We start from the raw sequence: 236,578 nt of genomic DNA, 5'->3' as shown, positions 1-236,578 counted from the left end.
ATGCAACTCCCTTAGTAATTCCATGATATTGACAATAAAAATGACCTTCACACCAAAAGTAATTCCTATTGAAATCAAGCCCCTCCAGATCTATCAACAAATCCACTGGAATTCTTCTAGGAAGGGACCTAAAGTACAGAACTGTGTTAATTACTCCCAATGCTTCCATCCTAGTATGGGCCCATCTTTCTAAATCAAAGCTTGACTTCTCATGAGAAGCCTTCATCATGGCACACTGACATATTCTCAGCAAAAAGGTTCAAAATAATTCATGTGAAAAAATGGACATTTGAAGGGCACTTATATGCCAATATTCCACCAAAGTGCTACTTTGTAAATATGCGCCAACCTTGTATAGTGGGTATTTTCAGACAGGGTGTACACATGGGCGAGCATGGATAGAACATAGGCAGAGCTCTCACTTAGGGGTCCTTTTACTAAGCTGCAGGAAAAAGGGCCCTGTAGTAGTGGCAGGGGCTGTTTTCCCCACGCACCAAGGCCCTTTATACTGCAATGGGTAAAAAGCCCACCCAAAAAATGGCTATATGGCAAGATAGTAACGTGAGTAACATAGTAGATGACGGCAGAGAAAGACCTGCATGGTCCATCCAGTCTATGGTTAGTACCATGCTAGAAAACATTTTTTTTCCGGTGTGCTAGAAAGGGCGCACACTCAAACAAAAACTAAAACCGGCAGGCATGTTGGAATGGCAGTAGTTTCATTTTAGCATGCGGCAAGCCCGTATTGGGCTTACCAACGCTTTGTAAAAGACCCCCTTAGTAAGTTATGTGTGTCACTGCCTAATTTAGGTGCTTGCATTTATACCAGCTCTATAGTCAGGGCTGGCTTAACCATTAGACCAGGTGAGGCAGTGGTTCAGGGATCCAAAATCCCCAGCCTCTGACTTCACTGCCAGTGCCTCACCTGGGCTAATGGTTAAGCCAGCCCTGACTATAGAGCTGGTATAAATGCAAGCACCTAAATTAGGCAGTGACACACATAACTTACTAAGGGGGTCTTTTACAAAGCCTTCTCTCCCTACTTTTCCCACTGTGGTCCTGTATACTTTACCTGATTTGATTTATTTGCTTTATATACTGCCTTGCAGCAAAAGGCACCAATGTGGTTACATTTAAAAAAAAACATGCTGCAAAGAAATTACAACTTTACAAAACGAGATAAAAAAATAAAGAAAATGTATAAAAATACAATACATATTGCAATTGATCATTTTTGCATTATATAATGATAATATTTAAAAGTTCAGACAAAATGAAGAGTATAGAGCCAAGTCTTAAATTTTTTTGAAACTAGATAATTAGTCAAACTTACATAAGAACATAAGAGTAGCCATACTGGGTCAGACCAATGGTCCATCTAGCCCAGCATCCGTTTTCCAAACAGTGGAAAAGCCAGGTCACAAGTATCTGGCAGAAACCCAAATCGTGGCAACACTCTATATTACAAATCCCAGAGCAAGTAGTTGCTTCCCATGTCTGTTTCAATAGCAGAATATAGACTTTTCCTCCAGGAATGTATCCAAACCTTTTTAAACCAAGATACGCTAACCGCTGTTACCACCTCCTCTGGCAGAGTTCCAGAGCTTAACTATTCGTTGAGTGAAAAAGTATTTCCTCCTGTTTGCTTTAAAAGTATTTCCATGTAACTTCCTCTAGTGTCCCCCAGTCTTTGTACTTTTGGAACGAGTAAAAAATCGATTTACTTCTACTCGTTCTACATTACTCAGGATTTTGAAGACCTCAGTCATATTGCCACTGATCCATCTCTTTTCCAAGTTGAAGAGCCCTAACCTCTTTAGCCTTTCCTCATACGAGAGGAGTTCCATCCCCTTTACCATTTTAGTCGCTGTTCTTTGAACCTTTTCTAATGCTGCTATATATTTTTTGAGATACGGCGACCAGAACTGAACACAATACTCAAGGTACAGATGCACCATGGAGCGATATAAAGGCATTACAGTATTTTCGGTCTTATTCACCATCCCTTTCCTAATAATTCCTAGCATTCTGTTTGATTTTTTGGCTACCGCCGCACACTAAGCAGAAAATTCCAGCGTTTTATTTACAATGACACCCAGAGCTTTTTCTTGATTGCTGACCCCCAAGGTGGACCATAGCATCAAGTAACTGTGGTTCGGATTATTCTTTCTAATGTGCATCACCTTGCATTTGTGCACAGTAAATTTCATCTGTCATTTGGACACACAGCAGATAAGCAATTTCATGCTTGAGTTTTTTTGAGTACCCTTGGATGTATGCCATCCAGTCCAGGTGATTTACTACTCTTTAATTTGTCAGTTTGGCTCAGTACATCATCCAGGTTCACTGAGATTTCTTTCAATTCCTCTGCTTCATCACCCTTGAAAACCATTTCCGATACAGGCATAGTAACATAGTAACATAGTAGATGACGGCAGAAAAAGACCTGCAGGGTCCATCCAGTCTGCCCAACAAGATAAACTCATATGTGCTACTTTTTGTGTTTACCTTACCTTGATTTGTACCAGTCCTTTTCAGGACACAGACCGTATAAGTCTGCCCAGCACTATCCCCGCCTCCCAACCACCAGTCCCACCTCCCACCACCGGCTCTGGCACAGACCGTATAAGTCTGCCCAGCACCATCCCCGCCTCCCGCCACCGGCTCTGCCGCCCAATCTCAGCTAAGCTCCTTAGGATCCTTTCCTTCTGAACAGGAATGGATCTCTTACATCTTCTTCTGTAAAGATAGAAGCAAAGAATTCATTCAGTTTCTCTGCTATGGCCTTGTCCTGAGCGCCCCTTTTGCTCCTTCATGATTTAATGGTCCCACAGATTCCCTTGCAGGCTTTCTGCTTCTGATGTACCTGAAAAAGTTGTTACTGTGAGTTTTAGCCTCTGCGGCAAGTTTCTTTTCATATTCTCTTTTAGCCTTCTTTATTAATGCTTTGCATCTGATGTGCCAGTGCTTATGTTGCTTCTTATTTTCTTCATGTGGATCCTTTTTCCATTCTTTGAAGGATATTTTGGCTGTAATGGCCTCTTTTAGTTCATCTTTTAACCACGCTGGCTGATGTTTTCTCTTCTTTCCACCTTTGCAAATACATGGAATGCATCTGGACTGGGCTTCCAAGATAGTATTTTTTAATGTCCATGCCTGATTTAGTGTCCTAACATTTGCAGTTGATCCTTTTAGTTTTTTTTAACCATTTTCTTCATTTTATTATAGTCGCCCTTTCGAAAATTAAATGCAGCTACAGTAGATTTCTTTTGCGGATTCATCCCAGATAGTAGCTCATACTTGGTCATGTTATGATCACTGTTTCCCAGGGGACCCAACACCACCACCTTTCATACTATGCCCTGCACTCCACCAAGGACCAGCTCAAACATGGCTCCCCCTCTCGTCAGTTCCTGGACCAGCTGCTTCAAGAAGCAGTCATTTATTACATCTAGAAATCCGCATATCTTCTAGTAAAGGATTCTAGAGCAAATGATCAAAGTAAGAAAACACATGATTCCTGGTAGACATCAGCTTAACAGAAAATAAAGAAGGAAGCGTCAACAAGGTCAGCAGGGAAGAACGAAGACTTTTGGATGGTACATACTGATTAATTTACAGTGATAAATACCTAGGAGTACGTAACCGAAAAGCCTTAAAAACTAGGCACAAAATCTTAAATTCAATTCACGCCAATACCGGCAACCAATGCAGCTCATTTAAAACAGCCGCTCCCCCAAATGGAGTTCTGCTGGCGCCGGCGCCTATTTTTTTTCATTGTGTAGCACTGAAAATGTGCGCCTGCGGAAGTCTGCTCTCGCTTGTGGCCTGGCTTGGCCACTGTTTGGAAAACAGGATACTGGGCTAGATGGACTATTGGTCCAACCCAGTGTGGCTACTCTTATCTTCTTATGTTCACACTTAAGGCACAAGGAGTATAACCTGCTGTCAGCTTTGTGAGTCCATGTGCCGAGCAGTGATCCCAGGTACGAGGACTTCTGCCCTGGATTCTGCTTGGCAGCTGAGCAACCCTGAAGTTCACCTGTGGTGACCGCCGTTCCCTGGGAGTTGAGCCCCCAGGTGTGGGCGGCCGACAGGACTTACACAAAGAGGCTCGGAAAGGGGAGCCCAGAGAGACCAGCCAGAGGACAGCAGAAGGAAGAAGTTCAGGAACAGGTCACAACAGAGTGACAGGCGGTAGGCTAAGGAGTGTCTTGGGTCCAGGCAGGTATACAGGCAGGTAACTGACCCGGGAGTCACCAGATCCAGGCAAGATATTTAGTCAAGCAGCAGACAAGAGAGTAACCAGGTCCAGGCAGGATATCCAGGCAGGCAGCAGACAAGAGAGTAGCCAGATCCAGGTAGGATATCCAGGCAGGCAGTAGACAAGAGAGTAGCCAGGTCCAGGCAGGATATCCAGGCAGGCAGCAGACAAGAGAATAAACAGGTCCAAGCAGGGTCTTCAAGGCAGGCAGTAAACAGAAGAGTAATCCAGGTCCAAGCAGGGTCTTTACAGGCAGGCAGCAAACAGAAGCGTAATCCAGGTGCAAGCAGGGTCTTTAGAGGCAGGCAACAAACAGAAGAGTAATCCAGGTACAAGTAGGGTCTTTACAGGCAGGCAGCAAACAGAAGAGTAATCCAGGTACAAGCAGGGTCTTTACAGGCAGGCAGCAAACAGAAGAGTATGATGAAGAGAAACACTTACCCAAGTAGAAGCCGAAGCAGAGGGAAAGCGTCCTAGAAATAGTGCAGGTTTTCTGACATAGACAGGAACCAGCTGAAGAAGAGAGCTTCCATAGGTCAGGTAGGCAGAGAGAAAGTCAACACAGGTGCGTGGTAGCAAGGCAATTAAAGAGCCTGGAAGCTAGGCAGTGAGAGCAGATCCAAGTGCATGAGAGCAAGGCAATCAAGGAGCTTGCAGCCAGAGAAGAAGTACACAGACATGGCTGAAGGCTGAGCCAGTCAAGTATGTGTGTTGCCAGGACCCTGCGCAGCCCGAGGACGCCACTTGCATTGAGGTAGGGGACATGACACCTGCAAGGAGAGGCAGATACAATTCTAACCACCTTATTAGGCAGACTAGATGGACCCTAGAGATTTTTATCTGTTGTTGTTTTATTTATTTAATTTTATTTATTTAAACATTTTTAATCTGCATTTTTATCTAGGTAGGGTACAAAAACACATACATGGTGAGGCAAAAAAAAAGTAACCCCCTAGAGTTTTTTTGCCGTTTTCTCAGCAAAAGCTTTGAATTTCAATGAGAAATTTTACTTACTTATTTAATCATCATACTTACATACTGCTATTAAACAACATTTCATTAATTTAAGCTATGTTGATGTTACTGACATTTTAGCGTTACTACCTAGCGAGTTTTGCACTTTAAACATGTTGCGATTAAAGCACAGTAAAATAACAACATTCAAATGATACAATTAGCAATGTGTCAGAATTTCTCAGTTACTGTGAAAGCTCAAAGTGTTCACCCCCAGCATTAACACAGACTTCAGTCGCTTTGGGAAGTCAATTGGTCCCTGCGGCAGGCTTTCCCAGATCATCTGCAGTGCTTCCTTGAGTTCAGTGATTGTTTGTGGCTTTGGGTGGACTGTGTGATAGGTCTCTAACATTGCTTCCCACACAAAAGTTTATGTCACTGTGACATCATCAATAGTAAACTGGTACCCCATTTTTTTCAAATAATAACTGTTTTACAGTGTAAACATGTTTGAATGTGCAATAATTGTTGTATGGTCTCTAAAAAGTCTGTAACTTTATCATGTTTAAATATATTTTCATTCTACTTGGCACATAAATGTAGATAGTAACAACAAATAAAACTGTGAAATTTCATACTGAAATTCCAAGTGGTTGATGAGAAAACAGCAAAGAAACTCTAGGGGGTTACTTTTTCTTGCCTCACCCTGTACATAATATGAAATACATAAAACATAACATAAAAATAAAAAACAATGAGAAAATCCTTCTGCACCTTTTAATCAATCCACCACCTCATCCAAAGTATCACAGAACCAAAACCCATTATGCATAAAAAGCATTTATTCCGGCATCTGGTTCCATAAAAAAGGCCCAGTAGCAGAAAACACAGCTTCCCTTGTGATAGCATAAGTCACATTAAAATAATGTGCAGTCGATAGCAATCCATGTTGCTCAGAGCGTAATGCTCTGACGGGATGGTAGCACACCATAGCTTGTGTCAAATAAAATGGAGGAAGTCCAAAAACTGCCTGAAAAACAATTATCAACAACTTGAAACAAACATAGAAAAAGGTCATATACGGTAAAGCAGAATGGTGTTTTATCAGAAAGTTGGACAAATCCTTGTGGGGTGCCATAAGGATCGCCCATCTCCCCCACTCTTTTTAATGTTTATCTTCATACATGAGGAAGAGAATTAGTTGAAAAAGGATTTTTCACTCAGTTATGGTAATGATATTACTATTCTTATTCCAATTTTAGACTTACTGCAATCTATATCCCCATCTATTCAGAGCTGTATGTCTATAAGTTCCTGGATGTTGAACTATAAGCTTAAATTAAACTCTGAGAAGACTAAATTTTTTGCTTATGGATAATAATTCTGATCCACTAATTGATAACATCATTGTTGAACAAGTTAAATTATTCTCTTTCCCCTTGCATTAAGATATTATAGGAATTCTTTTGGATCAATCTGTCATTAGAACCACAGGCTAACTCTTTGGTTAGGCGTTCTTTTTTTCATATGAGGAATCTAAGAAAACTTAGGAATTTTTTTGAACTAGAACAGTTTAAGTTACTTATTCAAGCCTTACTTCTGTCAAAATTGGAATATTGTGATCTGATTTTCCTGAGAACATCGAAGTATAATCTTTTACGTCTATAAACAATTCAGAATACTTCAGTTAGATTAATATACTCTTTAAGTAAATATGGTAGGATTTCTCAATTTTATGTGGATCTTCATTGGCTTCCCATAGCGGCAAGGATTCTGTTCAAATTTTCTTGCTTACTGTTCTATGTTCGTCATAGGGACTGTCCTGAATATCTGTTGACCCATTTTGAGGGGCCCTTTTAGAAAGTGGCAGTAAGCCCAACGCAGGCTTACCGCTTCAGGCTACTGCAGCAGTCCAGCCGTAGTTCCCACTCCTGGTGCACGTCATATCCGGCGCTACAAAAATATTTTAATTTTTGTAGTGAAGGTGTGTACCTGGTGGTAATCCGCTTACAGTTGGGTTAGTGTGGGAGCCCTTATAGCCATTTCAATGGGTGGTGGTAAGTGCTTCCCTACAAAATGGCCGCACAGCCATTTCCTCAAAAAAACAAACACCTGCTTTTTACCCATTGCAGTAAAAGGGGGTCTCGGCAAGCATCAAAAACACACGTCAACAGCAGCGCAGGCCCCCTTTTGCCACAGCTTCATAAAAGTGGCTCTGAATTTCCAAGCTTCTCTGGAAGCAGAAGAATATTAAATTGCTCCCCTTTTGTATCTCCTTCTGCCAAAGGTGTGAATAGCTTGAGGATTTGTGATATGCTTTCTGCTTATCAGTCCCCTAAAATTTGCTGTTTATATTCTAGTTGTTGTCAGATGAATTCAGAGTACATATATTTTAGAAAGGTGCTTAAAACAGCTCTTTTTAAGAACTTCCTAATCACTTCTGGTTACATTTCTTTAGAGTTCATTTTAATTTCTTATTATGATGTAGAGATCCTAATCTTACTGAGCACCACTTCAATTTGGTGTTAGCTGTATATAAAGCATAAACTGTAAACTTTCATCTGCATAGGCAGACGAGATATTCAAAGTAACAAAATAAAAACACATTTACAATGTTACTGTGTTTTGTGAAAATCAACCACAGTGGCCTTAAAGTGTCTCTCAAAGCCACTGGGAAATATTTAGACAATTAGTTTGCTCATGTGCTGCATCTTCCAGCACTTTGATTACTAACTTATATGACTTCTTTCAGTTACAACAGAGATAAAATGTGTCTGAAGCTCATAAAATAATCATTTAGCTATCATAACAACAGGAACACAATGGAAGTCTATTATGTTAGAATGACATATAAAAAAAACTCCCACAGATTTTCTAATTTCACTTAAACCAGCATACAGAATTGTTACCAGCCCATCTATAGGTATCTTCAGGATTTAGTATCAATATTAATTAATGTAAAAACACTTAGGACCACTAGCATATGTTCCTCTCCCAGGCCCTGCCCTCTCCTGGCATCTGTACAGGAGATGGAGTTTGGGAGAGGACTGTGTACTGATGCTGCTGGAGACTTTCCAATACATTGCTACTACTGCCTGTCCTGGACTGGCCCCTATTTCAGTACACACATCTCCAATCTCCACAATGCAAAGGTTTCTTGAGGCCACTGGAGTAAGGGGAAAGGTGTCTATGAGACATTCAGCTATTTATTTTTAGCTCCTAAACTTCAGAATGACCTTCCACTGTACATCCAAAGTGAACAATCATTTCCCAAATTGAAGGCTCTAAAAACATATTTTTTCACTCAAGCTTTTGGCATTCAGGGCCAGGGTTGATTTTTGTGGTCAGATGCAGATGCAGATGACCTCTTTGTGTCTTTGGTATGAATGTTTTTGCTTTCCTGTATTATTAGGTGTTATTTTTTTCTCTTTTTAACTTGTTAATTTTGTACTCTGCCTCAATCTGATCTCCAGAACAAGTGATATAACAAGTATTTAATAAACCATAAACCACTGTGTCACACAGAGTTCTTTTTTTTTGTTACATTTGTACCCCACGCTTTCCCACTCATGGCAGACTCAATGCGGCTTACAGGTACTTATTTGTACCTGCGGCAATGGAGGGTTAAGTGACTTGCCCAGAGTCACAAGGAGCTGCCTGTGCCTGAAGTGGGAAGTGAACTCAGTTCCTCAGAACCAAAGTCCACCACCCTAACCACTAGGCCACAACTGCCACACTAGGTCAGACAAGTCCATCCAGCCCAGTATCCTGTTTTCAACAGTGACCAATCCAGATCACAAGTACCTGGCAGGATCCTGAAAAGTAGTTAGATTTCATATTGCTTACCCCCAGGAATGAGCACTGGTTCCCCCCCCCCCCAATTCTACCTTGTTAATAAGAGTTCATGGAGTTTTCCTACAAGAACTTGTCCAAATCTTTTTAAACCCACCTACTCGAACTGCTTTTTACTACATTTACCCAAGTGCATGACCTTGCATTTTTAGCTGCCAAATTCTAAACCATTCTTTATGCCTTGCTAGCTCCCTCCTCATGTTTTCCCCACCATTTCGGATGTTTACCTTGTTGCAGATTTTGGCATCATTTGCAGAGATGATATCTTTCCCAACAGCTTTCCCACATTTGGTAAAAGCAGTCAGCATAGCTTAGTTTTCTACTTTGCTGTTGTTTCTTTTGAATGGCGGGTTTAATTATTCTGCTTTGGCAATGATTGTAAGCATTGCCATGTCCCAAGTAGAGCATAACATGGTAATGGGGAAAGTGGTATGTGAGGGGGTTTACAGAATATTGCCCCTCACCGTTAAGAATAGTCCCTCAGATAGCCTGAGACACCTTAAAATCACTAGTCCCGCCCAGGGAAGAAGTGAGACAGGAGGGGAGGAGTCTGAACCAAGAAGTATAAAAGACAGGGCCAGAGTGGGGTTAAGGAGGCCCAGGGGAAGGAAGAACTGAAGCCCCAGAATATGCCATTGTAACCTAAGGCTAGCAAACGTGACCTGGCTGAGGTAAGCCAACTTTTGGATTTGAAACTTGTAAGCCCTGTTCTGAGAGAGAGAGAGAGAGAGAGAGAGAGAGAGAGAGAGAGAAAGAGAGAGAGAGAAACTTACAGGCTGTGTTTAGGGCATGGCAGTCAACAGCCAGAGACTGTGCTTTGGGCCCTGTCAGCCCCAGGCCCTGGTTAAGACTATGTTATCTGAACCCCATTCCTGTGAAAGTCTCTACTGTAGATTTGCTGGATTTCAGTGGGCATGGCATCTGGCCCCGCCAACTCATGGGCCTCTGCCCACAAGGAGTCTCCCCCTAGGAGTTGAACTCCAAACACGCAGGTCATTGAGCTCATCCTCGCTGAAGTCATCTGGTCGCTCTTGTGTTAGGTCAGGCATCTCCAGTGTCTTTTGACTATTGCCTGTCGCCACTAGCACACTGCTAATCTCCTAACACTACAAAAAAAAAAAAAAACTGAACTGGAAAGGGACCCTGTTATTGCTGCACTTGTTCACTGTGCTCTGTGTCTGAAGGTTACAGATAAAAAAGACTCTGAACCACTCAGTGGATAGTGACCCTCATGCCACACTCTGAAACTGACAATCCCACTGCTGTCATAAAACACCTAGCCACCCACCTGGGGTTACCCTGCGACCGCTTAGAGGGTCTGTCGCCAGCACAGCTCAGGTCCACCTGCCGCTTATGCTCTACACTAGCACTTTCTTCCCACCGCCTCTGGGTGAGTCTCCCACTCTCAAAATATCTCTACTGATTTCTAGGTTACTGGGGGCTGCACTCCCAGTAGTCCCACAGTCCCAGAAAGCACTCACAGACCCAACACACAAACCACCAGGATTTTTTATCAGTCCAGACAGAGTCAATAAACAATTGTTTATTGTCTTGAAAATATACTGAACAATGAACAAACAATGTGCAATCAGCAAACAATAACAGGTAACTGAAATATGGATCAATTATAGCTCTAAATAAACATTTGATTACTTCCTAAAAATTACCTGAGGAGATCAGGATATATAACTGTTTGTTTACTAAGCCTCAGCAAAGAGATCCTGCTCTCTTTTCTTCCTTGCTAAGAGTGGAAGCAAAACCAGTACGCTCTAATGGAAATGAGCACCTGTGCCAATTAGAGTCCAGTCAACAAGATTTCAAGAATATACTGCCTCTTTAACACAAACAGGAAGCAAGAGGCTAACACAAACTAAAAAAAATAACATTCAGTTCTACGTAACAGCTTTACAGCAAAGAAACACCACTTGCTGGCCAAATAGGAAAAATACACTTCAGGACATAATTAAGGCAGGAAAATATCCAGTACATTTTACAAGCTTAAAACACACTGTTTCTTTCCAAATACTATTTCCTTTGAGCATTGGTAAGCTAGTTTTCTGCACTGTTCCAGCGGTATGGGTTTTGCGCTATTGGTTTTACCATGGGAGTTGTGAGCATTGGCCCCTTAATGCGCAAAGTTGTGCATGAAATTTATAGAATAAGACCAATTGCAAGCACAACTTAATTTAATTGCAGTTAACAGTCAATTATTGTGTTAATTTGTGCTAATTGACATCAATTAGCAATTGCACGCACAACTGACCTTAGCTGATATTCTAAAAGTTAGTACATAAGTATTGCCATACTGGGACAGACCAAAGATCCATCAATGCCAGCATCCTGTTTCCAACAGTGGCCAATCCAGGTCACAAATACCCGGCAAGATCCCAAAAAAGTACAAAATATTTTATACTGCTTATCCCAGAAATAGTGGATTTTCCCCAAGTTCAATTTAATAATGGTCTATGGACTTTTCCTTTAGGAAGCCGTCCAAACCTTTTTTAAACTCTGCTAAGCTAACCGTCTTTACCACATTCTCTGGCAATGAATTCCAGACTTTAATTACACGTTGAGTGAAGAAACATTTCTCCGATTTGTTTTACATTTACTACTTTGTAGCTTCATCGCATGCCCCCTAGTCCTAGTATTTTTGGAAAGCATAAACAGATGCTTCACATCTACCGTTCAACTCCACTCATTATTGTATAGACCTCTATCATATCTCCCCTCAGTCGCCTTTTCTCCAAGCTGAAGAGCCTTAGCCGCTTTAGCCTTTCCTCATAGGGAAGTCGTCCCATCCCCTTTATCATTTTCGTTACCCTTCTATCACACTCAACTTCTAGGGGGTGTGGATGTGGGAGGGGTATGGGCAGATCTGGGGCGTGCCTAGGTGTTCTGCGTGCAGGTTATAGAATACTTTGAGTTATGTACCTAACTGTCAATAGGTAGGTGTGAGCACTTACACCAGCCTTTGACATGGTGAAAGTACTAGGCGCAGAACTGCAGACTAACATTAGTATTCTATAATGCAATTCCGCAAGGAACTGCCATTACAGAATTCTCGGTGCCTACATTTTGGCACTCTTTATTGAATCTATCCTCTTGTCTGCATTATTGGAATTTAGGCATATACATGCCAGCTCTGTGGTTAGTGTAAGTTTTTGCACCTAATTTATATGTATGTATTTTTGATGTTACGCTAGTATTGCCTAAGAAAAGTACGTATGTATGTTCCTTTATAGAACAGGCTTCTACCAGGTGCCCTCTGGGCATTTATTTATAGGTTCCCAGTTATAGAATTATCCCCAAAGGGACTATCTTTGATCGTAACTTAATAGGTAACATTAAGCTTTATACTTAACTTGTCAGCTCAGGGGTAATTCATCTGACATGACTCATGAATTATAAAGAACAACAATGGATATTTTTATTACAAACAGTAGCTCCTAAGGGATTAAATGCTGAAATAGAGTGTGTATCGTTACTGTGATGGGGTTCTGCGATAGGTGGAGAGTAAAATCAACTGATGGTTTAAATATGGGAAGTTAGATGCCAGCACCATCTTGACTTGGTAAATGTAGGTCATCAAGATGGGACTGGCTTGACAACAGGTAATGGAATCTCTTAAGGTTTGAGATCAATGATTTATTTAGTTATTGTTAGAGTTTGAGGATAACATTATTGACATCGTAAATGTTTTTTTCAAGGGGTAGATCCTTGATAAAGCTTAAATGCAAAACATGAGTCACGTCGGATGAATTACCCCTGAGCTGACAAAGCTAAGTATAAAACTTAATGTTACCTATTAAGTTATAAACAACGTATAAAGGAATATATAGGGTGAAAAAACATATACTTAAAAGACCGATGAAGAGGATAGTGCTTAATTCTTGAAGGGTAAAAATTTTCCATTGAGTTGTATGGCTGAGGTCTTTGTAATAGATATTAATAGTACTGCTGGATCTCAGACACATTGCCGGACTGTTATAGTATAGCTCTGAGATCAATTACCCAGCTATTATGTAAGGAGAGTAAATAAAAGCAAGAGAAAAAGGAAACCAATATGGTTCTCCAAGCAAGTGGCTGAGAAAATAAAGGCTAAAGAGTTGGCGTTCCTGAAATACAAAAAAGCTCAACAAGAGGAACACAGGGAGGAATACCGGATGAAACTGAAAGAAGCCAAGAGAGAGATACGTCTGGCGAAAGCGCAAGCGGAAGAACAAATGGCTAGAAATGTAAGGAGGGGTGACAAAAATTTCTTCAGGTATATTAGTGAAAGGAGAATGACTAAAAACGGAATTGTGAGACTAAAAGATACTGCGAACCGCTATGTGGATGATGATGAAGAAAAAGCAAATTTGCTAAATAGATACTTTTGTTCTGTTTTCACAGAAGAAAATCCTGGAAAAGGACCACGATGGACTGGCAAAAGTACATTTGAGAATGGAGTGGATATAGCACCGTACATGGAAGAGAGTGTGTATGAACAACTTGAAAAGCTAAAGGTGGACAAAGCCATGGGACCGGACGGGATCCACCCCAGGATATTGAGGGAGCTCAGAGAGGTTCTGGCGGGTCCTCTTAAAGATTTGTTTAATAAATCCTTGGAGACAGGAGAGGTTCCGAGGGATTGGAGAATGGTAGATGTGGTCCCTCTTCACAAAAGTGGTGATAGGGAAGAAGATGGAAACTATAGGCCGGTAAGCATCACTTTGGTTACTGGAAAAGTAATGGAAGTGATGCTGAAGGAAAAGATAGTGAATTTCCTGGAAGCCAATAAGTTGCAAGATCAGAGACAACATGGTTTTACCAAAGGTAAATCGTGCCAAATAAATCTCATTGAATTCTTTGACGGGGTGACCGGAGAATTGAATCATGGACGTGCTATGGATGTAATCTACTTAGATTTCAGCAAAGCTTTTGACACGGTTCCCCACAGGAGGCTCTTGAATAAACTTGAAAGACTGAAGATAGGACCCGACATGGTGAACTGGATTAGGAACTGGTTGACGGACAGACGCCAGAGGGTGGTGGTTAATAGAATTTGGTCGGATGAGGGAAAGGTGAGTAGTGAAATGCCTCAGGGATCGGTGCTGGGGCCGATTCTATTCAATATATTTGTGAGTGATAGTGCTGAAGGGTGAAAGTTTGCCTTTTTGTGGATAATACGAAGATTTGTAACAGAGTGGACACCCGGGAGGGAGTGGAAAACATGAAAAAGGATCTGCAGAAGCTAGAAGAATGGTCTAAGGTTTGGCAATTAAAATTCAATGCGAAGAAATGCAAAGTGATGCACTTAGGGAGTAGAAATCCACGGGAGACGTATGTGCTAGGCGGTGAGAGTTTGATATGTACGGACGAGGAGAGGGATCTTGGGGTGATAGTATCTGAGGATCTGAAGGCGACGAAACAGCGTGACAAGGCAGTGGCCATAGCTAGAAGGTTGCTAGGCTGTATAGAGAGAGGTGTGACCAGCAGAAGAAAAGAGGTTTTAATGCCCCTGTATAGGTCGTTAGTGAGGCCCCACCTGGAGTATTGTGTTCAGTTTTGGAGGCCGTATCTTGCGAAGGATGTAAAAAGAATTGAAGTGGTGCAAAGAAAAGCTAGAAGAATGGTATGGGATTTGCGTTACAAGACGTATGAGGAGAGACTTGCTGACCTGAACATGTATACCCTGGAGGAAAGGAGAAACAGAGGTGATATGATACAAACGTTCAAATATTTGAAAGGTATTAATCCGCAAACGAACCTTGTCCGTAGATGGGAAGGTGGTAGAACTAGAGGACATGAAATGAGATTGAAGGGGGGCAGATTCAAGAAAAATGTCAGGAAGTATTTTTTCACGGCGAGAGTGATGGATACTTGGAATGCCCTCCCGCGGGAGGTGATGGAGATGAAAACGGTAACGGAATTCAAAAATGCGTGGAATAAACATAAAGGGATCCTGTTCAGAAGGAATGGATCCTCAGAAGCTTAGCAGAGATTGGGTGGGAGAGCCAGTGGTGGGAGGCGGGGCTAGTTGTTGGGAGACGGGGCTAGTGCTGGGCAGACTTCTACGGTCTGTGCCCTGAAAATGGCAGATGCAAATTACTACTACTACTACTATTTAGCATTTCTATAGCGCTACAAGGCGTACGCAGCGCTGCACAAACATAGAAGAAAGACAGTCCCTGCTCAAAGAGCTTACAATCTAATAGAGGTAAGTTATACACAAAAAGTAGCACATATGAGTTTATCTTGTTGGGCAGACTGGATGGAGCGTGCAGGTCTTTCTCTGCCGTCATCTACTATGTTACTATGGGGCACATTTTCAAAGCACTTAAACTTACAAAGTTCCATAGGTTACTAAGTGCTTTGAAAATACACCTCTACGTTACTATCAGCGCTTTGCATTTGACTTGCCATTCCTTATGCTGTTCCTTATTATTTTCAGTCAGTTCCTTCTTCCATTGTCTGAAGGATTTTCTTTTAGCTCTTCCTTCACCTCACTTTTTAACCATGCCGGCTGTCGTTTGGTCTTCCTTTTTTAATACATGGAATATATTTGGCCTGGGCTTCCAGGATGGTATTTTTGAACAGCATCCACGCCTGATGTAAATTTTTGACTCTCGCAGCTGCTCCTCTAAGTTTTTTTTTCACTGTTCTTCTCATTTTATCATAGTCTCCTTTTTTAAAGTTAAACGCTAATTTATTGGATTTCTTGCGTATACTTACTCCAAAGCTAATATCAAATCTGATCATATTATTATCACTGTTATCAAGCAGCCCCAGCACCATTACCTCTCGCACCAGATCATGTTCTCCACTAAGAACTAGGTCTAGAATTTTTCCTTCTCTTGTTGGCTCCTGTACAAGCTGCTCCATAAAGCTGTCCTTGATTTCGTCAAGGAATTTTACCTCCCTAGCATGCCCTGATGTTACATTTACCCAGTTAATATCGGGGTAATTGAAATCACCCATTATTACTGTGTTGCCCAGTTTGTTAGCCTCCCTAGTTTCCTTTAACATTTCTACATCTGTCTGTTCATGCTGGCCAGGTGGACGATAGTACACTCCTATCACTATCCTTTTCCCCTTTACACATGGAATTTCAATCCATAGGGATTCCAAGATGTGTTTTGTTTCCTGCAGAATTTTGAATTTATTTGATTCAAAGCCCTCCTTAACATACAATGCTACCCCTCCACCAATTTGATCCACCATATCACTACAATATAATTTGTACCCCGGTATGACAGTGTCCCACTGGTTATCCTCCTTCCACCAGGTCTCAGCGATGCCTATTATATCTAATTTTTCATTTAGTGCAATATATTCTAACTCTCCCATCTTAATAACTCTCCCATCTTAAAATCTTAAAATCCTGTTTGCTAAGGTGCACTATCATTTTTAGTGCGTACACAAAATTAGCACTCTATGAATATTGTGGGCACCTACACAGTTAGCACACGGTAAAAACACTAACACTTAGTAAACAAGACCCTTATTTTTTTTTAATCAGGCATTTGCTAATTTTCTATCCAATTGATATTGGTTTGTAACTGTTTCTGTGGGTTCTCAGCATAAAAGATGAAAAAGAAAGAAAAAAATTGGGGGGAGAAAATTTTTGATAATTAAAAAAAATGTATTTAGTTAGTCCAATGAAAATGGTATCAGCTTAGTTTCTTTTTCTATGTTTTATTTTATTCTATTTCTATTGCTTACCTTTAAAAGTGGACTAATACGGCTCCCACATTTCTCTACTCAAAAAAAATGTATAGAATTTTATTTTGCTGATTTTGTTTGAGTGCTTTTCTTGTGTGTTTGGAGTTCTTGTTGATTTATCTAATTTTGCTATATTGTACTCTGCCTTGATTAGTTCAGTGATAAAGGTAGATTTAACATTTTTTAATAAACAATACTACTACTACTTAACATTTCTAAAGCGCTACTAGGGTTATGCAGCGCTGTACAGTTTAACATAGAAGGACAGTCCCTGCTCAAGGAGCTTACAATCTAAAGGACAAATGTACAGTCAGTCAAATAGGGGCAATCAAATTGGGGCAGTCTAGATTTCCTGAATAGGTATAAAGGTTAGGTGCCGAAGGTGACATTGAAGAGGTGGGCTTTGAGCAAGGATTTGAAGATGGGCAGGGAGGGGGCTTGGCGTAAGGGCTCAGGAAGTTTATTCCAGGCATAGGGTGAGGCGAGGCAGAAAGGGCGGAGCCTGGTGTTGGCAGTGGTGGAAAAGGGTACTGAGAGGAGGGATTTGTCCTGTGAGCGGAGGTTTCGGGTGGGAACGTAAGGGGAGATGAGGGTAGAGAGGTAATGAGGGGCTGCAGACTGAGAGCATTTGTAGGTTAGAAGGAGAAGCTTGAACAGTATGCGGTACCTGATTGGGAGCCAGTGAAGTGACTTGAGGAGAGGGGTGATATGAGCATATCGGTCCAGGCAGAATATAAGACGTGCAGCAGAGTTCTGAACGGATTGAAGGGGGGTAGATGGTTAAGTGGGAGGCCAGTGAGGAGTAGGTTGCAGTAGTCAAGGCGAGAGGTAATGAGAGAGTTGATGAGAGTTCGGGTGGTGTGCTCAGAGAGGAAAGGGCGAATTTTGCTGATGTTAAAGAGAAAGAAGCGACAGGTCTTGGCTATCTGCTGGATATGCGCAGAGAAGGAGAGGGAGGAGTCAAAGATGACTCCGAGGTTGCGGGCAGATGAGACGGGGAGGATGAGGGTGTTATCGACTGAGATAGAGAGTGAAGGAAGAGGAGAAGTGGGTTTTGGTGGGAAGACAATAAGATCGGTCTTGGCCATATTCAGTTTTAGGTGGCGGTTGGACATCCAGGCAGCAAAGTCGGATAAGCAGGCCAATACTTTGGCCTGGGTTTCCGCAGTGATGTCTGGTGTGGAGAGATAAAGCTGGGTGTTGTCAGCAAAAAAGATGATATTGGAAACCATGAGATGAGATCAGGGAGCCCAGGGAAGAGGTGTAGATTGAAAAAAGAAGGGGTCCAAGGACAGATCCCTGGGGAACTCCAACAGAGAGCGGGATGGGGGTGGAGGAAGATTCATGAGAATGTACTCTGAAGGTACGGTGGGAGAGATAAGATGAGAACCAGAAGAGGACAGAGCCCTGTAACCCAAATGAGGACAGTGTGGCAAGAAGTAAATCATGATTGACAATGTCAAAAGCGGCGGATAGGTCGAGGAAGATGAGGATGGAGTAGTGACCTTTGGATTTGGCAAGGAACAGGTCATTACAGACTTTAGCGAGTGCCGTTTCTGTCGAGTGAAGAGGGCGAAAACCGGATTGAAGCGGATCGAGGATGGCATGAGAGGAGAGAAAATCAAGGCAGCGGCTGTGAACGGCACGTTCAAGTATCTTGGAGAGGAAGGGTAGGAGGAAGATGGAGCGGTAGTTGGAGGGACAGGTAGGGTCTAATGATGGTTTTTTGAGGAGTGGTGTGACTACGGCGTGCTTGAAGGTGTCAGGGACAGTTGCAGTGGAGAGAGAGAGATTGAGGATATGACAGATGGGGGAGGGGTGACAGTAGGAGAGATGGTGTTAAGTAAGTTGGTGGGGATGGGATCAGAGGAACAAGTGGTGCATTTCGAGGAGGAAAGAAGGTGGGCGGTTTCCTCTTTGGTGATATCAGGAAGAGAGGAGAAGGAGGCCTGGGTTGTTTGGTTGAGGGAGTGGGTTGAAGGGTGAAGAGGAGAAGGTGGCTTGGTAGTGAACTCAAGGTTGATCTTCTGCACCTTGTCGCGGAAGTAGTCAGCCAGTGATTGAGGAGCGAGTGAAGGGGTGAGGTGGGTGGGAGCGGAGGGCACTTTGAGGAGGGAGTTAAGGGTGGCAAAGAGACGACGAGGGTTGGAGCTGAGAGAATTAGTCAATTGGGTATAACAGTCCTGTTTGGCAATAAATGATAAAGTCCCAGTGCAGGCCACAGGCAGCCTATGAGTGCCGCTGCTGCTATCCAGGTGAAGACTGGAGCAGAGATAATTTTAAGGCAATTGGGGGGGGGGGGGGGGGGCGGAGACATACCCCCTGTCAAAAAATTCTTGCTATACAACTGAAGTGTGAGGCTCCACACAAGCATCTTGAGAGCACTTTTTATCAGCAGGCTCGGCATTCCCCAAGTATTTCCCAGTGTGGAATGCGTGTGAGGTGATTACATGAGCAATGAATACCTCTGAAGGTTCTTCAGGAAAATTAAAACATTCTTTAGTCATGATGCCTCCTGTAATTGCATTTCAGCACTTGCCTATGTGTGAGATTTTTGAGTGATATGATGTTGAATGTATGAATATGGGTGGTTGTGTGTGTGAATGCAAGAGCTGGTTAAATTGTCTGTTGTGGGATTTGAGTTTGCAGGGTTACTAGGATATCCATTAGGCAGATTTATCAAATCTTTACTTCAGTGCATATATTACTATACATTGATTGGTGCAAATATATCAGTAATTTTGATGGGGAAAATTCTGAGTCAAGACTAGAGTAATTGTTACACAAATATTTAATTCTTCTGTGTATGTGTGTTTATGTGTGTATGAGAGAGACAAACATAACAAGTAACATAATAATTACCTCATAAACCACAGGATCTATCAGTCTTTTCTTAAGAGTGGTTTGCAATGCCCAACAATAACATTTCACATAAATAGAAATGTTTGTTTCAAATCAGTGTACTATGGACACAGTATTACAGACCTGAGACATTCAACTTTTCCACAGCTGGGGAAAACAAAATATTAGTTTTACAACTACATGGTGTATTATACAAACAAGAATATCTGGAGCTTTGTGTACCACCAGATCCTCTGCACACAAGTGATGGATCTGGGAGGTCAGGAGAAGGAAGGGGGTCCAGGCTCCCATCACTGTAGCCTTAAGCCTTGCTTCCTCAACACCCTATGACTTGAACCTGCTGGATTTCATGATTCCTTCCTGCTCCAGAGAGATAAATCTGAATTTGCAATATCAGTAAATGAACAATTACAATTCAAGTGTAGCATTATGTAGCACTCTCCCCTTTGCCAGGTCCTCTATTCCTCGATCCCAGGTTCTCTGACTGCTCTGCCTGACTTTTTCCCTTCTACTCACAATCCCAGCTCCTCTCTCTCTTCCTATGTCCCCTCCCAATACCCCTTCCTGGGTACCCACCATCCTACCCAGGCCATCCTCCTCCTCCTCCCACTATTCATATCTGACCTAAGGTCAAAAGGCAAGAGGAAGACAAATGTGGGACAGACCCAAATTTAAATTTTGTACACCTAAAGCAAACCAACAAATTTCTGCCCCTTCAGGTAAACTTTTACTTTTAACTTTCCCATTCACACAACAGATCCTCCCTTCCTCCAAGCAGTCTTCAGATTGTTACTATTCCTCTACATGCTCCTTCAGTTTTTACTTGCCTTACTCCTGGTAATATTCCAGTTCTTACTCACCATGACTTCCCTAATATTCCTCACATTTTATTTTGGCCTTATAGTTCCTCCTTCTTCTCAGAGCCATGTTCCTTTATTTACAACTACCTGGGGCTTTTCCTGGCCTGGTCGTTGCAGCAACAGTTCTAAGACCAGGAAACCTGCACCAGGGCTCCTTGCAGAACCTAATATCATAGGCTCTAAATCTAGCTACAAGGTACCACCGATGACCATGACTCGTACCCCATGGCTCTGAATGCTCCTTAGCAGCATCCCCAGCACCAGCTGACTTGGGATATGAAAGATCTGATCTGGCAATAAAACTAATAATGTTCTACACAATAGTGCACAGCACTGCCCCTAAGCCATTGGGCAGGCCATTATTCCAATATTTACTGGCCACTATTCCCCGATGATCCTCTATTCTCTCCCCATGGGTCTGGCATGTGTCTTCAGGTGGTGGCAGGTGGGTACAATAAGAGAAAGAATCAACGTGGGACCTGAAAGCCAACATGAACTCAATGGCCCTAAGGCAGACAGTTTTCCTTAATAACTGGAAGAATGTGCGCAAGAGGAAGGGTAGGGCATGTGTCCCTATCCCCATCATTGCCTCCATGTGTACCAGCTGAAGACATGCTCTTTGGGCAGATGTCCCCCTTAATCTGGCTTTGAGAGGACCATGCTTCTTTCAGCTCTGGCTATCACTGATGGGCCCGTGGGGTGCTTTGTGGCATTAGTGCCTAATCAGTTCCCCTGGTTATTTATTTTTATTTGTTGATACTGCCAAATAATGCCAAAAATGGCACAGCACAGTGGTTTACAATAATAAAACCAAAGAGAAGGGAAAAAGAAGAGAGATAAGAAAAAGCAAGGAGATAAATAAGGGGAAGGAAGCAGAATAACAGAAAAGAGTGGAAAGAAAGAAAGGAACAGAAAGGAAGGAGGAGGGAAGGAGAGAAAATGAGCTCATGGAGTCTGAAAAAGGCAGAGGAGAGATGAATAATCAGCCATAGGCAAGATTAAAGAATCAGGTTTTAATTGCTGTTTTGAATATGGAGTGAGAGGATTCAGTTTGGATGTGAAGTGGAAAGGAATTCCAAAACTGTGGTTGACCCTCTCTAAAGTCAGCTTTTCAGGATAAAGTAAAGAGGGGAAGGAATCAGTACAGAGCAGAAAGACACATAGATGAGAAACATTTTCAGTAGGTTAGTTTATTAAACATTTTCTAGACTGCCTTATGCAACTAAGTGGTCTACGATTAAAATAATAATAATTTAAATGAATAAACCACAAAATTAAAATCAGAACAAACGCCCCCCAAACCAAAAACAACATGATAAACAATAGATAACAAACTTCTAAGCAAGAGAAACCTCACTGCCTCATTCAACCTGCTGAAGGCTCTGAGCCCAAAAGCACTTGAGCCACCAAAAGTCACAGTAAAAAAGTATGTTTTGAATTTCTTAGAAAAAGTTTCAAAATGAAGTGGCTAAAATAAGTCACTCCATAAGGAAGGGGCTGAGTGTACAAAGCTGAACATCTAGTGATATCCAGGCGTGAATGAGAAACTGGATGAATAAAAGATTTGTATGCTCTGACTGTAAAGACAGAAGTGGTAAGTAGGGAAAAAGAGAATCAGATAAATATGAAAGAATTCCAGTGTAAAATGCTTTATGAGCCAATAAAAAGTACCTTAAACCATAAACAGTAAGCAACAGGAAGCCAATGTTTAACAACTATAAAGCCGTAACATGAGCATATTTGTGTATGTGACATATAAACATTTAATTGCCTTATTTTAAAATTTTGCAACCATTCGGTAATCAAGGCCTTAAGACCAATGTACTCTGAGTTACAATAGCCAATACATGAAATAATCAATGAATGAGCCAGCGCTGCTGTACCAAGGTAATTCCTGATTGATCGAATGTGTCTCAGAGCAGCAAAAGAAGTCCGTATTACTGCAGAGATCTGATCTTCAAATCATAATTTGTAATCAACAATACAATCCAGAATCTTTACAGAATTGACAAAAGTAAGTAAAGAATCTAGCAGGAAAGGAGCACAAGTTGGACAACAAGCCCTACCAGTCATTTAAAGGGCCTATGACTTGATTGGGTTAATCTTCAATGGGGTAATTCTATAACTTGGTACCTCGACATATGTTCCACAGTGGAGTATGCTGAATCCCAATTCTATAACGGCATCTAGGCGTGCCCAAGTTATTATAGAAAGCTAGCAGAAAGCCACATTGGCACACCAAACTTTAGGCGCAACCACTTATGCTGGCATAAGTTTACATGTGGAGTGTGTTGGTTGGCAACATATCCACACTTGCCCATGCTCCATCCTCATGTATGCCTCCATACAGCACGTGCTATGGCATTTACACACTACCTTGTAGTTTAGCATGCAGGGCAGGTGCCACTTAACATGTGCAAGATGCGCATAACTGCACACACCCAGTTATAGAATTGTCCTGCCCAAGAATTGAAGCCATTCTTTGAGAAATCATGTCCAAAGAAGAATTCAAGGGACAAAGATCTTGGGCAAGTGGATCCAAATATGCAGCTGTATATTATCAGTGTACTAGTATTCGCTTATTCCATAGATCTGGACCAACAATGTTAAGAGTGAGAAAAATCATAAGGAGCCAGACATGATCCTTGAGGTATTCCATGGTATGTGGTATAGCCTGGAGTAGAAGATGGACCAAATACCACATGATAGGATCCATCGGGAAGACAAAAAGTGAATCATTTAAGAACCTCACCTCCCAGGATCTGCCAGGAGAGACTGTCAACAAGATCGAAGGCAGATGAGAGATCAAATGAGACTATCAATATAACTTCCCCTAAATCCCGATAACCTTGATTTGGTGGTGCTGTGGGACATCCAATTGCCAGGTCTACAAGACTTTTTAGTCTTGTCATTAATGTAGAACAGTTGAAAAAATAACTTCTCAGCCAACTTTGAAAGGTAGGAAAAATTTAGCACAGGGTGATAGCTGGATAAGTTTGACTGATCCAAATTGCTTTTCTTCAAAACAGGATGGATGACAGCTTATTTTTCAAAGTAAGAAACCTTACCTAAGGTTAAACTAGCATTTAATCATAGACATGATCAAAGGGAACAATCCTGGAACAGGTTCCCTAAGAAATCAAGAAGGTTTTGAGAATAAGCAGTGAGTCTAACAAAAGACATGATTTTGTCAAGTTGTTATCAGATTAAAAGAAGACTAGGTAAAAGCAATAACATATCAAGTGAAAAGTCTGAGGATCAAGATGAACAGTTGGGAGGCATAAAGTCAGACCTAATGTTTTCAGTTTTAGTATTTAATAATACAAGTTTTTTTTATAGTCTGCACCTTCAACCATAAGACTGTACATCAATAAATAAAAGCAAATAAACAATCAACACATCACATTGCACAAAGTATGAAAATAGTGAGTCAAAATACTAGCTGTAGAACAGGAGTTTTCAAATTACTCACTATAGAACAGAGCTTTTTCTAGGCAAGTATTGCCCAAATTTCTAAGAACCTTTAGCAGATTTTAGATTGTAGAAGCAGTAACACTCCTTGTAGATTTCTGAAGATGGTCAGAGAAGGCAGCGGGGCTACAAATTGGGAGATGGTTTCAGAAAAAGGAAGCAAGGAGTTACTATTTGTAGGACAGTATGAGTATGGAAAGAAGGGACAATAAGTTGATTAGAGACAAGACTGAAGAAGAAGAGGTGCAAAAAAGTATTAGGAATATCACAGAAGATAAAGGCTAGGATCTTGAATGCACAGAGACAAAAGAAAGAGGGAAAAGGTGAGAGATAGAGGGAAACCTCATGAAAACAAATTGTGGCTGAGCATTTCAAAGTGACTGTAAAAGCCATTTCTGGGCATAAATTTAAAACGTCCAAAGAATGATGGTCTCATTACAGATTCATGGTTGCAATTGCTCCAGCACCCTACAAACTGCCCCAATCCCCAAAATATCCATCTGCAAACTGTCCCACCCCCAAAATCTAGCCCCTTGCAGCTGTCCCACTACTCCGTAAACAGCTCCACCTTAAAAACTACCATCCTACAATCTGCCCCACCACCTCATAAACTGCCCCAACACCAAAATCTTACATTCTGCAACTGCTCCACCACCCCACTAACTGCCATCACCCCCCCCAAAACTACCGTGACCACTCTCCACTCTGAAAACCTGCCCTCTGCACCAGTCCCACCACTTTGCAAACTATCAAGACCCCATAATACCGGCTACAAACATCCCACTACCTTAAAAATGGCTCAACTCTGAAAATCTACACTCTGCAACTGTCCCACCAACCTGCAACTGTCTCCCAAAGTAGCCCTTGTAACTGCCACCCCACCCACAAAGTACCCCAGTATAAAAATCTACCCTATGTAAATGCCCTGCCACTTCACTTTTCAGACTGTGCCAACCTCAAAAAATACTCCTGCAACTGCCCACCACCCCACAAACTGCCTTAATCCCAAATAATATCCCTCCACAACTCCTCTACAAACTGCCCCAACCCCAAAACTACCCAATAACTGCCCCACTACTCCACAAACTGCCCTTACCTCCAAAACCTATCCTTGCAACTGCTCCACCATCTGCAAACTACCCCAACCCCCAAACTACCCTACAACTACCCCAACAATCCACAGGTGCAAAACTTACATTGTGAATGTACTAAGGACAGAGAACGTATATATAAACTACTTTGGTTATACCACAGAAAGGCGGTATATCAAGAATCTTATAAACAAAATAATCAAACTACCCCAACCCCCAGTACTACACATACAACTGCCATACACACCCCAAACTGTTCCAACCCTGAAAACTACCCCCTGCAACTACTCCACCACCCTACAAACTGCTCCACCCCAAAAACTACCCACCCTGCAACTGTCTCATGATTTCATAAACTGTTCTACCTCTAAGAATTACCTTCAACTGCCCCACCACATTCATGAACCATGCTCTGCATGCTTTCTCCACTTGTTGGGCAGTGTATTAGCTGTTAGTACTCTAATAACATACAGAGTGTTTGATACCTACAAGTGTTTAGAAAATTCTGGACAGATTTCACAGGAGAACAAGACTGCCCCATTCAAGCATCTGGGATCAGCTCTTTCTGAATATGATGACTGTTTTTTTTACCATATATGGCCAGTTTCACTGAATCCAGAGAATCCCTGCTCACATAAATATGTACATTTTGCATCCCTGCCTCATCTCACAGTTTCTAAACAGTGTAGCTGTGATTAGGGTGGAGGATGTTCTTGCACAGGGCTCTCATCTGCTTCTCTGTTATCTGACAGTACAGAGTTTTGCTGAATGCTGAATCATTCCCCTTCCCAGATGTGGCATGGCATGATGTTATAGTGGGTGCCTGAATGCTGTGGGCAGAGGCTAGAGGTAAGAGGGTTCACTCATTGATCTTAAATTTAGCACTGATTTCTAGCTGCCCTAATATGCAGCCACCTGGTTGGTACTTTATTTGATTACTTGCCTACAGTCTCTATATACCCTGTCACTATATAATTTTAACATGCATTATGCTATAAGATAAAAAGGGGAATTTGGTTATTGATTTTATATTGGGCAAGCTGACTGCTCATGTTTAGGGAGGAGAGACATATAATGAAAGAAACTGAGAAACTGCAGAGCATGAGATGAAAAGAAAGAAAGATGGACAAAGAAGAGGACAAAATGAGAAAACTAAAGGGATGGAGAAAAAAAAGGAAGTAAGAGAGGAGATCAGGGAGAGTGAGAGAATGAATAGAGGTAATGACTAGGGAATACAGAGGAAAAATGGAAAAGTAATGAAGAGTTTGATGTGATAAAAATAACGAGATGATAAAAGGGTCAAAATAAAAGTAGTAAAGATGCATAATGAAGGTTGAAAGAAAGCATTAAAAGAGGTGCTAGACTGATAAAGGAACAACAATCCCTGAAAGAGACAGTGTAAATGAAGGAGGGATGTGAAAATAATGATGAGACTAATAGACAATAAAAGCTGAAGCACAGAATGAAGAGAGGGAAGTCAAGTGTTAAGACTGAGAGAACGAGATTGATCTACATCTTTGTCACTTCTTCCTCTATGAGTACATTTAAATAGATGGAAAAAGGATTAGAGATTTAGGGGTTGTTTTACTAAGCTGTGGTAAAACATGGCTTTAGCATGCCCTTACTTGGGTCTTTCTCACGTGCTAAGGCCATCTTAACCACAGCCAGAAAATGACCGATTTTCCCATTTAGGGCCAGATTCTTTATATGGCGCCTGAAAAATCCGCACAGAACAAATTTCCGCCTAAGCGTATTCTATAAGTGGTGCCTAGATTTAGGCACGGTATATAGAATATGCTTAGTTGTTATCTCAGTGCCTAGAACTACATGCATCCATTTACACCAAGGAAAATATGCCATAAATACTGGCACATAGATTTAGGTGCAGAGGGCCATATCTATAACAGTGTGTGTAAATTTTGGAATGCCCATGAAACGCCCGTTTCTCTGCCCATAACCATACCCCTTTTTAGCTGCGCACACATTAGAATTTAGGCACTCTGTGTTACAGAATACACTTAGCGAGTTGTGTGCTTAAATTCTAATTATTGCCAATTAGTGTTCATTATTGCTCATTAAGAACTGTTATCAATGCTGATTAGCTTATTAAGGCAATTAAGTTATGTACATTGTTATAGAATATGCTTAGATTTTGGCGTGGAATAGTTGGCATGATATATAGAATCCAGGAGTTAATGGCTATGTGTTAATGTTTGAAACCGCACGTACTTGGCACTACTAACTCTCTCTTTAAGAGCCCTTCAACTGTAACTACTCCCCTACCAAGGCTCATATATGGTTTTAACCTCCACCTTAACCATATATCATATAGAAATCATTCATATGTTTTTTATGTTTTTTATCGCCTCAGCAGTGCACATGACCAACTTCACTCTTTTATTGGACATTCAATAGCACCCAAATCCTCACTGGCGATAATATTTTATTAAACTGTTTCTTCATTTACTTATTTAACTGTTCATTTTACTTTTTAATCTCTAAGTTACTTATAAGCAATACTTAACTTGCACTGAACGGTCAGACCAGGGGTTCAACAATGCCCGACATGCATGTTTCGCCCTAAAAAGCTGTGTCAAGGGCTCCCCCTTAGCCGTTCTTAGTACCAGCCTCGCAATGTTTTCTTTCTGGATTTCCTCCTGCTAAGATTTGGGTGCTATTGAATGTCCAGTAAAAGAGTGAAGTTGGTCATGTGCACTGCTGAGGCGATAAAAACATATGAATGATTTCTATATGATATATGGTTAAGGTGGAGGTTAAAACCATATATGAGCCTTGGTAGGGGAGTAGTATGTGTTAATGTTGTCATTAGTGTGTGGTCATTAACAAATAGTAGTGGGTGAGCCATTACTGCCAGAGGAGTGGTTAGAGCACCAGTCTTGCAATCCAGAGGTGGCCGATTCAAATCCCGCTGCTGCTCCTTCTGATCTTGGGCAAGTCACTTAACCCTCCATTGCCTCAGGTACAAACTTAGATTGTGAGCCCTCCTGAGACAGAGAAATATCCAGAGTACCTGAATGTAACTCAACTTGAACTACTACTGAAAAAGATGTGAGCAAAATCTAAATAAATAAATAAAAAAAAATTTTGTAGGCAGTAAGGAATCACATGCTAATCCCAAACTAATCAGCGTGTGGTAATGTGGCTGCACCAACTGATTCATGTTGTCATGCCCCTCTGAGAAAAATTCAGAAATTTTTTTAGCACTTGGTTTGCATGTACACATTTGGATTTTACTGCAGGACACCTTAGTGCATCCCAAAGAAGCCCTTTTAAGGTAAATGAGTATTAGCACTTACCATACTTTAGTAAAAGGACCTCTTAATATGTTAGAGAGTGGGAAATGGAGGAAAGATTAGGCAGAATAACCAAGACAAAGGAAGATATGTATAAATTGATAGAAGCAGAGATGATAATACAGTATGTTAGGGAAAGAGATGAGTAGAACAGAAGAGAATGAGAGAGATGGATAATCTGATAAAAGTTAAAATAATTTAGTTGTTGGGTTAGTCTACCTTGATGAGTAGAAACAAAGGTCCAAAATAAGTTAAAACTGATACATAATTATTGAACTATCTTTAATATATTTGTGACTAGCTTTCAAGAGTTATACTCCTTTCATCAAGCTACTGCAAAATGAACTAAGTATAATGTCTGATTATAGTAGCAAACTTGAAATTACTTGTGCTTTCAAGCAATGTCATCTTGAGCTATAACCTATGCCTTGTTGATTTACCTTTGTGTACTGGGAGTTTAATAAAGACAGCGATAAGTAGACTTATGAAGACCAGGTGATGAAGATGAAGAGAATATACATCATTGGAGAGTGAAAGCACAGATGAGAAACAGTGACAAAGAAATAGAAAGAGTAAAACCAATAGATAAAAGATAACATTAATTATAGAAATGAATATGATTATTCTTTGTAAATGTGCATGGGTTATAAGATCTATATAAATGTCAAAAACATTGAGCTAATCTGCAGCAGGTCAGTCAGACAGGTAGAGCAGCATAAATTTCTTAGATCATGGCTTAGATACTCACAGGCACTGGATGGTGGGAAATGGCCTCCTCACCCCTTGCACACCTCTCAGTTGCAGTCTCTCTCCACAGTTAGCTCAGCCCTCCTTCCTGCCCCAGTGCTTCTTTTGCCTCCTCAGACTCTGATCTTCAGTGAAACCCTTTCCTAAGGAACCTACAAACTGCTGAGGCAGAGCCGGTCACTTGATGCCATAATCCTGCCCCATTACAATGTAGCTCTGTTGCCTCTGTTCTTCTCTGTTATAATCTTCCCAGTGAGCTCCTTGTCTGTTTACTGAAATGGAATGGAAAAGAGTGAGTGGTGTGTGTGTGTGGGGGGGGGGGGGGGGGGGGGGGGGCTTAAAACTCCTGGCACAAACTATGGAGTGTTTCTTTTAAATCTTTCCTGTTTTACTTTTTGGTGTTACTAAAATCCTCTTAGAGTAACAAGCTTGGAATAAATCTACAGTTCTCTGGAAACTATAATGTCTACAAGCCTGAATTTCATGTAACACAATGCAACCCAACAAAAGCAGAACAATACAAATTATATTGTCTGGTACCACTCGGAACCAGTCACAAAGAGATTGTCAGCAACTTCACCTCTTCCGATACGTAAGGGGACTCTAGGTAGCAAGAAATGTCTTCAACTGGGGCTTCCTTAGGAAAGAAAACATTATTAATAACTGGGTGATAGCTAGTAGAAAGAGCCCAAACTTAGGGCTCGTTCAGCAATAAACTGGAGTTAGAAAGTCAGGAGTACACATAGCAGTGAGGTGGATGTGGAATAGAAGATTTGTACAGAACTATCAAAGCCAAAAATAAACAAGACTATGGTTCTGGTTGAGATACATCTGAGGAAACTGCAGGAACTCAGAAATTCTGGCTGATCCACTGATGCAGGGACGTAGCCAAACACCCAATTTTGGGTGGGCCTGGGCCGAAGATTGGTGGGCAGAAGAAGTGCGGCTTGTCCCACAAGGGATTTGGTCTCTCCCTCTCTTGCCTGCATGCTATATGGTCTCTCAAATATCCGCCCCCCCCCCCCACCAAACACACATACCTTTTAAAGAGCAGATTTTCACCGTCAGCGAGCAGCATAATACATGCTGCTCATGTTGGCCCTACAGCATTCCCTCTGATGCAACTTCCTGTTTCCACATAGGCAGGAATACATCAGAGGGAAGGCTGTGGGGCTGGTGCAAGCAGTATGTATCAGTCGCTGCTCACTGCAGATGAAGATCTGCTATTTACAAGGTATGCAGGAGGGACGGTTGTTAGGAGTTTTCGGCTGGTGGGGCTTGGGGATCCCTGCCAGCCACATCATAGGTATGCTGTTACTGGGTGGGCCTGAGCCCAAAGTGGGTGGGCCTGGGCCCACCCAGGCCCGCTCTTGGCTACACCACTGCACTGATGGATCACTTCATTCAGTCTTTGGAGCCATGATTGACTCCATAGAGCTAGTGAAAGGTGAATGTCATCCATCTTCATAAATATAATCACAGGGAGGGGGCTGGAAATTATAGGCCAGTTAGTCTGACCTAGAGGTGGGAAAGCAAATGAGGACCTACTGAAGCAAAGGATAGTAATTAGTGTCATGAATCCAGCATGTTGCAGCACTAGAAGCAACATGATTTTAACTAAAGAAAGACCATATCAGATAAATCTCAGAGGCAGTGGAACACTTTTTGGTTGCAGGGGCCAAACTAACCTTTACCTTTCTCCCCAGCTCCCTAGTAGCTCACGCCATGCAAGGCAAAAGGTTGGCTAGACTAAGGCCTCAACTGCTCACATCATTCCAATGCAATGCCCATGATCTGAATAAATTCTCGGTTGGGTAGGCAGGCACTGGGTGTGGTATACCTGGGTTTTAGCAAAGTTTTTGATACTGATATAGAAGGTTCATAGATAAACTGAGCAGAGCCCCAAGGCGGTTGACTGGAAACTGGCAGAGTAATGGTAAACAAAATGAATGGAGCTCATTCTGAGGAAAGGAGGGTGATTAGTGGACTCCCTCAGGGTTTTGAGTGGAGGAGCAGCCTAGTGGTTAGTGCAGTGGACTCTGATCCTGGGGAACTGGGTTCAATTCCCACTGCAGCTCCTTGTGACTCTGGGCAAGTCACTTAACCCTCCATTGCCCCTGGTACAAAATAAGTACCTGAATATATGTAAACCGCTTTGAATGTAGTTGCAAAAACCTCAGAAAGGCAGTATATCAAGTCCTATTTCCCTTTTGTCCTGGGGTTGCACAGCAGTTAGTGGGAAAGGTTCAGTTTTTGCAGATCACATCCAAAAGAGTAGATAGTGCTGAAAGAGTGTTACACACATCTATGTTTAGAAGGCTAGCACTGACATGTATGTGTGCACATACCTGCATTAGCACTAGCAGGGTGTCTAGGTGCTAGTCTGCAAATACCCACTTAACTGTCAGAGCAGGTATTTGCAAAGGGGTCTACTGTGGTGGGATATAGGCGGCACTTACACTTATGTGTGTAACTTACAGATCCTGAGTGTCTAGAAAATGAATATTGTATGCTGAAAAATGAAGAGAGGGAAGAATGGTCTTGTAAGAGTAGTTAATATATAAGAGGGGAAGTTGGGTATGTAGGGAGGGTGTGAATGCACAGGAGATAATTACTGGTACAGAGAGAGAGTGTCTGCGCAGTGTGAAATCGGAACTTTGAAGAGTGATTGAAAGGACAGAGGGGGGATGTTTGGAGAAAAGGCAAAAAAAAGTTGTAGGAGGCAAGTATGTGGGAAAAGGAAGGAAGGAGTGAGATGGGAGGAGCAGGAAGAGGCAAGTACTGGAAAATCATGGAGGGGTTATGTGGAGAGGCAGAGAGTGACCTTGCAGTATCTGAGCAGCTGATATGCAAGGAAGAGAAAAGATTGGCTGGGGTAAGGTAAAAAAGGAAGGGAGATAAGACGATACAGATTGCTGCAAGAGAAAATAAACACAGTGAAACTGGAAACATAAAGTACAGGAGCCCAGAAACAAAAGATACTGGAAAGGGAAACCTAAGGGGTGGAGCAGAATGCAGGGTGCTAGACACAAGAGGAGCACAGCAGAGGGAAGAGAGCAGATCAACCAATTTCAGCTTCTGCATGGGGGGAGGAGAGGGGAGCACTGTGAAAAATTGAAACTGGCACCTCTTCCCGCGATAAAAAAAATACCATAGTGGCATCCTTTTCAAGGATCTCTCCTACCCTCTAAGTTTTCCCCCTATTTTCATCGTCCTCTCCACTGCCCTCAATCTATTTCTAACAGTAACGGAATTCAAACATGCGTGGGATAAACATAAAGGAATCCTGTTCAGAAGGAATGGATCCTCAGAAGCTTAGCCGAGATTGGGTGGCAGAGCCGGTGGGGGGAGGCGGGGCTGGTAGTTGGGAGGCGGGGCTAGTCCTGAGCAGACTTCTACGGTCTGTGCCCTGAAAATGGCAGATACAAATCAAGGTAAGGTATACACAAAAAGTAGCACATATGAGTTTATCTTGTTGGGCAGACTGGATGGACCATGCAGGTCTTTTTCTGTCATCTAGTATGTTACAACGTTACTAATAATAAGTCAACACTAACTTGATTATTTAAGAAATTTTTGCTTTTTGAAGCTATAGAGTAAATCATCATTTATCATTTATTCCTTTTATATACCGTTTGTTATTGCAATTAGAAAACAGAACGGTTTACATTAAAAAATACATCTCATAACCAAACAAATAGGAACTCCAGTCAATAATAGGAAAGCACAGCAAACCAAAAAATAATAAGAACATAACTAATAAAACACAGATATCTAAATTAAATACAAATTAAATACAGTTTAACCTAGATTTTAACACCTACCCTACTCTTATGAGGTATAACATAGTGGAGTTTTTTTTCTGACCTGTGATTGACAGACGCTGGTCCAATATATGGTTGATTTGGTTTAAAGGCATTTTGTACCAAAGTCTTTTTCTCCACTATCTTTTTGTATCTTTTTTTTTGTAGTCTGAGTCAGTAATAGTAGAAAGACCAAGCTATTATAAATGGAGAAGAAGTTTATTTTTTTATTTCAATAATTCCAATATTGTCTGAATAAATATTACATCAGGACATGATAGGGAGGCAAAGTTTATAGATAACATAAATTGCATTCCTCTGACTCTGGTTGATGCATCTGGGCCTCACTGCAGGAGAAAGGCTGGACAGATGGTGAATCTTACTAGCTGTGCTTCTGGGTGGGCCTCAGGCAAAACTGGGTGGGACCCATAGCTATACCCCTGCTCTCACTTCCCTCACCAGGGGAACCAGGCCCAGCTGCTTCCCTGTCACTCAACTCCTTTCCTTCTTTCTTTAATCCTCTACTCAGTGTCCTCTCTTTCACTTCTTCTCCAACCCATTCCCACATTCTTTCATCCTCTTTGCATATCTGTCTCTTTTCTCTGTCTCCCAGACTCCCACCCCTTCCACAGTCCTCTACACTGCCACTCAAACCCTTCCCAACTCCTTTTTTTCCCTTCTCAGTTTCCCCAAGATAATTCCCATCTAGGACAATCCCCCCCCCCCCCCCGGGACAATTCTGTTGCGTTCTCGAGGGCCTTGGCATTCTGTCAGGTCCTCGAGCCAGGACTGGAGTTTGTGAGCCCTTGGGCCACTGCCGCGGAGCGGCAGCGGCAGGCAAGACCACCTCGGGACTGGAAACACAGAAGAGCAGTACTGGAACTCTGGACTGGAGTAGTACAAGGCAGGCAACTAGAACAGATGAAACAGGAACAGCTTCACCTGCACTTAGCCACTGTTCCTCCGGAGTTGAGCTCCGAAGTGCAGGTGGCTGGCAGGACTTGCAGGATAAGGCAGGAACGAAAGATCCAGAGGACCCACCCCAGGTCTGGGATACACGAGGGAGACTAGACTAGGAACTAAACTCAGACAGGGAGCTGCTGCACCGCCACTAGCAAGAACCAGAAGACAGACCAAGGAGACAAGACATACGAAGGCTAGCAGGAGCAAAGACTAGGGCAACATGCCAGCAAGGCAGACTGGGGATCAGGGAATACCCAGCTGGTAAACCCACTAGCTAGGTAGCAGCAGGAAACATGGACCACGCCCTGGCAATAAACACTAGCTAGACAGAGACAGGATTCAGGATATACACTCAGGATATACAAGCAGGGTAGGCACACAGACTAGGCAAGGCAGGATTCGGGGTAAAGAGAGCAAACCAGGAATAACAGGCCAAGGGTCTTGGGCAGGCAGCAGAGCAACCAGAGTAACCAGGAATAACAGGCCAAGGGTCTTTGGGGCAGACAGGAGAACAGACAGAGTAAACCAGGACAAAGGCTTCACCCCAACCCAGGGTAAGCCAGGGACAGAGGCCTCACCCCAACACAGGGTAAGCCAGGAACAGAGGCTTCACCCCAACACAGGGTAAGCCTAGAGCAGAGGCTTCACCCCAAACACAGGGTAAGCCAGGAACAGAGGCTTCACCCCAAACACAGGGTAAGCCAGGAAGGACCCGCAGTCCACAGACAGAGGCTTCACCCCAACTCAAGGTAAGCCAGGAAGGACCGCAGTCCACAGACAGACAGTGGCAGGGAAGACCCCTCACGGAAGGACAACAGAGACACAGACACAGAAAGAAGCTGGGCTGGAACCCAGAGAGAGGCTAAGCAGTAGTGCAGCAGACACTTACTAACCTGACCTGGCCTAAGAGCATAACACTTCATGCAAAGGCCCAGAATGCCAGCACAGCACTTCCTTATGAAGGCTCTCACTGATGAGGTCACCAGCAGCAGGACAGAAGCAGGAAGTACCTTGACCCCAAAGAGAGGCTTGACACACATAGGAAGTGACCCCACAGGAAAGACAAGCAGGAGCCATCTTGGAAGCTGGCATAGAGCTGGTGGCAGCCATCTTAGATGCTGGCTCCCTAGAGAGGCATAGCCCACACAGGTGAGGTCTAGTGAAGCAATCAGGTTCATGCTGGAAGCAGCCAGCACACCAGGACAGAGACAAGACTAACACAAACACAGAGAGAAGTCAGCAGAGCTGCTGACCCCCAGAAAGAAGGTAAGGCTGAGGGTGGTCACGGCCACAGACGTGACAAATTCCCACTTAAGGGGGATAATTCCCACCAAGGACCTTTCCCCCTCCCCCGGTCATTTCTCACCCTCCCTAGCCTTTTTTTTTTTTTTTTACTGACTGTAGCTTCTTTCTTGTGTCGGGGTCCCATATGTCCTGGTGGTGCTTTTTTTTAATTTTATGGCATCTGGAACAAGGAGGTTAGAGCTGCATATGGATGTACACAGAGGACGTATAATAAAGGAATAACTTTTCATAGATAATTTGTTATAAATCGTAATCAGTGTGTCATTTTGAAGGGCTGAATTAGGTTGAAACCTGATTTGGGGGGTGTGGGGGTCATTGCCCCCCACATGAACTGCAGTTTGTATTTATTTATTTATTAATGACACTTCGATCCCGAATTAAACATGAATTAGGTTGAAATCTAGTTTGGGGGGCCTTGCCCCCCCCCCCCCCCACGAACTGTATGTCTGGAAGGGGAAAGCCTGGGAAAGGTATGTGTAAAAGATAATGTTAAGGGGGGTATGTGAGGGGGTACTGGCCCTCCAAATGATCTGGAAGAGAAAAGGGAGGAAGGTTACTTGTCCTAGTGTGTTTTGTGTTTTTGTGGGTTATGGATGGGAATTGTCCTAGGTGGGAATTGGTGGGTAGGAACTGTCCAGGTGGGACCTGTCTAGGTGGGAACTAACCAGAGATGACATGCAATTAAAAACCTCTCCTACTGCCAGCCAAGGGGTAGGAGTGGGTCATGATGATGAGGACAGTAGGAGGGCAGAACAGGACATGACATGACTGCACTACACTGCATACCATTGGATCAGGCAACTACTACTACTACTAATGCTTATCATTTCTATAGCACAACTAGACATACGTAGCGCTGTACAAAAAACATGTAAGAGGCAGTCCCTGTTCAACAGAGCTTACAATCTAATCAAGACAGACAAACAGGGCAAATAAAAGATTATGGAGTTATTTAGTGTGAGAATAATTAAAACAAATATGGATACTGAACAGGTGAATAGGGGGTTAAGAGTTAAATAGTCTATATTTGAATGCAAACAAATATAGAAGTTCAAAGCAAGGACTTTAATTCAAACAATCATACATGCCTGATGTAGCCATCTTTAGCCAGAAAGCTGTCGGAGGCACAACTAGAGAGGTAAACATAGATCTGACGCAGCCTTCTGGTGAAACATGACCACGTCAGGCATGCGTGTTTGTTTGAATTAAAATTCTTGCTTTGAACTTCTATATTTGTTGGTCTGCTGCTTGTTCTATTGTATTTACATTGCATATCTTCTGCCTCTTTCGTGTCCCCTTCATTTGAGTATGGCCAGAGATGGAGCATAACATATTGACTCAGGAAGTCTATTTCAAGTGAGAGCTTGGATCACACTGTCCCTTATCTGATGTCTCAAACTGGAATGGCAAAATAGAGAGTTGCACTGGGATAGAAATTCACCAATCACCGCCCATCTCCAATGGAATCTAACCCATATCCACCCATACCTGCTAAGATCCATTCCATCCACACCCATCCCCACAATTAATCTCCTCCATCCCCACCTGTACTCGCAGGAGTCGAAGTTATTACTTGCTTGCTTGTAGCCCTCTGTTTCCTAACAATCCCAACAAATTCCCATGGTTTTTTGGATGGTATTCACTATAAACCAATGAGTGTTACAAGCCTCAGTTGGTGTTCCTTTTTTTCCCCCCACCTTTTTCAATAAGAGGAATACATATGGTCTGGGCTTCCAAGATGGTATTTTGACACAATGTTCAAACCTGATGTAGACTCTTAACCTCCACAGTTGCTCCTTTTAGATGTGAGGTTTTTTATTTTTTTTCAAATTTTCCTTATTTTATCATAGTCTCCCTTTTGAAAATTAAAAGGTAATGCAGCAATTTCCTTTATGTTCTCACTTCAGTTATAAAGTCAGATTTGATTGCCTTATAATCATGATTGTCAAGCAGCCCCAACACTGTTACCTCTTGTACCAAATCCTGCATTCCTCTAAGGACTGGATCTAAAATAACTCCCTTTCTTGTCAGTTCCTGAACCAGCTGCTCTATGAAGCAGTCATTTATTTTATCTAGAAACTTTGCCTCCCTTGCATTTTGTTCAGACAATAATGGGACAATAGGGTGAAAACAGGGGGAAAAGTTAGAGAGTAGGAGACATCCTTGAAAAGGATGCCACTTAGATAGTGCTGGGGAGGAGCCGGATGTCTTTGTACATGAGGGTACCAATGACATAGGAAAATTTGGGAGGGAGGTTCTGGAAGCCAAATTTAGGCTTTTAGGTAGCAAGCTGAAGTCCAGCTTCTCCAGGGTCACATTTTCAGAGATGCTCCCCGTTCTACACACAGGACCCAAAAGGCAGGCAGAGCTCTGAAGTCTCAATGCATGGTTGAGACGATGATGCAGGGATGAGGGATTTAGATTTGTTAGGACCTGGTTGACATTGTGGGAAAGGGGGAGACTATTCCAAAAGGATGGGCTCCATCTTAACCAGGATGGAACTAGGCTATTGACACTAACTTTTAAAAAGGAGATAGAGCCGCTTTTAAACTAGAATGGTGGTCAGTGGTGTGCTGGTAAATTTTTAACAACAGGCTCTCTCCCCGGTCCACCTCAGCACCCCCCCCATCCACCACTGCGCCCCCCCATCCACCTGTGCACCCCCCCAAAATTGCAGAGCTGGCTATAGCCGGGGGGGGGGGGGGGCAATGCATTACTCTCTCCAGGAAAAAAAATTAAATGATCCCAGGTTCCAATCTAATTCATGTTTAATATGGGATAAAATGCCATAAATAAGTAAATAAATATAAACTTTTAACGTTCAGCACCTGATTCTCAAAGTGGACATATTTCAAACACTATAATGAAAATAAAATTATTTTTTTCTACCTTTGTTGTCTGGTGACTTTGTTTCTCTGATCATGCTGGCCCAGTATCTGATTCTGCTGCTCTCTATCTGTTCCCTTGACTCCGTTTCCAGGGCTTCCTTTCCATTTATTTCTTTTCTTTCCTCCTTTCTTCTTCATTTCTTCCTCCACAGACTTGACTGTATGGTGGATCCAGCTTCTGCCTATTTTCTCCATCCATGTGCAGTTTCTCTCCTCACTTCCTTTTCCCTCATCTAATCTCCTTCCTCTATCTTCCCTCCATGTCTAGTATTTCTTCTCTCTCCCTTCCCTCCCCTCCATCCATGTCCAGAATTTCTCTTGCCCTCCCCTCCATCCATGTCCAGAATTTCTCTTGCCCTCCCCTCCATCCATGTCCTGAAACTCTCTTCTCTCCCCTGCCCTCCTCTACCCATCCATGCCCAGCAATTCTCTTCTCTCCCCTGCCCCCCTCTACCCATCCATGCCCAGCAATTCTCTCCCCTGCCCCCCTCTGCCCATCCAAGCCCAGCAATTCTCTCCCCTGCCTCCCTCTGCCCATCCATGCCCAGCAATTCTCTCCCCTGCCTCCCTCTGCCCATCCATGCCCAGCAATTCTCCTCCCTCCCCTGCCCTCCCGCTCCCATCCATGTCTAGCAATGTCCTTCGCCCCCATCCTCCCCTCCTGCTCCCATCCATCAGTTTCAATTACCTCCCTCGAAGCGCCGCATTATTTAAGGCCCTGCAGCCCGTCTCCAGCTGCCTTCCCTGCTTGCTTCTGAGGAGTTCACGCCCTTAGTCCTGCCATCGCGGAAAAAGGAAATGACGTCAGAATGATGTCAGAAGGTGGGACTAAGGGTGCAAACTCCTCAGAAGCAAGCAGGGAAGGCAGCTGGAGACGGGCAGCAGGGCTTTAAATAAGGCGGCGCTTCGAGGGAGGTAATTGAAACTGATGGATGGGTGCGGCAGGGGAGGGTGGGGTGAAGGACATCGCTAGACATGGATGGGAGCGGGAGGGGAGGTAAGCATGGCGCCCTCCTGCCATGCTTACCTCGTGCAATGGAGCCGGCTCGCCCCAAACAACAACCGGCTCGCAAGAGCTGTCAAAATTTAACAAGCGGCTCTTGCGAGCCGGTGTGAGCCAGCTCCAGCACACCACTGATAGTGGTGGGGGGTGGGGGGGGGGGAGCCGACAGTCACTCAGGAGTGCATGGTTCAGTGTGGAGTATCCTTGAAGGATACTATTGAAACAGGACATTTAGGGAATCCCAGAAGAGAGGCTTCAACAATGGTGAAAGTAAGCCAGGTGTGCCTAATGAGAGGGCAGGATAAAGGATGCACATTATCCCCTTCAACCTCCAAGCAGCTTGTAGATCAAAGGAAAAAACACAAAATAGTGGAAACTATTATAAAGAATAAAATTATAGAACATGTAGACAAACATTTAGTGGGACGGCATGGGTTCAGAAGTCCTGCCTCACCAATTTGCTTCATTTCTTTGAAGGCACAAATAAACATGAGAGACTTCTGAGAAAATTAAAGAGCCATGGGATAGGAGACAAGGTTCTGGTGTGGATTAGGAATTGGTTATTGGACAGAAAACAGAGGGTAGGGTTAAATGGTCGTTTCTGTCAATGGAGAAGGATGAACAGTGGAGGGTCGCAGGTATCTGTACTGGGACCGGTGCTATTTAACATGTTTATAAATGATATGGAAATCAGAATGAGTGAGATTATTAAATTTGCAGACGATACAAAACTATTCAAGATTGTTAAAACACGTGTGGACTGTGAAATATTGCAGGAAGACCATTTACTGGGTGGCTTAAAACTGGATGTGGATTATTTTTATGCACAGTATGAGGCATATTTTCAAAGCACTTAGCCTTCCAAAGTTCCATAGGTTTCTATGGAACTTTGGAAGGCTAAGTGCTTTGAAAATATGCCTCTATGTCTGTCATGGTTGTGGCTGTGCCTTTATGTTCAGACCTACTGTTTCTTTGTATCTAGCTCTGTGACCTCTCCAGTCTGCCTTTTTCCTGTTGTTGTTCTTACTGTTAGCCAAGCCTCACTTTGGTCTCCCTGCTTCTGCTTCATTTCCTACTTGTGACATCATCAGCCTACTCCTTTATTAGGACCCAAGGAGCTTTCCTGCGTTGCCTTTGAAACAGGTCTATTTTCCTTTTTCTTGTTTTACTGTTGTTTGGGCACAGCCCTGAGCCCTGTGTGAGTGGTTTTGGTTTGAATCTATATGGATTACTTTCCTGTTAGGTTTGCTCTCAAGCAAAGCCCTCTTCTGTTTCTGTGTGTGTATTGTTCTGGTTTACATAAGTACATAAGTAATGCCATACTGGAAAAAGACCAAGGGTCCATCGAGCCCAGCATCCTGTCCACGACAGCGGCCAATCCAGGCCAAGGGCACCTGGCAAGCTTCCCAAACGTACATTCTATACATGTTATTCCTGGAATTGTGGATTTTTCCCAAGTCCATTTAGTAGCGGTTTATGGACTTGTCCTTTAGGAAACCGTCCAACCCAATTTTAAACTCTACTAAGCTAACCGCCTTCACCACTTTCTCCGGCAACGAATTCTAGAGTTTAATTATACGTTAGGTGAAGAAACATTTTCTCTGATTTGTTTTAAATTTACTACAATGTAGTTTCATCGCATGCCCCCTAGTCCTAGTATTTTTGGAAAGCGTGAACAGACGCTTCACATCCACCTGTTCCACGCCACTCATTATTTTATATACCTCTATCATGTCTCCCCTCAGCCGTCTCTTCTCCAAGCTGAATAGCCCTAGCCTCCTTAATCTTTCTTCATAGGGAAGTCGTCCCATCCCCGCCATCATTTTAGTCACCCTTCGCTGCACCTTTTCCAATTCTACTATATCTTTCTTGAGATGCGGCGACCAGAATTGAACACAATACTCAAGGTGCGGTCGCACCATGGAGCGATACAACGGCATTATAACATCCTCACACCTGTTTTCCATACCTTTCCTAATAATACCCAACATTCTATTCGCTTTCCTAGCCGCAGCAGCACACTGAGCAGAAGGTTTCAGTGTATTATCGACGACGACACCCAGATCCCTTTCTTGGTCCGTAACTCCTAACGTGGAACCTTGCATGACGTAGCTATAATTCGGGTTCTTTTTTCCCACATGCATCACCTTGCACTTGCTCACATTAAACGTCATCTGCCATTTAGCCGCCCAGTCTCCCAGTCTCGTAAGGTCCTCTTGTAATTTTTCACAATCCTGTTGCGATTTAACAACTTTGAATAACTTTGTGTCATCAGCAAATTGAATTACCTCGCTAGTCACTCCCATCTCTAAATCATTTATAAATATATTAAAAAGCAGCGGTCCTAGCACAGGCACCTGAGGAACCCCACTAACTACCTTTCTCCATTGTGAATACTGCCCATTTAACCCTACTCTCTGTTTCCTATCCTTCAACCAGTTTTTAATCCACAATAGGACATTTCCTCCTATCCCATGACCCTCCAATTTCCTCTGTAGCCTTTCATGAGGTACCTTGTCAAACGTCTTTTGGAAATCCAGATACACAATATGGATTACTTGCCTGTTAACTTTGCATCCAAGCAAAGCCCTGTTCTGTTTTTCTATGTGTGTGTGTGTGTGGTTCTGATTTGAACCTGAATAGATTCTTTCCTTGTTGTCTAGGCTCTCCAGCTTAAGCCTGTTCTGTTTTCCTGTGTGGTTTCCCTTGTTATCTTTCACTGTTCAGAGAGCCAGTTGTTGCCAGCCCAGCTGCTTTCCTTGATTATCTTGCTTCTGTGCAGCTGGGTGTGCTCTGTCTCTGCCTGCCTTTCCTTTCCCTACCTGGCTGTGGGTGCTGGCTGAGTTCTGGTAAGAACATGGTTTGTTTTTCCCTTTGCTTGCTTTAAACCTTTGACTGCAGTGTAAGCCCTGCTTCTTTGTAATGTGATTTAGAAGCAGCCGTGCAGCTTTTCCTGTTTGCTTGCTTTTCCCTTTGTCTCTAGTGTCTGTTATTTGACTCTGTGGCATAGCCTTGTGTATTCCTATAAGCGGCTTCCCTTTATCCTTGAATGCTGTGTGGCATAGCCTTGTGTATTCTTATGAGTGGCTTTTCTTTACCCTTGAGTGCTGTGTGGCACAGCCTTGTGTATTCCTAAAGGTGGCTTCCCTTTTCCCTTGAGTGCTGTGTGGCACAGCCTTGTGTATTCTTATGAGTGGCTTCCCTTTTCCCTTAAGTGCTGTGTGGCACAGCCTAGTGTATTCCTATGAGTGGCTTCCCTTTTCCCTTGAGTGCCTGGTGGCACACCCTTGAGTATTCCTTTGAGTGGCTTCCCTCTTTCCTGAGTGCTGTATGGTACAGCTTACAGTGTTCCTTTATGAGTGGCTTCCCTTATCCTTGTGTTCTGTATGGCATAGCCGTGAGTGTTCCTTTGTGTGGCCTTGTCTTGAGTTCCCTGTGTGCTTTCTGTTTGAGTTCGCTCTGTGAGGTTTCTGGTTGTGTTTGAGTGAATTGCTTTTTCGTTTAGCTGTGACTACTAGCGCAGCCTTGAGCGGTCTCTCTGTGTGGCACGAGTGGGCTGTTCTTCCGTTTAGCTGTGTCTACTAGCACAGTCCTGTGCATCCTCTCTGCTTGATTCTGTTTGAGTGGGTGGTTCTTCTGTTTGCTGTGACTTGAGCTGCCTCTCTGTGTGGCATGAGTGGACAGCTCTTCCATTTAGCTGGGACTACTAGCTCAGCCTTGAGCTACATCTCTGTGTGATTTCTGTTGACTTGGTTAGGATTATTCGTTTATAGCTGTGGTTCTAGCACAGCCCCGAGCGTCATCTCTGTTTGATTCTATTTGAGTGGGTGGTTCTTCTGTTTGCTGTGACTACTAGTTCAGCCTTGAGCTGACTATCTGTGTGGCACAAGTGGACAGCTCTTCCATTTAACTGGGACTACTAGCTCAGCATTGAGCTACCTCTCTTTGTGATGTCCATAGGCGCCGACTCCGTGGGTGCTGTGGGTGCTCGAGCACCCCCAATATTTCACCCACTGGAAATTTCCTTCACCAGCCTGACTTACCCGGTGCCCGCCCTCTTCTCCCTCAACAGTCCTCCGCTAGTCCGCCCTCGCCTTCCTGTGTGTTGCCCAGAATTTTTAAAGTCATCTTACCTCGGGGTCCCAGCGGCAGCAGTGAAAGGCGAGCAGGCTTGGCGCTTCAGCCTTCCCTTCTCTCTCTCTCAGCTCTGGTCCTGCCCGCATTTTGTTTCTGCAAGGGAGGGACCAGAGCTGAGAGAGAGAGAAAGGAAGGCTGAAGTGCCGAGCCTGCTCGCCTTTCACTGCTGCCGCCGGGACCCCGAGGTAAGATGACTTTTAAAATTCGGAACTCGGAGGGAGGGGGCCTGGAACTCAGAGGGAGGGGGCCTGGAACACGGAGAGAGGGAGGGGGGCCTTGGAACTCGGAGGGAGGGGGCCCGGAACTCGGAGGAGAGGGAGGGAGGGGCCTGGAACTCGGAGGAGGGAAAGGGAGGGGGCCTGGAGCTCAGAGGTGAGGGAGGGAGGGGGGGGGTCTGTAACTCAGGGGAGAGGGGGAGGGGGAGAGGAGGAGAGAATGGGGAAAGGAAGGGGGATGGGGGAGGGAGGTGGAGGGGGGCGAGGGGAGGGGGAATGCACCACCTGTTAAAAAAAAAATTTTCAGCACCCCCAATCATTTTGAAAAGTTGTCTCCTATGTGTCTGTTTGACTTAGTTAGGACTATTCATTTATAGCTGGGGTTCTAAGCCCAGTCCTGTGCTGCCTTGTCTGATTTTCTTATCTTTTACTTGTGGTTTCTACCATGTGAATCTAAGTGGCATTGTCTTTTCCCCTTCAGTTTCTTTCTGTCTGTGTGTAGGGTCTTTTGACCCCTTGTTTGTGGCTCTGTTTAGTGCAGTATGTGTGCACTGCTTGAGTAGTACTTGCTCAAGAGATTCCGTTCTGTTTCTTTTCCCTTCCCTCTGGTATGATTCGGTTCTAGTTTGGCCGTGAGGCCCGTACGCTTGGACTCTGTACGAGTGGTTCCGGATCAGCCTTGTGGCCCACCTGAGTGAACTATCTCCCTTTTCTGGTGGTGCTTGTTGCTTTTCTTGAGTGTGCTTTGTCTATTTGCCATGTCTGGTATCTTGTTTGTATTCAGTGTCTGGTTCACCTCTGCTCTGCGCCTCCCCAGAGGACTTGTCTGCTGCAGCCTGGCTGCAGCCCAAGGGCTCACCATCCCGGGTTCTGTGACAATGTCCTTTGCATTTTATATGTGGAAATGTCAGGTTTCCTTGCCCCTTCCATACCTAGCCTGCACCGCATTATCCTCCCCCCTCAAATATTTTTGTCTACAGATACCACAATCTAGAAGGGAGATGGGACCCACATAGCCATCAGTTGTGATTCTATAGAGAGAAGTATAAGTATACTGACTTTTCCAGTCACTGTATTGAGAAGCGAGATTTAGAAGAAGAGGAGTCTGTGCTAATACGGAACTTTTCAAAAGAGGGCAAGAATCTGTTCTGCAGGGGAGCAGTGCAGCTATACAGGATTTCTGGTAGTGGTACCAGCAATTCTATAAAGATATGAAAACTGCATAAATCTAGACAGTTGGGGAACTTTGTACAGGGAGGGAACAGGATTTGGGAAGATTTCCATATTTGAATGTGTGAATGGAGACTACAGATTCTTCACCACATAGATGCACTCTCTGACAAATCATTTCTGCTAATGTATTGTTACTGTAAAGATTTTTGTGGGAACATCATTCTGGGTGTGACAACTGTTTTTTGGAACCCAAAGGCCTAAAAGTCAATCTTCTTCCCTGTTTGGACCTAACCCCCACTCACTGCCCCTTCATAATGATGACATAGGAGGGGAATTGCATTGTACTTAAATAGTAATGGTGCCGGCTTGCTGAGGTTCTGTCTAGATATTGTACAACGAGGTCATCCTCAGCATGCCTCTCAGATCTCTCTGTGGTATTTGTATTTCTATTGAACCAGGCTGCCCTCTTCTGAATGGAATGAGAATATTGAATACAGTACAGTCTTGATTATCCGACCTTCATTAATCTGACCATCTGGCATATCCAGCAGACCCTCTGGTGATGACATCGCATTGCTGTTAAGAAGTGTGCAGGTTATTTTCCTGTTTTCCAGCTTTACATGCTGCTGGTTATTCTTAATAAACAATACAATATTTTAAATACAGATACCCTATGCCTGTTCTGTATGCATTAAGTATGTTTCCCATGCATTTTTTAAGGGGTTCGCATTGTTTTCCATATAATCTGACTTATCGCTTATCTGACAATAGCTTGGTCATGTTCACATTGGATAATCAAGACAGTATTGCACATTGTAACTAGATGCATAAAATAAAAGTCTTATTACTGGGTAGTACATACTGTATCCTCAAAAAAGGATCAGAACCTGTTTGAGCAGTCTGATGGAAATTAAAAGAATGCCTATCCTGCTTATTTTCGAATGAGGCTGGCCATCTTCTGACACAAATCAGGAGATGGCCGGCCATCTCCTGAAGCCGGCCAAATCGATATAATTGAAAGCCGATTTTGGCCGGCTTCAACTGCTTTCCGTCGCAGGGCCGGCCAAAGTTAAAAGGGGCGTTTCGGCAGGGTATGGAAGGTGGGACAGGGGCGTGTTTAAGAGATGGCCGGCTTCGGCCGATAATGGAAAAAAGAAGGCCGGCTCTGACCAGCACTTGGCTGGCTTCACTTGGTCCATTTATTTTTAGGACCAAGACTCCAAAATGTGCCCCAAATGACCAGATGACCACCGGAGGGAATCGGGGATGACCTCCCCTTACTCCCCCAGTGGTCACCAACCCCCTCCCACCCAAAAAAAATTAAAATTAATTTTTTTGCCAGCCTTTATGCCAGCCTGAAATGTCATACCCAGCTCCATGACAGCAGTATGCAGGTCCCTGGAGCAGTTTTTAGTGGGTGCAGTGCACTTCAGGCAGGTGGACCCAGGCCCATCCCCCCCCCCATCTGTTACACTTGTGGTGGTAAATGGGAGCCCTCCTAACCCCCCCAAAACCCACTGTACCCACATGTAGGTGCCCCCCATTCACCCCTAAGGGCTATGGTAGTGGTGTACAGTTGTGGGGAGTGGGTTTTGGGGGGATTTAGGGGGCTCAGCACACAAGGTAAGGGAGGTATTGACCTGGGAGTTATTTTTGAAGTCCACTGCAGTGCCCCATAGGGTGCCCGGTTGGTGTCCTGGCATGTGAGGGGGACCAGTGCACTACAAATGCTGGCTCCTCCCACAACCAAATGCCTTGGATTTGGCCAGGTTTGAGATGGTCGCCATTAGTTTCCATTATCGCTGAAAACTAATGCCAGCCATCTCTAAAGCCGGCCTAAATGTTGAGAATTGGCAGGCTCCGACCTTATTATCGAAACAAAAGATGACCGGCCATCTTGTTTCGATAATACGGTCGGGACGCTGCTTTACGGAGCCGGCCTTGAAGATGGCCGGCCCCGTTCGATTATGCCCCTCTATGTTGACTGTAGGCACTAGGAGGACACATAAAGGGTCAAGGGTCATGGATTTGATATACTGCCTTTCTGTGGTACAAGCAAAGTGTTTTCCATTTGTTAAATGAAGATACTTTCTCTGTCCCTAGTGGGCTCATATTCTAAGTTTTTGTATCTAGAGCAATGGAGAGTGAAGTTACCTGCCCAGATTCACAAAGAGCTTCAGGGGAAATTGAACCCAGTTCCCCTGGTTCTCAGCCCATTGTACTAACCATTAGGCTACTCCTCCATTCCTTATAAGCAGTATAGTGGCTCACCTATCCTTTGTTCCCAGAAAGCAATATGTCCATCTGCAGCAGAGTGTGAGGGAGGTGTAAGGCCACCACACTCAGCTACTTTTGGCCCTTATGTCATTGCAGCATGACAAGGCCTGATGGGAAGTTTGGCCCTTTGGTTAGTTGCAGGGTGAGCCAGTAGGGTCTAGGTCACATGGGGTCAGCATGTTCAGCCAGAGTTTTTTGTCCATGCGAGTGGTCAGCATGTAAGCAGTCTGTTTGTGGGCTTGGCAGAGGAGAGATCACTGAAGATTTGGTTCAGCCACACCTTCCTTAGAGAAGGTAGAGGGAGAGAAAGGAGTCTCCAGGCAGGGCCGGCATTAGGGGCAATCCAGGATCCACGTGGACTGGGTCCTTGATGTCTTTCCTGGGTAAGAAAATCCACTGGGGGATAGCTCTTCTTGATGTTCTAAGCCAGTGTAAAAAGAATGGAAAAAGAGAGAGGAAAATTAAATTTAAGAGGATAAAGAAAATTTTAAAATTCAATTCAAACAAAACAAGAGGAGGCGAAAGACCTCACAAAACCGTGAGAAACAAAACAAACCAGTGAGGTAATGTCACGACTATGGCCGTGACTACCCTCATACTTACCCTGTTTCAGGGAGTCAGTGGCTGTGCTGGCTTCTGCTTGTCTCTGTCTCTGTCTTAGTTTCTCTCTGGCTCTGTGTGCTGATTGCCCTACTGAACCTCACCTGTGTGGGCTATGCCTCTTCCAAGATGGCTGCCGCCTCTTCGTCTCTGCCAGTATCCAAGATGGCTCCCGCTGTTACTTTCTATGGGATGCCTGCTCTGAGTGTCAAGCCTCTGTTTGGTTGCAAGGTGATTGCTGCACCTGTGGCTCTGGTGTTGATGGGCTTTATTAGTCACCTGAAGACTACAGTCCTGGCCTTTGCATTGCCATTTCCTCTGCAGTGCCTTAGGTCCCGAGGTTAGTGTGCTGTTAGCACCGTTTGCTTTCCTTGTCTATTGTTCTGTGGGCTTCCAGCCCTTCTGTGTTATTTGCTCTGTGGGTCTCCTACCCTTCTGTGGGTTTTCAGCCCTTCTGTGTTTATCGCTTGTGGGTTTCCAGCCCTTCTGTGTTTATAGCTCTGCAGGGGTTCTGCCCTTCTGTGTTTATTGCTCTTTGGGTTTCCTACCCTTCTGTGTCTAGCTCTGCTAGTTCTCTGTGTTTGTTTCCTGTGTATGACTTGTTAGCTTGGGCACAGCTTTGTTGTTAGCTGGTGTATAGCTTTACTAAGTCTTCTGAGTTTGCTCTGTGTATGTCTCCAGTGTATGACTTGTTAGCTTGGGCACAGCTTTGTTGTTAGCTGGTGTATAGCTTTACTAAGTCTCCTGAGTTTGTTCTGTGTATGTTTCCAGGGCATGACTTGTTAGCTTGGGCACAGCTTTGTTGTTAGCTGGTGTGTAGCTTTACGAAGTCTTCTGAGTTTGCTCTGTGTCTGTTTCCAGTGTTTGACTTGTTAGCTTGGGCACAGCTTTATTGTTAGCTGGTGTATAGCTTTTCTAAGTCTCCTGAGTTTTTGCTCTGTGTATGTTCCTGTGTATGTCTGGTTGCCTGGGTATAGCTTTCCTACTAGCTTGTACAGTTGACTATGTCTTCTTGTGTTTAGCCTGCTGGGTTTCCGTGTGTGTTTCTTTTGCTTCTGGAGCTTCTGCCCTTGTTCTACCTGTTGCCAGTTCTCCTTGATACTGAGGCTCCAGCCGTAGTCTTGTTTCTTGTCCTGACCATTGCTTGTTCTGCCTGCTGCCGGAACACGGACTTTCTCTGCCTTGCCTTCGCCTAGGTGCCAGGGGGCACCCCTGGACCTTCCTTCCTGTTGTTCCTGTAAGTCCTACCGGCTGCCAGAACCTGAGGGCTCAACCCGAGGGGGAGGCAGTCAAGTGTAGGTGAAGTCTAGGTCCAGGATGTTCCAGTTCCGTTCCAGTGTGTTCCAGTCCAGCGGGTTTCACTCCTGTATGTTCCTGTCCAGTGGGGCCACTTCAGTGTGTCCAGTCCAGCGGGCCCCACTCCAGTGCGCACCTGTCCGGTGCGTTCCAGTTCCGAGTGTTCCGGTGTAGAACTCCAGTCCGGAGTTCCGGTCCAGTTTTGTCTCCTCTCTACCTGGAGGGTGATTTTGCCTTAAAGGACTCACAAACCCCGCGCTCCCGGGGAAGAAGCCTGAAGGTATGCAAAGGACCTCGAGAGCGCGTCCCGCATGGGCGGGCACGCGGCAGAATGCAAAGGCCATGAGTCCGGCAAGATCAGCCGTCCAGGTTGGCTACCTGTCCACAGCTTCGTTCCCTGTGGACAATCCAGGGTCCAGCACCAGTGCAGTTCCTGATTATGGTGTGGATTTCTACAACCCAATTTTTTCTCTGAACCCTGTTTTGACGCTCCATGATTACCGGGAAATACTTTTGTCTGATCCTGCCCTGAAGGATACTCCTGAAGCAGCAGCTGAAAGAAAGCGTCTCTGGTGGCGTCTGGTCCGCCATAGCCCAGTTTCTGACATGAATCCTGCTATCTCGCTCTGGGATTACCGCCTCAGACTTCTGGAGGAGCCAGCTCTGCGGGATACTCCGGAGGCTGAGGCCGAAAGAAGACGCCGGGGAATTCCTCCGCTCAGGCCCCCTCAGCAGAGCAGCCTGCGGTACCATAGCGGGTTAGTTCCTATTCAGGATTACAGTCCACCAGCGCTGAGTCCAGTCCGAGGAGGGTTTCAAGCAGAGCCTTCGAATCCTGTTCGAGTGAAGCCGCCAGCTAAGCTTCTGAGTTCAGCCCGAGGGACGGTTCTATGCAGGTCCATGAGGTCCGGCCAAGTGAGACGGCGTACCAAGCCTCTGATTCCAGTCCAAGAAGGGCCGACACCTAGGTCCCTGAATCCAGTCCAGGGGGTGCTTCATACTGAGCCTCCGATTCCAGTTCAGGTAGCGCTCCCAGTCAAGCCTCTGAGTCCAGTCCGAGGGACGCTGCAAATTGAACCTCCGATTCCTGTTCGAGTGGCACAGCTGACCGAGCCTCCTGTCCTCCTTCAAGTGGCAAGCCCTTTGAAACCCCTGAGTCCAGTCCGAGGGATGCTTCTGACGGAGCCTCAGATTCCTATGCAAGTGGCGCTCCAGGTCGAGCCTCCAGTCCTCGTTCAAGTGGCACGCCCTTTGAAGTCTCCGAGTCCAGTCCGAGGGAAGCCTTCGATGGAGTCTCCAAGGCCTATGCAAGTGGCACTCCGGGTCAAGTCTCCAGTTCTTGTCCAAGTGACCCGTCCAGTCCAGCCACTGAGTCCAGTGCGAGGGGGGCTTCTAATCAAGCCTCCGGTGCCAGTCCACAGGGTGGTTCAGGTGGCACCTCCGCTTCCAGTCTGGAGGGTACCTCCAATCAAGCTCCGAAGGCCAGTTCGAGTGGCGCTTCCGCTCGAGCCTCCGATCCCTGTCCAAAGGGTGTGTTCTGTCAAGCCTCAGTTAAAGTCCAGTTCGCGGGGCGCTCCCAGCCAAGCTCCGGAGTCCAGTTTGAGGGGCCCTGCCAGTCAAGCTTCTGATACCAGTCCGGGTCCCGGTCCCGGTTCAGCTCCTGTCCAGAGTTCCCGCTCCAGTCAAGACTCTGATTGTAGTCCGGGTCCCAGTCCCGGTTCAGCTCCTGTTCAGTCCGAAGCAATAGCTGAGAGAAGATGTGTTCAACGGCTTGGGGCCCGGAGAAACCCATTTTCTGCATTTCAGCCTGCTAGCATGCTCTGGGGATCCCAGGGCCGTCTCCTCTTGAACCCTGCTCGGCAGACGCTGCCTGAAGCTAATGTTAGAGAGACGTCCCAGTCCGGCCAGAGGGGGGCGCCCAGCCTTGCAGCTGAATCTCCTCCGAGTTCCAGTTCCAGCCAAGATGCTGAGCCTGCTCCGAGTTCCAGTTCCAGCCAAGATGCTGCACCTGCTCCAAGTTCCAGTTCCAGCCAAGATGCTGAGCCTGCTCCGAGTTCCAGTTCCAGCCAAGATGCTGAGCCTGCTCCGAGTTCCAGTTCCAGCCAAGATGCTGCACCTGCTCCAAGTTCCAGTTCCAGCCAAGATGCTGAGCCTGCTCCGAGTTCCAGTTCCAGCCAAGATGCTGAGCCTGCTCCGAGTTCCAGTTCCAGCCAAGATGCTGCACCTGCTCCAAGTTCCAGTTCCAGCCAAGATGCTGAACCTGCTCCAAGTTCCAGTTCCAGCCAAGATGCTGAGCCTGCTCCGAGTTCCAGTTCCAGCCAAGATGCTGAGCCTGCTCCGAGTTCCAGTTCCAGCCAAGATGCTGCACCTGCTCCAAGTTCCAGTTCCAGCCAAGATGCTGAGCCTGCTCCGAGTTCCAGTTCCAGCCAAGATGCTGAGCCTGCTCCGAGTTCCAGTTCCAGCCAAGATGCTGCACCTGCTCCAAGTTCCAGTTCCAGCCAAGATGCTGCATCTCAGACTCTAAGCCGGCATAGTGGTTGCCCAAAAAGACTTCCTGGTTTCAAGGGCCACTCCTCTTTTCAAGTTCCAGTTGTGCTTGCTACTGCCAGTCCAGTGATTCATGTTGGTGTGTTGAAGCCCATCAGGAGGTTTCACCACACTTACCCTTGGACACCTGAATCCCCTGTGGGGACCGGGAGGGGGGTCTTGAGGGGGAGGTACTGTCACGACTATGGCCGTGACTACCCTCATACTTACCCTGTTTCAGGGAGTCAGTGGCTGTGCTGGCTTCTGCTTGTCTCTGTCTCTGTCTTAGTTTCTCTCTGGCTCTGTGTGCTGATTGCCCTACTGAACCTCACCTGTGTGGGCTATGCCTCTTCCAAGATGGCTGCCGCCTCTTCGTCTCTGCCAGTATCCAAGATGGCTCCCGCTGTTACTTTCTATGGGATGCCTGCTCTGAGTGTCAAGCCTCTGTTTGGTTGCAAGGTGATTGCTGCACCTGTGGCTCTGGTGTTGATGGGCTTTATTAGTCACCTGAAGACTACAGTCCTGGCCTTTGCATTGCCATTTCCTCTGCAGTGCCTTAGGTCCCGAGGTTAGTGTGCTGTTAGCACCGTTTGCTTTCCTTGTCTATTGTTCTGTGGGCTTCCAGCCCTTCTGTGTTATTTGCTCTGTGGGTCTCCTACCCTTCTGTGGGTTTTCAGCCCTTCTGTGTTTATCGCTTGTGGGTTTCCAGCCCTTCTGTGTTTATAGCTCTGCAGGGGTTCTGCCCTTCTGTGTTTATTGCTCTTTGGGTTTCCTACCCTTCTGTGTCTAGCTCTGCTAGTTCTCTGTGTTTGTTTCCTGTGTATGACTTGTTAGCTTGGGCACAGCTTTGTTGTTAGCTGGTGTATAGCTTTACTAAGTCTTCTGAGTTTGCTCTGTGTATGTCTCCAGTGTATGACTTGTTAGCTTGGGCACAGCTTTGTTGTTAGCTGGTGTATAGCTTTACTAAGTCTCCTGAGTTTGTTCTGTGTATGTTTCCAGGGCATGACTTGTTAGCTTGGGCACAGCTTTGTTGTTAGCTGGTGTGTAGCTTTACGAAGTCTTCTGAGTTTGCTCTGTGTCTGTTTCCAGTGTTTGACTTGTTAGCTTGGGCACAGCTTTATTGTTAGCTGGTGTATAGCTTTTCTAAGTCTCCTGAGTTTTTGCTCTGTGTATGTTCCTGTGTATGTCTGGTTGCCTGGGTATAGCTTTCCTACTAGCTTGTACAGTTGACTATGTCTTCTTGTGTTTAGCCTGCTGGGTTTCCGTGTGTGTTTCTTTTGCTTCTGGAGCTTCTGCCCTTGTTCTACCTGTTGCCAGTTCTCCTTGATACTGAGGCTCCAGCCGTAGTCTTGTTCCTTGTCCTGACCATTGCTTGTTCTGCCTGCTGCCGGAACACGGACTTTCTCTGCCTTGCCTTCGCCTAGGTGCCAGGGGGCACCCCTGGACCTTCCTTCCTGTTGTTCCTGTAAGTCCTACCGGCTGCCAGAACCTGAGGGCTCAACCCGAGGGGGAGGCAGTCAAGTGTAGGTGAAGTCTAGGTCCAGGATGTTCCAGTTCCGTTCCAGTGTGTTCCAGTCCAGCGGGTTTCACTCCTGTATGTTCCTGTCCAGTGGGGCCACTTCAGTGTGTCCAGTCCAGCGGGCCCCACTCCAGTGCGCACCTGTCCGGTGCGTTCCAGTTCCGAGTGTTCCGGTGTAGAACTCCAGTCCGGAGTTCCGGTCCAGTTTTGTCTCCTCTCTACCTGGAGGGTGATTTTGCCTTAAAGGACTCACAAACCCCGCGCTCCCGGGGAAGAAGCCTGAAGGTATGCAAAGGACCTCGAGAGCGCGTCCCGCATGGGCGGGCACGCGACAGGTAAGTCCCAGGAGGATAAATAAGATACTTTATTGTAAAAGGTAAAAACGACCCGACATGGCCATGTTTCGGCCCGAAGGCCTGCCTCAGGGGTCTTGATCAATCCACATAAAAACCGGATATGAGCAAATATAAACACATATGGAAAATGTATCAAATGAATTATATTAAATAAAATTAATTAAATAGTAAACAACATATAGAATAAACGCATAATGTGACACATAGATAATCAAAATCATTATAACTATTTTGTTAAAGTGATGTGAAGATGGTTGAATAGTGGATCTTGTTGATGAAAAAACATATATAAATGAATAAATAAATATGTATATAAATACATAGTGTAACATTGTGGTTTGAAACTGCTGGTATACAAATACATGAAACAATAAATATAAAACAAAAAATATAACATTAGATATAATAAAATTAATGAAATTTCATATATTATTTTGATTTTTAATACTAACAATATGAATTCGTAAACTAGCATCAAATATTGTATTGTGTACAATTACGTATTAATGAATGAAATTTGAAATTAAATTTTTAATTTGTTTTCTAAAAAGTTAAAAAAAAACATTTAATAATGAAAGTGAAATTAATGTAATATGATAACCAAATTTGGATGTCCCTAGATTTGGACGTCCCTAGACATGGACGTTTCTGACTTTTGGCGATTTTCGAAACCAAAGACGTTTCATGTCAAAAATGTCCAAATGCAGGCCATTTGGGTGTGGGAGGAGCCAGCATTTGTAGTACACTGGTCCCCCCGACATGACAGGACATCAAGCGGGCACCCTTGGGGGCACTGCAGTAGACTTCATAAAATGCTCCCAGGAACATAGCTCCCTTACCTTGTGTGCTGAGCCCCCCAAAACCCACTACCCACAGCTGTACTCCACTACCATAGCCCTTACAGGTGAAGGGGGGCACCTATATATGGGTACAGTGGGTTTGTGGTGGGTTTTGGAGAGCTCGCTGTTTCCTCCACAAATGTAACAGGTGGGGGGGGGGGGGGGGTATGGGCCTGGGTCCGCCTGTCTGAAGTGCACTGCAGTACCCACTAAAACTGCTCCAGGGACCTGCATGCGCTGTCATGGACTTCAGTATGTCATCTGAGGCTGGCAGAGAGACTGGCACAATATATTTTTAAAAATGTTTTTTGAGGGTGAGAGGGGGTTAGTGACCACTGGGGTAGTTACAGGAGGTCATCCTCGATTCCCTCCGGTGGTTATCTGGTCATCTCGGGCACCTTTTTGTGCCTTATTCGTAAAATAAACATGTCAGGGATGTCCTTGCTTTTTTCGATTTTGGGTCAAAGATGTCTAAGTGTTAGGCACGCCCAAGTCCCGCCTTTGCTAGGCCTCTGACACACCCCCTTGAAATTTGGACATCCTTGCGACGGACTGCAGTTGGAGACGTCCAAAATTGGGTTTCGATTATATCGATTTGGACGTCTCTGGGAGAAGGACGTCTATCTTCCGTTTTATGTTGAAAGATGGACGTCTTTCTCTTTCGAAAATGAGCCCGATATCCTTACAAAGGGTGCAGAACCTGTGAGCAGTCTGGCGGAAATTAAAAAGATTGGCTATGTTGGCAGGTGTCATTAGGAGGACTCATGTTAGCACATGCTTTTCCAGTCTTTTCTGAGCTTGCTGGGGACAGGTTTGACCTGGCGCTCTCAGGTGATGATGTCATCTATGTGTAAGTGCCTTATCCTGCTTGTCCACAGAGAAAAATCTTTCTGCTTTATAATTCAGGTATCCACAGTAAGAATGTAAGATGTTTTTTCATCTAGATCACTAATCTTCAGTATTTTTCTAGCGAGGGTCATGTTGGCAAAATATCTTCAGTGAGAGAACCAAGGTCATCGCTAGACAAAGCAGACAGCACACTGGGCATGGAATCCTCCTCCAATAACACAGCCGTCCTGAGGTGTTTCCCTTCTGATATGGTTGGCCTGGCTGCTCAGGTGCATTTGGAGTAATTTGTGTAATTACAATAAAGTCTAGCCACCATATATTTTCTTTCCCTAAGCCCACCTCCCCAATACAGTCTCTATTCCTGTTCTGCAGCTCCTGTCCACAACTCGGTCTCCTCCAACTCCATCCCAAATGGTCCCAATCCCCATCATCACCAGCCAGCCTTCATCATCTTGTCTCCCAGCCCTTCAAGCTGGCTCTCCCCCCTCCTCTTTTTAAATTTTTTTCTATATTTACTCCACAGAGTTGTTGACAGTGCCACCACTGGAATAGCTATTCTGTTTTCTTCTGGCATCACATGGCTCTCAGCAAGTCTGAGCTGCTCTGTGCTCATCTCCCACACTGTTCTCGTATGAGAACACTTAAGGAGTTTGAGTAACACACAGCTCAAACTTACAGAGCACTGAATGCAGAGGCGTAGCTAGGTTGGTCGCCAGGGGAGTGACTTCTCCCCCAAACGGATGTCTGATGGCGCTGGCGTCTATTCTCCACGTGATCTCACACATGAAAAATAGGCGCCGGCGCCATTGGCAGTCTATTCTCTGCTTCCCCCTGACACCTCAATCTGGCTACGCTTCTGGCTGAATAATGAAGGTAGAAAACAAAAAAGTGGTTATGGATGTAGGGCCAGTAGCAAGACAGTGGAGTGGGGGTGGGGGTGGGGGTAGGAAGAGTCAGGGTGCTACACTTAGGTTTGCTTGGGCCTTGCAAAGAATGCTGATCTAAATTGACACTAAAACATGTGCTTTCTATGCTGCAGGCATTGACTATTATTTCAAGCTTTTTCACAGCATTTTAAACCAGTCAGAAACTATATGCAAAAGAATTAACATGTCAATATCCAGCCCATGGCAGTCAGCGTTTTTTAAAACACTGAGTGCTGTGGGTAGAATTAGCACCAGATATTCAATGCCAGCCCATGTCTGGGCCCCAGCATTGAATATCCAGGGCTAATTCCTTATTTATTTATTTATTATTTATTTAAAACACTTCTAACCCTCTCTTACACCCTATGCAGTTTCCATAAAAACATACATATTAAAAATAATATAAACTCAAAAAACATATTCATCTTCCATCAACATACATAACTGTCAGACTTGCGAGTTCTTGTACCAAGTAGAGCACTGCTGAGTACGATGATACGTACCCGGACTCTGCTTGGCGGCCGAGCAACCCTGAGGTTCACCTGCGGTGACCGCCATTCCCTGGGGGTTGAGCCCCAGGTGCAGGCGGTCGGCAGGACTTACGCAGAGAGATGAGGAGAGGGGCGCTGAGGAAACCAGCCGGAGGAGAGCAGAAGGGAGGTCCAGGTACAGGCAATGTCCAACAGGCAGGCAGCAGGCAAGAGAGTAATCCAGGTACAGGCAACATCTAACAGGCAGGCAGTAGGCAAGAGAGTAGTCCAGGTACAGGCAACTTCTAACAGGCAGGCAGCGGGCAAGAGAGTAGTCCAGGTGCAGGCAACGTCTAACAGGCAGGCAGCAGGCAAGAGAGTAGTCAAGGTACAGGCAACGCCCAACAGGCATGCAGCACGTAAGAGAGTAGACCAGGTACAGGCAAGGTCAAAAACCAGGAAAACAGGACAGGCAAGAACACAGTGAAGAGAAATGCTTACCAAGTAGAAGCCAAAGCAATAAGGCAGAGGGAAAGCTCTCCAGAAATAGTGCAGGTGTCTGACATCAGCAGGAACCAGCTGGAGAAGAGAGCTTGTCATAGATCAGGAAGGCAGTGAGGGGAGGAGAGCAGGAGTCCGCCCGCGGGGGAGGCCAATCCCCACAGAGCAGGGAGGCGGGTCGACGGTCCCGAGCAGCCTCGGGAGTTCCCCGCAAACACGCAGAGCCGGCAGGGATGTAGGGCGATGTTGGCAACCTCAGGCATGCACATAGTGCAGAGAAGATTGCGGGGGAGCGCAGTACCATCCCGGAGTGCCAGATCTGCTATGGCAGTGGGTGCCGCCGGAGAGCCCTGCCGATGAGGAGGTGAGGGGCTTGACAATAACGTAAAGGTGCTGCCATTATAAACTCTCCCTCAGTATATTAAATGCTAGCCGCTGGGTCTTATGCGGGTCCTGGCCAATATTCAGATGAGACCCATATAAATTTATCAGCCCATGTCCCAACCCCCCTTTTCTGATCCTCCCTCCCACCCTCCAGAGCAGTAAACTGCCCCTTAAGATCCCCCTCCTAACCTCCGGACCTTCACAATCCCCCCCTATTCTGTTCTTCCCTCCTCCTCCCCGAAGAACATTTAAGCTGTCCCAAATCCCCCACCCCATCCCCATAAGGCCCCCTGGGCTTACCTTGCTGGTCCATGGTGGTCTAAGGGGGAAACAGGCAGTAGCAATGACCACTCGCTTTTGCCCAGCATAGCTGGTTATTCAAAATGGCTGCTGTGACCTCTAGCTCCTGCCTAGTTAAATCGCCTGTGTGGGGCTATCCAAGGATATTCAGTGGATAGTGCCACTGAATATCCCCTCTAAACGCTGAAACCGGCTATGTTGTGGGTGGTCCGGGGGCAGAGTCAGGGCAGAGTTGGCATATATCCATGTAAGTGTGGATATTTAATACAAATTGGACCACATAGAACACAGTCCTATCTTTATCCAGTTTCACTTATGTGGTTAAATGCCAGCCATCCACACACACCTGGATATTGAATGCCAGTGCCTGATCATGGCCTAGCATTAAATATCCAGGCCTAGAGCCGGTGGTGGCTAAAAAATTGCTGATCACCCCTGTCTGAGTATTTACCCCTTATTGTATAATTGTCCCAGTGAATCTAAAGGCATAATACCATTGCCCAGCTCTTCATAAAGACACACAATGAGAGACACAGTGAAGGCTTTCTTACCTCCTCAGGGAAATGCATAAATACTATTGTGAGACAGGCAGCTAGAGTTTTCCATTTGGGTGAAGAAACAAAGGAGCCCTGGCAACCCCATAGGTGGAGATCAGCACACCCAAAACCTATCATCAAAGAATAATAGCCAGGTGCAGAGATGGAAAAGGCTAGGGGAGGTCAGGTCAAACATCTCTCACTGAACCAGCTGAGGGAAACTTTTCTGACTACTGCTGAGTCAAGCCTTGTGGCCTCATAGCTGTGCCTCTCTGATAGCATCTGCCCCACTTGCCCCCCTTGGATTCGCTGTCTTGCAGATGTTTTCACTTAATGCTTTGTGCTTCCACAGTGATGGATTTTCTGTTTCTAGTGGAAGCTGAGACTCCCTGAGAGATTTCTCTTCCCTTTGAGCTGTACAGTCTTTCTGTACAGCTGGCTGAGTGGGTGGAAGCCAGCCTCCCATGGAAAATCAGCAGTCTGGCTTTATCTGCCCTTAGATCCCCTTTGAGCATGTGCACAATACCAGCCAGGAGGGGCAAGGAGAGTCCTGGGTGGGATGGTTCATTCCTCTTCTACCAGCCCTTGATCCTACAACATGCAGGGCTGCAGAGCGACAGGGGACCATCTTGTACAGCTAGAGACACTCCAGTAGTATTTGTCAGTCAGGGTTTCACATTCTCTCATTCCACAGGTATTTCCTCCCACCAACAAAAAAAAAATCCCCATCTGGCTATCCTTTCCTGTTTGTCTGTGTAAGCAAAAGGTCTGAGCATTAGAGAGACAGAAGTAATACCACTGCTTTTCAAAGGATTCTGTATATTTCTGTCCTTCCACAATATTTCAAGAGTACAAACACTGCCAGGATTATATTAAGCAGAGGTGGCTGGAGGGATGAACTTGGCAGTCAGGCAGTTGTCAAACTGTAGAGATTCATCCTTGCAGTGCTAAACTTTATTTCTTCTGTTTGGATTTCCATGCTGTTCTTCGCACTGGCCTCCCTAGAGCCAGGATGATTTGTGACAGAAATCAGATTGCATCAGCAAAACGTAACACTTAATAATAAGCTAACAATACAAAATGCCTTTACATGAGCAAAAAATACAAAAGATTAATGACGCTAGCAGTGCTATTCAGATATAGCACAGAAATCTGCTGCATCATCAATGTAACACATTCAGTCCCAACACAGAAGAACTGCCTTTTCAACCAGCTCAGATTATGGCTGTACACCTGGCTTCCACTTCACCCTGGCCTCACTACAGGTGAAAGCTTGCCTCTTTTTCCCAAGCCTTTAATGGAAGAAGCAATTAACTTTCTGGTCACACACCAACAAGTATTAACACTAACTGCACTTACAGCAGCAGGACTTGCTTATCCAATCCTACCCTACTGAGATTATATTCATGCACCTTTCTGACTTCATGTGCAACTTTCTTTAAATTAGTCCCCTTATTTTCTATCTCCTATTACTCTATCTTGTGTCCATATGTTCCACCTTTGCTTCCACCTTATGATGTCTATTCAAATGGTTTGTTGCGTATTGTGTTGACAATTTAAGTATCATTCTATGGCCTACTCTGTATTGGTTTTTTTAAATTTATAAATAAAGATCACAAATATCCACTTGTGAACAGTAACACAGAGATTTTAAATTATATAATAACAAGAAAAATGTACAAAGAAAACACAATTTAACCTTTAAAGTTCTCTCATTAGACCACAATATATATTGAAGGGACGCTAAGGCACTCATTTTCAAAGCAGATGGATGTCTCAAAATGCCCCAGAAAAGGTCCATATGCCTAAAACATCAAATTTTGATTTTGGAATGGCAGAATTTGGATGTCTTACACGGCAGTGCATCCAAATAGCAAAGGGGCATGTTGTGGGTGTGTTTTGGGCAGGACTAGGGAAGGCACAAAATTAGGACATCCAACAGTGATAATCAAATGAGAAGAAACATTCAAGTACGAAAAGAAGGACATTTTTATTTAGATCTGTTTCAATCACATCCAGGGTACAAAAAGATGCTCTGATTGAGCAGCTGAGCACTGGAGGGATTAAGGCATGACTCCTTATAAATCCCTCAGTGGTTACTGTCCCTGAAAGTGACACTGGAAAAGGAAACTAGACTCCCTGACAACATCAGGTATTATGGGCATTCTGAACACAACAGCAAGTAGGTCTGAAGAGTAGCTTAGTAGTTAGTACAGTAGACTATAAACTGGGGGGGGGGGGGGGGGGGGTGTCCAAATCCCACTTCAACTCTATGTTTTTATCTTTAAATTGTGAGCCCTCCAGAACCAGACATATCTACTGTATCTAAATATTAAAGAAGCCAGAAAGCCTGAGGGTCTGAAATAGAACAGAAATTATTATTGTAAGATCTAAGCGATAATGCGTTTATTGATGACTGGAATTCCCTCTCTGAGGAAATCTTAAACAATACTGCTTCTAAAAAGGAGAAATGGGTTTTAGTTCATAGGAATAATCCTTGGTTTGATGATGAATTAAATTTACAGAAACAGTTATGTTGGAAATTGGAATGCCTTTGGCAGAAATCAAAGCTGATTGGGGATAAATTACAATGGAGAAATGCAATTAATTTATACCAAGGTTTAATTAGATCTAAGAGAAAAACCTACTATTCACTTCTAATAGGAAAAAAATATTGAATCAGAGAAAGCTTTTTCAAATAATCTCTATATATAAAAGGCACCTCCAACGTTCTAATGAAGCCTCAGCCGGAAGTTTGAAGCGGTCTAGATATCTGTTTTCCCCATGAGTGTCTGCCCCACCCTCATGTCACAACGTGATGACATCGAGGGCGGAACAATAACACTCGACGAATCGCGATCTCCTCCTGCCCCTCGGTGGCCATTTTCAACAGGCAACCGGCATCACGGAGCGTCAGTGACAGCCGCGGCCACTCAGGAACGTGGATCTTTCCTGCTTGCCACGAACATTTCCTAAAAAACAACCGCAGTGGATGGAGGGGCAGGTGAGACAGCAGGGTCGCTAGACATGGGTGTCTGCTAGGGGGGCAGGGCGAGAGCAGGGTCGCTGGCATGGGTGGCTGCAGGGGGGGCAGGGGGAGATGAGGGTCGCCGCTACACATAGGTGGCTGCAAGTGGGGAGGGGGATAGGAGGGTTGCAGGACATGGGTGGCTGCAAGGGGGCAGAAGGAGAGGACAGTCGCACGACATGGGTGGCCGCAGGGGGGCAGGGAGAGAGCAGGGTGGCTGGAGGGGGGTAGTGGGAGAGCAGGGTCGCTGGCCATGGGTCGCTGCAGGGGGGGGGCCGGGGGAGAGGAGGGTCGCTGGACAGCAAAACCTTGCTAGCGCCCTTTTCATTTCTCACAGAAAGGGGCATTTTTTACTAGTTATTATATAAAGCCATCTGAAGTATCTCAGATAGATAAACAATGTTCTCCTTCTGCTCAGATGTTGGCAGATTTAAAAAAAAGAAAAAGAAAATTAAGTAAATTACAAGCTAAAATAGCTCAGTTTAAGTCACTGGAACTGCCTTTGCCTGTTCATCAGTCTTTCAATATTCATATTCCTGTGGATAGACATTGGTTAGAATTCAAAAATGTCTATCTGGATGATTTAGTCCCTCTGTTTAATCAATATAGTTCCTCATATTGCTCATCAATGGCCCTCCCTAGGATGTCTGCTCTGCCCAGATGCTTTTTTGCCTCTAAGCCATCGGCCACCTGTGACTTCCTGCTGATTGGCCCCATGTGCTGAACCTTCTGAGTATAGGTAGCTTCTTGTGAAGATACTGATCCACGTGTTTTAGAGAAACACGAACTACAACAGCCAACTTACGTCGCACTGAGCTACATTAATAGACTCCTGATTCAGGCCTAGCAGCCGAAACACAACATTTGTGTCGAGTCCTTTTTGTTTTTAAGTCCATTTTTTCCAGTCTCTGGTGTCCATGGTCAACTTCTCACCCTTTTATGTTTACACTTAATTGCAATCATAGGCATAATAAACCTCTCATGTCCTGGTAAAGCAGTGGTATATGTAGTGCTGATTTCAAAATGTGCCCCAACTTGAAACAAGACCGCCAATTCCCTGATGCAGTTGTCAAAACGCTGGTCATCGTCGGAGGCGGATAGTCGGCTTAAGAAGCTCTGCTGTGAAGATTGGCATTTTGTTATAAGTTAAGTGTGAAGTGTTTTCAAATTAGATATAAAAATTGTAAAAATATTATTCACATAATGGACACAGGAGGTTTTTTATGCTTATGATTTCAATTGAGCCTTGAAATGACCAAGTTCTGAATGGTTAAGGTTTGCTGAGGCTTTTTCCTCCATGCAATTTCTGTACACTATTTTTTCAGTGAGGGTTTTCTTGAATGTTTGATTACTGTATTATTCCCTGTCGCTCAAACTTCAGAGGACACTGCAATTAGAGTAAGAGATTGTATTAATTTACTTGAGATATGGATTAAAGCTCATGGCCTGAAGCTTAGTAAGGATATGACTAAATTAATTTTGTTAGAACAGCCTACAAATATATGGAATGATAATGTATTGCAGTTAACCAGTTCACATTTTACTTTTGAAGAAAACATTAAACCCCCCTGTTTCCTAAGCCGTGCTAGCGGCTGCTGTGCACTAATGCCGACACAGCCCATTCACTTTGAATGGGCTGTGTCGGCTAGCGCGGCTTAGTAAACCCGGGGGGGGGGGGGGGGGGGGAAGTAAGTAACTTTGACACATTATTTTATTCTCACATGAATAATTTTATGGAGATTTTCAGACCTATGATGGTGATTTTTTTGCTGATTGTTTGATTACTTTCTAGCAGTGATTGTATTTCACTGAGGTCTTTTTCCACTTTTTTTTGCCATATGTAATTTTTAAGTAAACATTTATATGTTCCAGTTTTTCTATTGCACATAAATTGGGTTTTCTTATTATATTTATGTAGGTTCCCTTCTGTTCTATTATTGATATATTTCATAGTATAAGCCAGGGGTTCTCAGTCCAGTCCTCAGGACATGCACAGCAAGTCAGGTTTACAGAATACCCTCAATGAATATGCATGAGATAGATTTGCATACACTTCCTCCAATGTATGCAAATCTATCTCATGTCTTTTCATTGTAGATATCCTGAAAACTTGACTGGCTGGGCATGTCCTGAGGACTGGATTAGGAACCCCTGGTATAAGCAGATAAAAGACAATGTTCATAAAGATGGAGCAAAATAAATATATGGTGGAAAATAGTGTGAGGAAAAGAAAGATGAATCATCAAGCCGAACTGAAGGGTCCATGCTCAAAGCAAGGATAAACTGGGTGGTCCAGGGGAGCTGAACAGAAATCATTGCAACATAAATACTCTTAAAGTGAGTTGATGGCCTCAATCCAGTCCCCAATGACAGGTGCCTTCATTAAAAAAAAATGTGACAAACACTGTTAACTCCTAGTTCAAGAGAAAGAAGATGAAGAGAAAGTAAAAGGAGGCACTACTCACAAGCAGGGAGAATTCAAGTTGAACTCTTTATTAGGCACCAAATAAAGAAGAGCCACCATGGGCCGGTGTTTCAGCAAGGAACCGCCTACCTCAGGGGTCACAGGACAACTGTTTTTTTTGCTGGTTTTCCACATTGTTTTTGCTGTGTAGCAATTTTGAGAAGAATACACCCACCTATAGGTACCGTACACATACAGTTGACATCCTTAAAGTCCTGTGACCCCCTGAGGCAGGTGGTTCCCCACTGAAACACCAGCCTGCGTTGGGTCTTCTTTTTTGGTACCTAATAAAGAGCTTCAACCTGAATTATCCCCGCTTGTGAGTCATCTCTCTCTCTACTTTCTCTTGATTTCATCGCTACCCATAGAGGGCATCTTCCTGTTTCCCTGTGTACTAGACCAGTTCATCATGGAGGCCGATCGTCCTTTTCCCGCTCGGGAGAGCCTACAGAGGGTGTTGAGGCAGGTTGCTGTCTCAGGGTAGGAAGTATGAAACTACATGGTATCACCCATGCTCTATTTCATCTGCTTTTTCAACACCTCAAAAATGTAACTTTATAATGAAATTGTATATTCCTATAATCTGGACCATTTGGATGAGTAAGTCATGTGAAATAAACTAAAAAGGCAACTCGATAAGTGGCACCTAAAATAAGGCACCAACCCTGTGACAAAAAATATAGAATAGTGGCACTTATATATGCGATTAGCACCATTAGTTGGTTGTGTTACATGCTTAATTGCTTGGCACTATTCTATAAACATGGCGCACACTTTGCGTAGCGCGTAACTGCAAGTAGGCCATACCTATGGGTGGAGCGAGGGCATGTCATGGGCATGTTGCCATATGATATGCGCAGCTTATAGTATACTATCAGTTTGTGTAGTGCATAGTGCATAGAGGAGTGGCAACTTACGCCAGCCATTGACCCAGCCTAAGTGATTGTGCCTGCTTTGTATTAGTATTCTAAAATGGGTTAGATCAGGGGTTCTCAATCCAGTCCTCAGGACACACCAAGTCAGTCAGGATTTCAGGATATCCACAATGAATATACATAAGAGAGATCTGCATACAATGGAGCCACTGCATACAGATTTCTCTCATGCATATTCATTATGGATATCCTGAAAACCTGACTGACTTGGTGTGTCCTGAGAACTGGGTTGAGAACCCCTGGGTTAGATACACCTTAATGCCATTATAGAATGGTGCTAAATATGCTCCAATGTGGTCCTTAATTTAGTTACCACTTTATAGGATTACACCCTAAATAAATAAGTCTCAGCATTTTTTTAAGGGAATGGGACTTGATATACTGCCTTTCTGTGGGTTTTGCAACTACATTCAAAGTGATTTACATAGTATATACAGATTCTTATTTGTACCTGGGGCAACGGAGGGTTAAGTAACTTGCTCAGAGTCACAAGGAGCTGCAGTGGGAATTGAAGCCAGTTCTTCAGGATCAAGGTCCACTGCACTAACCACTAAGCTACTCCTCCACTCTGCTTTATTCTGTTTTGGCCGGATTTTGTGGAGAGCTTCCTGACACAATGTTCCAGTATACTGCACACTTAAAGTATTAAGTTCTGCAAGTTAATTATTACGAGACTTAGAAGCTAAAGCTCTGTGTGTCTGTGCTGAAAATAATGCAAGTCCCTGTATAGAGAACAAGATAGCAGAGATTATTTTGAGGTCCACAGGGAAGAAAAACCCTGCCCAGATGTAAAAGAGAGTCAAGAAATAGAGAAGTTGAGATGGCTGACAGAAAAATGGGATGAAAGAAGATGCAAAGCTTAGCAGAAAAAAAAAGGCAAAGACTAAGTGAGAAGAAAGAGAGAAGGAACCAATGCTAAGGAAGAGGCAGCAAGAGGGGAAGAAGATCAGAATAGAAAGAAAGATCTCTCTACAAGAAGATAGAATAAGGAGTTAATGTCTCACCACTGGACTTTGGAGGCAGACAGTAAACACTGGACTTGAATGAACCTAGAACTTTAAGCAGATTTAAGACAACATAGTAATACAGTAACATAGTAAATGACAGCAAATAAAGACCAAATGGCCCAGTCTGGTGGTTGATTGACCAGAATCCTGGCCTTTTGCCCTAGCATTTGAAATGAATCACTTTGATGAAGTCCATGCTGTGATCTAGTGCTCTAGGTATAATTTGGTTGGATTTCAGCAAAGCTTTTCTTACTGTCCCTCCAAGAGGCTCATTAATAAACTGAAAAGCCAGAAGGCAGATCCTAAAGTAGTAGACTGAATTAGAAACTGATTGAGTAATAGTTTATTAGTTTAATGTACTTGATATACCACTCTATTCAACAAAGGTCAGAGTGGTTTACAATTAAAACTTTAAAACAGAAATCCATACAGACAAAAAATGGCAGTAGTAAATGGTATTCACTCTAGGATGAAAAGTGGAGTGTCTCAAGGATCAGTCCTGGAGTTGGTTCTGTTCAGTGCAGACCAGTTAACTCACATCTCGGCAGATAACTGGTTATTTTCAGTGGCATTTAACTAGTTATCACTAAACCCAAAACACATACAAGGAAATGTAGTTGGAAAGCAATGACCACAAATGCTCACAGTCTAAGCAATAAAATTCATGACCTTCAAGCCCTGATGTTGGAGACTGACTTGGACATAGTTGCAGTCACAGAGACATGGCTCCATTGTTCCCATGAATGGGATGTAAACATACCAGGCTATAATCTTTTTAGGAAGGATAGAGAGGGACGTAAAGGTGGAGGAGTAGCTCTGTATGTGAGAGATGATATCGCAGCAACTGAAATGACAGGGAAGTGGGGAAAGGAAGAAGCAATATGGATCACCTTAAAAAGAGAGGATAGAACCTTGGTCCACGTGGGTGTTGTCTATAGACCCCCGACACAATTGGAAGAACTAGATAAAGATCTGATCGCTGATATTCAAAAGTTGGGGAAGAAAAGAGAGGTGCTGCTGTTGGGAGATTTTAATCTGCCAGATGTAGATTGGAAGGTTCCGTCTGCAAAATCGGAAAGAAGTAGAGAGATTGTGGATGCTTTCCAAAGTGCTCTGCTCAGACAAATGGTGAACAAACCCACGAGGGAGGGAGCCACGTTGGATCTGGTGCTCACGAATGGGGATAGTGTGTCAAATGTCCGAGTGGCTGCACACCTGGGAAACAGTGACCATCAAACGGTTTGTTTTGATGTAACAGCTCATGTGGATGGCGGCCACTCCAAACTCAAAGTCCTGGATTTCAAGCGAGCTGACTTTAACAAAATGGAAGAATACCTGAGGAAGGAGCTGATGGGCTGGGAGGACATAAGAGAAGTGGAAGGACAGTGGTCCAGGCTAAAAGAAGTAATAAACAGGGCCACAGACCTTTATGTAAGGAAGGTAAATAAAAGCAAGAGAAAAAGGAAACCGATATGGTTTTCAAAGCAAGTGGCTGAGAAAATAAAGGCTAAAGAGTTAGCGTTCCAGAAATACAAAAAATCTCAAGTAGAGGAACACGGGGAGGAATACCGGATGAAACTGAAAGAAGCCAAGAGAGAGGTACGTCTGGCGAAGGCGCAAGCGGAAGAACAAATGGCTAGAAATGTACGGAGGGGAGACAAGAACTTCTTCAGGTATATTAGTGAAAGGAGAAAGACTAAAAAGGGGATTGTGAGACTAAAAGATACAGCAAAACGCTATGTAGAAAATGATGAAGAAAAAGCCAATTTGCTAAATAGATACTTTTGTTCTGTTTTTACTGAAGAAAATCCTGGGGAAGGACCGAGAGGGACTGGCAAAAGTACACCTGAAAACGAAGTGGATAGAGCACCGTTCACGGAAGAGAGTGTATATGAACAACTTGGAAAGTTAAAGGTGGACAAAGCCATGGGGCCGGACGGGATCCACCCCAGAATACTGAGGGAGCTCAGAGAGGTTCTGGCGGGTCCTCTTAAAGATTTGTTTAATAAATCCTTGGAGACGGGAGAGGTTCCGAGGGATTGGAGAATGGCGGAGGTGGTCCCTCTTCACAAAAGTGGGGATAGGGAAGAAGCTGGAAACTACAGACCGGTAAGCCTCACTTCGGTTATTGGAAAAGTAATGGAAGCCATGCTGAAGGAAAGGATAGTGAATTTCCTGGAAGCCAATAAGTTGCAAGATCCGAGACAACATGGTTTCACCAAAGGGAAGTCGTGCCAAACGAATCTCATTGAATTCTTTGACTGGGTGACGGGAGAACTAAATCAAGGACGTGCTATGGACGTCATCTACTTAGATTTCAGCAAGGCTTTTGACACGGTTCCCCACAGGAGGCTCTTGAATAAACTAGAAGGGCTGAAGATAGGACCCGAAGTGGTGAACTGGATTAGGAACTGGTTGACGGGCAGACGCCAGAGGGTGGTAGTGAATGGAGTTCGCTCGGAGGAGGGAAAGGTGAGTAGTGGAGTGCCTCAGGGATCGGTGCTGGGGCCCATTCTGTTCAATATATTTGTGAGTGACATTGCCGAAGGGTTACAAGGTAAAGTTTGCCTTTTTGCGGATGACACCAAGATTTGCAACAGAGTGGACACCCCGGAGGGAGTGGAAAACATGAAAAAAGATCTGAAGAAGCTGGAACAATGGTCTAACGTTTGGCAATTAAAATTCAATGCGAAGAAATGCAAAGTGATGCACTTAGGGAGTAGAAATCCAAGGGAGGCGTATGTGTTAGGTGGGGAGAGCCTGATAGTCACGGACGGGGAGAGGGATCTTGGGGTGATAGTATCTGAGGACCTAAAGCCTATGAAACAGTGCAACAAGGCGGTGGCCGTAGCGAGAAGGTTGCTAGGCTGTATAGAGAGAGGTGTGACCAGCAGAAAAAAGGAGGTTTTAATGCCCCTGTATAAGACGTTGGTGAGGCCCCACCTGGAGTATTGTGTTCAGTTTTGGAGGCCATACCTTGCGAAGGATGTTAAAAAAATGGAAGCGGTACAAAGAAAAGCTACAAGGATGGTATGGGAGTTGCGTTCCAAGACGTATGAAGAGAGACTTGCTGACCTGAACATGTATACTCTGGAGGAAAGGAGGAACAGGGGTGATATGATACAGACGTTCAAATATTTGAAAGGTATTAATCCGCAAACAAATCTTTTCCGGAGAGGGGAAGGCGGTAGTACGAGAGGACATGAAATGAGATTGAAGGGGGGCAGACTCAGGAAAGATGTCAGGAAGTATTTCTTCACGGAGAGGGTGGTGAACGCTTGGAATGCCCTCCCGCGGGAGGTGGTGGAGATGAAAACGGTAACGGAATTCAAGCATGCGTGGGACAGGCATAAAGGAATCCTGTGCAGAAGGAATGGATCCACAGAAGCTTAGCTGAAATTGGGTGGTGGGGGGAAGAGGGGTTGGTGGTTGAGAGGCTAGGATGGGGGAGGGCAGACTTATACGGGGTCTGTGCCGGAGCCGGTGATGGGAGGCGGGACTGGTGGTTGGGAGGCGGGAAATACTGCTGCACAGACTTATATGGTCTGTGCCCTGAAAAAAGACAGGTACATATCAAGGTAAGGTATACACATGAGTTTATCGTGGGCAGACTAGATGGACCGTGCAGGTCTTTTTCTGCCGTCATCTACTATGTTACTATGTTACTATGTTAGTTATCACCACTGAAATTGCCTGGTTAGCGCCAAAAATAAAGCCAGAAAAGTTGGGGGCATTCTGGGGGCATGAATGGTTAACTCCCAATATTCAGAATTTAACCGGCCAGCGTTAACAAGCAAATAAGACCGCATTGTTAGCAGTACAATCTTTGTTAAGCCATGGCCGGTTAAGTCTGAATATTGACTTAATCAGTCTTGCACAAGCCAGCGTTGCAAAAATTGGATATTCAATGCTGGTTATTGGAAATGGCCTGGCATTTTTATTTATTTATAACACAATTTATAGACAGCACTATCCTAGGTCCTAGGTGGTTTACAAAGAAACATTCACAGTGAAAATTTTAAAAACACAAAAATATACAAACAACAAAAATGAAGTTAGCCATAAAAATTAACATCATAATCTAACAAAAAGCCTGAGAAAAAAAATATGCCTTAAGCATTTTGTTGAACTGAAGACAGCTCTTAATCTTTCAAAGTTTGTCAGGAAGTCCATTCCACAATCGTGCAATCGTTGAACATGGCAGCAGGTAGTAAAAGCGCTGCCTGACACCGGCTGAATATCTGGGGGATGGATTATAAGGAAAAATCTGCCCTTTTATGGATGAAACAAAGATGTTTTACAGCACCATGGACATGCCCCATTTATTGCCTAGCTGCCACATCTATTGGCTAGCTCGTAAACACATGTGTGCCGGAATCCAGAGGGAAGTGCGGTATATCAAATCAAGCTGAAAGGAGAATTGTGAAATGCAATCCTTGCCTGCCAGCCAGAGATCGAGATTTTTGATTGGAATGAGTGGGTCAGAATGGAAAGAAAAATGAAGAAAATGGACAGAAATCTAGTGTAGCTATGAAGCAGGCCTGGATCTAGATATAGGCAACTGCCTCTGGAGCCAAATTTGTATTGGTGCTGGGGTGTCGCTACTCCTGTTATTCCAGCATGCTGCCACTGTGCCACTTTCCTGTATAATGGCCCTGGTAGGGTGGACAGCAGTAAGTGTGGGATCTCCCTTGCAACATTATACTCTCACAGGCCCTGAGAATAAACTTTGAATTGTTTTTCTTCCCCAACTTATACTATGAATAACTTTATTCAGGGTTTAGATACTTATTTTAATTTTTGTAGTATGCAGGGGCAGTGGATGCTGTGTGGGCAAAAAGCTGACTGGGCCATAGCGAAATTGTTGTACTATTCATGTTTGCAGGGCTGCACTTAGTCCCACATAATTTTAAAGAGAGGCAGATTACATGAGAATGACTTGGAGCCATCCCTTTTTGAACTATTCATACACTACATATATCCAGTAGTAATATAAAAATAACTAGTATGAATATTATTACATATAACCCCTGGCCAACTTCTGTTTTGGACTTGGGACATAGAGGTATGCTTAAGACTGGAAATGTGTTCATTTCTCTGATGTTCAGAGCTGTTGCCCTTGGGACATAGGTGCCAATGATCAAAAGTAAACGTGGGCGCTAGAGGCCATTAGCGCCATACTAGCACCCATATTTACCAGTGCAGAATGGTCAGAGGAGTCTAGCACAACAAACAATAAGCATGTCAGGCCTTGGTGCAGATAGCATGCAAATGTAGTCAAGCTCATTTAAATGAGGACATCTTGTATTTCTCCCCAATGATCAGAAAAGAGTGCCCGAAACCAAGGTGCCTTACCACTGTAAAAAAATAACGTCAGGTCCAAGCAGGCGTTAGGGTGTTGGAAGAGAGAATTTCCCATGATTCTCATGCTTCTCTCATGCTTCTTTCTGCAAAATCTACCAGTTTTCATTGCTTTAGGAAGCAGAAGGAAGCCTGTGCAAGCCCTTGAGTGCTGGTTGTAAGAAACAGCAGACTCGAACATGAAGTACACACTGGCGTTCTTGTCCTGCATCTAAATTTTAAACCGCCATGCTTAACAAAAAACACAAAGCACCCATTGGTGTCTGTTACTTGCATCTAAATATAAACATCCAGAAAAAAAAATAAAAATACTTATATTTAGGCTGCAGAAAACAGAGGCCAATGTGTGCTTCATGTTCGGGTTTTACCAGGCACATGCGCACAGGAGCTGAGCTTACCACTGAACTATTCTGCGCTTGCGCCAAGCACAATCCTCCTGCCAAACTCTCTAATGCTCAAAGCTATGAGTGTGCCTATATTTGCATCTCATTAGTTTTGAGCATTAGGTCATTGTTCTTCTGCATTGTTCTGGCGCTGTTCAGAATAGTGCTGGAGTTTTGATCATCTGCCCATTAGTTTGGCTTTTGGAGAACGACTCCCTAATTAGCTGCTCACAGTGGCGTACCTAGGGTAGTTGACACCCGAGGCTGGTCATTTTTTAACACCCCCTCCCCAAAATCTAGTACTAGGCATACCGAGAATACAAAACACTCAGGACCTATAGAGCAATTCTACCATACCATAAGCAGTAATTTCTATGAGTCACACAAGGAAAAGGAAAGCATCTGAAACACTACAGTGAGCACTAGAACATCAATTCACCTATTGTAAAATGAAACCAGACAGAATAGTACAGATCGTTGATCCTGCACAGTCAATGCCAACTGAAAGCCATGTCTTTTTCACAAACACAGATACACTCTATTCCACTATAGAATAAGTAATCATAAACTTTCTATTTAGACAAAAATTAAACTGAACCCCCAATGCCAGACTCTGCATAAAATGCAACACCACAGAAACAGAAAATGTCCCCTAGTTCTGTGCAAAATATAAAGACAGCAGATGTAAATTTGAAAAAACTAACAAATACCAATCACCACTTTACAAATTAACAAATAGAAATAAAACAAATATAGAAAATAAAATAATACCATTTTATTGGACTAATACATTTAGCTTTCAGAGGCCAAAACCCCTTCCTCAGGTCAATACAGTATAGTATTGTTACAGTATCCAATCCTGACCTGAGGAAGGGGGTTTTGTTCTCCGAAAGTTAGTCAAAGAGGGGCATAATTGAAAGGGACGCCCAAGCTTTTCTGAGGACATCCTCACAGGACGTCCCCATGAAGGGACGGAGAAATCTGTATTATCGAAACAAGATGGACGTCCATCTTTTGTTTCGATAATATGGTTGGGGACAGCCAAATCTGGAAATTTAGGTCGACCTTAGAGATGGTCGTCCCAGTGGCGTTCCTAGGTTGGCTGCCACCTGGGGCGGATCGCTGCTGCACCCCCCGGGTGCAGCAGCATCCGTCCCCCCAGGGTGCAGCATGACACCCCCCCGGCGCAATGACACCCCCCTACCCAGCGCATCAAGCCCTCCCTGGGGTGCATTCTTGGCTTCTGGAGGGTGCAGAGAGCAGCCGCGCGCCTGTCGGATCCACTGGCTCCTTGCTCCCTCTGCCCCGGAACAGGAAGTAACCTGACATGCCAGGACACCAAACGGGCACCCTAGGGGGCACTGCAGTGGACTTCAGAAATTGCCATATTATCCCACCTGCCCCTAGTTCCAGCCCCAGCCCACATCTCCCACCTGCCCCCCCTTTTCAGCTCCCAGTTTCAGCCCCACTATCCTACCAGTCCCGAGCTTCATCCACTTCTCCCTGTCCCCTTTTCAGCCCCCAGTCCCCAGTTTCAACCCCAGCCCTTTTCTCCCACCAGTCCCGAGTTTCAGCCCCAGCCACTTCTCCCTGTCCCCTTTTCAGCCCCCAGTCCCCACAGTTTCAGCCCCTGCCCCTTTTCAGCCCCCAGTTCCAGTACTAGCCCCCTTATCCCAACTACACTCCTTTTCAGCCCCCAGTTCCAGTCCCCTTCATACACATGCCTTGCTTTAGGGCCCCCCCTTTCAGCCCCAGACCCATTCTCCCAACTGACCCAGGCATGGCCTCATTCTCCCTCCTGCCCCCTTCTCAGACCCCAGTTCCAGCTCAAGGCCCCTTCTCCCATCTGAGCCCCCCCTCCCCGACCCCTTCTACCATCTGAGCCCCCCTCCCCAACTCAGTCCCCACCTGCCTACCAGCTCCGTCGACAGACGACTCTCTTCTCCTGCCACCCGGCACTCAGACTTAAAAATAAAATCTGTGACGCAGCGGTGCAGTGCCTCATGTCTGCTCTGCCCTCGCGGAAATAGGAAGTTACATCAGAGGGCGGGACACAGTGAGGGAATTTAGCCTCAAAGGTTGAAGGGTTTGCAATTGGAAGACACTCTGATGATCCCCGTTAAAAATTGCTAAACAAATGTTACTAGTACTGTAGCTTTGGAGATGTTGAATGCTGATTGTGGACAAAGCATTGTTGGACAACACGTACTTTATTTATGAGTGTTTGGGACATAGCAAATTGATATTTATTGCATTAAGTCCCCACACTAGAACTGTACAATCTCATAAATTAGATTGTACACCTAACTCTAGGGATGTCCCATTATGCCAAGTACAACTTGGTGTAAAAGCAGGTGTATTCTATAACTGTGCACATAGATTTTCAGAATGCCCATTTCATACCCATGACATTAGAATTTACACACAACACTTTATAGAATAACACTTAGCAAGTTGTGTGTGGATGTTCTAATTAATACCAATTAGTATCAATAATTGCTTAAGTGGCAATTATTGGCACTGATTGTCTTGTTAAGTAACACAAGTTCAGTCACATAGAATGGGGGGGGGGGGGGGGGGGATTAGTTTCATGTTCATCTCAGTTTTTGTCTCCAACTGGTTTTATTCCATTCTTCTGAGTGGGGCTAGGTTTGCATACATTCTAACTGTACATGCTATTTGCACATTTTAAGGGCTAACTAACACCCATGTGTGTATCTATGGTGCTAGTTGTGGTAGTTTCCTCTTTTTTGTATATGTGATATGTGAATCTTGGGACATGCCCTATGGTATGCACTTGCATCTTTACAAATCTGTATACGTGTATGTCTGCGTAGCATTTCACTAGCAGAAACGTTAAGGGATATGGATGTATTTCTCATAGAGAAAAACGGTGGCAAAGATGTCAAATGCTTGAATGAGCCGTCGTGCAGCTGACAGCTGGATAGAAGTTTGCGGATGTGTATGGCCTGTTACAATGGTGCATGTGTGTGCTGTGAGTCTCTATGCAGCCTGCAGAGCATTGGTGTTTGTGTACATATGCATGTTTAGAAAATCTATGCCTGTATGTGATCACATGATTGTGAATGAGAACGCATGCCGCATAGTCCCGTATCTGACTGCGCGCATAAGGAAAGCTAACAGGAATGCGGGCGTTGCAGAAAAGCGCGTGGGCGTCACGTGACTGCTGGAGTGAGTGAGTGAGGGGCCGAGCTGCAGCCGCTGCGAGTCACGTGAGCCAAGTCCCCCGGGTTCGGGCGGAGGGAGGCTGAGGCTGCGACGCGGTCCCGGCTGATGGAGGCGGCTGTCCCACTGTGAGCCGGGAAGCATGTGGAGAGGGTAAGCAGGTTCGGGGGGGGGGGGGGGGGGGGGTGAGTGAGTTCTGTTCGCTCTTCTCAGCGCGTGCAGCCGCTTTCTTCCACCGACTCAGTAAAAGAGCCCCAGAATTGCCGCAAGCCCGAGCGTAACTGGCAGACGTTCATCGTGCACCTTGTTTCTATGTTCCCTGGTGTTAGAAATTCTGCTGTCGTTTATCGGGGGAGGGGCGGACCCAGACCCGCCGGCAGCCTGACACGTGAGCTCTTTGCGGCCGCTTCAGCACATATGTTTGGTGCCTGGTTTTCTGCCATGTGTTTCTTGGCGTCATTCTTGGACTGGCAACGTGCGCCAGGTGTTGAATTGCCAGTTATGCGGGATACTGGCGAACCGGTCCGAGGTGGTACATACCAGAGGGCTGGCACAACATGCCATGTATCACTGGGGACACAAGAGGTCTTGAAGTTAACTTTGTCACTGAATAGATGGAAACTGCAGAGGTCTGGCAAAGCATGCCATGTATCATTGGGAGCACAAGTCTTGGAGTTAACTTTGTCACGGTGTTTGAATAGCGCTAAACTGCCAAGGCTTGCTTGCTATGCAGTATGCTGGGTATCCCTTGCCGCTCTTTGTCAATTACTCCAAAAGAAACCCAGCGCCTGAAATCTTCCAACTGAACTTTCAATGAAGCAATTCGCTATATTTGTCAAATGGCACACAATAGGCCTTGGCTGTGCTTGCTGGGTGTCATTTTTTTCTTAATATGTGCTGCTGTTTGCCTTTTAGTACTAGATCTGGTGTTGCACATGCAAGGGGACAAGGCAGACATTTGAGAGGGACTCCAATACCTGCCAGCAGGGTGTGCCCTCTTCAGTTACAAGCAGGCTGAGGACCGCTAATGCCAGCCTTGTTCAGTATACGAACTTTTCAAAACCCGGCATTAATGCTGAGAGTTACAGCAGTGGTGTGGAACTGACATGCCAAGCTGATTATACGAGGAATATTACCTTTCTGGCTTTAGTGTAAAGGTCTGGTATTGCTGGAAGCTTAGTTCTTCTGTGTGATGGACTCTTAAGTACTGAACATGATGTGAAACTAGAGACATGAAAAAAAAAGTGTATTTTTAAAGCACTGTAAATGGACAAATCTGAAGGGTTTACTACTGTGCTTATGCTGAGATTTTGGGGTGGTTCTGAGTTGTTATTAGATTATTGTATTTATTTGGATTTAACTCACTTTTTTCACTAGTACCCAAGGTACATTCAAGTCCATTAGGTATTTCTCTGTCCCTGGGGGGGCTCACAATCTAACTTTTGTACCAGGGCTAAGTGAGTGCCTAAGATCACAAGGAGCTGCAGCCGGATTTGAACTCTCTCTTAATTTTTTTATTTTGCAATTTGTTCGAGTTTCAAATAAACATAACAGTGAATACATTGTCCCTAGACATCTTAATCCTATCAAGGAACCCATCTACCGCTACCTAAATCACAGAGCTAACTAACTATAAAAGGAAGCTATGTCTTAAACTACTATTGTCCATTCTTCCATGCCTTGCAAAGAATTACTCTCACCATGACCGCTTATTATCCTTCTTACTAGCCTATAAAGTGAACTCTCTTTAAAAAAAAATATTTGTGAATTTTACAATATACAACCAAGCAATAGACACTTGTACAGAAAAGTGATCAAATAGGAAAATTTAAATCCAAATCATAATATTATTACCACAAAGCATACAAATGTAACAGAAGAAAACAAATCACTCAAGTCCACAAAGTATGGATCCAAAAATACATTTAGGAGAACTTAAGAAAAATCTTAATAGGGCAAATTATATCAGCAGGTGAAAACAGGATTAAAAATAAACTAATCAGAACCCACAGCTACTTGCTGTGGCTCACCTGCTGGGCACTTGGTTGCTAAAAAAATGGTTGTAAGATGGGAAGGGTCAAAAAAGACAAACGTAAGAGATTGGTGTCTGATGACATACTTGCAAGGGTACCTTTAAAAAGAAGGTAACACCTATCTGAAGGACACGTGGCCTCAAAAGTAAAAAAATTGCCTTCAATGCTTCTCCCTTTCTCTAGAAAAGTCAAGCAATATTCTGATCTTAAGGTCCAAAAAAGTCTTTTCTCTATTTCTAAAATACAAAGGCTGATTGATGAAGTTGTAAGAGCTACTGTAGCAATCAATGTAGCAGGAACTGCTGTGTCATTGTCTGAAGACTCCAAAACAACTGAAATATCTAAATTAGATGTAGTTGGAACCAAATTTTGTTGAGTAGTGTCTTAGAAGGTAAATAATAAACTTGAGAAAAAGAGGGTAACTTTTTTTTTCCTTCAGAGATATTGAGTTTCCTTCAAATAGCATTTCCATATATTTCTAGGAGAAACTGTAAATACTTGAGGAAGATTCAAGATTTCAAGATTACATCTAGAGAAATTTTCAAGCATTTCATATTTGTTTCTCATAGACACATCCTTCTCAAGATTTTCAACTCAGTTTGACAAAGTTATATTAGAAACATCCTTATCAACATTTTGTTCCAACTGCTGCACATTTTGCTCTAGAACTTGTACTCTAGGATACAAAATCTTATCTAGATCAGAAATTAATTGCCAGATATTATCCAGGGTCACCTCAGCTGGCTTATTCAAAATAAATGCTGGCAAGGTAGTCCCAGGCACCATTGGAGCAGTATATAATGCACAAAACTCTGGCAAATATACCTCCTTGAACTTTGGATAAAGCCATTGCATCCTCTTCAAGAGGGCCTCTTGACACAGGGTTCCCACTTTCACTGTCTAGTTCCAGACCCTCTTGCAGAGGATTGTCCTGTGCACTTCCTGGCATGGGTACTGCAAGTGCTGTTACTGGTAAACCACTGCTTTGCGGCTGTGGAGGAGGAGTGGGGGGACCTCTCCGGTCAGGGCTCAGAGTAACATAAAGTTCTAGAGAGGCAGAAGACTCTCCCGACGTTTCAACCAGGCAATTCTCTGACCAAACTTGCTGAATCTTGGTTCTTCTCATGAAAGAATTTTTGGAGCTCAGTGTGGGTAGCTGCCTACTGAGAGGTCTGAACACAGAACTTGCCTCTTCACTGCGGCATAGAGTGGAAAATAATGCAGGATTAGAGAAGAACAAACACACGTTAGGTACATGCACCCACTTTGGATCCACCAACAGCCAATTATTAAATTCCTCTCTCCTTTTTTTTTTGGAATGAGTTTTAAGAAATTGTGGAGTCGGGGTATATAATTGAACCTATTCAATGTGTCCTTGACCTATCCAGGTACCAGGTTATGTCTTTTAGTATTGTCAGCTCTACGAGGGAAAGAAACAAATTGGGGGGGGGGGGGAGGTTAGGGGAGCCTTGGTCTTCATTTAAAGCCCTTGAGGGCCAGCAACTGGTCTGGTTTTCAGGATATCTCCATTGAATATGCATAGAAGAGTCCCATTGTTTGCAAATCTCATTTTAGTTACCTTGGAGGACTGGGAATGAAGACCACTGGGAGGTAGAGGGAGGATTGGTGAGAGGAATTAACTAGTGCAGGGGTTCTCATCTCAGTCCTTGGAGCACACTCAGCCAGTCTGGTTAGTGCAGTGGGCTTTGACCCTGGCAACCTGGGTTCAATTCCCACTGCATCTCCATGTGACCTTGGGCAAGTCACTTAACCCTCCATTGCCCCAGGTACAAAAAACTTAAGATTGTGAGCACTACAGGGACAGAGAAAGTACCTGTATATAATGTGTTCAGTGCTACGTATGTCTAGTAGCACTATATAAATGATTAGTAGTAGTAGGATATCACAGTGAATATACATGAGGTAGGAGGCAGTGCATGCAAATTTTTGTATGCAAATTCATGCATACGCATTGTGGATATCCTGAAAATCTGACTGGCTGGGTTTGCCTCCAGGACTGAGTTGAAAAGCAGTGCATTAGTGGATACTGAAAGGAGCAGAAAGAAGAGAGAAGGCAAGTTGTTGGAGCAGACAGAGACTGAAGATTAGTGTGAACATTTATGAGATGCCTGTTTTCTCTCAACTCATTATAGGGCTGGTGTTTGCAGGAAGGGTGTTTGGCAGGGTCACTTACCCCAGTGAGTAAGGGAGAGTAATTTAGTGGATCAGTAACCTGTTCTCTTCCTGTGCAAACTTTTTTTTTTTTTGCTGTCAGTGATTCTTTTTGTGGGTCCAATTTACACATTTGCTTTTGAGACCATATAAGCCCATTCTTCACATGTGGCCCTCCTACTGTGAAAAGTTCTAGTAGCCATTGCGGTCCTGGACAAAGTAACATTTTTTGCAGGTTCTCATATCTTGCCCAGCAGGGCCACTAAACACCACATGGTACTATGTGATCATTTGAGACTGCAGAGGTCCCTTCTTCAGTCACCTTTCCTTGCTGTTATTACTGCCCTGTTTATCAGTTAGGGGTTCTTTGAGGGTACAAAAAGAATTCGTTGTTTATCAGTGTTTTTGTACTATAGGTACTATTACTAGATACCTTTTCCAGTGGAATCAAATATATATGTTTGGGTTACTTAGCAGGATTCAGTGTAGAAAAAGCACAAGCGCTGAGTGACAGATACAAGGCAAACCAGGTGAAGACTGAGAGAACACTAGGGGAAGTGGTGTGTTTTGGTATTTCAAATTGTTTGCATCGAGGGTGTTTAGCTTTTAACCAGTTAACAGTGAGGTCAGTATTGCAAAGCTGTGCCACCACGCCCTTCTGCTGAACCTTTCCACTTCTCCCCAGGAGCTTGATGCTGTTTTTGTGGTCTTGCTGTACAATTCAAATTAGCCATTCTTGGATAGATGAGTGCATGTTTGTTCTATTCCTAAACCAAGAAGCATTGCTTTCTTTATCTTGTCTGTTCTCTCTGCTGCGCATGTAGTACTGTTCTAAGCATGCTTGGATTCTGTCTTTGTTTTACTGGCCTGTTCACTAATACATGTTATATGTGGCATGTTTATATAGTTCAGTGTAATATATTGTTTGAGTCTAGGACAGTGTTTTCCAAGTCCAGTCCTAGAGTACCCTTTGTCAGTCAGGTTTTCAGGATATTCACAATGCATATGCATGAACTTGATTTGTATACACTGCCTCCATTAAATGCAAATCTCTTTCATTCATATTCATTGTGGAGATCCTGAAAACCTGACTGGCAAGGGGTACTCCAGGACTGGACTTGGGAAACACTAGTTTAGGATACTCACCCTGACGATCTGTATGCAGACTTCCCCATAGGACACTTTGCTTCCTTGTCCATTAGCTACATATTCTGCTCCCCCAAGATTTCTCTCTCACCTCCCAAGGCCTGTAATGTGCAAAGAGATATCCAGCAGACACTGCCAGGACCCATTATAAACCATCACTCATCTTGACTTTCTCTGACTCTTTCCCTTTATCAATTTATTAAATCCAAAGTGAACAGCAGAGGTAGTGCAGGGATGGTAAAAGCACAGCTTCTGCCTTTCCTGTGGTGGCCCCACTGCTGCTTCCTTAGGACTGATGCAAAAAGCTACTGTGGGCAGAAGCACTCGCTTAATGAGGCATGTGTGCGCTTGTTACTGAATGCATGATGTGGGAAAAGGTTCAGTGCAGAAATTTGTTTGCATGGTAGGTAAGGGGACTGTAGGTTTAACTGCCATAGTGCAGATAAGTTTTTGACAGAGCACAACATGAAGTACAGTGCAAGAAATGTACCTCAGACAGAGTGAAAACAAGCCCTTTATTCATTGAAAAAAATAGTGGCTTGAATGGAGGCATTGGACTCCTGACTGTGCTGGTGAAGTATCATCTTAACACTGTTCATAACAATTCTGATACCTCCATCCTTCACTTGATCTGATAATTGGTCATAATACACCCTCTCTGAGGGAGTTCCCATGTCTCCAGAACCTGGTATCATACTTTGTTCTCTGAAGGAAACTTTTGTGCTACCTTGTTCTTATTGGTCACATAAAAGTGGAGTGGAGGAGTGGCCTAGTGGTTAGAGCACTGGTCTTGACATCCAGAGGTGGTTGGCTCAAATCCTACTGCTGCTCCTTGTGATCTTGGGCAAGTCACTTAACCCTCCATTGCCTTAGGAACAAACTGAGATTGTAAGCCCTCCAGGAACAGAGAAATATTCAGTGTACCTGAATGTAACTCACCCTGAGCTACTATGAAAAGGTGTGAGCAAAATCCAAATAAATAAAAAGATATCACCGTAGCAGAAGGGCAAATGAATATGATATAGCACAAGTGTCAAACTCAGGGTTGGGCATACTAGAAACAAGAATACCTCAAGTGGCCAAGGGAGCAAATGACAAAGCTGTAGAAAGGTAAAAGAGAGCAAACTTTCATACAGTAGAAGCCCAAAAATCCAGATTGCTTGGGGATTGGGTCAGTCCAGGTTCTCAGACAGTTCTTTAAAATTCATATGTAAGGAAAAATAAAGAGTTGAACAGGCAAATTTTGTTGAGTTATTAACAAATACAGAATGCTTCATTTATTGACATGGGTATATTTACAGGAAAAACGTACAAAGAAACTTAAATATTACGTCTCATTGACTCCTCTAGGGTCTATTTGTTCAGCTTCCACTCAAGATTCCAAGCGTTCCCAGCCTTAATAGCACAGATTCACAGTACTGTTCTGCATCCCAATTTTAATGTCTTCTCTACAGTATTTCCCCTCCCTTCCACTTACCCTCTTGCTGCTGTCCTCAGTCACAACTGTAAAGGTGCAGGCTTGTGATCATTTCCCTGGGCGTGTTGCTAGATTTGCTGGTTGTGTCCCCTATAACATAAACTTCCTGCGTCAGAGGGAATGGGACCGGCAGATCTAGGAACGATGCACCCAGGAAAATGGTCTTGTACCAGTGTTTTTACAACTGCATTTACCAGAAAAGGTTTGAGGTTCAAAGAGTCTGGCTTCTCGGGGGCCCCGGATTTCTCAATTTTGTGTGTCCAGATTCTCAGATGATCCGAGTTTCTGGCATCTAGGTTTTTGGATTTGTATTGCATTTACATTTACTGTTGGTATAAGAACAGATTACAGTTTTTTTTTTCATACTGGTGCATGGTGATTGGGCCAGCTGGTGATGAGGTTGGCTGCTGTTTCCCCCTCTCTTCTTTCCAAATCTCTGAGGCTGTGCAACCCTGTTTTGGGGCCTAGCAGGTTCTTGTACTCAACACCAGCTGGCTAGAAAATGGCGAGTCTGTTCTTTTCAGCTTAGGTATAGACGTAAAAGATGTAGCAATAATGGGGAATCTCATTTTACCCACTGCAGCAACAGTATTCAGTCTGGACAAAGCACATTTGCTTAATCTGATCTATAAGGCTAGTAGGATCCTACTTAATGAGTGGAACAGTGACCTACTGATTATATAGGTTTAGAGGCTAGAGTGTCAGGCAGAGAACCAGGCCAGTCTGGTCCAAATCCTGCTGTGACTCCATGTGATCTTGGGCAAGTCACAACCTTCCATTGCCTCAGGTGCATAATTAGATTGTAAGCACTCCGGGGACAGAAGGATACCCACTGCACCTTAATAGAACTCACCATGAGCTACAACTGAAAAGGCATAAGCAAAACCCAAGCACGTAAAACAAAAATGTGATGGGGAAGGAACTTGATGAGCATCAAGTCTTATATAAAATATGTATGGTACTGCTGAAGATAAATTTAGAAATATAGCCATGCAAAACAGCCATTGACCAGGCTGAGACAGTATAGTTTCCCTACCTACTTTGATGGGGACAGGGTAAGTAAGGAAGCCATAGTGGCAATGGGGAAGGGTGAATGAATTGACATTAGTACCCACAACATTTATTTAATTTATTTATTGGGATTTATTAACCACCTTTATGAAGAGATTCACCTTAGGTGTGGTGTACAGCAGGTACAGTTGAAACTTACAATTTTGTTAACAGCATAACAAGACTAAAATAACCAAGTATAAACATAAATACAATAAATTATGCAAACTTGACAATGGTAAATTGCAACCTAATAATAGAACTACCGTGAAACTGTGTAAAAAAAATATACACTTTTAACGGCACTGGAATTCAAATACCAGAGAGATAATACAATTAGCATATAACTAATGATACACCTAATAAACATGAATTAGAACATTCAACTAACATAGATAAAAGTACATAAGTACTGCCTTACTGGGATAGACCAAAGGTCCATCAAGCCCAGCATCCTGTTTCCAACGGTGGCCAATCCAGGTCACAAATACCTGGCAAGATCCCAAAAAAGTACAAAACATTTTATACTGCTTATCCCAGAAATAGTGGATTTTCCCCAAGTCCAATTTATTATTGGTCTATGGACTTTTTCCTTTAGGAAGCTGTCCAAACCTTTTTTTTAAACTCTGCTAAGCTAACTGCACATTCTCTGGCAACGAATTCCAGAGTTTAATTACAAGTTGAGTGTAGAAAAAAGTTTCTCTGATTCGTTTTAAATTTACTACTTTGTAGCTTCATTGCATGCCCCCAGTCCTAGTATTTTTGAAAAGCGTAAACAGACGCATCTCATCTACCTGTTCAACTCCACTCATTATTTTATAGACCTCTATCATATCTCCCCTCAGCCGCCTTTTCTCCAAGCTGAAGAGCCCTAGCCGCTTTAGCCGTTCCTCATAGGGAAGTTGTTCCATCCCCTTTATCATTTTTGTCACCCTTCTCTGCACCTTTTCTAATTCCATTATATCTTTTTTTTTTGAGATGCGGTGACCAGAATTGAACACAATATTTGAGGTGCGGTTGCTCCCTGGAGTGATACAAAGGCATTATAACGTCATTTTTGTTTTCCATTCCTTTCCTAATAATACCTAACATTCTATTTGCTTTCTTAACTGCCGCAGCACACTGAGCAAAAGGTTTCAACGTATCATCAACGACGATACCTAAATCCCTTTCTTGGTCCGTGAACCTTGCATGACGTAGCTATAATTCGGGTTCCTCTTTCCCACATGCATCACTTTGCACTTGCTCACATTAAACGTCATCTGCCATTTAGATGCCCAGTCTCCCAGTCTTGTAAGGTCCGCTTGTAATTTTTCAGAATCTTCCCGCAATTTAATGACCTTGAATAACTTTGTGTTGTCAGCAAATTTAATTACCTCACTAGTTACTCCCATCTCTAGGTCATTTATAAATAAGTTAAAAAGCAGTGGTCCCAGCACAGACCCCTGGGGAACCCTAATAACTACCCTTCTCCATTGAGAATATTGACTGTTTAACCCTACTCTGTTTTTTTTAATCTACAATAGGACACTACCTCCTATCCCATGACTCTCCAATTTCTTCTGGAGTCTTTCATGAGGTACTTTGTCAAACGCCTTCTGAAAATCCAGATACACAATATCAACCAGCTCACCTTTATTTATTTTATTTGTTACATTTGTATCCCACATTTCCCCACCTATTTGTAGGCTCAATGTGGCTTACATAGTACCGGAGAGGCCTTTGCAGGCGCCGGTGTGAACAAATACAGGGTGATGTTGTGGTAAGATCAAGTTCATGTGGCACAGCCACATTACGGAATCGAAGAATGGGAGAGTTGTGTTATGTCCATTACGTGCTTTAGTTTGGTTGTGTTTCAGAGATTAGGCATTTAAGTTGGATCGGTAGGGTATGCCTTTTTAAACAGGTTGGTTTTTAGTGATTTCCGGAAGTTTAGGTGGTCGTATGTCGTTTTCAAGGCTTTTGGTAATGCGTTCCACAGTTGTGTGCTTATGTAGGCAAAACTAGATACGTAAGTTGTTTTGTATTTAAGTCCTTTGCAGCTTGGCAAGTGCAGATTTGATAAGATCGTGGTGATTCGGATGCATTTCTAATTGGTAAGTTGATCAAGTCTGTCATGTAACTCGGGGCGTCTCCGTAGATGATTTTGTGAACCAGGGTGCAGATTTTGAAGGCGATGTGTTCTTTGATTGGGAGCCAGTGTAGTTTTTCGCGGAGGGGTTTTGCGCTTTCAAATCGCGTTTTACAAAATATAAACCTAGCTGCCGTGTTTTGAGCGGTCTGAAGTTTCTTTAAGGTTTGTTCTTTATATCCCGCATAAATTCCATTGCAGTAACCTAAGTGGCTTAGTACCATTGATTGTATCAGGTTGCGAAATGTGTCCCTCGAGAAGAATTGCTTCACGAGTTTGAGTTTCCACATTGAGTGGACACATTTTCTTTGTTGTGGATGCCACTTGGCTCTCTAGGGTTAAGTTACGGTCCATTGTAATGCCGAGGATTTTCAAGCTGTCTGAGATAGGAAGGGTGTGATCTGGGGTGTTGATACTTGTGGGGATGTCCACGCTGTGTTGGGATGAGAGGATGAGACAGTGAGTTTTAGTTGAAATGCATTTGCCCATGAATCCATGATGTTCAGGCCGAGCTTGATTTCATTGGTGATTTCTGTCAGTTTGGTTTTGTAAGGAATGTATATTGTGACATCCACATGTTTGTTGTATGATACTAATGATTTTCTACAATACAGTTTACCATAAAACTGAGGGACCAAGTGCAGATATATGATGGGAACAAGATGCGTGGTACAGAGTCAGGATAAGTTACAGTATGTGTAGGAAGCTAGTCCAGATGCAGAATGAGTGTATAGTCAGTCACCCTGTGTATTAAAGGCTTGGAAGAAGAGCCAGGCTTTCACCTCCTTCCTGAAGTAGATAGTCCTGAGTTATACGTAGCCCCTCTAGGAGTAAATTCCAGAGCACAGGGGCTACTCCTGAGAAGGCTTGCTGGCGGGTATCACATTTATGTGAAGGTGGCCCCCTCCTACGTCCTGCAAGCTATGGAGGTAATTCTCAAAAGGACACCTAAAGTTAAGAACATAGGATAAGAACATAAGAGTAACTATACTAGGTCAGACCAGTGGTCCATCTAACCCAGTATTCTGTCTCCAACTGTGGCCAAGACAGGTCACAAGTACCTGGCAGAAACCCAAATCATGGCAACATTCCATGCTAAAATTTAATATATTTTATCCTTCAGATCTGAATCCCCAGTGTGACACTATATTGGAGTGATGTGTTTGATAGTTTCTTTGTTATAACTACACACTCGTTGCAGATTGTTTATTTGTGAACATTCCATGCTACAAATCCCAGGGCAAGCAGTGGCTTCCCGATGTCTGTCTCAATAGCAGATTATGGACTTTTCCTCCAGGAACTTGTCCAAACCTTTTTTTTAACCCAGATACGCTAATTGCTGTTACCATATCCTCTGGCAAAGAGTTCTGGAACGTGGCTATTCATTGAGTGAAAAAATATTCCTTCCTATTTGTTTTAAAAGTATTTCCATGTAACTTCCTTGAGTGTCCCCTAGTTTTTGTACTTTTGCAACGAGTTAAAAAAAATCAATTTACATTTACTTGTTATGCACCACTCAGGGTTTTGTAGACATCAGTTGTATCTCCCCCCATCTGTCTCTTTTCCAAGTTGAAGAGCCCTAACCTCTTTAGCCTTTCCTCATATGAGAGGAGTTCCATCCCCTTTATCATTTTGGTCGCGCTTCTTTGAACCTTTTCTAATTCCACCAGGATAGTGCGCCCTAAGGGGTAAATTCTATATATGACGCTGAAGAAAGCGCTATTCTATAAGCCACGCTTAAAGATAGGTGCAGTTTATAGAATAACGCTTATGACAGGGAATCATGCTTAACTTTAGGCGCGACCATTTGTACTAACTGAAACGTGTATCTTGTTCCGCCCACGACCTTCCAATTTCTGTGCCTCCTTTTTCAGATCACACATAAATTCTAATTAAATGTAATTAGTACCAATACTTGTTAAAAAGCCAATTGGCACTAATTACCTTGTTCATTTAAATTGCACAAACAGTTTTTGTTTCCTCATAGAATTAGGGGGTAAGCGCCTGTTCTACAATGACAATTATGCATGTAATTGCTATTATAAGATACTGGTGTAAGTCCCTATTTGTGCACATAACTTTAGGTGTGCTCACTTATGCCAGCTCAATAGCTTGTCATTGCATATACCGAACTGATGTCAGTTACGCGCATAAGTGATAGTATTGTATGACCTGTGTGTGCCAATCCTGGGCATGCCTTTGTCTCACCTATGCCCCTTGCAAGTCACCTCCCCCTTGCAAGTGCACACTCTGGATTTTGTGCGTGCTGTTTATAGAATACTAAAGGGCAGTTATACATGCAAGCTAATTGGAGCCAGTTAGCACGAATTAACACCTATAACCTAGTGGTTAAGGCCTATTAGCATCCAATTAAACAATTAGTTTGTTTAATTGTCTTTATTAAATTTTTTATCATTTTACATTCATATAAACAATAAATGTAGAAAACTTAGATATTATTTTACAAATCTTCAATAAAAGAAAAGGAAATTGTAGTCTAACGTTTTATCTACAATATTTGAGATCCAAGAACAAGGTAAAATTAATAAGAAACAAAAAAGATATAATGAAAGAAAACATATAACAAGTTTTCCCCATACCAAGAGCAGAAGGTCCACCAATATTGCAATCAGGCTACAACATTATCCCCTGAGACAGCTCCAGGGAGTTCTTTCATTCGTTCTCTACTTTCAACAAAATCTTTAAGTTTCTTGGGGTCAAAAAAGAGATATGTACTTGATTCAAATAATATAATACATTTGCAGGGAAATTTGATAAAGAAGGTGGCTTCTAGAGCCAGAACTTTTGACTTAAACATCATTAGTTCTTTCCTTCTAGCCAAAGTCTCCCTTGCCATAAACAATTAGGTTATGTGCATGACTTATTTTATAATCTGAGTGTGCAAATTTGTGCGTTAGTTGGAAATTTGGAGGCATATTTTCAGAGCACTTGGACTTGCAAAGTTACATAGTAATCTGTGGAACTTTGGAAGTGCTTCGAAAATGAGCTGTTTGGGCACAAGCTTTCTATAATTAGGGATTTGTGTAATGCTATTGAAAACTATCATGTCTGTGACACAGCTGTATACCATGCTTGCAAGGTGACCTGGGATGAGGAGTCAGGAGCAGCAGCGAGGGCTGCATGCCAGTACTTGCTGGTCCAGGCACTGCTCATGGGCTTTGGGTTTGACACTTTGTGATATAGAATACGGGGGAACACAAGGAGAGAGTAGAAAAAAGGTGGAATGAGTGCAGAGCAGGGAGACAAAGAGCAGATGAAAATAAAGGAGAGGAAGAAAAAGAGATGGAAAGAAAAAAATAAAGAGAATGAGTTCACAGGAGAGTTAGAGAGAAGTGAAAAAAAATGAAAAAGAGTGAAAGGGCGAAGTATGAAAAAAATCAGAGGATCTGGGCAGCATGTGCAGAGCAGAATGACAAGCATTTCTAAAAAAAACAGCAAAGGAAAAGAGGTCTTAGCTCGCACAGAACACACGTTAATATACACATTCCTGCAAATTTTATTTAATGTGACTAGAGTTGTGCATGCAAATTTGAGCATATTCTGATTTGCATGCACAATTCAGTTAACCAACAAGCCAATCAGTGCCGATAATTGGATGTTAAGCAATTTTTGGCACTAATTGGCACTAATTAGAATTTACGTGCACTACTTAGTGTGTTCTATAAAGTAGTCCATGTAAATTTTACCATGTGGATCTCAAAAGTGGGTGTGATCATGGGAGGAGCATGGACTTTCCTAAAATTTACGCGCAGTGTTATAGAATAATCTGTTCTGTGCCTAAAGTTAATTGTGGGCATTTACACCAGCTTTTCATTGGTGTAAATGACTGCACCTAAATTTTAGGCATATGGATGGAGCAATGCGTATTCTATTAGGTGCGGTTTATAGAATACGCGTAGGCATGTTTTCCATTCGTGCTGATGTCATCAGCATGTTCCAGGTTCAGCCGGCCCCTAGAAAAGGTGCGGGGGAGGGGGGAGTGTGGGCAAGCCTAGGGGACTGGCTGCCAAGATAGTACATTACAACGTGGAGGATTCGGCGGGCCTGACACGCTAGCGCTGCCATGAGGCTGTGTGGTCTGCCTGCAGCCCCCCGCTGGGTGCGTAGAGGGACTGGGACATAGTGGTGGCCGTGACAGTGTGTGACTTCACTGTACTGTACACAGCACATTACTGCACATTCCATGGCTGACATGGTTCAACTAATAAGAACTTAAGTGTTGCCATACTGGGACAGATCGAAGGTCCATCCAGCATCCTGTTTCCAACAGTGGCCAATCCAGGTTAGAAGATCCCAAAACAGTACAATACATTTTATGCTACTTATACTAGAAATAAGCAGTGGGGTTTCCCCAAGTCCATCTTAATAATGACTTATGTACTTTACTTTTAGGAAGCTATCCAAACCTTTTTTAAACCCTGCTAAGCTAACTGCTTTTACCGCATTCTCTGGCAACGAATTCCAGAGTTTAATTGCACATTGAGTGAAAAAATATTTTCTCAGATTTGTTTTAAATTTACTACTTTGTAGCTTCATTGCGTGCCCCCTAGTCCTAGTATTTTTGGAAAGAGGAAATAAGTGATTCATGTCTACCCGTTTCACTCCATTCATTATTTTATAGACCTCTATCATATTTCCCCTCAGCTCAACCTGTTCAGAGAGCAGCCCCTAAGACCAGAAAGAGACATGGGACATGGGATGGGAGAATGTTACAGGAGATTTAGTGAAGCAGAAATAGTAACAAAACACTGAAGTCCAGTGAAATCTGCCACACTGTTTGTGGTGGAATGATTTTTCCTGGAAAACCCTTGGACCTGTTATCTGTGACAGGAACTAGGCCCCAGGAATGCTCCCCCTGCCTCTCTGCTCTGAATGAGAGGAAATGGATTGTTTAGAATTTGGTTTTCCTGCTGCCATAGAACTGTAAGATTTGCTGAGTGAGATGACATGTGCACTGCCTCCGCACATACTCGGCATGAAAGATTCATTCCTGACCCTGGTAACTGTTTCCCTGGGAGAATTCTGCACATTGCTGAATTTGAACAGAATTTCCCACCTGTGCAGAATTAGTCAAAACTCGGCCAGAAAAGCTGAGAGATGCTTGTCCCATGCTTTCTTGAATTCAGATACAGTCCTTGTATTCATCCCCACTGGGAGTCCGTTCCACACATCCATCGCTCTTTCCATAAAGAAGTATTTCCTTAGATTACTCCTGAGTCTGTCCCCTTCCTCCTTCATCCTGTGCCCCTTCATTCTAGAGCTTCCTTTCACTTAAGAGATCTGCCTCATGTGCACTTGTGCCATGGAGGTATTTAAATGTCTATCCAAACTATACAAAATTTTATTTATTTATTTCTGCATTTGTATCCCACATTTTCCCACCTATAGGTAGGTTCAATGTGGCTTTCTAAAGTCTGAGGTAGATAGGTTCTTTGTAAAACAAGGATCTTGGTTACCAGTTTGTGTAGAATTAGGTTGCAAGGGTCTGAAGTAAATGGTTTGCAGTTTTTGTAAAACAAAGAACTTGGTTAACAGTTTGTGGAGAACCAATATAGTAACATACATAGTAAATGATGGCAGATAAAGACCTGAATGGTCCATCCAGTCTGCCCAACAAGATAAACTCATTTTACATGGAATGTGATACTTTATATATATATATATATATATATATATATATATATACACACACACACACACACACACACACACACACCCACCCACCCACCCGAGTGTTTGATTTGTCCTTGCCTTTCTCAGGTTGACAGTTTATAAAGTAGAATGAGAGTAGTAGTATAACAAGCTTTATGTTTCATAATTGCCTCAGTTGGGTGTTTGGGATGAATTTGGTGATGGGGCTCTAGATTTTTAATTAAGATCTTTAAGTCTGTCCCCGTATGCTTTATGACAAAAGATTGCTGACCATTTTAGTAGCTGTTCCCTAGAATGACTCCATCCTGTTTATATCTTTTCAGGGGGCAGTCTCCAGAATTGTAAATCAGGGTCGGTGAGAGACAAAGTTGGGCCTGGAGTAAACAATCTTAAGGGCTCCCCCATACTCTTCTCCCCCCCCCCCCCACACACCAACCAAAGTAATTTTATCTATCAAACATAACTCTACCTCAGCATCTGCAGTCTTTCTCTCCTGTTGCGCTTGCTCTGTGTGCCGGTCGGGACCGGGTTATCGAGTTAACTCTTGAGCCTTCTGCTGCTGAAGACCCTTTTTGCCACGGTGCCGTAGAAAGAGGAAGTAGTCACATTCAGGAGGAGAAGGGACGAGCGAGGTAGGAAGAAGGACCTGCAGTGCCAGAGAAGACAATGAACAACCCGCGAGCAGGAGACCAATGAATGCAACCTCCTTCTGCCTGCTCGGCTGCCTGTGCCACTATCAGGAAGCCTTGCTGATGGGAAAGCAGCGCCGGGCCCCCCTTGGAGGCCGGGCTTGGGAATTCCTGCCCCCCCACCCTTGGCGACCCTGTTGTAAATGATGGTCTCACCAGAGACTTATACAGAGGCAGTAGCACCTTCTTTTTTTTCCTGCTGGTTATTTTTCTCTCTGTGCACCAAGCATCCTTCTGGCTTTTGCCATTGCTTTTTCTACCTGTTTTGCCACCTTAAGATTACTAGATATGATCATCCCTGGTTTCTGCTCTTCTTTCATGCACAGAAATATTTCACCCCCATACAGTACTACTTCCTTATGATTTTGCAGCGCAAATACATGAGGGTTAAGTGACTTGCCCGAAGTCACAAGGAGCTGCCTGTGCCTGAAGTGGGAATCGAACTCAGTTCCTCAGTTCCCCAGGACCAAAGTCCACCACCCTAACCACTAGGCCACTCCTCCACAGAATTTAGCAGAATTTTGAAATAGTGTGTGCAGAATTCTCCATTGTTTTGAACAGAGTTCTTTCAGAAGTGGCATTTAGATGGTTTGAACAAGAAGCCCTCACTTCCATATATTCATAGGAACTGAACCAGATGACAACCCCAGACCAAGTAAAATATTCATAGGGTTTGTGCAAGGCTAGAATTTTTCTTCCTGTCTTAACTACTTTAAAATTAAGGACACACCCATGGTCTCTGGGTCCCCTGAAACCTTTATATCTAAACAAGCCAGTAGACAACGCCCAGACAAGGATACAATCAACCCAACTAGCACATCCTCCCTATGTAATAATGCCACCACTCAGCAAAGTTTACAGCTTTCAAAATCTCACTATTTCTTTCTGTTTCTGCCATTTAAACGTTTCCAGAGACCACTGTATTTCGGTGGACCATCAGGATATTTCAGCCTTCAGATCTCTTGTAAGAGATTTCCTGTGTTGTGATGCATGTGTGAGCCTTCTCTGTACAATACCAAAAAGAGTGAGAAATAGAACTGGGCTGCATTTTTAAACTGGATTTCAGGCGTGCATAGTTTAGTGACCTCATTCCCAGTTATGGTGCAGTCTTTAATTATAGTTCTATACTGTGATATTTTGCACTCCAGAAAAATGTTGGATTACAAACGACCGTTGTGCCAGGTTGTCTGTGATCAGGGCAGTCACTGGAGAAAATGGTGCCCATGGTTAGGGTTGCTTTGGCATCACCCTTTCTGTTTAAGCTTACACATTTACAGACTCACAAACTGATTGTAAAGAGCTGCCCTGGTGCCCAAGGCAGTCATGATTTCCTAGTTACAACCCTTCCACTCTAGATGGTATCTGATTGGATTGGGATGGTTCAGGTACAGTTGAGTGGTCCAGTCTTTGTGATATTTATTTAAAACACAAGCAGAGGTGGAATACTATTTAGCAAACTTATGCACAGCCAAAACATATTAGGAGTCAGGAAATTTTATTTTTATCTTCTCTGTTTTTGACTTGTTAGGTTTTTTTTTTTTTGCTTTTTATCATTTTGCTACATGTGGTTTAGTTTTTGCCTTTCTTTTCTCTTCTTACAGGCACACGCCTTGCACTCCCCCCTGCCCCCCCCCCCCCATTCTTGCCCTCCTTCCTGCTCAAACCTTTTCCTTCCCTCTAGACCCACACTCTGCATATTCCCCCACCCCCTTCCAGTCTGTTCTCCTAAATAGTGTATGAAAGAGGCAGTATATCAAATTAATAAAAGATAAACTATCTCCCCTTAGCTTAGTTCTTCCCGCTTTCTCTCAACAGGTTTTTACTCTTCTTCCATCTTCCACCTCTCTCTTTTTTGCTTTCTCCTTACTGCAGACATTTTCCTTCATCCAGCTGCTTCTCTCCTCAGGCTCTTTCACCCCTTCTAGAATTTTTTTTTCTCCTGTAGTTTTTTTTTGTCCCTCTAGAACAAGGATGGGCAACCACAGTCCTTGAGGGCCACAACCCAGTCAGATTTTCAAGATTTCCACAATGAATATGCATGAGATTGATTTGCATATACTGCTTCCATTATGGAAACTTGAAAACCCAACTGAGTTTCCCACCCCTGTTCCAGAGTCTCTCTCTTTAGACAATCTACGTACTATCTTCCCAAGCTAGCAACTTCATCAGTGCAGCAGTGGCATCTTTATTTGGGGCCATGTCCAAGTGGCAGCAGTGTAATTTCTCAAACTCAGGGTTGGTGACATCTCTGCCTGGGCTAGTTGGTGATAGTATCTTATCATGCATAGGTAGCCTGGGCTTGTGCTAGCTACCAGTTTTAGTCCCCAAACCTTGATCTCTGGAATGCACTCCCTGAAAGGCTTTGCTCAACCCAAGACTCTCTACTTCAGGAAGCTGGTGAAAGCTTGGATCTTCTCTCAAGCCTTCAATGGAAGAAGCAATTAACTTGCAGGTTGCACACACAGAAAGACTAACAGCGGCTGCACATACTGTAGCAGTACTTGCTTACCCACTCCCAACCTAGCTGGGATTATATTCATGCACCTTTCTGACTTCACATGCAACGTTCTTCAAATTAGTCCCATTATTTTCTGTTACTGTTATCTCTCTGTCATATTTGCTTACACCCTGTGCTGGCTAATAAGATGTTTTATTGCATATTGTGTTGACAGTATGGCATAGTATGCTACATTTCACTATTTTCTGAATATTTTTACTGCTGTAATTGTCTGTTTTCTAGGTTCAACTTATTCTTGCTTTACATTGCCATGGGTAAAGTTTTTCAAAAAGGTGATAAATCCAAATAAATAAATGGATAGAATTGAATAAAATGTGCATCACAAGTCAGATGAAAAGGCCCACCTAGCCCAGAATCCTGAGAATGCATGCAGCAAACACTTAGAGCAGTGGTTCCAAAACCTGGTCCTGGAGGCACCCCAGTCAGTCAGGTTTTCAGGATATCCACAATGAATATTTCCTGAGAGAGATTTGCATGCAGTGGAGGCAGTGCATTCAAATCTCTCCTGAATATTCATTGTGGATATCCTGAAAACCTGACTGGCTGGAGTGCCACCAGGACTGGAATTCACTGACTTAGAGGTTACTGTCTAAGAAATGGGGCATGTGTAGATTTGTTCATCCCTATCGGACCCTTTGAGTATTGAGCAGTCATGAATATGGCATACATTGAATCTAGGTAAATTTTTAACAACAGGCTCTCTCCCCGGTCCCCCTCTGCGCCCCCCAAAATTGCAGAGCTGGCTTTAGCTGGGGGGGGGGGGGGTCCCAGGTTCCAATCTAATTAATGTTTAATGTGGGATAAAATGCCATAAATAAGTAAATAAATATAAACTTTTAATGTTGAGCACCTGATTTTCAAAGTGAACATATTCCAAACACTCTAATGAAAATAAAATGATTTTTTTTCTACCTTTGTTGTCTGGTGACTGTGTTTTTCTGATCATGCTGGCCCAGTATCCGATTCTGCTGCTATCTGTCCTCTTAACTCCATTTCCAGGGCTTCCTTTCCATTTATTTCTTTCCTCCTTTCTTCTTCATTTCTGGTCCTCAGCTTCTGCCTATTTTCTTCATCCATGTGCAGTTTTACTCCTCTCTTCCTTTCCCCTCATCTCATCTTATCTCATCTCCTCCCTCATCTCATCTCTCCCTTCCATCCATGTCCAGCATTTCTTCTCTCTCCCCTCCTCTCCCCTGCCCTGCATGCACCCATGTCCAGCAGTGACCCTCCTCTGCCCTGCCCTGCCCTGCATGCACCCAGATGTCCAGCAGTGACCCTCCTCTCCCCTGCATGCACCCATGTCCAGCAGTGACCCTCCTTTCCCCTGCCCTGCATGCACCCATGTCCAGCAGTGTACCCTCCTCTCCCCTGCCCTGCATGCACCCATACCCAGCGACCCCCTCCCAAGTTGGTTCGCGAATTCTTCTCCTCCCTCCCGATCTGGTCCCTCACCGCCTGCTTGTTTTTTGAATTCTTCGGGGCAGGCAGTCTTGCCTGCCCACTTCCAGCGCCGACTGTCCTCTCTTGCCGATTCGCGTTTCAAAATGGCCGCCGAGACTTCAGCTGAAGTCTCGGCGGCCATTTTTAAAGCGCGAATCGGCAAGGGAGGACAGTCAGCGCTGGAAGCGGGCAGGCAAGATTGCCTGCCCTGAAGAATTAAAAAAACAAGCGGGCGGTGAGGTGGATCTGGAGGGAGGGAGGAGAGCCAGAGCCAGCTCGCTATTTTCAACAACCGGCTCGCAAGCCGGAAGAAAATTTAACAACCGGCTCGTGCGAGCCGGCTCCAGCACACCACTGTTTCCATCCCTACTGAAATTGATCTTCTAGTTGATGTATATCAACAATCAAAGTGGTCTCTTCATTAACGTTGAAGAAGACAACCACCACAGAATCTTCGCAGCCTGCTCTCTTCTAAAGTCTCCATTGCAAGTAATATAGTGGAGAATGGGTACAAGATTTTGTACAAGTGGTATTATACATTTGGACTGTGAGCACATATATGGCACTGGCTTGAGAGATTTTTGGCATAACTGCAGCGAACAGGGCACCTTTTTGCATAGCTGGTGGATCTGCATGTGTAAGTCTTATCTCTTAACAGCAGGCATGATAGGGGTAACACTTGTCAAGAAGCTTGCATACTCTTTATTGAATGTTGGAACACCTGGGTTGTGCGCTTTCACTCGGTGACTGCTGGGTTATATTGTTATGGCTAGCAGCAGACCATTCCTACTTTGGCTTATGTGATTAGTCATTAAATAGTCATATTGTAATTTATCTAAGCTAATGGCTCTGAACTGGAATTGACAGAGATTTTGCTAAAATATGGGATCCCGTCCGGGCTTGAAGTGGATGACTGATTGCTAGCTGCTGTTTTGTGGGATAAAGTTCTTTTACTCTATATATGTCGGTCTGGGGATTGGGGGGGGGGGGGGGGGGGGGGGGGGGAGGGAAACATTCTGCTGGTTTTGTTTGGGGATAAGGGGAATAGCGGTTTAAGGCAGCCTATAAGTGAGAATTAACACTGCATTTCATTTTAAAAAATCACTCAAAAATAGTTACAAAATAAACATTATAAAGTCACACACACAACAACCCTGGAGGAATCCAAACTGCCTCTCCCCCTACCTGTACCTCAACTTCTGGAGACCCATAAATCCCAAGTGAATATTACTCTGCAAATCTACATGTCAGAACCTTTAATTTGGTACTTCATTTGCTTTGAAAGGTTTTATTCCTGTAAGATTGAGGGTGAAGACTGCCACTTTTTTAGTTTTTATAAACAAAAACATCAGAATTAGTGGAACAGTCAAGCAAATGACATACTGTGGTTCTTCAATACATTGCCATAACTTAGAAACATGATGGTAGATAAAGGCCAAATGGCTCATCCAGTCTGCCCATCCTCCATAACCAATAACTCTTCCTTTTCCTAAGGGATCCCACGTGCCTGTCCCACACTTTCTTAAATTTTGTCACAGTCCTCGTCTCCACTAAAGGAAGAGTTAGTGGTTATGGAGGATGGGCAGACTGGATGGGCCATTTGGCCTTTATCTACCATCATGTTTCTAAGTTATGGCAATGTATTGAAGAACCACAATATGTCGTTTGCTTGATCTGCTAATTCTGATGCTTTTGTTTAAAAACTATAAAGGTTTTTAAAAATGCAGTCATCTTCACCCTCAATCTTACAGGATTAAAACCTTTCAAAGCAAGTGAGGTACCAAATTAAAGGTTCTGACATGTAGATTTGCAGAGTAATAAGTGATTTATGGGTCTCCAGGAGTTGAGGAGTAGGTGGGGGAAGGGGTAGTTTGGATTCCTCCAGGGTTGTTGTGGGTGTGACTTTATTTTATTATTTTATTTTGTATTTATTTTTGAGTGATTTTTAAAAAAAAATGAAATGCAGTTAAAAAAAAATGAAATGCAGTGTTAATTCTCACTTATAGACTGCTTTTTTTTTTTTTTTAAGCAAAAGAACAATTCCCAAGAAGCAGTGTGATTTTTGTCAGACTGTTTTCCTCAAAGTTTGGGTGGGGCAAACACAATCCAGGCTTTAAGTTCTTGGAACACAGAAATGAGAATTGATTGAACTGAGCCTGTCTGCATGTTTTAAGCAATGTGCATGGTTATTGATATTTACATAACCTTGAACTCTGGTGGTTGACTGAGACTTAATGTCAGTGAAAACAACATCATTAGCTGTAAACCTCATGAGTTTTTGCCTTGTCTTCCATAAAAAAATGTCCATTTTTTAAAACCTTGGTTATGCTTTTTACTTCCATACATTCTGTGATTTTTAAATTCCAGAGATGAACTTTCAAAGCCTTTGAAAGCCTCCTCACTTAGCTGTTTTTTTTTTTTTTGTATTATGGGCACTGACTGTGGGAACAGACAGGGGTTGTGAGATCTCAGAAGGTATGTCTCATGGAGGATTTTTCTTCTTGCAGCCAGTCTGCCCTGAAGGGAGGAAGCCCACAGTTCCACAAGCCATTGGCGGTGACTGGATGGAAGACCTCAGCTGCCCCTGAAGACCGGGGCAGCTCTCGCTTATTGGAAGCCGAGTCCAGAGGAGCCCCAAGCACAGAAGAGAGCCAGCAGTATGAGCCACCGTGCTATGATGTCTCTCGCCTGCGAAGTTCTTCTGTGGAGATCAGGGAGAAGGGCTCAGAAATTCTCAAGGAAGAACTGCTCAAAGCTCAAAAGGTAGAGTCATAGAGGTTGGGGTGAAAGAGAGGCAAAAACTAAACAAAAATTGTATATTTTCTGCTATGCAGGAAAAAACAAGGTACATACACACACATACACCTCAAGAAAAACAGTCACACTCTGTTCTTTGTTGTGTGCTGTTATTACCCTCCTAAACCAGTCTGGTAAATATCAGTCATTTCCTTGTCATCAAGCAGATGAAGCCATTACGTATGGGTTATGTCCATCAACCAGCAGGGGAGATAGAGAGCACTCAAACTTTCACAGTGCCCTCTTGGCCAGCTAGCTCCACTGCCTCTTCAGTATTCTCTATCTCCCCTAGCAGGGTGACTGCAGCTTGTTCGAGCTCCAGAAAAATCTGCCGGGAGGTGGTTCCTGGCTTGCCAGTTGTTAACCGGGGTGTTGGAGGCTATAGCAGCTTCACTTTAAAGACACATAGGTTAGCCCTTTCCCTGCCTTACCCATACCTCTGTGGATGTGGACATATTGCCTTGCTTTCCCTGTCCTTTCCCACCAACAGTGGATGCAGGCATATAGGTTTGCCCTTTCCCTGCCTTTCCCACTCATCTGAGCCTCCGGAGTCTTCAATACCTCTGCTTTCCTCACAGCTTTAAAAAGAAAAAAAAAAGAACAGAGGTTTTTGACCTGATTTTCAGCAGGATCGTAGTTGTACACTAGATCCTTTGAGGTAAGAGTGTTTTCCAACTCCTCCGGGGTGGGCCCGCGATCGGGGCGATTTTGGCGCGAAACCGCCATTTTGGATTTTACCGCCATTTTTCGGCGATGGCTGCGGACAATGTAAAGCGCTGTTCCACTTGTGGCAAGCGCAAATCAGCAGCAGGGCTCTGTAAATCGTGCTGTACTGGCGTAGGAGCCGGCCCGAGCATGGCGAGCGATGTTTCTTCCCGCTCTGAGCTGGCAGCGGGCGCCATTTTGCTTACACCGCATGGCGCGGCCTCCGTTGACACGGAGAGACCTGAGCCGGGTGGGGCACCTCGAGATGAGGTTATTTCAGGAGTGGCTGGCACCGGACAGGATTTGGGTACCCAGGGTGAGATTTTCTCCCTGGATTTTGTGCTTTTGCTGCATAAAGCATACATGATGAAAAGAGCCCTTCCTCAGGGGTCGCCTGAGGCTCCTCTGATTGCCCCCCCCCCCCGATGGATTCTGGCCTGGGACTGCCCAGTGAGGCTTTTTTCCCGGATGCTTGGCCTAAAGATAAGCGCAGAAGGGTTAATTCCCCTTCAGATTGTGGTGCACCTTTTTCCCCCCCGTGGTCGGGGTGTGAGGATTCGGAGAACTCTGACAGACGTTCTTGGTCTGAGGAACCAGAGTCAGGTGCGGATTTACCACAGGATCTGGATGATCCCTCCGCGGTGAGGATTTTCCACCGTGATGAGCTGCCAGCGCTTATTTCAGATACCCTGCAGGCCCTCTCGATTGAAGATCCTGACAGTGGCATGGCCTCCTCGGGTAATCCCAGGATGGCTAGTACCAAGAAAGCTGCTCGGGCCTTCCCTTTGCATGACTCCATCCTAGAGCTTGTTTCGGCTCAGTGGGCTGACCCCGAGGGACCTTTGAGAGTTTCCAGGGCTATGGGGCAGTTATACCTTCTGCGTGAGGGGCATTTGGCTCGTTTTCAAATGCCTTCAGTGGATGCCCTAGTCACTGCGGTGACAAAAGAGAACTACCCTCCCTGTTGAAGGAGGTGTTGCCCTGAAGGATGTTCAAGACCGTAGGCTGGAAACAGCATTGAAACGGTCCTTTGAAATTGCAGGTCTCACTGTTCGGGCGTCTGCATGCAGCTGTTATGCTGTTAGAGCCTGCCTAGCTTGGCTGCAACAGGCAGTGGCTCAGCCCGGAGATGGAGCGGAGCCCTTCTTGGATGTGGCTCCGCGGATGGAGGTGGCCTTGTCCTTTCTGGCTGATGCCCTTTATGACCTTGTCAGAGCTTCGGCTAAACAAATGGCAGTAGCAGTGGCGGCTCGCCGTCGTCTGTGGCTACGACACTGGGCAGCGGACATGGCCTCTAAGCAAAGGTTGGTGAAGTTGCCTTTTCAAGGACTTCTCCTATTTGGTGAGGAGTTGGAGAAAATTGTGAAAGGCCTGGGTGATCCAAAACCCCAGCGCTTGCCCGAAGATAGGCAGAGGCCTTCCTCTAAGGGCCAGGCGGTCCACTCCTCGTACAGACCTCGCTTCCGTGAAGCTAGAAGGTACTGCCCGGGGCGTTCTGCTGGGTTCACTTCACGTGCCCGTGGTCAGCAGAGGAACTCCTTTCGCTCGGACAAGCGTTCCGCAGCTGGTGGCGCAAGACCAGGAGTTCAGGGGCAACCCTCTCAATGATGGTGCGCCGGCCCTCTCCTCGATGCCTGTCATCGGAGGACGGCTTTCCCTCTTTGTCGAGGAGTGGGCCAAGATTTCCTCAGATCAGTGGGTTCTGGACCTGATCAGAGATGGATACAGAATAGAATTCAACGCCCCAGTAAGAGATGTGTTTGTGGAGTCCCGATGCGGTTCTGCCGTCAAACGGGCGGCGGTGGAGGAGACTTTGCAAGGTCTGATTCTGTTAGGGGCTGTGACCCCGGTGCCTCCCGCCGAGCAAGGCTGCGGCCGATACTCCCATCTACTTTGTGGTGCCGCGAAAAGGTGGGTCCTTTCGCCCTATTCTGGACTTAAAAGAAGTGAACAAGTCCCTGAGAGTGCGGCATTTCCACATGGAATCCCTGCGCTCCGTCATTGCGGCGGTACAGCCAGGAGAGTTTCTCACGTCTCTAGACCTGAAAGAAGCTTACTTGCACATACCGATTTGGCCCCCGCACCAGAAGTTTCTGAGGTTTGCGGTGTTGGGAAAGCATTTCCAGTTCAGGGCCTTGCCTTTTGCCCTCGCCACAGCTCCCTGAACCTTTTCGAAGGTAATGGTGGTAGTAGCTGCTTTTCTCAGGCGAGAAGGTATCAGGGTTCACCCGTACCTAGACGACTGGCTCATCAGAGCAGACTCTGCAACAGAGAGCTTACAAGCTACAGCCAGAGTGGTCTCAGTACTGCAATCTCTAGGCTGGGTCGTCAATATGGCCAAAAGTCACCTGACCCCTTCTCAATCTCTAGAATTTTTTGGGGCCAGGTTCGACACAGTCTCGGGCTATGTGTTCCTACCCGAGCTAAGGCGATGCAAGCTTCAGAATCGGGTCCGTCTGCTCCTGAGGATGCCCCGCCCGCGAGCTTGGGACATTGTCCAGCTGCTGGGATCGATGACAGCCACGATGGAAGTGGTACCCTGGGCGAGAGCGCACCTGAGACCTCTACAGTATTCCCTACTCCGGAGATGGTCTCCTATTTCTCAGGATTACCAATGCAGACTTACTTGGCTCCCTGCGGCCCGACTCAGCATGGAGTGGTGGCTCTCGGACAGCATGCTGCGGCGAGGAATGCCGCTGACGCTCCCCGTTTGGTGCCTAGTGGTAACAGATGCCAGCCTGAAGGGCTGGGGCGCACATTGCAAGGGGAAGCATGCCCAGGGTCTATGGACACCTGAGGAGTTGGAGTGGTCCATCAACCGCCTAGAGTTGAAAGCGGTGTTTCAGGCGCTTCTGGCATTTCAAGTGACCCTGGAAGGATTGGCTGTCAGAGTGATGTTGGGCAACACGACAGCGGTGGCCTATATAAATCGACAAGGCGGAACACAGTGCAGAGCACTAGCCGCGCAGGCCGAACTGATTTGCCACTGGGCCGAGCTGCATCTTCAGTGTCTGTCGGCAGCTCATATTGCAGGTCAGAGCAATGTGCAGGCCGATTATCTGAGCAGGCATCAGATCGATCCAGCAGAATGGAATCTGGCAGACGAAGTATTCCTGCAGATCTGTGCCAAATGGGGCAAGCCCGTGATGGATCTAATGGCGACAAGTGCCAATACCAAAGTCTCATGCTTCTTCAGCAGACGGAGAGATCCTCGCTCGGCGGGGTTGGATGCCTTGGCTCAACCCTGGCCTCCGGGTCTACTTTATGTGTTTCCCCCATGGCCCTTGATAGGGCGCCTGCTCTTGCGGATTCAGCTGCACCCAGGAGAAGTGGTCCTCATCGCCCCGGATTGGCCAAGGAGACCTTGGTATGCGGACCTCCGACAGATGCTCCTGGAGGCTCCTCTGCCGTTACCTCTGGTACCGAACCTGTTGACTCAGGGACCGGTAGCCATGGAGGACGCCGGCCGCTTTGGTCTTACGGCATGGCTATTGAGAGGGCGCAATTGAGGGATAAAGGTTATTCCAATAAAGTTATTTCCACTCTCCTGTAAGCCCGCAAGCGGTCCACTTCCGTGGCTTATGCTAGGATTTGGTGCCTGTTTGAGTCTTGGTGTGCTTCCAGAGCCATTGCTCCAGTGCGGGCTCCTGTCTCGCCGATTCTGGACTTTTTGCAGGAAGGTGTACAAAAAGGCTTGGCCTATAATTCCCTGCGGGTGCAGGTGGCAGCGTTGGCCTCCCTTCGTGGTAAGGTGGAAGGCGTGTCTTTGGCTGCTCACCCAGATGTGGCACGGTTTCTTAGAGGGGTGCTTCGGCTCCGACCTCCAGTGCGAGCACCCTGTCCAGCTTGGAACCTGGGGCTAGTTTTGAAAACCATGCAGGCATCTCCTTTTGAGCCGCTTCGGCGAGCATCGGAGAAAGATTTGACACTGAAGGCCGTTTTTCTGGTGGCCATTACCTCGGCGAGACGGGTGTCCGAGCTCCAGGCGCTGTCCTGTAGAGACCCATTTCTGCAATTTTCAGAGTCCGGAGTCACGGTTCGGACCGTGCCTTCCTTTATGCCTAAGGTGGTTTCAGCCTTTCAGCTAAACCAGCCCATTTTCTTGCCCTCTTTTTCAGAGGAAGAGTTTCCAGAATCTTTTGGGCAGCTGCACCTTTTGGATGTGCGCAGGACTCTGCTGCAGTATCTGCGAGTTACTAACTCTTTCAGGACTTCTGATCATCTGTTTGTTTTGCTATCCGGTTCTCGCAGAGGGTCTCCAGCGTCTAAAGCCACTATTGCCCGCTGGCTCAAAGAAACTATCTTTTCAGCTTATCTGCTGGCCGGCAGGGTTCTGCCTGTAGCCTTTAAGGCGCATTCTACTAGAGCGATTTCTTCCTCTTGGGCTGAAACTGGAGCACTCTCTCTTCAAGAGATATGCAGTGCAGCAACATGGGCTTCTAAGCTCTCCTTTGCCCGACATTACAGGCTGGATGTGGCTGCCAGGAGGGATGCGCGTTTTGGTGCACAAGTGCTAGCGCGTGGTGTGGCTTGTTCCCACCCTATCTAGGGATTGCTTTGTTACATCCCATACGTAATGGCTTCATCTGCTTGATGACAAGGAAGGGAAAATTAGGTTCTTACCTTGGTAATTTTCTTTCCTTTAGTCATAGCAGATGAAGCCATGAGCCCTCCCTGTATGATTGTCTGTATGCTGTGAATCTGTTTTTCAGGTTCTGTTCTAATTTCCTGAAGTTCCTTCCTTGGGAGAAAGTTGGAAAACAATCTTCAGGATTCATGTTCAGTTTAAATTTAGGAGGATGTGTTCATTCCCTCCAGTGTGTTGGGAGGATGTGTGATTCCCTCCAGGAGGCGCGTGTGTTCCCCTCCAGTTCTATAAATAGGAGGATGAGTTCATTCCCTCCAGTGTGTTGGGAGGATGTGTGATTCCCTCCAGGAGGCGCGTGTGTTCCCCTCCACTTATACAATAAGGAGGATGAGTTTATTCCCTCCAGGAGGATGTGCATTCCCTCCTTTATGAGTTCATGCCCTTGTGATGGGCCATCGTTCGCTGTGAGGAAAGCTCTTGTGATTCCCATTGCGGTTTGCCATACTGCTTTGGAAGCTTCAAATACTGAAGAGGCAGTGGAGCTAGCTGGCCAAGAGGGCACTGTGAAAGTTTGAGTGCTCTCTATCTCCCCTGCTGGTTGATGGACATAACCCATACGTAATGGCTTCATCTGCTATGACTAAAGGAAAGAAAATTACCAAGGTAAGAACCTAATTTTCCCTTTCCTCCAAAACAAGTCAGATGGTTGGCTGCTCAGTGGTATCTGATAGTAGACCTGGATTTCTGCACAGGTATAACAGGACAGCAGATTCTGAGGGTATCATAGTTGTGGGGAATCTTGGTCTGCCTGCCACTTGCCCTGTTAGACACTACTGTTGATTATCCATTGAACAAAAGAGAGTTACATAGCCCTTGAGGTGCCAGGGGGATTCTTGGTGATATTAGGCTGCTGTCATATAGGTTAGACCACCCAGACATTGCCAGGGATCCTGCCCTGGACCACGTCTTCCCAGCAACAAAAGGGGCACAGCGGGTAGCAAAAAGTGAAATCTCACACTGTCTGTGTTCCTTCAGATAATCACCTCAAACTAGAAAGCTGCAACATTTCCTGAAAGGCATCTTTTAAAAGATGTTTTCTGTGTGGTTTGTAGCTCTTTTTTCCTGGTGCTCTGTACCCAGCTGCCCCTCATGCTCCTTTCTGCAGATGCATACAGATCACCAAGGAATTACACTTTGCTGGGAAGGTGCTTACAAATCACAGATTAATAAACAGAAATAAACCAAAAAAAGGAAGGTAAAATTATAACCTTTTTTAAAATTTGATTTATATTACCTTTAAAAGTGGACTAACACAATTACCACACCAGTTTATCTGAGATTACAGATAAAATGACAGTCGCACAAAAAGTTAAATATAGAAAGCTTTTCAACCAGTCAACCTTTTTACTTTGCTAGACTTGCAATGTTCTATTTTGTTAGAAATAAAATGTTTGCATCGGTACTGCTGAAGCCTGAGTTATGTACCTGAGTACCTGCCTTGGTATACCCCTCTATATAGGCCTTATCCTGGCATTATATTCATGAGATCTTTATCTGTCTTTAATATTTATTTATTTATTTGTTTGGATTTTGCTCACACCTTTTTCAGTAGTAGCTCAAGGTGAGTCACACTCAGGTACACTAGGCAGTTCCCTGTCCCAGGAGGGCTCACAATAAGTTACTGCCAGTACCAACAAAAATGCTTGCTCACAGTGGTTTATAGCAAACATACTCATAAAATCCACATAAACGAACATCATAACACACCATAAAAGTGCAATAGTAAATCCAATCACAAAGACAAAAGTCTTGATCAAGTTACTAGGACTGGTAACTGCATTATCATACCTACATGGATTAAGAACATAAGAATAGCCAGACTGGGTCAGAACAATGGTCGATCTAGCCCAGCATCCTGCTTCCAGTAGTGGCCAATCCAGATCACAAGTACCTGACAGAAACCCAATTAGTAGCAACATTCCATGCTACTAATCCCAGGGCAAGCAGTGGCTTCCCCCATGTCCATCTCAGTAACAAACTATGGACTTTTCCTCCAGGAACTTGTCCAAACCTTTTTTATACCCAGATATGCTGACCACCGCTACCGTACCTTCTGGCAACAAATTCCAGAGCTTAACTAAAGACTGAAGCAAGGAATTCATTCAATATATGCGCTACGTCCTTGTTCTCCCTGAGTGCTCCTTTTGCTCCTTCATGATCTAATGGTCCCATAGATTCCCTCACAGGCTTTCTGCTTCTGATGTACCTGAAAAAGGTGTTACTATGAGTTTTTGTCTCCGCAGCAAGTTTTTTGTTCTTATTCTCTTTTAGCTGCCTTTTTCAGTGCTTTGCATCTAGCTTGACACTGCTTATGTTGCTTCTTATTTTCTTCATTCGGATCCTGTTTCCATTCTTTAAAGGATGTTCTTTTGGCTCTAATAGTCTCTTTCACTTCACTTTTTAACCACGCTAGCTGTTGTTTGCTCTTCTTTCCACTTTTGTTAATACGTGGAATACATCTGGTCTGGATTTTCACACTGATGTTTTTAAACATCAGTCTGGTTTAAAGTCCTAACCTTTGCAGTCGATCCTTTTAGCTTCTTTTTAACCAGTTTCCTCATTTTGTCGTCGTCGTCCTTTCGAAAAATAAATGCTGCTACAGTAGATTTTCTTAGTGACTTCACCCCAAATATCGGCTCAAGTTTGGCCATGTTATGATCACTGTTTCCTAGCGAATCCGACACTGTTACCTCTCGTACCATGCCCCCTGTATTCTACTAAGGAGTAAATCTAAAATAGCAACTCCTCTTGTTGTTTCTTCGACCAGTTGCTCCAAGAAGCAGTCATTTATTACATCTAGGAATTTTACCTCACTAGCGCTCCCTGGCGTAACATTTATCCATTATTATAATGTTTCCCAATTTGCTTGCTTTCCTAATTTCTGAAAACGTTTCTTCATCCACAATGAAAGGATTATACTTTTTAAACCAGCCCTGTCACCCACCTAGTGAAGCTCACTGTAACTTTCTGATTTTAGATTGTGTGAGGTGCCAGTGAACTCTGTAGATGTGAATGATGTGGGATACTGATGCTTGAGAGTGATCTGTTCTTATGAGGCTCATGTATGATATGTACATTGGAGGCTTGGTTTTGGGACTGGCCATTTTTCTTGGTTTGGGGGTCTTGGCATTGAGATTCTGGTAGAGATAGAACTTAAGACCAGAAAACCACAGACTCCATCTCTAGTCTAGTATAGTGTACTCTGGATTTGGACAAGATAGAGGCATGAAGGCTTGAGGAAAAAGTTTTTCCCATTATTTTCACTGAATCAGAAGTGGAAAAATTGAAGAATTTGTATAACTCAGTTCGGGGTGTGAAGGGGTTGGGGGATGAAAAAGTTTTTCCAGGCTTTCGCATCTCTAGGAGAGAAGATACTTACAGATTAATTGAGAATTGAGAAACTAAATCAAACGTCTCATGAAGACCTGCAGTAAAGCTTGGCTTTTGCTTCTGGAACTTGGATAAATTCCACAATGGAGAAAAATTAGAGTGTAGAGCAATCTGCATTTTCAGACAGAGCTCCTTGTGCTTTGACTGGTGTGCCTTCACTCGACCCTACTTGTCCCTCTAATTACCGACCCATCTCCCTCCTCCCTTTTCTCTCCAAATTACTTGAGCGTGCTGTTCACCACCGCTGCCTTGATTTTCTCTCCTCACATGCTATTCTTGACCCACTACAATCTGGTTTTCGCCCTCTCCACTCAACCGAAACTGCGCTTACTAAAGTCTCCAATGACCTATTACTGGCTAAATCCAGAGGTCTCTATTCCATCCTCATTCTTCTTGATCTTTCCGCTGCTTTTGACACTGTCGATCACAGCATACTCCTCGATACCCTGTCCTCACTTGGATTTCAGGGCTCTGTCCTTTCCTGGTTCTCTTCCTACCTCTCCCTCCGCACCTTCAGTGTTCTCTCTGGTGGATCCTCTTCTACTTCTATCCCTCTGCCTGTCGGCGTACCTCAGGGTTCTGTTCTTGGTCCCCTCCTCTTTTCTATTTACACTTCTTCCCTTGGTTCATTAATCTCATCCCATGGCTTTTCCTACCATCTCTATGCTGATGACTCCCAAATCTACCTTTCTACCCCTGATATCTCACCTTGCATCCAAACCAAAGTTTCAGCGTGCTTGTCTGACATTGCTGTCTGGATGTCTCAACGCCACCTGAAATTAAACATGACCAAAACCGAGCTTCTCATTTTTCCCCCCAAACCCACCTCCCCACTCCCTCCATTTTCTATTTCTGTTGATGGCTCTCTCATTCTCCCTGTCTCCTCAGCTCGAAACCTTGGGGTCATCTTTGACTCTTCGCTCTCCTTCTCTGCTCATATCCAGCAGACCGCCAAGACCTGTCGTTTCTTTCTTTACAACATCCGTAAAATCCGCCCCTTTCCGAGCACTCTACCAAAACCCTCATCCACACCCTTGTCACCTCTTGTTTAGACTACTGCAATCTGCTTCTTGCTGGCCTCCCACTTAGTCACCTCTCTCCTCTCCAATCGGTTCAAAACTCTGCTGCTCGTCTCGTCTTCTGCCAGGGTCGCTTTACTCATACTACCCCTCTCCTCAAGTCGCTTCACTGGCTCCCTATCCGTTTTCACATCCTGTTCAAACTTATTCTACTAACCTATAAATGTACTCACTCTGCTGCTCCCCAGTATCTCTCCACACTCGTCCTTCCCTACACCCCTTCCCGTGCACTCCGCTCCATGGATAAATCCTTCTTATCTGTTCCCTTCTCCACTACTGCCAACTCCAGACTTCGCGCTTTCTGTCTCGCTGCACCCTACGCCTGGAATAAACTTCCTGAGCCCCTACATCTTGCCCCATCCTTGGCCATCTTTAAATCTAGACTGAAAGCCCACCTATTTAACATTGCTTTTGACTCGTAACCACTCACCTCCACCTACCCTCCTCTCCTCCTTCCTGTACACATTAATTGATTTGATTACCTTTTTTTTTTGTCTATTAGATTGTAAGCTCTTTGAGCAGGGACTGTCTTTCTTCTATGTTTGTGCAGTGCTGCGTACGCCTTGTAGCGCTATAGAAATGCTAAATAGTAGTAGTAGTAGTGTGCTTCCTGCAGTGTGGCATGCATTGATTAATGTTGTGTGGGAGATGTTCTTAAAGGGAATATACATTTTATGCCAGTGTGACGCTGTCATGTAGGTTCTGTTTGCATAGGTATGGTGGAGGCAGATGCTTCTTGTTTGCTTTTAGTCTTCTGTGAACTGCTTAGTGATTTATTATTTCCCTCCCCAGGAGCTGAAGCTAAAGGATGAAGAGTGTGAACGACTGTCAAAGGTCAGAGACCAGCTGGAGCAGGAACTAGAGGAACTGACAGCCAGTCTGTTTGAGGTACGGCTCCTTCATCCGGTGAGGTTGCTCTCCATATGCGTACAACTTCCGTTTCTGAGCCCCCCTCCCAAATTATGATTTAATTTGCCTATTAAGTGCTCATCAATTTGAGGCAACTGTTCTGATTTCATGAATTTCTCACATGGGTGGAATGAGAGGGTCATCAAACTGAGCCTGGAAAACAAACCTCTGTGGTAGTAATTTAATGCAGTACATCTCAACCCTCTTCTTGGGCCATACCCTGCTAAATAGCTCTTCAGGATTTCTGCAATTGCGGGGCCTATTCACACTGGTTCAGTGGGGCCTCCTAGCCCCGCCCCTCTGACAAGTATTTAAAAATATTTTTTTTTATTTATGAAATTTCAAATAAAGACAAATCAAGCAAAACTTATATAGAAAAACTGATTCAAATAAGCACAATGCTATTATAGGAAACATTTATTTATTTATTTATTGCATTTGTACCCCACGTTTTCCCACCTCTTTGCAGGCTCAATGTGGCTTACAATACATCATGGATAATGGAAATAAGAAGAGAATATACATTTGGTGTTACAGAAGGATTTTGGGTTGTATGGTAATAGAATACATGATAGTAATATAACAGAAGACATTATTAAACATTTCTGGATATATGTATGGAGTTTTACATATGTTGATCTTTGTGGTATATCTTGTCAAAGAGATGGGTCTTCAGTAGTTTGCGGAAGTTGGTCAGTTCATAGATCGCTTTTAGGTTGCATGGCAACGCATTCCAGAATTGCGTACTCGTATAGGAAAAGGTTGATGCATGCATAATTTGTATTTTAGACCTTTGCAGTTGGGGAAATGAAGATTAAGGAGTGTGCGAGATGATTTTTTAGCATTCCTGGGTGGTAGGTCTATCAGGTCTGACATGTAGGCTGGGGCATTGCCGTGGATGATTTTGTGAACTAGGGTACATACTTTGGAGTCAGTGAAGCCGCTGAAGAAGTGGAGAGAAATGATCGTAGCGAGATGCTCAACAAAGGAGACGGGCCGCATTATTTTGTAAAGTGTTTAGCCCCTTAATATTCTATTTAGTAATCCCTGTGTATACAACGTTACAATAGTCGTATCTTGAATGCAGGAAAGCATAGGACAAGAAGCAGAGTGCATCAGAATTCAGAAAATTGCAGATAGCTCTCAGTCTACAGAGAAAGAAAAAACCTAATTTGACAACCTGTGATATCTGGGGGCCAAAAGACAATGAGGAATCCAGAAGAACACCAAGATACGTAAAGGGATGTCAGGTGGAGATAATGAACTGGTAATCCAGCTTGCTACCGTTTTCTCTGGATTTAGGACTAGATGATGGTCCTTTAGCCAGATTTCCACATGCTCTAGAGAAGTTTGAATAGGTTTCACACATATAAAAGACCAAAACAAAGTTGTCTGTGTAAGAGTATGAGCTAATTCCCAAGGATTGTGTAAGCAGTGCCAGAGGGCTCACAAACATGTTAAAGAGGATAGGTGAAAGCACAGACCCCTGCGGAACCCCACAGGTGATAGGGTAGCAGTTCGAAACAGAGGAAGATTGAACTACTTTGAAAGAACGTTGCCCAAGAAATGATGTGAACCAGTCAAAGACTGTATCAGTAATACCCAAGCATGAAAGTCGGTATAGAAGAAGATAGTGATTTATCAGATCAAACGCCGGATAAATCTAACGATGCTAACAGCACTATCTTTCCCTTTTCTAGGTTTCAATAAAGCTCACTAAGTAATGTGGTAAGCACCATCTCCATACTGAAGCCAGCATGGAAACCGGATTGGCGAAGATGCAAAGCATTGATGGATTCAATGTTTGCTGAAAGCTGGTCGAGGGGGCATGCAATGAAACTACAAAGTAGTGAATGTAAAACAAATTGGAGAAACGTTTTCTTCACTCAGCGTGTAATTAAACTCTGGAATTCGTTGCCAGAGAATGTAGTAAAAGCAGTTAGCTTAACGGGATTTAAAAAAGGTTTGGATGGCTTCCTAAAGGAAAAGTCCATAGACCATTATTGAAATGGACTTGGGGAAAATCCACTGCTTATTTCTGGGATAAGCAGCATAATATGTATTGACATTTTTCGGGATCTTGCCAGGTATTTGTGACCTGGATTGGCCACTGTTGGAAACAGGATTCTGAACTTGATGGACCTTTGGTCTGTCCCAGTGTGGCAATACTTATGACCATGGATTCTATAATCTTTGAAAGGGAAGGTAGATTTGAAACCGGACTGTAATTTTTCGATTGCAAAGGCTCAAGATCATTTTTTTTCAAAATAGGCTTAATCAGAGCAGACTGCAGAGAATACTGGTAAAGTACCGGATGACAGTAGGAATAGTATACAAAAATGAAGTTCCAAAGAAGAGGGTTTTTAAAAAAATGTTGACATCCATAACCACACTTCCCTAACTCTTGTTAGCTTTTGAATACAACAGCTTAACATTAATGTGAAAACATAGTCCTTGCACCCCCTTCCCCTCCCCCCTCACCTCCCACCCCCCTAGCACTATGGTGATAGCATTAACACATCCCTTACATGTTCCTATGGTTGCCATATTTTCTGAAACAGCTTGACATGTCCTTTTCTCATGGCTGTTAGTTTTGACATCTGATAAATAAAGTCCATTTTACGAGCTACTATCTGTATTGTTGGAGTTTCTAACTGCTTTCAGGCCCTTGCTAGTGAAACTTTAGCTGCCACAAAACATTGAACAGCCAGTTTATGTCCGTGAGCCTGTATTTTCGGGGGCCGGAGATGTAGCAGACAATACTCTGCCCAACAAGGTTACTCCACCTTTACTATTGTATGGACCATCGATAGCGCCTGAGCCCAATACAGCTGTACCTTTGGACATTCCCACCAGATGTGCATAAATGTTCCTTTTGCCCCACACTCTCGCCAACACTCTGCTGGTAGTTGCGGATACATCTTTTGAATAATACCACCAATACAGTATTTTGTATCCATTTTCAATTAATGGCTGTGTAATTGATGGTTTCAACAGATATCTACAGACATTCAACCAACAATCTGCTGAGTAATTTTTTTGAAGCACCTGTTCCCACCTCCCCACATAGTAGTCCTGTGGAGATGAAAATAGGAGCCGAGTCACACTTCCCCTACCCCCGCCCCCTCTAATCGCTCTCTCTAGAACCGTTTCAGCCAGATCCAACTCCTCCCCCGCACGCCTACGTATAAAGTTTCTTAGGCAATGATAGTATACCAGATCCCTTTCCTCCAGGCCAAACTATGTCCTTTACTTCCCCCTTATCCCAGATCTGGCCCAACCTATATAGTCCATTGTGTGCCCATCTCTGATTCTCCCAAGGGGAACCCCGGTGCTCCACGAATGGCCATTTGCAAGAAGTACTTTCTATCCGGAAAAACCCGTCTTCGCAACTGGAGCCAAGTGTACAATAGATGACTTAGCCCCACCGGGACCCTCCGGGCAGTAGCCAGAATTTCACACCCCTGGGACCATAGGATATCTCCCAAATACCGGGTACCCATCCATGCTCTCTCCCAGTGTAACCACTTCTTTTTGTTCTCCGGGTACCATTCTGTCAGTGTGTTGCCTGATAGTATAGATAAAAGTTGGGGACACCCATACCTCCACTGGTTGGAGTTTGGAACATCATCGACCTACGCACCCTCTGCGGCCTCTTCCGCCAGATATATGCAAACATTTTTCGGTTCAGTAGCTGAAAAAAGGAGCGAGGGATTGGTATTGGCAAGGCCAAGAATAAATACAATAATTTTGGCAGTAGCATCATTTTTATGGCATGAATTCTCCCCAGCCATGACAGTCAGGCCCTCCCACCTATCCAGTTCCTCAAAAAGCTCTTTTAACTTCTTAGGGAAGTTCGCCTGAAACATGGTCTATATCTTATCTGTGACCTGTATACCTAAATATTGGATAGACTTCTCAGCCCAAACGAATGGGTGTGCCTCCTGTATCGCCCTTGTCTCCTGCAGCGGCGTTGTGAGGTTAAGTATCTCTGATTTGTTTGCATTAATTTTAAAGCCTGACATGCGTCCAAAGCGGGCCATAATCTCCAACACCCGATTTAATGATTGCTGTGGTTGTGCGAGGGTCAGCAGTATATCATCAGCAAAAAGCATGGTCTTGTGCTCTCGTTTGCCTCTGACCACCTCCCTTACCTCCTCATGCTCCCTAATCATCTTGGCTAGTGGTTCAATCGACAATGCAAACAGCAATGGAGAGACCACACATCCCTGCCTTGTGCCCCTGCCCAACCCCAATGGTTTAGTAAGTGTACCATTTATCTTAATCGCTGCCATTCGGTTGGCATATAGCAGCTGGAGCCAGGCCAGAAATTTGCCTCCTATTCCTATCTGTTTTAATACCGCGAACAGGAATGGCCACTCTACTTGATTGAATGCTTTCTCTGCGTCCACTGAGAATAGTATCACTGGTGTTAAGTCATCTCTGGCCTGCTGAATAATATGTAATAGGCACCTAATGTTATCAAACGTTTGCCGCCCGGCTATGAAGCCCGCTTGGTCCTCATGTACTAGATAGGCCATTACCCCCTGTAGCCTCTTAGCCAATATTTTGGTAAATATCTTAATCTGTATTTAACAGTGATATCGGGCGGTAAGACCCACACTCTAGTGGATCCTTACCCGGCTTCAACAGCAAAACTATTTCCACCATTCTCCAGGAATACGGAAGTTCCTGGGCTTCATCGAAGGAGGTACATAAGTAATGCCACACTGGGAGAGACCAAGAGGCATATTTTCAAAGCACTTAGCCTTCCAAAGTTCCATAGGTTTCTATGGAACTTTGGAAGGCTAAGTGCTTTGAAAATATGCCTCCAAGGGTCCATCGAGCCCAGCATCCTGTCCACGACAGCAGCCAATCCAGGCCAAGGGCACCTGGCAAGCTTCCCAAATGTACAAACATTCTATACATGTTATTCTTGGAATTGTGGATTTTTCCCAAGTCCATTTAGTAGCGGTTTATGGACTTGTCCTTTAGGAAACCGTCTAACCCCTTTTTAAACTCTGCCAAGCTAACCGCCTTCACCACATTCTCCGGCAACAAATTCCAGAGTTTAATTACGCATTGGGTGAAGAAAAGCTTTCTCCGATTTGTTTTAAATTTACTACACTATAGTTTCATCGCATGCCCCCTAGTCCTAGTATTTTTGGAAAGCGTGAACAGACGCTTCACATCCACCTGTTCCACTCCACTCATTATTTTATATACCTCTATCATGTCTCCCCTCAGCCGTCTCTTCTCCAAGCTGAAAAGCCCTAGCCTCCTTAGTCTTTCTTCATAGGGAAGTCGTCCCATCCCCGCTATCATTTTAGTCACCCTTCGCTGCACCTTTTCCAGTTCCACTATATCTTTCTTGAGATGCGGCGATCAGAATTGAACACAATACTCAAGGTGCGGTCGCACCATGGAGTGATATAATGGCATTATAACATCCTCACACCTGTTTTCCATACCTTTCCTAATAATACCCAACATTCTATTCGCTTTCCGAGCCGTAGCAACACACTGAGCAGAAGGTTTCAGTGTATTATCGACGACGACACCCAGATCCCTTTCTTGGTCCGTAACTCCTAACGTGGAACCTTGCATGACGTACCTATAATTCGGGTTCTTTTTTCCCCACATGCATCACCTTGCACTTGCTCACATTAAACGTCATCTGCCATTTAGCCGCCCAGTCTCCCAGTCTCGTAAGGTCCTTCTGTTATTTTTCACAATCCTGTCGCGAGTTAACGACTTTTTTTTTTTAATTTTTTTTTTTAAACCTTTATTTTTGAAATTTAGCAATATACAATAAAACAATCAGCTGGAAAACATCTCCAGTGCTAATCATTCACAACAAAATAACATTACAATCAATGCTCTCCGTCCCACCTCCCTCTTCCCTCCCTCCCCACCCCCCCCCTCCCATACGCCTGCTATTGTCTTCAGGAACCGAGATTAATGTGTGAACAAGGAAGGACCAGGTCCTGCAGACCACTGGATATAAGGTTCCCAGATGCGATGGTAGGATCCCACTTGCCCTGTGCGCAAGGCTGTCAATTTGGACATTAAATTTATATAGTCCACTTTTTGCAAAACTACTCGAAGACTCGGAAGGGTTGACTGCCTCCAAGCCGCTGCTAGCAACAATTTACTAGCTACGAACACATATGCAATTAGCTGGTGAGTATAGGCTTTCACCCCGTAAGGTCTAACATGCAAGAGGCAATGTTCCATTTTTAACGGATAATGTTGTCCTGTAATGGCAAATACTAAATCCAGTATAGTAGTCCAGAATTCCTGCGCCCGCGGGCGCGAGTTAACGAGTTTGAATAACTTTGTGTCATCAGCAAATTTAATTACTTCGCTAGTTACTCCCATCTCTAAATCATTTATAAATATATTAAAAAGCAGCGGTCCTAGCACAGGCACCTGAGGAACCCCACTAACTACCCTTCTCCATTGTGAATACTGCCCATTTAACCCCACTCTCTGTTTCCTATCCTTCAATCAGTTTTTAATCCACAATAGGACATTTCCTCCTATCCCATGGCCCTCCAATTTCCTCTGTAGCCTTTCATGAGGTACCTTGTCAAATGCCTTTTGAAAATCCAGATACACAATATCAACCGGCTCCCCTTTGTCCACGTTTGTTTACTCCTTCAAAGAATTGAAGTAAATTGGTCAGGCAAGATTTCCCCACACAAAAGCCGTGCTGACTTGGTCTCAGTAATCCATGTCCTCGGATGTGCTCTGTAATTTTGTTTTTAATAATAGCCTCTACCATTTTCCACGGCACCGACGTCAGACTTACCAGTCTATAATTTCCTGGATCTCCCCTGGGACCTTTTTTAAAAATGGGCGTTACATTGGCCACCCTCCAATTTTCCGGTACCATGCTCGATTTTAAGGATAAAATGCATATCCCTAGCAGTAGCTCTGCAAGCTCATTTTTCAGTTCTATCAGTACTGTAGGATGAATACCATCCGGTCCAGGAGATTTGCTACTCTTCAGTTTGCTGAACTGCCCCATTACGTCCTCCAGGTTTACCATGAAGTCAGTAAGTTTCTCCGACTCATCTGCTTGAAATATCATTTCCGACACCGGTATCCCACCCAAATCTTCCTCGGTGAAGACCGAAGCAAAGAATTCATTCAATCTCTCCACTTCGTCTTTGTCTTCCTTGATCGCCCCTTTTACCCCTTGGTCATCCAGTGGCCCAACCGATTCTTTTGCCGGCTTCCTGCTTTTAATATACCGAAAAATTTTTACTATTTTTTTTTGCCTCTAATGCTATCTTTTTTTCGTAATCTCTCTTGGCCTTCTTTATCTGCACCTTGAATTTGCTTTGACACTCTTTATGCTGCTTCTTGTTATTTTCAGATGGTTCCTTCTTCCATTTTCTGAAGGCATTTCTTTTAGTCCTAATAACTTTCTTCACCTCACTTTTAAACCAGGCCGGCTGTCTTTTGGACTTCCGTCTTTCTTTTCTAATTAGTGGAATATGTTTGGCCTGGGCCTCCAGGATGGTATTTTTGAACAGCTTAGAGGTAACTACTCTAAGCAACAGGGGTGTTATCCATTTAGCAAATAATTTATAAAATCGTACGGGGAAGCCATCTGGGCCAGGAGTCTTGTTATTGGGAAGGTCTGCAATTGCTCTTTCTATGTCCTCCAGGATAATGGGACAGTGTTTCCAACTCCCCCCTTGAATAGCCTAGGGCAGTGATGGTGAACCTTTCAGAGACCGAGTGCCCAAACAGCAACCCAAAATCTAATTATTTATCGCAAAGTGCCAACAGGGCAATTTAACCTGAATAACAGGTGCTGGTACTTATTATGGGCGGGGTCACCACATATGACTCCATCCCTATGATAGCCACACCCCTTACACCAGCCATGGCGCATATAAACAGACATCATTGAAAATATTATACTAGTATAGGAGAAAAAAATAACATGATTTTTTTTCATTATAAATCATTTCTGTAAGCTGTTACAGCTCCAGTATACCCAGTGCAAAATAAGACAGCAGATGTAAATTCTCAAATTGGACATATTCCAAACACTAAAATGAAAATAAATTGATTTTTTCTACCTCTGTTGTCTGGTGATTTTGTTTTTCTATCCATATTGGTCCTAGTCTCTGATTCTGCTGCTCTCTATCTGTTCTCTTAACTCCGTTTCCAGGGCTTCCTTTCCATTTATTTCTTTACTTTCCTCCTTTCTTCTTCATTTCTTGCCCTCCATCCATGTCCAGCCACCCTCCTCTCCCCCTGCCCTCCCAGCACCAAGCACTAGGCCACCCAGCACCAAGCATCAGTCCACCCTCTCAGCCAGCACCAGGCCTCCCTCCCTCCCACCCAGCACTAGGCCTGCCTCCCTCCCACCCAGCACCAAGCACTAGGCCACCCAGCACCAAGCATCAGCCCACCCTCTCAGCCAGCATCAGGCCTCCCTCCCTAGCACCCATCAGGCATCCCTCCCTCGCACCCAGCACCAGGCCTCCCTGCCTACCATCCAGCATCAGGCCTAGCACCCAGGATCAGACCTGCCACCCAGCACCAGGCCTCCCTCCATCCGAGCACCAGGGCCCCCCCTCCTCCGAAATGTAAAAGGCATACCTGGTCGCAGTTAAGGCGGCAGCGAAAAGTGCGCAGCGCGCCTTCGGCTTTCGCTTCTGTCTCTCAAGCTCTGGTCCCACCCTTGCGGAAACAGGAAATGAGGGTGGGACCAGAGCTTGAGAGACAGATGGGAAGGCCGAAGGTACGCCAAGCAAACAACACACTTTTCGCTGCCGCTTCCGACGCCGCCTTAACCCCAACCAGGTATGCCTTTTAAATTTCGGAGGGGGGGGGCCCTGGTGCTCGGTGGGAGGGAGGGCGGACGGACCAGCGACGGCGCGCGTGCCAACAGAGAGGGCTCTGCGTGCCCTCTCTGGCACGCGTGCCATAGGTTCGCCTTCACTGGCCTAGGGAATTCCATCCCCTGCAAATACTGCTTCATCTCATCTGGAGATGCCACCTGTTCCGATTGGTAAAGTCTATTATAGAATTCCCAGAACACTTCCTGAATTTTTTCTGTTTGACTATATTGTTCACCTGAGTTGCTTTTTATGCTAGAGATAGCATTACATTGGGCTCGCTTTTTGAGCTTATATGCAAGTAGCCTACTAGCTCTGTTCTCAAACTCAGTGTTCTTGCTGGGTTTGTTGCATCTGAGCAGCAATCTCTGCCATCTGTATTTCATTAAGCTGTGCCCTAAGTTGATGCAACTTAGGTGGCATCTCCAGATGAGATGAAGCAGTATTTGCAGGGGATGGAATTCCCTAGGCCAGTGAAGGTGAACCTATGGCAAGCTTGCCAGAGAGGGCATGCAGAGCCCTCTCTGTTGGCACGCATGCCGTCGCTGGTTCGCGCGCCGTCGCTGGTCCGTCCGCCCTCCCTCCCACCGAGCACCAGGGCCTCCCCCCTCCGAAATTTAAAAGGCATACCTGGTCGGGGTTGCAGCGGCAGCGAAAAGTGTGTTGTTTGCGCAGCGCGCCTTCGGCCTTCGCTTCTGTCTCTCAAGCTCTGGTCCCGCCCTTGCGGAAACAGGAAATGAGGGTGGGACCAGAGCCCCTCAGCTGTCTTTTCTCCAAGCTGAAGAACCCAAGCCATTTCAGCCTTTCCTCATAGGGAAGTTGTTCCATCCCCTTTATCATTTTCATTGCCCATCATGCCAAAATTATACTTTGAATGCACTATGACAAAAATCTCTTATTAGCCTTCAATCTAACTCACTGGGATAGTACATCTCACTCTTTGTGGTGGGCCACCCTCGGCATCTCTATTTTAGCAGCTTCCTTATCCCCCTCCCAGCCTCCCCTGCCAGCCTAGCTGCTTCCCGGAAAAAATTTGAAAAACAGCACAAGGATGCAGAGCTGCTTTCTTGGCTATGCAGCTAATGGCTCTACCAGTCCATCCCCTTCTCACATGGAAGAAAGATGGAGAAAATTCTGGTTGGAAAGTGTGGAAAGAGGGAACATACTGGATGTAAATACTGGCTGGAAGGGGGCATAAACAGATGGAAACACTGGCTGGAGAGGGGGAGAAGGATACATGCTGGCTGGAAAAGGAGAGATACTGGCAGGAGAGGGAGAAGACATTAGCTGGAAAGGGTGGAGACAGAAGGGGAGATGCTGGATGGAAAGGGTGGAGAGAGAGAGAGGAGGAAGCAACTGAATGGAATGGAGAGTAGGGAGGGGACATGCTGTATGGAAATGGGGTGGAGAAGGCAGATGCTGGAAAGAGGAGAAACGCTGAATTAAAGGGGATGAAAGGCAGATGTTGGATAGATGAGGCAAAGATAAAGAGGAGATATGCTGGATGAAAGAGGGAGAGAGGGATGCTGGATGGAGAAATTCTGAATGGAAGGAGGTAGAGTGAGCAGATGCAGGATGGAAGGGGACAAGATGCTGAGTGTGGATTTGGAGGGGAGAGAAGAGATGCTGGATGGAAGTGGGGTAGAGAGAAAAGGGGAGATGCAGATGGAAGGGGGGAGAGGGTAGTGAAAGACTGGAAAATAAGAGGAGCAGGAGTGGGGGAAGGAGATGGAAAGCTGTAAGATAGATGATTTCAAAAAAAGGGAAATTGAAGACTGGATAGTAAGAATAAGTGAAATCTGTACCAAGAGGCAGAAAAATAAATGGATGAAAATTGAAAGGAAATGATCAGTGTTGCAGATGGATGTAGTGGAGAAGATGAAGGAGACTGGAAGATACTGAAAAATGACAAAAGGACAGGAATCCCTGTTAAGAGAGTTAAGAGAAGACAGGACAGCAGAAATCAAGGACTGGGGCCAACACAATTAGAAAAATTAAATGGCCAGACAACAAAGATAGAAAAAAAGAATTTAATTTTTAATTTAGGATAAAGTAGTGTGGTAGCTGTCTTAATCTACTCTACTCTAGAGGTTAATAAATAAATAGAAAAAATTAAAAATGGAAAATAGTGGAACCTTCTTATTGGACTAATTTTAAAACATTTTTGACTATCTTTCTGAGGCCAAAAACCTCCTTCCTCAAGCAAGGACAGTATACTATACTATTAAGTTAATCCAATAAAAAGGTAGCATCTTATTTTCATTTCTTTGGTTTGTGTTTATTAATTTGAAATTTGATTAGAATATGTCAGTTTTTGAAATTTACATCTGCTCATGCATCACTGCTTCTCTTTAGTTGCTGCATTGTGTGCAGTATTTGGCTTCTTGGGAGTTCAATTTAAATTTTGTCTATATATGTCTATCTTTAGTTTGTGATTACTTAGACTTGGTGAGGTTCTGCCAACAAAGGTATTTTTAACACGTGTGTGTGTGCGTATATGTTGCCCCCTCAGTCCACCTTGGGCCCCCACAATATTGGAAGGCTGCCTATGCCCCTGCTCTCCCCTTGTCTATTCCATGTACCTGCTGTTCCATTCAGTCCCTGGTTGCCTCTTCTCCTGTAACCAAGCTTCTTTCTCCCACCAGTCCATGTTGTCCCCTCTCGACCTGGGCCCACTCATTTGCATAAGCTCTTTCCCCAAATCACATAGTTCCCATACCTCCCCCATCCAGTTTGAGCCCCATTCTCTTCCTCTGCCTGCCCTTTATTTATTTAACGCCTTTTTAAAGGAATTCACTTAAGGCTGTGTACAGCAAGAATAACTCAAACATAAGGAATAGACCATTATAGCAGTAATAATACTGAAATTACAATACAAAGTATGGCATATTATGCTACATTCAGGGCTTTTTTTGAGGGGGTACTGAGTACCGGCACCTTTTCCATTGTCTGCCAAAATTGACCCATGAAAGAACTCAGGCTTTACACACCAATTCTGCCTGGTCATAGATTCTGTGCCTGGTTGCAGGGGGCCTGGTTATTGTGGGGTGGGTCTCTCAGTGATCATTCCACCCCTGAAGGGTGGCCTGGAATTTGAGTACCGACACCTTTTTTGTTAGAAAAAACACACTGGCTACATTACAATGTCAACACAATACACAATAAAACATTTTAATAGCATAGGGTGCAAGCAAAGATGGAACATATAGATAGATAAGATAGGGTGACAGGAGGAAGAAAATTTGCACATGAGGTCAGAAAGATGCTTGCATATTCTTAGTGTGGGTAGGAGTGGATATATATGTCCTGCTAGAGTACATGCAGCCGTTGTCACCCCTTGTGTGTGTGTGACTAGCAAATTGCTTTCTTCTAAATCACTGAGTGCCTGCTGTCTCCTCTCTAAGCATCTATTTCTCCTTTTCCTGTTTTCTAGGCCCTATTAACACACCCCATGAACACTCAACTTCTCAAATCCAAATTATTTCTTTGCCACTGCCAATTTCCACTTAACTCTCCACTCAATCCCAAAATTTCTGCTTTTCTATTAAACAACCCAGTTCATGCTCAGCCACCCTCAAAATATGAATCTTTTCCTTCTCTTCCCTCTAGCATTTGCTGCCTGCATCTCTTATTCACTCTCTGACCTCTGTAGGACATTTTCAGTGATTTGCCCTCATTGTACGGGGAGCCAAGACTGTTGCATGCGTTCACAGCTTTAGCAGGCCCTGCAGGATAGCCGCAGTTTCCTGGTGTATGAGTTTGCAGCTGTGTCACTGCGATCTTGTTTCATCTTTTTTTTTCTCCATTTCTCTCTTCTTTGTTTCTCTACTCCTAGTTAAGTGTAAGCTCCCCTTCGCTCACCCTCCAGTTCTTACTCTCCCTCTTTTCACTTTTCACCTACTTACCATCTTTCCTTTTACACCCTCCCCAGTTCTCCCATTGTTTTCTCTCTCTTTCTTTTTTTTTGTTTTTGTTACATTTGTACCCCGCGCTTTCCCACTCATGGCAGGCTCAATGCGGCTTACATGGGGCAATGGAGGGTTAAGTGACTTGCCCATAGTCACAAAGAGCTGCCTGTGCCTGAAGTGGGAATTGAACTCAATTCCTCAGTTCCCCAGGACCAAAGTCCACCACCCTAACCACTAGGCCACTCCTCCACTCCTCCACTCCTTTCCACTTCCTAGCTTATTCTTATTTTCTTTCCCTCACTCCTTCTCCCAAGCCCTCATCTACTTTTTCTGACTCTCATTCCCTCACCAGCCTTGGCTTTTTCCCTGTAACTCAATTCCTCCCAACATCTAGGCCATTTACTCTTTCTGTCACCCCCACTCAGTTTCCTATTCCTCCTCAACTATCTCCATTTCCATGTTTTCCCTGCCTTTCTATAGTCCCATCTCTTTACACTGCTTCCTAAGCCTCCTGCCCCTCTGATCCTTTATACCACCTCTCCACCCCTTCCCCTTTTGTTCTCTCTTGCTCATTACAGCCTCACCCCTACCCAACCCCAGCATCAGCACTCTTCTTCCACCCCTAACATCTGCCAGTCAGTCCCTTTCTCCCCTCTCTAGCATCAGACCCTCTCCCACCCTATCATCTATCTTGTGTCTCTGTTTCCTTCTGACTCCCCAAATCCAGCATCCCCCTCTATCTCTCTATATTCACTCGTTCATCCTCCTCCTCCTCAAAAAATGGTCTGCCATCTTTCCCTTCTCTCCCGAGGAGTGGCCTAGTGGTTAGGGTGGTGGACTTGGTCCTGGGGAACTGAGGAACTGAGTTTGATTCCCACTTCAGGCACAGGCAGCTCCTTGTGACTCAGGGCAAGTCACTTAACCCTCCATTGCCCCAGGTACAAATAAGTACCTGTATATAATATGTAAGCCGCACTGAGCCTGCCATGAGTGGGAAAGCTCAGGGTACAAATGTAACAAAAATAAAAAAATAAAACAGGGTCCACCATTTCTCTTTTTCTGTCTCACTTCCTTCTTCCCTCCAAATAGTCCATTGAGTATCTTTTCTCTCCCCCCTTGAGGTCCAGCATCTCCCCTTCTTGACACTCCTCTGTGTCCCGCACCCTCCCTTCAACACTTCCTTTTGCAGTTATTTCTTAGTTTTTGCAGCAACAACGTCGGTACATTGAAGAAGAGCAAGGCACCATGGAGCCTTGCGTTTGAGTACGGGGAAGTTGTTGCTGGTCCTGTCCCTTGACACACACTTCCTGTTGCATGTGGGTGGGACCTGGCAGTGACTTCCCGGTGCTCAAATGCGAGGCTTCATAGAGCCTTGTCCTTCAATGTAGCAATGTTGTTGCTGTAAAAACTAAGAACTGCAAAAGGAAGGAGGGTTACAGTGGGGTATCAAACAACAGAGATGTAGGGCCACATGAAGGGGGGAGGAGGATAAGAGAATAGATGTGCAGAACTTTGCTGTTCCCCTCAGTGGGACTTTCAGCATCCCCAGCAGGAGTGCAGGAGATGACCCATCAAGACTTGGCAGGTCTGCAGTGGGACATGCCGGGGCTGTGGATCCCCTGGAAGCGCAATGCCCTGTCAGCCACCCCTGTCCCCCCTGCCTAAGACCAGCCCTGTCTGCAATGAAATATGCATGAGAGAGATTTGCATACACTGCCTTCTTAGACAGGGCTGGTGTTAGACATTCAGGGACCCAGGGCAGAAACCGGGGATGGGACCCAAAAGCAATTGCCCTGTTTGCCACCCCCTAATGTCAGCCCTGTCCTTAATGTGCAAATCTATTTCATGCATCTTCATTGTGGATATCCTGAAAACCTGAGTGGTTGGGTGTGCCCCAGGGATTGGGTTGAGAAGCACTGCTTTCACAGCAGTGGGACATTTGTTTCGGTAGTAACTATTGATGTTGATTGCTAGGGGGGGGGGGGTGCCTGCTTTGCAATAGTAGCTGAGATGTCCATGTACTGGGGTATATTACGTTTTACAGGGCTGAAATTGTTTTGTTTTTATAGCAGTGGTTCCCAAACCTGTCCTGGGGGGACCCACAGCCACTCTGGTATTGAAGATGTCCACAGTGAAAATTGATGAGAGAGAGATGCAGTACTGCCTTTGTTCTATCCAGGTTCCTCTCATGCATATTCATTGCTGATATTATAAAAATCCGGCTGGCCGGATTCGCTCAGGACAAGTTTGGGAAATATTGTTTTATATGATTGTAAACCCCTGCCATTGTTCTATGGTCAGAGAAGTAGTATAGAAGTGTGCTAATAAATAATCATCTTGTCTGTGTGCTTCCTACTACTACTACTACTACTATTTAGCATTTCTATAGCGCTGCAAGGCGTACGCAGCGCTGCACAAACATAGAAGAAAGACAGTCCCTGCTCAAAGAGCTTACAATCTAATAGACAAAAAAAAAAAAGCAAATCAAATCAATTAATGTGTACAGGAAGGAGGAGAGGAGGGTAGGTGGAGGCGAGTGGTTACGAGTCAAAAGCAATGTTAAAGAGGTGGGCTTTCAGTCTAGATTTAAAGGTGGCCAAGGATGGGGCAAGACGTAGGGGCTCAGGAAGTTTATTCCAGGCGTAGGGTGCAGCAAGACAGAAGGCGCGAAGTCTGGAGTTGGCAGTAGTGAGAAGGGAACAGATAAGAAGGACGAGTGTGGAGAGATACTGGGGAGCAGCAGAGTGAGTACATTTATAGGTTAGTAGAAGAAGTTTGAACAGGATGTGAAAACGGATAGGGAGCCAGTGAAGTGACTTGAGGAGAGGGGTAGTATGAGTAAAGTGACCCTGGCGGAAGACGAGACGAGCAGCAGAGTTTTGAACCGATTGGAGAGGAGAGAGGTGACTAAGTGGGAGGCCAGCAAGAAGCAGATTGCAGTAGTCTAAACGAGAGGTGACAAGGGTGTGTATGAGGGTTTTGGTAGAGTGCTCAGAAAGAAAGGGGCGGATTTTACGGATGTTGTAAAGAAAGAAACGATAGGTCTTGGCTTCCACTTCACGTGTTCTGACAGTTGGTCCTGCCTTGTCTGATCTCTGGTAAACTGAACTGATGTGTACTGAGCCTCTCTGTCAAAAGTCCTGGATGGAAGGATTGAAGGAGTTGAGCAGGTCTGGCCTTAGTGTCTGTGTGTATAGATGAAATCTCTCCAAGGAAGGAGGAAGATGGAGGTCATTATAGGGATAAACGGAGCAATCCACAGTCAGAGACTTGTTTTAATATTTGTGCAGGAAAGGGAGGAATACATCAAAGCTTAAATTTGTTTTAGGACACTGGAAATTTTTTCTTCTAAAACAATAACTTTTAAATCAAGTTTTGAAAACAAAGCCGGAGTTTTGTAGCTGTGTCATATTCTGCTTTCACCAAGTTTGGGATCGGATAACACACTTTGGCACTCAGCCTGTTATAGAGAGGAAGCCCAGTATTTGGACTTTATATTAAGCCAAGTACAAAGGTCTTTTGATGGAGCAGACTCTGTAAATTACCAGCTGTGGATAGAGGACCACCGTGCTGGGGATCTTCTGGGCCTTCTATTGTGTCTCATCCTTTCCTTACTCAGCACCAATTAAAAAAAAACCCAAACATTTTTCTGTTTTTTCCTAAGATCTTTTCCATTCCAGGGGAGGGGGTGGGAGTAAGGCATTCTGTGCTCTGTTTTGCAAAGACCCTTTCATAGAGCAGTAGGACCCCTCATTTGTTCAGAGTGCTGAAGTGCCTGTTACTTACCTTGTGGCTAGATTTTGTGTGCCCTGAGGCTAGTTTTCAGCTGCTTTCCTTGCATAAACATTATCATTATCATTTTTGTAGCTTATGCCAGATGCTTGCGATGTTGTACCGAGATACATGTAGGGTAATTTTATATCAGGGCACCTAGACTGTGTAGGCACATCAGCACTTGGGTTGTATCCATTTTAGGAAGGTAACAGGTGCCCATGTGCATTTCTAAAATTACCCCACTGGAGGTAATCATAACCTGCTCTGAATCAAGTGCAAATAGTCTTCCTAGGTGTGCATAGCAGTAGTTCCACCCGCGATGTGTGGCGTGGATTTCCAGCGCTAGCAGAAATATTTGAAAAATATTTCAGCAGGCACTAGCCACCACACTTACTGCCACCTCAGTGGTGGCAGCAAGTCCTCCCCCCCCCCCCCCCCCCCCCCGCCACATGGCCATGCGGTAAGTGAAATCTTACCGCATGGCCATTTCTTTTTTAGACCTTTTTACTTGCTGTGGTAAAAATGGCCTCAGAACACAGCCAAAACAGCCCCCGCCATTAGCGCAGGGCCCTTTTTACCGCAACTTAGTAAAAGGGCCCCTTAATTAGTTAAAGAACTAAGAACCTTACTCATGTACGCCTGTCCTCTTTTGGGATCCTCTATTTGCCCTTCCACCTGTTCTGAATCCTCACTCCTTCTCTTACTTAGGTTTGTGTGGGAACATGTGTGTCTGAGAAGTGCTCCATGGGTGTGCTTATCTGTATACCACATAAAAGTATTTGCTGTGCGTCAGTAGTGCATGCTTTTATCTGGGTACACCCCCAGGTAATTTTTTAAGCACCTGTTTCTATCTGTAATATTTGTATTAAATTATCGTCTCTATAGAGGGCAGTCTCTGCTCAATGGAGCTTACAGTTTAATCCAGATATACATGACAGATACAAGTAAGAGACCTTGAGTTTAGACAGCAAGGCCGTGATTGAGAAGAATTAAAGTAGGTGAGGTTTAATTTATAGCTCAATAAGACCCTGAGTTACAGGGGTTAAAAATATTGGAAGGAAAATATAGAACTTTAGTGATTTTCTTTGGGTTACACACTGGCTAAATTAGTACAAATTGTTTAATTACTACTTCTTCAGAATATTTTGAAATGTTGGCATTCACAGGACTCTAGCTAGATCAGTGTTTCCCAAGTCCAGTCCTGCAGTACCCCTTGTCTCAGGTTTTCAGGATATCCACAATGAATATACATAGTAACATAGTAGATGACGGCAGAAAAAGACCTGCACGGTCCATCCAGTCTGCCCAACAAGGTAAACTTATATGTGCTACTTTTTGTGTATACCTTACCTTGATTTGTACCTGTCCTCTTCAGGGCACAGACCGTACAAGTCTGCCCAGCACTATCCCCGCCTCCCAACCACCAGCCCCACCTCCCACCACCGGCTCTGCCACCCAATCTCGGCTAAGCTCCTGAGGATCCATTCCTTCTGAACAGGATTCCTTTGTTTATCCCACGCATGTTTGAATTCCGTTACCGTTTTCATTTCCACCACCTCCCACGGGAGGGCATTCCAAGCATCCACCACTCTCTCCGTGAAGAAATACTTCCTGACATTTTTCTTGAGTCTGCCCCCCCTTCAATCTCATTTCATGTCCTCTCGTCCTACCGACTTCCCCTCTCTGGAAAAGGTTCGTTTGCGGATTAATACCTTTCAGATATTTGAACGTCTGTATCATATCACCCCTGTTTCTCCTTTCCTCCAGGGTATACACGTTCAGGTCAACAAGTCTCTCCTCATACGTCTTGTAACGCAAATCCCATACCATTCTTGTAGCTTTTCTTTGCACCGCTTCCATTTTTTTAACATCCTTCGCAAGATACGACCTCCAAAACTGAACACAGTACTCCAGGTGGGGCCTTACCAACAACTTGTACAGGGGTATTAAAACCTCTTTTCTTCTGCTGGTCACACCTCTCTCTATACAGCCTAGCAATCTTCTAGCTACGGCCACCGCTTTGTCACACTGTTTCGTCGCCTTCAGGTCCTCAGATACTATCACCCCAAGATCCCTCTCCCCGTCCGTACCTATCAGACTCTGCCCGCCTAACACATACGTCTCCCTTGGATTTCTACTCCCTAAATGCATCACTTTGCATTTCTTCGCATTGAATTTTAATTGCCAAACGTTAGACCATTTTTCTAGCTTCCGCAGATCCTTTTTCATGTTTTCCATTCCCTCCGGAGTGTCCACTGTGTTGCAAATCTTGGTGTAATCCGCAAAAAGGCAAACTTTACCTTGTAACCCTTTGGCAATGTCACTCAAAAATATATTGAATAGAATCGGCCCCAGCACCAATCCCTGAGGCACTCTACTACTCACCTTTCTCTTCTCCGAGCGAACTCCATTTACCACCACCCTCTGGCGTCTGCCCGTTAACCATTTCCTAATCCAGTTCACCACTTCGGGTCCTATCTTTAGCCTGTCTAGTTTATTCAAGAGCCTCCTGTGGGGAACCGTGTCAAAAGCTTTGCTGAAATCTAAGTAGATTACGTCCATAGCACGTCCTTGATTTAATTCTCCAGTCACCTAGTCAAAGAATTTAATGAGATTCATTTGGCACGATTTCCCTTTGGTGAAACCATGTTGTCTCGGATCTTGCAACTTATTTGCTTAATATGCATGAACTTGATTACCATACACTGCCTCCATTTTTTTGCAAATCTTTCATGCATATTCATAGTGGATATCCTGAAAACCTGACTGGCAAGGAGTACTCCAGGACTGGACTTGGAAAACACTGAGCTAGATGACCTGGCAGTTCCAGCTCATCGGGACTGGCTGAGCTGATCCCGGCTTTCCCCATTGCCTCTATGGACTTGTTGTCCTGTTGGTCTTACAGAAGATGGAACTACAGGCTGAAAGAAGAAATGAGGAAAGTGGGCCTAACTCAGGCTGTCCCCAATGGAAACCTTATCCAAGTCCTCCTCAGCAGCATTGCTTGCCCCTGCCATAACCCCAAAGCAGACCATTACAGGCTGGTACTATAGCATTGAACATTTTGGAGATGCCCTCTAAGTACACCCACTCCCTGTTTGAGGTTGTGAAGCATATTAAATCTTACTGTTAAATAGCATAATGTACAATATGTATTTTGTCCCTGAACAATTACGTTTCTCGTTTTGGATATTAAGAAGATGACCAAACAAACTGTTTTGCCTAATGGTTGCTACTGAGAGAACCTAAAGATTTAGATTTGTTTCTTATGATGTATATTTTCTTTTCTTAATATCATTTACATTTTTATGTGTTTACATTACTGTTAATAAGTGGATGTGTGTGATGATTATTTGTACACTTGATAGATAAATAAAAATCATTTTTTTTCTCCCTTTGAAATCTAAACCTAAATCGTGATGGTTTGCAGGAGGCTCACAAGATGGTTCGAGAAGCAAACACAAAACAGGCCGCCTCGGAGAAGCAGCTGCGGGAGGCACATGGCAAGGTGAAGTCTTCATGACCGAGGTCATTACAGGTAGCCCTCCTCTGCAATATGCAGGAAGGAGGCATTCCTGCTACTGTATTTGGCACAGCCCCCCTGGTGCGCTGTCTATTCCTCTGCCCTTTAGCAGGTAGATGTACAAGGCAGAATGGTGACCGGTTCCCAGTTTGTATGGGCACCTGATGCTCAGTAACTTAAGGTAATTGGGAATTGGATTTCGTTAAAGTGCATGCTGTCTTACACTTGGTAATTTCCTAGTTTTGAGTATGTTTTTGGCATACAGACAGAGAAAATGATGGCAGATAAAGACCGTACAGTCTAATCAGTCTGCCCATCCATACCAGTTGCTAAGCTCTACAATCTATCCCTTTCTTTCCTCTTTGTTCCATGCTTTCTTGAATTTTGATACTGTATTTGCCCACTGAGAAACCATTTCATGCATCCACCACCTTTTTTGTAAAGAAATATTTCTTAGATTATGCCTGAGTGAATCCCTTTTCACCTTCATCCTGTTACTCCCTGTTCCCTGTTTTACACCCTTAGCAGTTGGGCTTTCATAAAGACCATTCCACTGAGATTACATTACCAGGTGTCACAGTGCTTATTCTATTAGGTAGACTTCAAAGCTATCAAAGTAACGAGCCAATTAGTCTTGATAAATGGCTGATAATGACCAATTATCAACACTAATTGGATGTAATTGGAATTTACGTGCAGTTCTTTTTAGGTGTATTCTAAAATGTGGTGCACATTCCTGTGTTTGCAATCAAAAAAGGGATGTGGCCATGGAAGGAGTGTGGGTGTGTCGGAGTCATCAATCACATCTACACGTGTGTTTATAGAATTTGGGGGAGCGTGCCTAGATTTAGACACTGGCATAAATGACTGCACGTCCACCCAACCTATGTGCTATTCTATAAACTGTGTCTGAATGTAGACACAGCTTATACAATACCGCTAGGCGCATGAATTGGACATGCCTAGATTTTAGTCGTCTTATATAGAATGTGGCCCAATGCACTGTCCTGGTTCCGTTCCTGTCTCTTTCAAAGATAGAAAATATCATTCTCTAGAAGAAACTCACTTCATCTTCCTACTCTCATACTTGGGGTTCCACAAATTTCTTTACTAGCGCCAGCACTATTCAGTGTATTTTTGGCACTGTTATTGACATTGATTCAGTCATTAGACCTGACTACTTTTGCATATGTGGATGATATACAAATACTGAGTATCGTCGATTTGTCCCAGTCATCTCCTGTTCTTGAATTAAATAATAAGTCTGACAGAATTGCAGTATGGTTTAACATTACACAAACTAAAGCTGAATGTGAATAAAATAAAAGCCCTGATTTTTAGCACTACACTAGCACACTCCTTACATACACCCCTTAACTGTGGATGGGATTCAGATTGATATTCTCTAATTCCTGAAAATTCTGGGAGTAGTTATTGATGACTGATTAAAATTCCTGTCACACATGTCCTCCATTGTTCAATAATGTTTTTTTACATTGAAGCAGATTTGCTCTGTTCAATCATTCTTTGACCAAAAAGCCTTGAGGAAGATACTCCATTTTAGGGCACTTAGATTATTGTAATGCACTTTTTATGGGTTTCTGACTGTGAAAGATATAAAATAATTACAGCTCAGACAAAATACCACTTCCAAAATGATTCCAGTAGCCAATCATTGGGACCATTATTGCGACAAGAGCATTGGTTACCAGTATCTGCGCGAATCTCCTGTAAAATCCTTAACATAACTTCATGAAATATGTTATTCTGGAGCACCTTAGTTCTGTTTGAACTGCTTATACCTTACACTCTCAATTCAGTCTTCTCATGAACCTCTTGACAATTCTTTCTTTTTGTCAAATTTGTTTTGATAATATACGCTCCTCTATTTTCTCAGTTGTTGCTCCTTCTCTGTGGAACAATTTTCCTCTCAATCTTGGAGTTGAATCATCATTTTCTAGATTTAAAGCAGGGGTTACCTTTGAAAGCTAATCAATGAAGAAACATATTGTTAGTCCAATAAGAAAGGTATCATCTAACTTTTTTAAAATGTTTTATTTCTGTATATTACCTTTAAAAGTGGACTGACACGGCTACTCCACCATTTTACTCGGGGAAAATTTATGAAACTTGATGTACATTTCCTTTGCTTATATTCTAAATCCACGACCTTCCAAAGATTTAGAGAGTCCCGCATAAATGTTTCTTTTTTTTTCCAAAATCCACAGGAGAAACAGAAAAAAACCTCTGCGAGGAAGCAAGATGCAACACAGAGTAGAGGATGATTCATGACTCAAGATGTGAGTTGCAGTAAAAAAGTCTTCATTAAGGCACCAAAGTGAGACCCAACATGGGTCCGTGTTTCGGTGGTAGCCACATGCTTTAGGGTCACAGAACTCTGTTAAGTCACTGCTCTATGTATGGTACCTTATGTATCATGCATGTGTATGTGTACACAGCAAATGCACTGCCAGCAAAGAGTAGTAATGTCACAGGTCTGCAAAGTCCAACGCAATGTTGTCATACATAGAGCAGTGACTTAACCGAGTTCTGTGATCCCTGAAGCAGGTGGCTAGTTCACCAAACAGCACAGTCCTCTACACCATGTTGCATCTTCTTTTTCCAAAACGGTTTGATAATCGTTTTCCACTGTTTTAGCAGATATAGATATAAATTGTTGAAATAGTAATGCATTCTGTCCAGATATCACCACAGATCGCCCAACAAAAAAGTGGACGGGTCAGGGACAGTGTTGGGGAGCAGCCAGGGATTATGTGGGTGCTGGCAATATTCAGTTCGGGACCCGCATAGCTAAGCAGGTGAATTTTGTCCTAAATTCACCTGCTTAGCTATATGGGCCTAGGAGTGGCATAACTGGCTTTGAATGTCAAAATACTGTCGATCCCACTTTCAGCCCCCAAAACAGCCCCTCCCCCAACCCACCTGTATCCCTGGTGGTTCTACTGGGGGCATTGGCAAGAGTGAAACCCCCTTGGGGAGGGAGAAGGGCTTTCAGTGTGGCAGGATGGGGGAGGGGGAAAGAGGAAGGGGAGCAGAGAGGAGGATCAGAGGTTTTTAGAATTATGTGGGTCCCAATTGATATTCAGCTGGGGCCGGCATAATTGTCTTTTGTGGGCCCTGGCTGAATGTTGGCCAGACCCACGTAAGTTCCAGTGGCCATCCCCACCAAATTTAGCCCTTGATATTCCGTGCCCAGTAAGAATCGAAACTGGTTCCCCAGGTTCTCAGTCCACTGCACTCTGTTGGAGAAGAGGAGTAGCCTAATGGTTAGTGCAATGGGCTGTGAACCTGGGGAACTGGTTTCAGATCCTTCTGTGGCTTTTTGTGACCCTGGGCAAGTCGCTTAATCCTCCATTGCCCCAGTACAAAACTTTGTGAGCCCACTAGGGACAGAGAAAGTACCTGCATATCATATATGTAAACTGCTTTGGTTGTACCACAGAAAAGTGGTATAACAAACCATGATCCTTTACTTGTCCTGTGTGAGAAGCCACGCTTCCAGCTCCTCCTCATCCCATCTCCTCTCTTTCCCACATAATTTCTGTCCATGGGTTGCTGTAGAATTTTTCTCAAGTATTTCACAGTTGCAGGTAAATCATTCAAATCTCAACATCACCTCTTTCTGTCTGAAAGGTCACACGTTACCTTGTTGCAGATTGAACAGATTGGGGTGGTAAGAGGATAAGCAAAAGTACTAACTAGATGCAACCCCACTCCCCCTACTAGAGGCCCATCTGAGGACATTTCAAGCAAATCCTCCAGTGTTTGTGTGTATTCACATGTGAGTTCAAGTACAAAATGTGCACATCAAGGTAGCAGGACATGTCTTCCAGAAGAGCCAATTGTAGTGTTTTCCTCTACTCTGTCCGTGGGAGTGAGGGGTGTCAGGAAAACCTTGTTCCCTTGTTTCCTGTATGTGCTGGTTGAAAAGCATTTTCAGCCTCAGCTGGGCGAAAAATTAGGAACCAGAGCTGGGAATTGAAACCAGGTCTCCCACTGGCGGCACGTGGCATTAATCCCTCGGGCACGTCATTATTTTTAAGTCACAGGACATTATGTGCCAAACATCCTGGAGAGATCAAGATCCCATTTGTTTTCTGTTTGTTCTTCTCTAAATGGAGCAGACTTAGTGTGCTGAGTGCTTCAGTAATGTGGATATGGGAGGTGGCTGCTGTAACACTCTTGTTTCTCTTGTGTTCAGATCGATATGCTGCAGGCTGAAGTTACAGCACTAAAGACCCTCGTGATCACCTCAACCCCCTCTTCACCAAACCGGGAGCTTCACCCTCAGCTACAGAGCCCCTCCAAAACTGTCTTCAGGAAGGGCCACACGCGCAACAAAAGTACCAGCAGTGCCATTGTCACTGCACCCAGCCAGAGCCCCCCACCAGAGCTGATTAGCAAGGAGAACAAAGAGGTGGGGCAAGGAAGGTGCATGCTGATTGGGCTTGTTAGTATTTTGGTCTCGGGGCAATTTCTCCAAATGGGTTATTTTTGCGCATACCATGACAGGAATGAATCTCACTCCTAAGCCAGGGCATGTGGAATACGGTCTCGGTCTCTCAAATTTAGTGCTAACGCTCACCATTGTACTCGCATTGTGACAAAGAGAACTTCTTTCTGGAGTTCATAAGATGGTAACGTGTTCTCTATATTTCTGCTTTGTGTAATGACATGTAATATAGAGAGTTGGAGTCGCCTAACTGGGGCCCCAATGCTCAAAAGCAAATGCGAGTGCTAGAGGCCATTAGCACTGGACTAGCGCCCACATTTGCTGCTGCAAAACATCCAGAGCCAGCAACCGTGTGAAATAACGAGCTTGCTGGCTGTGAATGCAATGAGCATGCAAATGCATGCTAAACAGAATTATCACTGTTCTCCCCAGTGCTCAGTGGGCAGCGTGCCAACCAAGAGTGCTGCTCCCAAGGCAAACTCTACGCCAGCTCAGAGCTTGCATTGGAGTTTGCCAGGGCATTGAGGAAGGATGGGGAGACCCTGTTCAGCATGCATTTGCATTCTTCCCTGGCCCCCACCCCCAAGGGCCTGGAAGTCTGGTGGACCTGCAGACTCGTCACCCTCCCCCCCGCTCATAATTTCCCCTCTCCCCCGAATACATTGAACCCTGGTGTTCCAGTGGGGCCTTTGCCAAGCCTGGTCTGGCTTTCTCCAACCCCCAAAAGCTAGCCCTGCTGGTCTACAGCTGTTCCCCCCCCCCCCCCAAGCCCCCCCATACCTTTAAGAGTCTCCTAGCTTCAAACAGGAGGAGGGACTAGCACTTCCTCCCTCCTCCTGTGGGCGCTGCCTCAAAATGGCAGGGTGCCACTATTTTGAGGCAGCGCCCATAGGAGGAGGGAAGGAGTGCTACTCTCTGAAGCTAGGAGACTTTCTTAAAGGTATGAGGGGGCTGGGAGGGGTAATGCTAGACTACCAGAGCTAGCTTTTGGGGTGGGGGGAGACCAGGCCTGTCAAGGGTCCCACTGGACAACCAGGGTTCAATCTATTTGCGGTGGGGGAGGGGGGAATTGTGAGCTTGGGGGTGGTGAGGGGCCTGGAGGTGGTGGGTGAGACTGGTTTTAGGTTTGACAGGTCTGGGCTTTTCTCTTTCCCAGACCTGTCAAACCTCTTGTCTGTGGGAGGATTGTTGTTAGTGTTGATCATAAGGGCTGTTCCATCTGTAATTTCATTAAAAGCCACCTAGTCTGGCATCTGCTGCACTGGCTCATTTGTTTCCATGCTTCAGCCACTACAAGCCACCTGAAAATTCAGAAAACCTCATTCTTTCTAGCAAAACCTCATTCTTTCTAGCAAAACAATTGTGTAACATCCTCTAACAGGAAAAAGATGGTAGTGTCTCGAGGTACCAAAAGTGAAACAGTTCTTCCATAATCAGGATCTTATATTTTATTAAATTGAGTATATTTATAAATTAACAGCATGGAATAATTTGACCTAAAATCCTAAGTGAATCAAGTGGTTTATTTATTCCTGATGTGTCTTCCTATCTCTAACTGTTTGCAGTAGGGGCTTCAGTCTTATGGGGCCTTGCTTTCAGGCCGAGACTGTCAGTGGAACTTTTTTTAGGAACTGGACAGGACAGTGCAGCAGCTGTCAGCATCAGCTTTCTCTAAGAGCTGAGGCGAGTGTCCTGCCTGATGTAGTTGAATCTCCTTACCCTGGAAATGTAGAGGCCAAAGCTGATGGTGCTCTAGGATTTTCTTTGCCTCTCTAAATAGCACCCAGCAGGCTGTCTTCACTGTTAGTCACTGCCAAATGCAGGAGACTTGCCAAGCCTGGCTGGTGGAGCTGGAGCTTGCATACTACTACTATTTAGCATTTCTATAGCGCTACAAGGCGTACGCAGCGCTGCACAAACATAGAAGAAATGCATGTAGAACTAGTGTCAGATCACGTGCCCAGCCACCATTCAGAATCTGGAAACCAGTTTCCCAAGTTGGGATCCTGCTGTGCTTCACATTACCTGGGTTTCTTCCAGGTACTTGTGACCTGGATTGGCCACTGTTGGAAGCAGGATACTGGGCTAGATGGAGCACTGGTCTGACCCAGTATGGCTATTCTTTTGTTTTTATGTATCTGTGTTGGAGAAAATGATACAGCTGCCCCTGAAATTCATGCTGAGTGGCCTGTGCGCTGGATACCATTTGTGCAGGAGTTAATAGAGGCATGTGCTTGTCCTTTGTGGTTTTATTTGTCTGGCTATAATGATAGGAGGGTTTGGGGCTGAGTTCTGTTCCTCATGAGGGTGTGCAGGGCACACTTACTAGGCTGATAAACAGCTGCAGCTTTAGCTAACTGTCTTTCTGCTTTTATCTCCTCTCTCCTCATTTTCTTTTTCTCTTGCTGTTTTTCAAATGTTTTCTCTTTCCTTATTTTATTTTTTTCTTTTGAGTTCTCTTTCTCCTCTCCCTGTCCCCAGTAGGCAGGGGTACCCACTCTCCTCTCCTTGATGCTCTGTATCGTCCCGGGGAAGGCCGTGCAAATCACCTATGAGCCGGGTTGGCAGGGCCTGGGAGCGGACTCTCCCTGTTGCCCCTCTTCTTCCTTGTGGCAGGTATTGCTGTTTGCTCTCTCCTCCCTCCCTCTTCCTTTTTTCAGTCCTCTCCTGTTTTGTGGATGCTCCCTTTCCTTTGTGTGGTGCAGCAGCTTCCAGTGCATACGACAGGGCATGGAGTTCAGAATGCAGACCTGATCCCAGGATTCAGAGATGGTTTGCGTATTACATTGTGATGTTTCTTTGTTTTAAATTCCTCCCAACAAGTGAACATTGAAGCCAAGTATTTGGTTATTAATAAGTCCCTAAAACACAAATCCTCATCTTGTGCAGTGAGCGAGATCTATGTTCATTTCATCCTAGGTGTCTTTTCCCACATAGTTCCACTAACATCATAGGTCCCAGTTTCCCCTCAGTTCAAAGGTGAGACCCTTAGCTTAAGGTATGGTGGAACGATAGTCATGTCAGAAGGGACATTTATTTACTGGGATTTATTAACCACCTTTATGAAGAGTTTCACCCAAAACGGGGTACAGTTTAACATAAAACTTTTATAATTTTGTTAACAGCCAAGAATAAAACAATAAATGAAGTAAACTTGAAAACAGTAAAAGAAATCTAATAATAGAAGTACTGTGAAACAGTATCAAAAATTTATATATTTAACAGCACTGGAATTCAAATACCAGAGATATAATACAATGTTAGCATAATACTAATGATACACTTAATAAGCATATATTAGAACATTCAACTAACAGATATGATGCTTAAGATTTCCTACAATACAGCTTACTATATAGCTGAGAGGGACCAAGTGCAGATATATGATGAGAGAGTGGTACAGAGTTTGGATAATTTGATGGTTAGTTAAAATCAAGGCAAGTTTGTTGTATAGTTAAGCAAGAGATAAGGAACTGATCTCAGTTACAATGTATGTAGAAAGGTAGTCCAGGTGCAGAATGAGTGTATAGTCAGTCACCCTATATATTAAAGGCTTGGGAGAAAAGTTAGACTTTCACCTGCTTCCTGAAGTAGAGGTAGTCTGGAGTTACATGTAGCCCCTCTGGGAGTAAATTCCAGAGTGTGGGGGCTACTCCTGAGAAGCTCATATTACATCTATAGAGTATTCCTGGGGGAGTTCTGGGCAAAATGTTTGAACATTCTAAGCACAGTAGTTTAAAATTCTTCAAAATTAGTGTTTTTGTGCAGAATTCCCCCATCCTTAGGCCTGAAATCCTCTCCTGTCTTTTTCCCCCTCAGCCTCCAACCTCCCATTCTCCCCCCTTCATTCTTTCTCCTTCACTCCCCTCCTCAGCTTTCATTGTCTGTCTCCCCCTTCGCACACCCTCAAGCTTGATTTCTCCCCCCACCCCACATTAGTGGTACACTCTCAGCTTGTTCTGCCCCCCCCCCCAAATCCCCATGACACACACTAGCATAAGTTGCTCTCCACCTCTTCCCTGCAGAGATTGTGTGGCAAGAAGAATTGTAAATACACAACTGTGCGTTGGGCTTCTTCATCATCCTGTGCTGGGCTAGACCCAAATGTTCATGTGAACTGCAGTGTCCTCCATACAGCCCCATGGTTCAAACAAACGGGTCTAGGCTGGCAGAAGAGAAGGAAGTTGTTTTCTTTGTGCTTCTCTTGCTATGCAGTCTTTGCTGGGGAAGAGGAGAGAGGTTGAGCAGAGCAGCGGATGCTGGTTCCTGCCAAACTTCTTCGTAGTTGGGGAATTCTGCACAAATTTTGTGTTGCACAGTTGTGCAGAATTCTTCTAGGAATGATAAACTTGTAGACTGGCTTCTGTTAGACAATGGGATTGATAGCTTATACACAAAGATGGCAAAACATAGACTGGCTCAGCCTTTATAACATGTTGCTGTCTGGAGGGCTGGTCCCGTCTCTAGGTGGACTAGCAGGAGCAGCAGAGCAACAGAAGTGCAGCATGTCTTCTCCCTCCTTTACCCTTTCCCTGCTGCTGCCACCACTCTTCTCTTTCTGGGGCCAAATTAACAAATGGATTCAGCACTGGAATGGTTCTTAACGACTAACTTGCACTTTGAGCGCTGCTGTATCTTGTGCCGGGATCCCCCAACAGGAAGCCCTGTGTCAGAGGGGGAGCAGGAAGAGGCAACGCTTAAGCACAGGCTCCTGATTAAGGACCTCAAGCAAGTGCTGAATCCATTTCTGCCTTTGGCTCTGGAAGAGGAAGGGTGGCAGCAGCAGCGCAGGCCTGGAGGAGGAGGGGAGAGAAGCTGATGATGGATGCAAGGAGGTAGGAAAGGAGAGATACTGAAGAAGGGGGGATTGGAAGGCAAGGAGAGGTGCTAGACTAGGGGAGGGTTGGAGAGCAGGAGAGAGGGCCGGAAAGGAGAGATATTGGATTGTGAGGGGGGAAGAATTAAGACCTGAGCTGCCTCTGGAGGGAGCACAGGGTGGAAGGTTGGCCTAGGGCGTCAGAATACCCTTAGGTCTACCCTGGCTGTCTGATCCTTTCAGTTTAAGGCACTGTTGTGTGTGTATAAAAATAATTTTTCTTGTCATTCCATGGACTTCAGTCATCATCTGCTTTTGCTGTTTGGAGGCTTAGAATATTGTGGTTTACTAACTGGGTAACATCACCATAATTATCAGAAATAGTTAATTGTGTTTGTCTTTATACCTAAAGCAGGTTTGTTAGGGAGTTAGGAATTTGGAAGGTTTGTCAGTGGATGACTGGACCTCTTGTCTACCTTTGTTACAAAGCAGTCGTTCTCAACCCAGTCTTAGGGGCACACCTAGCCAGTTAGGTCTTCAGGATATCTACAATAAATATACTTGGGATACTTTGTATATCAAGGAGGCAGTGCGTGCAAACATATACATATTCATTCTGGTTATCTTGAAAACGTGACTGGCTGCGTGTGCCCCCTGTACTGACTTGAGTATCACTATTATAGAGGACAGACGGGGTTCTGCTGTGTGGTCAGTCAGAGCCTCTGTCTGCTTATTAATGATTGTATACAACACTGTATATGTCTAGTTGCATCATAGAAATGATTAGTAGATTTTACTACTTAGCATCTCTACAGGCTAGAAGTTTAGAGTAGTCTGTCTTGTAGAAATGTGAGACGCTTGCCTGCAGAACGCCTGGAAGTCTCCATCCTGTCCCTCTGGGGCTTAATCAGCATCATCTCAGTTATTCATTGCTTTACAGTGGGTTGGACTATCCATAGGTTTGAAGTGTAACTTTTAACATTACATTCCTTGTGGAAAAATTGCATTCTAATTTCTATTTGTATGATCTCTCTCTCTCTTCCCTTCCTCTGTGTCTTTTTTTCTATATTTATTCTTCTCTGCCTCATGTTTTCTTTCCTTTGTTCTTAACTCCTCATTTTATTTCTTTTCTTTTCATTCTTTTTCTCCCTCTTCTTTCTTCTCCGTTTCCTTTCTCTTCTCCTCCCTCCTCTCTCCACATTGTTGTTTTCACAGATTGACACAGTTTTGTTCAGTGAGTTCCAGGCTTGGAAGGAATCCCCAACTCTTGACAGATCCTGCCCCTTTCTGGAGAGAATTTATCATGAAGACATTGGGCCTTGTCTGGATTTTGTCAAATGTGAGGTAAGGGAGCACTAGGCCACCCCCACCTCTCCCTCCCCTTGTCCCTTCCCTTGTCCGTTCCCCTATCGCCACAACCCCTCCGTCCTTTTCATCCTTTCCTGAAGTCACTAATGAAGAAACAACACACATTCTCTCCTCCTCTAAATGAACTACCTGTTCCTCTGATCCCATTCTAACCACCTTCTGAACACCATCTCTCTTACCCCTTTTATCTGTCATATGCTCAATCTTTCACTTTCCACTGCAGCCATTCCCGATGCCTTCAAACATGCTGTGGTCACACCACTCCTTAAGAAGCCCTCACTTGACCCTACATGTCCTTCCAGCTATCGACCCATCTCCCTCCTCCCCTTCCTCTCCAAGATACTTGAACACGCCGTTCATCGCCGTTGACTTGACTTTCTTTCATCTCATGCCTTTCTTGACCCACTCCAATCTGGCTTTCGCCCTCTTCATTCAACTGAAACTGCACTTACAAAAGTTTCCAACGACCTGTTACTGGCCAAATCCAAAGGTCTCTATTCTATCCTCATCCTTCTCGATCTGTCCGTCGCTTTTGATACTGTTGATCACAGCCTACTTCTTGATACACTGTCTTCACTTGGATTCCAGGGCTCTGTTCTTTCCTGGTTCTCCTCCTACCTCTCGTTTCGCACCTTTAGTGTACACTCTGGTGGATCCTCTTCCACTTCTTCCCACTACCAATTGGAGTACCTCAGGGTTCTCTTGTTCTCCATCTACACTTCCTCCCTTGGCTCTCTGATATCATCCCACGGCTTTCAATACCATCTCTATGCTGATGACTCCCAGATCTACCTCTCTACCCCCGAAATCTCACCCAGCATCCAGACCAATGTATCATCCTGCCTATCTGATATCGCTGCCTGGATGTCTCAACATCATCTGAAGCTTAACATGGCCAAGACTGAGCTTCTCATCTTTCCCCCTAAACCCACCTATCCTCTCCCCCCTTTCTCTATTTCTGTGGACTCATTCTCCCTGTCTCATCAGCTCGTAACCTTGGGGTCATCTTCGACTCCTCTCCTTCTCTGCTCACATTCAGCAGATTGCCAAAACCTGTTGTTTCTTTCTCTATAACATCAGCAAAATCTGTCCCTTCATCTCTGAGCATTCTACCAGAACCCTTATCCACACTCTTATCACCTTTCGCCTAGACTATTGCAACCTGCTTCTCACCGGCCTCCCACTTAGCCATCTCTCTCCTCTTCAATCAGTCCAAAATTCCTGCACGAATCATTTTCCGCCAAAATCGCTATGCTCACATTAGCCCTCTCCTCAAGTCACTTCACTGGCTCCCTATCCGTTTCCGCATTCAATTCAAACTTCTCTTTCTGACCTATAAGTGTATTCACTCTGCTGCTCCCCAGTACCTCTCCACTCTTGTCTCTCCCTACACCCCCCCGCGGGCACTCCGTTCTGTTGACAAATCTTTCTTGTCTGTCCTCTTCTCCTTTACTGCTAATTCCAGACTCCGTTCCTTCTATCTCGCTGCACCACATGCCTGGAATAGACTTCCCGAGCATGTATGTCTAGCCCCATCTTTGGCCGTTTTCAGGTCCAAGCTAAAAGCCCACCTCTTTGACGCCGCTTTTGAGTCCTAACCACTGCTCACTTGCCTGTACCTTTTATCCCCTCCTCCCCTTACCCCTTAGTTGTTTTGTCTGTTACCTGTCTTATTTAAATTGTGAGCTCTTTGAGCAGGGACTATCTTTATGTGTATGGTGTACAGCGCTGCGTATGCCTTGTAGCGCTATAGAAGTGTTAAGTAGTAGTAGTAGGCCAGAACTCTAGGTACAGTTATCAAACTAGTGTCCAAGCATGATGGAAATTCTTTTCCTGCATGAAGGAGGTTTGACTTGTCTCTGATAATTCAGAAGTTTACTAGATGCAATTGTCTTTTTTGATGAGGACCCCCCACCCCCCCCCCCCACCCATCTCAAAAGACTCTGGATTCAATGAACAAAACAATTCTGTGTAGAGATAACACGTTGCCCAGTTTCTGGAGAGAGGCTTATGGCCTGACTTGTGTGTTTGGGGTTTTTTAAATTTGCACCTGCCATCCTGACACATCTGTATCACTTACTGTGTGTCAAGCTCTTGGCCTCCAGGAGATCTCAAGTTGTTCATAAGCCCTGCCTGCATCTCTTTGCACTTGTGGTCCTGTTCTGACATCTCCCCACCTGCCAAGTGGGTTCCTTCTTGCCCTGGGCAAGTTCTCAGCTCACAAACTGTTCCCTGGGGGGTTCAGTGGACAGTGAGACTTCACCACAACCTGGGGGGGGGGGGGGCGCTGCTGAGCAGCTGAACAAGATGGACGCATGAAGATATAAGTACATAAGTAATGCCATACTGGGAAAAGACCAAAGGTCCATCGAGCCCAGCATCCTGTCCCCGACAGCGGCCAATCCAGGTCAAGGGCACCTGGCAAGCTACCCAAACGTATAAACATTTTATACAAGTTATTCCCGAAATTACTTGTATAAAATGTTTGTACGTTTTTCAAGAAAATTGTTTCAAGAATATCTATTGCTTTTATAACTTACACAGCAGTTAAATATTTGACTTTAAATACTGTCTTTAGTTAAATCAAACAAATCCCTGAAGGAAAAAGCTAAATCACTGAATTCCAAATAGGCAAGGAAGTACGGTGAATTCCACCCACAGAGTAAATCTGAACAGGTTCTCAGATCTTACACTAAAACTATACAAAAACTACCTACTACCTATATCCCACAGAACAGGTGTAGGAGAAAACAAAATAGGATTGGTAGTTTGACAGGCCATTTATTTTATTTTCGCAAATACAACAGCCCCTACACTTGGAACTATGGTAAAGAAACAAAAAGCCCCTAAAGCTACTGCTTTCCTTACAGCTTCTGCCTCTGTCCAGACCAAATCTTTGGACCAAGACAAGATTCTGGTTTCATGTGATAAATGTATGTACATTGAATCCCTCGGGAAAGAAGTACAAGAACTAAGAGAAGAAGTGGCAAGACTAAGAAACATCTGGGACAACCAGAAATTTGGCACGGAGATGCAAGTCAAAACATTGGGGACTTCCAGCAAAGGGAGAGTAGATCTTGGGCAGACAGAGCTCAGCTGGAAGCAGGTCACCAGGTTCTGCAAGATCAACCCTCCAACTCCATCTTCTGTTGAACTAAAGAATTGATTCACAGCCCTGGAGGTAGAAGAGCTAGAAACATCTAAAAAAACAGGAGGAAACAATGACCAAAAATGTCAACAGGAGGAAACAACGACCAAAAATGCCAACCACCACTACCTTTTGCTTCTTTTTGGCCACTTGTCCAGTGGGACAAGTGGCCAAAAAGAAGCGAATGGTAGTGGTGGTTGGAGATTCACTTCTGAGGGATACTGAAGTGCCCATCTGCCGACCGGACATGTCGTCCAGGGAGGTGTGCGATGTTGTGGAAAGATTGCCTAGACTCATCAAACCTACTGACCACTCTCCTATGTTACTTATCCATGTTGGCACAAATGATACTGCTAAATATCTTATTGAACATATCATTTGAGACTTCATGGCTTTGGGTCAGAGGGTGAAGCATCTAGGTGTGCAGACGGTATTCTCATCTATCCTCCCTGTCAAAGGTAAAGGCCGAATGATTGAAGCTTGCATCTTGGAGATAAATGCGTGGCTGCGTGGTTGGTGCTGATGAGAGCGCTTTGGTTTCTTTGACCATGGGATGATTTTCCAAGAGCTACTGAGTGGTGATGATGTCCATCTATCAAGGAAGGGATGGAGTATCTTCAGCAACATACAGGCTAAAGTACTAAAGAGGGTTTTAAACTAAAATTGATGGGAATGGGTAAAAAAAGGCCACAAAACCATAAGTAACCCCAAGGAAGGTAGGACTTCAAATACCCCTATAGAAGAGAAAAAAAAGAGTAACATCTGGAGAGCTTTGTATAGCAATGCCCATAGTATTGGAAACCAAACTTCTAGATCTAGAGGCTACAATGATTGAAGCAGACTTGTATTTAGTGGCAGTCACGGAGACGTGGTTCACGGGGAACCATGATCAGGATATTGCTGTACCTGGCTATAATCTATTCAGGAAGGACAGAGTAGGAAAAAAGGGTGGAGGAGTGGCATTATATGCTAAGAATGATATCAAAGTGATGGAACTGCAGGACGCATGGGGTATGGAAGAAGCGCTGTGGGTTAAACTGGAAAGAAGGAAAGGAAAATGTATATCGGAGTAATATACAGGTCATCCACACAGTTGGAGGAATTTGACAGGGACTTAATTGAAGACATCCACAAGATAGCTAGGGAAGGGGAAGTACTAATAATAGGTGACTTCAATATGCCGGATGTTGATTGGGGTGTTCCTGCTGCGGGGTCGTCTAGAAGCAAAGAGATCTTGGATTCCCTACAGGAAGAATTGTTTCAGCAGTGGGTAACGGAACCGACGTGGGATGGAGCTATTCTGGACCTGGTGCTTGTGAATGGAGAGAACATTTCTGACGTCAAGGTGGGAGACTATTTGTCATCTAGTGATCGAATGGTGTGGTTCAATATTAAAACAGGAGATAGGGCTCATTCAAGATTGAAGGTCCTGGATTTCAAAGGAACTAACTTTGCTGAGATGGGGGAGTTTCCTCCTGTTGACATTTTTGTTGACATTTTTGGTCATTGTTTCCTCCTGTTTTTTTAGATGTTTCTAGCTCTTCTACCTCCAGGGCTGTGAATCAATTCTTTAGGAGTGGAGGAGTGGCGTAGTGGTTAGAGTGGTGGACTTTGGTCCTGGGGAACTGGGTTCGATTCCCACTGCAGGCACAGGCAGCTCCTTGTGACTCTGGGCAAGTCACTTAACCCTCCATTGCCCCAGGTTCAAATAAGTACCTGTATATAATATGTAAGCCGCATTGAGCCTGCCATGAGTGGGGAAAGCGCGGGGTACAAATGTAAAAAAAAAAAAAAAAAAACAGTTAGTAGGATGGGAACAGCTGAAGGATGTAGAATAGCAATGGACAAGACTGAAAGCTATATTAAAGGCAACTAACCTTTATGTTAGAAAATTACATAAAAGGAAATGGAAAAGAAGGCCTCTCTGGTACTCGAATGTAGTAGCTGAAAAGATAAGGGAAAGGAGGTTAGCCTTTGCACATTATAAGACAACTCAGAAAAATGAAGAAAGGAAAGAATACCTGAATAAGAGAAGAGAAGCTGGAAAAGCTATCGGGAAAGCGACGTGGAATGTGGAAGAAAAGATAGCTAATATAGTAAAATTGGGGGATAAGACCTTTTTCAGATATGTAAGTGACAAGAGGAAGTTCCATAATACCATTGTGAGGCTTAAAGCAGAGGGAGAGAAATATGTGGAAGAGAATAAGGATAGAGCTGAACTGCTTAACAATTATTTCTGCTCTGTGTTCAATGATGAAAGGCCGGGGGGGTAGGGCTGCAGAAAACAAAGGCTAAAGGGGATGGATATATGGTAGACCGTTTATGGAGGACTGTGTTTGTGAGGAGCTAGCCAAACTAAAAGTAGACAGAGCGATGGGCCTGATGGGATACACCAGAGGGTGCTCAAGGAACTCGGAGAAGTTCTGGCGGCTCCGCTGACTGACCTCTTCAATGCTTCCTTAGAAACTGGAGTGGTCCCGGAGGACTGGAGAAGGGCAAATGTGGTTCCTTTGCACAAGAGTGGAAGTAAGGAAGAGGTTGGGAATTACAGACCTGTCAGTCTGACCCGGGTGGCGAGTAAGCTAATGGAAACGCTACTAAAGCGGAGGATTGTGAGATTTCTCAAACTGAATGGAATGCAGGACCTGAGGCAGCATATCTTCACTAGTGGCAGGTCGTTTCAGACGAATCTGACTGACTTATTTGACTGGGTGACCAAACAGTTGGACGTGGGAGGGGTGCTTGATGTGGTATACTTGGATTTCAGCAAAGCCTTTGACACGGTGCCACACAGGTGACTGATAAATAAATTGAGTGCCCTCGGTATGGGACCTAGAGTAACTGATTGGGTTAAAAATTGGTTGAATGGAAGGAGACGGAGGGTAGTAGTAAATGGAGCTTGCTCTGAAGAAAAGGATGTTGTCAGTGGAGTACTGCAGGGATCGGTCCTTGGGCTGGCTCTTTTTAACGTCTTTGTGAGCGATATTGCGGAAGGGCTGTCTGGTAAGGTTTGTCTCTTTGCAGATGATACCAAACTCTGCAACAGGGTGGACACCCTGGAGGGTGTGAATGACATGTGGAGGGACCTAGCAAAGCTGGAGGAATGGACTGATATTTGGCAACTGAGATTTAATCCCCAAAAAATGCAGGGTCATGCATTTGGGTCGCAGGAATCCAAGGGAACGGTACAGTATAAGGGGTGAAGTGCTTCAGTGTACAAAGGAAGAACGGGACTTGAGGGTGATTGTGTCTGATGACATTAAAGCTTCCAAACAAAACAGTCACAACAAGGGCGACAGAAAAAAAAGGGGGAGGGACAACAGAGGTTCCTTGGGATTGGAGAACGGAGGATGTGGTCCCTCTTCACAAAAGTGGTGATAGGGAAGAAGCTGGAAACTACAGGCCGGTAAGCCTCACCGGTTATTGGAAAAGTAATGGAAACGATGCTGAAGGAAAGGATAGTGAATTTCCTGGAAGTCAATAAGTTGCAAGATCTGAGACAACATGGTTTTGACTGGGTGACCGGAGAATTGAATCATGGACGTGCTATAGACGTAATCTACTTAGATTTCAGCAAAGCTTTTGACATGGTTCCCCACAGGAGGTTCTTGAATAAACTTGAAAGGCTGAAGATAGGACCCGACATGGTGAACTGGATTAGGAACTGCTTGACAGACGCCAGAGGGTGGTGGTTAATGGAATTCGCTCGGATGAGGGAAAGGTGAGTAGTGGAGTGTCTCAGGGATCGGTGCTGGGGCCGATTCTATTCAGTATATTTGTGAGTGACGTTGTCGAAGGATTTGAAGGTAAAGTTTGCCTATTTGTGGATGATACTAAGATTTGTAACAGTGGACACCCGGGAGGGAGTGGAAAACATGAAAAAGGATCTGCAGAAAATTCAATGCGAAGAAATGCAAAGTGATGCACTTAGGGAGTAGAAATCCACAATAGTCGTATGTGTTAGGCGGTGAGAGTCTGATATGTACGGATGGGGAGAGGGATCTTGGGGTGATAGTATCTGAGGATCTGAAGGCGACGAAACATTGTGACAAGGCGGTGGCCGTAGCTAGAAGGTTACTAGGCCGTATAGAGAGAGGTGTGACCAGCAGAAGAAAGGAGGTTTTAATGCCTCTGTATAAGTCGTTGGTGAGGTGTTCAGTTTTGGAAGCCATATCTTGCTAAGGATGTAAAAAGAATTGAAGCGGTGCAAAGAAAAGCTACGAAAATGGGTATGGGATTTGCGTTACAAGACGTATAAGGAGAGATTTGCTGAAGTGAACATGTATACCCTGGAGTAAAGGAGAAACAGGGGTGATATGATACAGATGTTTAAATATTTGAAAGGTATTTATTTATTTATTGCATTGGTAGCCCACATTTAATCCGCAAACGAACCTTTTCCGTAGATGGGAAGGCGGTAGAACTAGAGGACATGAAATGAGATTGAAGGCGGGCAGACTCAAGAAAAATGTCAAGAAATATTTTTTCACGGAGAGAGTGGTGGATACTTGGAATGCCCTTCCGCAGGAGGTGGTGGAGATGAAAATGGTAACAGAATTCAAAAATGCGTGGGATAAACATAAAGGAATCCAGAAGGAACAGATCCTCAGAAGCTTAGCAGAGTTTCACTTAAAGGAGCGTGCAGGGTGTGAGGAGGAAGAGAAAGCAGGGCAAGCAACATGACGGTGTTGAACAAGGCAGCTGGCAGGGGTTGGGGACCCCCACCAGCAAAAACCAGGGACCCAGATGAAATTGGGGGGGAGGGGGCCCAGGCCCCCATGGCCCCACGTAGCTACACCACTGGCTGAGAGACTGGGCCGGGCCCTGGGCCAGGCCATCCCCGGGGCCCCGCCGCCCTCTGAGGTTGCTGCCGCCACCCACCCCCTTCATTTGCCACCGCTCCCCCCCTCCACCGGGCCGGGCCCCCTGCATTGAAATCACAGCGCCTCTCACCTCCGTGTAAAGCACTGCAGGCAGCAGGGCAGCAGATTGCCGCCCTTTGGCCCTCCTTCCCTCCTTGTGTCCTGCCCCCGCGAAAGTTACATCAGACGAGGGCGGGACACAGGGAGGGAAGGAGGCCCAAAGGGAGGCGATCTGCTGCCTGCAACGCTTTCACACGGAGGTGAGAGGCGCTGTGATTTCAATGCAGGGGGCCCAGCCCGGTGGAGCGGGGGAGTGCCGGTGGCGAATGGAGGGGGCGGGTGGCGGGGCCGGGGCCCCGGGGACGGCCTTGCCCCGGGCCCGGCCCAGTCTCTCAGCCAGTGGTGTAGCTACTTGGGGCCATGGGGGCCTAGGCCCCCCAATTTCATCTGGGTCCCTCTTTCCTGCCCCGAAGAGGTTAATAGACCACCAGGGCAGTAGATAGTAAGTAAGGGGATGGGAGGTGACGGGGGGGGGGGGGGCAGGGGAGGGGAATATGTGACCCGGGGGGGAGGGGAATAAGTGATGGGGCAGGGTGAGGATGCGAAAGGGGCATGACAGGGGGGCGGGGCATGTGTCCTCTTTTTAAGAGGACAAAATATGGTAACCCTGCCCCTGCCTCCCCTCTCAGCAGCTATGATCTTCATGCTCCACCAGCTGAAGACCACCTCCACATCCTCCTCCTCCTCTTTCTCCCCTGGTCCAGTGACCAGAACTCTCTAAGCTCTGCAGTTGGCAGCAGTCTCTCTGAGCTCCAGCTGGCACTGCTGCCCCTCCCCCCACCCAAAGTCATGCATTTTTCGTGCATGCATGGGGGGGGGGGGGGGGTTGGGGGTGGCAGCTTGGGAATACTGCTGCTGACTGCAGAGCTTGGAGAGTTTTGCTTACTGAACCAGAGGAAGAAGGTGGTCTTCAGCTGTTGGGACTTGGAGATCCCCATCAATCACAGCAAAGGACGGATTTTTTTGGGGGGTGGGGGATGCGGCAGCCTCCTCCTCTGCCATATTTACATCATTGATTGTGTTCAGTACAAAATGAAACACATTTCTGTTTTTATTTTTCCAGTGTTACAGTACTTGTTCATTTTAACTTCTTGGGGTTCCCAGTTCAGTTTTAGTCTTTATATTTCTAATCCTTTGTTCTGTATTTGGTGAAGGTCTGTCTGTGTTGTGTGTGCATGAAGAAGCCATTAAAAATTTTTATATGTGGTAGTAATGGTAGGTGGGGAGATCGGGGAGGGGGGGGGCAGGGAAAAGAAGTAATTGGGGGACCCCTCTTTAATTTCTGCCCTGGGGCCCCAGCATGTTTAACACTGGCTCTTGGTGTAGTGGTCTCATTGAGTACCAAGTAGGCTTGTCTACGTCAGTGCATGTTGTTAATTGTGTCTTTGGATTTGTGTACCCACAGCTAGCGGAATTGGTGCAGGCTGCAGTGGAGAATAACACGTTGACTGTGGAGCCCGTGGCTTCACAGACCCTCCCCGTGGTGAAGGTGTCGGCCATTGAATGCGGTGGGCCCAAGTAAGGATCTCTTCCCTCTCTCACATGTCTCCTATACACTCTCTTTCCAAGTGATGCTGCAGGAAGCCCCTGCCTCCCTGAAAAGCTATTCCTAACAGTAGAGTCTTCAGCAGTACATGTGTAGACACCACTGGCAGGATGTCTTTCACTAATGTGCATACCCGTTTTACAGCTTCACTCCTACTAAACTGGCTCCCTGTCCCAGGACCAAGTACCATGCATCCCGCAATTCAAAAATGGGGACATTCCTCTTTTCTTCCCAGATAGCTTTCACGTGTGTGTGTGTGTTATCCCAGAAATAGTGGATTTTCCCCAAGTTTAATAACGGTCAGCCGCCTTTTCTCCAAGCTGAAGAGCCCTAGCCACTTTAGCCTTTCCTCATAGGGAAGTCATCCCATCCCCTTTATCATTTTCGTCGCCCTTCTCTTCACCTTTTCTAATTCCACTATATGTTTTTTGAGATGCGGCGACCAGAATTGAACACAGTATTCGAGGTGCGGTCGCACCATGGAGCAACACAAAGGCATTATAACATCCTCATTTTTGTTTTCCATTCCTTTCCTAATAATACCTAATATTCTATTTGCTTTCTTACTGTGCAATCCGCTTAAGTGCAAGGGTCTGGGACCAAAGAAATACATGCAGTTAACTGGAGCGTGCACTTAACCGTTGTGACCCAAAGAAGCTTGACATCTGATAAACATATGTACAGTACTGTTTATTATATGTACAGTATACAGTCTCCGTTAACTGACGTTAGGCTTACTTGAAGTAATCAGTCATAGTTCTCTGTACACTCTTGTGTCTGTGAGTTCCATAGACTATGTCTGCCAGACGGTAAAAACTGTCATAGCACTGACATCCAGTGGCCTCCAGATAGGTCCACATGGTGTTGAGACTCTCCAGCGCTCTTGCAGAAGTGACAGGAGGTTGTTGAATTTCGTCAGCATGTGTCTTGCTGCTCATTTCATCATCTGTTTCATCATCAGCCATTGCCTGCGTGTAGGCGTATATCTGGACATCAGTGCTGTCGTCAGCTGTTTGTAGATCGTAATCAACAGCTATGTAGTGATGAAACTCCTCTTCAGTAACACTGGCTGGGATGTCAATAGCCTGTTAATCTGATGCGTTTGCAACAGCTGCATCTGTTTCGTCCCTCTCCACATCCCAAACAAAGCTTGCCCACTTGTAGCAGTTCACTATGGTTGCCTGTGTAACATGATTCCAAGCTGCTTTCTGCATATGTAGGGAATCCAACAGTGATAGATTACGAGCCAGTTCAACAGCATGTTTATCCTTGCCAGACTGGTCATCCATAACGCTCATCAGACAACGCAGCACAAGAGCCCGATAATGTTGTTTGAAATTGGCTATTATGCCCTGATCCATAGGTTGGATCAGTGAGGTTGTGTTTGGTAGCAGGAAGACCACCTTGACATTAGACAGCCTGACGTCATCACTGTGTGCAGCACAATTATCACAAAGCAACAAAATCTGATGCTTTTATGCCTGCATTCTAGTGTCTAACTTCTTTAGCCACTGCTTCCAAATTTCCCCAGTCATCCATGAATTTGCATTAGCCTCGTATGACACAGGAAGTCACTTAACTTGGGTGGCGGGGAGAAGAGGGGTTGGTGGTTGAGAGGCTAGGATGGGGGAGGGCAGACTTATATGGGGGTCTGTGCCGGAGCCGGTGATGGGAGGCGGGACTGGTGGTTGGGAGGCGGGAAATACTGCTGCACAGACTTATACGGTCTGTGCCCTGAAAAAGACAGGTACAAATCAAGGTAAGGTATACACATATGAGTTTATTGTGGGCAGACTAGATGGACCGTGAAGGTCTTTTTCTGCCGTCATCTACTATGTTACTATGTATGTATGTTAACGTTCTTGAAGCAACGGGACTGTTTGCTCTTTCCAATGATGAGTGGTTTCAACTTCACTCCCATCCATATTGCAGCAAAGGAGGATCGTCAGTCGGTCCTTTGACGTTTTACTTCCTGTAGTTTTGGCTTGTTTGAATGCAAGCCACTAAGGAATCACTCACCAGTAGAGACTGTTTTCGTCAGCATTGAAAATGTCACAAGGTGCAAACTCGTTCAAGATGGTAGGAAGAACTGAAACAACCCAAATTTCAGCACCAAAGTCATCAGCGTCTTGTTTTTCACCATGCTGTTTTTTGAATTTTATGTTGTTCCTCTCCTTCCATCTTTCCAACCATCCAACAGTGGCTTTGAATTCAGTTAGTACAAGACTTTCAGCTAGCTGATTAGCTTTCTCCATAAGCAGTGGATCACTGACAGAAAACTGTGCTCCTGACTTGAGAAAACCACTGAAGAAGAGCATCTTCTACGTCCTCAGCTTTTCCTGCCCATTTTCGTTTCCGGTGTGGATTTGTATTGTTTTGCCAGTCTTCCAGAAGCTGGTCTTTCTGCTTCAAGATACTTGAAATTTGACTGGGATTGACACCATATTCTTTAGTAATAGGTGCTTGACTTTGTTTTCTAATTTTTTAAGAACTTCTATTCGTTCAGCCAGTGTTAGTCTTTAGAGTTGCGTGACGACAACGATGACGACTTCAGTGTACACTCTAACAACATTCTTTCGCTTATTCTGCCTGTGGCAGTTAACCAACGAGATTTCAAATTTACCGCCCCTTTGTCACGCGCCAATCGGCTTCCATATTCCGTGTGCGCGCTTTGGCGGAGTCTTTCCTGCAGAGGAGCGGTCTTAAACCATGCATATAAGCAAATCTTGCACTTACCAGTGGTGCGCTAAACCGAAGTTTGTCCCCATAGAAATTGATGGCGCCAAAAAACGGGACCGAAGTACGGCATGCGTTTATCTGACGTGCACTTAAATGGAGTGCACTGTATTTATGTATAGGGAAAGTTGCCTGAAGTGCTTTGGGATATAACGTCAGGTCATCCCTCTTATCCCATGACTTTTTAATTTTCTCAGTAGCCTCTCTTGAGGAACTTTGTTAAAAACTTTCTGAAAATCCAGGTACACTTCATCAAACAGCTCACCTTTATCCACTTGTTTGTTTACGCCTTCAAAGAAATGAATCAAATTGGTGAGGCAAGACTTCCCTTGGCTGATCCCATGCTGTCTTTGTCCCATTAAATCATGTTTGTCTACTTGTTCTGTACTTTTATTCTTTATAATAGTTTCCACTAATTACCCCAGCACTGAAGTCAGGCTTACCGATCTGTAATTTCCTAGATCACCCTGGGAACCCTTTTGAAAAATCGGTGTTACAGTGGCCAATCTTCAGGTACTACAGATGGTATTTAATGACAGGTTACCGATCACTAACAGCAGATCAGCAGTTTCATGTTTGAGTTCTTTCAGTACCCTGGGGTGTATGCCATCCGATCCAGGTGATTTATCACTCTCTAACTTGTCAGTTTGTCTCTGTACATCTTCCAGGTTCACCCTTGAAAACCATCTCTGGTACAGGTAGATCTCTTACATCATCTTCAGTTAACACTTAAGCAAAGAATCCATTCAGTGCCTCTGCTATGGCCCTTTCCTCCCTGAGTGCCCTTTTGCTCCTTCATGATCTAATGGTTCCATGGATGCTCTCACAGGCTTTCTGCTGCTGATGTAACTGAAAAAGGCATTACTATGAGGTTTTGTCTCCATGACAAGTTTTTCTTCATATTCTGTTTTAGCATTCTTTATCAGTGCTTTGCATCTAGCTTGACATGTTGGTTCTTATTTTCTTCATTCAGATCCTTTTTCCATTTCTTGAAGGATGCTCTTTTGGACCTAATAGCCTCTTTCACTTGTTAATATGTAGAATACATCTGGTCTGGGCTTCCATGATAGTATTTTTAAACATCCACGCCTGATTTAAAGTCTTAACCTTTGTGGCCGACCCTTTGAGCTTCTTTTTAACCATTTTCCTCATTTTGTCATACCCTTTCGAAAATGAATGCTACAGTAGATTTCTTTAGTAACTTCACACCAGATATCAGCTCAAATTTGATCGTTATGAGCTCTGTTTCCCAGTGGATCCAACACTGTTACCCCTTATACCATACCCTGCATTCCACTAAGGACTAGATCTAAAATAGCTCCTCTTCTTGTCCTTGGACCAGCTGCTCCAACCAGTCATTTATTAAATCTAAGAATTTTACTTCCCTAGTGCTCTCTGATGTAGCATTTATCCAGTCAAAATTTGCCAACTTTCCTAATTTCTGTAAACATTTGTTCATCTGTCCGGTCTGTCCCAGCAGTCAGTAGTACAGCCCTGCCAGTATACTCTTTCTGTTCACACATTGAATTTCTATATAAAGGATTCCACGCTTCTATCTGTTTCATGTAGAATATTTATTTTGTTTGACTCCATTCCCTCTTTAACATATAGCGTGACCCCCCACCCCCTCCAATTTGATCCATCTATTGTTGCGATATAATTTGTACCCTAATATCAAAGCGTCCCATTGATTGTCCTCCTTCCACCAGGTCTCCGAGATTCCTGTTAGGATATCTATCTCTTTATTTCGTGCTATATACTCCAACTCTCTCATCTTACTTCTTAAGCTTCTTACATTTGTATATAGACACTTCAAATTGTGTTTTTTCCTAGCATTTATAAGCTGCGTTGAAGTTGACAGGGATAATTTGTATACTTTACTCTTTTCTCCCATTAAACGCTCCTGACTTTCTTTCACCATTATTGAAACCTCTCTATTGGGATTCCCTAAATGGCCTATTTCAATAGTATTCTTTGTAGATACTCCACACCAAACCGTGTGCTCCTGGGTGAAATCGTAGCTTCATTTCCACCAAAACCCACGTCTCCTCTTCTTCCACTCTCAATCTCAGTTGATAACACCCTTATCCTCCCCGTCTCATCCGCCCGCAACCTCGGAGTCATCTTCGACTCCTCCCTCTCTTTCTCTGTGCATATCCAGCAGACAGCCAAGACCTGTCGATTCTTTCTCTTTAACATCAGCAAAATTCGCCCTTTCCTCTCTGAGCACACCACCCGGACTCTCATCCACGCTCTCATTACCTCTCGCCTTGACTACTGCAACCTACTCCTCACTGGCCTCCCACTTAACCATCTATCCCCCCTTCAATCCGTTCAGAAGTCTGCTGCACGTCTTATATTCCGCCTGAACCGATATACTCATATCTCCCCTCTCCTCAGGTCACTTCACTGGCTTCCGATCAGATACCACATACAGTTCAAGCTTCTCCTTCTTACCTACAAATGCACTTAGTCTGCAGCCCCTCATTACCTCTCTACCCTCATCTCTCCTTACGTTCCCGCCCAAAACCTTCGCTCACAGGACAAATACCTCCTCTCAGTACCCTTCTCCACCACCGCCAACTTCAGGCTCCGCCCATTCTGCCTCGCCTCACCCTATGCTTGGAATAAACTTCCTGAGCCCTTACGCCAAGCCCCCTCCCTAACCATCTTCAAATCTTTGCTCAAAGCCCACCTCTTCAATGTTGCTTTTGGCACCTAACCTTTATACCTTTCAAGAAATCTTGGCTTGCCCCAATTTGACTGCCCCTACTTGACTGACTGTACATTTGTCCTTTAGATTGTAAGCTCCTTGAGCAGGGACTGTCCTTCTATGTTAAATTGTACAGCACTGCGTAACCCTAGTAGCGCTTTAGAAATGTTAAGTAGTAGTAGTAGTAATTGCATGCCCCCTAGTCCTAGTATTTTTGGAAAGACTAAAAAAGCGATTCACATCCACCCATTCCATTCCACTCGTTATTTATAGACCTCTATCATACCTTCCCTCAGCCATCTTTTCTCCAAGCTGAAGAGCCCTAGGCACTTTAGCCTTTCTTCATTTTATCATTTTTGTCACTCTTCTCTGTACGTTTTCAAATTCCACTATATCTTTTTTGAGATGCAGTGACCAGAATTGCACACAGTATTTGAGGTTCGGTTGCACCATGGAGCAATACAAAGGCATTATAACGTCATTATTTTTTTTACCATTCTTTTCCTAATAATACCTAACATTCTATTTGCTTTCTTAGCCTCTGCCGCATACTGAGCAGAGGGTTTCATCATATCAACAAAGTATTAAATTTAAAACGAATCGGAGAAAATATTTTTTCACTCAACGTGTAGTTAAACTCTGGAATTCGTTGCCAGAGAATGTAGTAAAAGCAGTTAACTTAGCGGGGTTTAAAAAAGGTTTGGATGGCTTCCTAAAGGAAAAGTCCATAGACCATTATTAAAATGGACTTAGGGAAAAATCCACTGCTTATTTCTAGAATACTCAAAAATTAATGAAAGTAGAAGACAATACACTGATCACTCAATGTGAATGTTTCAGGGGAAGTCTCATATAATCGCTTTGAATGGCAAATTCTGCTGCCAGTTTTATACGATTGTTCTAATCATAGACAACCCCCTACCAACCACATAAAAACTTTTGTTTTTTTCTTTTTTCTCTTATTTTCCTTTTCAATGTGTTCCACAATTAATCACCAACACTTGTGCAATTAAGTGACCACCATAAAAACAGTGGAAGTTTGACTCTCTCGCTTTGCATTGATTCCAAAACGTGCTTTACATAAATGTCAAAAGACACTTTGAACACTTATCTGTGTGTGTCTGTCTTGAGCGATCCCAGGAGCCCTTATTGTCCCGACAGGTCCTGTTTCGCTATGGAGCTTTGTCAAGGAACAATCGGTCTTATCTCCTCGGAATGTTCATCGCTCAATGCAAAGCGAGAGAGTCAAACTTCCACTATTTTTATGGTGGTCACTTAATTGCACAAGTGTTGGTGATTAATTGTGGAACACATTGAAAAGGAAAATAAGAGAAAAAAGAAAAAAACAAAAGTTTTTATGTGGTTGGTAGGGGGTTGTCTATGATTAGAACAATCGTATAAAATTGGCAGCAGAATTTGCCATTCAAAGCGATTATATGAGACTTCCCTGAAACATTCACATTGAGTGATCAGTGTATTGTCTTCTACTTTCGTTAATTTTTGAGTGTCTTACACAGAACAAGTAGAGTGCCATATTGAAGTCTTACAGTATTTCTAGAATAAGCAGCATAAAATATATTGTACTGTTTTGGGATCTTGCCAGGATCTTGTGACCTGGATTGGCCACTGTTGGAAACAAGATACTGGGCTTGATGGACATTCAGTGTGTCCCAGTATGGAAATACTTATGTACTTATGACACTTAAATCCCTTTCCTGGTCAGTGACTCCTAATGTGGAACCTTGCATCATGTAATTATAGTTCGGGTTCCTCTTTCCCACATGCATCACTTTGCACTTGCTCACATTAAACATCATCTGCCATTTGGATGTCTAGTCTCCCAGTCTTGTAAGATTCTCTTGTAATTTTTCACAATCCTCTTGCGATTTAACAACTTTGAATAACTTTGTGTCGTCAACAAATTTAATTACCTCACTAGTTACTCCCATCTCTAGATAATTTATAAATATGTTAAAAATCAGCTGTCCCAGAACAGACCCCTTGGGAACCCCAATATGTCTTTTCTATCTTTTAACCAGTTTTTAATCCATAAATAGAACACTACCTCTTATCCCATGACTCTCCAATTTCCTCTGAAGTCTTTCATGAGGTACTTTGTCAAATGCCTTTTGAAAAACCAGATACACAATATCAATCGGCTCACCTATATCTACATGTTTGTTCACCCCTTCAAAGAAATGTAGTAGATTGGTGAAGCAAGATTTCCCTTCACTAAATCCATGTTGGCTTTGTCTTATTAATCCATGCTTGTGAATATGCTCTGTAATTTTGATTTTTATAACCATTTTGCCGGGCACCGACATCAGGCTCACCAGTCTATAATTTTCCAGATCACCACTGGAACCTTTTTTAAAAATCAGCTTTACATTGGCCACCCTCCAATCTTCTGGTACCATGCTTGAGTTTAAAGATAAATTACATATTACTAATAATATAGGCTTTACTCAGAAGCAGTTTTTCTCCCTGGCTGCCTAAAGAAGCAGCTCTATTAAAAATGATCCCCTGAAACGAATGCTGGAGGAGATGTCCATGTATCAATTGAATATAAGGAAACGGTGAATGCCAGAAAGCTTTGATTTTTTCCTACAGTGCCAAAAGCTATGAGCAAAGGTGTTAGTACCCAAGTGGCATTTTTTGCATGAGGAAGAATTGGCACAGCCAGCATTAAATGACTGCTGCTGAGAGAAATACACTCTATGGACTATACTGAACTGATATTCTTGCAATTCTGCACTGTGTACTATAATACTCAAAACCTCCCTAAGGGCTTGAAGGTTAATCATTCTGCCAAGATCTGTGGCCCAGGGTTCCATTATAGCCATATACTCTTTAGGAGGTTGGATACTAATTTAATTTTTTGTGAAACCAGGAAATCAAGATCAGTACCAAGACATCTTTCTCCAAAAATTCACGGACTCGAGATCCAAAGCTTAAGGATAAAATGTGAGATTGTTTGGAATGTAGATCATGAGCTGTCTGCCACATCCAGTGTTATGCTCCGCTGCAAGTCCTTAAACTTCACCAGTGATCCATCTGACTGGAGCAGATGTTCTAGCAAGAAAAACAGGAGACAGCCCACTGCAGAATCGAATCAAACAGCATAGCAGCAGCAACAGCAGCAGTGATCCAGGGAAGGATGAGTAGCCAAGAGTTCATCCAAACGAGACTTTATTGGAAACAAGACCCAACCTGGCCAAGTTTCAGACAAACTTTCATCAGGGGTGTACAATTTACATGTAAACACAAAAAACAGTACAAAAAAAAAACCAGTTAAAATCTTGGGTATGATCATCATAAAAACAAAATTTAAAATATAAAAAAATACATCTAGACATTACTAAACAGGTTTCCAAGCACAATCACAGGTACTTAGTGCAAATGCCTCAATTCCCTGTAGACACAAAACATGCATTTCAGAAATTATCCATACTAAAGCAAATTTGTATATGATTTCAGTGTAAATAGAAAAATGCCAGAATATCAGACCGTGTTTATCCCATGACAATGTTTAATAGAGATATAGTTTATAGGAATTTTGATGCTGTTATGTATTATCTAATTTTTGCTCATCGCTGTTCTCTGAAATCATCCATCCTAATCTGATGTAAGTATATATTAAGTACTGTGTTTAGGTATATTTTATTTTTGTTATTATCTAAATAGTATTTTTTAAATTACAGTGGTGGAAATAAGTATTTGATCCCTTGCTGATTTTGTAAGTGTGCCCACTGACAAAGACATGAGCAGCCCATAATTGAAGGGTAGGTTATTGGTAACAGTGAGAGATAGCACATCACAAATTAAATCCGGAAAATCACATTGTGGAAAGTATATGAATTTATTTGCATTCTGCAGAGGGAAATAAGTATTTAATCCCTCTGGCAAACAAGACCTAATACTTGGTGGCAAAACCCTTGTTGGCAAGCACAGCGGTCAGACGTCTTCTGTAGTTGATGATGAGGTTTGCACACATGTCAGGAGGAATTTTGGTCCACTCCTCTTTGCAGATCATCTCTAAATCATTAAGAGTTCTGGGCTGTCGCTTGGCAACTCGCAGCTTCAGCTCCCTCCATAAGTTTTCAATGGGATTAAGGTCTGGTGACTGGCTAGGCCACTCCATGACCCTAATGTGCTTCTTCCTGAGCCACTCCTTTGTTGCCTTGGCTGTATGTTTTGGGTCATTGTCGTGCTGGAAGACCCAGCCACGACCCATTTTTAAGGCCCTGGCGGAGGGAAGGAGGTTGTCACTCAGAATTGTACGGTACATGGCCCCATCCATTCTCCCATTGATGCGGTGAAGTAGTCCTGTGCCCTTAGCAGAGAAACACCCCCAAAACATAACATTTCCACCTCCATGCTTGACAGTGGGGACGGTGTTCTTTGGGTCATAGGCAGCATTTCTCTTCCTCCAAACACGGCGAGTTGAGTTCATGCCAAAGAGCTCAATTTTTGTCTCATCTGACCACAGCACCTTCTCCCAATCACTCTCGGCATCATCCAGGTGTTCACTGGCAAACTTCAGACGGGCCGTCACATGTGCCTTCCGGAGCAGGGGGACCTTGCGGGCACTGCAGGATTGCAATCCGTTATGTCGTAATGTGTTACCAATGGTTTTCGTGGTGACAGTGGTCCCAGCTGCCTTGAGATCATTGACAAGTTCCCCCCTTGTAGTTGTAGGCTGATTTCTAATCTTCCTCATGATCAAGGATACCCCACGAGGTGAGATTTTGCGTGGAGCCCCAGATCTTTGTCGATTGACAGTCATTTTGTACTTCTTCCATTTTCTTACTATGGCACCAACAGTTGTCTCCTTCTCGCCCAGCGTCTTACTGATGGTTTTGTAGCCCATTCCAGCCTTGTGCAGGTGTATGATCTTGTCCCTGACATCCTTAGACAGCTCCTTGCTCTTGGCCATTTTGTAGAGGTTAGAGTCTGACTGATTCACTGAGTCTGTGGACAGGTGTCTTTCATACAGGTGACCATTGCCGACAGCTGTCTGTCATGCAGGTAACGAGTTGATTTGGAGCATCTACCTGGTCTGTAGGGGCCAGATCTCTTACTGGTTGGTGGGGGATCAAATACTTATTTCCCTCTGCAGAATGCAAATAAATTCATATACTTTCCACAATGTGATTTTCCGGATTTAATTTGTGATGTGCTATCTCTCACTGTTACCAATAACCTACCCTTCAATTATGGGCTGCTCATGTCTTTGTCAGTGGGCACACTTACAAAATCAGCAAGGGATCAAATACTTATTTCCACCACTGTATACCTTCATTGTGGTATAAACTATATGTTAGTTATACTTTTGTCATGGGATATACACTGTCTGTTGGATACTTTGGCATTTTTCTATTTACATTGAAATCATATGTAAATTTGCTTTAGTATGGATAACTTCTGAAATTCATATTTTGTTTGTCTACAGAGAATTGAGACATTTGCATTAAGTACCTGTGATTGTGCTTGGAAACCTGTGTGGTAATGTCTGGACGTATTTTTTATATTTTAAATTTTGTTTTTATGATGATCATGCCAGTCCACACATGACGTAAGATACATGCCTTATTCTACTGTTTGAGAACTGGTTAACCCATCCCTCCTTGCTTCCAGTTACCCAAAAGATAATTCCACCTCATCTTTGTCTTATGTCCTCCCCAGCAGAATTTCACTACCAGCTTTCACAAAGAATATAAATCCCTACGGAGCAGACGGAAGAGACTGGAGGACATACAACCAACGTGGAAAAATAACCATACGATATAAACATTTTCCCCTTCAAAGACGAGGGCAAGCTACTCCAATGGTCCAATTCCACCCCCCCTTTTTTTTTTTTAAATATGTTTCAACTATGTTAGTTGAATGTTCTAATGTATGCATACTAGGTGTATCATTAGTATTATGCTAACACTGTGTTATATCTCTGGTATTTGAATTCCAGTGCTGTTAAATGTGTATGTTTTTGATACTGGTTCACGGTAGTTCTGTTATTAGGTTTCAATGTACTGTTTTCAAGGTTACCTCATTTTTTGTATTTGTCTATTCTTGGTTATTTTAGTATTGTTAGTTAAGCTGTTAACAAAATGTTAAATTCTATGTTAAACTGTACCTGCTATACACTGCCTTGGGTGAATCTCTTCTTAAAGGCAGTTAATAAATCCCAATAAATAAACTCTCTTTTTTTCCTTCCTCAAATCCTTGGCTTCTGCTAATTGGTTAATGGTTAGCGTTTGCTCCTCTGTATGTGAGCTATCACTGGCTAATGCTCATGTCTCTCAATCTCCTTTCAGGAAGTGTGCTCTGAGTGGTGTGTCACGAGCCTGCAAGCATCGGATCAAGCTGGGAGATTCTGGGACCTATTACTTCATCTCGCCATCCTGCAGGGCCAGGGTAAATCCTTCAGGTTCTTTGCATACACTTTTAGATCTTTTCTTTGCTCATTAAAAAAGTGCTTAGGTACAGAGCTTTCAGGAAGAATATTGTAATACCTCTGTATCGCTGTGGTGCAAGTTCACCTTGAGTATTGCATGCAGTTCTGGTTGCTGTATCTCAAAAATGATATAGTGGAATTAGAAAAGGTTCAAAGAAGGGCGACCAAAATGATTAAGGTGATGGAACATCTCTCATATGAGGAAAGGCAAGAGGTTAGGGCTCTTCAGCTTGGAAAAGAGACAGCTTGTGGGGGTGTATGGTAGAAGTCTGGAAAATCCTAAGTGCTGTAGAATGGGTAAAAGTGAATCAAATTTTTTTACTCTTTCAAAGAGTACAAAGACTAAGGGATACTCAGTGATGTTACATGTTAGTACTTTTAAAATGAATAGGAGGAAATATTTTTTCACTTAACAAATAGCTAAGCCCTGAAACTCATTACCAGAAGATGTGGTAACAGTGGTTAGCATATCTGGGTTTAAAACAAGGTTTGGACGGGTCTCTGGAGAAAAAGTTGATAGTCTGCTATTGAGATAGATGTGGGAGAAGCCACTACTTGTCCCTGCATTGCAACTTGCTACTATTTAGGATTCTGCTAGGTTCTTGTGACCTGGATTGGCCACTTCTGGAAGCAGGGATACTGGGCTAAATGGACTGACCCAGTATGGCTAGTCTTATGGGAATTACAATATGGTGTTCCGAAAGGGGCCATACTTTCTCCCCTCTTAACATTTTCGCAAAATAGCAATAACAGTATACATCACATGGATCAATGTCCTAGTTGAAAGGACATGCCTAGTGGAGGAGTGGCCTAGTGGTTAGGGTGGTGGACTTTGGTCCTGGGGAACTGAGGAACTGAGTTCGATTCCCACTCTGGGCAAGTCACTTAACCCTCCATTGCCCCATGTAAGCCGCATTGAGCCAGCCATGAGTGGGAAAGCGCGGGGTACAAGTGTAACAAAAAAAAAAAAATGCATCAATACCTAATCAGTGGATGATCTCTATAGGGAGCTTGAATTTCCTAAAATCAAGTTCTGTGGGTAATGGTGCATCCGCCCACAATCTCAGATTTTATCTGAAGATAAGCTGCTGCTTCTGAGTAAGGAGGTAGAAATTATGGGTATTACTTTTGACAAACATTTAACATTCCAGGCTCACATTAATACGGTTGCTAAAGATTCTTGTTTTTACTTTATGGCATATTCAGTTGATGAATATTTTGTAGACAACAGAGACCTGGTTTCTACTGATCATATTTTCTTCATAAGTTTGTTTAGATTACTGTAATTTTCTGTTTATTGGTGTGCAGCAGAGACAACTATAAAGACTTTAGTTAATTCAATACACTGCCACATTTTTCTTTTTTAATGGAGGGTGGAGAGTGTTTGAATATCGGCAATGTACTGTTTCTCCAGGGTAAAAAGCAAAATCTCTGCCTTGGCTCCCAGTGTATTTAGATCTAGTTTTAAAACTATCTGTATGATATTTTCAGCACTAGGCCTGAAATATTTAAATAACAGCTTGGCAGTCTATAAACTGGATAGAATGTTATCAACTTTGCAGGATTTACATTTTTACATTCCATTTTTATCCAGTATATGATTAGAGGACAAGGAGAATGTGGTCTTTTCCTATGTGGACATTGTTCTCTCCACCATGATCCCAAAAGAAATCAGACTTGAGAAGAGCTATGTTTAATTTTGACAAGCAGTGTAAAGCCTGGGTTTTAATGCAGTTCTTTTAGTTTTTGAAGAACTAGATTTGCTAGAGTGGAGGAGTAGCCTAGTGGTTAGTGCAGTGGACTTTGATCCTGGGGAACTGAGTTCAATTTCCACTGCAGCTCCTTGTGACTCTGGGCAAGTCATTTAACCCTCCATTGCCCTGGTACAAAATACGTACCTGAATATATGTAAACCGCTTTGAATGTACTTGCAAAAACCTCAGAAAGGCAGTATATCAAGTCCCATTTCCCTTTCCCCTTTTTGAATTTTAAGCTGGGTGTAGATACTTACTAGGATTGTATGGTGTCTGAGATTTTATTTTTTCTTTTGTGGGTGTTTAGATTTATATAGTATTATATGCTGTAATATATATATTTGTATTGTTATACACCTGTGTTTAGCAAATTAGCTCTTTGAGCCTCCTCTGAACCAATTAGTACTGTCTGATTCGCGATGCAAATCTTTTCATTTGGGGAAAAATCGGGACTTTCTCCACTTTCCTCCCTTTGTCCAAGTGGCTTCTGCTGTCAATTCTCTAGAACATCAGCAGTGGCAGTAAAAGAAGCTACTCACCTTTGGGCTGGACTTGGCATTTGTGCAGGTTGCCTGCTGTGCCCCGGAACATGAAATGGTGTCCAAGGGGGCGTGACTGACAGCTGTGTCAATGGAGGTTCCTGCCCTGCAGTCAGTAGTTTCTTTTGCCATGGCCACTGCTGAAGCAAGAGCAGCTGTGGCAGGGATGTTGGGGTACAAAGAGAGGGGGCAGAGGCTGGATGGAAGAGGTGGGGGATTGGAGAGAGAGGGCAGAGGCTGGATGGGAAGGGGGCAAAGAATTAGGGCAGATGCTGGATGGAAGGGGAAAGAGGAGGAGGGCAGACGCTGGATGGAAGGAGGAAAGAGGAGGAGGGCCTACCATGGATGGAAGGGGTAAATGCTGAATGGAAGGGGGAGGGGAGGACAAGAGAGAATGAAGAGTGCTGCTGGTCCTGGGGGAATGAAGACAGGGTCACGGAGGGGTGCTGCTGGACATGGCAAGAATAAAGATAGAGAGGGGAGATGCTTAGCATGGTAGGAAGATAGGGACAGGGACACAGAGGGGAGTTGTATGATGGACATGGACAGAGAAGAAATGCCAAATGGACCAGGAGACCCTGGCAAAAGAGTCAAGAAAAGACAGATGAACGTGGAAACCAGAGACTGGGACCAACACAATTACAAAAATTAAAACAGGCAGCAAAGGTAGAAAAATTAATTTTATTTTCTATTTATTAATAGTAGCTTTAAAGAACTAAATTGAATCGAATTGAAAAATTGATTCAAATTGAATCAAAAACTTTATTGCCAAATCAGACAGCACTAGAACCAATAGTTAACAAATAAAAACTATAAATACATGGAGCCACTTACTGCTACAGCTAGAGGAACATGTCCCTCCTGACCTGTGTGGACCTGGCCACATTGGGGAAAATGGGGAAAATGTCAAAGTTAACCACAAAAAGAAACATCTTTATTTATAAAGTATAATTTAAGCACTTCAAGGCTGACAATTGCCATAATTGTTTCAGTAACAAGTCTGAAACTATGTTTGTCACTGTTTCACTTTCAATTAAGTTCCACCAAGACACACTGTAACTTCCTCACACCATGCAATAAGTTACTCTTCCCTTTTTTTTTTTTCCAGAATGCTACCTTTAGATAAAAGTCACACATTCCTTCCAACTTTCGCAAGTTTCGCAAAACTTTGAAGACATTTCTCTTCAACAAAGCCTACAAAAATAATCTTTGATGAATCAAACTACAAACCTTTGAAGACACTTCCCCTCAACATAGCCTACAAAACAATCCTGATGAATCATACTACTCCGTACATCACCCAAACGCTCTAAAACACTTCGACATGACCTTACCCATTACCTTCTAATTAATTCCTCTTTTACTACAATTCACTACCAACTGTACCCAACTCTATGTAACGATCATACCAAATTCATATCCTGTAAGCCACATTGAGCCTGCAAAAAGGTGGGATAATGTGGGGTACAAATGCAATAAATAAATAACCCCCAATACTTTCATTCAATAGAAGCTCCGACCTACATGTCAGACCTTATAGACCTGCCTATTAGGAATGCAAAAAGATCATCACGCACATTCCTCAATCTCCACTATCCTAACTACAAAGGGCTAAAATATAAATCCACATATGCAACCAGTTTCTCATACATCTGCAAGCAGCTATGGAACGCACTACCAAAAGCCATAAAAACAACGCAAGACCTAACCACTTTCCGAAGACTACTGAAAACAGATCTTTTCAAGAAGGCATACAATAAACAGTCATCTTAAATACTAAAAAAAAAATAACACTATACACGATCTATACAAAACCAAACACTTATCACTTGACTGATTAAACTCCTCGAAACTATGATCAAACAACTCCACTTCAAACCTTACACTGAGTAGGGACCCTTTGAAGCTGATGACCTAATGTATGGTACAATCCAATTTATTACTTAGGAACCTTCACACAATACCATAATTTATTCTTCCTTACCATGTATGTATGCACATGATGTATATATACACCATGATCTGTTCCATGTATGTTATGTTACATGCTTGTTACCATGTATGTATACACCTTAACGCAATACTATTTGTAATCCTGCTACCTGGAAATGGCAACCGCCATTACGGCAAATGTAAGCCACATTGAGCCTGCAAATTGGTGGGAAAATGTGGGATACAAATGCTACAAGTAAATAACGCAGTCTGTGTAGAAGTCTCATCTTAGGAACTGTCTTTAAAAAGCTGACAAGTCCAGTCTCGCAGTAGCCAGCTCTTCATTCTCCAGGTTTATGTCTCATCTACATGAGATTGAAATAGAACATTAATATTACAGATCAAAGGATTGGATTCTTAGAGATTTTAAGCAGGTGCCTCAAATATTTTTGAAGAAATTCCTGGGGAGATAGAAACAGAGAAAATGATGACAGAAAAAGATTTGTCTGAGCATGTCGTAGAGAGGTCCCACCTCCAGTCGGGTAGCCCCTTTGCTACTTCGGAGGAGAGAGGTCTCCTAGAAGGAGAGCATTGCCCTGGTGAAGTAGGAAGTACTCCTGTAGCCAGGACCTGCCCACCAGAGAATGTATTATCCTCTCGCACTGAGGATATGTCTCCGATTACAGCCCACAGGGGAAAAGATAGGACTGCTGTTGTAGTTGGCGACTCAATCATTAGCCATGTAGATACCTGGGTGGCTGGTGGACGTGAGGATCGCCTGGTGACTTGCCTGCCTGGTGCGAAGGTGGCGGACCTTACGCGGCACCTAGACAAGATTATAGATAGTGCTGGGGAGGAACCGGCCGTCTTGGTACACATGGGTACCAACGACGTAGGAAAATGTGGGAGAGACGTTCTGGAAGCTAAATTTAGGCTTTTAGGAAGGAAGCTCAAAGCCAGATCCTCTAGGGTAGCATTTTCTGAAATACTACCTGTTCCATGCGCAGGGCCCAAGCGACAGGCAGAGATCCAGAGTCTCAACGCGTGGATGAGACGATGGTGTGGGGAGGAGGGTTTTGGATTTGTCAGGAACTGGTCAGCATTCTGGGGAAGGGAGAACCTATTCCGATCTGATGGGCTTCACCTTAACCAGGGTGGGACCAGGCTGCTGGCGTCAACTTTTAAAAAGGAAATAGAGCAGCTTTTAAACTAGAAACGGGGGAAAGGCCGACAGTCGCTCAAAAGCGCATGGTTCGGAAGATGATATCTTTTGAGGATATCACCCAGATAGGGAAAAAAGGGTTACTTGTGAGTAAGGATGACAAAGAAATCATAGAGGATCAGATAGACTTAAATAAAATTAATAATGACCAGACGGAAGACAACATATTAATAATGCCATGTATTAAACGTAATAATAATCAGAACAACAAGCATACATTGAAATGTCTATACGCAAATGCCAGGAGCCTGAGGCATAAGATGGGAGAGCTGGAGTACATTGTGCACAATGAAAAACTGGATATCATAGGCATCTCTGAGACCTGGTGGAAGGAAGATAACCAATGGGACACAGTCATACAGGGCTACAAATTATATTGCAGCGATAGGGTGGATAGGATTGGAGGAGGGGTAGCGCTGTATGTAAATGAGAACCTTGACTCAGGCTGCAAATATTGCAGGAGACAAAACCCCGACTGGAATCCTTGTGGATTAAAATTCCATGTGAAAAGGGAAAAGGTGTTACAAGAAATGATTTATCTTGGGGAAAAGAGCTCGAGAGCACTTGCTATTGTTTATAATTTAAGAGCAGGCGCTGTATTTATAAGTTTTAGGATATCAATTTCTCCACCAATCACCAAAGGTGATAATTGCAATAAATTAAATAAATTAAGTATATATAAAAGATACCATATACTCAGAACACAAAGAGACCATATTTTTAGCTTCAAAAAGGTTGATTTAATATACAATTGCACACGAGAGGTAGGTTTTTAAAAGGATCTTAGAACAGAGAATTTGTGCATAAAATAGAACAAAGTAGTAGGTAGGTTAACTTACAAGTCCTTGTTACAAGCATGCTGTGGTCCAGCTGATTGATGAGCACATGTTGAGGAGCAAGGCATCAGGGCTTCTGCAGTGAGTGGATCTGAGTTGCTTGCAGCTGAAGAGAATCTCCTGGAGGGAGAGTCTTGAAGAGAGAGAGCTTCTGCAGTGAGTGGATCTGAGTTGCTTGCAGTTGAAGAGAATCTGAATCTTGGGGAAACAGCTTTTGCTTTTATATCTTGCAAGCTGCAGGAGGATATGCCATGTGGATCTTTTTCCTGGTTTCCACATGACCCTTGGGCATTTGCAAAGCATTGTGGTATCTTGGTCTCATGTCTTATGACATCACAAGACTTGCTGTCTGGATTTTGCTGGCAAATGGTCTTTTGATGTACAGGGCTTCCTGCTCAGTCTCTGGAGCAGATACACATTATAAGTCCTTCCTTTCTGCACATGTCTGAAAGCTGATGGGAGGGGCAGGTATACCTTTGACAAGCAAATGTCCTGTTTATGGTTTCCCCTCTGAAGTCTTTGTCTTCAATGGGGTATTCCAGACTTTCGGTCTCTTGGGTCTTTGGTTTTCAGAGATGTCCTGATGAGCGTCCAGGTACCCACCTTAGTCATGCTTTTGTTCAGTCCTTTTAGGTGGGAGGGCAGAGAGAGTTATATATCTCTCTTTTGTCTTTGTTAAGTGTTTGTAATTAACTATCCTTGCTATCAGAAGTTCCCAGAAAAAGGGATGGGGAGAGAGGGGCTTGAAATGAAACTATTCTCTCTGCTGCAGTGTCAAATATATATATATTTAAAAGCTGCACAAATATATTGGTGTATATATATGTATCTGATAATAAACTGATACCATTACAAAGGGCTGGTGATAGGAGTGTACTACCGTCCGCCTGGCCAAGATGAGCAGACGGACGTGGCAATGACAAGGGAAATTAGGGAAGCGAATAAAAAGGGCAATGTAATATTAATGGGTGACTTCAATTAGCCGGATATAGACTGGGTGAATGAAACATTGGTACACGCAAGGGAGGTGAAATTTCTTGATGAAATCAAGGACGGCTTCATGGAACAGCTGGTTCAGGAGCCGACGAGAGAAGGGAAAATACTAGACTTAATCATTAGTGGAGCTCATGATCTGGTTCGGGGGGTAACGGTGCGAGGGCCGCTTGATAACAGTGATCATAATATGACCGGTTTTGATATTGGCTACGAAGTAAGTGAACTCAGGAAATCAAATACACTAGCGTTTAACTTTAAAAAAGGAGACAACAATAAAATGAGGAGAACGGTGAAAAAAAGACTGAGGGGAGCGGCTGAAAGGGTAAAAAACTTGAATCAGGCATGGATGCTGTTCAAAAACACCATCCTAGAAGTACAGGACAAATATATTCCGCGTATTAGAAAAAGAGGAAAAAAGACCAAACGTCAGCCGGCGTGGCTAAACGGTAAGGTAAAGGAAGCTATTAGAGCCAAACAACAATCCTTCAGAAAATGGAGAAGGGAAGCGACGGAAGACAATAAGATAAAGCATAAGGAATGTCAAGCCAAATGCAAAAAGGAGATAAGGAGGGCTAAGGAGGACTTTGAAAAAAAAGTTAGCGATAGAAGCGAAAACACATAGCAAAATTTTTTTTAGCTATATTAAAAGCAGAAAGCTGGCTAAAGAATCGGTAGGGCCGCTGGACTACGGTGGTGTTAAAGGGGCGATCAGGGAAGACAAAGCTGTAGCGGAGAAATTAAATGAATTCTTTGCTTCGGTCTTCACCGAGGAAGATTTGGGAGGGATACCGGTGCCGGAAAAGGTATTTGAAGCGGACGAGTCGGAAAGACTAAATGATTTCTCTGTAAACTTGGAGGATGTAATGGGGCAGTTCTGCAAACTAAAAAGTAGTAAATTGCCGGGTCCGGATGGTATTCATCCCAGAGTATTAATAGAAAAATGAACTTGTCGAGCTGCTGTTAGTAATATGCAATTTATCCCTAAAATCAGGTGTGGTACCGGAAGATTGGAAGGTGGCCAATGTAACGCCGATTTTTAAAAAGGGTTCCAGAGGAGATCTGGGAAATTATAGACCGGTGAGTCTGACATCGGTGCCGGGAAAAATGGTGGAGGCTTTTATTAAGAATAAAATTACGGAGCACGTACAAAAGCATGGGCTGCTGAGACAAAGTCAGCATGGATTTAGTGAAGGGAAGTCTTGCCTCACAAATCTACTGCATTTTTTCGAGGGGGTGAACAAGCATGTGGACAAAGGGGAGCCGGTGGATATTGTATATCTAGATTTTCAGAAGGCGTTTGACAAAGTGCCTCATGAAAGACTCCAAAGGAAACTGGAGAGTCATGGGATCAGAGGCAGTGTATTATTATGGATTAAGAGCTGGTTAAAAGACAGGAAGCAGAGAGTAGGGTTGAATGGTCAGTATTCTCGATGGAGAAGGGTAGTTGGTGGGGTCCCTCGGGGTCTGTGCTGGGACCGCTGCTTTTTAACATATTTATAAATGACCTTGAGATGTGAGTAACTAGTGAGGTAATTAAATTCGCAGATGACACAAAGTTATCCAGGGTCGTCTCATCGCGGGAGGAGTGTGAAAGATTACAAGAGGACCTCGTGATACTGGGGGATTGGGCGTCCAAATGGCAGATGAAGTTCAATGTTGACAAGTGCAAAGTGATGCACGTGGGAAGGAGGAACCCCAATTACGGCTATGTCATGCAAGGTTCCGCTTTAGGAGTTACGGACCGAGAAAGGGATCTGGGAGTCATCGTGGATAGAACGTTGAAATCTTCAGCTCAATGTGCTGCGGCGGCTAAGAAGGCGAACAGAATGTTGAGTATTATTAGAAAAGGGATGGAAACCAAGCATGAGGATGTTATAATGCCGTTATATCGCTCCATGGTGCGACCGCACCTGGAGTATTGTGTTCAGTTCTGGTCGCCTCATCTCAAAAAAGATATAAAGGAATTGGAGAAGGTGCAGAGAAGGGCGACGAAAATGATAAAAGGGATGGGACGACTACCTTATGAGGAGAGGTTAAGACGGCTAGGACTCTTTAGCCTGGAGAAAAGGCGGCTGAGGGGTGATATGATAGAGGTCTACAAAATAATGAGTGGGGTAGAGCGGACAGATGTGAAGCGTTTGTTTACGCTTTCTAACATTAATAGAACTAGGGGACACAAGATGAAATTAGAATGTGGTAGGTTTAAAACAAATTGGAGAAAGGTTTTTCTTTACTCAGTGTGTGGTTAGACTCTGGAACTCATTGCCGGAGAAGGTAGTGACGGCAGCTGGCCTTGCTGAGTTTAAAGGGGGTCTGGACAGATTCCTGAAGGAAAAGTCCATTGATCGTTATTAAATTCTGGGTTTTTGCCAGGTTCTTGGGGCCTGGATTGGCCACTGTCGGAGACAGAGTGCTGGGCTTGATGGACCTTGGTCTTTTCCCAGCATGGCAGTGCTTATGTACTTATGTACTTATTCACAACAGCTACTGAATTTGGGAAAAATGACTAAGCATGAGTTGCTTGACTGAGAGTTCCATTTTGTATAGTCAAGGCAGTGTTGGAGGTTTGCTGGCCAGTGGTCTGACCTCAAATGTTCACTCTTCCCTTTAGAACTCCCATCACCTTGCTGTGATTTTTAACCTTGCATGCTCTATTATCCAGTTATATAAACTTACTGATAAAAGAAAGCGAGAACATATTTTGTGTTATTACACTTTAGACATTCTCTAGTGTGATGTTCCTCCTAGGACAAGGCAAACTTCCAGAAGGACTAACTTGACACTTCCACTGGGATTGAAATGACTTTAGGATTTGTATTTTCTGAAGGACAGATATTAGCAGCAATTTGTCACTAGTGGGGAGTCCTTTCGTTATTCCATGTCAGATGTGCCCACACTGATCTGCGCCTCCAAGGTCGCTTTCCACGAGACACATTTCTTTTGGGAAGTGTTGGAGATGAAAGCTGGATGCTGCTGTGATCTGACGAAGGAAGGAGCCCCACAGCCAGAGCTTGGGGTTACATTGAGGGTTAGAGAGAGGCATTTCATACCGCACAGCAGCATCTTCTGAACACTGAGCTCTGACAAAATTGTCTATCGAGTGTTGGATGGGTTAGGAAGGTTCCACTGGGTAAGATTTCTGCCTGCTTTTCACATCTTAGGTGTTCAGCATCTTCACAAGGTGGCCATCTTGTTCTTTCTTACCTGTTTAGGGTTTTTTTTCTTATCTATCTTTTCTCATCTAGTCTCCCATTCTCTCCCCATGGTTTTACAGCCTAGCTTCTCTGATTCAGGATACTTCATTTGACATGGCAATTTGTATATGTGCTGCCAAAGAATATCGATCGATGATGATTTTTCTTAATAGGGCATATAGATGCCTAAAACAAGCCAACTATCAAGGAAAAAATATATAACACACAAAAAAACCTCTTAAGCTAGCTATTGTACCATCATATAAGAAGCAACCAGGCTAGCAATAGCTGTTAATGAAATCTAGATTTAATCATCAGTCCAGGTCAGCAAAGAGGACTTTTATTCATGTCCAAAGAAACCATGACATATGCAACAATTCTCAATTAGTTTCTCGTTAAGGTATATAGAAAATTATACTCATCTCAAAATACAAGGGACAACTGACAGGGATTCAAGTGAAAGGAGAAAACAATGCACCAGACATGAACAACACATGGTTTTGAGCCCAAAGTGAGTTACATTTAGGTATGCGAGTTATTTCCTGCCCATACAGTTATACTCGAGGCAATGGAGGGTGAAGTCACTTGCCCAGGGTTACCAAGACTGTTAATGGAAGAAGAGGGATTTGAACTCTAACTTCCCTGGTTTACATCTTATTTCTGTAACTATTAGACTGCTCCATAAAACTGTGTGGCAGCTGAGTTCTGGAAAAGCTAGAGGGGACATCAGCCAACATAGAATTGCAGCAGACCGGGCAGGCAGAAGTAAAGCATGGATGAGAAGTGAGCAAGGAGAATATTTTATAGCAGGCCTCGACAAATTTTTATTAAATCTAGGAGCCAGCCCAAAAACTTAGGAGCCAGCTTCTAAGACCTATCTCACTTCTCCTTTCCCACCCTTCCAACATTGTCCTCAGTGAAGTTAGGGCAGAGATGGGTAGTACTTGAGTACAATTGGCAGTACTTGTAACAAGTTACTTTTTTTTGCAATACTTTTTACTTGTAATGAATTGCATTTAAGCTGTACGTTTGTACTTTGTAGCAAATTACAAATTTGGAAAGTAGTTTGAAAAAAAAAAGTATTTTCCATCTCTCTACTTCTCCCCCTCTAGAGGATTTCCAAGTGATGTCAGACGTGGCTTGCAGCTGGTTGGGCCCAAACTTCTGAGTTCGCACTAATAAACTACCATGGGAGATGTGCAGGACCCGGCTCTCTACTGTTTCCTGTTCTAGGCCTGCCTCCTCTGATGTACACTTCCAGGACTGGCACAGGAAGCACTAGAGGTTCTGCAGAGAGCTGTGTCCCATCCATCTCCCATGGTAGTTTATTAGTGCAGGCCCAGCAGAGGTGCATGGGAGGGAGGAAGTGAGACTGTGCTGCAGGGCTGCAGTGGAGGGTGGGGGAGAGAGAGAAATTAGGCAAGACTGGATAGATGAGGAGGGAGAGAGAAACGAGGCAAGACTGGATGGGGGGGGGAAGGAGAGAGAAAGAGAGTGACAGAGAGATGGGGCAATACTGGATAAAGGCAGGTGGGGGGAAGAGACAGTCTATCAACTGGGGAGAGTGAGAGAAATTGAGCAAGACAGGATAGGTGGGGACATAGGAGTCAACTTTTCAAAATATTTGGGAATGCTGAACCCAATAGAAATTACCCCTCCCTGGACACACAGAGTTTGCTGAATATTGGAGCTGGAACAGATCAGTGTTGGATTTAGTTATAGTGGAAGAGGTGAAGAAGACAGAAGAAGAGAAGAAAATGACACATGGACAGGAGACCTTTGGAAAGAGAGTTAACAGAAGACAGGAAAGCAGTAACCAGAGACTGTGACCAACAAAATTAGAAAAATTAAATGGCCAGACTGGAAAGGTAGAAAAAATAATTTTATTGTTAATTTAGGATAAAATAATGTGGTAACCATGTTAGTCCACTTTAAAAGTTAATAAATATAAAGAAAAGAAAAAAATAAGGTGACGCCTTTATATTCGACTATATACATTTTTTGACTAACTTTCAGAGGCCAAAACCTACTTCTTCAGGTTGGGACAGTATGCTGCTGTAATAGTATGCTTGTCCTGACTTAAGGAAGGAGGTTTTTGCCATCAAAAAATGTAACGTTAGGCCAATAAAAATGTACCACTTATTTTCTTGTTTTTGTTTTAGTTGTTAATTTTTAATGTAGCACTTAGAATATGTAAGATTTTGAAATTTACATCTGCTCTTTTTATATTTTGCACATTACAAAAGGACGTGTCACTGTTTCTGTTTCTTTGGTTTTACACTGTATGCAGAGTATGGCTTCTCGGGGTTCAGTGTAATTTTTGTTTACATATTTCTATTTTTATTTTTTGATTCTTACTCTATACTTTATGAGGAGCTACCTCTGTCCATGTGTGAAAAAGGCCGGGTATTCTTTTAGCAAGAAGTGTCTATGTAGGACTGATCTGTACTAATCCAGCTTGTTTTGTTTTCTAATAGGTGTATTAACATTCTTCTTATCTTCCCACTGCAATGCTCAGGGTGTTGTGTTTTTAAGAGCTATACTTTATTACTTTTACTAGAGTATTCTTTTTATAAGATTTTCTGCTTTTACTTCACTACTTTTGAAGCCAGTACTTTTATTTTTTACTTAAGTACTTTTAAAATGTAACAAAAACCCATCTCTGAGTTGGGGGGGGGGGGGGGGGGGATTTGGAATTCCATCCCAGTTTAGCAGTAGCTTTCTTAGAAATGTTATTTTTCCTATTTTATGCCTGTGGGCAAAGACTCTTTAATAAATCGGTTCCTTAAGGTCCCTCTGCTAATCAATTGCAGAAGTCAATAGTCGCCCTTCCCAAAGCAAGCTGTAGGCTGTGTGACCGCACCCTCTAGGTAGGTGAAGCAAGTAGACAATTGCCTCTTTGTCTCATCATCATAGAGTGGGTCCCCATCAGTATTTTTTCTCATACCCCCTTCCCACAGCCTTCACCCAGTCTCTCTCCTGACCCTCTCTAGCTTTCTCCCCCCCCCCCCCCCCCAATTCTTCACTCGTTACTTATAGCGCTGCCTGAAACTGCTTCTCTTCACCTTGCATGGTGATCGGGCTCTCCATATACTTGAGCCACACAGTGCAGGAAGTTGGGGAAGTCTCGTGGTTTCAAGTCCCTTGAGACTTCCCGATTCCCCCTGCACCACGTGGCTCAAGTATATGAAGAGCCCGATTGCAATGCAGGGTGGAGAGAAGCAGTTTCAGGCAGTGCTGCAGTAGGAAAAAAATAAATCTTGTGGGGTATGAAATTCTGGGTGCCGAATACAATTTCTAGTCACCGTGGTGACCTAGCTCCTGGGATTTGTTGAGCCCTGTTTTATAGGTATTGTAGAGTTGAAAGTGACAAGGATATTGGGGGTATGTAGGATAGCCCCCCGAGTTCTTAGCATTATTGGAAGAAGTATAGAATTGATAAAAAGTGATCACATGAGTGAGGAATGTTGGGAGAAGGAAAGCTTCAGTCTTAGCAGGTCTGAGAGAGAGGAAAGTGAGAGCACATTTTCAGGGTTTTCAATGCACTTTTACAGCTGTTACTGTTGTATAAGTTTGCATTTTTATATGTAATATGAAATTAATATTTTGAAGCATATAGGTGGCTGGTAGCAGCGCTTACTGTATTTAGTGTGTGTGTGAAAAATAATTTTTTGACCATTTTAAGGACTAACTTTGCCTATTTATGGGCTCTTTCAGAAAGGTGTGCTGAAATCTGGACACAGTGTGTTCTGATGCAGGACTTTCTCTCTCACTAAGCTTAGATTTACTGTGGGCTATTTGTTAAAGCTTTTTCTTTATTTTGTTTCAGGTCGTGTGCTAATGTTTGCATTAGCATGCAGTACCTGTAAAACAAGGGACCTATCTTTGGCACCTCCTGCCTTCTCATTTGCGTCATCAGACTTCTCTGCCTGCTTGTAAGACTGATCTAAAGATGTTCTTATTTAATATGTGGCCTGGGTATCCCTTCTGAATTACTTGAGAACTTCCCTCTCGTTTGCTCCCTCCCTCCTTTTTCTTGAACATATGGAGTTCTCCCCCTCTGTCCCTCACGCTCTGTGTGTATTCACTTACTTCCCTTTTTGTATTTTAAATGTATACATTGTAAGCCACCTAGATGGCATTGCTGGCTGGCGGATTAGTAAATTTTAATAAATTTGAACTTAACATGGGAGCACTTACTGCCATTATGCAGCTGGTGCACATTAATCGGCATGTGTTAGCTGGATAACACATTCAGACCTATAAGCCACCTGTGACAACCCCTGAGCGTGTCGCCAAGTGACATGTGTGACTTATAGAGTGCTATCAGTTGTGTGTGTTGCATGTCACACTTAGGTATGCCAATTTACACCAGCCCATTGACATGGCGTATGCTGGTTTACCTAACAGGCAAAATACTGCAAAATGCTTCATCTTTTGACAACTGGGGTACCACAAGGCTTGATGTTATCAGCTGCCTTGTTTAATGTATATCTTCAGCTGCTGTGTATTCTGTTATGATCTCTAGGAGTTTCTTACAGGATTTATGCTGATGATGATCAGTTTTTTTCTGCCCATATCAGTGATTGATGATATGTTTAACTCACTTGCATTCGACTTTTGAGGCAGTGATGGATTGGCTAGACAAAAATTGTATGCAAATGAATATAGCTAAAACAGGAATAATGTGGATTTTTTTCAGACCCTTCTATTGAGCTGCCAGCTGAACTGGTCTTAATGGGTGTGCCAGTTAAGATTGCTAAGCAAGGAGTTGTGTTGGATTCAACCTTTTCATTTCAAGTGCATGTTCAGACATTGATTTATTCCCTATTCTTCAAACTGAGAATGCTGTTTCATTTGAAGTCTATTCTGTCTGGGAGTGACTTTAAAATGGTCATACAGTCTATGATATTTAGTAGTTTAGATTATTGTAACATTGTATATTTTGGGCTGCCAGGGCCGTGCCGATGCGGTAAGCGAGGTAAGCGCCGCAGGGGGGCGCCCACCTCTGCAGGGCGCCGCCGCGGTGCTTTCCGTCGCCCCGCCGAGGACTTTAAATCTTTTGGCACCAGAGAGGGGGTGCCGCCGCTCCCGCTGCTCTTCATCCTGGCACCCCCCCTCCCGCACCAGCCCTTTAAATTTATTTGCCGAGCGAGCGCAGCACCTCGTGTGCAAGTAAAAGAAGCGGATCCGATCATCTCATTGGGCCTTCCCTCACTGTCCCGCCCTCATCTGACGCAACTTCCTATTTCCTCTAGGGCGGGACAGTGAAGGAAGGCCCAATGAGATGATCGGATTCGCTTCTTTTACTTGCACACGAGGTGCTGCGCTTGCTATCGCGTCGGCAATCTCTTTTTAAAGACGGGTGGCAGGGAGAAGACGAGGCAGGGTGAGGGTGGGGGACAGATGGGGTGACCGTGAAGGTGGGGGAGGACTCGGATAGCAGAAGGGACTGGGTGGGAGCCAGATGGGGTGAGGGGGACTCGGATGGGCAGAAGGGACTGTGTGGGAGACAGATGGGGTGAGGGTGGGGGGCACTTGGATAGCAGAAGGGACTGGGTGGGAGACAGATGGGGTGAGGGGGACTCAGATGGGCAGAAGGGACTGGGTGGGAGACAGATGGGGTGAGGGTGGGGGGCACTTGGATAGCAGAAGGGACTGGGTGGGAGACAGATGGGGTGAGGGGGACTCGGATGGGCAGAAGGGACTGGGTGGGAGACAGATGGGGTGAGGGTGGGGGGCACTTGGATAGCAGAAGGGACTGGGTGGGAGACAGATGGGGTGAGGGGGACTCGGATGGGCAGAAGGGACTGGGTGGGAGACAGATGGGAGAAGGGGCATGAAGCTGGAACTGGGGTCTGAAAAGTGAGCAGGAGGGAGAATGGGGTCATGCCTGGGGCAGGGGTGGATGGGAGAATCAATGGATCTGGAACCTAGGGGCAGCCGCAGGTGGGAACTGGGAGCCGAAAAGAGGGGGCAGTGAGAGAGGGGGGATAGATCCTGGATGGAATGGGGAGTGAGAGGGAGGGCAGACCCTGAATGGAAGGGAGGGCAGAGAGGCATGGATGGGAGGGCAGGGCCCAGGGAGAGGACACATTGCTGGAAGGGGAGGGGAGAGAGGATTGCTGGCTATGGATGGAGGAGGGAAGGGCAGAGAGGGACAAGGATGGACATGGGGGCCCAGGGAGAGGACAAATTGCTGGGAGGGGAGAGAGGAGGATTGCTGGCTATGGATGGAGGAGGGAAGGGCAGAGAGGGACAAGAATGGACATGGATGGGAGGGCAGGACCCAGGGAGAGAGGAGAAATTGCTGGAAATGGATATAGAGCAAGAAATGAAGAAGAAAGGAGAAAAGTAAAGAAATAAATGGAAAGGAAGCCCTGGAAATGGAGTTAAGAGGACAGATAGCAGCAGAATCAGATACTGGACCAGCATGATTGAAAAAAGAAAGTCACCAGACAACAAAGGTAGAAAAAAATTATTTTATTTTCATTTTAGCATTTGGAATATGTCCACTTTGAGAATTTACATCTGCTATCTTATTTTGCAATGTATAGCAATTTGTTTCTAAGAATATTGCTGACAATTCCTTTCAGTGTGGCAAGTGGTGAGCGATCATTTTCATGGGGGGGGGGGGGGGGATCATTTTCACGGGGGGGGGGGGGGGGGGCGCCAACTGATAGTCTGCAGGGGGGCGCCAGAGACCCTAGGCACGGCCCTGTGGGCTGCCAAAGTATTCTGTTCAAGAGCTTCAAATGGTAATGAACTCGACAGTACGATTGTTGATGGGACTTTCCCGTTTTGAGCATATCCTTGTTTGAAGCACTTGAAGTGTCTGCCGATGCAGTGGAGGATATTGTATGAATTGCTGCTCATGGTTCATCAAGCTATATATCAGGATACAGCTGTTTACATAAAAACTGTATTGCAGTGGTATACACTGCCACGATCACTCCGATCTGAATGTCAGCAGTTGCTTGTGATCCCTTCATTACAACGTATACACTTGGAGATCCCAAAGCTGGGAACTTTTTCCATCCAAGGTCCAACTGAGTGGAACAATTTGCTATTACGACTTAAGTGTGAAACCAGTGGTCCTACATTCCAGAAACAGCTCATAAGGCTTTTTTTGTTCCAATTGATTACTGTGTTTGTGCTTTATCTGATTTTTTTTTGAATGCTTTTATGGATATTTTATTGTGACCCGCTCTAGATAAGAGTGGGCTAGAAGAAACTAATAAATCTAAATCTAAGACTTTTCATGTGCTGCAAGCATGTTAGGGCTTAATGCCCTTTAGTAAAATGGTCCTTAAATTGCTAAATATCCAAAGTTATCCCTTTTTGATATGAAGCAGTCTTTTTTTCTGTTCAACACTATTATTCAACTGCTCACTACACAAATAGCAGTCTAACTTGCCTACCCATTTAAGATTATATTTGTGTTTCCAGCACTCTGACCTAGATACATAAATCACTCATAAGGCATTTTATTCTGGTGTGGCTATCTATTTCTTCCTCTACTGTTCCATATTGCCCGTTTCGTTCTGTTGAGAATTAAGGGGTCCCAAGCCCCCCCAAGAAGGCTTAAATGACCTTAATCTGACTCCATCTCTAAATAGCCCTAGAACTGGGGCAATCAGGGGGTTGTGAAGTTCTAAGAGGAGTTGCCACTGAGAGAGACGTTAGATCTAAGAGACCCGCATTAGTCCGCCTCTCAGCACTAGCAAGGAATAGATACCAGCCTTATGACAAACTGGATTTAGGTTACAAGTTATATAATGCAGCGAGTGATAGCCTGATACAGCAGAAGCATTTATACTTACAGCCTTTCATCATTAAGTTAAGCCCACAAATCATCATTTCGAATAAGGATTTTATTTGTACATCAGACTTTAATCAGGTACATTCAGCAGACAGATTCTGGGTACAACCGGACAGAGCTTCGCCGTCTGAGATAAGCGTTGGGGCGGATACCAAAGCTATGGCAAATTGTCCCCTCTTTTATACACAAACTCTCCATAGAAGTCAATGGTGAGATACCTAGCTCTCAATTTCTGAGATGATACTTTCCCACGCAGTCTTATCAGCATGTTTTGGGAAGCGTTGAGATAACAGTTCCACATCTGTCTGTGTCGCAATACTTTTCACACCATCTTAAGAACCCTGTATAACCCTGTATAACCCTGTATAACCTCTGTTGCCTTTTATACAAAAGTAATAGACTCCATTTTGCTCATCTGATTTAAAGTGACAGTTGTACCAGTTTGTGTCAGGACTCATTGTTCAGACCTGCTTTTTTTTACAGATATTTGGCCTAGTCAGTACTTTAGTTATTTTAGGCTTCATAGCCTTGGCCCTCACTATTCCAGTGGTAGATCCAAAGCTAGGCCATATATTAACAGTTCTCTCGATGCTAATCACGTGGTCCTCCCTGAGCCTAGACGGGCCTGTTTAGAATCCACACAAAACTCAGCCTTTTATTTTTTTTAGTTCCCTCTTTGGAATTATCTCCTTCCACACATTCGCTCTGAACCATCTTCTCTTGCTTCAAGTCTCTTGTTAAAATATGTTATTTCTCCTTGGCCTTTCAACATGTCCCCCAATGAGTCTTTTGTCGGGGGCTTGGCTTGGGATGCCCTAGTTAGCCTTAATTTACTTATTTGGTTTGATTGAGCCTATCTGGATGTTTGTCTTCTGTCCTATCAACGATTGAGTTCTTTTCTGTCATTTCATTTTAGTGTTTTTTTAAGTTGTAAACTACTTAGATCCATCTGTTTGGAACATTTGGAATAGAAAGTTTTATAATAAACATGAACATAACTAAAAATCCTCATAAATATATAAGCTATGTATTTATAGTTCTGTCATGCTCTGAGCTATTTTGAATAAGGTAACCTATTGTATTTTAATACAGTAGCAGCTAGTTTGATGTAGCAGAGAAATGGGGAAAAGATCAAACTGAAACCAAGCAACAGGAATATGGGAAGATTGATAACAATCCAGGTGTGATTTGGTATAACAGTGAATACCCTAAATCAGGGATTCTCAACCCAGTCCTTGGGACACACCTAGCCAGTCATACCCTGCCTCCACTATATGCAGATTTATCTCATGCATATTCATTACGTTTATCCTGAAAACCAGACTGGCTAGGTGTGTCCCAAGGACTGGGTTGAGAAACCCTGCCCTAAAAGTGTGGCACCTACATGTAGGCACCAATAGCATGTGAATGTTACAGAATTCTGGCACTTATGTACATAATTTAGTGCCAGTAATTGAAAATTCCACGTGTAAGTGTTAGGTACTATTCTGTAACTGCTGCACAGCAGAGAGGTGGAGCATGTCGCCAAGTGACGTGTGCGACTTACAGAATGCTATCAGTTGTGTGTGTTGCATGGCACACTTAGGTGCGCCAATTTACACCAGCCATTGACTTGGTATAAGTTGGCACACCTAACTTTCGGGGTGCCATAGTATTCTATAATGGCTTAGGCTCACCCGGAAGCAGTTATAGAATTGGGGCTACATCTTGGCACCAATTTATAGAATTTGCACCCTTACAGAACAAAAATAAACTGACAACCAGAGCTCAGGAAGCAAAGACAAGAAGTGAGGAAGGGTCCAAGGAGGAGTCGACAATGAGGTCCTTGAAGGAATGAATGTAGAGGGAAGATGGAAATGCAAACCAGGTTAAGACTAATTCAGAAAACATCAAAGCAAAGAAGGGAGTCCGGTGGTCAACTCAAAAAGTACAGAGAGGAGCATGGAGGATTGAGGGTTACATGCGGGGATTATATGGATCTGGGTGAGGAAATGGAGAACCTGACAGTCAGTCTGGGTGGGGAGGGGGCATCAGCTGATTCTTTTAAAAATCTGGTCTGTAGATGACATGTTTACAGCCTGCCTTTTTTTCCCTCCCTCTCTAGATCACAGCAGTGTGTAACTTCTTCACCTACGTTCGGTACATCCAGCAGGGTCTGGTCAGACAGGACGGTAAGGATATTATAGTAACGCAAGAATTTGGGCAGGGTAAACATGCCCATTATTAGGAAGCCATGACTTTTTATCTTTGGCTTTTTTAGGGGTTTTGGAGACTAAAGGGACGATAATTCAGACTGCAGGAAGGAGCTCGAATATTCAATTTTGAGCTGTTTCCGGTGACCGGCATTGAATACCTAGTTTATTTTTGGCCGGTTTAAACTTAACTGGCTATGTTAATATTTGGTGATAGCCGGTTAAGTTTAAACAGGCCAAAGATATTCCAGCTATTTGCGTGGCCCAATATGGGTGCTTACAATAGCTGGTAATGTGCTGGGATAGCTGGTTATCTCCTAGCTGTTAACCGTGAATATTCAGTGGGGAATAGCTGGTTATCCCCCACTGAATATCACTGGATAGTCGGTTAAGTGCCAGATGCTGTAATTGACCGGTTAAATTGTTTTGAATATCGGGGGGGATGGGGGGGTGGGGGGTAAGAGCTTACAGTTCATACAACTTGTTGTAGGTAACACTTAAGAGTAATGGAGCTGGGTCATAATTGTGTTCCAGTCTCATTGGATGAATAGTAACATAGTAGATGACGGCAGAAAAAGACCTGCATGGTCCATCCAGTCTGCCCAACAAGATAAACTCATATGTACTACTTTTTGTGTATACCTTACCTTGATTTGTATCTGTCATTTTCAGGGCATAGACCGTAGAAGTCTGCCCAGCACTAGCCCCGCCTCAGAACCACCAGCCCCGCCTCCCAACCATCGGCTCCACCACCCAATCTCGGCTAAGCTTCTGAGGATCCCTTCTGAACAGGATTCCTTTATGTTTATCCCACGCATGTTTGAATTCCGTTACCGTTTTCATCTCCACCACCTCCCGCGAGAGGGCATTCCAAGTATCCACCACTCTCTCCGTGAAAAAATACTTCCTGACATTTGTCTTGAGTCTGCCCCCCTTCAATCTCATTTCATGTTTTCTAGTTCTACTGCCTTCCCATCTACGGAAAAAGGTTTGTTTGTGGATTAATGCCTTTCAAATATTTGAACGTCTGTATCATATCACCCCTGTTTCTCCTTTCCTCCAGGGTATGCATGTTCAGGTCAGCAAGTCTCTCCTCATACGTCTTGTAACGCAAATCCCATACTATTCTCATAGCTTTTCGTTGCACCGCTTCAATTCTTTTTGCATCCTTAGCAAGATACGGCCTCACCACCGACTTATACAGGGACATCAACACCTCCTTTCTTCTGCAGGTCACACCTCTATCTATACAGCCTAGCAACCTTCTAGCTATGGCCACTGACTTGTCACACTGTTTCGTCGCCTTCAGATCCTCAGATACTATCACCCCAAGATCCCTCTCCCTGTCCGTACATATCAGACTCTCACCGCCTAACACATACATCTCTCGTGGATTTCTACTCCCTAAGTGCATCACTTTGCATTTCTTCGCATTGAATTTTAATTGCCAAACCTTAGACCATTCTTCTAGCTTCCGCAGATCCTTTTTCATGTTTTCCACTCCCTCCGGGGTGTCCACTCTGTTACAAATCTTAGTATCATCCGCAAATAAGCAAACTTTACCTTCTAACCCTTCGGCAATGTCACTCACAAATATATTGAACAGAATCGGCCCCAGCACCGATCCCTGAGGCACTCCACTACTCACCTTTCCCTCATCCGAGCGAATTCCATTAACCACCACCCTCTGGCGTCTGTCCGTCAACCGGTTCCTAATCCAGTTCACCACTTCGGGTCCTATCATCAGCCTGTGCAGTTTATTTAAGAGCCTCCTGTGGTGAACCGTGTCAAAAGCTTTGCTGAAATCTTAGTAGATTACGTCTATAGCACATCCATGATTTAATTCTCCAGTAACCCAATCAAAGAATTCAATGAGATTCGTTTGGCATGATTTCCCTTTGGTAAAACCATGTTGTCTTGGATCTTGCAACTTTGGTTTCCAGGAAATTCACTATCCTTTCCTTCAGGATCGCTTCCATTACTTTTCCAATAACCGAAGTGAGGCTTACTGGCCTGTAGTTTCCAGCTTCTTCCCTATCACCACTTTCATGAAGAGGGACCACATCCGCCATTCTCCAGTCCCTCGTAACCTCTCCCATCTCCAAGGATTTATTAAATCTTTAAGAGGACCCGCAAGAACCTCTCTGAGCTCCCTCAATATCCTGGGGTGGATCCCGTCCGGTCCCATGGCTTTGTCCACCTTTAGATTTTCAAGTTGTTCATACACACTCTCTTCCGTGAACGGTGCTATATCCACTCCATTCGCAAATGTACTTTTGCCAGTCCATCGCGGTCCTTCTCCAGGATTTTCTTCTGTGAAAACAGAGCAAAAGTATCTATTTAGAAAATTTGCTTTTTCTTCATCATTATCTACATAGCGGTTCGCAGTATCTTTTAGTCTCACAATTCCGTTTTTAGTCATTCTCCTTTCACTAATATACCTGAAGAAATTTTTGTCACCCCTCCTTACCTTTCTAGCCATTTGTTCTTCCGCTTGCGCTTTTGCCAGACGTATCTCTCTCTTGGCTTCTTTCAGCTTTATCGGGTATTCCTCCCCGTGTTCCTCCTCTTGAGTTTTTCTGTATTTCAGGAATTCGATTCCCACCTCAGGCACAGGCAGCTCCTTGTGACTCTGGGCAAGTCACTTAACCCTCCATTGCCCCATGTAAGCCGCATTGAGCCTGCCATGAGTGGGAAAGCGCGGAGTACAAATGTTTAAAAAAAAACTCTTTAGCCTTTATTTTCTCAGCCACTTGCTCGGAGAACCATATTGGTTTCCTTTTTCTCTTGCTTTTATGTACTCTCCTATAAAGGTTTGTGGCCTTATTTATAGCTTCTTTCAGCCTGGACCACTGTCCTTCCACTTCTCGTACGTCCTCCTAGCCCATCAGCTCCTTCCTCAGGTATTCCCTCATTTTACTAAAGTCAGCACACTTGAAATCCAGGACTTTGAGTTTTGAGTGGCTGCCCTCCACTTCAGCGGTCATATCAAACCAAACCGTTTGATGGTCACTGCTGCCCAGGTGGGCACCCACTCGGACATTTGACACACTATCCCCATTTGTGAGCACCAGATCCAGCGTCGCTCCCTCCCTCATGGGTTCCGTCACCATTTGTCTGAGCAGAGCACCTTGGAAAGCATCCATGATCTCTCTACTTCTTTCAGATTCCGCAGACGGAACCTTCCAATCTACATCCGGCAAATTGAAATCTCCCAGCAACAGCACCTCTCTCTTGTTTCCCAACTTTTGAATATCTGCGATCAGGTCTTTATCTAATTCCTCCAATTGTGTCGGAGGTCTGTAGACAACACCCATGTGGACAGAGGTTCTATCATCTCTTTTTAAGGTGATCCATATCGCTTCTTCCTTTCCCAGGTCCCTGTCATTTCAGTCGCTGCAATATCATTTCTCACATAAAGAGCTACTACTCCACCTTTACGACCCTCTCTATCTAATAAGTGCCCCAGTTCCTTTCTTTCCCAAACACCGTATGTTCTGGAGATGGATCTGATGTATTTGTCAACACTTGAATCTACACTCAGACTATCATAAAAAGAGAGGTAGAAAGATGGAGAACTATTTTTCTGTTGAGCTGGATTGTCAAGAACACCTTTTTAAGTTGCCTACACATTCTATGAACCCCAGAAGAAAACTGTTTGGCGTGATGTAAGTATTGAGGTGAGCGATAGCAGGAAATTTGAGAGAGTGAGCTTATACTCCACCTAGCGTTGGAGTGAGGTTAATTTCTGGCCATAGTATGTGCCGAGGCCTAGGAGGAGGAGCATCAGGTATGTACAGGAGCCAAGGGTAGGCGTGGAACAGTAGAGGGACATGAGCAATTGGGGTTCATCTAACAGTTGACCCCAGTGAGTTATGCCTTCAGGTTGGGAGTAGTATCCTTGCTTTGTAGGCAGAGGATGATAAGTTCAGTTTCTGACATAACACAATGAAAAATAGGATAGAGTAGGATGGAGTGCTCCAGCAAGTGTGTAGCCCTCCTGGAGAGCAGAGGGGAGGGATAGTGCCCCTCCAAAAATTATGGTTAAGCATAAGGAGGTATCTAGCAGCATACAGAGATGGGCTGGAAGGATGGTTTTGCTTACTAAACCATTCCAGACATCCTCTCCAACCTGCTCTTAAACCCTCTCCAGTGACAGAGATGCTGCCTCCTTGTTTCAAGTATTTTTGTGTTTGTTTATTAGGTTCTGTATATCTGGCTTTTCCGTGTTAGAACTAGAAATCAAACAAAATAAAACATGGAAAAGAAAATAAGATGATACCTTTTTTATTGGACATAACTTAATACATTTCTAAAGATGGCTGTTCACTTTTGTTTCTTTTTCCAAAAGTTTGTTCATTTGCTTTTTCATGCGGCTGTATGCGGTATCTTCCATCTTAAGTTATGTCCAATAAAAAAGGTATCATCTTATTTTCTTTTCCATGTTTTATTTTGTTTGATTTCTATTGATAACCTTTAAGAGTGGACTAACACGGCTACCACACCTCCCATGTTAGAACCAAAGTGGATTACACATTATATACAAGTACTTCTGTCCCTAGTGAGCTCACAATCTAAGTTTTGTAACTGGGGCAGTGGAGGGTTAGGTGACATGCCCAGGGTCACAGGGAACTTCAGCAGGACTTGAACTCAGTTCCCCAGGTTTTCAGCCCACTGCGCTAACCATTAGGCTACTCCCCCACTCCTTGCAATTAGACAGTTCTTTCTAATAGTTGTGTCTTCTCTTCTCAGTGGGCAAGGAGAACAGCTGACTACCTTGTTTATAATCCCCTTAAATATTTGGATACTACCATTAAGAATGGGGGGATAGCGATAGTCGCCCAGGAGCACATGGTTCGGTGTGGAATATCCTTGAAGGATACTAAGAAGACATTTAGGGAATTCCAATAGAGAGGTTTCAGCAATACTGAAAGTAAGCCAGTTGTGCTTAATGAGATAGCAGGATAAAGGATGCACATTATCCCCTTCAACTTCTAAGCAGCTTGTAGATCAAAGGAAAAAACACAATTTGAAGTGCCTATATACAAATGCTAGAAGCCTAACAAGTAAGATGGTTGAGAGAGATTATATAGCACTAGAGGTAGATATATGAGGTAGATATAATAGGCATCTCAGAGACTTGGTGGAAAGAGGATAATCAATGGGACACGGTGTTAGGATACAAATTGTATCGCAATAATAGAGAGGATCAAATTGGAGAGGGGGGTGCATTATATGTTAAAGAGGGAATTGAGTCAAATAAAATAAACATTCCACATGACACAGATAGCAGCGTGGAATCATTATGGATATGTGTGACGGGAAGGAGTATTCTTGTAGGGCTGTACTACCGTCCGCAGAGACAGAACGAGCAGATGGATGAAGAAATGTTTACAGATATTAGGAGAGCTGGCATATTGGGCAATGCCATAATAATGGGTGATTTCAGTTACCCTGATATTGATTGGATAAATGTTATATCAGGGAGTGCCAGGGAGATAAAATTTCTGGATGTAATAAATGACTGCTTCTTGGAGCAACTGATCCAGGAACTGACGAGAGGGGGAGTCATTTTGGATATGGGTCTTGGTGGAGTGCAGAGCATAGTATGAGAGGTGGTGGTGTTGGGTCCCCTGGGATACAGTGATCATAACATGATCAAGTTTGAGCTACTATCTGGGATGAACCCGCAAAGGAAATCTACTGTGGCTGTATTTAATTTTCAAAAGGGCAACTATAATGAGGAAAATGGTTAAAAAGAAACTAAAAGGATCATCTGCAAAGGTTAAGACACTCAATCAGGCGTGGACGTTATTCAAAGATACCATAATGGAAGCCCAGTCCAGATGGAAAGAAGAGAAAACGTCAGCCAGCATGGTTAAAAGGTGTAGTAAAAGAGAGGCCATTACAGCCAAAAGATTGTCCTTTAAAGAATGGGAAAAGGACCCAAATGAAAAAAATAAGAAGCAACATAAGAACTGGCAAGTCAGATGCAAAGCATTAATAAAGAAGGCTATAAGAGAATATGAAGAGAAACTTGCCGCAGAAGCAAAAACTCACAGTACCAACTTTTTCAGGTTCATCAGAAGCAGAAACCTTGCGAGAGAATACATGGAACTGTTGGATCACAACGGAGCAAAAGGGGCGCTCAGGGATGACAAGGCCATAGCGGAAAAACTGAATGAATTCTTTGCTTCTGTCTTTATGGAAGAAGATGTAAAAGATCTGCCTGTACCGGAAATGGTTTTCAAGAATGATGATGCGGAGGAACTGAAAGAAATCTTGCTGAACCTGGAAGATGTATTGAGCCAAATTGACAAATTAAAGAGTAGTAAATGACCTGGACCCGATGGCATACATCCAAGGGTACTCAAAGAACTCGAGCATGAAATTGTTGATCTGCTGTTAGTAATATGTAACCTGTCATTAAAATCGTCCATAGTACCTGAAGATTGGAGGGTGGCCAGTGTGACGCCGATATTTAAAAACGATTCTATGGGTGATCCGGGAAATTATAGACTGGTAAGCCTGTAGTCAGTGCCAGGGGCGTAGCCAGACTTCGGCGGGAGGGAGGGCCAGAGCCCGAGGTGAGGGGACACATTTTAGCCCCCCCCCCCACCGGCGCCACCGCCCCCCTGCCATTACCGACCTGCCACCGCCAACTTTGACAACCCCTACCGACGACCCTCTCGACCACCCCCCCCTGCTGCCAACCCTTCCCCGCTGTCGCCGTGGGCTACCTTTGCTGGCGGGGGACCCCCAATCCCCGCCAGCCGAGGAGGTCCTCTTCTTCCTCCGAAGGCTTTGTTCTGTTTCTGATGTCGTGCAGGACGTCAGACTCACAGAAACAGAACGAAGCCTTGCAGATCAGCTGAAGAAGAGGACCTCCTTGGCTGGCGGGGGTTGGGGTCCCCCGCCAGCAAAGGGTAGCCCACGGCGATGGCAGGGGAGGGTTGGTGGCAGGAGGGGGTCCAGAGCTAAATCTACAGGGGCCCAGGCCCCCCTGACCTCACGTAGCTACGCCACTGGTCAATGCTGGGCAAAACAGTAGAAACTATTATAAAGAAGAAAATTACAGAACATGTGGACAAACATGGGTTAATGGGACAGAGTCAGCATTGGTTCAACAGGGAAATTTTGCATCACTAATTTGCTTCATTTCTTTGAAGGCATGAATAAACATGTGGATAAAGGTGAGTTGGTTGATGTAGTTTATCTAGATTTTCAGAAAGCTTTTGATAGTTTCTCATGAGACTCCTGAGAAAATTAAAGAGCCATGGGACAGGAGGCAAGGTTCTAGTGTGGATTAGGAAACAGAGGGTAGGGTTAAATGGTCATTTCTTTCAACAGAGGAGGATGAACAGTGGAGTGTCACAAGGATCTGTACTGGGACCGGTGCTATTTAACATATTTATAAATGATATGGAGATCGGAACGATGAGTGAGGTGATTACATTTGCAGATGATTTAACAACCTTGAATAGTTTTCTAACACATGCGGACTGTGAAATATTGCAGGAATACCTTAGGAAACTGGAAGACTGGGCATCCAAATGGTAGATGAAATTTAATGTGGACAAATTCAAGGTGATGCACATTGGAAAGAATAATCCGAATTATAGTTACCTGATGCTAGGGTCCACCTTGGGTGTCAGCACTCAAGAAAAAGATCTAGGTGTTGTAGATAATACGCTGAATGTGCGGCAGTGGCCAAAACAACAAACAGGATGCTAGGTCACCATTAGGAAAGGGGTGGTGAATAAGACCGAAAATACTATAACGCCTTTGTATCGCTCCATGGTGCATCCGCACCTTGAGTATTGCGTTCGTTTCTGGTCGCCGTATCTCAAAAAAGAAATAGCGGAATTAGAAAAGGTTCAAAGAAGAGCGACCAAAATGATAAAGGGGATGAAACTCCTCTCGTATGAGGAAAGGCTAAAGAGGTTAGGGCTCTTCAGCTTGGAAAAGAGACGGATGAGGAGAGATATGATTGAGGTTTACAAAATCCCATCCATGTGAATAAATTTAGTCGTGGACAGTTACGCCAATTAAAACTTGGTGTAAATGCTGATGCCTAAATTAGACATGGACTAGGTGTATTCTATAAGAACGCGCACAGATTTTAGGAATGGCCATGCCCCCTTTTCAGCTATACGCCTTAGAGTTTACGCGCATCACTTTACAGAATATACTTGGACACTTGTGTGCGTTAATTCTAATTAGTGCCAATTGCTTGTTAAGTAGCAATTATAGGCATATTGGCTTTTTAGCTAATTGTTGCATGTGCAAATACAGACTGCACCTAGATTTATGCGTGCAATTTAAGTTGTGCTATATAGAATCTGGGGGATAGTGTGTCAAAAGGTAGGCACCAATTTGGCATGCGACTTCCCTGCTAAAATGTAAGTTACATGCCAGAACGCGTTAAATGGCAGTTTGAAGCATAAATGCACTTAGGCGCTGTTCCTTAAGGTGGTGCCTAAGTGCATTAGTGTGTAACTGCAAGGGAGCATGCACATTTTATTTATTTGAATTTTGCTCACACCTTTTTCAGTAGTAGTTCAAGGTGCATAGGGAGAGGAATAGCCAGTAGGAAAAAGGAGGTGATGATGCCCCTCTATAAGACTCTGGTGAGACCTAATTTAGAATATTGTGTATAATTCTGGAGGTCACACCTTCAAAAAGATATAAACAGGATGGAATCGGTCAGAGGGCAGCAGCTAAAATGGTCAGTGGTCTTCATCATAAAGCACATGGGAGCAGACTTAAAGATCTCAATATGTATATTTTGGAAGAAAGGCGGGAGAGGGGAGATATAATATAGTCATTTAAATACTTATGCAGCATAAGTGCACAGGAGGCGAGTCTCTTTCAGTTGAAAGGAAACTCTGGAACAAGGAGGCATAGGTTGAAGGTGAAAAGGGATAGACTCGGACGTAACCCGAGGAAATACTTCTTCACGTAAAGAGTGGTGAATTCATGGAACGGCCTCCCAGTGGAAGTGGTGGAGACAAAAACATAGGATCTCTAAGGGAGTGATAGGGAGAGTAGATGGCATAGATGGGCAGACTGAATAGACAATGTGGTCTTTATCTGCATACATTTTTCTATGTTTTTTCTATATTTCTATTCAGGTGCACTAGGTCTTTCCGTGTCCCTGGAGGACTCGCAATCTAATTTTGTACCTGAGGCAATGCAGGATTAAGTGACTTGCCTTAGATCAGAAAGAGCAGCTGTGGGATTTGAACTGGGCACCTTTGAATGTCTAACCACTAGGCTACTCACATAGGCAGGGCACAAACAGGCTTTGTGCTGATCACACATACCAGAAATTTATAAAATAGTGTAAGTTGCATACATAAGTACCAACATTTAGGCATGTGTATTTACCCCGAACAATAGACATCAAATAAGTGGGCACACCCAGATGTGCTTAAATGCCAACTTACAGTAGTGTTCTATAATAGAATCTGGGTGTGCAGATTCTTCTGTAGAATTCGTGCTTAGTGCATTATCTTTTGAGGCCTAACTTGGCACGCACTTTTAAGAATTGCTCCCATTATGTTTTGGCTGCATCTTGATTATTGGAGAGAGGTGAGCGTTTTTTGAGCTTATTTTCATTTGCATAGCAGGATCAGTAGGCCTGGTTTGCATAAAAACATTTAGAACATGAGCTGCAAATGTGAAAGGATTATTGTGATAGGACTTGAAGCCAACCATGTTAACATAGCCTGCAAATTGGTGGGAAAATGTGGGTTACAAATGCAACAAATAAAAACATAATCGTTTGAAGCAGTGATCTCGGTCAAATCAATTTGGTGAAATATTTCGCCAGTTTTGGATTAATCAATCCTCCTCCCCTTTGCTTTGCATCTCCCTTAGTCCTTTTTTTTCCCTTCACAACTGCCAACTTCAGTCTAGTAGAAACATTTTAGGCCAGCCCTATCGTGATGCGGTATGGGACTGCAACCCTGATTTCAGGGGGTAGAATCAAGGTCTGAAAATCCCCCACACTGCATTAAGTTCAGGACCAGGACTGACTAAAATTGTTTGCACTAGAACTGCTGGTTGGCACCTGTACTCCGTTACCTGCCATTGTTTGCATAATCCTTCCTCTTGTACTTTTGAGTAATTCTTCCCCTCCATGTCACCTTACACTGTGCATATGATTATTCCTCCCCTTCTTCTTTTTCAGTGGACCTAATGTTCTGGGAGATCATGCGACTCAGGAAGGAAATGTCTGTAGCAAAACTGGGCTTCTACAGTAATGAAGTGTAGCCTGGACCAGAGGTCTCGCCTTCCTCCTTAGACTATAATGCCAGCATCACGAAACATGCTACTGGGAGCCATGAAGAACCGCATCTTGGGTCTAAATCAAGACTTGGACTGAAGGATTCCGCTATCTGGATAAAAATAGTCATCTACCACATAGAACCCATGCTCCCCTTCAGAACACTCTCTGGTGTCTGATAGTTCAGTTCCAGACCTGGAATGCAGAGGGGCCACATGGCTGTGTGAGGCAGAGAGCTTTCTATATTGCATGAACCAGTATTTTAATCTCTTATCTATGCATTTGAAAAACATTATATTATCCTGAACTGATTTCTTTTGGCAAGGATTTTAAGCCCTTTCCAGTAAAATTTCCATTGGATAGAGGGACAGCAGGAACCTGACCACAGACAACTTCTTGAAAATTACATTCTTTTCTGTCTGTGTTACAACTCTTAGTATTGTCATCTATCCTTAAAAGGTAGAAATCTCAGTGTTATGCAGGTACCTAATCCCCCTTCCCTAACACTGCTTTAGGAACCACAGGATTGTACTGTTACCTTCATTCCCCATACTCCACTCAGAACCCCAGTACTGTGGAGTCATCTCCTCCAAAATATCAAAAACCTGAGGTCATCTTGCTATCCAGCAGTTGGAAACCATAACGCTGTGAGGTCACCTCTTCTTCGTACTCATTTATAAGTTATAAATGCTGTGTGATTACATCCTCTGCCACTCTGAAAAAAAAAGAAACAGTGTTGCCTAGTCATTTCTTCTTCTTTGTAAAGCCCCCTACTGTGGTGTTACCTCTCCCTGACAGGAAACTCCAGTGTTGTCTAGACATCACTTCCCAGCACTCCATGGTAAAACCCAGCACTGTGGGGTTACCTTTCCTGACACTTGATTATAAATGTAGCTGATAACTGCAATAATCATATCTTTGTCTGTATTAATGGGGTTGAAACTTTGGCCATATTGTTACTATAAACCACAGGCAGCTATTATTTATTTGTGGCAATTCAGAGAAAAAAAAAATACATTTGTAGGCACTGTAGCCTGCTACATTCTCCAGGCATCTTAAACCACCTCAAAGAGGAGCAATTTACCAATTGCTTCCTAATGGGAAAAGTTTATACCAATTACACTATAAATTCCTATAGGTACTTTAACCAAATGCTGTTAATACATTCACCACAGCAATACTAAAAATATTTGGCTCATAAGTTTCTACTGAACTTTCACAGATTGACATCTAATTTATGTCCATAAAATATAATCATCGTACGTTTACAGCCATCATTTTTCAAAGGCTTTTTCTGTGCCATAATGTGCTCAGACTCAAAAATGTGAAGCAAACTTATTTAGATTTAAGCTTAGCTTAAAAATGGATGTCTTGGGTTCTGACATGGACCATGTTTTGCAATCATGCTGTTTCAAGGAACCCAGTCAATTCTTCACAGCGGCTGTTCGAGTCCCTCCTTGGTTTCTTTCAGGATTTGAGAGATGCATCTCTCAAATCCTGAAAGAAACCAAGGAGGGACTTGAACAACTGCTATGAAGAATCAGTTGGCTTCTGTGAAACATGGTCCATGTTGGGACCTATGACATCTATTTTTAAGCTAAGTTTAAATCTAAATAAGTTTGGTTCACATTTTTGAGTTTGAGCACATTATGGCTTGGGAAAAAGCTTTGAAAAAATGATGGTTGAAAACATGTGCGATAATTATATTTTATGGACATAATTAGACTTGTCGGTCTGTGAAAGTCCAGTGGAAACTTATGAGCACATTAGAACAACATGTTTAGTAATGCTGTGATAAATGTATTAACAGCATTTGGATAAAGAACCTATAGGAATTTGTAGTGTAATTATGGTAGTATCTTGGCATAATTTTGTATGTTATGACATTCCAACATTCAAAGTTACATGGGCATATTTTCAAAGCACTTAGACCTACAAAGTAACATAAGAGTTCATATTCAAAGCACTTAGACTATGGAACTTTGGAACTTTGTAAGTCTAAGTGCTTTGAAAATATGCCTCGTCGTAACCTGTGGAACTTTGTAAGTCTGTGTGCTTTGAAAATGAGCCTCATAACTGTTTTTTTAACCTCTTCATGATATCCCTTCATTCTTCATTGTTTTATGAGATGAGGCCATATTCCTTACTGTAGAACTCAGGAGATCATATAAAGATAAGCAAAAAAAATAATACAGGAAAATGAAACTGCTGTTGAAGTGTTTTAACATCATGAAGTAAGTTCCATACTGTTAGCTTGCACTCATATGTCCCGTAACAATCTTGAAAAATAGAAGGTAAGAACAAGAAAACTTCTCCGTGTCCACCCGATAGATAATTATAGGAACCAGTGTACGCCATTATTGCAAAGTAGAAGCGTGATATCTAAAAGCTTTTCTTTGGGGTAAAACAGTGCTGTATGTGCAGAAATGATCTTATAAAATTGTCAAGCCAATGTTCAGGTAGTCTTGTATACAGCCTGTGTGCATGTAAGTTTGCCCATTCTGAGCAGAAGTATTCCCAAGAATGGGGCTAAAGAGAGGTTTGCATTTGCATGCTTTTTTTGGAAAGTCAAGTGTATGCGTCTAAATTAACTCTGAAAATGTATATGTGCCAAAGAACAGGTGTAACTGTGCATGCATAGTTTCCCTATGGTAATTTTCAGAACAGGAGTATATGCCTATTTACACCTTGCTTTAATAGGCATCCAGGTCTACAGTGTCTATAACAGCATCAACAGATGCAAGTACTCAAAAAGTGCTGACCTATGACAGTGAACAATCACAATTGGTTTCTGTCCAATTATTTCAATAGTGTTCACTAGCAGCTGAGAATTTGCAAAATGAGAGGGGGGGGGGGGGAAAAACAAGTGGCAACTATACAAATAGAGTGGGACATTCAGATAATTACTTCAGAAACCATAAATGGATCAAAACCTGACATAGGAATGGTTAAGGAGAGGTGAACCTAAACCTAATGCTGAGAGCTTTGATAACTGCAGTCTGACGGTGGATTACAGATAAGATGATTCTTACCCAAATACAGATTCTGTAGCAATGAAATGGAAAAGGTGATACTGAAAGAACTAAAATTGCTGATCCTGCTGTTAGTGAAACGTAACCTGTTGTTAAAATCATTCATGGTATCTGAAGCTTGGAGGATGGCCAATGTAATGCCAAGAGATTCAGGTGTGATGAAGGAAACTAAAGACTGGTAAGCCTGACGAGTGCTGTAGGAAATAGTGGAAACTATTATAAAGAATAAAATTACAGAACACAGACACCCATGGTTTAATGGGACAGAGTCAGCAGGAGTTCAGCCAAGGGAAGTCTTGCCTCACCCTTCATTTCTTTGAAGGTGTAAATAAATGTGTGGATAAAGGTGAGCTGGTTCTAGTGTAACTAGATTTTCAGAAAACGTTTGGTAAAATTCCTCATGAGAGACTTATGAGGAAATTAAAAAGTCATGGGATAGGACACAATGAGGCATATTTTCAAAGCACTTAGACTTCCAAAGTTCCATAGAAACCTATGGAACTTTGGAAGGCTAAGTGCTTTGAAAATATGCCTGATAGTCCTCCTGTGGATTAGGAATTGGTTATTGGACAGAAAACAGTGGGTAGGGTTAAATGGCCATTTTTCTCAATGGAGGAGAGTTAATAATGGAGTGCTGCAGGGATATGTATTGGGACCGGTGCTATTTAACACATTTACAAATGATCTGGAAAACGGAACGATGAGTGAGTTGATTAAATTTGCAGATGTCACAAAACCTTTCAAAGTGTCAAAATGCATGCAGATTGTGAAAAATTGCAGGAAGACCTTAGGGAACTGGAAGACTGGGCATCTAAATGGCAGATGAAATGTAATGTAGACAAATGCAAAGTGATGCACATTGGGAAGAATAATCCGAATCAGTTACCTGATGCTAGGGTCTACCTCAGGCGTCAGCACTCAAGAAAAGGATCTAGGTGTCATAGCACACTGAAATATTCTGCCCAGTGTGTGGCAGCGGCCAAGAAAGCAAACAGGATGCTAGGAATTACTAGGAAAGGTATGCAAAATAAGACTAAGAATATTATAATGCCTCTGTGCTTCCAAAATGATAAAGAGGATGGAACTCGTATGAGGAAAGACTAAAGAGGTTAGGGTTCTTCAGTTTAGAAAAGATGGCTGAAGGAGGATATAATTGAGGTCTATAAAATCCTGAGTGGTGGAGAACAGGTAGAAGTGAATCGATTTTTCATTCTTTCAAAAAGTGCAAAGACCAGGGGACATTCAATGAAATTACATGGAAATACTTTTAAAACAAATTGGATGAAATTATTTTTCACTCAAAGAATAGTTAAGCTCTGGAACTCGCTGTAATAGCGGTTAGAGTATCTGGGTTTAAAAAAGGTTTGGATAAGTTCCTGGAGGAAAAGTCTACTTCTACTTATTTCTGTAGCACTACTAGATGTATGCAGTGCTGTTCACTGAACATGTAAGAGACAGTCCCTGCTCGACAGAGCTTACAATCTAATCAAGACATACAAACAGGACAAATAAGGGAATGACTCAAGGTGGGAATTATAAAACGGACATGGGTATTGCACAATTTAATAGGAGTTAGGAGTTAAAAGCAGCCTCAAAAAGGTGTGCTTTTAGCCTAGATTTGAAGATGACCAGAGATGGAGCTTGACATGCTCATTTAGGAAGTCTATTCCAGTCCTATGGTGCAGCAAGATTAAAGGAACTGAGTCTGCAGTTTGCAGTGGGGGAGAAGGGTACAGATAAGAGAGATTTACCCAATGACTGGAGTTCCCAGGGAGGAGTATTGGGAGAGATAAGAGTGGAGAGGTATTGAGGAGCTGCAGAGTGACTTCACTTGTAAGTCAATAAGAGGAGTTTGAATTGTTTGCGGAAATGGATAGGGAGCCAATGAAGTGACTTGTGGAGACGGCTAATATGAGCATAGCAACACTGGCAGAATGTAAGCTGTGCAGCAGAGTTTTGAACAGATTGAAGGGGAGAAAGGTGGCTTAGTGGGAGACCTGTGAGAAGCAAGTTGCAGTAGTCTTAAGCGAGAGGTGATAAGAGTATGGATAAGGGTTTTAGTAATGTGCTTAGAAAGGAAGGGATAATTTTGGTGATGATTTATAGAAAGAAACAACAGGTTTTACCGCATATGTGCAGAGCAGGGGAAGTCAAAGATGACCCCAAGGTTCTGAGCTGATGAGACAGGGAGGATGAAAGTGTTATCCACAGAGAGAGAGAATGGAAGAAGAGGAGAGATGGATTTAGGGGGAAAGATAAGAAGCTCAGTCTTGGCTATTCAGGCAGCAGTGTGAGACATGCAGGATGAGGCTTGGACCTGCATGCTGCTGAAATTTCTGGTGTGGAGAGGTAGATTTGGGAGTCATCAGCATAAAGGTGATACTGAAAACCATGGGAGGAGATCAGAGCACCAGGGGAAGAAGTATAGATGGAGAAAAGAAGAGGTCCCAAGACAGACCGCTGAGATACACCAACTGAGTGGGATAGTAGGCCACAAAGTTGTGATGGTAGAAATTTTCTATATAAAAAAAAGCACAATAAGGTGGTAAATCTCACCAAATGAGATGAACCGGCTCGTTTGTTATTATGATGTACATGGGGGAAGCCACTGCTTGCTTCGAGATTGGTAGCATAAAATGTTGCTACTGTTTGAGATTCTATATGGAAGGTTGCTTCTATTTGAGATTCCTCACATAAGATGAATAGCAACTGTTAAATGATTGAGCCACTTTGGTTGGTAAAATTCTATTTGAGATTCTATATGGCCTGTTGCTACTAATTGGGTTTCCACCAGGTACTTGTGACCTGGATTGGCCACTGTTGGAAGCAGGATACTGGGCTAGATAGATCAGTCTGACCCAGTATAGCTATTCTTATGGTTACTGATGTGATGTGCTGATGTCAGAAGCTCTATAAACACCATAGTACTGCTATACCACAAGAACACTGGGACATGATCCTGATAGAATAGTAGTGAATGCTGGTGTGTGAATATTCTAATGTCCACAAGCAAGCAACAAAAAAAGCAGTGGAGCAGATGACAATAGCTGGAGATCTTTTATTATTAGGTCTTCAATCTGACTCAACACGGGCCATGTTTTGGTGACTGGGCCTGCGTCAGGAATCTGTGATTATCACTCAGTAGGTCTAGAATCCAACTAAATGTATACTAAATGAATCAAAAACCTTTTCCTAGCTGAACAAAACAAAGATGTGAACATCAATAGCTGCAAATCCAACTTAACATAAACAATTTGCGCCGGGTGATTCTCTGACTCATTTGGTATAAATAGATTTTGATTCTACATCTATTATTTGAGTGACAGTTACAGACTCCTGACAGAAGTCCTGTCGCTGAAACATGATCTGTGTTTAGTTAGATTGAAGAACTGATAATAAAAGATCTCTAGCCATTCTCGTCTACTCTGCTGCTTTTTTTGTTGCTTATTTGCAGAGTGTGGACTCTTGGTTTGCTTTGCTATTCTCATGGCCACCCATAAAAGCTTGAAGCATGAAAACTGGCTCTTGCAATAAAGAAGAAAAACATAAGAATAGTGTTGCTAAGAGATGTTTTATTAGCATGTGAAAATCAAAGTTCCTTGCATATCAACAAATGCAATTGGAGACCATGCTGCCCAGTTTTCTTGCATCGAGCTTGTTGGTCGGAATTGGTATATGCCAGATGCTTGTAATTTCTTCAGTCTTCACAACTGTCTTCAAATTGTGATCCCAGTTCTTTTCTGGTACTGTGAACTGCCTTATTGTGCTTTATTTGTACAGAAATTTTCTGCCGTCAGAACTTTGCAGCCAGCTACGAGATCAATAATTATTTTCACCGCTTTCTTTTTACTTTATTTTTAATGAATCCACAGTCATCAGTTTCCACAGTTATTTCTCTACTTTGTACATTGTCCTGGACAGCAAGTATCACTCAAGGAACACATAGGTCAATGGTCATTATTATTAACACAGGGCCACTTTGGATTCTAATGAGATGAAGGAGAGCTGCCAACTATCTTCATTTGTGGGGTCATGATACTGCAGACCTCTGTGTCTCAATGACATCCATCTGCATCAGCCCACCTTCAAACTTCATTGAGGGGCATTCTCTCTTGTCTAATGAGAAATACCTTGTCTTTCAAGCATGTGGCTTTACCCCCCCCCAAAATCCATTTCCCCCTTTCTGTCCTGATCCTGGGCAGCAGAAAAAAAAACAGATAATGGGGGCTGCCTCAGAAGACTCTGGGGCCCACCATTGGACTCTGGCCTTGCATTGAAGAACACTGACATAGATGATCTTTGGCTGTCGGTGATGATGCTATTTAGAGCACTGTAGCTGTTGGGGCTTTCCTGAGAATGAATATGGGGACATAAGTGTTCTCCCAAGTGTACAACTGCTAAGTATTTTAAGTATTCAGAAGCTTCTAGAAAAAAAAAAAGCAGTGTTTATGGAAATGAGTTCCTGGTATACCTGAGTGCCTGTTCACAGGTGTTCCTTAGTGCACAAAATATTCCCTTTTATAGTTCAAACAAACTGTGCCTCCAGCCATTGTTGGGACCTTTATGTCTAATAAAATGATAATAGAACTTGTCACCTTTAAACCTCTTCTGTACTGTGTGGATATTCTCCATGTCAAAGCCATAAAGCACTGAGGCACGCTTCTTCAGCCCTTGAGATTACTGGTTAAATGAGAAGAAATCCCTGAGCTGAGCAAAGAGGATTTCAAATTAACAACTGAAAGGTGAGGGGGGGGGGTCTCTTTATAGAGTGCCCCTTGTGCCTTCCTGTGTCAAGGTGAGGGAGCCTTATGGAAAGTCTGACATATGTAACAATAGAGTGCAATAGCTGTTTGCAGGGACTCTCCACATTGCTATCATGTTGATTACACCTGGCCAGCATTTATCTCCTTGACTTGTTACAAAACATGTAAAATATTTCTATTTATTGAAAATACTTAGTATATTAAAATCTTTTTAAACCTTTGCTTTGGTTTTTCTTAAGTGGGCTATTTTATGTTTCAACTTGATTTGATATACATCAAATCAACAATAATATCTAAGTGGTTTACAATAGTCAGAAAAGAAAAGAAGAAATTGAGGCTTGAGGAGAAGATACCTGAGGATGCCTAAGTTGCAATCTTGATATAAAAGAGACTAATTTGTATGACAAGTTCTGGGCAATAAAACACTAACTTTTACTAAGCTGCATAGGTGCTAATGCACACCTAATGCAGGCAAAATGACCTAATTATTATTTTTTTTTTTTATTGCATTTGTATCCCACCTCTTTGCAGGCTCAATGTGGCTTACAATACATCATGGATAGTGGAAATGAGAAGAGGTTAGGCGTTTGGAGTTACAGCAGGGTTTGTGTTGGATGGTAATGGAAAGCATAAAAGTAAGAGACAGGAAGCCTTGGTTTACATTCATGGTATAAGTGTGAGTTTCACATGACTTGGTCTTTGTGATAGGTCTTGTCGAAGAGATGGGTCTTTAGTAGCTTCCGAAAGTTGGTTTGTTCATGGACCGCTTTCAGGTTACGTGGTAATGCGTTCCAGAGCTGTGCGCTCATGTAAGAGAAGGTTGATGCGTGCATTAGTTTGTACTTTAGACTTTTGCAGTTGGGGAAATGAAGATTGAGGAATGTGCGAGAGGATTTTTTAGCATTCCTGGATGGTAGGTCTATCAAGTCTGACATGTATGCTGGGGCATCACCATGGATGATTTTGTGTACTAGGGTGCATACTTTGAACGTGATGCGCTCTTTGAGTGGGAGCCAGTGTAACTTCTCTCATAGGGATTTAGCACTCTCATATTTTGGTTTGCCAAATATGAGTCTGGCTGCCGTGTTCTGGGCTGTTTGGAGTTTTTTTGAGTATTTGCTCCTTGCAGCCAGCGTAGAGTGAGTTGCAGTAGTCTAGATGACTGAGGACTAAAGATTGAACCAGATTACCACCACCGTCAATTCCAGGCTCCGCCCTTTTATCCTCGCCTCACCCTATGCCTGGAATAGACTCCCTGTACCCATACACCAAGCACCCTCACTGTCCATCTTCAAATCTCTACTCAAAACCCACCTCTTCAATGTCGCTTTTGGAACCTAACATTGTACCTAGTAACCTAGACTGTTCCAACTATTGATTGTCTACTCCAATTATTGCTTGTCTGCTCTCCTTGTCCGTCTTGTCCTTTAGATTGTAAGCTCCTTTGAGCAGGGACCGTCATTCTTTTGTTTATTGTACAGCGCTGCGTAACCCTAGTAGCGCTCTATAAATGTTAAATAGTAGTATTACGGAAGACTGTCCTCAGGAAGAATGGTCTTACTCTTTTTAATTTCCACATTGATTGGAACATCTTTTTGGTTGTGTTTTTCACGTGATTCTTAAGTGTTAGGTGTTGATCAATGGTGACACCAAGAATTTTCAAGGTGTCCGAGATAGGTAGGTTTATCTTTGGTGTGTTGATGGTGGTGAATTTGCTCGTGTTGTATTGAGAGGTAAGTACTGCATTGAGTTTTAGCTGAAAGGCATCTGCCCAGGAGTGCATGATTTGCAGGCTTTGGTTGATGTCGGAAATTTCTTTTAGGTCTTGATTGAATGGGATGTAGATCGTTACATCATCAGCGTAAATGTATGGGTTGAGGTTCTGGTTGGATAGTTGTTTGGCCAGAGGTGTCATCATTAGGTTGAATATAGTCGGTAAAAGGGGAGATCCTTGTGGAACTCCACATTCAGGTGTCCATGCGGTTGATGTAGTCGATTTTGATGTGACTTGATATGAGCTTGTGGTTAAGAATCCTTTAAACCAGTTAAGAACATTGCCTCCGATGCCGAAGTATTCCAGGATGTGTAGTAGGATTCCATGGTCAACCATATCGAAGGCGCTGGACATGTCGAATTGTAGAAGTAATAAGTTCTTGCCGGTTGCAATTGTTTGAATTTCGTCATGAGCGTAACTAATACTGTTTCTGTACTGTGATTGGAACGAAATTCTGATTGGGAGTTGTGCAGTATAGAGAATTTGTTTAGATATTCTGTGAGTTGTTTGGTTACCATTCCTTCTGTTACTTTGGTTATTAAGGGAATGGCTGCGGCTGGTCTATAGTTGGTTAGTTCGCTCGCATTTTTCTTTGCGTCTTTGGGTATGGGGGTGAGTAGAATGTTTCCTTTCTCCTTTGGGAAGAGTCCATTTTGTAGCATAAAGTTCACGTGTTTCGTTAGCTCTGTGATGAAGTGTTGGGGGGCTGATTTCATAAGGTTATTTGGGCATATGTCTAGTTTGCAATGCGATTTGGCGTATCTTTTAAGCGTTTGGGAGATAAGATCTTCCGATATTGTTTCAAATTCATTCCAGATCCTATCTGCTGGGTATTCTCCAGGTTTCGGGTCAAGGCAGTCTAATAAAGTAGCGTATTCGATGGAGCTGGTAGGTATTTTGAGTCGGAGTTGTATTATTTTCTCTTTGAAGTATTTCACGAGGTTTTCTGCCTCTGGGGTGTCTGTGCTGTTGTGCGTGACTGGAGTGGTATTTAGCAGTTTGTTCACGAGTTGGAAAAGTTTGTGTGTGTCCTTGTAATTTGGTCCAATTTCATTTTTGTAATATAGTCTTTTGGTCTGTCTAATGGTGTATTTATATTTTTTCCGGAGTTGTTTCCATTCATTAAGTGAGGGATCGTCTTTCCTCTTAGTCCATGCGCGTTCTAATTTCCTAACTTGTGTTTTGAGTTTTTTCAGTTCTTCATTGAACCACGGTAATGAGTTCTTTCTACGTGTGGTTCTGGTTTGGATTGGGGCGATTTTGTCTAATATTGTTTTGCATCTATCGTCCCATTCTAGGAGAAATTTTGTTGTGTCTGCCTTTGTTGTCCATTCGTTATGGTAGATCTGTTGCCAGAATATTACTGGGTCTATTTTTCCTCTCGTGGGGTAGGTTTTTCGTTCTTGTTTATTGATTGTGGTTTTCGTTCGCCATTGGAGGGAGATGTATGCTTTGTAGTGATCTGACCACAGTGTGGGTGTCCGTTTTGGTCTGGGTCGAATCTATATGCAATAATGTCTAGTGTATGTCCTTTGGTGTGTGTTGATTGTGCCTTTGGTATGTAAAGGTCCCATAGTTGGAGGAATTCTTTGAATTCTTGGGTGCTTGTTGAGGTGAGTTCTAGGTGCAGGTTGATGTCACTATTATGATGAGGTTTACTGAAATTTTTCCACTTAAGCATGTGGTATTTATTTAGGGGGGGTATGATTGCACTAACCATCTAGTGTGCTGACATTACCACCATGCTAACTGGTTAGCATGTCTGTAACACAGGAGTACCTAGTGCCTCCTAAATAGGAGGTGGTAAGTACTCCCAGGGTAATTTTTTTAAAATGGTCAAATACCAGTGCTAACAAGGTGCAGCCACATATTCTGCAAAGAGAGGCTGAATTTACAGCTATGCTAGAAATGGGCTTAGTCTGTGGGTAAAGTCACTAAGCCCATTTTATTTATTTATACATCCTTGTATCCCACTTATCAAAAAACAAGTTTTGGTTCAAAGTGTGTTACAATTTACATTTTGGTGGAGTTACAGTAGTGTTGTGCAATGTTGAGAGGACATCTATAGTTTGTGTGGTTATTCATAGAGTTTTTGAAGAGATTGATTTGAAGTGGAAAAGGTAGTGGAAGCTTTTGTGTTCAATTGTAGAGTTTTGGTGATAGTTCTTAACATAGCTTAGTAAAATGCACTTAAGACACTACTACTACTACTATTTAGCATTTCTATAGCGCTACAAGGCGTACGCAGTGCTGCACAAACATAGAAGAAAGACAGTCCCTGCTCAAAGAGCTTACAATCTAATAGACAACAACAACAACAAAAAAAAAGTAATCAAATCAATTAATGTGAACGGGAAGGAAGAGAGGAGGGTAGGTGGAGGCGAGTGGTTACGAGTCAAAAGCAATGTTAAAGAGGTGGGCTTTAAGTCTAGATTTAAAGGTGGCCAAGACGTAGGGGCTCAGGAAGTTTATTCCAGGCGTAGGGTGCAGCGAGACAGAAGGCGTGAAGTCTGGAGTTGGCAGTAGTGGAGAAGGGAACAGATAAGAAGGATTTATCCATGGAGCGGAGTGCACTGGGAGGGGTGTAGGGAAGGACGAGTGTGGAGAGATACTGGGGAGCAGCAGAGTGAGTACATTTATAGGTTAGTAGAAGAAGTTTGAACAGGATGCGAAAACGGACAGGGAGCCAGTGAAGGGTCTTGAGGAGAGGGGTAGTACGAGTAAAGCGACCCTGGCGGAAGACGAGACGGGCAGCAGAGTTTTGAACCGATTGGAGAGGGGAGAGGTGACGAAGTGGGAGGCCAGCAAGAAGCAGATTGCAGTAGTCTAAACGAGAGGTGACAAGGGTGTGGATGAGGGTTTTGGTAGAGTGCTCGGAAAGAAAGGGGTGGATTTTACGGATGTTGTAAAGAAAGAAATGACAGGTCTTGGCAATCTGCTGGATCTGAGCAGAGAAGGAGAGAGAAGAGTCAAAGATGACCCCAAGGTTTCGAGCTGAGGAGACAGGGAGAATGAGAGAGCCATCAACAGAAATAGAAAACGGGGGGAGCGGGGAGGTGGGTTTGGGGGGGGGGGGAATGAGAAGCTCGGTTTTGGTCATATTTAATTTCAGGTGACGTTGAGACATCCAGACAGCAATGTCAGACAAGCACGCTGAAACTTTGGTTTGGATGCAAGGTGAGATAGGGGTAGAAAGGTAGATTTGGGAGTCATCAGCATCGAGATGGTAGGAAAAGCCATGGGATGAGATTAATGAACCAAGGGAAGAAGTGTAGATAGAAAAGAGGAGGGGACCAAGAACAGAACCCTGAGGTATGCCGACAGGCAGAGGGATAGAAGTAGAAGAGGGTCCACCAGAGTGAACACTAAAGGTGCGGAGAGAGAGGTAGGAAGAGAACCAGGAAAGGACAGAGCCCTGGAATCCAAGTGAGGACAGGTTATCGAGAAGTATGCTGTGATCGACAGTGTCAAAAGTAGCGGAAAGATCAAGAAGAATGAGGATGGAATATTGACCTCTGGATTTAGCCAGTAATAGGTCATTGGAGACTTTAGTAAGCGCAGTTTCGGTTGAGTGGAGAGGGCGAAAACCAGATTGTAGTGGGTCAAGAATAGCATGTGAGGAGAGAAACTCAAGGCAGCGGCGGTGAACAGCACGCTCAAGTAATTTGGAGAGAAAAGGAAGGAGGGAGATGGGTCGGTAATTAGAGGGACAAGTAGGGTTGAGTGAAGGCTTCTTAAGGAGAGGTGTGACCACAGCATGTTTAAAGGCAGCAGGGACAGTCGCAGTGGAAAGTGAGAGGTTGAGAATGTGACAGATAAAAGGAATAAGAGCAGGAGAGATGTCATTAAGAAGGTGGGTGGGAATGGGATCAGAGGAACAGGTGGTACATTTTGAGGAAGAAAGGACACCTAAGGGGGAAGGGTAGTGAAAAGTCAGGGTAGGGATTCTAGGAATGAAGTAACATAGTAGATGACGGCACAGAAAGACCTGTATGGTCCATCCAGTCTGCCCAACAAGATAAACTCATATGTGCTACTTTATATGTATACTTGACCTTGATTTGTCCCTGCCATTTTCAGGGCACAGACCGTAGAAGTCTACCCAGCACTAGCCCCGCCTCCCAACCACCAGTGCTGCCACCCAATCTCCGCTAAGCTTCTGAGGATCCATTCCTTCTGAACAGGATTCCTTTATGTTTATCCCATGCATTTTTGAATTCCGTTACCGTTTTCATCTCCATCACCTCCCGCGGGAGTGCATTCCAAGTATCTACCACTCTCTCTGTGAAAAGATACTTCCTGACATTTTTCTTGAGTCTGCCACCCTTCAACCTCATTTCATGTCCTCCGGAAAAGGTTTGTTTGCGGATTAATACCTTTCAAATATTTGAACGTCTGTATCATATCACTCCTGTTTCTCCTTTCCTCCAGGGTACACATATTCAGGTCAGCAAGAGAGTAGCAATATTGGACTTGTAGACTGCTTTCTTTTGGAAGAGTGCAAGTTTCTTCATAAAGAGTGCACATGTGTGAAGCATCGCACATGCATGTGCTGTCAGGAAAGCATGCACACTCTGCAAGTAGTGTGTACTCTTTTGGAAGAATGCATGTTCATAAAAAGTGCACATGTGTGAAGCATTACTCTGCATGTGCTATCGGGAAAGAGTGCACACTGCAAATAGGGTGTGCTCCTTTAGAAGAGTGCATATGTGTGAAGTATCACAAGTGCATGCATGTCAGGAAAGAATGCACATTGCAAATAGTGTGTGCTCTTTTGTATGAGTGCACACGTGTGAAGCATCACACATGCATGCACTGTCAGGAACTAGTGCACACTGCAACTAGTGTGTAATCTTTTGGAAGAGTGCCCACGGGTGGCAGCATGTGAAAACACATGAAAAGTGTTTTTTCTCTGCTTGTTTTCATTTGCCAGCTACCTTGGAAATATGGTTTCAACCGAATGCACAAGCTTCCCCTTCACCTGTCACAGACTCAGAACCACTTCCACAGTGTTTTCTCAGAATGGCTATAAGAGGGTTTGCAAGGAAACATTCCTCAGTCAAAAAGAATTTCACTGACCAGAACAAGTGTTTATTTTAGTGCATCAAGGAGATTTATTACGGTTGTTATTTCTCCACAAATTGGTTTAGATAAAGGACTGTACAATATAGTTATCAATGGAGTTCCTTAGAAGGAAAGTGTCAAAGGGTAAAAAATGAGCCCATTCAACTGCCAACAATTTGAACCTCAGGATTTCTGACTCCCTCCCTGTAGTCAGCCATTTGTAAGGCAGCAGCTCTGATCATGGGTAGTGTAAGAGAAAAACCCAAAGCGCCCTGCCCTCAGGAAATGAAATTGGGATTTGGGCTACACAAAGGCTGAGAGGATGGCACTGGCAGATAAATGACCTATTCAATTCTCATAGATCCCAGGGATCACTGTCTTGCCTTTCAATTCACATACAGATATTGAATAATAGGGCATGGGGACAGAAGGAATAAAGAGAGGATGTTTCTTTATGGTAAAAATAAACAGGCCTCTTACCTCCTGTAGCAGCTAACAGCCACTATGAGAGAAATTACAGCAGCCAGCAGTAGGGACTGACTTCCTGGGTCAGAAAACAAAGAACAATGAGGGTAAATCTATACATGGGTCCTTCCTTTAGGTGCATCAGAGCATCTGTAATGGCATCTGGGTACGCAGATTCTGTTATCAAATACTAGTGCAGCTTGATATTGGGACAACAAAAATCTAGGTGACCACAGTTACTCCACTATAGACCTGATGTGGCAAGGATGCCTGTAACTTAACTTATTCTGTGGTGGTGCCTTCCTCACATTTATGCTCTGTGCCACTTGCACACACCCTTACAAAATAGTACTTAGATGTTTTGCTACAACTTACACAGGGCTGGATTCTATAAATAGCACTCAAAAATGAGCACTGGAAAAGATTGGCACTAAGCAAGATTATATAAAGGGTGCACTCTAACTGTGGATGCCAGACTTACACCTGCTGAAACCTGGTGTAAATGCTGGCACCCAAGTTGGGTGTGCTGACCTCTTATTCTGTAACAATGCACACAACTTTTCAGAACATCTATGACCTACCTATGCCATAAGAACATAAGAATAGTCATACTGGGTCAGTCCAATGGTCTATCTATCCCAGTATCTTGTTTCCCACAGTGGCCAAGCCAGGGCACAAGTACCTGGCAGAAACCCAAATAGCAGCGACATTCCATGCTACCAATCCCAGGGCAAACTGTGCCGTGGCCACGCTGCCTATGGAATTAGTGTGCCAGGCATTATAGAATATTGTGCAGTCAGATGCATGCGCAAATCCTAATTGGTGCCAATTTGGAGGACAATTATTGCTTATTAGCCAATTAAGTTATTTATTTAAGACATTTATACTCCACATTATCCTAAGTAATACTTGAGTTCAATGTGGCTAACAATTGAGATTAAATAGGCAATAATAAGTGTACAACAATCATCTTACAATACAGTCAATATTTGAAGTATAGACAAAAAAAGAGACGATACAGCGTGCACTATTTGGATAAGTAAGGACATAGTTCATAAGTGATATACAAGATAACATGTCAGTTAATTAATCCTAGAATTCATAAATCATTGATAAACTGTGAAAAGAAATGTTTTTATCATCTTATGAAACTGCATGTAATTATGTTGATGTCTATTAGATTTCAGGAGAGAGTTCCAGTATTTAGTGCCCTGATAAGTGACGTCTTCTGAAAGAACTCAAATTCGTCTATGCTACCTGCCTTGAGCACATCCTACAGAAACAAATTCCAGACCTTAACTGTGCATTGAATGAAAAAAAAAATCTTTCTTTGAGCTGTTTAAAAGGAGTTATTAGTTTCATGCGGCACCCCCTCCACTTAGTACTATTTAAAGGGTAAACAACTGTTCCCCATTTACCTGCTCTACCCAACATATGATTTTATAAGAATAGCACCTTTAGGGGTAGATTGAAGAAAGTGCGCCAAAAATTAGGCCCAAAAATATGGGCACCAAGCTCCAATTCTATAAAGGCAATTGCATGTGAAATTGATGCTACAGAATAGAGTGTAAGTTGGCATGTGTGCGTCTAACTTTAGGCGTGAACGCCTATACCATGTAAAAGTCTGGTGTAAATGGTCACTCCTAAAGTTGACAGTTGCACATGTAGGTGATAGTATTCTATAACTTATGTTCACAACTGCATGATGCTCCCCTGACCACTTCTTGGGATCATGCCCAAATCTAAGTGCCCAATAGCATCCAGGAGTCAATGTACACTTACCCATCAAAATGCCAGTATTCTGTACACATGTAGTCAAGTGGTGTGTAAATGTGGGCACTGTATTATAGAATTGCCCTGAGTCTCATATAGTGTACTTAATGGCAGACATGTATACAGTCTCATAATAATGTAACCTGCTTCCAACAGTGGCCAATCCAGGTCACAAGTGCCTGGCAGAAACTCAAATAGCAGCAGCATGCCATGTAGAATCTCAAATGGTAGCAACATTCCATGTAGAAAATCAAATAGTAGCAACATTCCATGCTACCAATCCCAGGGCAAGCAGTGGCTTCTCCATGTCTATCTCAAAAACAGACTATAGATTTTTCCTTCAGGAACTTGTCCAAATGTTTTTTTTAAACCCAGATACCACATCCTCCAGCAACAAGTTCCAGAGCTTAACTACTCTTTCAGTGAAAAAATATTTCCCCCTATTTGTTTTAAAAGCATTTCCATGTAACTTCATTGAGTGTCCCCTGGTCTTTGTACTTTTTGAAAAATCGATTCACTTTTACTCATTCTACACCACTTAGGATTTGGCAGACCTCAATCATATTCCCCCTGCACTCACTGTACAGATGTAGGTATGTACTATATAGGTGGAACCTCAAATGAATTAGATGCTAAAAAAAAAAGATCATGTAGGGCCCATTATGTGGTTTAGGGTTGCATTGTTTAGACCTCCTGTTCCTTAGGACTGATAGGACTTGGTTGCACCACACCACAAAGGTATTGCACTTAAGCCTGTGGAGAGAGAAGACAGTCCACGGTGGCCAACAAGCATAAGGATGTAAGAGCCATGTTGTCAGACCAATGATCCATGAATCTCAGCATCCTACTACTACTACTATTTAGCATTTCTATAGCGCTACAAGGCGTACGCAGTGCTGCACAAACAGAAGAAAGACAGTCCCTGCTCAAAGAGCTTACACTCTAATAGACAAAAAATAAAGTAAGCAAATTAAATCAATTAATGTGTACAGGAGGGAGGAGAGGAGGGTAGGTGGTTACGCGTCAAAAGCAATGTTAAAGAGGTGGACTTTCAGTCTAGATTTAAAGGTGGCCAAGGATGGGGCAAGACGTAGGGGCTCAGGAAGTTTATTCCAGGCGTAGGGTGCAGCGAGACAGAAGGCGCAAAGTCTGGAGTTGGCAGTAGTGGAGAAGGGAACAGATAAGAAGGATTTATCCATGGAGCGGAGTGCACTGGGAGGGGTGTAGGGAAGGACGAGTGTGGAGAGATACTGGGGAGCAGCAGAGTGAGTACATTTATAGGTTAGTAGAAGAAGTTTGAACAGGATGCGAAAACGGATGCTTCTAATAATGGCCAATCCAGGACACCCTAATGCAATGATTAATTCCTACTACTCATACCCAGAAAAAGGAGTTGACTAGCCCCAAGTCTACTTGGCTAAGAATTATTAATGGAACTGTTCTCCAGAAACATGTCCAAACCTTTTTCAAAATCAGCTGTAGTCTAACATTGGCTATATCCCCTAGCAACAAATGATTCTTAGTTTTTTTGCATTGCTACATAGGATTCAATCATTTATTTATTACATTTGTATCCCACATAGCAGTAGGCTCAATGTGGCTTACAGGTTCCGGAGAGGAGAGTACCAACTCCGGGAATATATATAGAGTGGAAAATAGAGTAACAGTAGGTATAAGGAAGCTGATAAGGTTCCGGAAAAGAGAATACAACTCTGGGATGAATATATAGTAGCATATAGAGAGAAGTAATCCCAATGAGGCTGATAAGTCTCCGGGGATGGGACTACAGCTTCTAGTGAGCAATACAGAATAGGATAAGGGAAGAAGTACACTTAATTATAACTGGAGTGGTAAATTGATAGTATATGAAAAGTATCTCATTCCTCACCAGTTATAATTTTATAAGCCTCTGTTATATCCCGTCTCAGCTGTCCATCTTCCAGGTTGAAGATCCCTAATTAGCCTTTCTTCATTGGGAAGCTGTACGATCCCCATTACCATTTTATTTGCTTTTCTCTGTATGATTAGTGAAGAGTCATTTTAATAAATCTTCTTTTGCTTTGTTGGTCCAGATGTTGATCCTCCATCACTTGGACTATTGTAATGTCCTATATTTTGGGCTATCATCTAGGCCAATGTTTCAAAAGTCGTTCCTGGAGCACCCCCTTGCCAGTCAGGCTTTCAGGCTATCCACAGTGAATATGCATGAATTTGATTTATAGAACAAAGTCCAAAGTATAGCAAAAATTACCAAAAGGTTTCAGAAATGGGACACAGTTCCTTTAATAATAAAACCAATTATCCAATGTGGACCCAACATGGGCCGTGTTTCAGTGCACAGTGCCTGTGTCAGGGGTCAAATATGATCTAATATGAAATGAATACTGTGTGCATCAATCAAACTTCTATTTGAAATAAAGAAGAATTCCATGCACCAGGGGCGTAGCCAGACACCCAATTTTGGGTGGGCCTGGGCCCAAGATGGGTGGGCAGAAGAACCTCGCCCCATCCCACAGGTGATTTGGTTTCTCCTCTCGCCTGCATGCCATATGGTCTCTCAAACATCCCCCGTCTCCCGTATACCTTTTAAGTAGCAGATTTTCACCAGCAGCGAGCAGCAACTAATTCACAATGCTCATGTTGGCCCCACACCCTTCCCTCTGATGCAACTTCCTGTTTCCACCTAGGCAGAAATACATCAGAGGGAAGGCTGTGGGGCCAGTGCGAGCAGTATGTATGTCACTGCTCACTGCAGGCGAAGATCTGCTACTTACAAGGTATGCAGGAGGGACGCTTGTTGGGAGTTTTCGGCTGGTGGGGCATGGGGATCCCTGCCAACCACATCATAGGTATGCTGCTACTGGGTGGGCCTGAACCCAAAGTGGGTGGGCCTGGGCCCACCCAAGCCCACCCAAGGCTACGCCACTGCCATGCACTCTAAGAAGTAATTATTTCACGCATTGACAGCAAAAAGTCCCTTACTCTTTATTTCAAGAAAAAGAAGTTTGGTTGATGCACACCAGGATGCTGTGATAGCCCAGCGGAACATCCTTTTTAATGAGCGGTGAGCCCGCGTTGGGTTTACAGCCGCATTGTAAAAGGAGCCCAATGTGACATATTGACATTGACATTTTCTAGTTCTAGTATGACACATTTGAGACTGGGTTATCAGAACTGCACACAGTACTCAAAATACAGTTACATAGTAACATAGTAGATGACGGCAGAAAAAGACCTGCACGGTCCACCCAGTCTGCCCTACAAGATAAACTCATATGTGTATACCTTACCTTGATTTGTACCTGCCTTTTTCAGGGCACAGACTGTACAAGTCTGCCCAGCAGTATTTCCCGCCTCCCAACCACCAGTCCCGCCTCCCATCTCCGGCTCTGGCACAGACCGTATAAGTCTGCCCTCCACTATCCTCGCCTCCCAACTACCAACCTCTCTTCCCCCACCTGCTCCGCCACCCAATTTTGTCTAAGCTTCTGAGGATCCATTCCTACTGCACAGGATTCCTTTATGCACATCCTTTGAATTATATAGAGTTCTACAGAGGCATTATATTTGCACTTTTGTTTTTATTTATTTGTTACATTTGTACCCCACACTTTCCCACTCATAGCAGGTTCAATGCGGCTTACATAGTAGTAGGATTACAAAGTAAAGTGTAGAGAGTACAGGCTAAGCTTAGCAGAGTAAAGGAGATGCAGAGTAATGGAGATGTGTAGGTAGGAAATAATATGAGGAAAAGGGGTAAGGTGGAAGGAGGAGGTGCTAGTTTTAGGCTAGATAGAGATTCCTTTCAAAAGTAATTTTACCTTTTTAGAGCACTGCTGCACTCTGAGCTGAGGATTTCAACACATTGTTCCGTGTCTCCAAGGTCATAAAATGTGCCCCATATGCTGTCTCTAGCAGTGGCCAGTCCAGGTTGTTTGTTACATTTGTACCCTGTGCTTTCCCACTCATGACAGGCTCAATGCAGCTTACATGGGGCAATGGAGGGTTAAGTGACTTGCCCAGAGTCACAAGGAGCTGCCTGTGCCTGAAGTGGGAATTGAACTCAATTCCTCAGTTCCCCAGGACCAAAGTCCACCACCCTAACCACTAGGCCACTCCTGGGCCTGAAATCCTGTGTAGGATTTCAGAATGGATCCATTCTTTGTGGCTCATTCTCAGAGGCGGGCATAGTTTTTTTTCCAGGTTGTTACATGGCTAATAATGGTTTATTGATTTTTCCTCCATAAATTGTTTTTAAAATCCAGCTGTGCTAACAGCATTAACCATATCCTCTGGCAATAAGTTCCACAGCATAATGGAAGGAAGAGTGAAGAAGCACTTTCTCGGATTCATTTTAAATGTGCTGTTAGTTTTCAGTGTCTTTTAGTTGTAGTAATATTCTTGAAAGGTTCAGCACCTGAACCTATTGTTTAAGTTGGCAGAGTTTAGGACTCGTGCCAATATCTTGTCTTTGTTTACATCATATTTGACTACTCTATTTGTAACAGGTCTGACTGGGTGACAGTATTGTGACTGAGATCCTCAAGGTTCTTCCTTGTCATCAATACAGCCACTTTGTGATGTGTTTATATAATATCAGGGCCAGCTTAATCAATAGGTAGGCTAATAGGCAATCACCTATGGCAGCAGCTGCAGTGAAAGCCAAAACAATAGATCTTGACTTTCACACAAACTCAAACAACCATGAGCATGGTCTTTTACCCACAGGGAAAGTGGGCAATGTTCAAACAGTCTGTTTACCCTGGTAAATATTTTTAGATAAGGCCCTCATTATATACTGTCTGCATAAGAAACAAAGTAATATTTGAAATTATGATATCTATTTATGCACTTTCACAGAATTGTTTTGGGAGATGTGGTGTTGAGGTGATCATAATTGTTGGGTTTATCAAAATTTACAACCTGCCTTAACAAAACACCAGCCATCATTGTGTTCTGCTGCTCAGGGCCCATTTGTAGTTCCTTTTTCTAGTATGTTAGGGCAAGGTTTGACTAGAGCATGCACCTTTACTGTAGCAAGTCCTCTTCAATGCAATTTGCTACCTTTAACTCTTGTCTTGAAACTGATGTGTTGGCTTTCAGAAAAAGAAAACTTACAACATTGCTTTTTGCACAAGTAGTTACATCAGTTTTGTAAATTAGACATGTGTGCTATTAATTTGCAGTGAAAGGTTTTTTATATAGATCTCTCAAGGTTGACATTATCCCCCATTATTGCTATTTTGATCAACTTCTATCTTGCTTTATCCTGTATTTATATTGGTATGTTTAATGGGTTACATATTGTTTGTCTTGGTTTGTTTCAGGGGCATAGCCAGACCTTACGGTGGGAGGGGACCAGAGCCCGAGGTTGGGGGCACATTTTGAGTGCCGCCCCACCGCCATGCCTCACTTTGCTTCACCTCCCCCCCTCCACCACCACCTCGCACCTTCTTGCACCCCTCCTCGCACCCCCCTCACCTCGCAAATTCCTTTGCTGGCGGGGGTCCCCAACCCCCGCCAGCCGAAGCCTTCCTTCAGCGCTGTCTCCGGCGCAGCCGCGTTCCTGCCCTGCTCTTCTTGCTCCTCCTGTCCTGTGCACGCTGAAGCTCCTTCTTAGTTTCACGTAAAAGAGCATCAGTGTGCACAGGACAGGAGGAGCAAGAAGAGCAGGGCAGGAACACAGCTGCACCGGAGACAGCGCTGAAGAAGGCTTTGGCTGGCAGGGGTTGACCCCCGCCAGCCAAACTAGGGGCCCGGACATAATTTGCAGGGGCCCAGGCCCCGTGTCCCCCCATAGCTATGCCCTTGGTTTGTTTTATGAGATCAATATATTAGTTCTGATGTTGATTGTATAAGGTATCGAAAAGTTGCTCTTGGGAAGAAAGGTGTTAATCGTTTGAGCTTCCACATTGAGTAGAACATTTTCTTTGTTACAGAGTTTACTTGGCTCTCAAGGGTTAGGTTGCGATCGAGTGTGACACCGAGTATTTTCAAACTGTCAGAGGTAGGGAGGGTATGTCCTGGAGTGTTTAAGGTTGTGGGTTTGTATTTGTTATATGGAGAGGAGAGAATGAGGCAATGTGTTTTTTCGGTGTTCAGTTTCAGTTGGAATGAGTTTGCCCAGGAGTCCATGATATTTAAACTATCATTGATTTTGTTGGTTATTTCTGTCAGATCATGTCTGAAGGGGATGTATATTGTAACGTCATCTGCGTAGATGAATGGGTTACGGCTTCGGTTGGATAAGGACTGTGCCATGAATGAAGATGGATGATGTATAAGTACTGCAAATAAATTTAAATTCCCAATTAAATAAGTAAAAATAACAGGGGTCCTTTTACTAAATTGGAGTATAAAGTGGCTTTAGCGCACTGTTATGCAGGTTTTTCCTGCAAGCAAAGGGCCACTTTTCCTTTTTTTTTTTGCATAATGGCCATGTGCTAATGTTATCATTAGCACATGGACAATAAAACAATTAGTGCATTAGCACTTGCCAACAATGGCACTGAAACTGGCCCAAAATCCGGGTTCAGGATTTGGCTGAAACCAAAATTCCCCCCTTGCAATCACTCTCTCCATTACCCCTTCCCCCACAATCAATCTCCATGCTCCTCCTCCCATGATTACTCTCTATCCTTCTGGGCTACCTGATCACCCAGGCTCTCCCTGGGCCTACCTTAAGAAACCCTGGAGATCTAGTGACCTCTTTGGTGGTAGAAACAAAGCCCACTCGTTCCTGCCTGGTGCTGCTCCTCCTTCAAAATGTTTTCTGGGATTTCCTGTGGCAGTCTCATGAGACTGCCGTAGGAGGTCCCAGCAGCCATTTTAAGATTGCTCCTGCTTGTGTCAGCTCCAATCTCAAGATGCTCCTGCATATGCTGGTTCCAATCTCAATATAGCCACCAGGACCTACTGCAGTAGTCTTGCAAGATAGATGGAATACAGGGCCGGTCCTAGGGTCTCTGGTGCCCTCCTGCAGACTATGAGTTGACGCCCCCCCAAGCATGTCCTTTCTCTCTTCTCCCACCCTGCCCCTGTCCAGCGATTCTCCTTCACCCCCATCCCCCTCCCATTTATGGCCACCTGCCCGCCCTCTTCTCCCCTCAACATCCCCCTTTTTCTTCTTGCCACCCTACGTGGTTTAAGTCTTTTTTAATTTACCTCCATCCCAGCGGCCGCATCATTTCAAAGCCCTGCCCGTCTCTAGCCTTCCCTCCCTTCGTGAGTTCGTTCCCTCAGAGTCCCGCCCTTGAGGAAATGATGTCTTAACCTCTCCTCATAAGGTAGTCGTCCCATCCCTTTTATCATTTTCGTTGCCCTTCTCTGCACCTTCTCCAATTCCTTAATATCTTTTTTGAGATGAGGCGACCAGAACTGAACACAATACTCCAGGTGCGGTTGCACCATGGAGTGATATAACGGCATTATAACATCCTCATGCTTGTTTTCCATCCCTTTTCTAATAATACTCAACATTCTGTTTGCCTTCTTAGCCACTGCAGCACATTGAGCTGGAGATTTCAACATGCTATCCACGATGACTCCCAGATCCCTTTCTTGGTCCGTAACTCCTAAAGCGGAACCTTGCATGAAATAGCCGTAATTCGGGTTCCTCCTTCCCACATGCATCACTTTGCACTTGTCAACGTTGAACTTCATCTGCCTTTTGGACGCCCAATCCCCCAGTCTCACGAGGTCCTCTTGTAATCTTTCACACTTCTCCCGCGACGAGACGACCCTGGATAACTTTGTGTCATCTGCAAATTTAATTACCGTATTTTTCGGACTATAAGACGCACCGGACCATAAGACGCACCTAGGTTTTAGAGGAGGGAAATAGGAAAAAAAAGGAGGCTAAATTTACGATTTTTGAATTTCCCACGGACTTCTATATACCCTCCATTAGAAATTTTTAAAAGGTATTTGGTGGAAAATTTAAAATTTACCTTAGAAAATGTGCCTCCAGTGAATAAAATTTATTATCTCCCTACAAAGAAAGCAATACAAGTGTTGGAACAACCGGATTTAAATGTATCAGAACTACTAGAAACGTCGCTGACTGATACAACTGAGCGGCAAACTTTGCTGGTTTCATTCATATTTCCTCAAGATTTAGAATCTGCTAGGAAGATGGCTTTGAAGAACTTGCAAACCCCATTTTATGGGGGGAAAATCTGGGTATTCCCAGATGTTACTAAACAAACTCAAAGTAGAAGGAAAGACTTCTTAGCACTTCGTGCTGAAACTTTGTCTTTAGGAGCCTCATTTCACTTGAACTATCCTTGCAAATGCAATATAAAATATTTAGGGGTAAAATATGTTTTCTTTGAACCCGAACATTTAAAACAATTTATTTCTCAGAAAAAATTATTATAATGCTTCTTGAATCTAAACCGTTATGTTTCGCCTTAAGACTAGGATGTTGGGAGTGTAATTATATTTTGGGGGTTTGTAATAATCTGCTATTGCTTTATTTCAATCTTGAGATATGTTGAAGTAAATTTCTTTCTCCTAAGTTAACGGCTTTTAGCCCCTGGAATTTGGTGGTCTAATACAAGTTTTGTAATATTTTCCTGATTTATTTTGTTTAATTATGTGGCAATTTCTTAACTGTATTACCTACTCAAGTAGTAAACGCTTGTAAAAATGTGAAAATGATAAATAAAAAAAAAAAAAAAGGAAATAGGAAATTTTTTTTTTCCTTTTTCCCTCCTCTAAAACCTAGGTGCTCCGGTGCATCTTGTCCGAGTTCGGGATCGCCCTCCCCTACTTACGTCACGCGATGTTCCCTGGTGGTCTAGTGACGTCGGGGCAGGAAAGAGCCCCCTCTTTCCTGCCCAGCGCGCTGCTCTCCGTCCTCCTGAATGCTGCCTGACGGTCTTGGCGAGATTCAAAATGGCCGCCGAGAATTGAAGTCTCGGCGGCCATTTTGAATCTCGCCGAGACCGTCAGGCAGCATTCAGGAGGACGGAGAGCAGCGCGCTGGGCAGGAAAGAGGGGGCTCTTTCCTGCCCCGACGTCACTAGACCACCAGGGAACATCGCGTGACGTAAGTAGGGGAGGGCGATCCCGAACTCGCTACCTTCGGACTATAAGACGCACCCCCCATTTTCCTCCCAAATTTTGGGGGAAAAAAGTGCGTCTTATAGTCCGAAAAATACGGTACCTCATTTATAAATATGTTAAAAAGCAGCGGTCCCAGCACAGACCCCGAGGGACCCCACTAACTACCCTTCTCCATCGAGAATAATGACCATTCAACCCTACTCTCTGCTTCCTATCTTTTAACCAGCTCTTAATCCACAATAATACACTGCCTCCGATCCCAAGACTCTCCAGTTTCCTTTGGAGTCTTTCATGAGGCACTTTTCAAACGCCTTCTGAAAATCTAGATATACAATATCCACCGGCTCCCCTTTGTCCACATGTTTGTTCACCCCCTCGAAAAAATGCAGTAGATTTGTGAGGCAAGACTTCCCTTCACTAAATCCGTGCTGACTTTGTCTCAGTAGCCCATGCTTTTGTATGTGCTCTGTAATTTTATTCTTAATAATAGCCTCCACCATTTTTCCCGGCACCGACGTCAGACTCACTGGTCTATAATTTCCCGGCTCTCCTCTGGAACCCTTTTTAAAAATCGGCGTTACATTGGCCACCCTCCAATCTTCTGGTACCACACCTGATTTTAGGGATAAATTGCATATTACTACCAGTAGCTCCAGAAGTTCATTTTTCAGCTCTATTAATACCCTGGGATGAATACCATCCGGTCCCGGTGATCTACTACTTTTCAGTTTGCAGAACTGCCCCATTACATCCTCCAAGTTTACAGAGAAATCATTTAGTCTTTCTGACTCATCCGCTTCAAATACCCAGGGCCACCGAGAGCCGGAGCCGGGCCCGGGACAAGGCCGCCCCCGGGCCCTCCCCCCACCCGAGGTCACTGCCCACCCGAGATCGCCAGGCCCCGCCCACCCGAGGTCGCCGCCCACCCGAGATCGCCGGGCCCCCCTGCCGCCCACCCACCCGAGGTCACCGGGCCCCCTTCACCCGCTATCGGGCCGGGCCCTCGGAACTAACCTTAAGCCTCCTTTCACTTCGCAGCAAGCAGCGGCAGGGCAGACCTCTCCTCCTTCCTTCTGTGCCCCGCCCTCGCAGATGTTACATCAGGCGAGGGTGGGACATGGAAGGAAGGAGTGGCCTGACCTGCTGCTGCTTGCTGCGAAGCGAAAGGAGGCTTAAGGTTAGTTCCGGGAGTGACGGAGGGTGTGCCAGGCGGCGACAGAAGGCGGGCCAGGCGGCGGCAGCGCCGGGCCCCCCTGGAGGCCTGGGCCCCGGGACTTTTGTCCCCCCTGTCCCCCCTCTCGGCGGCCCTGCAAATACCTTTTCCAGCACCGGTATCCCTCCCAAATCCTCCTCGGTGAAGACCGAAGCAAAGAATTCATTTAATTTCTCTGCTACAGCTTTGTCTTCCCTGATCGCCCCTTTAAAACCACAGTCGATCAGTGGCCCTACCGATTCTTTAGCCGGCTTTCTGCTTTTGATATACCTAAAAAAAATTTTGCTATGTGTTTTTGCTTCTAACACTAACTTTTTTTCAAAGTCCTTCTTAGCCCTCCTTATCTCCTTTTTGCATTTGGCTTGACATTCCTTATGCTTTATCTTATTGTCTTCCGTCGGTTCCCTTCTCCAATTTCTGAAGGATTGTTTTTTTGGCTCTAATAGCTTCCTTTATCTTACTGTTTAGCTTCACCGGCTGACGTTTGGTCTTTTTTCCTCTTTTTCGCATACGCGGTATATATTTGTCCTGTACTTCTAGGATGGTGTTTTTGAACAGCATCCATGCCTGATTCAAGCTTTTTACCCTTTCAGACGCTCCCTTCAGTCTTTTTTTCACCGTTCTCCTCATTTTATCGTAGTCTCCTTTTCTAAAGTTAAACGCTAGTGTATTTGATTTCCTGAGTTCACTTACTTCGTAGCCAATATCAAAACCGATCATATTATGATCACTGTTATCAAGTGGCCCTTGCACCGTTACCCCCTGAACCAGATCATGAACTCCACTAATGATTAAGTCTAGTATTTTTCCTTCTCTTGTCGGCTCCTGAGCCAGCTGTTCCATGAAGCCGTCCTTGATTTCATCAAGAAATTTCACCTCCCTTGCGTGTACCAATGTTTCATTAACCCAGTCTATATCCGGATAATTGAAGTCACCCATTAATATTACATTGCCCTTTTTATTCGCTTCCCTAATTTCCCTTGACATTGCTGCATCCCAGTGGCATAGCCAGACTGCCAATTTTGGGTGGGCCTGAACCCAAAGTGGGTGGGCACAAAATTTTCTCTCAACCCCCCTCCCCCAGCAAAATGTAGTCACACTTTTCAGTGAGCTTTCAGAGGCCAAAACCTCCTGCCTCAGGTCAGTAGAATGCTGTTACGGTATCCTCTCCTGACCTAAGGAAGGAAGTATTGGTCTCTGAAACTTTATTAACACAGGTACCATATTACTTTATCCTAAATTAAAAATAAAATTATTTTCTTTACCTTTGTTGTATGGCCATTTACTTTTTCTCATTGTGTTGCTCCCAGTCTCTAGAATCTTCTTTCCTTCGTCTTTCTATTGCCATGGTTTCCTGTCCATTTATCACCTATGGCTTTTCATCTTTTTCTCACCCTTGTTCGCCACATGCCCCTTCCTCTTATTCTCCAGTCTTTCCCTACTCTGTCCTCTCCCTCTTTCCATCCAGCAGCTCCCCTCTTTCTCTCCCCATCCTTCCAGTGTCTCCCCTCTTTCTTTTGCATCCAGCGTCTCCTTTTTCTCCCTACCCTTCCATCCAGTGTCTTCCCTCTTTCTCTCCTTATCCTTCCACTCATCTACCCTCTCTCCTGATCCTTCCATCTAGTGTCTCTATCTCCCCTCTCCTTCTATCCAGTGTCTATCTCTCTACCCTTTTCTGTTCAGTATCCTCCCTCTCTCCACATCCTTCTAGTTTCTCCCCTTTCTCTCTGCATCCTTTCATCCATCTCCTCTCTTTCTCTCCCTATCCTCCCATGTCCAGCAGCTCTCTTCCCTCTAGTCCCTTCTTCCTCTTCCTTCCTTGTCCAGCAGCTCTCCAGCCCCTTCCTCCTCTCCCTCCCATGTCCAGCAGCTCTCTCCCTTCCATCCAATCCCCTCCTTCTCTCCATCCCATGTCCAGCAGCTCTCTCCCTTCCCTCTAGTCCCTTCTTCCTCTTCCTCCCTTGTCCAGCAGCTCTCCAGTCCCTTCCTCCTCTCCCTCCCATGTCCAGTAGCTCTCTCCCTTCCCGCCAGTCCCTCCCATGTCCCAGCAGCTCTCCCTTCCCGTCAGTCCCTTCTTCCTCTCCCTCCCATGTCCCAGAAGCTCTCTCCCTTCCCTCCAGTCCCTTCTTCCTCTCCCTCCCATGTCCCAGCAGCTTCTCCCTTCCCTCCAGTCCCTTCTTCCTCTCCCTCCCATGTCCCAGCAGCTTCTCCCTTCCCTCCAGTCCCTTCTTCCTCTCCCTCCCATGTCCCAGCAGCTTCTCCCTTCCCTCCAGTCCCTTCTTCCTCTCCCTCCCATGTCCCAGCAGCTTCTCCCTTCCCTCCAGTCCCTTCTTCCTCTCCCTCCCATGTCCCAGCAGCTCTCTCTTCCTTCCTTCAAGTCCGTTCCTCCTCTCCCTCCTGTGTCCCAGCAGCTCAGCCACTTCCCCCCCCAGGCCAGCGAATCCACATCCTTCCTGCGCTGTCGCTGCCCTTTTGTCCCGCGGAGGCAGCGTTCAGCGTTTCCTTCCTGCCCTGTCTTCTCCCCAGGCTCCGCTGCATCGTCCCTGCAAGTGGAATCCTTTTCCTTTTCGGCTGTCGCGCTGCGCTGCCATACACACAGGCAGCTTCGCTCCTCCCCCGCCGCGTCCATTCTGGCCCTCTCTGATGCACTTCCTGTTAGGGCCGGATGATCACGGTGGGGGAGGAGCGAAGCTGCCTGTGTGTATGGCAGTGCAGCGCGACGGCCGAAAAGGAAAAGGATTCCACTGGGATGATGCAGTGGAGCCTGGGGAGAAGACAGTACAGGAAGTAAACGCTGAACGCTGCCTCCGCCGGACAAAAGGGCAGCGACAGCATACGAAGGATGGGTGGGCCTGGAGGGAAAATGGGTGGGCCTGGGCCCGTCCAGGCCCACCCGTGGCTACGCCCCTGCTGCATCCGTCTGCTCGTCTTGGCCAGGCAGATGGTAGTACACTTCTATCACCGTCCCTTTCCCCTTTTCACGTGGAATTTTAATCCACAAGGATTCCAATAGGGGTTTTGTCTCCTGCAATATTTGCAGCCTATCTGAGTCAAGGTTCTCATTTACATACAGTGCTACCCAGTGGTGTGCTGGTAAATGTTTAACAACAGGCTCTCTCCCCAGTCCCCCTCTGCGCCCCCCCGTCCCCCTCTGCGCCCCACCCCCAAATTGCAGAGCTGGCTATAGCTGGGGAGAGAGCCTGGGGGGGGGGGGGTGGCAATGCATTACTCCAGGAAAAAAAATTAAATGATCCCAGGTTCCAATCTAATTCATGTTTAATGTGCGATAAAATGCCATAAATAAGTAAATAAATAAATAAATAAATATAAACTTTTAATGTTGAGCACCTGATTCTCAAAGTGAACATATTCCAAACACTATAATGAAAATAAAATGATTTTTTTCTACCTTTGTTGTCTGGTGACTGTTTTTCTGATCATGCTGGCCCAGTATCCGATTCTGCTGCTATCTGTCCTCTTAACTCCGTTTCCAGGGCTTTTCTTTCCATTTATTTCTTTCCTTTCCTCCTTTCTTCTTCATTTCTGGTCCTCAGCTTCTGCCTATTTTCTTCATCCATATGCAGTTTTTCTCCTCTCTTCCTTTTCCCTCATCTCATCTCCTTCCTCACTCTTCCCTCCCATCCATCCATGTCCAGCATTTCTTCTCTCTCCCCTCCTCTCCCCTGCCCTCCATCCACCCATGTCCAGTGACCCTTCTCTCCCCTGCCCTGCATGCACCAATACCCAGTGACCCTCATTTCCCCTGCCCTCCATCCACCCATGTCCAGCAGTGACCCTCCTCTCCTCTCCCCTGCCCTGCATGCACCCATACCCAGTGACCCTCCTTTACCCTGCCCTCCATCCACCCATGTCCAGCAGTGACCCTCCTCTCCCCTGCCCTGCATGCACCCATACCCAGCGACCCTTCTCTCCCCTCCATCCACCCATGCCCAGCAACTTCCTTCTCTCCCCTGCCACCCCTCCCGAGTTGTTCACCGGCGACTTCTCCTCCCTCCCTCCGGATCCGTCCCTCACCGACCTGACTCTTCTAATTTTTCGGGGCAGGCAGTCTTGCCTGCCCGATACCAGCACTGACTCTCCCCTGCCGGTTCGCGCTTCAAAATGGCCACCGAGACTTCAACAGAAGAGAGAGTCAGCGCTGATAGCGGGCAGGCAAAACTGCCTGCCCCGAAGAATTAGAAGAGTCAGGTCGGTGACGTGAGGGACCGGATCGGGCGGGTGGGTGGGTGGGCGATCGATCGGGTGAGCGGGAGGGAGGAGAGCCGGCTTGCACTAGGGAACAACCGGCTTGCAAGTTGGTACAAAATTTAACAACCGGCTCTTGCGAGCCGGTGCGAGCCAGCTCCAGCTCACCACTGGTGCTACCCCTCCTCCAATCCTTTCCACCCTATCGCTACAATATAATTTGTAGCCCTGTATGACTGTGTCCCATTGGTTATCTTCCTTCCACCAGGTCTCAGAGATGCCTATAATATCCAGTTTTTCATTGTGTGCAATGTACTGCAGCTCGCCCATCTTATGCCTCAGGCTCCTGGCATTTGTGTATAGACATTTCAATGTATGCTTACATAAGTACATAAGTAGTGCCATACTGGGAAAGACCAAAGGTCCATCTAGCCCAGCATCCTGTCACCGACAGTGGCCAATCCAGGTCAAGGGCACCTGGCACGCTCCCCAAACGTAAAAACATTCCAGACAAGTTATACCTAAAAATGCGGAATTTTTCCAAGTCCATTTAATAGCGGTCTATGGACTTGTCCTTTAGGAATCTATCTAACCCCTTTTTAAACTCCGTCAAGCTAACCGCCCGTACCACGTTCTCCGGCAACGAATTCCAGAGTCTAATTACACGTTGGGTGAAGAAAAATTTTCTCCGATTCGTTTTAAATTTACCACACTGTAGCTTCAACTCATGCCCTCTAGTCCTAGTATTTTTGGATAGCGTGAACAGTCGCTTCACATCCACCCGATCCATTCCACTCATTATTTTATACACTTCTATCATATCTCCCCTCAGCCGTCTCTTCTCCAAGCTGAAAAGCCCTAGCCTTCTCAGCCTCTCTTCGTAGGAAAGTCGTCCCATCCCCACTATCATTTTCGTCGCCCTTCGCTGTACCTTTTCCAATTCTACTATATCTTTTTTGAGATACGGAGACCAGTACTGAACACAATACTCCAGGTGCGGTCGCACCATGGAGCGATACAACGGCATTATAACATCCGCACACCTGGACTCCATACCCTTCCTAATAACACCCAACATTCTATTCGCTTTCCTAGCCGCAGCAGCACACTGAGCAGAAGGTTTCAGCGTATCATCGACGACGACACCCAGATCCCTTTCTTGATCCGTAACTCCTAACGCGGAACCTTGCAAGACGTAGCTATAATTCGGGTTCCTCTTACCCACATGCATCACTTTGCACTTGTCAACATTGAACTTCATCTGCCACTTGCACGCCCATTCTCCCAGTCTCGCAAGGTCCTCCTGTAATCGTTCACATTCCTACTGCGACTTGACGACCCTGAATAATTTTGTGTCATCGGCGAATTTAATTACCTCACTAGTTATTCCCATCTCTAGGTCATTTATAAATACATTAAAAAGCAACGGACCCAGCACAGACCCCTGCGGGACCCCACTAACTACCCTCCTCCACTGAGAATACTGGCCACGCAATCCTACTCTCTGCTTCCTATCTTTCAACCAGTTCTTAATCCATAATAATACCCTACCTCCGATTCCATGACTCTGCAATTTCTTCAGGAGTCTTTCGTGCGGCACTTTGTCAAACGCCTTCTGAAAATCCAGATATACAATATCAACCGGCTCCCCATTGTCCACATGTTTGCTTACCCCCTCAAAAAAATGCATTAGATTGGTGAGGCAAGACTTCCCTTCACTAAATCCGTGCTGACTTTGTCTCATCAGTCCATGTTTTTGTATATGCTCTGCAATTTTATTCTTAATAATAGCCTCCACCATCTTGCCCGGCACCGACGTCAGACTCACCGGTCTATAATTTCCCGGATCTCCTCTGGAACCCTTCTTAAAAATCGGAGTAACATTGGCTACCCTCCAGTCTTCCGGTACTACACTCGATTTTAGGGACAGATTGCATATTTCTAACAGTAGCTCCGCAAGTTCATTTTTTAGTTCTATTAATACTCTGGGATGAATACCATCAGGTCCCGGTGATTTACTACTCTTCAGCTTGCTGAACTGACCCATTACATCCTCCAAGGTTACAGAGAATTTGTTTAGTTTCTCCGACTCCCCCCCTTCAAATATTCTTTCCGGCACCGGTGTCCCCCCCAAATCCTCCTCGGTGAAGACCGAAGCAAAGAATTCATTTAATTTCTCCGCTACGGCTTTGTCCTCCTTGATCGCCCCTTTAACACCATTTTCGTCCAGCGGCCCAACCGACTCTTTGGCCGGTTTCCTGCTTTTAATGTATCTAAAAAATTTTTACTATGTATTTTTGCTTCCAACGCTAATTTCTTCTCAAAGTCCTTTTTTGCCCTCCTTATCTCCGCTTTGCATTTGGCTTGGCATTCCTTATGATCTATCCTGTTACTTTCAGTTGGTTCTCTTCTCCACTTTCTGAAGGATTGTTTTTTGGCTCTAATGATTTCCTTTATCTTACTGTTTAGCCACGCCGGCTGACGTTTAGTCTTTTTTCCCTTTTTTCTAATACGTGGAATATATTTGTCCTGAACCTCCAGGATGGTGTTTTTAAACAGCATCCACGCCTGATGCAAGTTTTTTACTCTGCGAGCTGCTCCTTTCAGTCTTTTTTTCACCATTTTTCTCATTTTGTCGTAATCACCTTTTCTATAGTTAAACGCTAGCGTACTTGATTTCCTAGTTTCACTTCCTTCAATGCCAATATCAAAACCGATCATATTATGATCACTGTTATCAAGCGGCCCTCGTATCGTTACCCCCTGCACTAGATCATGAGCACCACTAAGGACTAAGTCTAGTATTTTTCCTTCTCTTGTCTGCTCCTGAACTAGCTGTTCCATGAAGCTGTCCTTGATTTCATCAAGAAATCTTATGTCCCTTGCGTGTACAGATGTTACATTAACCCAGTCTATATGCGGGTAATTGAAATCCCCCATTATTATTGTGTTGCCCAGTTTGTTTGCGTCCCTGATTTCCTTTAACATTTCCGCATCCGTCTGTTCGTCCTGGCCAGGCGGACGGTAGTACACTCCTATCACTATCCTTTTCCCCTTTGCACATGGAATTTCAATCCACAGTGATTCCAAGGAGTGTTTTGTTTCCTGCAGAATTTTCAATCTATTTGATTCAAGGCTCTCGTTAATATACAATGCTACCCCTCCACCAATCCGATTCACCCTATCACTACGATATAATTTGTACCCCGGTATGACAGTGTCCCACTGGTTATCCTCCTTCCACCAGGTCTCAGAGATGCCTATTATATCTAATTTTTCATTTAGTGCAATATATTCCAACTCCCCCATCTTATTTCTTAGGCTCCTGGCTTGTTGTTCTGATTTTTATTACGTTTAATACATGGTATTATTAATATGTTGTCTTCTGTCTGGTCATTATTAATTTTATTTAAGTCCATCTGATCCTCTACCATTTCTTCGTCATCCTTACTCACAAGTAACCCTTTTTTCCCTATCTGGGTGATATCCTCAAAAGATACCTTCTCCCGAACCATGCGCTTTTGAGCCACTGTCGGCCTCCCCCCCCCCCCCCCCATTTCTAGTTTAAAAGCTGCTCTATTTCCTTTTTAAAAGTTGACATCAGCAGCCTGGTCCCACCCTGGTTAAGGTGAAGCCCATCAGATCGGAATAGGCTCTCCCTTCCCCAGAATGCTGACCAGTTCCTACACAATGCTAGGTTTAACATTAGGAAAAATATCTTGGTGTCATTGTGGACAATACATTGAAAATACAATACATCCTCAAAAGAGTGGAGGAATGGCCTAGTGGTGGACTTTGATCCTGGGGAACTGAGGAGCTGAGTTCAATTCCCAGCACAGGCAGCTCCTTGTGACTCTGGGCAAGTCACTTAACCCTCCATTGCCCCATGTAAGCCACATTGAGCCTGCCATGAGTGGGAAAGTGCGGGGTACAAATGTAACAAAAAAAGCCAAACTTCTGCTTAGTGTGTGGTGGTGGCCAAAAAACAAAGAGACGATGGGGTTTACTAAGCCACTAGCATGGCTGGCTGTGCACTAGTGCCGACACAGCCCATTCAATAATTTTCCTGATATTCTTCCTTGCTGCCTTCTTTGGTTGTGGAGTGGGTTGAAGGGTAGACTATATTTCTTTTCCTGTTAATAAAGGTAATTCTTCTTTTGTTAATTGTGAAATCCCTTCTTGTTTCTGTATCAAGATGATTTTCCAAGGGATAATTTTGTGTATATGCATACTAATACGAATAATAAAAGAATAGAATACTGGGTTTGAAGGATTTTGGTCTGACCAGTATGGTAGTTCTTATGTTTTTAATCATTCCACCTCATATCCCTTCTCAAACCTTTTCTCCAAGCTAAAGAGACCTAGGGGCTCGTTTTCAAAAGAGAAAAACATCTTAAAAGTGGCATAAAGCAGCATTTGGATGTTTTTCTCACAAAAACGTCCAAATCGGTATTTTCAAAACCTATCTTTCAGATGTATTTCTATAAATCTCAAGGGGGCATGTCAGGGGCGTCTTAAGGGCAGGATTTGGGCATTCCTTAGATGTTTTTCAGCCATAATGCAAAACAAAACTAAAACTCAGAGGTTTTGAGCTAGACCTGTTTTTATAATGAATAAGGCACAAAAAGGTGCCCTAAATGTCCACTGGAGGGAATCAGGGATGACCCCCCCCCCCCAAGCATCACCCACTGGTCACCTACACCCTCCCACCCCCCAAAATGTGAATAAAATATGACTTACCAGCCTCAGATGTTATAGCCAGGTCTATTAGAGCAGCAAACAGGCCCCTGGGATAGTGTAGTGGTTGGTGCAGTGCACTATGGACAGGTAGCGGGAGATAGGGACCAGAGTCCCAGTCCCCCACTCCATGGCATCACACTTGTGGTGGAAACTGCGACCTCTCCCAAACTCACCAAAACCCTACTTTACTCACATATAGGTTCCCCCTTCACCCATAAGGGCTATTGTAGTGGTGTACAGTGGGGGTAGTAGGTTTTGGGTGGGTTTTGGAGGGTTCAGGGGACAAGATAAGGGAGCAAAGGTAAAGCATGTACCTGGGATCATTTATATGAAGTGCAAGGAAGTGCCCCCTAGGGTGCCCATTGCTCTCCTGGGGTGTTTGGGGGACCAGTCTGCTAAAAATGCTGGCTCCTCCTACATCCCAATGGTTTGATTTTCTATGTTTTACAAGTATTTATTTTTATCGAAAATGGATCAAAAAACAAAATGTCCAAAGTACAAAACCTTGTTCAAAATGGTATTTTTGAAAAAAGATAGATGTTTTTATTTTTGGAAAATGACCTACCTTCTTTCCTGTTCGGATTTTGGACATGTTGCGCTAAACGTCCAAAGTCGAACTTAGACTTCATATCCTCCTCATACCCTCCTCATCAGTTTAACCTTTCTTCATAAGGTGGTCTATCCCCTTCATCATTTTGATTGCCCTTCTCTGTACCACTGTATCCTTTTTCAGATGAAGTGACCAGAACTGCATGCATTACTCAAGGTGCAGTTACAGCTGGGACCCATACAAGGGCATAATGATATTTATATTTTTGTTCTCCAGCCCTTTTTGAACAATCCCTATCATTATGTTTTCTCTTTTAGCAGCCACAGCACATGACATAAAATTTCAGCGTACTATCCATATATAGTGCCCCTGAAAATTTATGGGTAAGCACTTTTGAAATATCAGGTTACCTTGGTGCCTCTTTGATTTCTTCAGTTTGACCTCCAGTAGGTGGCACTGCCGAGTTGAAACCAAATAAATTACAAAAACAAAAGACTGAAAACTGATAATCCGAACTGTTGGCACCGCTCAAAAAAACGTGTAATGAAGTAATTTCTTAGTACACTAATCATCACAACCTATTGTTTGAAACAGCCCTCAGAATATACCACCACTTTTAAGGCAATATCATTTGTTTTTTTGCCTGGTGGAATAGCACCTTTTTCATTGGGCTTATTCTTATATGTGCTAATACGTGCTATTACAACAGTCCAAACGTGCTAACATAATACTCATAAACAGTGCTCAAAAAAGTCATAAAATTATCTTTCAGACGATTCTTTGGCTGACTCCGTCTTTTAATTTGTTGATTTTTTCATTGACTTTTTATGATGAAGCGCCCTTGTAGCTTTAAACTGCCGATCTTACACTCATAAGTCCATTAAATTTCCCCTAGTCATGCCAACGCCGCGGGTTTCACTACTTTCCTCAGGGACTCGGGTTAAATGTCATGTTGTCTCTTGTAATCGGCTTAAACCGCACCACCATAATCTTTTTCTGCTGCACTTGCTCAGTTCTTTCAAGGCGCTTTTATATCGTTGGCTTAAAAATGTCCGGTCGCTCTCGTGACGTCACTGTAATCAAAGAAATTACCATCAATCAATAGGGACTACTGAGCTCTCATTCTAATTGGCTCACAGTTGAAGTCTGAAAATTACAAAATAGCAGGGCATATATAATCAATCAAAGATGACATCCAGATTTTATTAAAAGAGAGAGAGATATCTCAGCAAAACTTAAATCAGATCATAGAATTCCACTCAATATTTTGCTGAGACATCTCTCTCTTTTTTAATAAAATCTGGAAGTCATTATATAGGATATTAAGCCCACTAAAATGGGTGAGTTTTTTTTAGAAAGATGTAAAACAAATTTTATTTGATGTTTACAGTACACTTTTATATACTACTAGGAAAAAAGCCCGTTTCTGTCAGAAATGAAACGGGCGCTAGCAAGATTTTCCTCAGAGTGTATGTGTGTGTGAGAAATGGATTGTGTATGTCAGAGAGAGAATGAGAGAGAGAGACAGAGTATGTGTGTGTTTGTGTCAGAGAGAGAGTGTGTGTGTGTCTGTGAGACTGTGTGTGAGAGAGAGGGACAAAGAGATAGAGAGAGGCCCATTTCAGTAGGAAGCGGGGGAGAGTCCTTCAGGCACTCGTCAAAGTCGACGGTAACCTTCATGCTGCGCCGGGGAGGAAGGTGACAGACAGCTCGTAACTCCCCGGCCCTTGTCGCTCCCTCCGCTGCCACAAACTGTTCCTGGGCTGAGCTGAGAGGACACCGGGATCCTTTACCCCACCTCCTTTTCCTCCTGCAGCATCTGCCATGGGGACGGGGAGTGGAGGGGAGTCGGGCAGGGAGTAGAACCAATCAGAGGCTCCAGGAGGACGAAAGGGCTGAGTCCGCTGACAGGGAGAAATGTGAAAGTGGCTCACCCTGTGCCGGATCTCCCTTCGTCCTATGCTGGCCGCGAGGGGGGAGGGGTAGGGGCTTGGGTGATGCACCGTGGGGGAGGGGGAAGAGGAAGTCTGCAGTTATACCTGAAGCGGGGGGAGTCCTTCAGGCACTCCTCAAAGTCCATGGTAACCTTCATGCTCCGCCGGGAAGGAAGGTGACAGACAGCTCGTAACTCCCCGGCCCTTGTCGCTCCCTCCGCTGCCGCAAACTGTTCCTGGGCCGAGCTGAGAGGACACCGGGATCCTTTACCTTGCCTCCTCTTCCTCCTGCAACGTCTGCCATGGGGACGGGGAGTGGCGGGGAGACGGGCAGGGAGTAGAACCAATCAGAGGCTCCAGGAGGACGAAGGGGTGGAGTCCGCTGACGGGGAGAAATGTGAGAGCGGCTCACCCTGTGCCGGCTCTCCCTCCCTTCTTCTTTTTGAGCTGTTTGATAGGTGCATGAGGCATGATTTCATTCCGTTGCGTGGCAACGGTGCAGTCGTAGAAAATGACTCCTCCCAACTGACGCCTTCACCTCAGATGCTCCTCCCTTGTTCTATTCCTATTGGTGTGATGCTCATCCGTGTGTGTTGCAGCTGTGATGCTCGTCCAGGTCATGGCGGCGCACAGATGTACTGTGCTTAAAAGTGGTTACAGAGCTTCGAACATACGAACTATTGAAGCCTCAGAGTGTGGTTCAGGGTGCTTTTTATGTCCAGTTGGGGCATGGCGTAAGTCGGAGATGGGGCGTGGCTGAAGGCGGTGGTGAGTAGTCTGAATAGCCTTCCCTACCAGGAGGACTACAGCAGTTCAGGGCCTCACTGCCACAGTTGGAGGGAGCTTCAGAACGTTCAAGGTGGGATTTATTTATATAGATGTTTTTTGTGTACACAGAATTTGATCCTTTAATCAATGTACCTTGTTCTGATGTTTGTTTAACTAATACTTTCACATTAAACTTCTTCTTATCTGTTGGCCTCTCCTTTTTTGCATTACAATGTTCACATATTTCAGTGAAATGGCCAAGGTTGCTACTGGATATATTACTTTCTTCAAAGTCCTTAAAGCTTTGTGTCCTGACATTTGAAGGTCCATTAAGCGTTTGTTAATTTTGCATTGTTGACCTCTGTGTCTTTCTGCAACTCTTTGTTCTTCACTGTGATTTAATCTGAAGTTGCATAACCTTTCCTTCTCTGCATGTGTTTGTTGTTCTGTTCTATTTTCACATCTAATTCTATCCCTTTCAGCTTTCCTCCTCTTCAATTGTAACTCATGAGCTGAATGATCATTTGCTGTGCTTTCTATTTTTCTACGTGGCATATTAGAGATCCTGCCTTCTTACAAGAACCTCACGTAACAGTAGTCAGAATAGTTGTAATCAATTCAGCAGTGGCTAAAAACAATTCAGTCACTTTGCTAAAGTTATTTGAAGTAGCAGTGGTGTGTGTATTTTTTGCTTGTACGCAATGTAATAAGGTAAAATTATGTATCATACCTGATAATTTTCTTTCCATTAATCATAGCTGATCAATCCATAGACTGGTGGGTTGTGTCCATCTACCAGCAGGTGGAGATAGAGAGCAATCCTTTTGCCTCCCTATATGTGGTCATGTGCTGCCGGAAACTCCTCAGTATGTCGATATCCAAGCTCCATCCGCAGGACTCAGCACTTAGAGAATTACACCCACAAAGGGACACTCTGCCCAGCTCACCACCGCCGAAACGGGGGAGGGGAATTAACCCAGCTCATCCCCACACAAGTGGGGGAGGGGAATCCGTCCAGCTCATCCCCGCGGAGCGGGGGAGGGACACCACACCCGCTGATGCGGGGGGATCTGGCTTATCCTGCAACCGCAACCACGGGAGGAGCTGACTGACCCTAACACCGCCGAAGCGGGAGGGGTACAAAGCTGCCCTACTGCCACACGAAGCGGGAGGGAGTGCCGGCAGAATTTAAGTCTCAATCCAGCCCCGTAAAACGGAGGGGAGAGGAATGCAGCAGCTCACTGTAACACAAATTCGTCTCAACTCTTGAAGAATCCATTGAAAAACTTGAACACGAAGTCCTCCTGAACAGGAACTGAAGACTAAACTTGAACCTGAAATGCAACCAGAATATAAACAATACAGATATCTGGGAGGGGCTATGGACTGATCAGCTATGATTAATGGAAAGAAAATTATCAGGTATGATACATAATTTTACCTTCCATATCATCATGCTGATCAATCCATAGACTGGTGGGATGTACCGAAGCAGTACTCACCCAGGGCGGGACATTGAAATCCCTGACCGCAACACTGAAGCTCCAAACCGGGCCTCCGCCCGAGCAGCCACAGCCAAGTGGTAATGCCTGGAGAAGGTATGGGCCGATGCCCAAGTTGCCGCCTTGCAAATCTCTTCCAAGGAGACGGACCCGGTCTCTGCCATCGAGGCCGCCTGAGCTCTAGTGGAGTGAGCCTTCAGCTGGATAGGCCACATAAGCCGCTGCAATGGCTTCCTTGACCCATCTTGCCACTGTAGGCTTAGAAGCCTGCAGACCCTTACGAGGACCTGCAAACAGGACAAACAGATGATCCGATTTCCGGAAATCATTGGTCACTTCCAAGTATCTGATGATGACTCGTCTCACATCCAGATATTTGAGAGCAAAGTATTCCTCTGGGTAGTCCTCTCTACGAAAGGAAGGGAGACAGAGCTGCTGATTCACATGGAAGCAAGAAACAATCTTGGGCAGGAAGGAAGGCACTGTGCGAATAGTCACTCCTGCCTCAGTGAACTGCAGAAAAGGCTCTCGACATGAGAGTGCCTGGAGCTCGGAAACTCTTCTGGCTGAAGTGATAGCCACCAAAAAGACTGCTTTCAACGTCAGGTCTTTCAGAGATGCCCTAGACAAGGGTTCAAAAGGCGGCTTCTGCAAGGCTCTTAGCGCCAGGTTGAGATTCCACGCAGGCACCACTGAGTGAGGAGGAGGGCGCAGGTGATTAACTCCCTTGAGAAAGCGCACCACATCTGGCTGCGAAGCCAGGGAAGCACCCTTCAGGCGGCCCCTGAAGCAAGCCAGAGCCGCTACCTGGTCTTTAAGGGAACTGAGCGACAGGCCTTTCTCCAGACCTTCTTGCAGGAACGCCAACACTGAAGAAATTGGAGCAGTGAAGGGAGAAAGTGAGCCTGCTTCACACCACGCTGCAAAGGTACGCCAAACCCTGGCGTAAGCAGTAGAAGTAGAGCGCTTCCTCGCTCTCAGCATAGTGGCGATGACCTTGTCTGAGAAGCCCTTCTTTCTCAGACGCTGCCGCTCAATAGCCAGGCTGTAAGACCAAAGGGGGAGGGATCCTCCATCACCACGGGACCCTGATGTAACAGGCCCTGCTCCACTGGCAGCCGCAGAGGATCGTCGACTGAGAGCCTGATCAAGTCCGCATACCAGGGACGTCTGGGCCTGTCCGGACCCACCAGGATTATCCGGCCCGGATGCTTTGCCACCCGGTCTAGCACCCTGCCCAACATGGGCCAGGGCGGGAACACATAGAGAAGCTCTTGTGTCGGCCACTGTTGGAGAAGAGCATCTACTCCCAGGGATCGAGGGTCCCGTCCTCTGCTGAAAAAGCGCGGCACTTGGCAATTGGCCGATGACGCCATCAGATCTAGGCTCGGCTGGCCCCAGCGCTTCGTGATGTCCAAGAACGCCTGAGCAGATAGCTGCCACTCTCCGGGCTCCAAGGTATGGCGACTGAGAAAGTCCGCCTTGACATTCATGACTCCGGCAATGTGGGCCGCTGACAGCTGTTCCAGGTTCGCTTCCGCCCACTGGCATAGATTCATGGCCTCCTTGGCTAGAGGGGCGCTCTTGGTACCTCCCTGGCGGTTGACAATAGGGCACAGCTGTGGCATTGTCCGACAGGACCCGTACTGGCTTCAACGCCAGTACCGGGATGAACTCCAAAAGCGCCAACCGAATGACTCTGAGTTCCAGGAGGTTGATAGACCACTTTGCCTCTGCAGGAGACCAGAGCCCCTGCGCTGTCCTTCCCAAGCAGTGGGCTCCCCAGCCCGACAAAGAGGCGTCCGTCGTGACGACAATCCACTCTGGGGTAACCAGAGGCATTCCTGCAGACAACTTGTCTGTCTGCATCCACCAGCTCAGCGCCTTGCGCACTGCTGGGTCCAAGGGAAGGCGCACAGCATAATCCTCCGACATCGGAGTCCAGCGCTGCAGCAGAGAGAGTTGTAGTGGTCTCATATGAGCCCTGGCCCAGGGCACTACTTCCATCGTGGCCGTCATAGAGCCCAACAGCTGCACATAGTCCCAAGCCCGAAGAGGAGAGGCTACTAGGAACTGGTCCACCTGAGCCTGAAGTTTGACAATCCGATTGTCTGGCAGGAACACTCTGCCCACTTGGGTGTCGAATTGAACTCCCAGATACTCCAGGGACTGAGTCGGGCGCAGCTGGCTCTTCTCCCAGTTGATGATCCACCCCAGGGAGCTCAAAAGAGCAACCACCCGGTCCACAGCTTTGCCGCACTCTGCATAAGAGGGGGCTCGGATCAACCAGTCGTCCAGATAAGGATGGACTTGTACTCCTTCCTTTCGCAGGAAGGCCGCGATGACCACCATTACTTTGGAGAAGGTCCGCGGAGCAGTAGCCAACCCGAAAGGGAGGGCTCTGAACTGGAAGTGTCGGCCCAGGACTGCAAAACGCAGAAAGCGTTGATGAGGAGGCCAGATGGGAATATGCAGGTACGCTTCCTTGATGTCCAAGGAAGCCAAGAACTCTCCTGCCTTCACTGCCGCTATAACAGAGCGGAGAGTCTCCATGCGAAAGTGCCGCACTTTCAAGGCCCGATTGACCCCTTTGAGGTCGAGGATAGGCCGGACAGAACCTCCTTTCTTTGGTACCACAAAGTAAATGGAGTAACGTCCCTTGCCAATCTGATTTTCTGGCACCGGAACGACCGCACCCAGGCGTATCAGGTTGTCCAAGGTCTGCTGCACTGCCACAGCTTTGACCGGAGACTTGCAGGGAGAGAGTACAAACCCGTCTCTTAAGGGTCGGCAGAACTCTAACTTGTAGCCGTCTCTAATGACTTCCAGCACCCAAGCGTCTGAAGTTACTCTGGTCCACTCGCCCAAAAACGAGGACAGGCATCCTCCAATCTGCCCTGGGCCATGGACCAGGACCCCGTCATTGGGTACGAGACCCTGGGGGAGGACCGGAGGGCGTACCTCCGGGACAGCGGTCTCTGCGAAAGGAATGCTGCCTGGGGGAGAAGTTCCTTTTGAAGGAAGAGGGGGCAGAGGAGCCCGACTTGCCCGGGCGGTACCGACGGGCTTCCTGAAACCGTCCTCTGGAGATACCGGGGTGAGCACTAGCCCGAGCCCTGACCTCTGGTAACCTCTTGTCCTTAGACGTGCCGAGATCGGTCACGATTTTGTCCAGCTCGACCCCAAAGAGCAGCTTGCCTTTAAAAGGCAACTTAGCCAGGCGGGACTTAGAGGCGTGGTCCGCAGACCAATGTTTCAGCCAAACCCAACGCCGCGCAGAGACTGTCTGAGCCATGCCTTTAGCCGAGGCTCTCAAGACATCATACAGTAAGTCTGCCAAATAAGCCAAGCCCGATTCCAGGGCTGGCCAGTCAGCCCTCAAGGAAGGATCCGAGGGGGAAGCCCGCTGCACCATCGTCAGGCACACCCTGGCCACATAGGAGCCGCAAACTGAGGCCTGCAAACTTAAGGCAGCCGCCTCGAAGGACGACCTTAAAGCCGCTTCCAATCTTCTGTCTTGGGCGTCCTTTAGTGCCGTGCCACCTTCCACCGGCAACGCCGTTTTCTTAGTCACCGCAGTGATTAAAGAATCCACGGTAGGCCAAATAAAGGCCTCACGTTCACTTTCAGGCAAAGGATAGAGGCGGGACATAGCCCTAGCCACTTTGAGGCTCGCTTCCGGGACATCCCATTGAGCCTAAATTAAGGTGTGCATGGCATCATGCACGTGGAAGGTTCTAGGCGGGCGCTTCGTCCCCAGCATAATGGCAGAGCCAACAGGGGCTGAGGGAGAGACGTCCTCTGGCGAGGAAATCTTCAAAATGCTCATGGCCTGCAGTAACAGGTTGGGCAAATCCTCTGAGCGAAAGATCCGCGTTGCAGAGGGGTCATCCGCTCCATCTGAGCGGGAATCCGTCTCCTCCAAGGAATCCCCAAAGGACCGTTGGGAGAACTCAGATACGCTGCCCTCATCTACATCAGAGGAAACAGCGTCCTCTAAGGCCTGGGAATCCACCCGAGGGCGTTTACTTCCGGGGGCCTCAACCCCGTTATCGGACAATGGAGAAGGAGCAGCGTTTTGCATAAGGAAGGCCTGATGCAGCAGCAAAATAAACTCGGGGGAGAAACCCCCCAGACTGTGAATTTCAGCAGCCTGGGCCACAGCCCTAGACGCACCCTCAACCGGCGCTCGCAAGAGCGGGGGAGCAACATGCTGCGCATCCAAGATGGCATCTGGCGCGACACTCCGCGAAGGAGCCACGCGGGAAGAACGGCGCTTAACTTTAGCCGCTTTTTTGCCGTTGCCCAAATCAAGGGCGGTCATGGCATGAACGTCTCCCAGCTCAAGGGCGGCCCAAGAAGAAGCCGTCCGAGCAGAGTGGCCGGCCAAGATGGCGGAGGCAAGCAGCGGGGGATGGGCGTTTATGGCGGGAAAAACCGCCGCGCCGGAGGAAGACCCGGGACACTGACCGGCCTCCAAACTGACACCCACCAAG

At 44.4% G+C, this 236,578-nt stretch overlaps 1 protein-coding gene across 1 annotated transcript; it reads left to right on the top strand.

Annotated features, from left to right (window-relative positions):
- The first annotated feature begins 74,365 nt into the window (after positions 1–74,365).
- Positions 74,366–194,079, top strand: RAB3IL1 (RAB3A interacting protein like 1). Its single transcript, XM_030201185.1, has 10 exons — positions 74,366–74,502; positions 97,186–97,441; positions 108,089–108,184; positions 128,182–128,259; positions 132,497–132,712; positions 138,780–138,908; positions 148,408–148,520; positions 160,312–160,411; positions 180,851–180,917; positions 191,134–194,079. The coding sequence occupies exons 1-10, from the start codon at positions 74,492–74,494 to the stop codon at positions 191,214–191,216; spliced, it is 1,149 nt and encodes a 382-aa protein (XP_030057045.1). The 5' UTR covers positions 74,366–74,491; the 3' UTR covers positions 191,217–194,079.
- The last annotated feature ends 42,499 nt before the right edge of the window (positions 194,080–236,578 follow it).

Source organism: Microcaecilia unicolor, chromosome 4, assembly GCF_901765095.1.
Source record: "Microcaecilia unicolor chromosome 4, aMicUni1.1, whole genome shotgun sequence".
NCBI lineage: Eukaryota > Metazoa > Chordata > Amphibia > Gymnophiona > Siphonopidae > Microcaecilia > Microcaecilia unicolor.
This window is presented reverse-complemented; position numbering and strand designations above follow the sequence as displayed.

Coding starts and splice junctions, on each gene's coding strand:
- RAB3IL1 (XM_030201185.1), top strand. Junction 132,713..138,779: donor TTAGCAAGGAGAACAAAGAG/GTGGGGCAAGGA, acceptor TTGTTTTCACAG/ATTGACACAGTTTTGTTCAG. Junction 148,521..160,311: donor ATTGAATGCGGTGGGCCCAA/GTAAGGATCTCT, acceptor ATCTCCTTTCAG/GAAGTGTGCTCTGAGTGGTG.